Here is a 288,358-nt window from a genome sequence, read left to right as displayed (position 1 = left end):
ATCCCGTTGAGGTGACCTGGGCCTATCTGACCCTCGACGGGATAGTACGTCATAGCGATCGGCCGTGCTCACGGGGGATCGCGGCCGGGTGTCAGCTGACTATCGCAGCTGACATCTGGCACTATGTGCCAGGAGCGGTCATGGACCACCCCTGGCACATTAACCCCCGGCACACTGCGATCAAAGATGATCGCAGTGTTCCGGCGGCATAGGGAAGCATCGCGCAGGGAGGGGGCTCCCTGCGTGCTTCCCTGAGACCACCGGAGCAACGCGATAAGATCACGTTGCTCCGAGGGTCTCCTACCTCCTCCTCCCTGCAGGCCCCGGATCCAAAATGGCCACAAGGCTACTTCCGGGTCCTGCAGGGAGGTGGCTTGCAAGCGCCTGCTCAGAGCAGGCGTCTGTAAGCCTCCAGCAGTGCACGTCAGATCGCTGATCTGACACAGTGCACAGCAAAGTGTCAGATCAGCGATCTGACTCTAAATCATCATGCCCCCCATGGGGCAATATTGTACAGAAAAAAAAAAATTCACACATGTAAAAAAAATTAAAAAGAAATTCCTAAATAAAGAAAAAAAATATTGTTCCCATAAATACATTTCTTTATCTAAAAAAACCCCAAAAAACAATAAAAGTACACATATTTGGCATCGCCGCGTCCGTAACGACACGATCTATAAAACTGTCCCACTAGTTAAGCCCTTCAGTGATCACCATTAAAAAAAAAAACAAAAAAAGAGGCAAAAAAAACAACGCTTTATAATCATACCGTCGAACAAAAAGTAGAATAACACGCGATCAAAAATACGGATATAAATAACCATGGTACTGCTGAAAACGTCATCTTGTCCTGCAAAAAACGAGCTGCCATACAGTGTCATCAATGAAAAAATAAAAAAGTTATAGTCCTCAGAATAAAGCGATGCAAAAATAATTATTTTTTATATAAAATAGTTTTTATCATATAATAGCGCCAAAACATAAAAAATGATATAAATGAGGTATCACTGCAATCATACTGACCCGAAGAATAAAACTGCTTTATCAATTTTACCAAACGTGTAACTGTATAAACGCCCCCCCAAAAAAGAAATTCATGAACAGCTCGTTTTTGGTCATTCTGCCTCACAAAAATCGGAATAAAAGCGATCAAAAAATGTCACGTGCCCGAAAATGGTACCAATAAAAATGTCAATCCAAAACCAATACCAATACCAATACCATTGTTCGAAACGCGTAGCTTGCTACTCTTCACTATGTAATTTATTGGATTGGACTGGACTTTGCCTTTTATCCTGAATAAATTTGTAAGTTTTAGGAAGCTGGATTTTTTTCTCTTTTTTTGGATTGCTTGCTCACGTGATGACTACACGTTATCCGTGCTTCCCCACAACACATGCCGACAGGTGAGCTGGTATATATTTTTTTTATTTTTTCTGCTAATAAAAATGTCAACTCGTCCCGCAAAAAACAAGACCTCACTTGACTCTGTGGATCAAAAGATGGAAAAATTATAGCTCTCAAAATGTGGTAACGCAAAAAAAATGCTATAAAAGTAAATCAAACCCCCCTTGATCACCCCCCTTAGTTAGGGAAAAATAAAAAAATTTAAAAAATGTATTTATTTCCATTTTCCCGTTAGGGTTAGGGCTAGGGCTACAGTTAAAGGGCCACTGTTACCCCCCTCCAGCCGTTATAAACTAAAAGAGCCACCTTGTGCAGCAGTAATGCTGCATTCTAACAAGGTGGCTTTTAGTTTTTTGTTCATGTATTCCCAAAATAAAGCACTTTGAAACTTATCCAAAATACCTCTCTTTGTCCATGGAGGCGGGTCCTCACTCCCCAGCTTGAACCGGTACTCTGCCGTCACTCACATCTTCAGGGGCTTTCGGCGCCGCCCCCTCCGTGCTTTTTTCGCTTCAAAACCGGCGCCTGCGCTGTGTACAACTGTGTGGGGCAGGTGCAGTAAGCTCTGGCCGTCTGACGTCCCAGCCAGGCTTGCAGACTGCGCCTGTGCAGGCAGTGCGGCCACCCACCTTGGGAATCCCAGCCCCGCAGTGTGTTATGCATTATGCACAGTGCGGGGCTGGGATTCATAGGCAGGGCGGCCGCACAGGCGCAGTTTGCAAGCCTGGTTGGGACGTCAGACGGCCAGAGCTTACTGCGCCTGCCCCACACAGTTGTACACAGCGCAGGCGCCGGTTTTGAAGCGAGAAATGCCGGAGGGGGCAGTGCCGAAAGCTCCTGAAGATGTGAGTGACGGCAGAGTACCGGTTCAAGCTGGGGAGTGAGGACTCGCCTCCATGGACAAAGAGAGGTATTTTGGATAAGTTTCAAAGCGCTTTATTTTGGGAATACATGAACAAAAAACTAAAAGAGCCACCTTGTTAAAATGCAGCATTACTGCTGCACAAGGTTGGCTCTTTTAGTGTATAACGGCTGGAGGGGGTGACAGTGGCCCTTTAAGGTTGGGCTAAAGTTAGGGTTAGGGTTTGGATTACATTTACGGTTGGGAATAGGGTTGGGATTAGGGTTAGGGGTGTGTCAGGGTTAGGGGTGTGGTTAGGGTTACCATTGGGATTAGGGTTAGGGGTGTGTTTGGATTAGGGTTTCAGTTATAATTGGGGGTTTCCACTGTTTAGGCACATCAGGGGCTCTCCAAACGTGACATGGCGTCCAATCTCAATTCCAGCCAATTCTGCGTTGAAAAAGTAAAACAGTGCTCCTTCCCTTCCGAGCTCTCCCGTGCACCTAAACAGGGGTTTACCCCAACATATTGGGTATCAGCGTACTCAGGACACATTGGACAACAACTTTTTGGGTCCAATTTCAACTGTTACCCTTGGAAAAATACAAAACTGGGGGCTAAAAAATAATCTTTGTGGGAAAAAAAAGATATTTTATTTTTACGGCTCTGCGTTATAAACTGTAGTGAAACACTTGGGGGTTCAAAGTTCTCACAACACATCTACATAAGTTCCTTGGGGGTCTAGTTTCCAATATGGGGTCACTTGTGGGGGTTTCTACTGTTTAGGTACATTAGGGGCTCTGCAAATGCAATGTGACGCCTGCAGACCATTCCATCTAAGTCTGCATTCCAAATGGCACTCCTTCCTTTCCGAGCCCTCCCATGCGCCCAAACGGTGGTCCCCCCCACATATAGGGTATCAGCATACTCAGGACAAATTGGACAACAACATTTGGGTCCAATTTCTCCTGTTACTCTTGGGAAAATACAAAACCGGGGGCTAAAAAGTAATTTTTGTGGGAAACAAAAAGAATTTTTATTTTCACAGCTCTGCGTTATAAACTGTAGTGAAACACTTGGGTGTTCAAAGCTCTCACAACACATCTAGATGAGTTCCTTAGGGGGTCTACTTTCCAAAATGGTGTCACTTGTGGGGGTTTCTATGTTTAGGCACATCAGTGGCTCTCTAAACGCAACATGGTGTCCCATCTCAATTCCAGCAAATTTTGCATTGAAAAGTCAAATGGCGCTCCTTCCCTTCCGAGCTCTGCCATGCGCCCAAACAGTGGTTTACCCCCACATATGGGGTATCAGCGTACTCAGGACAAATTGTACAACAACTTTTGGGGTCCAATTTCTTCTCTTACCCTTGGGAAAAAAATTGGGGGTGAAAAGATCATTTTTGTGAAAAAATATGATTTTTTATTTTTACGGCTCTGCATTATAAACTTCTGTAAAGCAATTGGTGGGTCAAAGTGCTCACCACACATCTAGATAAGTTCCTTAGGGGGTCTACTTTCCAAAATGGTGTCACTTGTGGGGTGTTTCAATGTTTAGGCACATCAGTGGCTCTCCAAACGCAACATGGCGTCCCATCTCAATTCCTGTCAATTTTGCATTGAAAAGTCAAACGGCGCTCCTTCTCTTACGAGCTCTCCCATGCGCCCAAACAGTGGTTTACCACCACATATGGGGTATCAGCGTAATCAGGACAAATTGTACAACAACTTTTGGGGTCCAATTTCTTCTCCTACCCTTGGGAAAATTAAAAATTGGGGGCGAAAAATCATTTTTGTGAAAAAATATGATTTTTTATTTTTACGGCTCTGCATTATAAACTTCTGTAAAGCACTTGGTGGGTCAAAGTGCTCACCACACATCTAGATAAGTTCCTTAGGGGGTCAACTTTCCAAAATGGTGTCACTTGTGGGGGTTTCAATATTTAGGCACATCAGGGGCTTTCCAAACGCAACATGGCGTCCCATCTCAATTCCAGTCAGTTAAATATTAAACATTTTTCTAAATACCTTTTATTTAGCAAGATGGTATGCTTTCATTAGGGCAATCTGTTAGGCTTTTAAAGATGGCAACTTTCATCTAGCAGTGTGCCGCTGTCCTAGGAAAAGCAGTGTGAAGAGCTAGACATACACAGTCCCTGCACTGCACTAAACAGTCAGGCTGACTGAGATGGATGTCTATTCTCTGTCAGCTAGGGAAAGGTGTTTATCTTCTCCTTTAAGGGATAAGATTTCTCCTTGTGGAGAGTGACAAGCCATGTCCGGCATGCCAGTATGAGGAGACTTAAATGCCTTGCATGCTCCTCTGGGGAATTTAATATGCAAATTGTCTCTTCAGAGAGAAAGAGGACTTCAACTCTATAGCGCCAACTGATGGAAGTAGCGATCCTACAAGTCACTATCGACCCTTTTACGAGCCTTGCAATATGACTTAGGATAAAAGCCAAACCAGAATCCTAATTTACAAACATGGTGGTTCGGAGTATTGCCTTTCATCAGTGCAACCTATAAGGTCTGATACATTGCACTGACGAGAGGCAAATTTGGCTTCTGGTTTGGCTTTTATCCTCTGGCTCTACTCCGTGTCCTGTCTGGTTGACTGAACAGATGAATGAAAGTTTGCTATGCCTGATAGGACTGCTCTGACCTGACATACGTCTCGAGCAGTTGTTTTTTTTTGCAGCGGGTCCTACTGCATGTCCTCTGAAATCTAGGCTGGATACACACTGATTTATGAAGTTGCTGTCTTTAAAATAAAATAGAACCTTTTTGCTAAATAAAGGTATTTAGAAAAAAACATAATATTTACATTTGTAGTATTTATTTTATTTATTTTAGGACAATTTTCAGAGAACCCGTTTTAAAGTCAGACTGACAGCTATTTCATCAGAGTTCCCCTTACTTTCTGTCTGGCCAGTCATACAGTGGGTCCAGACATCTCGATTAGCAGCTTATACCCCAGCAGAAGTAATGTGGACTAGACATGTTAAAATCCAATATGCCCAATCCTTCTTTTGCGTGCCTGGACTTTGCTTTTGACTGACATTTGTCAATCTCTCATACACATCTGTTTGTCAGCAGATCCTCCCAATAGTGACAGGATTTGCCACCAATAATCTGATATGTAGGAACACCCTAAATAAGCGTATAGTGGGAGATACAACACTTGAATAATCTTTTATTTTTTATTTTTTTCTAAATATACAAACCACTAGTTTAACTTCTTTGTAATTCATGCCCCCAAAAGATGTTTAACCCCTTAGTGACAGAGCCAATTTGGTACTTAATGACCAGGCCAATTTTTGCAATTCTGACCACTGTCACTTTATGAGGTTATAACTCTGGAACGCTTCAACGGATCCCGCTGATTCTGAGATTGTTTTTTCGTGACATATTGTACTTCATGTTAGTGGTAACATTTCTTCGATATTACTTGCGATTATTTATGAAAAAAACGGAAATATGGCGAAAATTTTTAAAATTTTGCAATTTTCAAACTTTGTATTTTTATGCCCTTAAATCAGAGAGATATGTCATGAAAAATAGTTAATAAATAACATTTCCCACATGTCTACTTTACATCAGCACAATTTTGGAAACAAAATTTTTTTTTGTTAGGGAGTTATAAGGGTTAAAAGTTGACCAGCAAGTTCTCATTTTTACAACACCATTTTTTTTTAGGGACCACATCACATTTGAAGTCATTTTGAGGGGTCTATATGATAGAAAATAATGAAGTGTGACACCATTCTAAAAACTACACCCCTCAAGGTTCTCAAAACCACATTCAAGAAGTTTATTAACCCTTTACGTGCTTCACAGGAACTGAAACAATGTGGAAGGAAAAAATGAACATTTAACTTTTTTTTGCAAACATCTTAATTCAGAACCATTTTTTTTATTTTCACAAGTGTAAAAACAGAAATGTAACCATAAATTTTGTTATGCAATTTCTCCTGAATACGCCAATACCCCATATGTGGGGGTAAACCACTGTTAGGGCGCACCGCAGAACTTAGAAGTGAAGGAGCGCCGTTTGACTTTTTCAATGCAGAATTGGCTGGAATTGAGATCGGACACCATGTCACATTTAGAGAGCCCCTGATGTACCTAAACAGTGGAAACTCCCCACAAGTGACACCATTTTGGAAACTAGACCCCTTAAGGAACTTATCTAGATGTGTGGTGAGCACTTTGAACCCCCAAGTGCTTCACAGAAGTTTATAACGTAGAGCCGTGAAAATAAAAAATCGCTTTTGTTTACACAAAAATGATCTTTTCGCCCACAAATTCTTATTTTCACAAGGGTAACAGGAGAAATTAGACCACAAAAGTTGTTGAGCAATTTCTCCTGAGTACGCTGATACCCAATATGTGGGGGTAAACAACTGTTAGGGCGCACCGCAGAGCTTGGAAGAGAAGGAGTGCCGTTTTACTTTTTCAATGTAGAATTGGCTGGAATTGAGATTGGACGCCATGTCGCGTTTGGAGAGCCCCTGATGTGCCTAAACAGTGGAAACCCCCCACAAGTGACACCATTTTGGAAACTAGACCCCTTAAGGAACTTATCTAGATGTGTGGCGAGCACTTTGAACCCCCATGTGCTTCACAGAAGTTTACAACGTAGAGCCATGAAAAAAAAAAATTGCATTTTTTCTACAAAAATGATCTTTTTGCCCACAAATTTTTATTTTCACAAGGGTAACAGGAGAAATTAGACCACTAAAGTTGTTGTGCAATTTCTCCTGAGTACGTCTATACCCAATATGTGGGGGTAAACCACTGTTTGGGCGCACCGCAGAGCTTGGAAGAGAAAGAGTGCCGTTTTACTTTTTCAATGTAGAATTGGCTGGAATTGAGATCGGACGCCATGTCGCGTTTGGAGAGCCCCTGATGTGCCTAAACAGTAGAAATCCCCCACAAGTGACCCCATTTTGGAAACTAGACCCCCCATGGAACTTATCTAGATGTGTGGTGAGAACCTTGAATGCCCAAGTGCTTCACAGAAGTTTATAATGCAGAGCCGTGAAAATAAAAAATATTTTTTTTTTCCACAAAAAAAGATTTTTTAGCCACCAAATTTTTATTTTCACAAGGGCAACAAGAGAAATTGGACCCCAAAAGTTGTTGTCCAATTTGTCCTGAGTATGCTGGTACCCCATATGTGGGGGTAAACCACTGTTTGGGCGCACGGCAGAGCTCGGAAGGAAGGAGCGCCGTTTTGGAATGCAGACTTTGATAGAATGGTCTGCGGGTATTATGTTGCGTTTGCAGAGCCCCTGATGTACCTAACCAGTAGAAACCCTCCACAAGTGACCCCATTTTGGAAACTAGACCCCCCAAGGAACTTATCTAGATGTGTGGTGAGAACTTTGAATGCCAAAGTGCTTCACAGAAGTTTAGAATGCAGAGTCGTGAAAATAAAAAATATTATTTTTTTCCACAAAAAAGATATTGTAGCCCCCAAGTTTTTATTTTCACAAGGGTAACAGGAGAAATTGGACTGCAATAGTTGTTGTCCAATTTATCCCGAGTACGCTGATGCACCATATGTGGGGGTAAACCACTGTTTGGGCGCACGGCAGAGCTCGGAAGGGAAGGAGCGCCTTTTTGGAATGCAGACTTTGATAGAATGGTCTGTGGGCATTATGTTGCGATTGCAGAGCCCCTGATGTACCTAAACTGTAGTAACCCCCCACAAGTGACCCCATTTTGGAAACTAGACCCCCCAAGGAACTTATCTAGATGTGTGGTGAGAACTTTGAATGCCCAAGTGCTTCACAGAAGTTTAGAATGCAGAGTCGTGAAAATAAAAAATATTATTTTTTTCACAAAAAAGATTTTGTAGCCCCCAAGTTTTTATTTTCACAAGGGTAACAAGAGAAATTGGACCCCAGAAGTTGTTGTCCAATTTATCCCGAGTACGCTGATGCCCCATATGTGGGGGTAACCCACTGTTTGGGCGCACGGCAGAGCTCAGAAGGGAGGGAGCACCATTTGACTTTTTGAGCGCAAAATTGGCTGTCGTATTTGGAGACCCCCTGATGTACCTAAACAGTGGAAACCCCCCAATTCTAGCTCCAACCCTAACCCCAACACACCCCTAACCCTAATCCCAACCTCATCCATAATCCTAATCACTAACCCTAACCATAATCACAACCCTTACCCCAAAACAACCCTAATGTCAACCCTAACCATAACCCTAATCAAAACCCTAAATCCAACACACCCCTAATCCTAATCTCAACCCTAACCTCAAACCTAACCCTAATCCCAATACACCCCTAATCACAACCCTAACCTTAACCCTAATCCCAAACCTAACCCTAATCCCAAGCGTAACCCTAATGCCAACCCTAACCCTAATACGAACCCTAATCCAAACCCTAACCCTAATCCCAGCTCTAACCCTAACTTTAGCCCCAACCCTAGCCCTAACTTTAGCCCCAACCCTAACCCTAGCCCTAGGGCTACTTTCACACTTGCGTCGTTTGGCATTCCATCGCAATCCGTCGTTTTGGACAAGAAACGGATCCTGCAAATGTGCCCGCAGGATGCGTTTTTTGCCCATAGACTTGTATTGCCGACGGATCGTGACGGATGGCCACACGTCGCGTCCGTCGTGCACTGGATCAGTTGTGTTTTGGCGGAGCGTCGGCACAAAAAAAGTTCAATGAAACGTTTTTTTGTACGTCGCATCCGCCATTTCTGACCGCGCATGCGTGGCCGTAACTCCGCCCCCTCCTCCCCAGGACATAGATTGGGCAGCGGATGTGTTGAAAAACTACAGCTGCTGCCCACGTTGTGCACAATTTTCACAACGTGCGTCGGTATGTCGGGCCGACGCATTGCGACGGCCCCGTACCGACGTAAGTGTGAAAGAAGCCTAACCCTAAGTTGAGCCCCAACCCTAACCCTAAATTTAGCCCCAACCCTAACCCTAAATTTAGCCCCAACCCTAACCCTAAATTTAGCCCCAACCCTAGCCCTAACCCTAGCCCTACCCCTAACCTAATCCTACCCCTAACCCTACCCCTAACCTAACCCTACCCCTACCCCTAACCCTACCCCTAACCTAACCCTACCCCTAACCCTACCCCTAACCCTACCCCTACCCCTACCCCTAACCCTACCCCTAACCTAACCCTACCCCTAACCTAACCCTACCCCTAACCTAACCCTACCCCTAACCCTACCCCTAACCCTACCCCTAACCCTAACCTAACCCTACCCCTAACCTAACCCTACCCCTACCCCTAACCCTACCCCTAACCTAACCCTACCCCTAACCCTACCCCTAACCCTACCCCTAACCCTACCCCTACCCCTAACCCTACCCCTAACCTAACCCTACCCCTAACCTAACCCTACCCCTAACCTAACCCTACCCCTAACCCTACCCCTAACCCTACCCCTAACCCTAACCTAACCCTACCCCTAACCTAACCCTACCCCTAACCCTACCCCTAACCCTAACCCTAATTTTAGCCTTAACTGCTGTTCTCCTGCCGGCCGGCAGATGGAGACAGATGGCGGGCGCACTGGGCATGCGTCCGCCATGTTCTGCTGCCGGCGGCCAGGAGGAGCAGCAAGAGGATCCAGGGACCTAGGTGAGTATGCTAGGGTCCCCGAATCCCCCTATTTCTCTGTCCTCTGATGTGCGATCACATCAGAGGACAGAGAATTACACTTTACTTTTTTTTTTTTTTTTTTGCGGTCGCCGGTAAACAGTTAATTACCGGCGATCGCAAAACAGGGGTCGGTAATACCGACCCCGATCGTGCTCTTTGGGGTCTCAGCTACCCCCGGCAGCCGAGACCCCAAAGATTCTCCCGGTGCCGGCCGGCGGGCGCACTGCGCATGCGCCCGCCATTTTGAAGATGGCGGCGCCCACCGGGAGACACGAGGAGCATCGGGGGAGCTAGGTGAGTATTGGGGGGCCACCTGGGAGCCCTTTTCTCTGTCCTCCGATGTGCGATCACATCGGAGGACAGAGAAATTAAAAAGAGATCGTTTTTTTTTTTTTTTTTTTTTTTGCGATCGCCGGTAAACGGTTAATTACCGGCGATCGCAAATGCGGGGTGGGTTAAAAACCCCCCGAATCATGTTCTCTGGGGTCTCGGCTACCCTCGGCAGCCGAGACCCCGGAGAAAATCGGCCTCTGGGGGGCGCTATGGACTTTTTCCACAGCGCCGTTAATTAATGGCGCTGTGGTTTAAGTACCCTTAGCGGCCGCCGTTAAAAGGCGTATCGGCGGTCGCTAAGGGGTTAAACTTTAAAGCCTGTGAGGATTCAGTTAAATGAAAAGTATGGACACAATACTGGGTCCTGCCCTGTTAGCATTAATTGATGCTAATAATATCTGATGACTACTGCGTTATGTCAGCAAGCCAATGATGAATCATAGTGCTTCAAGCATATTCCAGCCATGTTCCTCCTGCTGCCAGAATATCTTGCCAATAAAAATAAAAACAGACATAAACTGAATTGTGGCATTTCTCAGACTGAATTATTCATCGTTGCCCACATTTGACATGAAGATGAGGTGTTTACAGTAAAGCATTCAAGACAGAAGCACAGATTTCTTGTAATCACTTATGGCTGTCCAGCTAAGCTTATGTATTGATTGTCTGTCTTCAGACATGAACAAGTACAGTTTCATGTTTGTTTTCCACCATTATTGTAATGACAGTTTTACCGCAGTCTTTTTTCACTAATTAGAATACTTTAATAAGTTATTGATCACATTATAGAGGGTCTGCATATCTGTGCTCAAAGGCCTGCTGGAAACCTTGTGTGTAATATCCTTGTGCCATATGACGAACCATATGCATCTCGGAAGAGAGAAGGATAGTTTATTTGGCAGTAGGAAATCAATAACTTGAAAGTCCTCTGAGCGTTCCTTAATTTACAAAACAAGTCTTGTTTAAATATTTCTTATCTTGAAATATCTCTTTAACGCCATGCTAAATCAAAGCTGGTTTTACAGTATGAAAAGGTTTTATATCTGTACATAGAGGGTGCATCATTATTTATATATATGTTTGATGTAAAACTAAAGGAAAACTATTTAAAAAAATGTAGGTGTCTCCATCAGGGCTTACTTTTGAAACCATGATGGACAGTATTTGGGCACAACCACTGACAAGACCATTAAGTTTAATGAAACAGAAAGAGTCACTTTGTGCTCTATCTGACCTTCATTTCGGCAGTGTCTGCTTTTTTTGAAAAATATTTAGAATTGAGAGTCCTCAGTGGTTGATACCTTTTAATGGCTAACTGAAAAGATTTCGAGACTACACAGGTCTCTTCATCAGGCAAAGACTAAAACAAATTCTGAAGAATCACATATTTATGCACAACATAGCACAGAGAAAACAAAAAAAAAGGGGGGAACCATGGATAAGACAGGTGACATGAAGCAGAATTACCATGAGTGATAAACAATTATGTCCATAAATATTGGGCCAGCTCTTAGATAAGGAATGTTTTATTGTCCTCTGATTAGTGTCTCTGTTGTGATGACCCCTCATAGTCTGAGGGGCAAGTTCCTTAGTTGATGTAAAAAGACATAAATCCGTGCGACACATTCATTCCTGCACTAAGGCTGTCAAAGGTCGTCATCAGTTTATATTCCCAGACTCTTCTGTCTCTCTGAGATTTGAAGCTACCTTTTAACACAAGTAATTTCATGTCCATTAGGTTATGATTTGGGAGACAAAAATGTATTGCCACAGGTAGATCCATTCTTTTTTCTCTTATTGCCTTTTTTGAGGCAGGCATCAAAGTGTAGTCAACTGAGCTTTTGTGCCTATCTCAAAAAGACAGACCCTGCCGAAAAAGAAGTCAGACAGAGAAAAAAGTGACTCAGTCCGTTTCATTAAATTCCAATCAACTTTTCTGTCCGAATCCCGTTTTTAAGAGCTCGAGACAGAAGCCTCAACGGACCCATCAACATGCGCAAAAAATGCAATGTGAACATAGCCTACGCAGTTTGTGAACTTTCTAAATGGTGTCTCTTGTTCACTTCACATTAGATTTCTAATATTGAATTATGCTACACTGGGTCCACCAGCAATGTCTACTTTTTATTAGCTAATATATTTAGAAGCAATGTGTTTATATATTTATTTTTTAATACACAAAACTCTAGGCAACCATTTCAAATAAACAGATCTGTATACTAACTTCATAAAGTTTATCTTGCTATCATATTTTAAGACATTTAATGTAATTATGTATCATTATTTTATGAAAGACGATTAATAGATGGGATACCATAAGCTCTAGTATTAGGTTATAATACTGAGGAAAAAAATTGGATAATTTCTTGTAATTAAGAATAATGGAAGAGAAATTATTTTGATCTTAGTGTGCAAGAACTTTACACTTGGACAACATAACTAACTAACGTATATCTTCTAACAGACACCAATCCATTTACATATGGGGCAAGAGATCTTATCCTAGATAATAAAAGCACCGTAATTAGAATATTCCTAATGTAATTCTTAACTCCTTACAACAGAGATAATTATGGGGTTATAAAGGTGACTCTTATTTTGTGTCACTGAGAGTTATGTTTTGTGGATTTTCAATGAGACCATGGCTATTAGTTTTATAATACAAGTATTCTTAAATGATATTAGATATAGCACTTACCACATGAAAAATGACGCATTCTGAATCCATTTACACTATTGATTAATCTTAAACACAAATATATACACCAGGAATAGTGTACCAGAATGTGCAGCCATGGCAGAGTCTAAAGGGTGGAAGAGGGAAATCACATACAGTTAGGGCCAGAAATATTTGGACAGTGACACAAGTTTTGTTATTTTAGCTGTTTACAAAAACATGTTCAGAAATACAATTATATATATAATATGGGCTGAAAGTGCACACTCCCAGCTGCAATATGATAGTTTCCACATCCAAATCGGAGAAAGGGTTTAGGAATCATAGCTCTGTAATGCATAGCGTCCTCTTTTTCAAGGGACCAAAAGTAATTGGACAATGGACTCTAAGGGCTGCAATTAACTCTGAAGGCGTCTCCCTCGTTAACCTGTAATCAATGAAGTAGTTAAAAGGTCAGGGGTGGATTCCAGGTGTGTGGTTTTGCATTTGGAAGCTGTTGCTGTGAGCAGACAACATGCGGTCAAAGGAACTCTCAATTGAGGTGAAGCAGAACATCCTGAGGCTGAAAAAAAATAAAAAATCCATCAGAGAGATAGCAGACATGCTTGGAGTAGCAAAATCAACAGTTGGGTACATTCTGAGAAAAAAGGAATTGACTGGTGAGCCTGGGAACTCAAAAAGGCCTGGGCGTCCACGGATGACAACAGTGGTGGATGATCGCCGCATACTTAATTTGGTGAAGAAGAACCCGTTCACAACATCAACTGAAGTCCAGAACACTCTCAGTGAAGTAGGTGTATCTGTCTCTAAGTCAACAGTAAAGAGAAGACTCCATGACAGTAAATACAAAGGGTTTACATCTAGATGCAAACCATTCATCAATACCAAAAATAGACAGGCCAGAGTTAAATTTGCAGAAAAACACCTCAAGAAGCCTGCTCAGTTCTGGAAAAGTATTCTATGGACAGATGAGACAAAGATCAACCTGTACCAGAATGATGGGAAGAAAAAAGTTTGGAGAAGAAAGGGAACGGCACATGATCCAAGGCACACCACATCCTCTGTAAAACATGGTGGAGGCAACGTGATGGCATGGGCATGCATGGCTTTCAATGGCACTGGGTCACTTGTGTTTATTGATGACATAAGAGCAGACAAGAGTAGCCGGATGAATTCTGAAGTGTACCGGGATATACTTTCAGCCCAGATTCAGCCAAATGCTGCAAAGTTGATTGGACGGCGCTTCATAGTACAGATGGACAATGACCCCAAGCATACAGCCAAAGCTACCCAGGAGTTCATGAGTGCCAAAAAGTGGAACATTCTGCAATGGCCAAGTCAATCTCCAGATCTAAACCCAATTGAGCATGCATTTCACTTGCTGAAATCCAGACTTAAGACGGAAAGACCCACAAACAAGCAAGACCTGAAGGCTGCGGCTGTAAAGGCCTGGCAAAGCATTAAGAAGGAGGAAACCCAGCGTTTGGTGATGTCCATGGGTTCCAGACTTAAGGCAGTGATTGCCTCCAAAGGATTTGCAACAAAATATTGAAAATAAAAATATTTTGTTTGGGTTATGTTTATTTGTCCAATTACTTTTGACCTCCTAAAATGTGGAGTGTTTGTAAAGAAATGTGTACAATTCCTACATTTTCTATCAGATATTTTTGTTCAACCCTTCAAATTAAACGTTACAATCTGCACTTGAATTCTGTTGTAGAGGTTTCATTTCAAATCCAATGTGGTGGCATGCAGAGCCCAACTCGCGAAAATTGTGTCACTGTCTAAATATTTCTGGCCCTAACTGTAGGTCATGTCAAAGTGTAGAGAAAGCGAATGGTACATACAGCGCAGTCTGGAAGATGGAACATGCCAGCAACAAGAGTCTGTCAGCATTAATATCTACAAAAGAAATTCCTCAGGGGCTGTATTATGATCTGCAGAAGATGGAAACAGCTCAGGAATTAAAACATGACAGCTAGTGAAGGCAGCAGCATTCAGAATTAACAGAACAAATAATAAGCATGTATTCCAAGGGGAACACGCCCACAAAAAACTTTACCCAAGGATATGAAAAATGTGTACTAAAAGTTTAAATAACAATGTTATATCTGCCAGGGACCAATTTTGCCTGAAACGAGACCTAAAGACAAATCATCTTTTGAAATTGCAGACCTTCCTTAACAGAAGACCTGGACCTCTATTGTACGGTGCTCAGACGATACTAACACATAACGGTAGAACCCCTAGTTAATTAACCTTCAGAGATATCAGTCTGTCCACTTAGGAAGCAGATGTGATTTTGAAGCAATTCCACCTGCTTTGGTGAAAATGAAAGTGACAATAGGCACAAGGAAGAGGCAACAACAATGCAACTTTAAAAAGTGAATAATTTTACAGGAGGTGCACATAATTACTTTCATCTTATACTTTCTGACAGATTCTTTTTTGGTTTTGAACTTTGCTAGTGTTCTTGTCACTACTACAGATGGGCAGACCCCTGGATGCTCGGGCCCAGAGGGTTCAGCCAAACAGTTGAAAAAAGATCAGGTTTGGGTATCAGAACAGTACCCGGACCCTATTTACTTGAATGGGGACCCGAACATCCAGTGTTTTCATTCTGTCATGTGCATGACAGCGTGGCAAACACTGCTTCTGGTCGGTGTTAAAATCATTACCGCCAATCAGACAGCCACTTTTCCCATGCTGTCAAATGACAGTGTGAGCCCACAGCTGTGATGGGAGGTAAAAATTTTACCTCGGGTTACTGGCATCGGCTGATGGAACTACTGCTCCAATCAGCCTATGCCTGCTGCCACTAATAACAGCAAGAGCAGACGACAGGTAATATGGAAGAATTCATCAGCCTGGCGCCTGCACTCTAAATAAATCATTTAAAAAAAATGGTGTTTGTTCCCCTGTATTTTTGATAATCAGACAGGCAAAACTGACAGCTGGGGACTGCAACCCAATAGCTGTCAGCGTTAGCAAGGTTGGTTATCAAGAATAGAAGGGTCCCCACGCTGTTTTTATAAATGATTTAAATAAATAATTAAAAATGACTTGGGGTCTCCCCCCATTTTTGACAAGCAGCCTTGCTAAAGCAGACAGCTGGGGGCTGGCATTCTCAGGATGGTAAGGGGTCATTGATATTGCCCCCAGCCTAAAAATAAGAGCCCACAGCTGGCCAGAAATTCTGGTCCTTTACTCGGCTCATCCCACTTACCCTGGTATGGTGGCAAGTGCGGTTAATATTTGTGGGGTTGATGTCACCTTTGTTTTGTCCGGTGATATCAAGCCCACGGCTCAGTAATGGGGAGGCGTCTATAAGACACCTATCTATTACTAATTCTTTATTTATAACACAGCCAGAATAAAGTCCTATAGTTGAATAATAACACAGACTCCTTTAATGATTCTAAATTAAACCATCCTCACGTCATCGCCCATTCAATTGAAGCCATCGTCTCCTGTAATAAAATAAAAAGCACCAGAATTTATTTCAAAAATATTCCTGGCACCACTCCTCTGAGACCATTTTATTAACGACATAGATTCCATGCCGGTCCAACATAATCCATCAATTCTAATGTAGACCAAACTGGAAACCAGCAAAAAATAAAAGCACTAGAGAAACAAGACTATGAAATGAATGAAAGAAATCTCTTATATTGCAGTACTAAAATTAGAAAGGTTTGGATAAAGCAAAAATGAGGATGCACAGCCAATATATTAGTGGGTGCTTTATCAGCAAGCAAGAGTTAAAGTACAACTATGAAGAAAATGGGGTATTGCAAAACGATAAGCACACCTATCATAAATAAGACAATCTTTCTGGAGACTAAAATTCATGCATATATTAAAATCAATTAAAAACGAAGCAACCGTGACACCAACATCCATGATAATGTAAATAATAAGACAATCACAGTGTGAAAAAATACAGGGTGGGCCATTTATATGGATACACCTAAATAAAATGCGAATGGTTGGTGATATCAACTTCCTGTTTGTGGCACATTAGTATATGGGAGGAGGAAAACTTTTCAAGATGGGTGATGACCATGGCGGACATTTTGAAGTCGGCCATTTTGGATCCAACTTTATTTTTTCCAATGGGAAGTGGGTCATGTGACACATCAAACTTATTGAGAATTTCACAAGAAAACAATGGTGTGCTTGGTTTTAATGTAACTATTCTTTCATGAGTTATTTACAAGTTTATGACCACTTATAAAATGTGTTCAAAGTGCTGCCATTGTGTTGGATTGTCAAAGCATCCCTCTTCTCCCACTCTTGACACACTGATAGCCATACCACAGAAGAAATGCTAGCACAGGCTTCCAGTATCCATTGTTTCAGATGCTGCACATCTCGTATCTTCACAGCATAGACAATTGCCTTCAGGTGACCCCAAAGATAAAGGTCTAAGGGGGTCAGATCAGGAGACCTTGATGACCATTCAACTGGCCCATGATGACCATCATGATGATGTGTTGCCCTCTCTATGCACTGAAGATGGCATGTTCCCTGAGTTTTTCCAGCAAGATGGTGCACCACCACATTATGGGTGTCGGGTCTGAGCATTCCTACTTGAACAGTTTTCTGGAAAGTGGATTGGTCATCATGGGCACCACCCATCTTGAAAAGTTTTCCCCCTCACATATACTAATGTGCCACAAACAGGAAGTTGATATCACCAACCATTCCCATTTTATTTAGGTGTATCCATATAAATGGCCCACCCTGTAGATCCAATAATATGCCCAAATCACTGGATTGACAATAAATTATCCATATGGGTGTATCCCCAAATTCACTTGGTCCTCAAAGGAGGCAAACAATAAACTATTAAAGTTCAAGTGCAATGTGCATAGAAAATTATAAGGTAAAGTAATCAATATTCAATGAGAAAAATGTATATATCCAATCTAAAATGATATATGGATATGAATAATACCTCCAAGCACCTAGCTCCTATGCCATGCTGTACTGAATCAGGTCCATGATATGTAATCCAGAGATAAAAAGTAAAGATGTCAATGCTCATACGCGTATCGTTGTCATAAAATAGCTTTATCAGGGGAATTGCCGAGGGTGCATGAATGTCTAACAATATATAGTATATGAAAAAAGGGTAATTGCTTACTGGTGGTAGAATACGATGAGCCACATCAGGACTCCGTTTCATGTATCAAGCGCCGAGTAAGGGAGATTCGCACATGCACTAAAACAAGCGATATTGGTTCAAAATAAGGATCTATGCTTGCGCATGAAGCCGGTGCAGAGAACCACATCATGGAGGTCATAAGTCATTATCAGTAGCCAATTGCATTTAGAGCTATGCTCTAGCGCGAGTAGCCAATCACATTTAAAATTATGCGGAAATGCGAGAGCAAATAAGAATATGACAGTAACTCTTTACACTCCAATCCGTATTGGCCCCTCACTCCTTTCCTCTCCTATGTATAGCACTCACACTCTGTTCACATTGCTTAACAGCGCAGATCCATTCATTCCCACCATCCAACACACGAGACACTCTCACAAATCACTTAACCATCTGCTCACTCTTTTTGTCCTCCTTCTCCTAGTCGCAGGAGACATCTCTCCCAACCCCGGCCCCCCATGTTATAACAAGTCAAACCTCCCAACCGCTACACTCAGAAACCCCTCTAATCTTATTAATATTCCCTGCATGCCTTCTGTCTCTTTCAATTGTGCCCTTTGGAATTCTCGCTCAGTGTGTAATAAACTCCCCTTCATCCATGACTTCTTCCTTTCTAATTCTCTTAACCTTCTAGCGCTTACTGAAACCTGGATCCAGCAGTCAGACACCACCGCTGCTGCTGCTCTCTCATATGGTGGACTACACTTTTCTCATACTCCAAGATAGGACAACAGAACAGGTGGAGGCGTTGGTCTGCTCCTTTCACCCAAATGTACTTTTCAGGTTATCCCCCAAGTACCCTCACTTGTCTTCCCTTCTTTTGATGTCCATGCTGTCAAACTCTACATTCCCTTCTCCATGCGAGTGGCGGTGGTGTATCATCCTCCGGGCCCCTCCCATCAGGCCCTGGATCACTTTGCCTCCTGGCTTCCACACTTTCTCTCCAGTGACATTCCCACCCTCATCATGGGTGATTTCAACATCCCTATCTGCTACTCACTTTTTATCTCTAACCTCCTCCTTTGGCCTCTCGCAGCATACTAACTCTCCAACTCATGAAGATGGAAACTCCCTCGACTTGGTCTTCTCCCGGCTTTGCTCAGTTGATGATTTCACAAACTCCTCTCTCCCACTCTCTGACCACAACCTTCTTTCATTCTCTATCAAGAACTACCATCCTGCTCAGGTCACCTCCACTTTCCACACTTGTAGAAACATACAGGCCATTTTCCCCCAGAAACTTATGAAGAACTTGCAGTCCTCAATGGCCCCTATCCCTTCCCTCTCATGTCCTGATTCTGTACTGAAACATTACAATGAAACCCTGCAAAGTGCCTTGGATGAAATTGCACCCCATATAGATAGAACAACTCTGCACAGGCGGCAACAACCGTGGCACATGCTGCAAACACGTTTCCTGCAGCAGTGTGGAGAAACGCCTGTGGAGAAAATCTAATCTACCCAAAGATTTCATCCATTATAAGTTTATGCTTAAAACATACAACACTGCCCTTCACCTCTCCAAACAAACCTATTTCAACACCCTCATCACCTCACTGTCCAATAACCCTAAACGTCTCTTTGACAATTTTCATTCCCTACTCAACCCAAGAGTGCAGGCCCCAACCACGGATCTCCATGCTGACGATCTGGCAAATTACTTCAAAGAAAAAATTGACCATATCGGCCAGGAAATCATCTCCCAATCCCCTCATACCATGCACTGTCCTCCCTCCCCTACTGCATCCAGCTTGCTCTCTGACTTTGAACCAGTCATAGAAGAAGAAGTAATAAGGCTCCTTGCATCAGTGACCCCATTCCGTCATATCTCCTCCAGTCCCTTTCCCCTGTTGTCACCTCTCACCTAACAAAACTATTCAACCTCTCTCTTCTGGTATCTTTCCCTCCTCATTTAAGCATGCCCTCATACATCTATTACTTTAAAAACCATCCCTCGACCAAAACTGTGCTGCTAACTATAGACCTGTCTCTAATCTTCCCTTTATCTCTAAACTCCTCGAACACCTGGTCCACTCCCATCTTATCCGCTATCTCCCAGAAAACTCCCTTCTCGACCCTATTCAATCTGGTTTCCGCTCTTTACACGCTACTGAAACTGCCCTTACCAGTCTCTAATGATCTACTAACAGCTAAATCTAATGGTCACTGCTCCCTGCTAATTCTCTTGGATCTCTCTGCAACATTTGACACTGTGGATCATCAGCTCATCCTCACTATGCTCTGCTCCATTGGCCTTAAGGACTCCGTTCTCTTCTGGTTCTCCTCCTATCTCTCTGATCGCTCTTTCACTGTATCTTTTGCTGGTTCCTCCTCTCATCTTCCTTTTACTGTTGGGGTTCCTTAAGGATCAGTCCTAGACCCCCTCCTCTTCTAATTGTATACCGGCCCCATTGGACAAACAATCAGTAGATTTGGGTTCCAGTACCATCTCTATGCTGATGACACCCAATTATACACTTCTGCTCCTGATATCTCTCCTGCCTTTTTAGAAAACACCAGTGATTGTCTTACTGCTGTCTCTAACATCATGTCCTCCCTCTATCTGAAACTGAACATGTAAAAAACTGAACAGGTGATAGTAACAGACTGATAATATGAACCCACCCCCCCGAAAAAAAAAATATACCAAAGTGCTATATCCAGAAATAGCATAATTGTAATACGCGTAAGTAGTATAGAAAACAACCGCGCTAACTGGTCAATCATAGATATATAACCAACAATCACAAAGAAATGGTATGATAAATGTCTAATAAAGATATATAAAGAATAATCCATGGGATGATAAGTATGTTGCATCAGTTTCAAGAAGAACACTTGAATGAATATACATAAAAGATTAATATTTAAAGGTAACTATCTGGTATGAGGTACCAAATAAAGTAATACAGTGAATCTGTTACAATTAATTTGAAAATAAGTAATTAACTTCCCCAATAATCATGGTAAATCTGCCCCGTAGGAGGTGTCAAGTAGTAGAACCTCAGCTTATAAGGAATATTGTGAAGAACAGCCAGAATCACAACCTCTTTTTAGGTTGGTGGGAGACCACCATAGTCTGTCCCTCGCTGACTTTTCAGGAGAACATTACTGGATGACAGAGATGTATCTAGGTTTTCCGGTTAAATTCGCTTGGCACCCCCCTTAAGCACAAATGCGATTTGCACACTTACAGTCATGTGCCAAAGAGCTGCTATCCCTAATTCTCTCAATGTTCACTGAAAAACTGAGAGAAGCAGGAAGAGAAGCTCATTGTCCTGTGATACTAAGTATGAAAATCACATATGAGTGACGTGGCCATGTGATGACTGCAGAAACCTGCAAGCAGAGCTGAATTCTGACAGTGAGTATATTACATGCTGTTAGGATTGGCTACAGGGCTTCATTTTTATTATTAAAGGGGTTATCCAAATCAGAGATGAAAGTCTGCAGTCACTCTATGTGACTGCAGGTTTTTGAATTCTCACAGAGCATGCACTACACACTTTTAGGATTCTCCCTCGCTGCTGACAAGAGTGGACTGTCAAGTCAGCATAAGTATACTTCTGGCCACATAGCGACTAGACGTGTCTGGCCTTGCGCAGTTCATCTTCATTGAGTGAGGCCACGCAAATCAATTCGGTGCGTGACTACATGTATTCAATTCACCGCCACCAGAGAATCCTGACAGCGTGCATTGCACACTGTGAGAATTCATGAGTCTGCAGTATGCTCATAATATAAATAACAATATGAGAATTAGTATCAAAAACATTTACATCCGGGGTGTGGCGATGTAGTGAAGCAAGAAGGACGTGCTAGGCTGGAGCTCCGATCATCCTGATCAATAACCTGCCATTATCTTACCCAGGAGGCTCTATCCGGGTATCGCTGGGTTCCCCTGGGCACCTGCAGGCGTCCGGCGGCTCTGGTCGGATATAATCCCGGGATACCCAGGTGGAGGGCAGCGTCTGCATGAGGCGGCGGCCATTTTCTTGCCGCGCACCTGAGGAGTGGAGGACACGGAGCGTGGGCATTCGGCTCAGGATGAGCAGGCTGAACATTTGGATGTATGAGAGGAGGATTGCGCGGTGTGAGCCCTGAGAGACGGGCCCCGCACTCCCCTCATTAATCACATAAAGCGCCGGCCAGCTCCCAGCGTTTGCACTAGTACATGTGCCTCTCCCCTCTGCTCCCACTGCCCGGGCCAGGGCTGGACTAGCTGCTGATCCAGCTTATTACTCGCCACGCTGGAATCACAGTGATCTTTTATTATGCTGCCTAAGAAGAGGAATCTGCATTGGATATAGATAAATAAGGAGTGGTGTAAGCCATATCACATGCTGAACTCCTTTGGCTCTTAGCCTTCCTTCCCGAGCCCTCCCCTCCCCTGAGGCCATAATTGTAACTGTTGCAACAACTTAGGGTACTTTCACACTAGCGTTTTTTTTTTATACGTCGCAATGCGTCGTTTAGGGGATAAAACGCATCCTGCAAAGTTGTTTGCAGGATGCGTTTTTGCCCCATAGCGTAACATTACCGACGCATTGCGACGTATTGACACACGTCGCAACCGTCGTGCGACGGTTGCACCGTGTTGTGGCGGACTGCCGGGAGCAAAAAACGTTAAATGTAACGTTTTTTGCTACAGACGGATCGCTTTTTCTGACCGCGCATGCGCGGCCGGAACTCCGCCCCCACCTCCCCGCACCTCACAATTGGGTAGCGGATGCACCGGAGAATGCATCCGCTGCACCCGTTGTGTGGTGATAACAACGCTGGCGTCGGAATCTCAGCCCGACGCAATGCGACGGGCCGAATTCCGACGCTAGTGTGAAAGTAGCCTTATTGACCTTGCAGGGCACTGTTTTGCAAAGAGCTTGCAAGCTTTATGGTGGCTTTGAGTGCAGTTGTTTATACTACTATAGGCTAGCACGACAGGCTTATACTGTCTATATTCTACTGAAGTGTCACCTATTGCATTCTCAAGACTTTAACCCCTTCATGACCTTGGGATTTTCGTTTTTTCTGTGTTTGTTTTTCACTCCCCTCCTTCTCAGAGCAATAACTTTTTTATTTTTCCGTCAATATGGCCATGTGAGGGCTTATTTTTTGCGAAACAAGTTGTACTTTTGAACGACATCATTGGTTTTAGCATGTCGTGTACTAGAAAATGGGGAAAAAATTCCAAGTGCGGTGAAATTGCAAAAAATGTGCAATCCCACACTTGTTTTTTGTTTGGCTTTTTTGCTAGGTTCACTAAATGCTAAAACTGACCTGCCATTATGATTTCCCAGGTCATTACGAGTTCATAGACATCTAACATGACTAGGTTATTTTTTATCTAAGCGGTGAAAAAAAATTCCAAACTTTGCTAAAAAAAAAAAATTGCACCATTTTCCGATACCCGTAGTGTCTCCATTTTTCATGATCTGGGGTCGGTGGAGAGCTTATTTTTTGCGTACCGAGCTGGCATTTTTAATGATACCATTTCGGTGCAGATACGTTCTTTTGATCGCTCGTTATTGCATTTTAATGCAATGTTGCAGCGACCAAAAAAACGTAATTCTGGCGTTTCGAATTTTTTCAGGTTAATCCTTTTTTTATTGATAGATCGGGCAATTTTGAACGCGATGATACCAAATATGTGTAGGTTTGATTTTTTTTATTGATTTATTTTGAGTGGAGCGAAAGGGGTGTGATTTAAACTTTTATATTTTCTTCACATTTTTTTTTACTTTTTTTTTTTACTTTTGCCATGCTTCAATAGCCTCCATGGGAGGCTAGAATCTGGCACAACTCGATCGCCTCTGCTACCTAGCAGCGATCATCAGATCGCTGCTATGCAGCAGAAATGCAGGTGTGCTATGAGCGCCGACCACAGGGTGGCGCTCACAGCAGGCCGGGATCAGTAACCATAGAGGTCTCAAGGACCTCTTTGGTTATTATACAGAAGCATCGCTGACCCCATGATCATGTGACGGGGGTCAGCGATGCGCTCATTCCTGGCCGCCTGGCCAGAAGCGCCAGTTAAATGCCGCTGTCAGCCTTTGACAGCGGCATTTAACTAGGTAATAGCGGCGGGTGAATCACGATTTCACCCGCCGCTATTGCGGGCACATGTCAGCTGTTCAAAACAGCTGACATGTCACGGCTTTGATGCGGGCTCACCGCCGGAGCCCTGCATCAAAGCGGGGAATCTGACTTCGGACGTACTATCCCATCCGAGGTCAGAAAGGGGTTAACTATGAACCATTCAAGAAATTCAAGTGCATCTGAGAAGCTGAAAAAATATGTGCGATCTGACCCCTCTGATAGCCTGGGACCGCATAAAGACAGCTCATCTGGGGTCAAATCTACAGGCCAACAGAAAACCCACACTTCTGATAGTGAGGAGGGAGAGGAACAAGAGGATTTAACATTAAAACAGGCATTTGAACAGCTGATGCAAGCTATATCCTTAACTACGACATTCCTGTCTGGGAAAATAGAGGAGGTACACTCAGAGGTGGGACGCCTCCGACAAGATATGCAAACCATGAGTGGCCAGATTACGGAAGTTGAATCATGGATATCTCGCCTGGAAGACAATTCCATACCTATGGAGACTAAACTGACCAAAGTATCTGGCTCTATAAATGCTTGGAAGAAGAAGGCAGATGATCTAGAAAACAGACTACGTCGAAACAATGTCCGTATTATTGGGCTGCCTGAACGCTCACAAGGTCAACAACCTGAGCATTTTTTGGAGAATTGGCTCAAAGATACTCTAGGGGATGAATTGTCCTCAACTTTTTCTGTGGAGAGGGCCCACAGGGTTTCTACAAGGCCTCTTCCTCCGGGCGCCCCACCAAGACCATTTTTGGCGCGTATTCTCAACTGCAGGGACAGGGATGCTATACTTCAAAAGGCACGGCAAAAGAGCCCCATCAAATTTAACAATGCCACTATTTCAATTTTTCCTGATTTTTCAATGGAACTTCAAAAGCAATGGGCTCAGTTCATGGAGATAAAGAAGCAACTCAGAGAAAAGAACATACTCTATTCAATTATCTACTCGGCCCGACTTTGAGTTGTTTATGAGGGCTCCACTTCTTTTTTTGCATCCCCAGTGGAGGCCGAAGAATGGATGTGCTCTCATGTGGGGGTGGGTGGGGGGGGGGGGGGAGGGGAGGGGAAGAAATCCTGGATTGTTTGCCGTCTCTATATTTGGGTACATTGGAAATGGAACTTCCTCATCGTGGGTTTTTTTATTCCCCTCTTTTTTCTCTTCCCTTTATTTTTTGGTAAATGGAGCTCTTTCCGTTAACGTCCAAGATAATACCTATACTGGACTCTGTGTTCAGAGATCGTACCCTCTTCATTGGACTGCAATAGGAGCATGGAACTTTGCTCCCTTTTGAAGCACTTTTTGCTTTTTCTTGTTCAAAGTTTGTTAATTATTGTTGTTTTTTTTCTTATAGAAATTGCTGCTATGATTTTCTCCATTATTTGTAAGAAATGTGATCAGTGTGAGGATGCATACTATGTTGCTGAAGGGGCATGGCATCTGATATTACATGTATGACTTGGAATGTGAGAGGCCTTGGAACACCTAGAAAGAGGGTTAAAGTATTTTCTCACATACGTCGCTATTACCCCCATGTTATAGCTCTGGTTGAGACATATCTGACCAGGGACTCAGCTCGTTATGTGCAAAAGCCCTGGGTGCAGTGGTCTGTACATGCATTCCATACCAGTTACTCTAGAGGGGTTTCTTTGTTAATTCACAAAGATGTTAGGTGGGAGGTTAGAGAGGTTCTGAGAGATCCAGAGGGACGCTTCATATTTGTACATGCAACGGTGAACTTGAAAGACTATGTTATAATGTGTATATATAATCCCCCCCCCCCCCCGGGCTAATATGTCAGTCATTAAAAAGGCGGTGACCTTTGCTTTAAATTATCCAGACGCACATGTTATGTGCATGGGAGATTTCAATTTGGTTATGGACGATTGCTTGGATAGGCTCAGATTGGACAATGTGGCCTCGGAGGTGACTTCTTCTCCATCTCGGTTTTCACTACTTATGGAAGGAACTGTTTGGTCAGATTTATGGAGAACGCACCATCCAGATGTTAGAGAATTTACCTGTCATTCATCCGTTAGACGCACTCTGTCCCGGTTAGATTACATATTTGGATCCAGTAATTTGGTGATATGAGTGGGGGAGGTGAAAGATGGGAGTAGAGGTATTTCGGATCATAGCCCGGTAATTCTTAAACTTAGATTTAGTCATACGAGTAGCAATGTGGTCTGGAAATTAAACCCATTTTGGCTGAAACTGATAGGGCCCAATGACAGAACTACAGACCAGCTAGAGTGTTTCGTCTCGTCCCATCCAGACCCACACAATATTAATATTTTTTGGGATGCTCCTAAAGCATACCTGAGGGGTTGTCTATCCTCTACAATCTCATATATTAAATTTAAGACCTCACAGGAAGATGACGATTTGGAGAGGCGTCTGAGAGACTCAGAAGCAGCCTACATAGCTAATCAAACAAGTGCAAACAGAGCTGAATGGTTACTTTCTTATAGACTACATGGCCAGCATACCGACACTAAATCTAAGCGCAAGCTGTTTTTTACTCAACAGGCGTAATTTGAACTAGAAAACCAGTCTAGTAAACTCCTGGCATTTATGGTGCGCCAACACAACGCATCTAACACTATACTTAAAATCCGGGAACCAGATGTTCAATAGTTACTTTGACAGACGACATACTTCAGTGTTTTCATAACTATTATAAAGAATTATACAGCTCCAGGGGGGACTTTAATACTTTGGACTGTCGAAATTATTTATAAGACATAGAATTCCCTATTCTGAGTCCTACACAACAAGCTTTCTTACATGCAGATTTTACTCTTGAAGAGATAAATGTGGCCATAGCAGACTTGGCTTCTGAAAAAGCACCCGGTCCAGATGGATTTCCCATAGAATTGTATAAGAAATACCGAGACAATTTAGCGCCAATCCTTTTGAAAGTATTTCAGGGGATTTGGAAGGAGGGTTCCTTACCAGTCTCCTATTATGATGCAACTATTATAGTTTTAAAAAAAGATGGAAATGACCCTCTGGAGTGTGGATCATATCGTCCCATCTCCTTAGTAAATGTGGACTACAAAATTTTTACTAAAATTCTGGCCACTAGGTTAAATTTGGTAACATTGGACATAATACACCCAGACCAGACTGGATTTATGCTGAGTAAGAGTACGTCTATTAATATCAGGAGAGTTCAGTCAATAGCCCAATATAGTTCGTTGGTACTAGAGAATAAGTGGGCCATGGCCTCACTGGACACTGCCAAGGCTTTTGACTCTCTTGAATGGCCTTTCCTATTTGCATGCCTACAGAAATATTGATTTGGTCCTAAATTTCAAAAATTGATTCACGCAATATACTTGAAACCAAAAGCCCAGTTAATTATTAATAATTCTGTATCTGAAACACTCTCCTTGGAAAGGGGAACACGTCAGGGTTGCCCTCTTTCTCCGGCCCTCTTTGCCCTTGCGATTGAAGCACTAGCGATACATATGAGTTCCTCTCCAGCTATTCAGGGCATTAGAATAGCAGGCCAAACAGACATTATTGGTCTATATGCAGATGATATGGTAGTACGCTGCCACATGTGATCACTACTATAGATGGCTTTAGTGCGCACTCCGGGTTATACATCAATTGGGATAAATCTGCTTTAATGCCTCTCTCCCATGTTCCAACAGATCATCTTGAAATGTTATCCCCATTACCAGTTTTGCAAAAAAACCGTATCAAATAAATACCCTGTTTTTTCCATCTTTTGATTAGCACTTGCTTATTACTGTGATTTTTTTTACAAGAGTATTTTTGACCTCACTGTGCTCTTTTGTGTCTTCAAGTTTCTTGGTGGTGTGTGTGAACATGTTCTTACAGACAATGTGCAAGTAGCCAATGTGTTTCTGGTTCTATAATTGTTCTCTTGTTTCTACAAGACTGGGGAGTCCAACACTCCTTTGTGGGTTATATGCACTTAAGCTTTTCCATCCAGCATGTCCACATGGATATTCCCTCACTAAACCCTGCTTATACAGGTACTATACAGATGATCAGGTTTTTAAATACATCAGATAGGGATTATATACATTAGTTAGGACTGCTCTATATGGGTATACCTTGACGATTGGTGGAGCAGCTTAGTATACATTTTTTTGCAAAAAAACTTATCAACTAAATAACCTGTTTTTTTCCATCTTTTGACTAGCACTTGCTTATTACTGTGATTTTTTTTACAACAGAGTATTTTTGACCTCACTGTGCACTTTTGTGTCTTCCTACATAGATCCAAACAAATGGGTGGAGCGGCGTTACCAGACTTTTTTCTGTACTATTTGGCTGGCCAACTTAGAGCTTTGGGTAAATGGATGCCTGGGGGTTGTTTATCAAATTTAGAGAGCCTTTTGGCTCATGCTGCAAGGATTGATTGCGCATTGGGTTTTTTAGAAATAAATAAACCTAATTCCCCTAAATTACTACCGCTACTCTAATTGGCGCAATTGATTTGGAAACAGGTAAAAAAAAGTAATCCACTTTGATGGAATTGTAGCTGAAATGCCATTATGGAATAATGAATATTTCCCAGGGTTATTCAATCATCTATCTGCTCAGTTCAGGATATCATTTGGAGTTTCTTCAATTAATGATCTATATGAACAGGGCGTTCTGATGTCTTTTGAACAAATGCAAATTAAATATAATGTCCCTAAATCCCAATTTTTTCGCTATTTGCAGCATAGGACAGCGATCCAATCACATATGCACAGTATAAATGTGACGCAACAAATATCATCCTTCCGATTGATAGGGATCCTTAAATCGCAGGGACCCGTGGTCTTATCTCTGCACTATATACATATAAGTTATCCACGGGCGCTGACTCTGCTTTACTTCCAATTAAAGAAAAGTGGAAACTTCTGGTTCCTGATCTTCAAGATGAGGACTGGGAAACAATTCTTGAGTCCCCAACCAAAGTATCCCCTTCAGCCAACAATAAAATGATCGAAATGTATCTGATACACCAATCATACTTAACCCCATTATGATTGTTCAAAATAGGGTGGTCTCAATCTTCAGAATGCCTTAGATGCCATACAATGGATGCATATTTCGTACACATGATATGGGGTTGTCCAATTCTCCTATCTTTCTGGAAAGATGTGACTTCGTTGTTGTCCTCCCTTGCACACATTCCTGTTCCTCTGAATCCATTAGTGTGTTTATTTGGAGTTTTGGAGGAAGAGATATGGGGACATCATATTCAATTTTTTTTTAGAAAGACACTTTTCTTGGCAAGGAAAATGATAGCCCTGTGCTGGATGGAAACACACATCCATCTCTCAGAGCCTGGGTGAAGTTGGTAAACTCAGTCATACCTTATGAATGAACTTTATACCAGAATCGGGGCTGTTTATCGAAATTTCATAAAATTTGGGATGTATGGAACTCGTCGTACCTCACTATGTCATCACATGGGTAATGGCCTAGCTCCAATTTGATAGAGTTTATGATGGATTTTGCATCTGCTCGCACTACGTTCTAATACTGAATTATTAGTGGATGGAGATTGTTATGGCAATAGGATTGTTTTAAGTTTTAAGTCTTAGGTAACTACTTTAGACATACTGTAATATCTTGTGCTACTTTTATTGTTTTCTTTATAGATATTAGGTTGACTGTGTATGTTTTGATCTGAATATATGCCAACCATGTATGTCTTAATTTTGTTGTTGCTTAATAAACTAATTAAAAAAACAAACATTTACATCCAGGTACTTTAGAGATGATATTGTCTCGGATTGCAGCCATTCTCTTTCTTTTCTTCATCTTTTCCAGACTCTATGATGATTTGTTTTATCCACAGCTCGTCTCTGTAGACTTCCATCTTCTCCAGCCATCTGCAGCACATCCTCACACGATACCCTTAAAAATAGCAGTGTCATTATAATGCTCCTGAATAAAAATATATTCTGAGCCATTGAATAAATAATTGCTCGTCACTATATTTCCTGCAAAAAATATGACCCACACACTATGCCTCTTTTGGTACATGCCCTCCCTTCTGCCCTCTCCTTTTCACACTGGGCCCCCTCTTCACACTGTCCTATCACACTGTGTCCCAGCTATAGGGCCCAGTTTCTATACTGTGCCCCCTCATCACCCTCTCCCTCGTTGGCTTACTGTCCCCTCCTGGCTGTGACCTTACCCTGTCACCTCATGCTACCCCCCATACTACTCAGCCTCTATTTTGTGCTCACTCACAATTTTCTCCTTCCATACTATCTCCCCACAATAGTCCCCTCAGTAGTCTCCTCATGCATTTCTCCCTCCTTCCTCTTAATGTTTCCTCTCACATCTCCAGTTAACCATACTGTCTCCTCATATATTTGTCTCCTCACTCTCAAAACTGCCTCCTCACACATCCCTCCAAATTTCCCATACTGTGTCCGCACCCATCGCATCACCTTTGCTCTCCATATGGTGTCAGCATACATTCTTCCCCTAGCTAACCATACTGTTTCCGCATAAATTTTTCCCATCACTACTAATACTATGTCCACCCCTGTCCCCCCACTCATCATTCTATGTCTGCACTCATCCCCCACTCATCATACTGTGTCTATACCCATCCCTCACTCGCTCACTCCCTCTACTGTGTCCGCATACATTCCCCTCTTTTACTCCCCATACTGGGTACACACTCATCCTCCCCATTCTGTGTCTGCACCAATCCCTCCACTCACCATACTGTATCTGCACCCATCCCCCACTCACTATACTGTGTCTGCACCCATCGCTCACTAGCAGTCCATACTGTGTCTGCATATATTCCCCTCCTTAGCTCCCCATACTGCATATGAACTCATTGTACTGTGTCTACACCCCCCATTCATCATACTGTGTCTGCACCAATCCTGCCACTCACCGTACTGTGCCTGCATACATCCCTCACTCATTCCCCATTTTGCATACATTGCCGTCTTTGCTGCTCATACTGCGCATGCACCCATCCTTCCAGGCCCGGATTGCTAATCTGCCAAGCTGGGCAGATGCTCTGCAATACAAAGTGGGCCCCCACCGCTGGCCCTTTATATCAGGGGTGGGAAACCTCCGACCTGTGGGCCACATGCGGTCCGCAGGCAGGTACCCGGAGTCCGCAATGCTCTGGTGGCAGCCCTGTCCTTCCAGCAACCGGCCGTTTCACCCCCAAGTGCACACAGCATTCATTACAGAATGCTTAGTGCACATGAATGATGATGTCATCAGGGTGGGTGAGGTTAGCACCAGGGTGGGCATTGTTAGCGTCCAATGCTCTCTCATCCTCCTCTGCCAGAAGAAGAGCTGCTGCCAGAGAGTCCAGAGCGATCTCTGTGCCAGCAGCTCTGCACGTAATCTGTGCCTCTCCCCTATGTTCCCCCAGCTATGTGCCCAATATAATCTCTGTGCCCCCATGTGATCTCTGTGCCCCAAATTCTATGCCTCCCTGTGATTTCTTTGGCTTCTAGCTATGTGCCCCCATGTGATCTTTGTGCCCCCTGTGATTTCTGTGGCCCTAGCTATGTGCCCCCCTGTGATCTCAGTGCCCCTATGTGATCTCTGTGGCCCCAGCTTTGTGCCCCCCGTGATCTCTTTTCCCCATGGCTATATGTCCCCCTGTGATCTCTGTACCCCCCAGCTATGTGCTCCCTGTGATTTCTGTGCCCCCAGCTATGTGTGCCCTGTGATTTTTGCACCCTCCAGCTATATGCCCCTGTGATCTCTGTGCCCCCCAGCTATATGCCCCCCTGTGATCTCTGAGCCTCCCAGCTATATGCACCGATTTGATCTCTGTGGCTCCCAGCTTTCTGCCCCGTGATCCCTTTGGCCCGCTGCTATGCATGCCCCTGTGATATCTGTGCCCCATGTGGTCTCTGTGCCCCCTGTGATCTCTGTCCCCTCCAGCCATGTGCCCCCCCAGCTATGTGCCCGCCGTGATCTCTGTGCCCTCCAGCTATGTGCCCTCCCATGATTTCTGTGCCCCCTGTGATCTTAATGCCCCCCCCCCCCGGTGATCTCTGTGCCCCTTGTGATCTTTGTGCTCCCCCTGTGATCTCGGTGTCCCTCCCCCGTGATCTTCGTGCCACCCCTGGTGATCTCTGTGTCCAAAGGTGATCTATGAGCCCCACCCGGTGATCTATGTTTCTCCCCGGGGGATGCCTGTCCCCCCCAGTGATGGAAATCCCCCTCTTTTTGTTTCCTGCTCTACTCACTGTCCAAGCCAGGGATCCGCACCTGTGCATGCCCGGCGATGGACGCACCTCAGCTGTTCTTCTTCCCCCCATCTCAGGGACCTGGGTGAGTCCCAATATGGAAGCTTTGCTTTATGTATATACAGCACTTGCACTATCACCTGTATACAGTACTGTATATAGACTGCTGTATATACAATATATAGGTGATACTTCGACTCTGCTGTATATACATTATATAGGTGATACTGCAACTCTGCTCTATATACATTATATAGGTGATACTGCAACTCTGCTGTATATACATTATGATAACATACCAGAACTGATATAGTATGACCATATTTAGAGGAAAACTCCACTAGAACTATAGAAAACATGAAAAAAACAGAGCTTTTAAGTTCCAAAACATATCCAAAAATGCTACAAAAAAATAAATAAACTAGTGTAAGGCAAGAAAGGGGTGTATAAAAATATATAACTTTATTATAGTACAAATATTAAAGCCAAACACACAAGTACAAAACATAAAAACAAAGAAAACAAACAAAACTGGACAGGTCTACAGAATGATGATACAAACTGGCAGGGGCCGGCAATCCAATAGAACAAAGGCGCTCACAAATATATGATAAGTCTACATACCAAAAAATGCACAATAAATATAAAGGCAGAATGTCATATCACATGGCATGTATGGAGGACAGAGCAACCTAATGGAAATCCACTAAGATAAATGGGGATAGAGTACGCCACATATCACAGGCAAAAACAGACCAGGATGTGAGTGGGAAGTAACATGTAATAACCCGGCCACATTATAATAAAGCTGACAGTGCAACGTCAAAAGTACATAGGGATGAAATGATAGGCATATCTTACCCATGGACGCCGTGACCCACCGCACAGATACCCCAGCGCGCGTTTCGCTGCTGCTTTTTCAAGGGGCAGTGTGATAATGTGCCAAACCAGAGCCTTATATAGTCCCATGTGCAATCCCAAACCAAGCACCTGTGTGGAGCCGGAAAAAAAAAAAAGAGAGAAAAGAAAAGAAAAAGCCCCCCCCCCCCGGCCGCGTCTGACGAGCGCATGTGGGCGGAGCCTACACCGCCCAATCATACAGACCAGCGTCATGAAGCGGGGAGTGCTGGGAAAGTTCCCATAGAAACTGTAAACACACCGCACATGCAGACGCCGCCGTGGATGAGAGGGGGAGGAAGCGCCAGCTACCCGCGCCGGATCACAGGTACCCATGGAGACAGGGGACTCACCACATAATGAAGAAGCAGCCGTAGGTGAAAGGGGGAGAACGCACAAACGCGCATACATTGCCCGATCCGGATCACAGGTACAAGGTAACATCATAACAATATAAGCCGTGGGGCGCGGCAAAGGAAGGTAAACAAAAAACAGACAGAGGTAAATGGGGACCGGAGGCTATAAAAACACAGACACTGTGCAATGTAGCCGATACATGAATATAAACACATGAAAAGGAAACTCCAAAATGCCAAATATATATAGTAAGTAATAAATCTATATAAAAAATACATGGCACAGGGAAAAAATCAATACAGCATAATAATACAATAACAATGATCCAAAGTTCAGGATGCAATGTCGACTCCGATGATATATCACCGATGAAAGATATCCAAGCCATCGGGTCCATCAGTCACCTATAGGGCAGCACATGGTATAAAGGCTTATGGTATCCAGTATTAGAAACACTATAAGAAGAAATAGAAACACAAAAACACACTAAATTAAAATCAAATTAAAACACGAACTCCAAGGGTTAATGAACAACACCGTCGCAAAGGGAACTCCCGAAAAGACGCACCAACTCTAAAAATGGCGAGAAACTAATGTTCTCATTTAGCCCAGAGGGGGCTATGGTGTCCAAAGTAATGATCCACCGGCACTTAAGCTGTGCCAGCCTGCGCTTAAGGTCACCACCCCTGACTCCACAATGTATGCGGTCAATACCTCGAATACTAAGAAGGTCGGGGTCGCAAGCATGGCACAGCCTGAAATGACGGGGAATCGTCTTAAGGGACGCTATGTCAATAACAGAAGGGGCAGCCTTGATATCCCTCACATGCTCCCTAGTTCTTATTCGTAACTCTCTGGACGTAAGACCTATATATACAGTGGGGCAAAAAAGTATTTAGTCAGTCAGCAATAGTGCAAGTTCCACCACTTAAAAAGATGAGAGGCGTCTGTAATTTACATCATAGGTAGACCTCAACTATGGGAGACAAACTGAGAAAAAAAAATCCAGAAAATCACATTGTCTGTTTTTTTAACATTTTATTTGCATATTATGGTGGAAAATAAGTATTTGGTCAGAAACAAACAATCAAGATTTCTGGCTCTCACAGACCTGTAACTTCTTCTTTAAGAGTCTCCTCTTTCCTCCACTCATTACCTGTAGTAATGGCACCTGTTTAAACTTGTTATCAGTATAAAAAGACACCTGTGCACACCCTCAAACAGTCTGACTCCAAACTCCACTATGGTGAAGACCAAAGAGCTGTCAAAGGACACCAGAAACAAAATTGTAGCCCTGCACCAGGCTGGGAAGACTGAATCTGCAATAGCCAACCAGCTTGGAGTGAAGAAATCAACAGTGGGAGCAATAATTAGAAAATGGAAGACATGCAAGACCACTGATAATCTCCCTCGATCTGGGGCTCCACGCAAAATCCCACCCCGTGGGGTCAGAATGATCACAAGAACGGTGAGCAAAAATCCCAGAACCACGCGGGGGGACCTAGTGAATGAACTGCAGAGAGCTGGGACCAATGTAACAAGGCCTACCATAAGTAACACACTACGCCACCATGGACTCAGATCCTGCAGTGCAGTGCCAGACGTGTCCCACTGCTTAAGCCAGTACATGTCCGGGCCCATCTGAAGTTTGCTAGAGAGCATTTGGATGATCCAGAGGAGTTTTGGGAGAATGTCCTATGGTCTGATGAAACCAAACTGGAACTGTTTGGTAGAAACACAACTTGTCGTGTTTGGAGGAAAAAGAATACTGAGTTGCATCCATCAAACACCATACCTACTGTAAAGCATGGTGGTGGAAACATCATGCTTTGGGGCTGTTTCTCTGCAAAGGGGCCAGGACGACTGATCCGGGTACATGAAAGAATGAATGGGGCCATGTATCGTGAGATTTTGAGTGCAAACCTCCTTCCATCAGCAAGGGCACTGAAGATGAAACGTGGCTGGGTCTTTCAACATGACAATGATCCAAAGCACACCGCCAGGGCAACGAAGGAGTGGCTTCGTAAGAAGCATTTCAAGGTCCTGGAGTGGCCTAGCCAGTCTCCAGGTCTCAACCCTATAGAAAACCTTTGGAGGGAGTTGAAAGTCCGTGTTGCCAAGCGAAAAGCCAAAAACATCACTGCTCTAGAGGAGATCTGCATGGAGGAATGGGCCAACACACCAACAACAGTGTGGCAACCTTGTGAAGACTTACAGAAAACGTTTGACCTCTGTCATTGCTAACAAAGGATATATTACAAAGTATTGAGATGAAATTTTGTTTCTGACCAAATACTTATTTTCCACCATAATATGCAAATAAAATGTTAAAAAAACAGACAATGTGATTTTCTGGATTTTTTCTTCTCAGTTTGTCTCCCATAGTTGAGGTCTACCTATGATGTAAATTACAGACGCCTCTCATCTTTTTAAGTGGTGGAACTTGCACTATTGCTGACTGACTAAATACTTTTTTGCCCCACTGTATATTAGGCCACATGGGCACGTGGTGTAATATACAACAAACTTACTGCTGCAGGAGATGTATTCTCTGATTTTAAAGTTCTTGCTCCCATCCGAGGAGCAAAAATCAAATACCCTGTCAATATTACGACAGGCCAAGCATGACCCACATGGAAAACAACCATGTCTTGGCCGCCCAGTGGAGAAAGGAAGGGACGGAGTGGACACATAGTGACTCCTGACCAGGAGATCACTTAGGTTGTTACTCCTCCTTGCTGTCATGAGCGGTCTCTTGGGGAGCAACCCACCAATAACTGGTTCGGTCTTTAAGATGGACCAATGTTTACTAAGAATGTTACGGATGGTGTTCCATCTATTATTGTATGTTGAAATAAACCGAATTTGGTTAGAGTCACCCCTATCCCTCCTCGAGCCCGACAGGAGCTGGCCACGAGCGGATGTTTTAGCTCTCCAATAGCCTTTTTTAATGCAGCATTTGCTGTAGCCACGTTCCAAGAAGCAATCCCGAAGGTCCTGGGCCTGCGCCTCAAAGCATATACATTATATAGGGGATACTGTGACTTATAAATACAATATACGGGTGATACTGCTGTATATATGTTACATTGGTGATGCTGCGACTATACATGCCAGTCACAGTATCACCTATATAATGTATATACAACAGAGTCACCTATATGATGTATGCAACATATTATACTATATAGTATAATGTTGTCTTAATATAGTGCAATGTAGAGTTGTGTGTATATATATGTATATATATATATATATATATATATATATATATATATAAAATGTACAGATGTTTATATAGTATGTTGCTGTGTATATAGTGTGGAGTGCACTGGCCCATCCCTACACTATATACTATATACACAGCTGCACTCTATATTCCTTACCACAGTATATATTGTGGAGCTGTGTATGCGGTGTGTACTTCTCCTGTCCTGTATACATTGTGTAATTCTCAGTATCTGCTCTTATTATGTGTGTGTGTGTATATATATATATATATATATATATATATATATATATATATATATATATATATATATATATATATATATATACAGTTAGGGCCAGAAATATTTGGACAGTGACACAAGTTTTGTTATTTTAGCTGTTTACAAAAACATGTTCAGAAATACAATTATATATATAATATGGGCTGAAAGTGCACACTCCCAGCTGCAATATGATAGTTTCCACATCCAAATCGGAGAAAGGGTTTAGGAATCATAGCTCTGTAATGCATAGCGTCCTCTTTTTCAAGGGACCAAAAGTAATTGGACAATGGACTCTAAGGGCTGCAATTAACTCTGAAGGCATCTCCCTCGTTAACCTGTAATCAATGAAGTAGTTAAAAGGTCAGGGGTGGATTCCAGGTGTGTGGTTTTGCATTTGGAAGCTGTTGCTGTGAGCAGACAACATGCGGTCAAAGGAACTCTCAATTGAGGTGAAGCAGAACATCCTGAGGCTGAAAAAAAAGAAAAAAACATCAGAGAGATAGCAGACATGCTTGGAGTAGCAAAATCAACAGTTGGGTACATTCTGAGAAAAAAGGAATTGACTGGTGAGCTTGGGAACTCAAAAAGGCCTGGGCGTCCACGGATGACAATAGTGGTGGATGATCGCCGCATACTTAATTTGGTGAAGAAGAACCCGTTCACAACATCAACTGGAGTCCAGAACACTCTCAGTGAAGTAGGTGTATCTGTCTCTAAGTCAACAGTAAAGAGAAGACTCCATGACAGTAAATACAAAGGGTTCACATCTAGATGCAAACCATTCATCAATACCAAAAATAGACAGGCCAGAGTTAAATTTGCAGAAAAACACCTCAAGAAGCCAGCTCAGTTCTGGAAAAGTATTCTATGGACAGATGAGACAAAGATCAACCTGTACCAGAATGATGGGAAGAAAAAAGTTTGGAGAAGAAAGGGAACGGCACATGATCCAAGGCACACCACATCCTCTGTAAAACATGGTGGAGGCAACGTGATGGCATGGGCATGCATGGCTTTCAATGGCACTGGGTCACTTGTGTTTATTGATGACATAAGAGCAGACAAGAGTAGCCGGATGAATTCTGAAGTGTACCGGGATATACTTTCAGCCCAGATTTAGCCAAATGCTGCAAAGTTGATTGGACGGCGCTTCATAGTACAGATGGACAATGACCCCAAGCATACAGCCAAAGCTACCCAGGAGTTCATGAGTGCCAAAAAGTGGAACATTCTGCAATGGCCAAGTCAATCTCCAGATCTAAACCCAATTGAGCATGCATTTCACTAGCTCAAATCCAGACTTAAGACGGAAAGACCCACAAACAAGCAAGACCTGAAGGCTGCGGCTGTAAAGGCCTGGCAAAGCATTAAGAAGGAGGAAACCCAGCGTTTGGTGATGTCCATGGGTTCCAGACTTAAGGCAGTGATTGCCTCCAATGGATTTGCAACAAAATATTGAAAATACAAATATTTTGTTTGGGTTATGTTTATTTGTCCAATTACTTTTGACCTCCTAAAATGTGGAGTGTTTGTAAAGAAATGTGTACAATTCCTACATTTTCTATCAGATATTTTTGTTCAACCCTTCAAATTAAACGTTACAATCTGCACTTGAATTCTGTTGTAGAGGTTTCATTTCAAATCCAATGTGGTGGCATGCAGAGCCCAACTCGCGAAAATTGTGTCACTGTCCAAATATTTCTGGCCCTAACTGTATATATATATATACACAGTATATATATGCAGCGCCCCAGAGTCCTGGTCGTTGCAGTAATGTCACTCTGCCGCTAAGGGGAGTGATGTTATGTCTGATTGCACTAAAGGAGTTCACCTGACCAGGTATCACAAGCACACATTACACTTCACACTCCGGCCACTAGGGGGAGCAAAAGGCACTATGTATTAGGCCACTCCTCACACTGGTAAAACTAGGGGTCGGATAGGAAGTTAGGACAGAACGCAGCCTGGGAGAGTCCAGGGAGGACCTGTCAGGGGTGGGTTCCTGACAGGGGCCTGGCAGAACGAATAGAAAGCAACGGAACCGCGCCTGCACTACCTTGCGGTGGTATCCTAAGAAAGGACACGAGGAGAAGGATATTGTGGACAGTGAGAAACGAGATCAAAGCACCAAGGAGAGCCAGTAGGAGTCGTGCCCCGAGAACGGCAACATCCTACTGAGGCGCGTAGCCGGTGACCAGAACACCGAGGAAGTAACTGACTCTATGCCTTACTTCAAATACCATAGGACAGTTGATTATAGGTTGGCTGTCTACCATACATCACCTAAGCAGACATAGGGGGCAAGCGAGGAGAGGGGCGTCTCTAGGGTCCCAGAATAGCTCCGAGCCTTCCCGTCAAATGGGTGCGTCCTATCCAGATAAACTTGGGGCACGGAGAGAGAGAAAGAGAAAGAACAAGAACAGAAGTTGTGAGGATTATCCCGAATGCTCAGCAGGGAAGAACTACAACACACAGGCGCCAGTGGTAGGCACTGATTTCCACCTGAAAAGGGAACTCTGGATGTGCCTTCGGACCGGCCGGTCTCAGACAGCCCTGTTAGCAGTGCTCTGGATTGCGGATCCCGAAGTCTTCAGTAAAAGGTAAAGAGACTGCAACCCTGTGTCCTCGTTATTGACTGCGCCTCACACCATCGCCACCTACACTACTGGGAAGCCCTGGGGATATACTTCACCTGTGGGAAGGTAAACCATCTAGCTGCCATCACATCACCCCAGTGGACCCCGAGCAGCGTCGTTCGACCTAACCGAATACCACAGGTGGCGTCACAAAACTTTAGCCGACTTTCATCACCCCTTTTATTGGATGCCCCTTAGCAGGGTCACAGACCGGGTCCAGCCACCGTGACAAACTAAGAACTGAGGCAGAGAGGACCGGTACCGAGTAACCCACGGCCCTGCGTCTGGGGGCGCTCCAACTTGGCGTCACGAACAGGATCGTACTTAAGCCTGAAGAATCAGGTCATGTGTGCCTTGGAACTGTGATTGAATTGTGATTGAACTGTGACTTATTGCAAAGACTGTGTATTGCTATTTGCCGCCATGATTCCCGCCCAAACTGCCGCCATTACAGCGCCACGAGGAGCACAGGAGAAGAAGAAGGGCGTGGAGTTGTGGGCGTGAACGAACTGAGAAGCGCGAAGAACAATGGCCGCCCAGTCTAAATATTTCTGTACCTTGAGGACGTGTCCGTCAGCAGCCGAGATCCGCCTCATGATCCTCAATGGCGGGCGGAGACAAAGAAAACGAAACCGCCCACGAAGAGGAGAGAGGGAAAAGGACGAGGGAGAAGTGAGCCAAGTGGGAGATGCCATGGCCAGCCGACCGGGATTGGAGCATGGGGTCGGAGCAGAGGACTCCCCCAGCTACCCAGAGAGATACCGCGGCCGAGCGTCACCTGTTGGTCCCGACTTCCTGCAGGCCGGAGTGGACGAGCTCAGCGATTAACTCCGGCGGACGCAGCTGAGCACTGAGGCCGGGTGGAAGGAGACCGTCATCGTTGGCCTCGCCCAACATCTGTCGGCAGCCTCGTCTGGTCCGGAGCAAGAAAGAAGTTCCAGCGCTCCGAAGCCAGAAAGCAAGGCCCTGCCGGGAAGCGAGCTACTGCAAACAGATGACAACGCCACAGCGCGGGGCCCCGCGGTCGGCGTTCCGGAGCCCGTCGCCGGCAAAGTCGGCCGACCCCCAGGACACCGTGGTGGCAGGTAAGAACGCTGACCCTGCCCCAGTGACGGAAGACCTACTGGTAGGCCCCGCAGTGGCGCCACCTGCTGCCATGACTAAGACTAACTCTGAACTGACAAATCCTAATACTACTACCACAGTGGGCATTATTGCCACTACTCAACCTACTACCAAAATTAACATTCGAACCCAGATTATACCTGAAAAACCGATTAGTGACATTGATACCGCATTGGATGAAAAGTCGAACACAGATCTTTCCGGGCCAGGGAGTGTTCGCTACCAACTGATGCCTTTCAACCTACCATCGCGAGAATAAACCTCGAAACCCCGACAAATGTAAATAGTTAACTGTTTGTTTCCTGCTCCTTTTGCTGCTAAACCCGTCTTTGGTTATTTCTTAAGGGGATCCCTTTGTTGACCCGGGATCCCTATTGTTCTACATTTTCCTTGTACAGGTTTATCATTGTTTTCAAAGACTACCGAATCATGGACGGTGAATGATTCACAAACTGTGTTGTAAATAGTTTGCACCTTCTCAAAAGGTGCTCTCTACTGGTTTTACAAGGAAAGAAGACTTTGCGAAGAGACGATTCCAGATGACGACGTGGAAGTTTCTTGAGTCTTGTAGTTCCTTAGTGACTTGTTGATTGTTTGCACTACCTCAGAGAAGACTGATTTCCCCTCTTAAAGGGAATGTTATTTGTTGCCTTTCGATAATGATGTCTTAAGTATTAAGATAGTGATAATGTTTGTATAGTAGATGCCATGTAGCTAGAAGAGCTAGAAAGTGAACCTGTAAGGGTTAGTGAGTCTGAGAACCATAGACAGATGGTTGCTGTGGACCTAGAAGAAGAGAGGCAGTAGGCCCGGACGAATAGCCAGGCGGTCCTGCATCTGTGTGAAGTTAGAAGAGATAAAGAAGATGTTAGATTTGTACTGTAATGTTTTATAGTAAGCCTTTAGTGGGTTCAGCCTATACGCCCTTAAAGGAGAAGTTAAATTATTCTTCAAAGATTTGCGCTTAGTAGAATACCCGGCTGGGTAATAGAAATTATTTATAGTCACTAGATTAGAATGTTGTTTAAAATATTTAAACATGTTTCTGCTTGTAACGTTCAAGTGACCTCACCTCCCATAAAGGGAAGTATTGTAATGTTCACATTGTTCCAAGCATTTCAAAAATGTTGTATGTCCTTTTCTAATAACTATTGTTGTTCTTCTTTTCCCAGTCTGGGAGTACTGGATTTAACCGGGGGGGAGTGCAGCGCCCCAGAGTCATGGTCGTTGCAGTAATGTCGCTCTGCCGCTAAGGGGAGTGATGTTATGTCTGATTGCACTAAAGGAGTTCACCTGACCAGGTATCACAAGCACACATTACACTTCACACTCCGGCCACTAGCGGAGCAAAAGGCACTATGTATTAGGCCACTCCTCACACTGGTAAAACTAGGGGTCGGATAGGAAGTTAGGACAGAACGCAGCCTGGGAGAGTCCAGGGAGGACCTGTCAGGGGTGGGTTCCTGACAGGGGCCTAGCAGAACGAATAGAAAGCAACGGAACCGCGCCTGCACTACCTTGCGGTGGTATCCTAAGAAAGGACACGAGGAGAAGGATATTGTGGACAGTGAGAAACAAGATCAAAGCACAAAGGAGAGCCAGTAGGAGTCGTGCGCCGAGAATGGCAACATCCTACTGAGGCGCGTAACCGGTGACCGGAACACCGAGGAAGTAACTGACTCTATGCCTTACTTCAAATACCGCAGGACAGTTGATTATAGGTTGGCTGTCTACCATACATCACCTAAGTAGACATAGGGGGCAAGCGTGGAGAGGGGCGTCTCTAGGGTCCCAGAATAGCTCCGAGCCTTCCCGTCAAATGGGTGCGTCCTATCCAGATAAACTTGGGGGACAGAGAGAGAGAGAAAGAGAAAGAATAATAATATTTAAATTCTCAGAAGAGCATTGCATGGCCTTTAAATCTCCTTACGCCAGTTTGGCACATGTTAGGGCATGTTAGGTTAGGCTATGGGTTGAACTAGATGGACTTATAGTCTTCCTTCAACCTTAATAACTATGTAACTATGTAACTTCCTTCAACTAGAAAGATTCTCTTTTAGAGCACAAAGACTAGCAATACTACTGTTTGGGGGTATAAAGGAGATGCTTACTATTGTGCATAAAAGGACATGTGCTTAAATATTGGGAGGGGCCAAGCTTACGATGCATGACAGTAGAAATCTACGCTTTCATATAACATGGCTCGTGTGCAAATCATATGGCGGAATTGAAATAAGTAACTTTTTAAGCATTTTACACGTTTATTTCAAAATCGCCAAGTAAGATATGAAAAATTCAAACATTTTTAATTTTTAACAGGGATATTAACCCTCTTAGTGACCACCAATAAGACTTAAAACTGACCTTCAATATAAGAGTCTAGCATCCCCCTACAGGTGACAATCCAGCAGCTGTCAGCTGTACATTATAGCTGACCACTTGCTGCATTAGCCACGATCAGTGTTGGCACCTACCATGGCAGTTTAACCCCTTAAATACTGCTGTCAATAGTGCCTACAGCATCCAGATGGTTAACTGAATGTTGCTGTCAATAGTGACTACAGCATCTAGAAGGTTAACTGAGTGTGAGGTTCCCTCTTTAACTGCATTGGTACCCTGAGATCTTAATTGTGTGGTCCTGATGTTTGCAATGGCAATTCACTGCCAAATAATGGCTTTGAGGGGTGCTGTTTTTAAAATGGTATAATCTTTCTTAGCTTTGTAAGATACCATTGTTGATTTGTTGCTGAAACCAAAGACACTATCATAAAGTGCTCGCTGTGGATTATGCTTTAACACCGGAGGAATATCTCGTCGATATGGCTTCATAATACCAACAACTGTAATATTGTTTACAAGAAAAAAAATTGCCTAATTCAACATTAGTGAAGTAATTGTCCATTGTTATGTTTATACCAGCATTGGAAATAGGTATAGTAAGTTTTTTTTACAAAAAACATTGGTCTTTCTGCACTGTTGCACCAACTTCTTTTCCACAGTAGATAAACTGTGTCATTGTTGTTGACTTAGATGCCCTTATTGGGGGTGATTCCATCAGCCATCGCAGTAGGAGTATTCCCAAATGTTGTTACGAATACATACAGATATGGAGCCATACCGGTACTGAGTCACAATATGCGCTGCTGAGTGAAAATAACACAAATTGGATCTGTCTGTGATTTCAGGTTTTCACTTACATTTTTTGAGGTGATTTGGAATCTAGCCCTCAATTAGTTCATCACTTTGAATTTCATTGACCGTTCATAAATCATTTTGTTTTCAACAAATTACACAATTTATAACAGTAAAGATTTTCAACTTAAATCTTTCCTTTTTGGACACATAAAAGAATATGAACACATAAAAGAATAGAGGCGCAGAAGCCTGTCTGGTTTACATATGCTCTCTAGGATAATATTTGACCTTGAAACTGATTAAAGACAATTCTAATCAAAGCTTCTTAAAATTCCAGTGTAATACAGAACAGACTCTCCATACAATATTCTAAAGTTCTAATCTTCTTCTGTCCTTGACACAATTTGTAATTCTCCAGTAATTAGCTGAGAAGTTCCTGACAACACTATTGTATTATAGACAGTCGCGTTCTCCACATGTAAGAACTTTAGAGCCAAAATGATGAGCAGATTGTGTATTTATATAAGAAATACATCTACAGTACATTCCATGTAGTTGATTCATCCATTTTAAAGCTATCAGATCAAATTAACAACAGACATCCATAGAAAGGAGTGTATTTGATTAGTCTTATCCCAATGTACATTGCAGACTTAACTCAATTTTTTTTCCTGAAAGAATGACCAATAGTTTTACCAAGTTTAGAGTGGAAAAACATTGATACAACATGTTTTTTTTTTATACAACTCTTTGTTAAATAATTTTGAATATTTTTACAGAAAAGAAAATGAATACAGTTTATTTGAACAGCAAGTATTACACAGTAACATCTTAACCGCTACAAACATGAAGACTACATTTTTCTAAGCCAGCCAGACTACTTTAGCTTCCCCTCGTAGAATTTACTAACTTAATAAAAGGACTCTCCCATCACAATATTCTTACACCCTCACAACACTCAGGTTTCCCTGTAACTCCTCCAGTAGATCCCATTCTGTATTCACAAATGGACGAACTACTTGCTTTATTGCCGTAGACATATAATGAACTAGAATAAAATTCCTCCATTTTTCAAAAAATGTTTTGTTTGATTACACTGGTCAACAGCATTTTTGGTGCCAAAGATATTTCATCGAATTTAGGGTATTTTTGGGGTGCTGATTCTGAATATGTCATCAGTTTTGCCAGATTGGCTCAAGTTTTTAAGATTTTTGGTATCTTATTTATAGCACTTGTTGGTAAATGCGACGCACCATCTCATTAATTTCTTTGGATTAGTACTTGAACTGAGCAGTTCTCAATATAGTTTTGTGTTAATTAGTGTTCTAAAAGTTTGTTCATAGCTTGATTTTTGCACTAACTTTATGTTGTTGTCTGTTTTCCAGTGAAAAGCATGAACTCATCAAGAAGAAGTTGTCTTAACGATCCAGACTCATTCTGTTACATTTGTGGTGAATACACACTGCCAAAACATAGAAGAAACATAACAGACTTCGTGAAAAAAGTGTATTTTGCCTATTTTGGGGTTATGCTTGGGGACCAAGACAAGTTTTGGGCACCACACATAGTGTGCAAAGCATGTATCGAATTATTACGAAAATGGAGCAAAGGACAAAGAAAAAGCTTCAAATTTGGTGTTCCAATGGTGTGGAGAGAGCAAAAAAATCATCATGATGACTGTTATTTCTGTGCAGTGCAAGTGCAAGGATTCAATAAGCATAAGAAACGAAAATGGGAGTAACCTAACATGGAATCTGCAAGAAGGCCTGTCCCTCATTGTGAAGATGTGCCTGTACCTGTGGTTACCATGTTACCTGACCTTCCCCCATCTGATGATGATGAAGTGTGTATTCACCACAAATGTAACAGAATGAGTCTGGATCGTTAAGACAACTTCTTCTTCATGAGTTCATGCTTTTCACTGGAAAACAGACAACAACATAAAGTTAGTGCAAAAATCAAGCTATGAACAAACTTTTAGAACACTAATTAACACAAAACTATATTGAGAACTGCTCAGTTCAAGTACTAATCCAAAGAAATTAATGAGATGATGCGTCGCATTTACCAACAAGTGCTATAAATAAGATACCAAAAATCTCAAAAACTTGAGCCAATCTGGCAAAACTGATGACATATTCAGAATCAGCACCCCAAAAATACCCCAAATTCATTCAAATATTTTGGACACCAGAAAAAAATTTTTTTTTGTTGACCTGTGTTATCTTTATTCTATTTCTATTTTTTGCAACACAGGTAATGATTTAACCCCTTTACCACCATGGGTTTTCTATTTTTGAGTTTTTGTTTTTGCTCCATTTCTTCCCGGAGCCATAATTTTTTTTATTTTTTTCGTCAATAACATAACATAATAACATAGTAACATAGTTAGTAAGGCCGAAAAAAGACATTTGTCCATCCAGTTCAGCCTATATTCCATCATAATTAATCCCCAGATCTACGTCCTTCTCCAAAACCTAATAATTGTATGATACAATATTGTTCTGCTCCAGAAAGACATCCAGGCCTCTCTTGAACCCCTCGACTGAGTTCGCCATCACCACCTCAGGCAAGCAATTCCAGATTCTCACCGTCCTAACAGTAAAGAATCCTCTTCTATGTTGGTGGAAAAACCTTCTATCCTCCAGACGCAAAGAATGCCCCCTTGTGCCCGTCACCTTCCTTGGTATAAACAGATCCTCAGCGAGATATTTGTATTGTCCCCTTATATACTTATACATGGTTATTAGATCGCCCCCCCAGTTGTCTTTTTTCTAGACTAAATAATCCTAATTTCACTAATCTATCTGGGTATTGTAGTTCTCCCATCCCCTTTATTAATTTTGTTACCCTCCTTTGTACTCTCTCTAGTTCCATTATATCCTTCCTGAGCACCGGTGCCCAAAACTGGACACAGTACTCCATGTGCGGTCTAACTAGGGATTTGTACAGAGGCAGAATAATGCTCTCATCATGTGTATCCAGACCTCTCTTAATGCACCCCATGATCCTGTTTGCCGTGGCAGCTGCTGCCTGGCACTGGCTTCTCCAGGTAAGTTTATCATTAACTAGGATCCCCAAGTCCTTCTCCCTGTCAGATTTACCCAGTGGTTTCCCATTCAGTGTGTAATGGTGATATGGATTCCTTCTTCCCATGTGTATAACCTTACATTTATCATTGTTAAACCTCATCTGCCACCTTTCAGCCCAAGTTTCCAACTTATCCAGATCCATCTGTAGCAGAATACTATCTTCTCTTGTATTAACTGCTTTACATAGTTTTGTATCATCTGCAAATATCGATATTTTACTGTGTAAACCTTCTACCAGATCATTAATGAATATGTTGAAGAGAACAGGTCCCAATACCGACCCCTGCGGTACCCCACTGGTCACAGCGACCCAGTTAGAGACTATACCATTTATAATCACCCTATGCTTTCTATCACTAAGCCAGTTACTAACCCATTTACACACATTTTCCCCCAGACCAAGCATTCTCATTTTGTGTACCAACCTCTTGTGCGGCACGGTATCAAACGCTTTGGAAAAATCGAGAGGTACCACGTCCAATGACTCACCGTGGTCCAGCCTATAGCTTACCTCTTCATAAAAACTGATTAGATTGGTTTGACAGGAGCGATTTCTCATAAACCCATGCTGATATGGAGTTAAACAGTTATTCTCATTGAGATAATCCAGAATAACATCCTTCAGAAACCCTTCAAATATTTTACCAACAATAGAGGTTAGACTTACTGGCCTATAATTTCCAGGTTCACTTTTAGAGCCCTTTTTGAATATTGGCACCACATTTGCTATGCGCCAGTCCTGCGGAACAGACCCCGTCGCTATAGAGTCCCTAAAAATAAGAAATAATGGTTTATCTATTACATTACTTAGTTCTCTTAGTACTCGTGGGTATATGCCATCCGGACCCGGAGATTTATCTATTTTAATCTTATTTAGCCGGTTTCGCACCTCTTCTTGGGTTAGATTGGTGACCCTTAATATAGGGTTTTCATTGTTTCTTGGGATTTCACCTAGCATTTCATTTTCCACCGTGAATACCGTGGAGAAGAAGGTGTTTAATATGTTAGCTTTTTCCTCGTCATCTACAACCATACTTTCCTCACAATTTTTTAAGGGGCCTACATTTTTAGTTGTTATTCTTTTACTATTGATATAGTTGAAGAACAGTTTGGGATTAGTTTTACTCTCCTTAGCAATGTGCTTCTCTGTTTCCTTTTTGGCAGCTTTAATTAGTTTTTTAGATAAAGTATTTTTCTCCCTATAGTTTTTAGAGCTTCAATGGTGCCATCCTGCTTTAGTAGTTCAAATGCTTTCTTTTTACTGTTAATTGCCTGTCTTACTTCTTTGTTTAGCCACATTGGGTTTTCCTATTTCTAGTCCTTTTATTCCCACAAGGAATAAACCACTTACAGTGCCTATTTAGGATGTTCTTAAACATTTTCCATTTATTATCTGTATTCTTATTTCTGAGGATATTGTCCCAGTCTACCAGATTAAGGGCATCTCTAAGCTGGTCAAACTTTGCCTTCCTAAAGTTCAGTGTTTTTGTGACTCCCTGACAAGTCCCCCTAGTGAAAAACAGGTGAAACTGTACAATATTGTGGTCGCTATTTCCTAGATGCCCGACCACCTGCAGATTTGTTATTCTGTCAGGTCTATTAGATAGTATTAGGTCTAAAAGTGCTGCTCCTCTGGTTGAATTCTGCACCAATTGTGAAAGATAATTTTTCTTGGTTATTAGCAGAAACCTGTTGCCTTTATGGGTTTCACAGGTTTCTGTTTCACAGTTAATATCCGGGTAGTTAAAGTCCCCTATAACCAGGACCTCATTATGGGTTGCAGCTTCATCTATCTGCTTTAGAAGTAGACTTTCCATGATTTCTGTTATATTTGGGGGTTTGTAACAGACCCTAATGAGAATTTTGTTACCATTTTTCCCTCCATGAATTTCGGCCCATATGGACTCGACATCCTCATTCCCTTCGCTAATATCCTCCCTTAAAGTGGACTTTAGACAAGACTTTACATAGAGACAAATCCCTCCTCCTCTCCGATTTTTACGATCCTTTCTAATCAGACTGTAACCCTGTAAGTTAACTGCCCAGTCATAGCTTTCATCTAACCATGTCTCGGTTATTCCCACTATGTCAAAGTTACCTGTAGATATTTCTGCTTCTAGTTCTTCCATCTTGTTTGTCAGGCTTCTGGCATTTGCGAGCATGCAGTTTAGAGGATTTTGTTTTGTTCCAATCTCCTCGCTGTGGATTGTTTTAGAAATGTTCTTACCTTCCTTCTGAGTATGTTTTCCTGGGTCTTCTTTGTTCGAGTCTAATGTTTTTCTTCCCGTCCCCTCTTCTTCTAGTTTAACGCTTCTGGCGAATGTGTGTTTCCCAGGTTTGTTGAGGTGTAGTCCGTCTCTGGCGAGGAGTCCATCGTACAAGTAATTCACACCGTGGTCCAGGAATCCGAATCCTTGTTGTCTGCACCATCGTCTTAGCCAGTTGTTTGCATCAAGGATCCTGTTCCATCTCCTGGTGCCATGCCCGTCTACTGGAAGGATAGAAGAAAAAACTACCTGTGCATCCAGTTCCTTTACTTTCTTCCCCAACTCTTCAAAGTCCTTGCAGATTGTCGGTAGGTCCTTCCTTGCCGTGTCATTGGTGCCAACATGTATCAGAAGAAATGGGTGGACGTCCTTGGAGCTGAAGAGCTTTGGTATCCTATCGGTCACATCCTTGATCATCGCACCTGGAAGGCAGCATACTTCTATTGCGGTTATGTCCGGTCTGCAGATGGCTGCTTCTGTGCCTCTCAGTAGTGAGTCTCCCACCACCACCACTCTTCGTTGCCCTTTTCTTTTTTGCTTGCTGGTATTGCTTCATCCTTAGGTGTGCCATCTTCATCCTCTACAAAGATTTGATATCGGTTCTTCAGTTGTGTGGTTAGTGATTTCTCCATGGTCTTCTTGCTTCTTTTGGTCACATAATTCCACTCATCTGCTTTTGGAGGTTCTCTGACACTTTTTTCACCTTCTGTGACCAGTAGAGATGCTTCTGTTCTGTCTAGGAAGTCTTCATTCTCTTTGATCAGTTTCAAAGTTGCTATTCTTTCTTCCAGACCCCGCACCTCTTCTTCTAAAAGGGCCACTAGTCTACACTTCTGACAGGTGAAATTGGATTCTTCTTCTGGTCGATCTGTGAACATGTAGCACATGCTGCAGCTCACCATTTAGTTTGTCACATCTGCCATGTTGCTCCTAGATCCTGCTGACTTGCTGTGTGTTTTCCTTCTTGTGTAATCTACTCAGCCAAGCTTTCTTGCAATAATGTCCTACAGGCAAAAATTACAGCGCGCGGTTTGGTGATGCTTTCCAAGCAGCTGGTCCTGGCTGTACCCAACAATCTTCTTGCTGAGGGAGACTCTTCGCTTTTCCCAGAAGGCACCTGGAATATGCAAATTATCCTCCTCAAGCTTGAATCCCTGGTTTATGGCCGTGTCAGGGCTTATTTTTGGTGGGACGAGTTGTACTTTTGAAAGACACCATTGGTTTTACCATATAGTGTACTGGAAAGCAAAAAAAAGTAAAGTGTGGTTACATTGCAAAAAAGTACAATTCCACAATTGTTTTTTTCCCGCCATGTTCACTTAATGCTATAACACACCTGTCCTTATGATTCTCCAGGTCATTACAAGTTTGTAGATACCAAATATGTATAGGTCCTTTTTTTAAGTGAGTTAATGATGCTCTTCCAGCACGATCATGTTAAATGACGCTGTCAGAGATTGACAGTGGCATTTAGCATGTTAACAGCCGCGGGTGGATAGTGATTCCACCTGCGGCTTTTAGGGTCACAAAAAGTTGCGAGCTCATCGCGGGGACCACATCAAACAGGGGGAGGCGACCCATGTCATAGCTATTCATCATAGGTTGTAAAGGGGTTAAGTTGGATTATTATTTTGCCTTCTTATGGCGTTAACATTGACAAACAGTCTCTCAATATACATCGTTTCGAGATCATGAGAATACTATGAAAAAGAGTCGGTATATAACATTTCACATTACCCTTATTATCCACCTGTTTTCACTGTAATGATATATCCACAGCCTAGGGTCTAACTGAATTTTTTTTTCCAGATATTTGTTAACCCCTTTCTGCCATTAGACGTACTATTGCGTCCATGTGGGGTGGGCTTTACTTCCCAAGGACGCAATAGTACGTCATATGCGATCGGCAGCGCTCACGGGGGGAGCGCCGCCGATCGCGGCCGGGTGTCAGCTGTTTATCGCAGCTGACATCCGGCACTATGTGCCAGGAGCGGTCACGGACCGCCCCCGGCACATTAACCCCCGGCACACCGCGATCAAAGATGATCGCGATGTGCCGGCGGTACAGGGAAGCACCGCGCAGGGAGGGGGCTCCCTGCGGGCTTCCCTGAGCCCCCCGCAGCAACGCGATGTGATCGCGTTGCTGCGAGGGTCTCACCTCCCTCCCTGCTCCCTCCAGCCCCGGATCCAAGATGGCCGCGGATCCGGGTCCTGCAGGGAGGGAGGTGGCTTCACAGAGCCTGCTCAGAGCAGGCACTGTGAAGCCTGCAGCGCTGCATATCAGATCAGTGATCTGACAGAGTGCTGTGCAAACTGTCAGATCACTGATCTGTGATGTCCCCCCCTGGGACAAAGTAAAAAAGTAAAAAAAAAAAAATTTCAAATGTGTACAAAAAAATAAAAAAAAATATTCCAAAATAATGAAAAAAAAAATAAAAATATTATTCCCATAAATACATTTCTTTATCTAAATAAAAAAAAAAAACAATAAAAGTACACATATTTAGTATCGCCGCGTCCGTAACGGCCCGACCTATAAAACTGGCCCACTAGTTAACCCCTTCAGTAAACACCGTAAGAAAAAAAAAAAAAAACGAGGCAAAAAACAACGCTTTATTATCATACCGCCGAACAAAAAGTGGAATAACACGCGATCAAAAAGACAGATATAACTAACCATGGTACCACTGAAAACGTCATCTTGTCCCGCAAAAAACGAGCCGCCATACAGCATCATCAGCAAAAAAATAAAAAAGTTATAGTCCTGAGAATAAAGCGATGCAAAAATAATTATTTTTTCTATAAAATAGTTTTTATCGTATAAAAGCGCCAAAACATAAAAAAATGATATAAATGAGGTGTCGCTGTAATCGTACTGACCCGAAGAGTAAAACTGCTTCATCAATTTTACCAAACGCGGAACGGTATAAACGCCTCCCCCAAAAGAAATTCATGAATAGCTGGTTTTTGGTCATTCTGCCTCACAAAAATCGGAATAAAAAGCGATCAAAAAATGTCACGTGCCCGAAAATGTTACCAATAAAAACATCAACTCGTCCCGCCAAAAACAAGACCTCACATGACTCTGTGGACCAAAATATAGAAAAATTATAGCTCTCAAAATGTGGTAACGCAAAAAATATTTTTTGCAATAAAAAGCGTCTTTCAGTGTGTGACGGCTGCCAATCATAAAAATCCGCTAAAAAACCCGCTATAAAAGTAAATCAAACCCCCCTTCATCACCCCCTTAGTTAGGGAAAAATTAAAAAAATGTATTTATTTCCATTTTCCCATTAGGGCTAGGGTTAGAGTTAGGGCTAGCGTTAGGGCTAGGGTTAGGGCTAGGGTTAGGGCTAGGGTTAGGGTTAGGGCTAGGGTTAGGGCTAGGGTTAGGGCTAGGGTTAGGGTTAGGGTTAGGGCTAGGGCTAGGGTTAGGGTTAGGGTTAGGGTTAGGGCTAGGGTTAGGGCTAGGGTTAGGGCTAGGGCTAGGGCTAGGGTTAGGGTTAGGGCTAGGGTTAGGGCTAGGGTTAGGATTAGGGTTAGGGCTAGGGTTAGGGCTAGGGCTACAGTTTGGGTTGGGGTTAAAGTTACAGTTAGGGTTTAGATTACATTTACGGTTGGGAATAGGTTGGGATTAGGGTTAGGGGTGTGTCAGGGTTAGAGGTGTGGTTAGGGTTACTGTTGGGATTAGGGTTAGGGATGTGTTTGGATTAGGGTTTCAGTTATAATTGGGGGGTTTCCACTGTTTAGGCACATCAGGGGCTCTCCAAACGCGACATGGCGTCCGATCTCAATTCCAGCCAATTCTGCGTTGAAAAAGTAAAACAGTGCTTCTTCCCTTCCGAGCTCTCCCGTGTGCCCAAACAGGGGTTTACCCCAACATATGGGGTATCAGCGTACTCAGGACAAATAGGACAACAACTTTTGGGGTCCAATTTCTCCTGCTACCCTTGGGAAAATACAAAACTCGGGGCTAAAACATATTTTTTGTGGGAAAAAAAAAGATTTTTTATTTTCACGGCTCTGCGTTATAAACTGTAGTGAAACACTTGGGGGTTCAAAGTTCTCACAACACATCTAGATTAGTTCCCTGGGGGGTCTAGTTTCCAATATGGGGTCACTTGTGGGGGGTTTCTACTGTTTAGGTACATTAGGGGTTCTGCAAACGCAATGTGACGTCTGCAGATCATTCCATCTAAGTCTGCATTCCAAATGGCGCTCCTTCCCTTCCGAGCTCTGCCATGCGCTCAAACGTTGGTTTCCCCCAACATACGGGGTATCAGCGTACTCAGGACAAATTGGACAACAACTTTTGGGGTCGAATTTCTCCTCTTACCATCGGGAAAATACAAAACTGGGGGCTAAAAAATAATTTTGGGGGTAAAGATTGTTTTTTTTAATTTTCACGGCTCTGCGTTACAAACTGTAGTGAAACACTTGGGGGTTCAAAGCTATCACAACACATCTAGATGAGTTCCTTAGGGGGTCTAGTTTCCAAAATGGAGCCCTCCCATGCGCCCAAACAGTGGTTCCCCCCCACATATGGGGTATCAGCGCACTCAGGACAAATTGGACAACAAATTGTGGGGTCGAATTTCTCCTGTTACCCTCGGGAAAATACAAAACTGGGGGCTAAAAAATAATTTTTGTGGGAAAAAATTTTTGTTTTATTTTTACGGCTCTCCATTATAAACTTCTGTGAAGCCCTTGGTGGGTCAAAGCGCTCAGCACACATCTAGATAAGTTCCTAAGGGGGTCTACTTTCCAAAATGGTGTCACTTGTGGGGGGTTTCTACTGTTTAGGTACATTAGGGGCTCTGCAAACGCAATGTGACACCTGCAGACCGTTCCATCTAAGTCTGCATTCAAATGGCACTCCTTCCCTTCTGAGCCCTCCCATGTGCCCAAACAGTGGTTCCCCCCACATATGGTGTATCATCGCACTCAGGACAAATTGGGCAACAAATTTTGGGGTCCAATTTCTCCTGTTACCCTCAGGAAAATACAAAACTGGGGGCTAAAAAAATAATTTTTGTGGGAAAAAAATTTTGTTTTATTTTTACGGCTCTGCATTATAAACTTCTGTGAAGCACTTGGTGGGTCAAAGTGCTCACCACACCTCTAGATAAGTTCCTTAGGGGGTCTACTTTCCAAAATGGTGTCATTTGTGGGGGGTTTCAATGTTTAGGCACATCAGTGGCTCTTCAAACGCAACATGGTGTCCCATCTCAATTCCTGTCAATTTTGCTTTGAAAAGTCAAACGGCGCTCCTTCCCTTCCGAGCTCTCCCATCCACCCAAACAGTGGTTTACCCCCACATATGGGGTATCAGCGTACTCAGGACAAATTGTACAACAACTTTTGGGGTCCAATTTCTTCTCTTACCCTTGGGAAAATAAAAAATTGGGGGCAAAAAGATAATTTTTGTGAAAAAATATGATTTTTTATTTTTACGGTTCTACATTATAAACTTCTGTGAAGCACTTGGTGGTTCAAAGTGCTCACCACACCTCTAGATAAGTTCCTTAGGGGGTCTACTTTCCAAAATGGTGTCACTTGTGGGGGGTTTCAATGTTTAGGCACATCAGTGGCTCTTCAAACGCAACATGACGTCCCATCTCAATTCCTGTCAATTTTGCATTGAAAAGTCAAACGGCGCTCCTTCCCTTCCGAGCTCTCCCATCCGCCCAAACAGTGGTTTACCCCCACATATGGGCTATCAGCGTACTCAGGACAAATTGTACAACAACTTTTGGGGTCCAATTTCTTCTCTTACCCTTGGGAAAATAAAAAATTGGGGGCGAAAAGATAATTTTTGTGAAAAAATATGATTTTTTATTTTTACGGTTCTACATTATAAACTTCTGTGAAGCACTTGTTGGGTCAAAGTGCTCACCACACCTCTAGATAAGTTCCTTAGGGGTCTACTTTCCAAAATGGTGTCACTTGTGGGGGGTTTCAATGTTTAGCCACATCAGGGGCTCTCCAAACGAAACATGGCGTCCCATCTCAATTCCAGTCAATTTTGCATTGAAAAGTCAAATGGCACTCCTTCGCTTCCGAGCTCTGCCATGCACCCAAACAGTGGTTTACCCCCACATGTGGGGTATTGGCATACTCAGGACAAATTGTACAACAATGTTTGGGGTCCATTTTCTCCTGTTACCCTTGGTAAAATAAAACAAATTGGAGCTGAATTAAATTTTTTTGTGAAAAAAAGTTAAATGTTCATTTTTATTTAAACATTCAAAAAATTCCTGTGAAGCACCAGAAGGGTTAATAAACTTCTTGAATATGGTTTTGAGCACCTTGAGGGGTGTAGTTTTTAGAATGGTGTCACACTTGGGTATTTTCTATCATTTAGACCCCTCAAAATGACTTCAAATGAGATGTGGTCCCTAAAATAAAATGGTGTTGTAGAAATGAGAAATTGCTGGTCAACTTTTAACCCTTATAACTCCCTAACAAAAAAAAATTTGGTTCCAAAATTGTGCTGATGTAAAGTAGACATGTGGGAAATGTTACTTATTAAGTATTTTGTGTGACATATCTCTGTGATTTAATTGCATAAAAATTCAAAGTTGGAAAATTCCGAAATTTTCATAATTTTCGCCAAATTTCCGTTTTTTTCACAAATAAACGCAGGTACTATCAAATAATTTTTACCATTGTCATGAAGTACAATATGTCACGAGAAAACAATGTCAGAATCACCAGGATCCATTGAAGCGTTCCAGAGTTATAACCTCATAAAGGGACAGTGGTCAGAATTGTAAAAATTGGCCCGGTCATTAACGTGCAAACCACCCTTGGGGGTAAAGGGGTTAAAAATGTTTGAATCCTTGCCCAAAACTCTTGTATCTTACTGCATTGCCACAACCATAGACATATCTGTTTTGCACGCTTTACATTTGGGTCAGTGTGCAACTGTACCTGAGGGTCGATTATTGTATGTTATGTCAAAACCATAACTAGCTGTAAGTATTAGGCAATATTGTATATCTCTCCATTTCTCATTAATCACATGTTTCCTCTTAACTTTCCAACCTTCCAAAATGTTACCCTCTGTCTCTAGTTCCCTTATTTGTTTAGTCTGTGCTCCAAACACTAAACCTGGAGAAACTGGTGTCAGTGCTTCTCTCCTTTTTTCATAAAGAGTTATGATGTTCACCATTTGTTTGTCCATCTACATAATATTATCTAGTTCATTTTCTACCACCTCTTGCAACTGCACTATGATATATTTCTGTACTTGAGCATGCTGTATGATTTGGAAGTGAGACAGCCTATATTTATTTATAGTCTCTGCACAGGCTAACCATCTCGCCACGGAATCATGCAGAAAAAATTCCTTTTTTTTCGCCATTCTATAATAACCAGTTTTGTTTACATTGTTTAATGCCTGGGTGAGTCCATAGATAGAGTATTTAGAAGTTCGCCAAGACAACCCATATTTTTTTTTGCACCACTTTCCATGTCATTGCCGTATCTCTACAAATCATAGAGGATTTAGTTATGGATGAAATTTGCACAAGGCATGTGTGAAGAATTGCGCTCAAGCTCCAAAGTTTACAAAATTATTTTTTTACCGCAAACTCTGAATACTAACTAGATTTTCTTATCCAATCAATTACATTTCTCATCAGACAAGCTAATTTATATAATCTAATGTTAGGCATATTTATGCTATCCCTTTCTGGTTGTAACAACATTTTCTTGCTGCTGAACCGTGGTGTCTTATTTCTGCATAAAAAACAGGTAAGTTCCTTTTTCAGCATATTTATGTTTTAGCAGTAGTGGTATAGTTTGTAATCTGTAAAGTAGCCTCGGGAAACTCATCATTTTTATTCGATGATTTCTACCCAACAACGATAGTGGCAACCCAGACCAATTCTTCAGTTACCTCTGTATTTTCGCAATCAAAGGATTATAATTAAGACCTACCATATTTTTCGGACTATAAGACGCTCTTTTTAAAATAATGTCATCTGCAAATAATGCTAAGTGTATAGTTTTTTCCTCTATACTTATTCCTTCAAAGCTATTTAGGTATCTTGATAACGGCTCAATTGCCAGATTAAAGAGGAGCAGAGAAAGTAGGCAACCCTGCTTAGTGCCTTTCCTCAAGGGGAATGACTCCGATAGATAGCCTGGTGTATATAATCTCGCCTGTGGGTTAGAGTATAAAGTTTGGATAAAATTCTGAACGTTCCCTGTCAGACCAGTAGTCTCTAGGACCAATTCCAGCCAGGACCAACTAACGTCGTTGAAAGCTTTTTTCAAGTCAAGCGTAACAATGACCTGTATCTCTCCCCTCTTTATCTCCTTATTCTTGATAATATCAAAGTCTAACATGACTTTACAAATATGTTTCATTTGTCTATCCCAGTTGTCTTTAGAGGTAGTCAACTGATACCAAATGGAATGACGTGACTCTCAGAAGCCAATTCCTTCAGGGCCTCACTGAAAGGTTAAAGGACGCATTAGCAGTGTATGAAACTCCAGTGTCTTTGAAGGCTGCCATGTCCTTGGCTATTCGGGTGGGAAAGCTGGGTAAGAGCTCTCTTTCCGGGACAAGATCCCGGTGTTGGAGGAAAGGTCCGAGGTGAACCTATTCTTGCGGAGTTTGAGAAACCCATGCGTTTGGGTGGTGCATTTACGTTGCATGTTTCTTCCGACAATTGCAAGAAAAAGGGTGTATGGTTTTTTTTTGTGAAAGGAAGGGACATTTTATTGGGGCATGTTCTGCAATCCCAAAGCAAAAAGAGACTTGATTAACCCTTGGGAACCTTGAGCTAATCAAGGGGTGTGTTCGTCTTCAACCTGCAATCTCGTTTTGTCGTGACAGCAGAGATGATGCTAGAGAGCAGGTCTGAAAACAATTCTGTGTTTGTAGACAGTGGAACTGGAGTCAGTATTGTGGATGATTAGTTTGCTAGAACTCATGGTTTTGTCTGCTCTAACTTGGCTAACCTATTCCTACTTGTGCCATCGACTTGGCACCACTTGCTCAGAGAACACTGGCACAAATTGTTCATGACATAAGACTGAAGGTGGGGAATTTTCATTATGAAGTAAGCTCTTGTTATGTCCTGAAGGGTCTCCACACTCCAATAATTCTGGTTTTGCCCTAGTTGGTGAAGCATAATCCAACTGTGGACTGGCAATCCAGAGAGATTGTAAAGTGGGAAGATTACTGTCATGGTAACTGTGAAAACATTTCCCCTTCTGCTGTATCTACAGGGTCCTTACCGGCACTTTTGTCTGACTTGGAGGATCCTGCCCCAATTTTGCAGAAGGGGATAGCTATCTCAGCCGTGTACAGTGACCTGGATGGTAAGGTGTTGGAGGTCCAAGGGGAAGCCCCTGGCTCCTGCCCTTCGAGGAGGTAATTTGTGGCATCTAAATTGCGCCGCAAGGTAACTAGGTTGCTGGCCACCTCCTTTCTTGTCATTTTTGGTGGCCAGGATTGCATTGGGATGTGGTTAACAAGTGGCTTCCTGCAGTTTTTGCGCACATTCTAAGGTACCTCATACCCGTCCATCTAGTCCTGTTTCACCACTACCTGTTCCTGACAGGAAAACTGGCATAAACGTTTGGCTGACAAAAGATGCATGCCAGGTCTGGACCTGAATGTGATTGTCTACCAGGAATTTCAGGTTGAGGGTTCCTTCCTGGAATTGGGACCTAGATTTATTTGTCCCTATAAGATAACCGCCGTCATTGGTCCAGTACCGTTTCGTCTTGAGCTACCTCAGGCTTTTAAAATCTACAATGTTTTTCACAGGTCTTTGCACATATCAAGAGATATGTGGAGCCCCTTGAGCCCTCACCCCTACTGCCTCCCTCAATAATGGTTGATGGTAACCTCAAGTTTAAATTTTCGAGGATTGTAGATTCTCGCCTGCGACGTTGTTCCTTACAATACTTGGTGCATTGGAGGGGTTATAGTCCAGAGGAAAGGATGTGGTTTCTGCATCAGAGGTAAACGCCCCCTGGCTGGTTCATTCGTTCCACACCTCTTATCCTGAGAAACCTGGTCTTGAGTGTAGAAGCGGGGTACTGTCACGGATATGTCAGAGACTGCAGACTGTTGCATTGCAACTGTCTACAGAAGGTCTCAGCAATTTGGTTGGCAGACTTCTGCCTTGTCCTTCTGATGCTAGGACCCAGTGTCCACCTTCCCCTGCTCTCATGGCCACACCAGGATCTGGGTGTTTATAACTTCCAACTTGCTGTTAAGAGTTGCGAGTGATATTTTAATTTGCATTTCCCTGTTGAGACTTTGAGCTGTAGCAGTTAGCTATCATCCTCTTTGGAGTTTGGAGGACGTTGGTGTTTCTATCTGAGTCTACTCAAGCTAAATGTTCCTCTTTATTTATTTGTCTATCCCAATTGTCTTTAGAGGTAGTTGGGATTGACCATTGAACATCCCGTCCTTCCCGGTGCAGGGCTCATTGCTAAGGCAGGCAGGGATTAGGTATCCTGCTCTGCAATATTTGTGGAATGTATATAGGGACAATAGGGCAGAAAGTGTGACATTAGATCTGTCTAGCGGTCTCCATTCCACCCTTCCCTAGTGTTTGGTCCCCTTATCCCTTCTGAGAGGGAAATCTCCCCTCTACTCCTGAAATGTGCCCCCCACCCTTGCATTCCCCCAGGCCATAAAAAGCAATGCAATGTGTTCCTTTAATAAGCTCCAGTAAGAAGCTCTTTGAAGCTCGATCCCCACCAATTAGCACCAGGGTGTGACCTCTCTTCAGCTACAGGCAAATTGGATTCTTTTGTCTGACTCAAGCACATGGAGACAGCATGGCACTATAGGTCACAGCAAGGCTCTGAGGTATTGAATCTGGAAAATGACCTATAATAACAGAATGCAATATCTCTGAGACTAGCCAAGCACATAATCAGAATGAACATTCCTTCTCCTCACATTCCCATGCTCGGCAGCCACCTGTAGCACTTGGCGCTATTGAGTTATAAAGCATAGCTAGCAGGAATTATATACGGTAGGCATATTTAGTCTCTATGCGCAGATCAAATCCAGCGGAACCCAGTGGCGGTGCTGCCAACCCATTCAGAGCTTCGGGCAGAAAGTTATGGGTCATCCAGGGTTCTGGACAGAAAATCTTATTCTCAGATATGGGAGGAGAGAGGCTGCACAAGCTCAGGGGTGGGACCAAAGTGTGGGAGGGAGCAGCCTAGGAGATATAAGGCAGCGCCTCATTTTGGACTTAGTTTTTCTACTGGCAGAAAGATATGTTAGCTGATGCAGCCAGAAAAGCCTGTAACTAAGATTTGGACCTGTGATCCATCAGCACGTCCCTGTGGACACATGCTACATAACACGGTAATTGCAACCTATCTATACCATACCTCTGTAGTACACTCCTGACTGTATACCTTGTGAGATTACGCTACCTGAGTGTGTTGGGGGACACTCGCCTGGCACAAGATTCAAGCACTCAGGCACGGTACCTCACATGAATCTGGTTTATTAAACTTCATAAACCACATGACGTACAGTCCATTGCAATACATTCCATGATACAACAAGCACCTACAGTTTATGAAGGTACCTGACGGGAGCTCCTGCTCCACCTGCTGACTACTTGTCAGTCCTCTGGGAAAGCTGCCTTACGGGGTTCACCAACTTGCCTGGCCGCACACATCAGTCAGTCCAGAGCCACCGAAGGACTGTAGCTTCCCCAAACAGTAGCTGTCACTGGCTCTGCAGATCCCGGTCCTCACCTCGTGCTATTCAGGGATCCGGTCCTACTCCCAGGACCTCCCAACACCCAGGTTACACAGGATCACACAGGTGGCCAGTCCGGGTACTATTCAGGACGTCCATCCCCAGCTGGGACCGTCCAATACCCAGGCCACCAGTAGCAAAGTCCCACCATGTGCTATTCAGGAAATCCCAGGATTATCCAACACAGGCTTCCAGGGCCTTGCACTTGCACCATTCAGATCCAAACACAGGAACCATGTGACCCACACCCTGGTCACATTACATACCTGTAACCACTCCCCTGGGTGGGAGTGTGGGTGTGTGTGTGTGGCTAGTCTGACCCTCCCATCTCTCATGACTAGCCCTGCCAATCTCCCATTAGAACTTACACATTTACATGTGGGACTACAGGTCCCAGACCATAACATAACTTTAGACTGACAGCGCAGAGTGTCCTCTGCGACACACATACCGGCCATCTACAATTCTGCCGGACTTTGTCTCATCACAACTATGCCTCCAAGTGCATCTTGAAGTGCACACGCAGCGCCCCCTGGCTGTAACATTGGTCATTGCACCACATACCTCCCCCTTTGTTCAACCCTATTGGGGTGGACACATGACATAAACCTGGGGTTCCGATACCGGGAACCCACGACACCTTTGATAGACCTCCTCCAGCCCCAACGGTCAGTTTGTCGGCCCTGGGCTTCGACCCTTGAGTCACCATCCGTTTGTGTCAGCGGACCATTTTTGGTCAACCCACTTACAGTCGAGCTGACTGTCGGGTCTGAGTCTGACCCTCCGCTACTATGTCTGCTACCAGGTCTCCCACCTCGGTCAATCAGCCCTGAGTTAACAGAGGTGTCACTTCTTTGGACTCTTCTACTCTTTAGGGTGCCTTTTCGTATTTCCATACTTTGGGTTGGAAGTGGTCGCCATCTTATATTCTGCAGCTGTTTATTAATCTTCAGACGTTCCAGTCTTAGCTGCTCTATCTCCTTTAAATACGTCACCCGGTATTCAAGAAGCATTCGAATGTTCCTAAGACTATCTACTGAGCCAATTACAACAAATGGAACCATCTCATCTTCACCAGTTACCTGGACTTCACCATCATCCGGAATCCTCAGTCTTACCACACCGGATCTATTCACCAGGTCCTGCATCACTTTTCCAAATCTTCCAATGAATTTCCCCACCAAACTTCTGGGTACTCGAATGACGTCTTCCACAAAGCCCAGCCGACTTTGCGCTTTCCTGGCGTGCTCCAAACGTTGGGCTGCTTCATTGTTCCTCAACAGGATCATTTGTTTCGTGCGAAGACATTGTAGGTGCATATCCTTCAGGATAGCTACCCGCTTAACTGTGACTTCCTTAGTGGACAGTATCACCAACTGTTTCGTCTCTGGGGCCCAGTTCACACTACATGCTTCCACTGTTTTCCTAAAGGCCTCATGCACACCCTCATTGGTACACGCATCTTGCACATCTTCAGGTACATCTATCCCACACTTGAAGAGCGGGGTCTCACTCTCTTCATGGACAGATGGCTCCCCTTTTGCTATGGACCTTTCCATTAAGACATCTGCCACGACCGGGTGACTGTCTTGTTCTGTTTTTAGTGCCAATTATTTCTCCCCTTTACAGTCTTCCAGAACCCTGGCTAGGATGGGCACTGGCAACTTCACCTCGTTACCACTCTTGTACTGCCGCTGTGAGTCTGTGACCAGCATCTCCTTCTCTTGCAGAAGACCATTTAATGCTTCTCTGAGCACATCCACATCTTCCCTTAAGGCTTTATTCACACTTTGCCACGTTGACAGGTGATGTTTGAGCTCAGAGACTTCCTTCTTCAGTTCATCTACTCTGTGCTCAGCGGCTTGTCTCAGATGCCTTAACTCGGCCTGTAAATCTGTTACCTTTTGCTTCTCATGAAACAATCCTTTAGCAAGTTCCTGGAACCCCTGTGCTTCCTTCGCTACAAACCAGGCCTTGACTGCTGCGAGCTCGGACTCCAGGTAACGCACCTGATCCAGCTGTGCAGAGTTGGCGACTTCTATCTCAGGGATATTATCTTTGTTGGCACCTGTCCCTGTCTCCTCTTTAACACTTTTCTCGGAGGGTGCAATTTGTTCAGCCGCTTTCCCTCTTTTACGTCTCTGGCGATGGGAGGAAGCTTTGCCATTTATACCAGAGTCAGTCTTACTGCCCTCTTTTCTGCTTTCGTCACCGTCTGAATGGGAGTCACCACCACCCAATCGGTCATCCGGGAACCAGCCGTCTCCATCTAAACAGGTCACATTTTCTGGAATGGGTGCCACTGCTATCATGGCTTCAGCCTGTGGAGCCCTGTCGTTTCTCTGTGTCAGTACCTCTGATAGCACAGCGTCATACTCTGCTCTAGCATTTGTTACTGGCCATGACATGTCACAGTCACCCCCAGAGCCAGTCTCACCCCCCACAACATGGTGAACCTTCCCGCTGCTCCCTAACCGGGTGTCAGCTTCAGGGGCTTTATTAACCACGTCACTTACAGTCTTCTTGGGGTACACATCAGGTGACATGTCCGTAAGTTGGGCAGACGCTCCCTCCCCACTGGTCAACCCGACATTTGTTTTAAGGTACACAACCCCACCAACTGAGAGCCCTCCATTCACCTGTTGTAAAGACACTCCCTTCTCCCACAAGTTTGTGAAGAACTTAGAGTCCCGGCCAATTATCACTGGGCAGGGTAAGGTTGAGACTACGGCCACATCATGGATTGCACGGTCTTTGGCCATCTCTAGGACCACCCTGACTACTGGAAAATGCTTATTGTGCCCATGGATGCAGGTGACCTTAATTTTTCTACCGGGTATTCCGAGTCCCTCAGGTGCAACCCTCAGTAGAGTCACCGGGCCCCCAGAATCGACCAGTCCATACATTTCCATCTCTTGCATCCGCAGGACACACCCCCGTAAACTTTCACCAGGTGGATAGTTCACACAACATACCGGACACACATAACTCACAGGCCCCGGGCACCAATTTGTCTGCGGAACCTCTTTGGGATGCTCCTGCCCCTTTTGGGAAACCACCATTTCTCGAGATAGCACCTCTTTTTTAGCTACTACCCTTCTTTGGGTTACCGCCCCCATTTGGGACTCCACCCCCTTTGGGGCAATCATCCCCATTTGGGTCACCGCCCACTTTTATGGACACTACCCCTTTTAGGGACACCCCGTGGACTTCCCGACGGCACTCAGGCCCCAGTTCGCACAGTACATCCCTATGTCTCTGGGCTTGTACTGGCCCTTTAGAGTCTGCAAAGAAAAAAAAAAAAAGAAAAAAAATTTTTTTTTCTTCTCAATTCTCCAGCTCCTGCTGGTAATCACAAGCCGCTGCTGCTGAACCTCTTGCTGCAACTGCAGCCGCACTCCACAATGCTCTGTACGGCTCCACCGCAGACTTCGTGGACCCGCCAATCCACAGCAAGCCACTTGTCACCTTCGTAACCCCGCCAAGTTACAGCAAGACGCTTGTCACCTTCGTAACCCCGCCGAGTTACAGCAAACTTCGTAACATCACCGAGCCACAGCAAGCTGACTTGAGAAAAAAAACTTCACAGTCTCTCACTGACCCCAGTCAGCACAGACTCCTGTCTGTTACACCCGATTCTCAGACCGTTTACTCCTCTGGGTCAGATCAGCCAGCGCTGCAACATGTGCTTCTTGGACCGTTGCCCCTCGCATTCTCCACCATATGTGAGATTACGCTACCTGAGTGTGTTGGGGGACACTCGCTTGGCACAAGATTCAAGCACTCAGGCACGGTACCTCACATGAATCTGGTTTATTAAACTTCATAAACCACATGACGTACAGTCCATTGCAGTACATTCCATGATACAACAAGCACCTACAGTTTATGAAGGTACCTGACGGGAGCTCCTGCTCCACCTGCTGACTCCTTGTCAGTCCTCTGGGAAAGCTGCATTACGGGGTTCACCAACTTGCCTGGCCGGCACACATCAGTCAGTCCAGAGCCACCGAAGGACTGTAGCTTCCCCAAACAGTAGCTGTCACTGGCTCTGCAGATCCCGGTCCTCACCTCGTGCTATTCAGGGATCCGGTCCTACTCCCAGGACCTCCCAACACCCAGGTTACACAGGATCACACAGGTGGCCAGTCCGGGTACTATTCAGGACGTTCATCCCAGCTGGGACCGTCCAATACCCAGGCCACCAGTAGCAAAGTCCCACCATGTGCTATTCAGGAAATCCCAGGATTATCCAATACAGGCTTCCAGGGCCTTGCACTTGCACCATTCAGATCCAAACACAGGAACCATGTGACCCACACCCTGGTCACATTACATACCTGTAACCACTCCCCTGGGTGGGAGTGTGGGTGTGTGTGTGGCTAGTCTGACCCTCCCATCTCTCATGACTAGCCCTGCCAATCTCCCACTAGAACTTACACATTTTCCTGGGAACTTACAGGTCCCAGACCATAACATAACTTTAGACTGACAGCGCAGAGTGTCCTCTGCGACACACATACCGGCCATCTACAATTCTGCCGGACTTTGTCTCATCACAACTATGCCTCCAAGTGCATCTTGAAGTGCACACGCAGCGCCCCCTGGCTGTAACATTGGTCACTGCACCACAACCTGTATATTGTTCTTATATATATATATCTGTATATTTCTAGTGCGCCTTTTCGGCGATCAACTATAAAATTAATCTTGGGCTGCTCTTTTATCTAGATTCATAAATCCCCAGTTGGTCAATTATACGCTATTCTGGGTTGGTTTCTGACCCGACATTAGCCTGTCGTTGGATGGGGCTTATGTATAATGAGAAACTGGTGGCAGAAAACTGTACTGTGTTAGTGAGGAACTCTGGCAGTGATGGCCGGGAGGTTTATATATATATCCCCAGCCTGGACTGGTGATGTATACCCCCCCCTCGCTGGGAGCGCCTCAATAACTTGTACCTATAATGGGAGCCTTTCTGGTGACTATTTGCCTCGGTGCAGTTCCCTGACTGACCTTGGGCAAGTGGTCACGCCAGAGAGCCGATCCCTGCTGGGTCCTTCTCTCCCCTCCCCCAAGGTGAGCGAAGTCGAACCCCTTCCCCTGTGCAATCCGTCACACCTTCGTGTTGCACTTAGCCTTTTCTTCACGTTGCATGACACTAAGTTCTTGTCTCCCCTTGACATTAGTTTTATATATGCCATATTGAGATGTTGTGATATTTGTGAGCCATTCAGTATTTTATTGAACACTTCTGCTAGGATTGGTGAAATTTGTTCATTTGGTACTTTATAGAATTCTCCACTGTAGCAATCGGGCACTGGAGCTTTTTGAGTGTTTAATTCCCCTGCAGCTTTTTTTTTCCTGAACCGTTATTTACACATATAAAGCCCCTATATCCTTTTCAGTCAGACAAGGTAGTTTAACCTGTTGCCAACTTGCCACCATTCCCCCTTATCACTCGAAACTACCCTTGTTTTGTTATATAGATCCTTATAGTATTCTCTTAATATACAATTAATTTTTGGGGGAGTGTTGTTTTGTTGGCATTTACCACTACCATGTTAGCAATGAGCTTAGGAGTTCGCCGTCCTTTAGCTAGGCTAGACAGCAATTTTCTTGCTTTGTTACCAAATCTCTGCAGATTTACCTCTAGCTGAGACCTGATAAGGTTTTCTCTTTTGTCTGCCGAAATTTCAAATTCCCTTTTCGCTGTTAACCAAATGTTTTTATTTTGTTGGGATTGATGAGCTGTGAATTCAATATAAGCCCATGTCAGCTGAATACTCATTTTATTATACTGTCCTCTCACTTCTTTTGGAGGTTCGCTACGTGCCCCAATAATTTACCTCTCAAAACTAGAAGTGAGCGAATTTGCTCGGGTTCCTTCTTATTCGGCAAGCTGCAGAGGGAACTTGGATCGCATGTGTCGCGGCTGTGTCACAGTTACAACACATGTATAGAGAGCCCAACAAACAGGTCAAACAGATCATTTCTAAACCATGAGTGATGGGGGTGGGAATAATGTGAACATTTTTACTAATTTGATGGAATTCCCTCCATACGTCACACAATGATGTCATGTCTAGTAGTTCGGCTAATACTTTTTTTTCTGGTTCAAAAAATTATTTCCCTTTTCTATTCTACACTTTTTATTCTCCCCAGTGTGGGTACTGCAATAAAATCTCATCCTACTACTTTACCAGGAGGGTTACCCAGGCGTATGTTACTCTTTAGGTTATCAAAAAATATATATTTTTTTTTTTTAAAACATTGGGAGCATAAATGTTATAAAAACTTATGTTAACACTTGGACTAGATATATTTAGGTGAATGAACCAACCTTGCTGGTCTATTTCCTGTGATGCAATTTTAAGTGTGAAATATTTGTGTATTAAAGCCTCCGCTTTTCTACCCAGTCACGGCGTCCTGTACACTGAACCCACCCACATCCTATTCATGTGGAAAAAATCCTGTTCCAGTAAATGTTTCTCTTGTAACAATGCTATATATGTTTTAAGGAGTTTTAGGTGGCTCAGAACCATCACCTGTTTATGAGGAGACCTCATTCCACATTATGATCTTAACCCCTTTACCCCCCAATGTGGTTTTTAATGACCAGGCCAATTTTTACAATTTTGACCAGTGTCACTTTATGAGGAAATAACTCTGGAATGCTTCAACGAATCCCACTGATTCTGAGAATGTTTTTTCATGACATATTGTACTTCATGATATCATGATAGTGGTAACATTCATTCGAAATAGCTTGCGTTAATTTGTTAAGAAAATGTTGCCATTTGAATTCTTATGCCCTTAAATCAGAGAGATGTTTCACACAAAATAGTTAATAAATAAAATTTCCCACATGTCTACTTTACATCAGCACAATTTATGAAACAACATTTTTTGTTAGGAAGTCATGAAGGTTAAAAGTTGACCAGCGATTTCTCCTTTTTCCAACATTTTTTTAGGGACCACCTCACATTTGTAGTGTCTTTGAGGGGTCTATATGATGTGATGGAAAATTCTCAAAATTTATACAGTTCTAAAAACTGCACCTCTCACATTCAAGAAGTTTATTAACCCTTCAGATGCTTCACAGGAATTTTTGGAATATGGAAAAAAATGAACATTTAACTTTTTTTCACAAAAAATGTACTTTAGACTTGAATTTTTTTTATATTTTCACAAGGGTAACAGAAAAAAATGGTACCCAAAATTTGTGCAATTTCTCCTGAGCATGCCGATACCCCATATCGAATGCAAAATTTGCTGGAACGATTAGCGGATGCCGAGTCGCGTTTGAAGAGCCCCTGATGTGTCTAAACTGTGAAAATCCCCCCCAAGTGACACCATTTTAGAAACTAGACCCACAGGGAACTGATTTAGATGTGTGGTGAGCACATTCAACCCTCAGGTGCTTCACAGAAGTTTATAACGTTGAGCCGTGAAAATAAAAAAAATCACATTTTTCCCACAAAAATATATTATAGCCTCAAACTTTGCATTTTCATAAGAGTAACAGGAGAAATTGCACCATACAATTTGTAGTGTAATTTCTCCTGAGTACGCTGGTGCCCCCAAATAAGGGAGAAAAGCAGGGCTCGGAAGGGTAGGAGCGTCAATTAACTTTTTTGAATGTAACATTTGCTGGAATCATTAGCGGATGTGCCTAAACAAGTGACCCCATTTTGGAGACTAGACTCCTCAAGAAATTTATATGTGTGGTGAGCACCTTGAACCCCAAGGTGCTTTGCAGTTTTTAATGTTGAGCTGTGAAAATAATAAAATCACATTTTCCCCACAAAAATGTTATTTTAGCCCCAAATTTTGCATTTTTGTGCAGGAGAAATTTGACCATACAATTTGTTGTGCAATTTCTCCTCAGCACCTCGAAACCTCATATGTGGAAGAAAACTACTGTTTGGGCGGACGGCAGGGCTTGGAAGGGAAGGAGCATCATTTGACTTTTTGAATGTAAAATTTGCTGGAATCATTAGCGGACACAATGTCCCTTTTGGAGAGCCCTTGATGTGACTAAACAGTGGAAATCCCCGACAAGTGACACCATTTTGGAAATTAGACCCCTCAAGGAATGTATTTAGATGCATGGTGAGCACCTTGAACCCCCAGGTGCTTCACAGGATAAGAGGAGAAATTTTACCATACAAATCATTGTGCAGTTTCTCCTGAGTACGTTGCTATGAGTTCCAACCACCTGGCAGTGCTCATAGGAATCCAGCTATGAATCCGGGATTAGTGGCGCACTTCTGGTTAGCACAAGTTAACAGCCATGGGTGGATCGCGATTCCACTCGCAGCTGTTGCGGGCACATGTCAGCTGTATATATCAGCTATCATGTCAGAAAGGGGTTAAAGGGGTTAAAAGATCTTCTTAACAATAAACATTTAACCTTTCTACAAAACAACAAGAGAAAAATAATCATATAGCCGAACATAACCATACCATGTATCATATGTCCTAATATTTTGACTTTAATTTTTTCTTCTGCTATTGTCCCTATCCCCTCCAGCATCTCATTATTTAAGACTTCTAATACTTTAATTATATTTCTTAACTGCAGTTAGCTATTATTTCCATGCAGCTTCATTTTGAAAAACCCGTTTAACATTAATAAGTTTGGTTGGTAGGTGAAGAGAGAGTACACGAGTCATAGGTTACAAGGGAGAAGAGGTAATAAAAAGTAGAAAACAGAATTAAAGAAATGTGAAAGGTATAATCATATACAGCCTTTTCCTTTTCCATGCTTTTGCTGCCTTGGAGTGTTGTTTGTTTGCGGGGTCCAGGTGGTGGTTCACACTGACTGTCTTTAGACAGTCCTTGCTAGTCTTGTCTTGTTGAAGATGGCAGGCGCAGTACTGCTTAAGGTGCGCGCCTCTGACTGGGGAGCACATATAGCAAGCAACAATAAAATATGGACATTGTCCAGTTCCCCCCTCGCACCACTCCTCTTGCCAATGGTCCCTAAAGGGGAAGGGTCCTATGGCCACACCTACAGGGGTTAAATCCAGGTGTCCGTGCCAGTAACTTCCTCTTTTCCCCGGCAGACACCTGGAAGCTTTTGTCTTGGTCCCTGCCGTGATGTCTGATCCCCTGGTTGAGGCCCTGCGGCAGAGAGCGGCACAGGAAGGTGAGCACTGGCTTCAAGCCCTTATTACTGGCCTCAGTGCTCACCTCCCTGGGCCCTCTCTCGACCCCCTGCCTACACTTCCCTCATCCAGCCTAGGCCCAGATAATGCGGGATTGAACTCCCTCTCTCTGCACATGTGCCCCGGGCCCTCTCGTGGCCCCCATGCCACGCACTAGCTCACCTTTGCTGCCGACCAGTGCGCTGGCTGTGCGGTGTGCAGCGCAGCATCCCAGAGGTCTGGAGGCTGGCGCCGGTGAGGTCTCTGTGCGCCGTCCCCTCTCTCCAATGGTGCTGACCGGAGGTCCCTCTGCTGCGGGTGTTCAAGCGTCGGGCACCCGGAGGAGGCGTGGGAGGGCTGTGTGGCGCATCCGCCTGCGGAACAGTGGTGTCTCACCCCTTGCTGTGTCTGTGGACGCTGGCGGGCAGCATGCAGCGTTGCCACCATTCCCCTGAGACAGCTCCAGCGGCGCCGGGGGGCAGGCAATGCAAGAGGATACCCCGCACCCCGGAGAAGCTCCAGGTCGTGGATGATGCAGCATCGCCGCCTTACCGGCCGCACAGCTTCTGGCGGAGGCTCCCTGCTTCTCAGGTTCCATAATGCTCCCCGACTTAGCTACGCCCACGCACGTCTGGGCCCCGCCCACTCACTTCCGGTCCCCGCCGAGTCAGGATACTAGGAACAGCGCTGGCCTGTCCTCCATTGCCTTCCCTGTGGGCACATCTATGCCTCCCGCGGGGGGGCATGTGGAGGCGGGCGGGAGCACATGTAATACACCAAAAGAGTATGCTGATCAGTCAAGCTGGACTAAGAAGCGCGTGTATCTTTGGCCCAGTACAGGCCTGGCCACCAGGCTACCCCCGGCAGGCGCAGCCCCTACGCCTGCATCGGGGTACTGGTTATGGAGACAATAGGGCAGCTGTAGAGAGCGCTGTTTGGTCCAACCCATCAGAGCGCTCAACAGCGGCACAATACAGATCACTGTGACATATCAGTAATGGCACCAAACACGGACACATTTGCACCTCCCCCCACAGGCCAAATACCTACATTAACACTTACACCTCCTCCCACAGCCCAAGTACCTAATAAAGACATCCCCTTAACCCCTGCCCTGCCATATCCCAGCAATGGGACTGAGTACAGTTACCTCATAACCCCCCTACTAGGCAGCAGGACTGTGCACACTATGGCGACCGATATAATCCTACCTGTTACGCCGCATAGTAACAGCGGACGCAGGCATAGATGCCACACGTCCTCCCAATCTTCCTCTAGCAACTCCCATCACCATTTGCGCTACCCCTCTAAACGTCCCTCCTGTTACCGATGCAGACACAGCTCACATAGGAGCTGCCGCAGATCGCAGGTCTCAGGATGGCTTTCATCTGCCACATCTGAAGGGTCCGAGACGTCGCAGAGTCCAGAGAGGCAATATCGGGCATGAGACAAAGGCAAAAAGTCACGCGCACCCTCCAAGACTATCAGCCGGGGAGAATCATCCCCCACGGCTTCCAGCCACGCCAGCTGCCATGCAGTCGCACGAGACAGAGCCGTCATTTCGCCATCACATGGTTGTAATCAGGCTCGAGCGCACAACAGTCCATCATGCGCTCCGACGTTGGCTAACAACCAGGAATACGTATTGCAAGCTTCCCTGATGTCCAGCCAGGCCATCGCGGTAGCGGGAGCCAGAGTTTCCCCTTCCGGCTGTCTGCACTGTGACTGTTGAGGCAGAGGGTGCACAGACGTGATGTCATCGCACCCTCTGACCTGAAATGTGAGAGTCAGAAGACATGGAAGACGCCGCAGCGCAGGACATGGTAAGGTAAGTGCCAGGACCCTGACCAAGCAGTGGGGGGACCACTCGCGGGTGCTGGCTCCGGGCTCCCATAGCGTGCCACTGTCCCTGATGTCAAATGGGCCCCCCCCCGCCTGCTCAGGACCCCGCCACTTGCCCGGGTGTCGCAGGGTGTTGACGCCGGCCCTGTAAAAAAGCATAGGTGTTTTCCACATTTTTTTTATAGTGTTCACTGTGTGGGTTAACTAGTTTGATAGACAGATTTATAGTTCGGATTGTTCCAGACACAGCGATATCAAATATATGTACTTTTTTTGTTTATTCCATACCTATATTTATATTTCCGGATAAACCAAAGCAGTTTCAAAATGATCAAATGGTTCCTTAGTTGTCTACAACTTTAATTGCTCTATTATTAATATTTACATCAAATTTTAAGCCATAATACCATTCTAAAATTATCCTGTATAAGAAAGAAAGTCGTATGAGAGCGTGTCTTTCATAGCTGGGAAAACCGGGCCAGGTCAAGCATAATTATTTCATGTAGTGTAATTGCTTCCTGTTCATCCATCACTTGTTTGGAAATATTCCAATTTGTATTTTAATAATTGGTAACTTTTCTTGAAATAATCATATTTCCTACATTCTCAAATTAGATGTGAAATGTACAAAGACCAGACATACTGTGTTTGTGTGCATCTTCCAGAAGACTGACATGACACAGGATGTGGTCAGTATCTAAATGACAAATCCTAGTTCTTTACCTCGGGCAATGTAAAACATGTCTACATTGCAGTGCCTCGCTTGTAGCAAGATTAATTATAATGATGTGTTATAAAAATTATACGTATAGTTATTTTTATAATTATTTTGATGGAACACAAAATCATGTTTTGAAGGTTGGGTAGTGGAAAAAAGCAAGGAATTTTAATGATTTGAAATTGAAGAAATTCGGAAGCAGCTAATTCTAATCCTGGCCTTGGATGCAATAATGCAACAATCATCCAACCAATTTTGCAGCTATTAATAATAATTATGAGACTAAAATGATCAGTTAAAGAAGAAAACAAAACAAATGCTCTACATCAGAGATCTCAAACTGCATTCCTCGAGGGCTGCAAACAGGTCGTGATGTTTTCAGGATTTCCTTGTACTGCACAGGTGATAATTTAATCACCATAATGATAATACATGCATAATGATTACAGCACCTTGTGCAATGCTAAGGAAATCTTGAAAACACGTATGGTTTGCAGCCCTCGAGGTATGCAGTTTGAGACCCCTGCTCTACATCCTCCTTATAGGCAACAAGCACAGGTCCCTATGTATAAGAATTATCTTATCACTCTACATTGATAAAGCCTCAACCACTTTGGTTTTCAGTGATTTTTATTCAACAACATATCTAGACTATGGTAAAATAAAATATCTATTTTATGTATTTTATTTTAGCCCTACAGATAGGTCATCAATAGTTTGGTCTTGGACAATCCCTTTAAATGGCTTGTTATTATATCTTACGTGGTGAGTAGGTTCCTCAAAGCCTCTGGTCCAGAAGATCAAATCTTAAACGGATTGTCCACTACTCGGACAACCAACCCCATTACAGTGGTGTCAGCACCGCTTCCCTTCCAGTGATCGCATAACAGTGTGACATCATGTGACACCCTAAGGCCACTTCCTGTGCATGATTTGTCTGCAGGAAAGGAGAATGAAGTGGCCGTTGATTGGAGAGTACGAGTTGTAATTTTAAAAGGGGGAACATACAGATTGAGAATAGGTTGCGCAAGTAGTGGACAACTCCATTAAAGGTAACCTGTCATGCGATTTATGCAGCATGAATGATAGCCTGACAGTACAATAGTAGCCTGGTATATTTTTATCTGAATGCTCTGGCATTTCAGTGAAAATATACTTTGAAGAGCTGGCCAGGACCATAACTGGAGAATACTGTAGATGCTGTAGCAAATGCATGATAGATCTCTCCCTTACGTTGTAAATGGGAGAAGCCTATTAATTACATGATGGGAAGATCCAGCCATGATCGAATTTTTGCTGCCTGAAGTTTGGGCAGCATGCATTGCCTGACAGGTTTTCTTTAAACATCATGAACAGGTGGCACTAGTGCAGCAAGATGGGTAAGCCAGTACACAACAGTGGTGAAGACCAAATCAAACAGAGCTGGCATAGTGGGTTTATTGAAATGGAGATGAAATGTTTCAGAGATAGAACAAAAATGCAACAGGAAAGTGGTAGAGTCCAGATGGAATAGAGCTGGAACAGCGATCGGAGCTATTGTAGTGGAGACCAGATATAGTAAAGATTGAACTGCATTGAAACATCAGAAAAAATGCAGGAAAAAGCCCCACAGAGTAATATAAGGTATGGTTACTTTCAGTAATTTTGCCTGGATCCATATCCGTTGAACATCAGTAATCCATGAGAAGAATAAAAAAAAGATACGCTTGGCAAAGTCATAAAAGGTATAATCTTTTTTCCATGTAGGATCCATGACAGTTAAAAAACCGTGCCCATTCTCTGACGTGTTTCTGACTGAAGCCCTTAGTCATAGAATATGGCAAACTAACGTCGGAAGCAATTGTAATGTTCACTTTCGATTCGTTAATTTGACTCTATAAAAATAATGTTTAATCTGGCTTTTATTGAAAAGAAATTCAGAACAATCAAGTAACAAAGGATTTAGCAACATAAGGATTACTGAGTACAAAAAGAAATCTCAATTACGACTGTTTACCAAGACCTGTAGCCAACAACTCCCGAAATAACAGAACTTTCAGGTCAAAAGTAAGTTTCAATCAAGTCCAACAAAATCTGAAAAGAAAAATAAATCCATGGCGGATGTAGGGACTCTATAAAAATAATACATTTTTCTTTCCCTTATGCAGCTTCAACATTGTTCACATTCTACCGAACTACTGTGGTCCTTCTAATTTCACGTTTTTTTCTTGCCAATGCACTAAATCATGATGTTTGTGTATAAATATACCTTTTATAATTTTTTATCCCCATGCTGGGTTGATTCCAATCAGTCCTTCACTGTTCAATATACTGTATGTTTAAATTCTCTTGTTTTCAATGGCATGAGCAGTGGATGTTGGGCGGACTTTCATGCCTGAAAAACCCGGACTTTGATATGTGCATTATGGTAATGCAGCTGGATTGTTTCCTGCTTTCCAGCCATATTTGAGTCCTTCCTGCATCACAATTTATTTAGTCATATTATGTGTTTTCATACCAGTATGGATTTATTATTTTTCCAGTATATGTTACAGGCATGTCTGTAACATATTTATTATATGAAATGCATGATATCATACTTTATTAGTTTGTGACTGTTGTAAGTGATCAAATCCTCTAACTTACGTTTATGGTGATATTCTCACAAGCAGGCAACAATAGATGTATCGATCCATTTAAATTCCAGCTGAAGAAACCTTACTTGTTTTTTTGCACATTAAGGATTACTGTTGAGACTTATGGGATCAGTGGGCATCCTTGTCTGCTATCTGAAATCGCGTGGACCAGTGATCATCCCACTAAACACCTGCTCTTCATTTACCATGGCTTAATAGTACTCAGACAACACAGGGTGAGGGTAAAACTGTGGAGCAATGCTTTATTGACCACAAAACAGGCAGATAACCGTAGAACAGTCCCAGCAAAATACCCAAGATAGTGCACAATACAGAGTCTCACCGTGCCGCTGACTCACCGGGATAAGAGCAACTATTTCTCCAGGACTTCCAGGGCCGACTACCCCACCTGTGGCACCCACACAGAGAGGAGTTAATGGTGAGCTTAGGAAGATGACAGTCCATTCAGGGCCAACTACCACACCTGTGGCACGAACAGAGAGAAGGTAATGAAAAGCTTAGAAAGGTGACAGTCCATCCAGGTACAGGCTAGTTGACCGGAGGGTCACAACCTGGCTACTCCGAACATCTCCATGGATTCCCAGGCGCCGGGTGCTATCTACAATTGTCATGATCCTTGCCTGGTCTCCCTGTGAGGCATTTCTGTTGTATTTACATGGACTGATCTCAAGCCACTAAACGAGTGTGATCGACGATGCTGAAGTCGTTCGCTTGTTTCGCGGCCTCTTTACACCAACTGGGAAAGAATGAAGGGAACAGAACAATCACAATTAGATCAATCTGTCCCCATACAGTATCATGTTATCAGCAGCACAGCTACAGTTTACACCGGCGATGTGCTGCTGAGAACAAGGATTTCTGTTCCCACATAAACAATCCAATCACTCGATGAATATGCAGCATTTTGCTTGTTTAGTATAATACACCCCATAGTCCTCCATATATTATAATGTGCACCTCAGTCCTCCATATAGTATAATACACTCCTCAGTCCTCCATATAGTATAATACTCTCCTCAGTCCTCCATATAGTATAATACACTCCTCAGTCCTCCATATCTATATATATAGTTGTCTAAGGGTTTTTCCGTCTGTCTGTCTGTCTTTCTGTCTGTCTGTCTGTCCTGGAAATCCCGCCTCTCTGATTGGTCGAGGCCGCCAGGCCTCGACCAATCAGCAACGAGCACAGTATCGACGTAGATGTCATAATGGTTGCCATGGCGACAATGATGTCATAAAGGTTGCCTCGACCAATCAGCGACGGGCACACTCTGCCGCGAATTCTGGAATCATCATTGTCCATATACTACGGGGACATGCATATTCTAGAATACCCGATGCGTTAGAATCGGGCCACAATCTAGTAGTATAATACTCTCCTTAGTCCTCAAGATAGTATAATAAACTTCTCAGTCCTCCCATATAGTATAATACACTCCTCAGTCCTCCATATAGTATAATGCACTCCTCATAGTGCTCCATATAGTATAATGCACCGCCATAGTCATCCATGTAGTACAATTCACTTCCCATAGTATAATGCACCCCATAGTTCTTCATATAGTATAATGTATTCCCCATAGTCCTCGATACAGTATAATGCAGCCCACATATAGTATAATGATGCCACCCCAGAGTATAATGCAGCCACCCCACAGAATATATTGTAGCCCCGAGAATAATGTAACCCCCAGAGAATATAATGCAACCCCCTCATATAGTATAATGCAGCCCCTGCATATATAACATATGGTAGCCCCCTCGTAGAGCATAATGCATCCCCCATAGAATATAATGTAGCCCCTCCATAGAATACAATGCAGCCCTCCTCATATAGTATAATGCAGCTCCCAATAGATTATAATGTAGCCCCCTCATATAGTATGATGCAATCACCCCTCATTGAATATAATACATGTAATACATTGAATACATTTAATATAGAATATAATACAGCCTACCTCCCCATGGAATATAATGTAGCCCCATAAAAGAGTATGATGCAATCCTCCCTCATAAAATGTAATACAGCCCCCCATAGAATGTAATACAGCCCCCCCATAGAATGTAATACAGCCATCCATAGAATATAATACAGCACCCCCATGGAATGTAATAAAGCCCCCCATAGAATATAATACAGCCCTCCATACAATGCAATGCAGCCCCCCATAAAATGTAATACAGCCCCCCATAGAATGTAATACAGCCATCCATAGAATGAAATACAGTCCCCCCATAGAATGTAATACAGCCCCCATAGAATATAATACAACCCCCATAGAATATAATACAGCCCCCCATAGAATGTAATACAGCCCCCACAGAATGTAGTACAGCCCCCCCATAGAATGTAAGACAGCTCCCTATAGAATGTAATACAGCCCCCCCCACAGAATGTAATACAGCCCCCCCATAGAATGTAATACAGCCCCCCATAGAATGTAATACAGCCCCCCATAGAATGTAATACAACCCCCCATAGAATATAATACAGCCCCCCATAGAATGTAATACAGCCCCCCATAGAATATAATACAGCACCCCCATAGAATCACAAAAAGAGGAAAAATCCTCCAATAGTCAAGAAAACAAACCAAAAACAGGCAGAGATGCTTTCCTGTCTAAATGGGCCTCAATACAATTGCACTGACAGGGTGCAGCAGACCCAAGTAAAATGGCAACTGCACAGGTACAATACCAAATGAAACAGCCAGCCTTCAATCAGGGATTGGCCATGTGGCACACCAATGCACTAAAATATATACTCTGTATGTGGCGTGTTCGCACAAGGAATGCAGAGCATCTGGTTCTCAGCCTATTAATGACGCCCTATGGCGGGCTGCCCAGTGCTAACTGTAATGCATCCTGTGTGAACAGAGGCCACAGTGTACAGTACCATTTGGGCACAACTGCACCCCGAAAAAAATACAACGTGAAAAAAAAAGAATAGAATTACATAGAATGTAATACAGCCCCCCATAGAATGTAATAAAATCCCCCGTAATATATATAAAAGCCCCCATACAATGTAATACAGCCCCCCATAAAATGTAATACGCCCCCATAGAATGTAATACAGCCATCCATAGAATGAAATACAGCCCCCTCATAGAACGTAATACAGCCACCATAGAATATCATACAACCCCCCATAGAATGTAATACAGCCCCCCATAGAATATAATACAACCCCCATAGAATGTAATACAGCCCCCCCATAGAATGTAATACAGCCCCCCATAGAATGTAATACAGCCCCCCATAGAATATAATACACTCCCCATAGAATGTAATACAGCCCCCCATAGAATGTAATACAGCCCCCCAAAGAATGTAATACAACCCCCCATAGAACATAATACAGCCCCCCATAGAATGTAATACAGCCCCCCATAGAATGTAATACAGCCCCCATAAAATATAATACAGCCCCCCATAGAATGTAATACAGCCCCCCATAGAATGTAATACAGCCCCCCATAGAATGTAATACAGCCCCTCATAGAATGTAATACAGCCCCCCATAGAATATAATACACCCCCCATAGAATATAATACAGCCCCCCATAGAATGTAATACAGCCCCCATAGAATGTAATACAGCCCCCCATAGAATGTAATACAGCCCCCCATAGAATGTAATACAGCCCCCCATAGAATGTAATACACCCCCCATAGAATATAATACAGCCCCCCATAGAATGTAATATAGCTCCCAAAGAATATAATACAGCCCCCCATAGAATGTAATACAGCCTACACATAGAATGTAATACAGCCCCCCCATAGAATGTAATGTAGCACCACCACCCCAATAGCCCCACAATCCAGTTATCACTCACTGATATATTTAAAAAAAACATACAATCCTCACCTCTCCTCGTGCCCCGCGCTGCTCCTGGCTCCGTTCTCAGCGGCTGCAGTCTGCCCGGCATACAGCAGGTACGCGATGATATGACGTCATCGCGCACCCGCAGTGTCAGAGGCAGAACGGGGAATGATGGGAGAGGGAACGTCAGCAGACGCTCTCTCCTCCATCATTGAATGCGGTGGCGCTGGCCGGGGGGTGAGTCGGCGCTGGCGGGGGGAGTCGGCCCAGTGGCAGAGCATGCAGGGATTGAGCGGCCCACTACTGGCACCGGCCCTTCTGGCATTGAGAATAGGCATGGTTTTTTTTAACTGTCTTAGATATCCTAATTTTTAATTAAATGGAATAAAGATTATACCTTTTATGACTTTGCCAAGCGAATCTTTTTTTTTCTTCCCATTGAACTGCATAGTTGTTGTAGTGGAGACCAGATGTAGAAGATTTGTAACAGTGGGATAATTGTAGCGAAGACCAAATGTAGCTGAGCTGGAATATCAGTGAAGACCAGATGTAACAAAGCTAGAACAGTGAAGTTGTTGAATTATAGACTAAATGTAGTAAAGTTTCTTTAGAACTATGGGGCATAGGCTTACCCCTAAAAATCAACCCCATAGCATAAAAAGCAGAACTAGACTTTCCAACACCCTGAGTAATAATTCAGCATGGCGCCCTCCCCCTCTTAAACTTAAAGAAGCGCTCCCATTAAAATTTTTATCCTCTTAAAGGGAATCTGTCACCCCATTTTAGACCTATAAGCTAAGGCCACCGCCACAGAGGCTTATCTACTGCATTCTATAATGCTGTAGATAAGCCTCCGATGTAACCTGAAAGATAAGAAAAAACAAGTTAGATTATACTCAGCCAGGGGCGTTCCCGGTGCAGTCCGGTACGATGAGCGTCGTGGTCCGGGTCCAGCGCCTCCTATCTTCATACGATGACGTCCTCTTCTTGTCTTCCTGTCGTGGCTCCGGCGCAGGCGTACTTTGTCTGCCCTGTTAAGGGCAGAGCAAAGTACTGAAGTGCGCAGGCGCTGGGAATGGTCAGAGCTCTGCCCTCAACAGGGCAGACAAAGTACATCTGCACAGGAGCTGCGGCAAGAAGCAAAGAAAAGGACATCATCGTATGAAAAGCCCCTGATGGCGGTGGCCTTAGCTAATAGGCCATTTTGGGGTGACAGATTCCCTTTAATACAAAATTAAAAAACCCACATCAGATGCTTGTGAATTTGGTATAGGGCACTATTTCTGACTCTACTCTCACTCTGTTTTACTACTCTCTTTTACTACTCTCTTTTGTGTCTTCTCACTCTGTTTGCAGTGTTTCTAGCTCAAAAATTTTTCTGCCTTTGCCCAACACACAAAGATGTATCAGTGTTGTCAATCAGAAAAGCTAGAAAATGCAAAGCCCCATAGCAAATTATTTAAATCATGAACGTTTAGGCATAGCCCCCAACCATCCCAGGTCCAGTAGTACAGTCCCAATTTAAGGGAACCCCCCCCCCCCCCCCCGTCCTGTGAGGTCAGGTCTATGTTTCGATTTTCATTCACCCTGTGTTTGTGATGTATTGTCTCCTGCTGTGCAGCCACAGGCTGCCCTGTCAAGTATAAAATAATGTTCTGTACTTGGATATGCATTGTAATCTTCTTCATTACAGGCACATTGTACTGGTACATAGAGCTTCATCTCTCTATACCAGTGAATTTCTATGCACCTGTACTGTACAGGTAAAATTAAAGTCTGAGATTTTTTTGTTTCTTATAAAATTACTAAAAAATAATTCAAAACAATAGCAATAATACATTTGCACCCCACATGTAGCCTGCATCCCATATGTGCCCTGCCCCTCATGTACCCCCACATGCAGCCTGCACTCCCATATGTACCCTGCACCTCCATATGTACCCACACATGTAGCCTGCACCCCATATGTGCCCTGCCCCTCATGTACCCCCACATGTAGCCTGCAATCCAATATGTACCCTGCACCGCCATATGTACCCACACATGTAGCCTGCACCCCATATGTACCCTTCACCCCCATATTTACCCTGCACCCCCATATGTATCCTCACATGTAGCCTGCACCCCCACATATAGCTTGCACCCCCACATATAGTAAGTGGCAAATACGGCCCTGCATAAAGCTTCCAGTGCAGTTTTTGTACCGATGTTAATGCCAGTGGAAAAGCTAGTTTTTAAGTCAGCAGAGCATTGGTAACTTTGAAGTGAAGTGAGCCTTTACATTTGGCCACCCCACTCTGTAACTTTAAGTAGGGCTGGATTTAGATAACATATGCATGTAGAGGAGCTGCGGAGACACCATCACGTGTTTCTCAACGCAGGCAGTGAATAGCCAGGCCTTTCCCTGGGAAGGAACAACCAAGGGAAGGGCAGCATCCAATAAAGGAAAACATCCAATAAAGGAAAACCACCTATGCCAAGCATGGTATCCATCCACAGACAGCTGTTTCGGGGTTTTTGCCCCTCATCAGTGTGGAGTAGGAAACTGGCTATCAGGAGCAGTGCCTAGTAGAAAGTCTATAAAGGCACGGATGATTGACCTCATGGAGATCAAAACATCCAACACCGCGGAGACACCATCACGTGTTTCTCAACGCAGTGATCCAGAACACTGCCCCCAAATATGCAAATGCATGTAGAGGAGGATACCATGCTTGGCATAGGTGGTTTTCCTTTATTGGATGTTTTCCTTTATTGGATGCTGCCCTTCCCTTGGTTGTTCCTTCCCGGGGAAAGGCCTGGCTATTCACTGCCTGCGTTGAGAAACACGTGATGGTGTCTCCGCAGCTCCTCTACATGCATTTGCATATTTGGGGGCAGTGTTCTGGATCACTGCATTGAGAAACACGTGATTGTGCCTCCGCGGTGTTGGATGTTTTGGTCTCCACGAGGTCAATCATCCGTGCCTTTTTAGATAACGTATGATCCTGAGCCCCAAAAGCTAACAAATTGCACCATCACACAGATGCATTTACCCTTTACACTAATTCTGTCTCCATACAAAATTATATTATCTGCAAAATATGTTCCATGTATAATGTTTAAATGTTAGCTTACACTGGGCAATGTACTGCTGATAATTATATTTTTTGTCATGGCAAAAATCTTTCAATAACTCAATAAAGGAGCACTTTGTGTGATTGCTGATATGTTTATTCTCACGAATGATCGACTGCAGTGCCAATATTTTGTAAAAGAAGATGCTACACACACAGGGCCACCTGCATATAGGGGCAGCCATTCCATTGACCGAACCCTCATCTTTCCTCCATCTCATACAACTCCCCTTCCAGATCTCTTCATCACAATAAAGCATGTTTTCTCCTTGCTAGTTTGTGAATTGTAATTTATATTTGAATTATGTATGTAAACCCTTTTAACATGTACAGCACTATTGAATCAAGGTGCTTTAAAATAAATAATAATAATAATGCAGGAGGCTCTGCATAAGTCCAAGGCCCCCACTGCTAGGTCTGTGGAATGGCTGCTGACTGATAAAGCGAGCTGATAAAGAATCGTCATGATACTAGGTCAAAACCAGGAGGTCATGGTCTGATTGCAACTGATAATCAGCACTAAGAAAAATTTCAAACCGCTCTCGCGCTTCATAGGTTAAGTGTGTTCATTGACTGTGAACTCCCAGGACCTGTCTGATGGCACCCCGAGCAGGAGAACTTTCTCATGTTCGCAGTGCCCTCAGATAGGGAATAGGAGTTCACAGGCAGAGACACAGAGCACACACTGCTCAGTGTATTTGCTGGGTGACAGGCTGCATGGTTGCATCATGCAACCATGCAGCCTGCAATTTAGATGTAGCAGAGCTAGCCCCGTCATGGGACAAATGGATTATCATCTCTGCGAAAAGGTGAGGAATATTATTGTTTTTTTAAACTCTTTTGCAGAAGACAATGGCGTCGAGTGAATTGGTGAGATCTTAAGCATGGTTTAATTAAGTTTTATTAAAGGAGTCTGTGTCATTCTTTTAATTAAAGGACTTTATTCTGGGTGTCTGTGTTTTTATACAATATGACTATGGGGTTAGTAATGAGGGTGTCTAATTGATGCCACTCCATTACTAACCTCGTGGCTTGATGTCACTGACAGTACAAAGGTGACATCAATCCCCCACAACTATCACCCCACTTGCCACTGCTACAGGGCAAGTGGGAAGAGCGAGGGTAAGTGGCAGAATTGGCACATCTTAAAGATGTATCTTTCCTGGGGTGGCTGAGAGCTAAAAAGCCTGGGGGGGCCAGTATCCATGGCACATTCCAAACTCTATTAATATCAGCCCACAGCTGTCTGCATAGCCTGGTCTTCCAACAATCTTGAAGGAGTTCCCAGAGATGCTTAGCACTTGTTGGCCCTTTTGCCTTCACTCTGCGGTCCAGCTCACCCCAAACCATCTTGATTGGGTTCAGGTCTGGTGACTGTGGAGGCCAGGTCATCTGGCATAGCACACCATCACTCTCCTTCTTGGTCAAATAGCCCTTAAACAGCCTGGAGGTGTGTTTGGGGTCATTGTCCTGTTAAAAATAAATGATGGTCCAACTAAACGCAAACCGATTGGAATAGCATGCCGCTGCAAGATGCTGTGGCAGCCATGCTGATTCAGTATGCCTTCAATTTTGAATAAATCCCCAACAGTGTCACCAGCAAAGCACCCCCACACCATCACACCTCCTCCTCCATGGTTCACGATGGGAACCAGGCATGTAGAGCCCATCCATTCACCTTTTCTGCGTCACACAAAGACACGATGGTTGGTACCAAAGATCTCAAATTTGGACTCATCAGACCAAAGCACAGATTTCCACTAGTCTAATGTCCATTCCTTGTGTTCTTTAGTCCAAACAAGTGTCTTCTGCTTGTTGCCTGTCCTTAGCAGTGGTTTCCTAGCTGCTACTTTACCATGAAGGCCTGCTACACAAAGTCTCCTCTTTACAATTGTTGAAGAGATGTGTCTGTGGCATTGACCTGGTCTCTAATCTGAGCTGCTGTTAATCTGCGATTTCTGAGGCTGGTGACTTGGATAAACTTATCCTCAGAAGCAGAGGTGACTCTTGGTCTTCCTTTCCGGGGGCGGTCCTCATGTGAGCCAGTTTCTTTGTAGCGCTTGATGGTTTTTGCCACTGCACTTGGGGACTCTTTCAAAGTTTTCCCAATTTTTCAGACTGACAGACCTTCATTTCTTAAAGTAATGATGGCCACTCGTTTTTCTTTACTTAGCTGCTTTTTTCTTGCCATAATACAAATTCTAACAGTCTATTCAGTAGGACTATCAGCTGTGTATCCACCAGACTTCTGCACAACACAACTGATGGTCCCAACCCCATTTATAAGGCAAGAAATCCCACTTATTAAACCTGACAGGGCACACCTGTGAAGTTAAAACCATTCCCGGTGACTACCTCTTGAAGCTCAACAAGAGAATGCCAAGAGTGTGCAAAGCAGTCATCAAAGCAAAAGGTGGCTACTTTGAAGAACCTAGAATATAAGATATATTTTCAGTTGTTTCACACTTTTTTGTTAAGTATATAATTCCACATGTGTTAATTCATAGTTTTGATGCTTTCAGTGGGAATTTACAATTTTCATAGTCATGAAAATACAGAACAATCTTTAAATGAGAAGATGTGTCCAAACTTTTGGTCTGTACTGTATGAATTAGGGATGCAGTTTGTTAATGGAGCCAACAGTAGAAATAACTAGGGCAGACATAACGGCCAATCAACTTATTAGTGTTCTCTATGATAGAAAAATACAACATTTATTTAATTGTTTATCTTTTCTGCAGAAAAACGTCCTTTTTATCCTTTTTTTTGGATAGGACATCTTCAAGAAGCAAAAACAATGTCACTTCATGAGAATTCCCTTGCAATGACTATTCTATCTATTCTCCTTTAAATAACATAAAATGACTGGTCATTCAACACATCTTATTCTTCACAGCTCAATAATTCTTCACAGTTTAGAAATATGGACAGTTATATTACACCCTGAGACATTTTAGTATGTCTAGATGCACTGCTTAGTCTAAAAACAATTTGCATAACAAATCTAGTCTGCCATTTAGTGATATATTGGGGCATTATTATTATGGTGAGCTTAATTAAGAAATAGCACAGTTGCTGTTTGTTATTCATATTGACTTCCAAAAAAAAGAGTAAAATGCACCCCAAAATGTTGCCAATGAAAAGTTTAACTTGCCCCACATCAATTAAGTCATATTACAGTTTAGTTTAAGACAACATAAAAAAGTTATAGAATACTGTAATACGAAAGTAGCTTTACCACTATTTCTTTTCTCAACAAAGAAATACTAACCCAAGCAAAACTAACTCTATATTAAAGGGTCGCTCCACTGGGAGTCTTTAGCAGTGTGTCTTCCTTGGCAAAAGGATAACATATTTTTTTCTACTTCTGCAACACAATCGGGTAGTAGACAGTGGAAAAGAGTTTAATCATGGTAATTATGAAAGTTTGGGGTAAAGAGTAATGCTAAGGGCCTCATTCAGATGTTAAAACATATTCTGGACTCAGCAGGTGATATATGTCAATACAAAATAACCATATAAGTGAAATAATCACAAGATAATTAACTGACATATATCTGCCGTGAATATAGCATGGCAGACCATTTGGGTGGAATTTGTGCCCAAAAAGAAGAACCAAACTTGTGATCATAGAAAAGGTCAGAACCAAGATACAAAAAAAATCAACCATAATCCAGACCAAAAAAGAAATATAAAAATTGAAAAGATGTCATGAAACCGCACAAAGACAAATTAAGTCCTTGTTTTGTTTACTCTATTTATTATCGTTGAATTTTCTGGTGGATATTGCCAGTATTAACCTATATTCATATGATATGAATGTAGATGAGCGAACATCGTCGGCTCCTTCCTTATTCGGCAAGCTATAGAGCTTACCAAAGAAGCTGCAGAGGGAACCCGGCTTCCTGGAGCGCTCCCGATAATCAGCTGTTTGGCGCTGCAGCTGCATGTGTCACGGCTGTGTGACAGTCACAACACATGCATAGAGAGCCCAATAAACAGGCTCTCCATGCATGTGTTGTGACTGTGAAACACCTGAAAGCAGGTTGCGGGATGCAGTAACACAGCAAGCAGAGCAAGGGTTAAAATTAACTTTACTATTACAGGGATATACTCCAGGCAGCGAGAAGGAAAGGTATGGACAATTGATATTAACACTCTCGTAACACTGATGGAGAGAGTAAAAGCAAAGGGTATAAACAATGTTCAACAGTAATAAACTTATCGGTCCGATGGCTTCAGAATGAGGAGCCTTAGGTGTGCACGGTGTTGCTGGCATGGTCAGCATATGATGGAAACGATGAAGCATCAGTGGTACGGTCCTGGCCTGTGTCAGAGTGTCCTCAATGTCTGTTCCGGGGTACGGAGTAGCAGGGAGAGAAGAAGTACTGTGCACTGCCGGGGCTGGACAAAGCCCGGCAGAAGTCAGCGGGTAAGGCTAAAGTTCTCGGTAAGTTACCCGGTTTCATTCAGGCTGCATGCGCGCATTACACGGTGGCCTGAGATGAGTGGTTACTTGTGCAGCAGGGGCCAACGGACGGAAAACGGTTCTCCAGTCACAGTCTTTGTAGGGAGCAGGTGGGACAATGTAACGTGGTCCGGCGTGGTCACGGTGTTCGGAGGACGGTGCACCTAAATTCCCCTGCTGCACGCTGCATCTTCTCACCAAGTCTCTCTCCCATTTCGTGCGCTCTGCCCTTTTTATCCTCACTCCACCCCCTGCCTTCAAGTGTCAAAGTCGGTCCGGGTCTCTAAGCCTTCCCCCAGACAACAAAGGTGACATCCCCGACAGTTCCGGCCCCGGCATGAAAAAGGTACCCCCAATCTGAGCCCTCTTCTTACACAGCCGCGACACATGCAGCTGCGGCACCGAACAGCTGATTATCGGGAAGCCGGGTTCCCTCTGCAGCTTCTTCAGTAAGCGCCATAGCTTGCTGAATAAGGAGGGAGCCAACGATTTGTCTTTGTGCAGTTTTATTACATATTTTCAATTGTTGTATTCCGTTTTGGTCCAGATTATCATTGATTGTGTGTATCTTTTATCGAGAATGATATATATATATATATATATTTTTTTTTTTTTTAATATGTTGGCTTTTACCAGTGTGTGTGCACCCGTTTCTGTATAGTGCCACCACATAACCATTGCTTGTGAAATAAGTTTTTTAATTTGTCACCTTGGTTCTGACCTTTTCTATGACCACAAGTTCGGTTTTACTTTTTGGGTACCTCATTCAGATGTGAATTATTTTTTCTTGCATTGTAAAACACACCAATTTTCATCAGTATTTTAGATAAAATTTTCATACTAATATTATTGCTGGGTTAAAACCGTCTTTTTGCTTCAATTCCTCCTGTTATTTTTAGGTACAAATGATCCAAACTAATTGGACAACCGATGCAGAAAATGATCCATCTCTGTATTCAGGTATCCTTTTTTAAATCTATGGCCGGAGTCACACTAGACCGTAATACGGACTAGTGCTATGCAATAAAAAATCGCATAGCATTCGGACCAATGTTAATCTATGGAGCAACTCCCATCATCCATTGTTTTCTCAGCTGTATTATACGTGCGAGGGAAATCGCAGCATGCTGCGATTATCTGCGTATCTCGGCCAAGAATCACCAATGAAAGTCTATGGGTGCGAGAAAAAAACGGATTACACACGGACTATACATGTGACATGCGAGGAATACGGAAGACTTCAGCAGGTGACAGGAAATTGACTAATCCCTTATCAGGAAGCTATGGCATGCAAATTTCCCTGGCACACTCTAGAGAAAAGCAGGAAGCACGCCTCCACGGAGTGCAGCAGCATGGCCAGACACATCAATGTCGAGATGCTGATACTTCTAGTCCAGGAGAGGCCAGAACTTTGGGACCATACGTGACACACATTATGCGGACCATGCACGTAAGGACGCAACATGGAGGACAATCTGTCGCCACATGTTCACTGATTTTGATGAGCGACCTCATGAGGTGCAGCAAGAAATTAGTAAGTACCATCCTTTTCAAAAATTTGTAAACTTTGCCATGATGTAACAAATTATCATAACCGCATCATATGTGATGTGTTTAGTAATATATGGCATATTTCAGACTATCCACATGCTAAAAGTATAGCAGACCATATTACACTGAAGCATACATGTTTGAAGCCACACGTGTGATTGATAGTTACCGTATTTTTCGGACTATAAGAAGCACCGAACCATAAGACGCACCCCAAATTTGGGGTGAAAATTGTAGAAAAAAAGATTTTTTATAAGATGGGGGTCCGTCTTATTGTCCGAATTTAAGATCTCTTACCTGAGGGCAGGCAATGGCAGAGCAGGGTCACAGGAGGCATGGTGGTGGCAGAGGTGAGGTGATGCTGAGGTGCGGTGGGCGGAACGGCGTGCACCCGAGCAGGGTCCCATCCTGTTTAGGTGGGAGACACCGTGGCCTGGTGTCCATGGGGAGGTTGCGGCAGTGCTGTGGCGGCAGCAGATGTGCGGTCACATCCTCAGGTGGTGGCAGCCAGGGTCCCTTCCACATTTGAGGTGACGCCACGGCAGTATTGAAGGAGAGCAGCAGAGCTGGGTGAGTCATGGTTTTCCCGGTGGCGGCGGGCTTACCGGCATTGTGGCGGTGACAGAGGTGAAGGGATGATGTGGCGCGATGACCGGTATGGCGTGAGAAGGGTTCCGTCCACATTTGAGGTGAATCCGCGGCCCGGTATTGAAGGAGAGCAGCAGAGCTGGGTGAGTTACGGTTTTCCCGGTGGCGGCGGCCATCTTTCTGAGGCCGCGCGTGCGCAGATTGAGTTTTCTGCTTCCTGGGGCTTTAGGAAAATGGCCGCGGGAGGCCGCGCGTGCGCAGATAGAGATCGCGGCAGCCATTTTCCTGAAGCCGAGATCTCAATCTGTTAACTCGGCTTCAGGAAAATGGCCACCGCGATCTCCATCTGCGCACGCGCGGCCTCCCGCGGCCATTTTCCTGAAGCCCCAGGAAGCAGAAAACTCAATCTGCGCACGCGCGGCCTCAGGAAAATGGGCGCCGCCACCGGGAAAACCGTAACTCACCCAGCTCTGCTGCTCTCCTTCAATACCGAGCCACGGATTCACCTCAAATGTGGATGGGACCCTGCTCACGCCATTCCGGTCACCGCGCCACATCATCCCCGCACCTCTGTCGCCGCTACAATGCCGGTAAGCCTAGGTTCCAACTATAAGACGCACCCCCCATTTTCCTCACAATTTTTTTGGGGAAAAAGTGTGTCTTATAGTCGGAAAAATACGGTAATACATTTCTTGTGTTTCTTTGCAGTGACTGATGTCATTAGACGCTGAGAGAGTTGCTGTGACCAGTACCGACGTGAACGGCAGCTTTTGGGGCAGAGTGGCCCCTAAGAAAAGAAAATATATATATTTTGACTGCCTCAATTTTCTGACACCGGTAATGGACCTCAGACCGTAAGTGCATGCATGACCCCACATCTTTTACACATGCTCTAACGGGCATATTTTAACTTTTAAAACACTTCAAATTTATGTTTGTCAACAGAACGAAGTCAAACCTTAATGAAAAGGAGACTACTTCAGACTCCGAGGTCAACATTGACCCCGTTGGTAAAGGTGATGAAGTGGCTGGCCCACCTTCACAACCAACAGGCAGCAACCAACCACCACCAACAGCATCTTCTGCCACACAGGTGGCTAATCCAGAGGTGGAGGAAGAGGCCCACAGCAGCAGTCCAACCTTGGCTCTGGATACCTCACCACAGCCTTTTGCAAGACCGTGGGTGGTGCAGAAGGGTGCTTTCCACAACTGCCACCAGGAGGCAAGTGGACACATTGGTGTTGGACTATTTGTACAGGGCTGCCCATGAAAATGGGGAGGAAGAGTACTTCCGCAGTCTGGCATGCTACTTGCGTCCCCTTCCACGTGCAGTCAGGCTGTGGACCAGAGGTGCAATACAAATACTGATCGATGCGGCCACACCCCCAAACAACTCTACTCCTGTTTTTCTTTATCTGGAAAGGTGGCAAATGTCATCAACCAACCTTCTTCCGCTGCAAGAGATTCCAGAAGAGCAGACAGAAACAGTAGCTGCACCACCCCACCACGTATTACACTGCAGCCACAGGCTGCCCAAACCCAACCCCAACCTGGGCATATGTATGAGTATACAGCACCTGCCCAATGTGGCCACTTGAGCAGATCCACTGTTGGAGGCTGGTCCCAACATGTGTCTGCTCGATATGGCCATATTGGGGGGTATGATCAAATTGATCAATCCACTACCCAGAAGTTAATGCAGCTATACCCTCCACATCACTGTTATGCTCAGCCACAGGATCCTTGGGCCAGAATCCAGCCTACCCATTTGCCATCCCACAAGTTGACAGTCAGGTTGGGCAACCATCTAGGCCAAGTTCATCACATGCTGGCCTCCCGCAATCACGACCCCCAACCTACCAGAACCTGCAAAGTTGTTTGGTTTTTGCTGTCATGTAAGGTTGATCTTTATTTTTATGTTTGTATTATTTGCGTTCTCATTTAATACTTTATTATTGGCCCAGGTTAATAGGCCTAAAATGCCATATGATGTTAATATGGTTTATTGTTTTTAAAAATATATTTTTTCAGTAAAAAAAGCATTTGCAACAATATGAGTGTCATGTGATGTTAGGATGACATACATGATGTGCTTATTTGCCAAGTCTACACATTCATTTAGGCAAACAAAACACACACTTCAAACAGGAACACTACTATAGTTATTTACTAACAAAAGCAAAAAACACTACATAGAAACATCATTGTCTTGCCAGGGAGTAGATCCCTCTGGTGAAACAAAAAAAATTGTTAACACATCATGCACTTTAAGTCCAGGGGGCTGACGACATGGATGAAGGACATGTGTAGTAGACAAGACAGTATTTGCCTACTCAACTTCATCAGCAGCATTTGATGGACAGTCATGGTATCTGGTGAAGTTGTGAAGTACCACACACACTTTAATCACCTTATTCACATTGGCTTCACTAAGTTGAATGGCGGACTGCAGTACCCGCCATTTGGCACAGAGAATGCCGAAGGCACACTCCATCAGACGTCGGGCACGGGAAAGACGGAAACTAAAAATTTGGCGCCAGTGGTCCAGGCCTCTCCGTGGATAGGGCCTCATGAGGTTGCGTGTTAATTGAAAGGCCTCATCTGCAACCATCATGTAAGGCACCGCTTCTATATAAGCTCCTGGTAGGTGACATGGGGGTGGGAGATCCAACTCATTATTGCGCAGCCGCCGACCCATAATGGAAGAATTGAAGACTCTGGAGTCTCCAGTTCTCCCATTCGCCACAATATCTACAATTATAAAGGCTCATACTCATTTGAGAGAAACTCGGATGAGTCTCGCACGTCAATACCCGACACTGCACCCGGCACTCAGGAGTGGAGCGTGCGGTTGCATGTATTGTTATGCGGCTGCACGCTCCGATCTGAGTGCCGGCTGCAGTGCCGGGTATTGACGTGCGAGACTCATCCGAGTTTCTCGCATGTGAGTATGAGCCCTAAACCTGTAGGCACTGTCAACCAGGGCCAACAGCACTACAGAAAAATACTGTTTATAATTATAATATTGGGACCCTAAGTTGGGCGGCTTACGCACATGGATGTGCTTCCCATCCAGGGCTCCAATACACTGTACCAAAACGTTCCTTGAAAATTATGTTACCAAACAGATAACACCGAGGGGTCTTTGGATCAGGGTTATACCCTCATTTCCCATAGATGATGCTAATTTTATTAAAGCTTGGGAAGAAATATGTAACAATGCATCCAAACAATTTATGGAATTGGGTCTAACAACACCACCATTATTGAGATTGACAAAAAAATAGATGAACTCTACAATCAAGCTAAATGGAATTATTAGCTGAGAGTTTATCAACTATGACTACACAGGTTGACAAACAGATCGATATTTTGGTCAAGAATATACAGGAAGCTCATACCACGAAATACAATCGTGATATCAAAGATTTTCAATCTAAGTCGGTTTACCGGTGGTGCCATATTGTACAACAGACTAAGATGATATCCCGTACACCATCCAATTCATCATTCTCCTCTTTGAGTGAGATTTCAAATAAGAGTTCTTATACTATATCTACAAGATTTGGCGCTAAACCTAAACACAACCGTGAACAGAGACATTTTCCGTATAAACACAGCCTGGATATCTCACCGGAGAAAAAGAAACGTGATCTCAAGGTAATTAAACTGAGTACACATATTCTGTCAGATACTGATATACAAGTTCTGTCTAAAGGCCTATCTTTTTCTCCACAATCTAACTTTGATGTTTTCACTGCTGTCAAAGACTTACATATTTTTGCTCGTACATTGTTTTTCAAGAAACATTTTCATGATCAGAGTTTGCATACTGTATTTCCAACAGAAACAGAACAGGAAGCTCTGAAAATTCTAGAGGAGCTGGCCATTGAACACAACACCCCTGAAAGTGGTAAGATTCCTCCCTCGATATGTCCTAAATAAAAAAAAAATCCTACATTTACTGCTTGTTCAAATATTGACGTGTTTGTCAAACTTGTTACCAAGGATCTTAAAAATATTCTCTCATTGTGAGCGAATGGCTTTGAAGAAAACTCAGAATTTGGATGACGTTGTCATTAAACCATCTGATAAAGGTAGCAACATAGTACTCTGGCCCATGCAGATGTATGAACAGGAAGCCTTACGCCAATTGAATGACACTATGTGTTATAAGAAATTGACGTATAATCCTTCTAATTCTTTTAATACAGCACTTCTCAAATTACTTACCCAGGCAAAATATAATGGTATTATTTCTAAAGATCTTTTTTCTGCATTACAGATTTCAGAACCTACAATTTCAATTCTGTATTTATTACCCAAAATACATAAGAACGACTTGAAACCATCGGGTAGACCCATTGTGTCAGGATCTGATTATTATTTAACAAATGTCATAGTAACATAGTAACATAGTAACATAGTTAGTAAGGCCGAAAAAAGACATTTGTCCATCCAGTTCAGCCTATATTCCATCATAATAAATACCCAGATCTACGTCCTTCTACAGAACCTAATAATTGTATGATACAATATTGTTCTGCTCCAGGAAGACATCCAGGCCTCTCTTGAACCCCTCGACTGAGTTTGCCATCACCACCTCCTCAGGCAAGCAATTCCAGATTCTCACTGCCCTAACAGTAAAGAATCCTCTTCTATGTTGGTGGAAAAACCTTCTCTCCTCCAGACGCAAAGAATGCCCCCTTGTGCCCGTCACCTTCCTTGGTATAAACAGATCCTCAGCGAGATATTTGTATTGTCCCCTTATATACTTATACATGGTTATTAGATCGCCCCTCAGTCGTCTTTTTTCTAGACTAAATAATCCTAATTTCGCTAATCTATCTGGGTATTGTAGTTCTCCCATCCCCTTTATTAATTTTGTTGCCCTCCTTTGTACTCTCTCTAGAGTACAAATGAGAATTTAAGAGAATTTAAGAGAATTTAAATGTCAACAAATTTATTGATGCCAAATTGCAATCTTTAGTTGAATGTCTTCCCTCATACACCAAAGACACTATAGAATTCCTTAAGAAAATTGATGGTTTCCATATTGGGGATGATACACTACTTGTTACTTGTGATGTAGAATTACTGTATACTAACATACGACACAATGATGGTCTAAAGGCTACCAAATATTTTCTGGAATCCTCTGTTAATTTGTCATCTATGTCATCTTTTATTATTCAGTTACTTGAGTTTACATTATCTCACAACTTTTTTTATTTTTAAGGGGTCCTTCTACCTGTAGCTCCAGGGGACAGTGATGGGAGCGGCTTTCACACCGTCATACGCTAAACTGTTCCTGTGGCTGTGGGAGAGGGACCTCTTTCTGTCAGATCGGCTGTCGTCGGTGGACCACATCCTTTTTTGGACGCGGTACATCGACGATGTCTTTTTGATCTGGCAGGGTACTCCTGAATCTTTATCATCCTTTATTTTCACACTTAATAACAATTCTTACAATATCCATTTAACATATCATTTTGATTTGATATCTATTGATTTTCTGGATGTCAAGATTATACGAGATGAGTCTAATACTTTGCAAACAGACATTTTCCGTAAATCCACTTCCGTCAATTCCCTTTTGCATGCTTCATCAGCACATCCTTCTTCTGTAATCAGATCGGTTCCTACTGGTCAATTTTTACGCCTTAGAAGAATTTGTTCTTCTGACAAGGACTTTGAGATACAGGCCCGTGATTTGATATCAAAGTTTGTGATTGCGGATATAGTCACCGCATGATTAAACGAGCCTATCATAGAGAAAAACATTCCCAACGTAACCAATTGCTCTACTCTACTAGCACGCCTGTGGCTGGTAATCAAGTTCGTTTTATCACACAATTTAGTGCTCAAGCAGACAATATGAGACAACGTATGGCTAAATTTTGGCCTATTCTTCTTGCAGATCCTGTTTTGGCTAAATATATATCTGAAAAACCTCAGATTACCTTTCGACGAGCCACTAATTTACGTAACCTTCTGGTTAAAAGTCATTATTTAGGAAAACCTCAATGAACTTTTCTTAATGACCTCCCAGCACCGGCCACTGGTTGTTTTCCTTGTGGAGGATGTGTTGCGTGTCCTAATGTAGAACGTTCTACTAATTTTACAAATTCAAATGGTTCACGTACATATGAGATTAAGCATCATATCACCTGCACCACGAAAGCTGTGGTGTATATGGCCACCTGCCCATGCCAAAAGATGTATGTGGGTTTAACCACTAGGCAGTTTAAAGTGAGGGTACGGGCAGGCGCGGACTGGCCCAGGTGGCAGGAATGCATATGCCCCCCGGGCCGGTGCTTAAGCAGCTGCACAGGGCCGCTGGAGGACTAGCAGTAGCAGTGATTGCAATACATAGCGCCACCTGTAGTGCACGGCGGTGGCGTCATCCCGCCAGCAGCCGACATGTAGGCTGCAGGGGTATGTGATGAGCAGGCTCCTGTGCGGCGCTGCCACTCTGAGGGAGAGAGCCAGCAGCAATCAAGATGAAAGGTCAGCGACTCAGCATACCTCCTGTGTGTGCACGGAGCTCCGGCTTCTCCTGCTCTTATCTGCTATCCCGGCAGAGAAGGAGAGACGGAGGAGGTGCCCGGACAGTGCAGAGCTGTGAGCAGGAGAAACTGAAGAGCTGCACATGGACATCAGCCGCCCCTGCACCACAGAGGAGAGTGTCTGTGTGTGTATGAGCCTGGTATCTGATGTGTTGTGTATGTGTTGGCTGCATGTGTGATGGCTGCGTGTGTGTGATGGCTGCGTGTGTGTGATGGCTGCGTGTGTGTGATGGCTCCGTGACCAGGGGCGGATTATAAGAGGGTCAATATTGGCGGTAGCCCAGGGCCAAATGGTGTGGGGGGGGCCCTGGGCTACCGCACAGATTGCCCGCCGCCATCAGGGCATTACTGCCCGTGCCCTGACTGGCGTATCATTTATGGGCCCGTTTGGCAGAGAGAGGGGGCCTGCATCGGGCCCCGTCTCATCTGCTCACCGGGCCTCTACCGGTGCTGCGGCGGTTTCCTATTGACGTGCGGTCGTGTGCCCGCACGTCAATAGTTAACAACAACAGCCGCCAGCCAATTGGAGGCTGGCAGCTGAAGTCGGCCGCAGGCGCACGCGCAGCGCACACATCGCCGGCGTCTGACATCATTGCCAGTCGCCGGCGAATGTGCGCTGCTGGAGGGAGCTCGCTGCCTGGAGCGCTGGTAAGGTGAGGAGAACTCAGTTTGTTGTTTTTTTTGTTTTTTGCTATCCTAACGATTGCTGGACACACTGGAGCAGATGATTGCTGGAGACACTGGGGCAGATTGCTGGAGACACTGGGGCAATGCTGGACACACTTGGGCAATGCTGGACATACTGGAGCAGATTGCTGGACACACTGGGGGTAATATGCTGGACACACTGTCTGGGGGCAATGCTGGACATGCTGGGGCAGATTGCTAGACATACTGGGGCAGATTGCTGGACACACTGGGGGCAATGCTGGACACTCTGGGGCAGATTGCTGGACACTGGGGCAGATTGCTGGACACTGGGGCAATATGCTGGACACTGGGGCAATATGCTGGACACTGGGGCAATATGCTGGACATACTGGGGCAGATTGCTGGACACACTGGGGGTAATATGCTGGACACACTGGGGCAGATTGCTGGACACACTGTCTTGGGGCAATGCTGGACACTCGGGCAGATTGCTGGACACACTGGGGGCAATATGCTGGATATACTGGGGCAGATTGCTGGACACTGGGGCAAAATGCTGGACATACTGGGGCAGATTGCTGGACACTGGAGCAAAATGCTGGACATACTGGGGCAGATTGCTGGACATACTGGGGCAGATTGCTGGACACACTGGGGGCAGATTGCTGGACACTCTGGGGCAGATTGCTGGACACACTGGGGGCAGATTGCTGGACACTCTGGGGCAGATTGCTGGACACACTGGGGGCAATATGCTGGACATACTGGGGCAGATTGCTGGACACACTGGGGGTAATATGCTGGACACACTGGGGCAGATTGCTGGACATACTGGGGCAGATTGCTGGACACAGTGGGGGCAATGCTGGACACACTGGGGCAATATGCTGGACACACTGGGGGTAATATGCCGGACACACTGGGGCAGATTGCTGGACACACTGGGGTTGATTGCTGGACACACTGGGGGCAATGCTGGACACACTGGGGCAGATTGCTGGACACTGGGGCAATATGCTGGACATACTGGGGGTAATATGCTGGACACACTGGGGGTAATATGCTGGACACACTGGGGTAATATGCTGGACACACTGGGGCAGATTGCTGGACACACTGGGGGCAGGACTGGAGGCATGGGCAGAATGTAGATACGGGGCATGATTGGAGACACGGGGCAGAATGAAAGACATGGGGCAGGATTGGATTATGGGGCAGGATGGAGACAGATGGGGCAGGATGGGGAGATCATATGGATCATATGGCGTAGAATGGATACTCATGAGGGCAGGATGCGAGAACATATGGCTGGAGCCAGGAATGAGATATACGGGGCCAGGATGGGGAATATTATTACCATAGGGGCTAATTAAGGGATATTGTTACTGCAGTGATGTATTTATTTTATTTTTTGAGTATACTGTTATAAATGGAGGGGGGGCGGTCCTGTTACTGTGCAGAGTGACACTATGTCGCCTTTTTTTCTTCATGTGGTGTTATGTAGAAGTTGTGAAAAATTAAGTAATGTGTTCTGCAAGTGGAGCTAGAGATAACTGTGTTATTTCCTGCAGAAACGAGTCTTGGCTGGAAGAAATGATGGCGGTCTGTGCTGGATGAAAGATGAAGGAGTTCACCTAGAGACGTCACTGGTGAGTCAGTGTTACCTATACACTGACACTATACACTGTATACTATATACAGAGGTCCTGTGTACAATGTCACCAGTGATCACTGTATTACCTATACATTATATACAGAGCTCCTGTGTATAATGTCACCAGTGATCACTGTATTACCTATACACAGACACTGCATACTAAGTACAGATCTCCTGTGAATACTGACACTTATGGTGATAGTATTGTGTTTTTTTGTTGTTGTTTTTTATGACTGATCAGTATTGTACTATTCAGTCACTATGTGGTGGTAATATGTGGTCTGGAAATGGTGTTGTGGTATTTGTCCCTTGTATGTGCTATTTGGTCACCAAGTGGTGGTAATATGTGGCGTTGACATGGTGCGGTGGTATTTGTTCCTTGTATGTGATATTGGTCAAAATATTCCTAAATTGTATTGCATATTTTAACAAATATTTAATAGGTTACAGTAGAGTAGGGCCCGGCCATTTTTCTGGAATAATCTGGTTCAGGTATATCATGACCCCCCCCACATGACCCCGTCACATGACCCCCAACACATGACCGGGGGGCCCACAGTGTCTGAACAGCCCGGGGCCCTGGCTACCCTTAATCCACCCCTGGCTGCGTGTGTGTGATGGCTGCCTGTGTGTGTGATGGCTGCCTGTGTGTGTGATGCATTTGTGTCAGAGTTGCATGTGTGTGTGTGATGGCTGCGTGTGTGATGCATTTGTGTCAGAGCTGCATGTGTGATGCTGCGTGTGTGTGTGTGTGTGTGATGCTGCGTGTGTGTGTGAGGTGCATGTGTGTGTGTGCTGCGTGTGAGCTGCATGTGTGTGAGCTGCGTGTGTGTGAGCTGTGTGCGTGTGTGTGAGCTGCATGCGTGTGTGTGAGCTGCGTGCGTGTATGTCATCATATAGTGGGGCTGTGCATGTGTGTGTGTCATTATACAGTGGGGCTGTACGTGTGTGTCATTTTACAGTGGCTCCGTGCGTGTGTCATACAGTATGGCTGTGCGTATGTGTCATTGTACAGTGGGGCTGTGCGTGTGTGTAATTATGCAGTGGGGCTGTGCGTGTGTCTGTCATTATACAGTGGGGCTGTGTGTGTGTGTGTCATTGGTGCATTCACTCTGTCATTCTATGTGATTGCAGACTTGTCCATCTCACATTGCTCGCAGAGCTGTGGTTATTTGGCGGGTGTCTGGCTGCAAGTTTGTGATTTGCATACATGCGGTCACATGCCGACAAGACTTGGATGGCGAATGCAACTGTATTGAACAAGGCCCAAAACAGTCTAGTCGAAATGTGGCTGGGAATATATATATTGCATGATTGTGGTCACAAGACCACCTGTTTCCGGCACCAGAGAATCTTCACAGCGCACAGTGCGCACGATATGAGGATTCACACATAGTGACTGTAGACATGTAGCATAAGATCCGACAACCCCTTTAAGGATGAGCCGCTCCTCATGGGCCACTGCTGTGTGCTTGCCCCCCAGGCCAAAATTTGCCAGTCAGCCCCTGTGTGCGGGAACATGTCTTGGGCATTATTACAGCCAAAAATGAAGATGATATTAATACACTCAAAATGATCCCAAAACATTTTAAATTATATCATAACTGTGATCCTACACAGTTTATGGTTAAAGGTATTGACCAAGTAATTACTAATATCAGGGGTGGTAACATCAGTCGAAAATTGGCTCAGCTTGAAAGTAAATGGATATAGACTTTGGATTCCATTTATCCTTTGGGTCTGAATGAAAACATTAGTTATGCTCCTTTTTTGTGACTATCCTTTTTTTCAGTTTTACATCTTTTATTTTTTACTTTGTTATATGTATCCATTTTATCATACGTATTCATTGATTTTTGTATACTATCATAATTTATTCATTTTTTAATAAACATTATATATATTTATATTTATTTTTGTGGTCATATGTATCATGATATACACTTAATTTTTAACTTTATATTTATTTTTCAGTTTTCCTTGATGTGGTTGTATATATTCATTCTCGTAATCCTTGGGCAGATGTACCTTATGCAGGCATTAAGATATTGGGACCTAATATGCAGTTATCTCAACATTTCAAGTCATGACAAAAAGAAAGCTGCAATAACTGACTAGTTTTTTTATCATGTCTGTTCAATTGTTACATATTGTTTTCTGTGACTTTATACCATTGTTATTCACATATTTCATGTATATTTTTATGTAGCACTTATTTTTTCACATCTAGGTTATCTATGCATTATTCATGTGTACACCACTTATTATCCTCTTGGGGATGGCGGTACGTGCGGGGTGCACGGTGTCCGGTGATCTGTTTTGTGGAACGCGTCTTTATGGGGTCCAGCTTCTTGGGTCATGTGTTCCCTCACGTGTTCCCGTTGCCTTGGTTCCATGACGCGTTCTCCTTGCCTTGTGCTTCATATGTCCTATCACGCCCTCCTCAAAAGGATTTTATATGTGTCCTTGTTGTTTGTGGTATACCAGATTGCGGTGTTTTTACAATACCGATGTTGATGTGTTTCATTGTTGATACTTACCTGTTTCCTTTAGGCGCAATGGATTCTGGGTTATGTAGTCTTATAAGCGGTTCGCTCATTTCCGGTTTCAGATAGTGAGCAGATCCTGCAGACACTTGCGCGTTATTTGCAAGTCTGATAATTTATTGGTCTTCTCACTTCCGCTCTTCTTGGTACCACGCTGTAATATTGCACCTGCGCGCCCTTTTGGATTCTGGGAAACGTAGTTCCCCAGCATTTTTGTACTTACATTTACATTACGCTTTCATTGGTAGACTCGGACACACACCACACGTTCTAATACACGCCCACCCATTTTTTATTGGTTGCTTTAATCACTTCCTCTTTGTTATTGGTTTATGGATGCATTTAAACCACAGCGTTTTTGTCACTACCCCCTGACGGAAGGTTACGAGCCGAAACGCGCATCAGGTTGGCACGCTTCCCACTTGCGTGAGGGACTATATTACAATTGTAAATATATTACTGATCGTTCTTATACTACTCACATATCTTGGAAGTATTTCCATCTAATTAGTCCCCCTACCTATCCTTACCATATTGCCTTTGCACTTTGCACATTTTTCACTTTTTTTACCCTCTTTTTTATTTTGCACTTTATGCTATAATAGCAATTTTTTCAATACTTGCACGAGCACCATGGAAATAATGGTGCTATATAAATAAATAATAATAATAAATAATGATTTAATAAGTATATATTGCAACTTGCACATTGTCAATTTTTTATTGATTTTTTGGTTTTATTCACTTGGTTGCATACTGGTTTAGGACTATGGTATTCACCCTATGTGGATATGCGTCCATGTGATTCTTATCTACTTTTTGATACTATTTTTAATACCTGGTTATTATGCTTGTGTACTTATGTCCCAGTGTTAATTGCTCTGATTCTTTTAAACTTATGTAATTAATAAAATATATATATACTTTGGACATTTTGGTAGTTTTTTTTCTTCTTTGTTAGTATGGAAACTGGCACGTGTCCTGAAATCGACAGGCTATATGCAACCAGTCTGCCATTTTTGGCTCAGGCATGACCTCTTGATGTAGTCGGGACCAGATTTCAGAGCACGTAGACCGGACAATGCCTGAGCTGGTTGATTTTTCGAGTAAAAATTCAAAATGCAGTGACGTAAAAGAAAGCCCAGTGGAAAGGAAGCTAAAAGTAAACAGAATCAGAAAAAAAATTAGAATCCATCCCACCAAATAACAGTTTCATCTATGCTAAAAGTTAGAGTCTATAACTAATAAGCCATGCCTTTAATAAATTAAACTGCATGCAATGGCTTTGCTCTTTAATATACAAGCATATATTGTGAAAGAACAAATGTGGTTTAGTCAACATAAGGATATTATAAAAAAAGGGATAAGCCCATGAAAGAAGCAAGGGTGTATTAAACATAGAGGATGAATACATACCGTAACGTAAGGATAAGTCGCTCCTCTGCAGAAATACACTTGCGCATCCTGGTGTTCTTAACCCCTTTCTGCCAGCTGACGGAATATTACGTCAGCTGGCAGTATCCCCCGCTTTGAGGTGGGCTCCGGCGGTGAGCTCACCTCAAAGCAGCGACATGTCAGCTGTTTGCAACAGACATATTTGGTGTCTATGAACTCGTAATGACCTGGAGAATCATAATGACAGGTCAGTTTTAGCATTTAGTGAACTTAGCAAAAAAGTCAAACAAAAAACAAGTGTGAGATTGCACTTTTTTTGCAATTTCACTGCACTTGGAATTTTTTCCCCGTTTTCTGTTACATAAGCCCTCACATGGCCATATTGACGGAAAAATAAAAAGTTATGGCTCTGGAAAGAAAGGGAGCGAAAAACAAGGGAAAAGCCATTGGGACATTTTGGTGCCTAAAGACATCTGGAAATAGATGAAGATCTCTTATTTGGTGAAGTGTGATTTTAGAAATATTTTAAGAGAGTTTGTATATTTATCTAGCTTGATAGCACTTACCTTATGGTTTCTCATGCATGTAATGTTAATGCAGTAAATTACCACTTTAATCTAATGTGCCTATACTTTTAGGCACCACCTAAAGCTCCACCCTCTCATGGCATGCCAATGGTGGCCATATTGTGGATCAAAATAGCAATTGGCTATATTGGACATGGACGGGGGTTTCAGCCTCTTGCGTGCAGCAGCATCTTTTTGTCCCAACCGTTATAGTATACCAAAAAAATAAATACATTGTGATTGTGGTTAAATTACTGTGCTCTTGAGCCAACACGCCCAACTAACTAAGGGTATGTGCACACGTAGAACGGTCCTCTGCGGTTTTTCCTGCGGATTTATCACGTTTTCTATTGCGGATTCCGCTGCGTTTTTACATCTGCAGTTTTCTATTGGAGCAGATTTAAAAACGCTGCGGATTCGGCACAAAGAATTGACATGCTGCGGAAAATAAACGCTGCGTTTCACATTTTTTTTCCGCAGCATGGGCACAGCGTTTTTGGTTTCCTATAGGTTTACATTGTACTGTAAACTCATGGGAAACTGCTGCAGATCCGCAGCTGCGGAAACGCTGCAGATCAGCAGAAAAAATCCGCAACGTGTGCACATACTCTTAGGCTATGTGCACACTTTCAGTTTTTTTTGCGTTTTTTTCGCGGCAAAAACGCTATAAAAACTCATTAAAAACGCATACATTATGCATCCTATCATTTAGAATGCATTCTGCATGTTTTGTGCACATGATGCGTTTTTTTCCGCGAAAAAAACGCATCGCGGTAAAAAAACAGCATGTTCATTAATTTTGCGGATTTTTTGCGTTTTTCACGCTATTTTATGCATTTGGTGAAAAAAACGCATTAAAAACACGTCAAAAACGCATGAAAAAACGCATGGGGATTTCTGGCAGAAATGTCCGTTTTTTGTCAGGAAAATTTCTGCAAGAGATCCTGACGTGTGCACATACCCTTATACTGCTTAGTTTGGTTAAGAAAATGCAAAAAAAATAGAGAACTCACAATAATTACATCAATTTTAATTAATTTGTAAAAGAACTGAAAATGTTCAAAATATTAAGTTCAGTGAAAAGGAATTTTCTGAAGATGTTTTATCCTCCTGACTTGGATTAGTAATGAGATTAGTGAACCATATCCGTGACCCATTTCTCCTATTTGCACAGTTTTAACACTTTCGAGTAAACATATTTAGGGTTCAAATCATTATTGCATTTGGGTCTTTTATATCTAGTTTGTATCAGTTTTTCGCCTGCTTTTCTTTTGCACCTCATTCTTTTTATTTGTGCTTTTATTAAGTCTATTTTATACAGGTGCTTCTCACAAAATTAGAATAGCCTCAAAAAGTTAATTTATTTCAGTTCCTCAATACTAAAAGTGAAACTTATATAATATATAGAGTCATTACAGAGTGATCTATTTCAAGTGTTTATTTCTGTTAATGTTGATGATTATGGCTTACAGCCAATGAAATTCCAAAAGTCATTATCTCAGTAAATTCGAATACTTTATAACACCATCTTGAAAAATGATTTTAACCCTTTCATGACCCAGCCTATTTTGACCTTAATGACCTGGCCATTTTTTGCAATTCTGACCAGTGTCCCTTTATGAGGTAATAACTCAGGAACGTTTCAACGGATCCTAGCGGTTCTGAGATTGTTTTTTCATGACATATTGGGCTTCATGTTAGTGGTAAATTTAGGTCGATAATTTTTGCGTTTATTTGTGAAAAAAATGGAAATTTGGCGAAAATTTTGAAAATGTCGCAATTTTCAAATTTTGAATTTTTATTCTGTTAGAGAGAGTTATGTGACAGAAAATAGTTAATAAATAACATTACCCACATGTCTACTTTACATCAGCACAATTTTGGAAACAAAATTTTTTTTGCTAGGAAGTTATAAGGGTTAAAATTTGACCAGCGATTTCTCATTTTTACAATGAAATTTACAAAACCATTTTTTTAGGCACCACCTCACATTTGAAGTCAGTTTGAGGGGTCTATATGGCCGAAAATACCCAAAAGTTACACCATTCTAAAAACTACACCCCTCAAGGTGCTCAAACCCACATTCAAAAAGTTTATTAACCCTTCAGGTGCTTCACAGCAGCAGAAGCCACATGGAAGGAAAAAATGAACATTTAACTTTTTAGTCACAAAAATGATCTTTTAGCAACAATTTTTTTTATTTTCCCAAGGGTAAAACCAGAAACTGGACCCCAAAAGTTATTGTACAATTTGTCCTGAGTACGCCGATACCCCATTTGTGGGGGGGAACCACTGTTTGGGCGCACGACAGGGCTCAGAAGATAAGGAGCGCCATTTGACTTTTTCAATGAAAAATTGGCTCCAATCTTTAGCGGACACCATGTCGTGTTTGGAGAGCCCCTGTGTGCCTAAACATTGGAACTCCCCCACAAGTGACCCCATTTTGGAAACTAGACCCCCCCAAGGAGCTTATCTAGATGCATAGGGAGCATTTTGAACCCCCAGGTGCTTCACAAATTGATCCGTAAAAATGAAAAAGTACTTTTTTCACAAAAAATTTCTTTTAGCCTCAATTTTTTCAATTTCACATGGGCAACAGGATAAAATGGATCCCAAAATGTGTTGGACAATTTCTCCTGAGTACACCGATACCTCATATGTGGTCACAAACCACTGTTTGTGCACACGGCAAGGCTCGGAAGGGAAGGAGCGCCATTTGACTTTTGACTGAAAAATTAGCTCCAATCGTTAGTGGACACCATGTCGCGTTTGGAGAGCCCCTGTGTGCCTAAACATTGGAGCTCCCCCACATGTGACCCCATTTTGGAAACTAGACCCCCCAAGGAACTTATCTAGATGTGTGGTGACCACTTTAAACCCCCAAGTGCTTCACAGAAAATTATAACGCATTGCCGTGAAAATAAAAAATCATTTTTCTTTCCTCAAAAATTATGTTTTAGCAAGCAATTTTTTTATTTTCACAAGGGTAACAGGAGAAATTGGACCCCAATACTTGTTGCCCAGTTTGTCCTGAGCACGCTGGTACCCCATATGTGGGGGTAAACCACTGTTTGGGCACACGTTGGGGCTCAGAAGGGAAGTAGTGACGTTTTGAAATGCAGACTTTTATGGAATGGTCTGCGGGCATCACGTTGCGTTTGCAGAGCCCCTGATGTGCCTAAACAGTAGAAACCCCCCACAATTGACCACATTTTGGAAACTAGACCCCACAAGGAACTTATCTAGGTATGTGGTGAGCACCTTGAACCCCCAAGTGCTTCACAGAAAATTACAACGCAGAGCCGTGAAAATAAAAAATCATTTTTCTTTCTTCAAAAAATATGTTTTAGTAAGCAATTTTTTATTTTCACAAGGATTAACAGGAGAAGTGGACCCTAAAATTTGTTGCCCAGTTTGTCCTGAGTACGCTGATACCCCATATGTGGGGGTAAACCACTGGGCACACGTCGGGGCTCGGAAGGGAAGTAGTGACGTTTTGAAATGCAGACTTTGATGGAATGGTCTGCGGGTGTCACGTTGCATTTGCAGAGCCCCTGATGTACCTAAACAGTAGAAAGCCCCCACAAGTGACCCCATTTTGGAAACTATACCCCCCAAGGAACTTATCTAGATGTGTGGTGAGCACTTTGAACCCCCAAGTGCTTCACAGAAGTTTATAACGCAGAGCCATTAAAATAAAAAATCATTTTTCTTTCCTCAAAAATTAGCAAGCAATCTTTTATTTTTGCAAGGGTAACATGAAAAATTGGACCCCAATAGTTGTTGCCGAGTTTGTTGTGAGTATGATGGTACCCCATATGTGGGGGTAAACCACTGTTTGGGTGCACATCAGGGCTTGGAAGGGAGGAAGCACCATTTGACTTTTTGAACGCAAGATTGGCTGGAATCAATGGTGGCACCATGTTGCGTTTGGAGACCCCTGATGTGCCTAAACAGTGGAAACCCCTCAATTCTAACTCCAACACTAACCCCAACACACCCCTAACCTTCATCCCAACTGTAGCCATAACCCTAATCACAACCCTAACCCCAACACACCCCTAACCACAACCCTAACCCCAACACACCCGTAACCCTAATCCCAACCCTAACCCTAATCCTAACCCTAATCCCAATCCTAACCCTAATCCCAAACCTAACCACAACTTTAACCCCAACACACCCCTAACCTTAACCATAACCCTAACCACAAGCCTAATCTTAACCCTATTTCCAACCCTAGCTTCTTCCTGTACTAAGCGGTCACGTGGGACTGCTCATTACAGGAATGAATATGCGGCTCCACCCCTATGGGAGTGGAGTCCATATTCATTACTTTAATTAGCGGTCCCACGTGACCGCTGAACAGAGGAAGAGCTGCGGCACCCAGAGACCATGGGACAGGCAGGGACAGGCAGGGACAGCGACAGGAGCGTCGGGACTAGGTGAGTATATGACAGTCCTCTCTCCCCCTCACCCGTCGACCCCACCGCCGATCATGACTTGAGTATAAGCCGAGAGGGGACTTTCAGCCCAAAAATTTGGGCTGAAAATCTCAGCTTATACTCGAGTATATACGGTACTTACCTTCTGATGGCCCTCGGAGTCCACCCGCCTCTCAGCGGTGCACGCGGCGGCTTCCGATCCCAGGGATGCATTGCACTAATCACCTGAGATGACATTGCAGTCACGCGACTGTGGCGTCACAAAGGTCCTTCGCTCAAAGCATCCCTGGGAATGGAATGTACCTGGAGCGCCGCTGAGGAGTTCGGGGGCCGTCGGAAGGTGAGAATAACCATATTTTTTATTTTTTAATTATTTTTAACATTCTATCTTTTACTATTGATGCTGCATAGGCACCATCAATAGTAAAAAGTTGGTCACGCTTGTCAAGCACTATACTTGACAAGTGTGACCAACCTGTCAATCACTTTTCCAAGCGACGCTTCAAATCGCTTGGAAAAGCGCAAGCATTCTGCAAGCTAAAAACGCTTGCAAAATGCTTGTGTTTTGGGGGAAAATGCATGCGAATTCCGCATGCGTTTTACCCACGGCAGGGTGTTGCGGAAATGCTGCAGACGTGGGCACATAGCCTAAAAGAGATATAAGCGTCAGCTCATCCTTAGTAACAATATTTAGAATTTTTTACATTCAGACTCAATATCTCACCATCCACTAATGCTTCGAACATGAGAATACCATAATTTTATAGACAATCATCTTGGCTATCCCGTGCATAAATTTGACTTACAACTATTTAGCATATAGTTTGGTGTGCGGATTCTTGTCATGTGACTGCATTGTTACTCTTTTGCTCCTAAAAATCTAAATGTAATTTTCATAATTTTGTTAGTATTTTGCAAATCCACTTTTGGCTTTCAACACTTTCCTCCTGGGTTTGCTCTCGATCATGGCTCAACTAGTGATGAGCGAGTGTACTCGTTTCCTGAGCACGCTCAGGTGGTCTCCGAGTATTTGTTAGTGTTCGGAGATTAAGTTTTCATTGCCGCAGCTGAATGACTTACAGCTACTAGACAGCTTGATTACATGTGAGGATTCCCTAGTAACCAGGCAACCCCCACATGTACTCAGGCTGGGAAGTAGCTGTAAATCATTCAGATGAGGCGATGAAAACTTAATCTCCGAACACTAACAAATACTGCAATCAAAAACGTCACTTGCCCGAAAATGTTACCAATAAAAACGTCAACTCGTCCCGCAAAAACCAAGACCTCACATGACTCTGTGGACTCAAATATGGAAAAATTATAGCTCTCAAAATGTGGTAATGCAAAAAATATTTTTTGCAATAAAAAGCGTCTTTCAGTGTGTGACGGCTGCCAATCATAAAAATCCGCTAAAAAACCCGCTATAAAAGTAAATCAAACCCCCCTTCATCACCCCCTTAGTTAGGGAAAAATTAAAAAAATTAAAAAATGTATTTATTTCCATTTTCCCATTAGGGTTAGGGTTAGGGCTAGGGTTAGGGTTAGGGCTAGGGTTAGGGCTAGGGTTAGGGCTAGGGTTAGGGTTAGGGCTAGGGTTAGGGTTAGGGTTTGGATTACATTTACGGTTGGGAATAGGGTTGGGATTAGGGTTAGGGGTGTGTCTGGGTTAGAGGTGTGGTTAGGGTTACCGTTGGGATTAGGGTTAGGAGTGTGTTTGGATTAGGGTTTCAGTTATAATTGGGGGGGTTCCACTGTTTAGGCACATCAGGGGCTCTCTAAATGGGACATGGCGTCCGATCTCAATGCCAGTCAATTCTGCGTTGAAAAAGTAAACCAGTGCTCCTTCCCTTCCGAGCTCTCCCATGTGCCCAAACAGGGGTTTACCCCAACATATGGGGTATCAGCGTACTCAGGACAAATTGGACAACAACTTTTGGGGTCCAATTTCTCCTGTTACCCTTGGGAAAATACAAAACTGTGGGCTAAAAAATTATTTTTGGGGGAAAATTTTTTATTTTTATTTTCACGGCTCTGCGTTATAAACTGTAGTGAAACACTTGGGGGCTCAAAGTTCTCACAACACATCTAGATAAGTTCCTTGGGGGTCTAGTTTCCAATATGGGGTCACTTGTGGGGGGTTTCTACTGTTTAGGTACATTAGGGGCTCTGCAAACGCAATGTGATGCCTGGAGACCAATCCATCTAAGTCTGCATTCCAAATGATGCTCCTTCCCTTCCGAGCTCTGCCATGTGCTCAAACGGTGGTTCCCCCCCACATATCGGGTATCAGCGTACTCAGGACAAATTGGACAACAATATTTAGGGTCTAATTTCTCCTGTTACCCTTGGAAAAATACAAATCTGGGGCTAAAAAATAATTTTTGTGGAAAAAAAATATTTTTTATTTGCACGGCTCTGAGTTATAAACTGTAGTGAAACACTTGGGGGTTCAAAGCTCTCACAACTCATCTAGATGAGTTCCATAGGGGGTCTACTTTCCAAAATGGTGTCACTTGTGGGGGGTTTATACTGTTTAGGTACATTAGGGGCTCTGCAAAGGCAATGTGACGCCTGTAGACCATTCCATCTAAGTCTGCATTCCAAATGGCGCTCCTTCCCTTCTGAGCCCTCCCATGCGCCCATACATGGTTCCCCCCACATATGGGGTATCAGCGTACTCAGGACAAATTGGACAACAACTTTTGGGGTCCAAATTCTCCTGTTACCCTCGGGAAAATATAAAACTGGGGGCTAAAAAATAATTTTTGTGGGAAAAAATGTTTGTTTTATTTTTACGGCTCTGCATTATAAACTTCTGTGAAGCCCTTGGTGGGTCAAAGTACTCACCGCACATCTAGATAAGTTCCATAGGGGGTCTACTTTCCAAAATAGTGTCACTTGTGGGGAGTTTCAATGTTTAGGCACATCAGTGGCTCTCCAAACGTAGCATGGCATCCCATCTCAATTCCAGTCAATTTTGCATTGAAAAGTCAAATGGTGCTCCTTCGCTTCCGAGCTCTGTCATGCGCCTAAACAGTGGTTTACCCCCACATATGGAGTATCGGCGTACTCAGGACAAATTGTACAACAACTTTTGGGGTTCATTTTCTCCTTTTACCCTTGGTAAAAATAAAACAAATTGGGGCTGAAGTAAATTTTTTGTGAAAAAAAGTTAAATGTTCATTTTTATTTAAACATTCCAAAAATTCCTGTGAAACACCTGAAGGGTTAATAAACTTCTTGAATGTGGTTTTGAGCACCTTGAGGAGTGCAGTTTTTAGAATGGTGTCACACTTGGGTATTTTCTATTATATAGACCCCTCAAAATGACTTCAAATGAGATGTGGTCACTAAAAAAAATGGTGTTGTAAAAATGAGAAATTGCTGGTCAAGTTTTAACCCTTATAACTCCCTAACAAAAAAAAAATTTGGTTCCAAAATTGTGCTGATGTAAAGTAGACATGTGGAAAATGTTACTTATTAAGTATTTTGTGTGACACATCTCTGTGATTTAATTGCATAAAAATTCAAGGTTGGAAAATTGCTAAATTTTCAAAATTTTCGCCAAATTTCCATTTTTTTCACAAATAAACACAGGTAAAATCAAAGAAATTTTACCACTACCATGAAGTACAATATGTCATGAGAAAACAATGTCAGAATCACTGGGATCTGTTGAAGCATTCCAGAGTTATAACCTCATAGAGGGACAGTGGTCAGAATTGTAAAAATTGGCCTGGTCATTAACGTGCAAACCACCCTTGGGGGTAAAGGGGTTAAAAATGATGCGGATGTAAAATATACATGTAGTAAATGTTATTTATTACATATTTTGTGTGGTATAACTATCTTGTTAAAGGGCATAAAAATTCAAAGTTTGAAAATAGCTACATTTTCACATTTCTTGTGAAATTTGCAACAAGAATTTTTTTAAATGTGGAGATTCCAAGTTGGGTCTCCATCTGGTGGGTTACCTGTGTAATTAGGGCTCCCAGACAAGCAGACCTGCACTTACTTCCAGTCAACTACCTGTATTATTTTCCTTACATTTTTCGACGAATAGTACTGTATGAAACTGATGTTTGTGTCACCTGAGTGTGGCTGGAAAAGAAAAAAAATTGGAGGTGTATGAGGTATAAGGGCTCCCTCCCATTTAAGAAGGCTTACATTGCTCCCTTAACCACCAGGTCCTAATTGAAACTTCAATTCAAAGCGGCAAATGTTAGCCCAGACCCCTATACCTCATGCATGGCCCATGTCTAACTACTGCTGTGCCATTTGCAAATTTATACTGTGGGTCAATTGATGCCACTTTTCATGGTGTCTGCCCCTAATTTTAGCTGTTTGAGAAGCTTTTTGTCACGCCTTAAGGGTTTTGCTTATACGTTTGGTATGGCCTCCCTTTGAATCTAATGGCGTTCGAGTACGTTCGTCAAACTGTTCGGTGATCATGTTCGACGAACATCTAAACGTTCGACGAATTGAATCGAATCAAACCTTGAAAGGTTTGCTCATCTCTAGTTATCATCTGAGTTAGATAATCACTTGCAACAAAGTCAAGGCACCCCGCTTGTGCTTCCTTTAAAGAGACAATGGGTCTTGGATGCGCTGTGTACTATCCACCTAGCCTATGTATTTCTGCCCATGAACTAACGGTCTTCCTAAAGAAGAACCTTTGAGAACCTGATTCAATAATTGTGATCTGCCAATACTGGTCCAAGAGAGTCTGGTGGACTGCTCTGAAGATTATGAGCAAAGGGATATTGAAAGCTTCTAAGATTTCCTCACTTAGTAGACAGCTGATGTTGTATGCACTCGTACTGACTTCAAATAACTGCATGGAGACTGATGGCATTCTTCTAACCAGTTTGTATGATTAGACTCTTATATAATCAGAGACGTTGCTGTACTGGATGCATCTAAGGATTAGGTGTCCTCTCTATCTCCTACTGCCCAAGATATTCTGGACTTCTTGAAGGATGAGCTTTATATGGGCCTTTAAAACTTGATATCATAGGGGAATCACTCACACGGAAATTTAGGGCAGTATAGAGAATGTTATTTATGGGTGTGGACCCAATTCCCAGATTGGATCTTTATCCTCTCCAAGATTAGCAAAATTCCCTTTGAGACACTAAAACCTGCTGACATAAAACATCTATCTCTCAAGGTCTGTTTCCAGATAGCCATCGGCTAAAGTGGGTTACTGTAATACAGATCTCAGCTTTTGCTGACACCTATCTGACTTCCTACAGTATGTTCTATGGTGAACAAGACCAGTACTTAGTCCTGTGGTGCTTGTTTTCTTCAATATAAATTAGCAGATTGACTTACCAGTATTTTACTCACATCCTTCTTCTGATAACAAGAAGAGATTTCACAGCAGTGCCTTAAAGATCAATATAAATCTATGGAACGCTTGCTCTGTCTGGAACAAACTTTCCTACATCCATGATATTTTCATTACTAACAAACTTTCCCGTCTCACCATCACTGAAACCTAGCTCACCCCCTCTGACAGCCTCTCCTGCTGCACTTTTGTATGGTGGATTCCACCTTTCCCACACACCCCACCCCAGCAGCAAGCATGGTGGAGGAGTTGGTTTTCTCCTGTCAGATAACTGCTCCTTCACCCACATCCCAATGCCACCCTTTGTTACCATCCCTTCCTTTGAGGTGCACTCTGTGCACATCTACTCCCCCTCCATGCTCCAACTGACTGTCATTTACCGCCCCCAGGGCCAGCCACCACCTTCTTCAACTATTACACCACCTGGCTACTTAATTTCCTTTCTGATGACATTCCCACTATCATTTTGGGTGATTTCAACATCCCCATTGACACTTCCCTCTCAGCTGTCATTAAACTTCTATCTCTCACTTCCTCCTTCAGCCTCAATCAATGGTATTCTGCAGCCACTCACAAAGATGGCCACACACTGGACCTCATCTTCACCCACCTCTGCTCCCTATCTAACCTCTCTAACTCACCTCTCCCTCTTTCTGACCACAACTTGCTTACATTCTCTTCCCTCTCCACTCCTTGTCCACAATCCCCACTCCACAAACCTGCACACCCTCACAGAAATCTTAAACACCTCGATCTACACTGACTGTCTGAATCCCTTCTCCATCTTAGAGACATAAGTTCCTCACACAATGTGGATGCCACTGCGGCTTTATATAACACCACAATAGCTGCAGCTCTTGAATCAGTCGCCCCTCTCACATATATCAAAGCTCGCAAAATCAACAGATAGCCCTGGCACACCAGCCTGACCAAAAACTGAGACAGGCTACCAGGGTTACTGAGTGGAGATGGAAAACATCCCGCTCCAGCGAGGACTTCATCTCATTCAAACAGTCCCTCACTACTTTCAAGGCCACACTCGCTGTAGCAAAACAAACATACTTCTCATCTCTCATATCCTCCATATCTCATAACCCTAAACAGTTATTCAACACTTTCAATTCTCTCCTCTGTGCCCCAGCACCCCCTCTCTCTCCACTCAACTCGGCCGAAGACTTTGCCTTTTTTTCAAGCAGAAGATTGATAACATCAAAGACAGTTTTGGTCGACAACCCCCAGAGCCCTTCCTCCTAACTGCTCAGCCCTCCTCCTCCAAAACCAACTTCTCCACCATTACAGAAGATCTACTCTCAAGAACACATCACACTGCACTTGACCCGATCCCCACCCACTTCATCCCAAACCTCACCAGTCTTCATCCCAATACTCACCCATCTATTCAACCTATCACTAACAGCTGGTGTTTTCCCCTCAAGCTTTTAACATGCCTCAATTACATCTATCCTCAAAAAGCCCTCTCTAGACCCATCCTCTGTATCTAGCTATCACCCCATATCACTCCTACCTTATCCCTCAAACCTAATGGAACAACATGTCCATCTTGAACTGTCCTCCCACCTCTGTCCTGCTCCCTCTTCAACCACTTACAATCTGGCTGCTGGCCGCATCACTCCACTGAAACTGCCCTAACTAAAGTCACCAATGACCTATTAACTGCCAAAGCCAAGCGACACTACTCTGTCCTCCTCCTCCTGGACCTGTCCTCTGCCTTTGACACAGTGGACCATTCCCTATTATTACAGACCCTCTCTTCTCTTGGAATCACTGACTTGGCCCTATCTTGCATCTCGTCATGCCTAACAGACCGGACATTCAGCGTCTCCCACTCACACACCACCTCCTCACCTCACCCCCTATCTGCCGGAGTCCTACAAGGTTCAGTCCTAGGGCCCCTGCTCTTCTCCATTTACACCTTCGGCCTGGGACAGCTCATTGAATCTCACAACTTTCAGTGTTGCCTCTATGCTGATGACACACAGATCTACATCTCTGGACCAGATATCACCTCCCTACTAATCAGAGTCCCACAATGTCTGTCTTCTATTTCATCCTTCTTCTCTGCTAGATTTCTAAAACTTAATATGGACAAAACAGAATTCAACATCATTCCCCCATCTCCCTTGACCCTCCCCCCCCAACGGACCTATCCATTAAAGTAAAAAGCTGTTCACTCTCCCCAGTCCCACAAGCTTGCCGCCTTGGGGTAATCTTTGACACTGATCTCTCCTTCAAACCACATATCCTGCTGACTTCAACTCAAAAATATTTGAAGAATATCAAGAATCTGAAAAAACCCTAGCACATGCCCTAATCATCTCCCGCCATGACTATTGCAACCTCCTGGTCTGTGGCCTCCCCTCTAACACCACTCCAATCTATTCTAAACTCTGCTGCCCGACTAATTCACCTGTCCCCCTGCTATTCCCCGGCCTCTCCCCTCTGTCAATCCCTGCACTGGCTCCCTATTACCCAAAGACTCCAGTTCAAAACCCTAACCATGGCATACAAAGCCATCCACAACCTGTATCCTCCATACATCTGTGACCTTGTCTCCTGGTACTTACCTGCACACAACCTCCTATGCTCACAAGATCTCCTTCTCTACTCCCCTCTTATCTCCTCTTCCTACAATCACATACAAACAAAAAAAACATAGGAGAGAAGAAGCGCACATAGGGTCTTATCTGACAATTTCAGAATCTGTTATTCAGAAAACTGCTCACCTGGTGCCCCTTTGATAGGGCATATAAACGTCAGCTGCCGCAGATCCACGGGTCAAGGATTGACCGTATCAGGATCAATATAAAGGATTTTTGTGGATATTGTCTGCGCTGCTGAACAAATGGAAATCCGGATGTATTGATGAAAAGGAATGGTGGTTTTATTCAACGCATTTCGAAGCCTGTATATGACTTCTTCCTCAGGAAATACCACACACATCATAGGCTTCCAAACGCATTGAAAAAAACACCATTCCTTTTCATCAATACGTCCAGATTTCCATTTGTACAGTAGGGTGGACAATATCCACAAAAATCTTTTATATGGTTCACAGTCACATACAAGAATTCTCCCGCGCATCACCTCTACTCTCTACTTCAACATATCAGACTCTCGCCTACTGTGGAAACCTTCAAAAAGAACTGGAAGGCTTACCTCTTCCGACAAGCCTACAACCTACAGTAACCACCGATCGATCAAACCACTGCACGACCAGCTCTGCCCTCGCCTATTGTATCCTCACCCATCCCTTGTAGATTGTGAGCCTTCGCGGGCAGGGTTCTCTCTCCTTCTGTATCAGTTGTGACTTGCATTGTTTAAGATTACTGTACTTGTTTTTATTATGTATACCCCATGCTCACATGCAAAGCACCATGGAATAAATGGCGCTATAATAATAAATAATAATAATAAATGACCCATTGTAAATGGTTACTTACTGAATCCCATTTGTGGTACAGCTGCTGAAGGACAACAAGGAAAGTGTAACTTCTTACTGAACTTCTCTTTCCTTTAGTCCAAAGCAGCAGCACCATTATTCCTAACGATAACTGCATTTGGTCAGGAAGTCACTTTCTATATAACTTTTAATGGCAGAGAAACATTTCAAGCAAGGAGGCTTTTGGTCCACAGTTCTTCTAATAGACGTGGCATCATCAGCAGACCTTATGTCATGTTTTTCTGCTTAGTACACAGGATGTTCAGTAGTATGGCTATATAGGCTGACAATTCATGTGACTAATTGTTATCACCTGTTATCACCTGCTTCTGAACGATCACCAGTTCTGTCCAGCGGTATGGTTATTCTAATGGACCAAGTAGTGGTTTACCTCTCCAGTGCAGACATAGAAGCTGGCCAGATCCAGTGATCCAGCCAGCTTCAGCGCAGTGCTTGCAAGTTCTATACCAAAGAGCTTGTTTACTGTAACCTGTGCACTTTGTCTAGAAGACTAGCCACAGCTGATACACTGCGGAGATGGCTGGTATCCTAAGCAACCACCAGTAAACAATAATGGTTTTAAGAATTGAGAGAATTTTGAATAAGTATATTGCTAATGTGCTTCTTTTTGCAAGAACTTTGCAAAGTTACCAATTTATGAAGCTGACTTTTCATTTCATCTGATATTTTGCACTGGAAAATTATTAAATGATTACACTGTCACATGGTAGCTGTAAAACAAATTGCAATCCTGTAGTTTAACTTTGTAATGAAGGACAGTGCAGTTTAGCTGTGCTCTGGAACATGCCTAAAGTAGAGCTTCTACTGTGATAGATAATATCACAGAGCCTAATTCATTGCAGTGTAAAGTTCATACCAGTAAGGCTACGTTCACATTTGCGTTCTGCTGGGCTGCGTCGGGCGCAGCCGCGGCGACGCATGCACCATGCGCCCCTATATTTAACATGGGGGGCGCATGGACATGCGTTGTGCTGCGTTTTGCAACGCATGCGGGGTTTTTTGCCACAAGCATGGGGCGCAGAAAACGCAGCAAGATGCATTTTTTTTGCGTCCAAATTTCGGCAAAAAAGGACGCATGCATCGCAAAACGCTGTGTTTTAGCGTGCGTTTTGTTGCATTTTTGTTTGCGTTGTGCAACATCACACAAAGCAAATGTGAACGTAGCCTTAGCGTCAGTGTGCGGGTGTGCTGCAAGATGGGGTTGTGTGTCAATGAGGAGAAATATACTGCAGGAGTGAACTGAAAGGAACAATGAACTGCAAGATGGGGTCCTTTAAAGATGAAGGTATACTGCAGGATGGGCCTGTATACAGGGGCTGAAAGAAGAGATATACTGCAGGAGGAGCTGAAAAGAATTATGTGCTGCTGCATGGGGCTCAGTATAGATGGACTGAGAGGATATACTGCAGGATGGGGCTCTGTATAGAAGGTTTGTGATTAGATGAGTTGTGTTTCCTGCCTGTTGCTGAGAGACCAGTGATGTGAACTGCAAATGCCACTCTATTGATGCATATTGTGGCACCCCTAGGGGTATTTGCCACAAAAATAGTTACTGACAGTAAGTACAAATACTAAAATAGCAAGACTGCACTACCACCTCCGGCCAGAAGGGGGAGCTCCAGAGACTCCCCTTGATCCATTCTGGTCTGAGAGAAGAAATGGCAGTTGGGCCAAGGAGCTGATAGTGAGAGGTCATACAGTTGAATCTCTAACAGCCCTGTGACTGTTACCAGGCCTAAATCACCGGCCTGAGGAGAAGAGGGATAGAGAAAAAGGACATTGTGAGAACCGGGTAGCATTAATCACTACCCAGAACAGGCGCAAAGACGGATACCGGATCCGTGGCTGTATTCATTATATATAATACAGCAACCGGAAAAACGTGAGGTGATATCAGCTTCACTAGGGCCGGACGCAGCAACAGACACAGAGTTCAGCGGTACTCCCAGAGGGGGGTAAACCGATAAAAGAACTCGGGTTGCCCGTCGAACCAGGACCCGGAGGGGACAGATTGGGCCGGCAGCCAGTTCACATACAGCAGCAGGGCCACACAGAAATTGCGCACAATAAGAGGCGAAGACCCCGGCAGGGTCAAAGTAACTCAGAGTTCCCATACAGACTCCGGTGACAGGACTGGTTGTAAATCCTTTTATGTTAAAGTAAACTGGTTAAACGTTTCAGTGCCTCAGTCTTTCATTTGGACAATAGCCATCTATCCAGGATCGGGATCGTCACCGCTGGGAGAACCTGCTGCTGATCAAGCAAGTGCCTGTCCCCTCATGATACCCCTTACACTGTGCATTGCCTGAGGCCACAGCACCGGGTCAAGCCACCCGTGACATCCCCCTCAAGAGACAGACTCCATTGGTCCGGTGCTGGGTATCCCGGTCTCCTGGGCGTCACAATTGGCGTCACGAACAGGATCTAGCCAGCCCGTATACCGGGTATTGTGTGCCGTGATTGGAGCCCAAAACTGTGAAAACTGGGATGAAAAATCTTGAAAATTGACTTTATTAAAGAAAAATCCATTCCCCATTGAAAACTATTGAAAGTGACTTTTCCCCATTGGTTATAATGGAGTAAAGATGGCCGCCATCCCCTGAGGTAATCACTTCATAACCGTTAGGCACGAGACTGTTAATTGAGCTACGCCATCACCTGAGCCCCAGTCTAACTGAAAAACTTCAGAATCCGCCATTACAGAGCGCGGTGGGTGGGAGCAGCAGGGGGCGTGTCATTGTGGGCGGCACCAAGCTGAGCGCTCTGACATCAGAGCAAGGGGAAAATCGATCCTGCTGCGCAGCGGAACGAATCTACACTATCCCGACGGAAGCGGAGGACCGGAAGGGTCCGGATTAACTAAGGGGGCACAGTATGTCGCAGCACGGAGACGCCGCAGCACCCGGCAACGCTAATGCAGCTGAAAGACAGAGTGTCAATAGAGAGTCCGGCAGCGCAGCGGTGCAAGGAGTGGCGCCCATCATGTCGGTGCTGATGCCATATACCCCGGGTGGCCTATGGCTTCCAATGTATGAAGGTGAGCCTAATACCCTTGACGATTTCAGAGAAAAGATGCTGGCCCATTTTGACATGTTCCCTGTGGGTGAAGTTCAGCGTGTTAGTCTCCTGATGATGCAGTTAAGTGGCCATGCTAAGCGAGAAGTCACAGCATGGGCAGCTGATCTAAAAGGCACTGTTGAACGCATATTTGCTGGATTAAAAGCTACATTTGAAACCACGGCCAGCAGCAAAGCTAAAATACGATTCTTTAATTGCAAACAAAAAGCTAATGAGGGCGTGAGAGACTTTGCCTTAAACCTGCAGGAAGCCCTTAAATCACTTACACTGGCTGAACCCATTTTTAACACCGGAGCGGATAAACTGCTAAGAGATCAATTTATTGAGGGACTCTACACCCCTTCTCACCGGGGGCATGTGAGCATGCTTGTTTTTAAGAACCCTGAATTGACATTTGCCCAATTAAAGGAGAGCGCTATACGTCTCCAGCTGGCAGAGGCACCTCGGGATCAGGATCCTGCGCAACCCATGGCAGAGGCACCTCAACAACAGGGAGTGCCAGTGACATCAGCTACAGTGGGGCAAAAAAGTATTTAGTCAGTCAGCAATAGTGCAAGTTCCACCACTTAAAAAGATGAGAGGCGTCTGTAATTTACATCATAGGTAGACCTCAACTATGGGAGACAAACTGAGAAAAAAAAATCCAGAAAATCACATTGTCTGTTTTTTTATCATTTATTTTGCATATTATGGTGGAAAATAAGTATTTGGTCAGAAACAAACAATCAAGATTTCTGGCTCTCACAGACCTGTAACTTCTTCTTTAAGAGTCTCCTCTTTCCTCCACTCATTACCTGTAGCAATGGCACCTGTTTAAACTTGTTATCAGTATAAAAAGACACCTGTGCACACCCTCCAACAGTCTGACTCCAAACTCCACTATGGTGAAGACCAAAGAGCTGTCAAAGGACACCAGAAACAAAATTGTAGCCCTGCACCAGGCTGGGAAGACTGAATCTGCAATAGCCAACCAGCTTGGAGTGAAGAAATCAACAGTGGGAGCAATAATTAGAAAATGGAAGACATACAAGACCACTGATAATCTCCCTCAATCTGGGGCTCCACGCAAAATCCCACCCTGTGGGGTCAGAATGATCACAAGAACAGTGAGCAAAAATTCCAGAACCACGCGGGGGGACCTAGTGAATGAACTGCAGAGAGCTGGGACCAATGTAACAAGGCCTACCATAAGTAACACACTACGCCACTATGGACTCAGATCCTGCAGTGCCAGACGTGTCCCACTGCTTAAGCCAGTACATGTCCGGGCCCGTCTGAAGTTTGCTAGAGAGCATTTGGATGATCCAGAGGAGTTTTGGGAGAATGTCCTATGGTCTGATGAAACCAAACTGGAACTGTTTGGTAGAAACACAACTTGTCGTGTTTGGAGGAAAAAGAATACTGAGTTGCATCCATCAAACACCATACCTACTGTAAAGCATGGTGGTGGAAACATCATGCTTTGGGGCTGTTTCTCTGCAAAGGGGCCAGGATGACTGATCCGGGTACATGAAAGAATGAATGGGGCCATGTATCGTGAGATTTTGAGTGCAAACCTCCTTCCATCAGCAAGGGCATTGAAGATGAAACGTGCCTGGGTCTTTCAACATGACAATGATCCAAAGCACACCGCCAGGGCAACGAAGGAGTGGCTTCGTAAGAAGCATTTCAAGGTCCTGGAGTGGCCTAGCCAGTCTCCAGATCTCAACCCTATAGAAAACCTTTGGAGGGAGTTGAAAGTCCGTGTTGCCAAGCGAAAAGCCAAAAACATCACTGCTCTAGAGGAGATCTGCATGGAGGAATGGGCCAACATACCAACAACAGTGTGTGGCAACCTTGTGAAGACTTACAGAAAACGTTTGACCTCTGTCATTGCCAACAAAGGATATATTACAAAGTATTGAGATGAAATTTTGTTTCTGACCAAATACTTATTTTCCACCATAATATGCAAATAAATTGTTAAAAAAACAGACAATGTGATTTTCTGGATTTTTTTTTCTCAGTTTGTCTCCCATAGTTGAGGTCTACCTATGATGTAAATTACAGACGCCTCTCATCTTTTTAAGTGGTGGAACTTGCACTATTGCTGACTGACTAAATACTTTTTTTCCCCACTGTATGTCTGGGGCCATTGCTAAGCCCCTGGGGCCCAGTACTAATGAGGCTCTTCAACAAAAGCTTGACTCTTTAACTGATGTTGTTGCTTCAATGGCTAAAACCATGCAGGAGATGAGAGGACACAAGATGGAGTTGGCAAACTGTAGAGAGGATGTTCCATGGATGAGACCCCGGAGATACCCGACATGGAGAGGACGACCCCGCGACCGCTACCAACCGGATGGACAGCCCATTTGCTGCCGTTGCCAGCAGCCAGGCCACTTTGCACGAGATTGTGATTTAAACGGGAATCCCCTGGGAATGCGGGCCGCTTCGCAGGAATGAACTTTCAAGGCCCAACACCCTGGCACGACAGGTACATCGGAGGACGACCCATTATCCCGATCGTGCTGGACGGAATTCCCCTCAACGCTTTGCTGGACACAGGTTCCCAGATTTCATCTATACCGTATATCCTTTATAAGAGGTACTGGGCTGATGCAGATATTGATAAAGGGCCCTCTGATGTTGAACTAGATATATGGGCCAGTAATGGTAAGTTGGTACCGAAACTAGGATTCAGGGAGATGACCATAAAGATTGGTAAAGTAGAACTGAAGAAACAGGGTATAATTGTTGTTGATGTTGACCGGCGGAACTGTGAACCAACTGTATTGATAGGAATGAATGTGATAGAGAACTGCTTTTCCGAAGTCATTTCTGTCTTACAGCAAATTGCTGAAACTGCCCAATCCTGCCAGCAGAGAGTTCTCCGGAGGGAAATAAAAGTATTGATGTTAAGGCAACAGGTAGAAGTTGCAGGTGGAGAAATCGGCAGTGTGAGGGTAAGTGATCCAACGTCTATTGTAATCCCACCAAAAACAGAAATGCTGGTATGGTGTAGAGCAGCCATTGGTACTAAGGGACGAGATTATCAAGCCTTAATAGAACCAGTGTACACCGACAGCAGGCCCACTATACTCACAGCACGAGGGATAGTCGAGGTACACCGGGGACGAGTGCCGGTACGACTTTTGAACTGTAGAGAGGAAGAGGTCACTTTGCCAAGGTATGCTACAATGGCAAAGCTATATACTGTTGACAACAATGCCATCACAACCATTGAGCCCTTAGAACCAACCTGTCAGGTGGAAGGCAATGGCTCAGATGGAGAAATAGAGGATTGGTGCCAACAGCTACACGTGGGCATAAATTCAACACCTACCCATCAAAAACAAGGGGTGTATAGGCTAGTGACGGAATATGAACAAGTCTTCAGTAAACACCCATTGGACTTCGGACGGATAGAAGGGGTAGAACACACAATCCCCACAGGTGACCATCCCCCAATAAAAGATATAGACCCATACCGCCCGCTCACTATCAATGTGCAAAAGATATGCTGAGGGAAATGAAACAGGCCGGGGTAATAAGAGACAGCTGTAGCCCCTGGGCGGCCCCTCTAGTGATTGTCAAAAAAAAGGACGGAACCATGAGAATGTGCGTAGACTACCGGAAGATTAATAACATCACCCATAAAGACGCCTACCCCTTGCCTAGGATAGAAGAGTCCTTAACTGCTTTGAAATCTGCTAATTATTTTTCCACCTTAGACTTAACAAGCGGGTATTGGCAAGTCCCTGTGGCTGAGAGAGATAAGGAAAATCTGCATTCACCACACCAATGGGTCTATGTGAATTTAATCGCATGCCGTTCGGACTCTGCAACGCATCCGGTACCTTCCAGCGGCTGATGGAATGCTGCCTCGGACACAAGAACTTCGAGACCGTCCTCCTGTACCTAGATGATGTGATCGTCTACTCAAAGACTTACGAACAACACTTAATAGACCTGGCAGAAGTGTTCGAAGCCTTATCCAGGTATGGCATGAAAGTCAAGCCATCCAAATGTCACCTTCTCAAGCCAAAGGTACAGTACCTGGGACACATCGTGAGTTCGGAGGGAGTAGCACCAGATCCCGAGAAAATAAGCGCCATAAGGGATTGGCCAAGACCTACCAGCGCAAAAGAAGTGAGACAATTCCTGGGATTGGTGGGTTACTATCGCAGATTTATAAAAGGATTTACCAAGTTGGCAGCACCCTTGCAAGACACCTTGGTAGGGCAGACGAAGAAACCTTCAAACCGAAACCCTCCTTTTCAGTGGAACGACGAAAGGGAAGACTCCTTTGAACAACTAAAGAAGGCACTAACCGGAGAAGAGGTTCTGGCATACCCAGATTACCATAAACCTTTCATCCTCTACACCGATGCCAGTAATGTGGGACTAGGAGCGGTGCTGTCACAAAAGCAAGAAGGTCGGGAGAAAGTCATCGCCTTTGCAAGTAGAAAGCTCCGGCCTACTGAAAGAAATTCAGAAAATTACAGCTCCTTCAAATTGGAACTACTGGCAGTAGTTTGGGCTGTGACGGAGCGTTTCAAACACTATCTGGCCGCTGCAGAATTTATTGTCTATACTGACAACAATCCGTTGACCCACCTGGACACAGCTAAATTAGGTGCGTTAGAACAGCGATGGATAGCCCGGTTATCTAATTACAACTTCATAATCAAGTATCGAGCAGGTCGCAAGAATGGAAATGCCGATGCCCTATCCCGGATGCCACACTTGAGAGATGTAGAAGAGGAAACGGGGGAGCTTGAAGAAATTGAACTACCAGCCTTCCATCGTCCCAAGGCAAAACATCATCAGTCAAGTACCTATCAGAAACAACAAGAGGTGAATTTTAATCCGTTAGCACACCATAGATGGGCTGACACCCAAGACAGCAATCCGGCTGTGAAGTTGGTGAAAGGACTGTTGACTGAGCAAAGTGCATATCCCGATGAGGATGCCCCAGAAGAGACGCATCAACTCTGGAAAGAGAGAGGCAAAATGTTCCTGTATCAAGGGAAGCTCTGTAGAAGATACACCAATCCGAAAACACATGAATTGGTTTGGCAGATTATTGTGCCTAAACAAGATGTGAAGATGGTCCTCGAAGCTTACCATAATGGTGCTGGTCACTTCGGTTGGAAAAAGTTAGAAGTACTTCTAAGAGAAAGATTTTATTGGGTCGGGATGAGAAAATCAATCGAACAGTGGTGCAGAAATTGTGGCCCGTGCAACCTCAGAAGAAACGATCAAAAGAACCAAAGAGCACCACTGCAGCCCATAATCACCAAACAACCACTTGAACTTGTAGCCATGGACCACGTGAAGTTGACACCAAGCCGGTCCGGCTATGTCTATGCCTTGACCATCGTGGACCATTATTCACGTTTCTTGGTAGTAGTACCCGTAAAAGATCTGACAGCAAAAACAGCAGCCAAAGCGTTCCAAACGTACTTTTGTAGACCCCATGGATATCCGGAACAGGTTCTCACCGACCAAGGTACAGCCTTTGAATCAGAGATCTTCAGAGAATTCTGTAATATGTATGGTTGCAAAAAGATCCTGACGACGGCCTATCATCCACAAACAAACGGCTTATGCGAGAAGATGAACCATATTGTAATAGACCTACTAAAGACTTTACCTGAGACAGAAAGGAATCAATGGCCAGAGAAATTGCCTGACTTGGTGGATCTGTATAATCATGTCCCGGTGAGCTCCACCAACTGCACCCCAGCTTACCTTATGCGTGCAAGACCCGGCCAATTACCAATCGATCTAGAAATGGGAATTCTGAAACCAGACGCAGAAGTTCAAGACTCCAATTGGGATATCATACGGCAAAAGCAGTATCGCCAAGTGCAAGAGAGTGTGGAAAGAAGCCTTCAGCAAACTAGAGAAAGACAAGAGCGAACTTTCAACCAGAATGCTCTAGCGACCCCATTAAGACCGGGTGACCAAGTGCTCAAGAGAAATCGTCGAACCAATAAACTGGACAATCAGTGGGAAGCCGTACCCTACACAGTTTTACCAACAAGAGTGGATAATCCTAAAATGTGTCTCATTAGCAAAAACGGAGGTTAACATCTGTACTAGTGTCAAGAGACAATCTTAAATTATGTCCGGAAGCATTGAAAGAGCCAGACGTTGTCCAGCCAGAACCAGAAGTTATTCAACCCATACAGGTTCAACCAGTAAAGGAAAAAGAAGAGGAAGTGTATCACACCTGTATAGGAGACTTTCCCAAAACTCTACTAACATACCATGGTGCAGTAGTGGTTCCCATGGTGGCCTTTTACCCAACTCCGAACCCAATACCAGAAGTCCCAAGACAGGAAGAGGCTGACCCCGTACTACAGGAGGTTCCAGGCCAGGAAGAACAGATTCCTGGTCAGAGTAATCCCATTCACGGTGGACTTGCCAACTCCATAGTCGTGGAATTATCTTTAGCAGAGCGGGCAGATACTACATCCGCAGTAGACAGTAGTACACCACATGAAGAGACACCGCTATTACGTAGATCACAGCGTAGTACCCAGGGTCAATTACCGGCCAGGTATGCAGATTACCAACTATAAAGCTCATAATGTGAATTGTATATATGTTATGCCGTATATAGTTAAACAGAAAATGTAGTATAGTCATTGTTATCAGTCTGCAACGTTTAAGCCCAGTGCCTACAGAGACTTGTCTGTATGAACTTATTGCATATTCTTGAACTTTTTATCAGCCCGGAGGCACTAAATCAAAGCTCCGGAAAGACTGCTTTTTGAACTTTGCTTTTCGCTCTTTTTGAACTTTCTTTAGACTTTATATTGATAACTCCGTTGGAAAAATGGAACTAAATTCCTGGACACTAAGTACAGTGCCTTTCCTAATACCTTCAAGGATAGAACTGTATTAATGGACGCTATTTGAAGTGACTTTTTACAGAACTCTATTTTTGTTTCCTTGAGTGGTTTTTGTAACTTTTCATTTTTAAGACTCTGTACATATTAATTGTTATTTCAAAATGTTATTGTCCCACAGTCCCGGAGTACTGTTCTTAACTAAGGGGGAATGTGGCACCCCTAGGGGTATTTGCCACAAAAATAGTTACTGACAGTAAGTACAAATACTAAAATAGCAAGACTGCACTACCACCTCCGGCCAGAAGGGGGAGCTCCAGAGACTCCCCTTGATCCATTCTGGTCTGAGAGAAGAAATGGCAGTTGGGCCAAGGAGCTGATAGTGAGAGGTCATACAGTTGAATCTCTAACAGCCCTGTGACTGTTACCAGGCCTAAATCACCGGCCTGAGGAGAAGAGGGATAGAGAAAAAGGACATTGTGAGAACCGGGTAGCATTAATCACTACCCAGAACAGGCGCAAAGACGGATACCGGATCCGTGGCTGTATTCATTATATATAATACAGCAACCGGAAAAACGTGAGGTGATATCAGCTTCACTAGGGCCGGACGCAGCAACAGACACAGAGTTCAGCGGTACTCCCAGAGGGGGTAAACCGATAAAAGAACTCGGGTTGCCCGTCGAACCAGGACCCGGAGGGGACAGATTGGGCCGGCAGCCAGTTCACATACAGCAGCAGGGCCACACAGAAATTGCGCACAATAAGAGGCGAAGACCCCGGCAGGGTCAAAGTAACTCAGAGTTCCCATACAGACTCCGGTGACAGGACTGGTTGTAAATCCTTTTATGTTAAAGTAAACTGGTTAAACGTTTCAGTGCCTCAGTCTTTCATTTGGACAATAGCCATCTATCCAGGATCGGGATCGTCACCGCTGGGAGAACCTGCTGCTGATCAAGTAAGTGCCTGTCCCCTCATGATACCCCTTACACTGTGCATTGCCTGAGGCCACAGCACCGGGTCAAGCCACCCGTGACATCCCCCTCAAGAGACAGACTCCATTGGTCCGGTGCTGGGTATCCCGGTCTCCTGGGCGTCACAATATGCAAGAGGATTGTCTTATGCCATATGCATCAATAGAACATTTGCAATATCACAGCACTGATCAGTCAGCAATTGGCAACAAATACAGCTCTACACTACTAATGAGGAGTATGGCAGGGGAGTTAAACTCTGCTAGAAACAACTGAGGATGCAAAATCACACAGGTAGCTATACTGACATAGATGGCAGATAAAGCCGACCAGGAAGGGTTCTGCATAGTAGCAGAGGGTGCACAGAAGCATGAAACCAATTCTGCACTTAGATTTGAATGATGATCTCTCGGAGAGAGGCTAGCCAGGTGCACACAAGAGAAGAGTCTGCAACACTGTGGAGAAGCAAGTGCTGCTGGGAAATGTAGATTTAGCAGGTAAGAATAGGACCTCCCAATCTGCTATGTGTGCACAGACAGATAGAAATGGAAAAAGAAGTAAAGTTGCGAGAAAGAATAATTGTCTTGGACTTAGTCTGAATATTAACAATAAGTTTGCTTTACTGGGCTTTTTGCAATAAAAATAATGTGATTCTGGGCATAACCTCTTAAAAAAATAAGATACCGTAATTTATTATTTCCCCTCTAAATATTATTCCAACTGTTGCAAATGTCACTAAAATAATGAAACAACTTTTTGATAGGTGCAAGGCAGTAACTGTACTAGGGAAATAAAATTTAGTAATATATTTTCTACAATATTATAAAATATGTTTATTGGTACAAAATACACAAATTACCATTTTTTTGAACATGTAATGATTTTAAATGAATATGAAGCATTAGAAACATGTTCTGCAGGTTAATTATATAAAATTAAAAAGTAACTGTTTAAGCATGATAAACTGGAGCTGCCCAGCAACTCACACAAAGGTTGATGCTTATTATAAAATCAGGACATTCTTTAGAATCTAGAAGCTACATTATATTAATGTACTTTATATAAAATGGCAGGGGGCATAGGACGGGTGATCAAATCTCTCATTTGGCTGTTTCTATATCTCTTTATATTGAACAAAAGACTCAGGGACTCCACAGCAGTGATTGGTAGGAGTCCCAAGCAAAGGGATCCACAACGACCTAACACATCATCTATCATGTGGACAGTTAAAATAGGTTTTTACCAAGAAAGCCCATTCAAGTACTGACATCAGTGAACAATTACTGACATCGAGTATCCGTATTCTACTTTATTCTCATGAGGCATTTCAGAAGCTTGTACTATTATTGTTCTCTGAGGCTGGTTTCACATTAGCATTTGGCTGGGCTGCGGATGGCTGCGTACTTCCTCCCTTCAGCTCCGCCTACTCCGCATGCATCCTGCATACCTATCTTTAACATTGGGTACACAGGGACATGCGTTGTATGCGGATGCGTCCTGAAATGCAAAATTTTGCGTTTCCGTGCGGTCACCGGACACGTCAAAACGCCGCATGTGGATGCATCCCCATGTCCCTGCTTACCCAATGTTAAAGATAGGTATGCAGGATGCATGCGGAGTAGGTGGAGCTTAACGGAGGAAGGGAGGAAGTACGCAGCCATCCACAGCCCAGCCGAATGCTAATGTAAAACCAGCCTAAGCTGTTAGAACACTATTCATATATAATCCCCTACGTGTCCAGTAATAAGGATTATTAGAATGCAGCCAAATGCCTGGAAATAATCTAATGTAAATTATGCCCAAAAAGGTTACAGAATGTTCCAGGCACAAATTCTATTTACAAGATAAATCTGGCCTAAAGCTCAAGTCCTACAAATATTTTGTAGCCTCCATATAGGGTTCATACTTTCAGATACATTGAGTGGGAATTCTTTTGCTTCAACGAATTTACATGCGTATTTTGTCCTGTAATTGTTGACAGTTGTGCGTTCAGTTTTCGATTCATCATTTCCATATTCTTGCTATTCTTTTTTGCCTGCCGTAAAGACTTCTTGACTTTTTTCATGCGATCTTTTAACTGTTTGTTGCGGGCCTCAAGTGATGCTACTTTCTGCTGAAGTTTCTTCACCCTGTCCTCTTCTTCAAACAATGCACTCTGAATAGATGAGCACATAAGCTATGGACAAAAAAAGATGGACAAATGTTATACAACTGGTCAATGCATTGAAGGCATCATGCCCATTAGGCCACTTTCACACGTTCAGTATTTGGTCAGTATTTTACATCAGTATTCGTAAGACAAAAGCAAGAGTGGAACAATCAGAGGAAAAGTATAATAGAAACACGTCACAACTTCTGTATTTATCACCCACTCCTGGCTTTGGCTTACAAATACTGAGGTAAAACACTAACCAAATACTGAACGTGAGAATGTGGCTTTATGGAAACACTCAGTGTTTCGCTATATAGCTCTACAATACAAGAGTGTAGCAACAACATACAGGTGCATCTCACAAAATTAGAATATCATCAAAATGTTATTTTATTTCAGTTCTTCAATACAAAAAGTGAAACTCATATTAGTGTCATTACAAGTAGAGTGATGTATTTCAAGTGTTTATTTCTGTTAATGTTGATGATTATTGAGTTTTCATTGGCTGTACGCAAAAGTCATTATCTCAGTAAATTAGAATACTTTATAACATTGGCTTGAAAAAATTATTTTAACATCCGAAATGTTGGCCTACTGAAATGTATGTTCAGTAAATGCACTCAATACTTGGTCGGGGCTCCTTTTGCATCAATTACTGCCTCAAGGCGACATGGCACGGAGGTGATCAGTCTGCAGCACTGCTGGCTGAGGTGTTTTGGAAGCCCAGGTTGCTTTGATAGGTTACTTCACACTAGACCTTGGAAATTAAGGTCCCAGAGTCCGATGGAAGAGTGGAGAGTCAGACAATCCAAGCTGCTTGAGGTCTAGTGTGAAGTTTCCACAATCAGTGATGGATTGGGGCGCTATATCAAATGCTGGTATAGGCACACTGTGTTTTATCAAAACCAAAGTCAGCGCAGCCGTCTACCAGGAAATTTTAGAGCACTTCATGCTTCCCTTGGCCGACAAACTTTTTGGAGATGGAAATTTCATTCTCCAGCAGGACCTGGCACCTGTTCACACTGCCAAAAGTACCAATGCCTGGTTTAAAAACAACAGTATCACTGTGCTTGATTGGCCAGCAAACTCGCCTGACCTCAACCCCATAGAGAATCTATTGGGTATCGTCAAGAGGAGGATGAGGTACACCAGACCCAACAATGCAGACGAGCTGAAGGCTGCTACAGACTGATCGCCTCCATGCCACGGCGCAATGATGCAATAATTGATGCAAAAGGAGCCCATCCAAGTATTGAGTGCATTTACTGAACATACATTTCAGTAGGCCAACATTTTGGATGTGAAAATCATTTTTTCAAGCTGGTGTTATAAAGTGATAATGACTTTGGGGTTTTCATTGGCTGTAAGCTATATTCATCAACATTAACAGAAATAAACACTTGAAATACATCACTCTGTTTGCAATGACTATCTAATAGATGAGTTCCACTTTTTGTATTGAAGAATTGAAATAAATTAACTTTTTGATGATATTTTAATTTTGTGAGATACACCTGTATATCCACTTTTTTAACAAATTCTTTAGTGGGAAATATTTGTATGAATTTATAAAGACAGAAAATATAACTATAAATTATGTATGAATTACTAAAATATGAACGTCCAGTAGGGCCCCATATACTCCCATTAATGCCATATAACTCAAAGCTGTAGAGAACTGTAATACGTGCATTAGCTCTAAGCATCAAAACAAAATGATCAAAAGATCTACAAGCCAACAGAGAAAATGTAAAATGCTAATTTGTGCTTGTGCAAGAGAAGCTAAATATTCCACAGTTGCACTAAATACCTGAACAATTATCGAAAATGATGTTTGCTATTTCAGGAAGAATTCGCTGTCTGCCATTTATGGTGGCTTTTTCTAGCAGCAGCACGCAACAATGAAAACTTAATGGTTACTCAGGAGGGGGTATAATGACTTAAAGATTTTAAAACCAAGATATTTTAAATTACACACAAATTTCTTACGGAAGACTAAATTAAGCCTCTTTATTAAGGGTTCAATGAACTCCCCATCTAAGGAATGACGGTAAAATGTATGTCTTTTCCACTGATTTTTTACCAAATATGGGTCTCTGTTCATCCTGTTGGCAGAGAATAGCAGCCACAAAAATTAGAAGGCAAAAATGTAAAAAAAAAAAAGTCTAACACTATTAAATGTTATCAATAAGCATATTCTGCAATGAGAAAATATAATTATACCCTTTGAATAGATTATTTTTATTCTTTTGGATATTAGCATACAGTTATATGAAAAAGTTTGGACACCCCTATTAATCTTAAGCTTAATGTTTTATAAAAATTGTTTTTCTTTGCAACAGCTATTTCAGCTTCATATATCTAATAACTGTTGGACACAGTAATGTTTCTGCCTTGAAATAAGGTTTATTGTACTAACAAAAAATGTGCAATCTGCATTCAAACAAAATTTGACAGGTGCATAAGTATGGGCACCCTTATCATTTTCTTGTTTTAAATACTCCTACCTACTTTTTACTGACTTACTAAAGCACTTTTTTTGGTTTTCTAACCTCATTGAGCTTTGAACTTCATAGCCAGGTGCATGCAATCATGTAAAGCTACTTAACCCCTTTACCCCCAAGGGTGGTTTGCACGTTATGGACCGGGCCAATTTTTACAATTCTGACCACTGTCCCTTTATGAGGTTATAACTCTGGAACGCTTCAACGGATCACAGTGATTCTGACACTGTTTTCTCGTGACACATTGTACTTCATGATAATGGTAAAATTTCTTTGGTATTACCTGCGTTTATTTGTGAAAAAAACTTAAATTTGGCAAAAATTTTGAAAATTTCGCAATTTTCCAACTTTGAATTTTTATGCAATTAAATCACAGAGATATGTCACACAAAATACTTAATAAGAGAGAGTTTGCGATCCAAACCAAAGAGTATATATATAGTATGATACTAAATCAAGGTTGCTCAAAAGAACCACATCTTACAGTTTTGTAAAGTTACAAACTGATTTTATTAGACATAAATATTATACAACCATGAAAGATGTAAAACGTACATATAATACCATCAAAAAATGAAAAAAAGAAAAAAAGGAAAAAAAGGAAGGGGGGAGCAAGCAGGCAACAATGTCAAACCAAGGAAAACAATGGGCAAACCAGAAAGCACATGTGAGCAAACAGAGACACAGGGGGAACACCCCCAATCCAATTTTTTTCTTTTTTTCATTTTTTGATGGTATTATATGTACGTTTTACATCTTTCATGGTTGTATAATATTTATCTAATATATAATTGCCTAGAATACTACTTCCTGCAATTTGTGCCAACTTCCGTGGCTTTGTCCGGAGCTAATGTCCGGAGCTAATGTCCGGAGCTAATGTCCAGAGCTAATGTCTGGAGATTAATTGCCTAGAATACTACTTCCTGCAATTTGTGCCAACTTCCGTGGCTTTGTCCGGAGCTAATGTCCGGAGCTAATGTCCGGAGCTAATGTCCGGAGCTAATGTCCGGAGATAAGTGACGTCAACAGTGTCCAGTGTCTGATTGGTTGCCGCCTGCTGCGAGCGACCAATCAGAAACGTGCCGTACTGTGACACACTCCGCCCGCCATTTTGGTGTGATTTTTGAATTTTTACCTCACAGCAAGTTTCTACTGCGTGGAGGCGGGCCCAGTGACGTTGCTCTTCAAGCTCCTGCCGAATTTCGTCAAAAAAATGATAATACCATTTACCAAAACGATATATATTTAGTTGTGAAGTGGTTCAGTGACATTTTCACACCAATTTTGAACTTTTGTTTGGTGTTTTCTCCATATACTGCCTATTATTCACGGACTGTTATACTGAGAGACTGCCGTTTATTAACCTCTTCTTTGCCACATTGGGTATATTGCTCTATTATTTGCCACATAAGGACATTGTCCATTATTGCCCAGCAATTTCTCTGCAATATAAACTGCCTATTTATTAATATCTGCATTCAAACACGCAAAGTTGTCGTCTGATGTCTTTCATCCCTCCCCTCATAAGCATGTTCATGGATCCTGTGTAACTGTACCTTAAATAACAAGAATTGTCAAGAGCTGGTGAGTGCAGCCATTTTTTGTTCTTTCTTACTATTATTTATTAATTGTATTATTCTTACATTTGAATAAATAAAGTATATATGGATTCTAGACTCCCGATTCTTTAGAATCGGGCTGCCATCTAGTGTCTAATAAAATCAGTTTGTAACTTTACAAAACTGTAAGATGTGGTTCTTTTGATCAACCTTGATTTAGTATCATACTATATATATACTCTTTGGTTTGGATCGCAAACTCTCTCTTTTTTCTCTTTATGATTATAGTCTGTATTTTGGAGAGGATCCCTGGCCCTCCGTGATAGGGGTTTCTGGGAATATGTTGTATATGTCCTGGTGGTTCCGATATGTTTTCAAAATACTTAATAAGTAACATTTCCCACATGTCTACTTTACATGAGCACAATTTTGGAACCAAATTTTTTTTTTGTTAGGGAGTTATAAGGGTTAAAAGTTGACCAGCAATTTCTCATTTTTCCAACACCATTTTATTTTAAGGACCACATCTCATTTGAAGTCATTTTGAGGGGTCTATATGATAGAAAATACCCAAGTATGACACCATTCTAAAAACTGCACCCCTCAAGGTGCTCAAAACCACATTCAAGAAGTTTATTAACCCTTCAGGTGTTTCACAGGAATTTCTGGAATGTTAAAATAAAAATTAACATTTAACTTTTTTTCACAAAAAATTTACTTCAGCTCCAATTTGTTTTATTTTACCAAGGGTAACAGGAGAAAATGGACCCCAAACATTGTTGTACAATTTGTCCTGAGTACGCCGATACCCCATATGTGGAGGTAAACCACTGTTTGGGCGCATGACAGAGCTCAGAAGCGAAGGAGTGCCATTTGACTTTTCAATGCAAAATTGACTGGAATTGAGATGGGACGCCATGTTGCGTTTGGAGAGCCACTGATGTGCCTAAACATTGAAACCCCCCACAAGTGACACCATTTTTGAAACTAGACCCCCCTAAGGAACTTATCTAGAGGTGTGGTGAGCACTTTGACCCACCAAGTGTTTCACAGAAGTTTATAATGCAGAACCGTAAAAATAAAAAATATTTATTTTTCACAAAAATTATCTTTTCGCCCTCAATTTTTTATTTTACCAATGGTAAGAGAAGAAATTGGACCAAAAAGGTTGTTGTACAATTTGTCCTGAGTACGCTAATATCCCATATGTGGGAGTAAACCACTGTTTGGGCGCATGGGAGAGCTCGGAAGGGAAGGAGCGCCATTTGACTTTTCAATGCAAAATTGACAGGAATTGAGATGGGATGCCATGTTGCATTTGGAGAGCCACTGATGTGCCTAAACATTGAAACCCCCACAAGTGACACCATTTTGGAAAGTAGACCCCCTAAGGAACTTATCTAGATGTGTGGTGAGCATTTTGACCCACCAAATTATTTTTTATCCCCCAGTTTTGTATTTTTCCGAGTGTAACAGGAGAAATTGGACCCCAAAAGTTGTTGTCCAATTTGTCCTGAGTGCGCTGATACCCCATATGTGGGGGGGAACCACCGTTTGGGTGCATGGGAGGGCTCGGAAGGGAAGGAGCGCCATTTGGAATGCAGACTTAGATGGAATGGTCTGCAGGTGTCACATTGCGTTTGCAGAGCCCCTAATGTACCTAAACAGTAGAAACCCCCCACAATTGACCCCATATTGGAAACTAGACCCCCCAAGGAACTTATCTAGATGTGTTGTGAGAACTTTGAGCCCCCAAGTGTTTCACTACAGTTTATAACGCAGAGCCGTGAAAATAAAAAATCTTTTTTTTTTCCACAAAAATTATATTTTAGCCCCCAGTTTTGTATTTTCCCGAGGGTAACAGGAGAAATTGGACCCCAAAAGTTGTTGTCCAATTTGTCCTGAGTATGCTGATACCCCATATGTTGGGGTAAACTCCTGTTTGGGCACACGGGAGAGCTCGGAAGGGAAGGAGCACTGTTTTACTTTTTCAACGCAGAATTGGCTGGAATTGAGATCGGACACCATGTCGCGTTTGGAGAGCCCCTGATGTGCCTAAACAGTGGAAACCCCCAATTGTAACTGAAACCCTAATCTAAACACACCCCTAACCCTAATCCCAATGGTAACCCTAACCACACCTCTAACCCAGATGCACCCCTAACCCTAATCCCAACCCTATTCCCAACCGTAAATGTAATCTAAACCCTAACCCTAACTTTAGCCCCAACCCTAACTGTAGCCATAGCCCTAACCCAAGCCCTAGCCCTAACCCTAGCCCTAACCCTAGCCCTAACCCTAGCCCTAACCCGAGCCCTAACCCTAGCCCTAACCCTAATGGGAAAATGGAAATAAATACATTTTTTTAATTTTTCCCTAACTAAGCGGGTGATGAAGGGGGGGTTTGATTTACTTTTATAGCGGGTTTTTTAGCAGATTTTTATGATTGGCAGCCGTCACACACTGAAAGACGCCTTTTATTGCAAAAAATATTTTTGCGTTACCAAGTTTTGAGAGCTATAATTTTTCCATATTTGAGTCCACAGAGTCATGTGAGGTCTTGTTTTTTGCGGGACGAATTGACATTTTCATTGGTAACATTTTCGGGCACATGACATTTTTTGATCGCTTTTTATTCCGATTTTTGTGAGGCAGAATGACCAAAAACCAGCTATTCATGAATTTCTTTTGGGGGAGGTGTTTATACCGTTCCGCTTTTGGTAAAACTGATAAAGCAGTTTTATTCTTCGGGTCAGTACGATTACAGCGATACCTCATTTATATCTTTTTTTTATGTTTTGGCGCTTTTATACAATAAAAACTATTTTATAGAAAACATAATTATTTTTGCATCGCTTTATTCTGAGGACTATAACTTTTTTACTTTTTTGCTGATGATGCTGTATGGCAGCTCGTTTTTTGCGGGACAAGATGATGCTTTCAGCGGTACCATGGTTATTTATATATGTTTTTTTGATTGCGTGTTATTCCACTTTTTGTTCGGCGGTATGATAATAAAGCGTTGTTTTTTGCCTCGTTTTTTTCTTTTCTTACGGTGTTTACTGAAGGGGTTAACTAGTGGGACAGTTTTATAGGTTGGGTCGTTACGGACGCGGCGATACTAAATATGTGTACTTTTATTGTGTTTTTTTTATTTAGATAAAGAAATGTTTTTATGGGAATAATGTTTTTTTTTTTCTTTATTTAGGAATTTTTTTATTTTTATTTTTTTACACATGTGGAAATTTTTTTTTAACTTTTTTACTTTGGCACTTGGTAAGCCACCTCCCTCCCTGCAGGACCCAGATGCCGCGGCCATCTTGGATCCGGGCCTGCTACAGGGAGAGAGGTAAGGAGACCCTCGCAGCAACGCGATCAAATCGCGTTGCTGCGGGGGTCTTAGGGAAGCCCGCAGGAAGCCCCCTCCATGCACGATGCTTCCCTATACCGCCGGCACACCGCGATCATGTTTGATCGCGGTGTGCTGGGGGTTAATGTGCCGGGGGCAGTCCGTGACCGCTCCTGGCACATAGCGCCGGATGTCAGCTGCGATCACATGGACGGAATAGTACGTCCGATGGCAGAAAGGGGTTAAAGTGGCCACTTGCAAGTTGTTCTCCTCTTTGACTCTCCACTGAAGAGTGGCATCATGGGCTCCTCAAAACAACTGTCTAATAATCTGAAAACAAAGATTATTCAACATAGTTGTTCAGGGGAAGGATACAAAAAGCTGTCTCAGAGATTTAACCTATCAATTTCCACTGTGAGGAACATAGTAAGGAAATGGAAGAACACAGGTACAGCTCTTGTTAAGGCCAGAAGTGGCAGGCCAAGAAAAACATCAGAAAGGCAGAGAAGAAGAATGGTGAGATCAGTCAAGGACAATCCTCAGACCACCTCCAGAGAGCTGCAGCATCAAATTGCTGCAGATGGTGTCACTGTGCATCGGTCAACTATACAACGCACTATGCACAAGGAGAAACTGTATGGGAGAGTGATGCAAAAGAAGCCGTTTCTGCAAGCACGTCACAAACAGAGTTGGCTGAGGTATGCAAAAGCACATTTGGAGAATCCAATTTCTTTTTGGAAGAAGGTCCTGTGGACTGATGAAACCAAGATTGAGTTGTTTGGTCATACAAAAATGCATGGCGGCCAAAAAACACAGCATTCCAAGAAAAACACTTGCTACCCACAGTAAAATTTGTGGAGGTTCCATCATGCTTTGGGGCTGTGTGGCCAATCCCAGCATCGGGAATCTTGTTAAAGTTGAAGGATGCATGGATTCCTCTCAGTATCAGCAGATTCTTGACCATAATGTTCATGAATCAGTGACAAAGTTGAAGTTACGCAGGGGATGGATCTTCAGCAAGACAATGATCCAAAACACCGCTCCAAATCTACTCAGGCATTCATGCAGAGGAACAATTACACTGTTCTGGAATGGCCATCCCAGTCCCCAGACCTGAATATCATTGAACATCTGAGGGATCATTTGAAGAGGGCTGTCCATGCTCGGCGACCATCAAACTTAACTGAACTGGAATTGTTTTGTAAAGAGGAATGGTCAAAAATACCTTCATCCAGGATCCAGGAACTCATTAAAAGCTACAGGAAGCGACTAGAGGCTGTTATTTTTGCAAAAGGAGGATCTACTAAATATTAATGTCACTTTTCTGGTGGGGTGCCCATACTTATGCACCTGTCAAATGTTGTTTGAATGCAGATTCCACATTTTCTGTTAGTACAATAAACCTCATTTCAAGGCAGAAAACATTACTGTGTCCAACAGTTATTAGATATATGAAACTGAAATAGCAGTTGCAAAAAAAACAATTTTTATAAAACATTAAGCTTAAGATTAATAGGGGTGCCCAAACTTTTTCATATAACTGTATGTGTACTGTTATTGATATAGTGATGGAATCCATTAAAATTACCCAGATATTTATAAGAAATCTCAAGAGCAGCTTTTATCACAATGTAGTTTTAGTATGGTTGAGTACAAATCATTTCACAGGGTTATAAGGCACATATTTAAGGATATTTGTGGGTATTTTAAACAAGGTACTGAATTAAACTAAGATTTTACTGAAAAGTATGTTTCATTGCCAAAATGGCTTCTGAATATTCATACGGGTGTTCTTCCTGTTTTAGGATAAATGCAAGATGACTTTACCCTTCCAAGAAATTGTATAAAGCATACAAACTTTATTTTTATTTTTTAAAAAGGGAAATCTTTTAGACTCATTTCCATCATTTTAATGAAAACTTCATAGAATATAATAAGTAAATGTGGACCAACAACATGGGGCTCAGTAATTACTCTATTGAATTACAGCACTGGTGTTCTGAGATTGAAATCATGGGGAATATCTGCATGGAGTTTGTATGTTCTGAACACATGTGCATGTATTGAAAGTCCTGTAAGACCTTTTTAAGCTAAAAGACCTTTTACAAAATTTTAAAACCAAAGAAATGAGCCGAAGCATAAGTTGGTATACACCTAATATGTAAGAGCATATTCAACCATGGACATTTCACAGACAAAACCCAACAAAAAAAAAACAACTAAATGAGCATATAACCCTTACCTTGTGTCAGCTAACCTCAATATGAATAGGGGCAGAGCAGGACATGGTCTGACTGTTCAACCACCTGTCCATGTCGCAGTGGGATGGCTTTTAAGCTTTTTCATCTATATAGCTTCCCATGGACAGGTGGCTGAACAGTCGGGTCCCCTGTCCTGCTCTACCTGATACAGGAATATCAAATGGGCTTGAATTGGGAAACCTTGGATGTAACTATATTGTCTATAGGCTAGGGAGAACAAGATCTCTGTTTCCTTTCTGTGGGGTAGCTTTGGCTATCATCACACTGGACATAGTGGATTCTGAGTGTCACTACTGTGGTGGTGAGGAGGCACTGAATGTGGCTCGTGGCCGTCTCTCAGAGTTGAATGTGGCTCTCAAAGTAAAAAGGGTTGGGGACTGCCGCTATAGGATCGTTACTCATTTTGTTTTTTTCTTTGTCTTTATCTTTTATAAAATTGGTTCCAGGATATGTTTGAGAAGGGGACAAGATCTGATATGAGCAATGGCATTTTTTGTAGAACATTGAAGATTATGTGCTTGCTACATAAGCAACAGGAAGCAAATGTATTATAAAAAATGCTATCACTAACAAACATTCCCAGACTACCCTTAGTTTATGAATGGGAAAAAAATTATTGGTTTCAGTAGATAGAAAGTGTGATGAACCCACACCTCGCCACCTCCCATGACATTACTATTATGTCAGATGGATCACGTAATGCGATCTCCCAACTTTTACCAACGTGACATTTTTCACCACCTGGGGACATGAAAGGACAGACTGGTACAATTTTACACAGACACCCCTTGTCCACATGGACTCAGGGAGGTATGGGGAGTGTAAGAATGTGGCCCACGCAGTCACTAATGTGGCACCACACTCACTCACAACCCTGACAGGCTGAGAGGCCCCTTTCCCTTACACCAGTGAAACAGAGAGCTGCCAGCCCAGTAGGGCTGCCACCAGTTCCTTAATAGATATAAGCCTAGTCCGTTAACGGGATTATTTCAGGACAGAAACTAGCCCAGGCAGAATGGAAAGTTAAACTGAGAAATGGATGTGTGGATTTGTGGATCAAGATAAAACAGCAGCCCAAGGTTAAATTATATATTTAATTGCCTTAAGGGCACACTAGACAATACACTATATGCATAATAGGTGTACATAAACATTGGTCAGATATGCAAATTCCATAATGGTAGGACAAAAGAAATAAACAGATGGATCATGTTCAATCATGTGTGTGCTGGATCTAGGGGGAATGGGCTACTAGCTGGCTCCTAGGTCCCTTAAAGCACGTTACTTGATGTGACCCCCATTTCAAAGCGAACCGCAAGCATAACAGAGAGAGAGAGAGACCACATGGCTTTACACTAGCCTTTATCCCCTTTGGGGCACTCCCCTCTGGCCCTCTGGGCTAAACCCAAATTCCCTCACCTTGCCTCTAGCAGCTAAAAACTCCAACACCTAAGATGAGTCATAACTCTTTAAGGAATGGTCTTAGGGAGGCAGTTTTGGCACCATGGGATCCAGCCAGGCCCCTGCTACACATTGAGACTAAACACATCTTTGCTATCTACACTGTGTGCAGAATTATTAGGCAAGTTGTATTTTGATTGTCAAGGTGAAAATATATATCTTTATACACTTTTGTACTTTTATATTTTTATGCTGTGAAACAATAAGTTTTTTCCCTTTGCTTGCTAATGCAAATGTAACTGTATGTAACATGGCTGCCAGTATTCACCTTTGCCCTAGTTTTTGTTCCTGCTAAGAAGCTACTTTCGTTTCTGAAGCTAAAGTATCACTTCTGTTGAAATGGAAACTTGAGTGACGTGGAGACAGGAGGATTCACCAGATGACGACGGAACCAACCAGAGAGACTGAATACTAGATATATTGCTTAAACCCCGCCTAACCCCGCCCTCTGCACACCTTCCCCCAATAGATCATATAATGTTGTGTATCAGGAAATAAAGTCAGTTGCTGTGACGTTGCTACATCTTGTAGACACACGAGCATGCAATGAGATTGAACCAGCATTTTGTCTGACTCATTCTTATCCGGTACCAATGCTCACATAATTTGATTTGGAATGACTGGTGAAGGAAGGGTATTGTCGTGACGACTTTATACATGTTGTCCTACTCCAAGCTGTTCAGACTTGAGAGCCAACTACCAATTAAGTAAATCAGGTGATGTGCATCTCTGTAATGAGGAGGGGTGTTGTCTAATTACATCAAAACCCTAAGGTGTGCTTAATTATTAAGCAACTTCCTTTTCTTTGGCAAAATTGGTCAGAAGAGAGATTTGAAGGGCTCTAAAAAGTCAAAAATTGTGAGATGTCTTGCAGAGGGATGCAGAAGTCTTGAAATTGCCAAACTTTTGAAGCGTGATCACCGAACAATCAAGCGTTTCATGGCAAATAGCCAACAGGGTCGCAAGAAGCATGTTGGGCAAAAAAAAGCGCAAAATAACTGACCATGAATTGAGGAAAATCAAGCGTGAAGCTGCGAAGATGCCATTTGCCACCAGTTTTGCCATATTTCAGAGCTGCAACACTACTGGAGTAACAAAAAGCACAAGGTGTGCGATACTCAGGGACATGGCCAAGGTAAGGAAGGCTGAAAAACGGCCACCTTTGAACAAGAAATATAACATAAAACGTCAAGACTGGGCCAAGAAAAATCTTAAGACTGACTTTTGAAGGTTTTATAGACTGATGAAATGAGAGTGACTCTGGATGGGCCAGATAGATGGGCCAGAGTCTGGATCAGTAAAGGGCAGAGAGCTCCACTCCGACTCAGACGCCAGCAAGGTGGAGGTGGGGTACTGGTACGGGCTAGTATCATCAAAGATGAACTTGTGGGACCTTTTAGGGAAGAAGTCGGTATCGTTCAAGAAAAATATGATTTTCATGCAGGACAATGCTCCATCACATGCCTCCAACTACTCCACAGCGTGGCTGGCCAGTAAAGGTCTCAAAGGAGAAAAAATAATGACATGACCATCCTTGTTCACCTGATCTGAACCCCATAGAGAACCTGTGGTCACTCATAAAATGTGAGATCTACAGGGAGGGAAAACAGTACACTTCTTGGAACAGTGTCTGGGATGCTGTGGTGGCTGCTGCACGCAATGTTGATCGTAAACAGATAAAGCAACTGACAGAATCTATGGATGGAAGGCTGTTGAGTGTCATCATAAAGAAAGGTGGCTATATTGGTCACTAATTTTTTTGGGTTTTGTTTTTGCATGTCAGAAATGTTTATTTCTAAATTTTGTACAGTGATATTGGTTTACCTTGTGAAAATAAACAAGAGATATGGGAATATATTTGTTTTTTATTAAGTTGCCTAATAACTCTGCACAGTAATAGTTACCTGCACAAACAGATATCCTCCTAAGATAGCCACATCTAAAAAAAAAACACTCCAACTTCCAAAAATATTAAGCTTTGATTTTTGAGTCTTTTGGGTTGATTGAGAACATAGTTGTTGATCAATAATAAAAATAATCCTCTAAAATACAACTTGCCTAATAATTCTGCACACAGTGTAGTTCCTACTGGCCATTCTACGTACCTTTCCTTGCTGGGATTTTAGAATGGATAGAGACCTTAAGAGGTGTTCAGTCCGTTCCAGAGATCTCGAAAATGTACACGATGTTACGACGTATAGAATGTCCATATCTCCTTATTGAATTATGCTTTGAGAATGTTCTTTGACAGCTTCAGCAAGACACTATATTGCAAGCAAGCTTTTATCCTGCTCTGAGCTGGCTGGCTTAAGGGGTGAGATCTGTCACTGCCTTTGGAGGCTTGACCTCCCTACTCCGCTGAGCTAGGTGCCAGCTTTCTCCTTGAGGCTTTGATAATTTTGGACTTCCTGCTGAGTCTCTGCTAGACAAAGGAAAGAGGGTTTTATAATCCCAGGCAAAATATGATACAAATGATGGACATTAAATTATATCTCCAATATTATTCACAGGAAGTATTAAAAATAACCTGCCATCTGATGCTGCCAAGACTATGAGTAGCATGAATCAGAGTTGGGATTGTGTTATTGAATTCATAATTGTATTACTCTGAAAATGGGTAGAAAGTATTAAAAGGGATGATGTCATGTGATTCATTATGCTTGAACCATGGTGTTACGTTATGGATGTAGCACTGCTGGAATCCAGTGTCTGGAGGTGAATGAGAAAGGAACAGCAAGCAGTAGTATATAGTAAGTCCTTGGAGATAACAAAGGAGTTGTAGGAAACAATCCAGAGATAAGTGAGAACAGTCTGGCCAGAACTCTTAATGGTTGGTAGGGTACCAAATACTTATTTCTCATTGCAAGATGCAAATAAATTTATATAATTTATACAATGTGATTTTCTGGATTTTATTTTTGATATTCTATTTCTCAATGTTAAAATGAACCTACCCTTAAAATTATAGACTGTTCATATCTTTGTCAGTGGGCAAACTTATTTTATGTCAGTGGGCAAATGTATTCGGCTCCCTGGAACTTTTCAACCTGTTCCCACATATCATGCTTCAAACATAAAGATACCAAATGTAAATTTTTGGTGAAGAATCAACAACAAGTGGAACACAATTGTGAAGTTGAACGAAATTGATTGGTTATTTTAAAATTTTTGTGGAAATTCAAAAACTGAAAAGTGGGGCATGCAATATTATTCGGCCCCTTTTAACTTAATACTTTATTGCGCCACCTTTTGCTGCGATTACAGCTGCAAGTCGCTTGGGGTATGTCTCTATCAGTTTTGTACATCGAGAAACTGAAATTCTTGCCCATTCTACATTGGCAAACAGCTCGAGCTCAGTGAAGTTTGATGGAGATCGTTTGTGAACAGCAGATTTCAGCTCTTTCCACAGATTCTCGATTGGATTGTGGTCTGGACTTTGACTTGGCCATTCTAACACCTGGATACGTTTATTTGTGAACCATTCCATTGTAGATTTTGCTTTATGTTTGGGATCATTGTCTTGTTGGAAGACAAATCTCCGTCCCAGTTTCAGGTCTTTTGCAGACTCAAACAGGTTTTCTTCAAGAATGGTCCTGTATTTGGCTCCATCTTCCCATCAATTTTAACCATCTTACCTGTCCCTGCTGAAGAAAAGCAGTCCCAAACCATGATGCTGTCACGACCATGTTTGACAGTGGGGATGGTGTGTTCAGGGTGATGAGCTGTGTTGCCTTTACGCCAAGCATATCGTTTGGCATTGTTGCCAAAAAGGTCAATATTGGTTTCAGCTGACCAGAGCACCTTCTTCCACATTTTGGTGTGTCTCCCAGGTGGCTTGTTGCAAACTTTAAAAGACACTTTTTATTGATATCTTTGAGAAATGGCTTTCTTCTTGACACTCTTCCATAAAGGCCAGATTTGTGCAGTGTACGACTGATTGTTGTCCTATGGACAGACTGTCCCACCTCAGCTGTAGATCTCTACAGTTCATCCAGAGTGATCATGGGCCATTGGCTGCATCTCTGATCAGTCTTTTCCTTGTTTGAGATGAAAGTTTAGAGGGACAGCCGGGTCTTGGTAGATTTGCAGTGGCATGATACTCCTTCCATTTCAATATGATCATTTGCACAGTGCTCCTTGAGATGTTTAAAGTTTTGGAAATCATTTTGTATCCAAATCCGGCTTTAAACTTCTCCACAACAGTATCACGGACCTGCCTGTTGTGTTCCTTGGCCTTCATGATGCTCTCTGTGCTTCAAACAGAACCCTGAGACTATCACAGAGCAGGTGCATTTATACGGAGACTTGATTACACACAGATGGATTATATTTATCATATTAGTAGTGTTGAGCATTCCGATACTGCAAATATCGGGTATCGGCCGATATTTGCTGTATCGGAATTCCGATACCGTGTTCCGATATTTTTGCGATATCGGAATCGGAAGTGTTCCCAGTCATCTTCGGCGTCTGCGGTGCGTATGGTTCCCAGGGTCTGGAGGAGAGGAGACTCTCCTTCAGGCCCTGGGATCCATATTCATGTAAAAAATAAAGAATAAAAATAAAAAATATGGATATACTCACCCCCTCTGGCGAACCCTGGCTGTCACCGCTGCAAGCGTCTGCCTCCGTTCCTAAGAATGCAGTGAGTGAAGGACCTTCGATGACGTCACGGTCTCGTGAGCAGTCAGGTGACCAGTCACCTGACCGCAATCAATGTCATCGAAGGTCCTTCACTCTCTGCATTCTTAAGAACGGAGGCAGACGCTCGCAGCGGTGACTGCCAGGGTTCGCCAAAGGGGTGAGTATATTGATATTTTTTTTTTTTTATTCTTTATTTTTTACATGAATATGGATCCCAGGGCCTGAAAGAGAGTTTCCTCTCCTTCAGACCCTGGGAACCATCCAGGATCACTTCCGATATTTGTGTCCCATTGACTTGCATTGGTATCGGTATCGGCGATATCCGATATTTTTTGGATATCGGCCGATACCATCCGATACCTTTGAATATCGGAAGGTATCGCTCAACACTAATCATTAGGCATTTCGGACAACATTGGATCATTCAGAGATCCACAATGAACTTCTGGAGTGAGTTTGCTGCACTGAAAGTAAAGGGGCTGAATAATATTGTACGCCACACTTTTCAGTTTTTGAATTTCCCCAAAAAATTTAAATAACCAATAAATTTCGTTCAACTTCACAATTGTGTTCCACTTGTTGCTGATTCTTCACCAAAAATTTGGTATCTTTATGTTTGAAGCATGATATGTGGGAAAAGGTTGAAAAGTTCCAGGGAGCCGAATACTTTCGCAAGGCACTGTATGCACGTTATATGCATCTGACACTGGCAAAAGGAAGGAGAAGCAATGGGGGAGGTATAAGATTGTCTCAAAGAGCACAGAATAGCCTAGAGAGAAAACATGCCTTTAGATAAACTATTAGGGAGGAGGAAAATGTCAAAATATTTGCTGCACTTCATCGAATACACTAGAATATACAGCGACCAAGGAGGAATTACAATTGTTTTTAATTTGTAACCAAATTCTGTAACCTAATTGTAACCATGAACCTACTGCCATGTTGGACTTCAAAGTTTAATGAAAGATTAAAATAGCATAGCCTCCACGTGGTGAAAGTGATTCTAAACACCATGCTTGTCTTAGCCATGTCCTGCTTGAATTCATCAGATGTTTGCAGCATCCAGTCACCTCACCACAACTGAGCAATGAGAATGGAGCATTTCTACAAGAAATCAGTGCAGAATTTCTGACATGTTGTACAAGCATAGACACCAATAAGAATGTGCGCTCTACCAGTCCCCACATTCCTATCTGCCCACAAAATGCCACTGAGATGCACTTTAACCCTAAGATAGGCTGCATAACACAAAAAACATCTATGGATTCAGGGTACTGTAAAAGGAATATAAATATATGTAGATGTGTACAAAAGACTAAATGGTTCATTACATTCAATGAAACTTACTACATTGTGCTGGGACTTTGTTCTGAAGACTATGATGGTGTTAGAAAAAATATAGTATTAGTGACAAAATCATATCAATCAAGTACATGAAATATTTGCCTATAAATATTGGTACTTAAATGTACTTAACCAACTAATGTGGGTTAAAACCTAAAAAAACAGGGTGGCAGCGACACCCAGAACAGTGAAATATGCAGACAGACAGCTGAGAGGAGTGTGCCTCATTGACAAGCAGGCATTTTTACAGGCCAGCTGCATGTCTCTTCTAGCCTGGCTGCTCCTTGCTGTCATGTATCCATCAATTTCACAGAGATTGTTCAAACTGAAGAACAAAATGTTTCTCGATGAAGATAATGTACTAACAAACTGGGATATAATTTTTAAAGGACCCCCTACCTTCGTTCCAACTGCAACATGGGTAGGTTTAAACTGTAAAGCGCTGCGGAATATGTTGGCGCTATATAAATAAAGATTATTATTATATTATTAGGTTTAAATGAACTGCCAGCATATATAAAAATGTGCTAAGCAAGGACTGTCCTAAAATAAAAATAACTTAAACCCACTAGCAAATTTCCCACCATTCAAGCACCACCATCACAGGGGTTCCCATGGGCATTTCATTAGTCTCGAATGATTATGTGGAGGACAGAATTAGCATGTGCTTTTAGCATTTTTTATTTTTTATTTTAGGATATTCTCAGCTCTTTGTATATTTTTGCTGTATCCCAGACATGCCTTTTAAGAGATTGGACTACATTCACAGGATTTCTCCAACTTTTCTCAGTGACAATGTATTATACTTTTTTTACCACTGTAACTTTTATGCACATCTTCGTAATATCTCAAGATATTGATTTAGCTTTAGCAATCACTTCCGATGGACTACTGGTAGCTTTACTAACAAACTTAAAAGGAATTTGCCACCAGGTTTTTGCCACCTAATCTGTAACCAGTCATGGCCCTCATAGTTTTATTAACAGCTCCTCAGAGTGTCCATCCTGCTGCTGAGATCTCACACTGATCAGTAGAATCTGCAGCTGTCAGGCTGGGTGGGCAGAGACTGAATACACTTGCCCAGTAAGTGATACATAGCCAGAGTCAGGGTCTCTGAACCTATATCATACTGCTCTAAGATGTTGTGGTAAAAACCTGGTAAGAGATTCCCTTTAAACCAAATCTGCTATCAGATTTCAGAATACAAATTGCATACATAATTTTATCGATCTCTTAGATTATTATAGTAAATACGATGATAATTTTCAAGCTATAGAATGAAATAGCTCACAAGTCCAAGTGTATTGAGTCTCTGCTCATTCAGCCTGACAGACAGCTGCAGCTTGTACTGAGCAGTGTGAGTTCTCAGTAGCTGGAGGGAAAACGAGGAGCTGTCAATAAAGCTAGGTGGGCAGAAATTGAGTTATCTTCATAAGAGTAATAGTCCAATAATGTGGTATCAACATAATGTATAAAATCATGACGAATCATGTAGAAATAGTGAGATGTTCTAGCAGGATTCAGAACAAAATCTAGAACGGAAGTGAATTGTTAGTGTCACACAGGATTAACTGTCGATCTCCTGTGATACTCACACCTAATAGTCTCATCAGGGTATAGATAATGCTGCAGTAAGCTAAAAATATATAGTGAGCAACAGTTCTATTGGTGAGGTCAGCGGAGAATGGCCAGGAAGGAGACAACTTAATGACCTGCATTAAAATATTGGTATGTAGAAGACCATCCCTAAAACAACCAGGCAGTGCCTCGAGCAGCAGTAAACCATTGCAGAGCCTGCCTGGTCTTATACATATAGATTTCCACTGCACAACTGCAGAGAATTCAAGTTGCTCAAAGGGCAAAGGGTGTAGGATGGTCTTGGTGCAAGAAAAGTGATCAAGCTATGGAATCTGGTTAAAAACTATAAATCTTCCAGACTGCTCACAATTCATAAAAAAATACCCCTGAGCAAATAGGACAGTTCAGAAGAGTCACACAATATAAGTCTCAAACATTTTTCGAAGAATATTTTACCATGCATTCAATAAACAATGTACACTAGTATTTATATGGATGACGGACTAAAAAAGACGATTTCATAGAAATACAGAGGTAAATGGCCATGACTCAGTCGCATGCTAGACTATTGGAAAATGACTGTATTTACAAAACTACTCGAAAAATCTCCCTAACAACAATCGTCAGGGAATAGTTTGAAGATCTCCATGTACAGAAAGGTCCAGAAATATTTGGCCAGTGACTGAGTCTTCGCGATTTGGGCTCTGCATGCCGCTATTTGGGGTTTAAAACAAAACAACTGAGATGCAATTGAAGTGTAGACTTTCAGGTTTAATTAAAGGGGTTAAACAAAAATGTATTGTGAAAAGTTTAGGAATTGCAATCATTTTTCTACAAAGCCTCCTCATTTCAGTGGTTCAAAAGTAACTGGACAAATTCACTTTACTATAAATAAAATGTTCATTTTTAATACTTTGTAGCGAATCCTTTGCAGGCAATGACTGACTGAAGTCTGGAAGCCATAGATGTCGCCAAACTCTGGGTTTCCTCCTTTGTGATGCTTTTCCATTCCTTTCCTCTAGATTACTTCAGTTGTTGCTTGTTTGTGAGTCTTTCTGCCAATGTTTTGTCTTAAGCATGTGAAATAAATGCTCGATGGGGGTGAGATTGGATGATTGCCATTGCAGAATATTCCACTTCTTTGCCTCAAAGAAAACTCCTGGCTTGCTTTTGCGGTATGTTTTGGGTCATTGTCCATCCTTACTGTGAAGCATTGTCCAATCAACCTTGCTGCATGTAGCTGAATTTATTTATAAAGTATAGCTCTGTACACTTCAGAATTTATCCGGCTGCTTTTGTCCTTAGTTGTCAATAAACACTAGCAACACATTGGAAGCCATGCTTGTCCATGCTATCACACTGCCTCCACCATGTTTTACAGATGATTTGGTATGTATACGATCATGAGCTGTTCCAAGCCTTCTCCATACATTCTTTTTCCCATTATTCTGGTACAGGTTGATCTTCGTTTTATCTGTCCAAAGAATGCTTTTACAGAACTTGGCTTGCTTCTTTAGATTTTTTTTTGGCAAAGTCTGATCTAGCCTTTCTATTTTTAAAACCGATTCATAGTTTGCAACTTGTGATGAACCTTCTGTATTTGAGAGAATGTTATTCAATTGGATGGATGTTGTGAAGGGGTTTTTCTTCACCATGGAAAGGATTATGTGATCATATAACAGTATTCACCGAGTAAAAAAGACTATATAATGTGATGTAAATATCAAAAAGTAAGGTATACTCACTTTTGTAGTGGAGATAGTTGGAAAATATTCATAGAGCCATAAGAGGATAAAATATCCGATGGTAGAAGCTAGTGAGATGATATGGTAATTAGTACCTGGTATCAGTATAATTATAGTGACATGCAGACTGGTTCTGAATAGTAGATACCGTAATTATTTACTCCAATAAACAGATGAAAAAGTACCGAAACTAGACCAAAAAAGGATAGGTGCTGGTATGTGTGAGTATTTTGTAAGACGACTGGGGTTTTAGAGGCACTTGCCTATGGGTCCAAAGGTTAAAAAAATACTGGAAATAAAAATGATGATAACAGTGTATTGAAATGATGGCTAGGAGTACCAATTGTATAATGGCACTTATTGGGTTAAACCACTGTTTGTGAGTGGGACCTAGGAGGTCCTGCAAGTCATCTAGAGATGGCCTTTAACTGTAGTCTGCCCAGTACTGCTTGTAAAAGTGGTGATACAGCGTTTTGCTGATAGGAAGAGCAACCTGAAGCAGTTAATAAATGTAAATTGTTACCGTCAGGGGACTTGCATTGGCGCCTGTAATAGTCGTGTGCCTGTGGTATACTTACTGGAGTGTAAATGTTGGTGGCAAAGCGCCTGTCTGGTGAGAGCAGATGCCTGACGTTGCTGACAGGTGCTGATCTCTGCTGTAGATAGATTCCCAGCGGTGAAAGCAGGAAGTGGGCCCCGGCCGGAAGCAGACGCTGAGGACGCGGTGGAATAGGGAGGCGGGACTACTGTGACGTCACTGGGAAGAAGGGACGGGTGTGTGAATGGACAGTTTTCCTACGCGTTTCATGGGGTAACTCACCTCTTCATCAGTGTTATGTCCATCGCAACTAGTGCCTCCCTTATATGTGGGTCTATCTGCAGAGTATAGCACCTGAATTAAATTCTAAAGAAAAAAAAACCTTTTTGTTGGGCAAATCACAGGTCATCTACCCTAGAGTGTCTAATGAGATGTTATTGTGGCACCCCTGCTTGGAAAATGCATAATGGGCTGGCTGAGTAAGAAATTATATAAGTATAACGAAAATTATTTTGCATATATAAAATGGTATATATTATTAAAGATGACATGAGTGTAGATTCAATGATTGTCTGCTTGATTGAGCCAAAATGTCTTACCCCAGTCATGTGTGTGAAGAAGAAAAAAAAAATCCAGGCCCCTAAAATGGATCATATGAGTATGATTGATAATAAAATTAAAAAATAACCTTTATTAAGATAGATAAAAATAAAAACTATAAAAAACTGGAAGTGTAGTGCAAATAGGGTTAGATTACATGAATCGTGAGGGTGCATGTAATAGTACCCTCACGATATTGAGGATGACCCCAATAGTTTCATAGAGTGCATAAAGGGAAATAAAAACATTATTTAAAATATCAGATAAATAGATGTATGAATAATTGCACCATTAGTAAAAGAATTCCTGATACATGGAATAAAGATTAAAATATGAAGTGGATTATCAATTAAAATGTATTCTGTGACCATGCTCCACTGTTGTCTTCCATGGATGTCCAGGCCTTTTTGAGTTCCCTAGCTCACAAGTGCGCTATGTTTTGCAGAATGTATCAAACTGTTGATTTTGCCCCTCCTAACATTTCTGCTATCTCTGTGATAAAGTTCTTCTTCTATTTCATCCTAATGATGGTCTATTTCTCTTCCATTGAGAGATCCTTTGACCACATGTTGTGGGTTCACAGCAACAGTTTCCAAATGCCATCCCTGCAATCAGCTTGACTTTTTACCTGCTTAATTGATGATAGATTAATGAGGGAATAGCCCATGCTTCCCATTAACCCCTTTCTGACATTAGAGGTACTATCCCGTCGAGGTGGTATGGGGCCGTATGACCACCGACGGGATAGTACGTCTAACGCGATCAGCCGCGATCATGGGGGGAGCGTGGACGAACGCGGCTGGGTGTCAGCTGACTATCACAGCTGACATCCGGCACCATGGCCGTTCCTGGCACATTAACCCCCGCAACACTGCGATCATACATGATCGCAGCGTTCCGGCGGCATAGGGAAGCATCACGCATGCGTGCTTCCCTGAGACCCTCGGAGCAACGCGATCACATCGCATCTCCTCCATCCTCCTCCCTGCAGGCCCTGGATCCAAGATGGCCACGGGGCTCCTTCTGGGTCTTGCAGGGAGGCGCCAGCAAGCCTCCTGCAGTGTCTGTCAGACCGCTGATCTGATGCAGTGCATTGCAAAGTGTCAGATCAACGATCTGACACTGTACTGTGATGTTCCACACTGGCACAAAGTAAAAAAGTAAACAAAAAAAATATTTACATGTGTAAAAAAAAAAATCCTAAATAAATAAATATATATATTGTTCCAATAAATAAATTTCTTTATGTAAATAATAAAAAAAATAAAAGTACATATATCTAGAATTGCCGCATACGTAACGACCCGACCTATAAAACGGTCCCACTACTTAACCCCTTCAGTGAACACCATAAAAAAGGCAAAAAACATCGCTTTATTATACCGCCGAACAAAAAGTGGAATAACACGCGATCAAAAAGACAGATATAAATAAACATTGTACTGCCGAAAACGTCATCTTGTCCTGCAAAAAACGAGCCACCATACAGCGTCATCAGCATAAAATGAAAGATATAGCCCTCAGAATAAAGCGATACAAAAATAATTATTTTTTCTATAAAATAGATTTTATTGTATAAAAGCGCCCAAACATAAAAAAATGATATAAATGAGGTATCGCTGTAATTGTACTGACCCGAAGAATAAAACTATCAATTTTATCAAACGCGGAACAGTATAAATGCCAAAAAATAACAAAAAATCGGAATAAAAAGCGATCAAAAAATGTTATGTGCCCGAAAATGATACCAATAAAAACGTCAACTCGTCCCACAAAAAATAAGACCTCACATGACTCTGTGGACCAAAATATGGAAAAATTATAGCTCTCAAAATGTAGTAACGCAAAAAATATTTTTTGCAATAAAAAGCATCTTTTAGTGAGTGACAGCTGCCAATCATAAAAACCTCAAAAAGGGAGAAGAAAGACGCTGCTACAAAAATTGCACACCACCCGGTATATGAACATGCAAAAAACACTTTATTGGCATAGACAATAAAAACAATTAAAAACATAGAACCACTGTAAACCACCTGGACATAAATACATGTGTATATACATAGCAATAATTATACAGCCTATCAATATGTCCATAGGGAATATACACCCTATATGGACATGTATGCTGGTAAACACCTACCTAATGGCTCATGAGGACTCTGAATACAAGCCTATTATAAAAGGGATATATATCCCGCAGAACCCACAGGCAAGTGTGCCAAATAATGACCACCCACCTGCCCATATGAAGGAAAAAAAAAAAAAAAAAGAGCCTAAGCAGTGAGGGCAAGATATCCCCAACCCAAACCTGTACCAACCTATGTCCGATAAGCTGAGGTGTCCAGGGGGAGAGACAGTGGACCCTAACCCCACGCGTATCGCCTCCTTAATGAGGCTTCCCCTGACGAAGCCTCATTAAGGAGGCGATACGCGTGGGGTTAGAGTCCACTGTCTCTCCCCCTGGACACCTCAGCTTATCGGACATAGGTTGGTACAGGTTTGGGTTGGGGATATCTTGCCCTCACTGCTTAGGCTCTTTTTTTTTTTTCCCTTCATATGGGCAGGTGGGTGGTCATTATTTGGCACACTTGCCTGTGGGTTCTGCGAGATATATATCCCTTTTATAATAGGCTTGTATTCAGAGTCCTCATGAGCCATTAGGTAGGTGTTTACCAGCATACATGTCCATATAGGGTGTATATTCCCTATGGACATATTGATAGGCTGTATAATTATTGCTATGTATATACACATGTATTTATGTCTAGGTGGTTTACAGTGGTTCTATGTTTTTAATTGTTTTTATTGTCTATGCCAATAAAGTGTTTTTTGCATGTTCATATGCCGGGTGGTGTGCAATTTTTGTAGCAGCGTCTTTCTTCTCCCTTTTTGTCATTTACTATGCTGCTACTTGCACCCCCCTTTTATGTGTATAGTTTATAGCTGTGCGCCAGTTCTTTTGGTATGTTTAGAATCATAAAAACCTGACATAAAAACCCGCTATAAAAACCCGCTATGAATAGTAAAACAAACCCCCCATTATCACCACCTTAGGGAAAAATAATAAAGTAAAAAAAGTATTCATTTCCATTTTCCCATTAGGGTTAGGGTTGGGGCTAGAGGTGAGGTTACGGTTTGGATTACATTAACGGTTGGGTTAGGGGTGTGTCAGGGTTAGGGGTATGGTTAGGGTTGAGATTAGGGTTAGGAGTGTGTTCGGGTTAGGGGTGTAGTTAGGGTTGTGATTAGGCTTAGGGGTGTGTTGGGGTTAGGGATGGAGTTAGAATTGGGAGGTTGCCACTGTTTAGGCATACCAGGGGCTCTGCAAACGCAGAAAAAATGCATACCATGAGATACGGCCTTCCCAAAACCCTGTCTGATGACAAATGCACACTTAGCAGGATGCAGCAGGCCTCCACTGATAAAGGCTAGGAGCGGCACAGGTGTAAACTACTTGATAAAAACAACCACCCCAACCAAACATTGCAGGGGTTGGCTGCCTAGCAGAAAAAATGCAAATACAAAATACAAAATTTGGGGCTAAAAAATAATTTTTGTGGAAAAAAAAGATTTTTTTAATTTTTGGCTCTACATTATCAAATTCTGTGAAGCACTTGGGGGTTCAAAGTGCTCACCACACATCTAGATTAGTTCCATTGGTGGACTAGTTTCCAAAATGGGGTCATTTCTGGGGGATCTCCAATGTTTAGGCACACAGGGGCTCTCCAAACGTGACATGGTGTCCGCTAATGATTGGAGCTAATTTTCCATTTAAAAAGCCAAATGGCATGTCATCCCTTCCGAGCCCTGCCGTGCGCCCAAACAGTGGTTCCTTAAAGGGTCTACTTTCCAAAATGGGGTCACTTTTGGGGGGTTTCCACTGTTTGGGCACATCAGAGGCTCTCCAAACAAGACATGGTGTCCCATGTCAATTCCAGCCAATTTTGCATTGAAAAGTCAAATGGCGCTCCTTTCCTTCTGAGCTCTGCCATGTGCCCAAACAGTAGTTTACCCCCACATATGGGGTATCAGCGTACTCAGGACAAGTTGCACAACAAAATTTGGGGTCCAATTTCTCCTGTTACCCTTGGGAAAATAAAAAATTGGGGGTGAAAAATCATTTTTGTGAAAAAAATAAGATTTTTTTTATTTTTACGGCTCTACATTATAAACTTCTGTGAAGCACTTGGGGTTCGAAGTGCTCACCACACATCAGATAAGTTCCTTAGGGGGTCCACTTTCCAAAAAGGTGTCACTTTTGGGGGATTTCCACTGTTTAGGCATATCAGGGGCTCTCCAAACACGATATGGCGTCCTATCTCAATTCCAGCTAATTTTGCATTGAAAAGTCAAATGGTGCTCATTCCCTTCTGAGCTCTGACATGAGCCCAAACAGTGGTTAACCCCCACATATGGGGTGTTGGCGTACTCAGGACAAATTGTACAACAACTTTTAGGCTACAATTTCTCCTGTTACCCTTGGTAAAATAAAACAAATTGGATCAGAAGTAAATTTTTTGTTAAAAAAAGTTAAATGTTCATTTTTTTTAAACATTCCAAAAATTCCTGTGAAACACCTGAAGGGTTAATAAACTTCTTCAATGTGGTTTTGAGCACATTGAGGGGTGCAGTTTTTAAAATGGTGTCACATGTCACGTGTGTATTTTCTATCATATAGACCCCTAAAAGTTACTTCAAATGTGATGTGTAAAAATGAGAAATTGCTGGTCAACTTTTAACCCTTATAACTCCCTAACAAAAAAAAATTTTGGTTCCAAAATTGTGCTGATGTAAAGTAGACATATGGGAAATGTTACTTATTAAGTTTTTTTGTGTGACATATCTCTGTGATTTAAGGGCATGAAAATTCAAAGTTGGAAAATTGCAAAATTTTCGCCAAATTTCCATTTTTTTCACAAATAAACTCAAGTAATGTCAAGGAAATTTTACCACTAACATGAAGTACAATATGTCTTGAGAAAACAATGTCACAAGCACCAGGATCCGTTGAAGCGTTCCAGAGTTATAACCTCATAAAGTGACAGTGGTCAGAAATGTAAAAATTGGCCCGGTCATTAACATGCAACCCACCTTTGGGGGTAAAAGGGTTAAATAGCTTTTGAGAAAACTGTCCAATTACTTTTGGTGCCTTTAAAAAGAGGCAGCTACATATTAAATAGTTGTAATTCCTAAGTCACTATTCCACTTAGGATGTGAATATGCTTAAATCAAAGCTAAGAGTCTGCATATTGATTATATAATTGTATTTTGAATATGTTTTGGTAAACAGCTGTCTTTAACCTATTTGCGACCTTGGGTTTTTCCATTTTTTAATTTCCGTTTTTTGCTCTCCCTGTTCCTGGAGCCATAACTTTTTCATTTATTTTTATTTTTTATTCTGTCAAGATGGCCATGTAAGGGCTTTTTTGTTGCGGGACGAGTTGTGGTTTTTGCAAACTAATGTACTGGAAAACGGGAGTTTTTTGTTTTGCTTTTTACCATGTTCACTAAATGCTAAAACTGACCTACCATTATGATTCTCCAGGTCATTACGAGTTTGTAGCTACCAAACATATCTAGGTTCTTTTCTATTTAGGTGGGGAAAAAAAATCAAAGTTTCTAAAAAAAGTCGCCATTTTCCGAGACCCGTAGTGTCTCAATTTTTGGTAATCTGAGGTTGAGTGAGGGCTTATTTTTTGAGTGCCGAGCTGAAGTTTTTACTGCTACCATTTTGGTACAGATACGATATTTTGATCTCAGGTTATTGCATTTTAACATAATGTTTCGGCGACCAAAAAAATGCAATTCTGGCATTTTTACTTTTTTTCTCATTATGTCGTTTACAGATTGGATAAATTCTTTTTATATAATGATAGATCAGGACATTTATGAGCTCTTTATAAGACTGGCCTCACCACTGATTGGCAACTTCCTGTGTACCCTGTGAATGGGCAGATAGCTGCCAATCAGTGGTATAGGCGGGGTTATACAGAGCTCAGGATTTAGATATCTGCAGCAGGTAAAACAGTGATTTTAACAAAACTACAGAAAACAGCCCAGTAAGTGACACATGGCTGGAAACAGGGTCTCTGCTCCTACATCATGTTACTCTTAGATGGGATAGTAAAAATCTCATGACGGATTCCCTTTGCCAGTCGCAAATGCATTTTGTAACATCTATTAAATTCCTCCTTGTCTCAGTTATTCATTTCTAAACTTTCCAGATGAGGGGACCTCTGTGCTTCGAAAGCATGCAAATATAATATTTTTGGTTAGCCAACAAATATATCACACTGTGAATACTTTTGTCTTCTTTCACATAAAGGTATTTACATAGATTTGTGGGCTAACACCATACCAGAACATAAAACACAGAGCAAAAAGAAAAAAAAAACAGCTCCTAAAAGTACAGTGACAAAAAAAAGTTTTGCTTTTTTTTAAGTGTAATTACTGGTTTTTGTGATGCCATTTTCCTGTTGATGAATTGAAAGACCATGAAGTTGTCATCATGTAAGACCTTAATTTTAACCAAAATGCTTTAGAATATAGGTATGGTCATTTAATGAAAGAAAACCGACTGCCAAATGTTTTGCTTTTATGTATTTACTGATCACAACATAGAGAGTAATTCATAGCTTTCAATGCCATAATTAAGTAATTTTTAGCGTAAACTCTTGCTTTAATTACTGCACCACACCAACGGGGCATTGAAGCAACTAGGGTATTCCAGGCATCCTGGGGGATGTTTCTCCATTCCATTTGCAAATCTGCAAACAATTCATATTTATTGCTGTGGGTACGGGCCCCAACTCATCGCCCTAACTCATCCCAAAGGTTCTATATGGGGTTTAAATCAGGTGATTGGCCTGGCCATTGCAACAGGCGAACATTTTTCTTTGCTAATTTTTTACACAATTGGACATGCTGAGGATCATTGTCTTGCTGGAATTTCCACCCCCTGCCTACTTTGGTTTTAACATATGGCAGCATTACATTCTCCAGTATATCCTTGTACATGGTAGCATTCATATCTCCATCAATAACTATGCAGAAGGCCAATGGCAAATGCAGAAAAGCAGCCCCAGACCATGACATTGCCACCACCATGTTTCACTGTAGGTGTTTGGTACCTTACATAATTATGTTTTCCGATTGGGGGGTATATATAGTGCTTGCCATCACTACCAAACAGATTGAGCTTGGATTCATCCAACCACAACACTTTAGACCAATCTGATTTTTTCCATTGGCTGTGTTCTTTGGCAAAATCAAGTCGGACCTTCTGGCTCTTTGCAGAGATGAAAGGCTTCTTGGCTGAAACTCGTGTATTCAACCCTACTGCTCTTAGCCATCACCCCACAGTTTGGTGACTCACTTTGATCCCATATTCTTTGTTCATTTCATGCAAAATCTCTACAGCAATTTTATGGACATCGGATTCTGACTTTTGCTTAGTAATGTGATCAAATTTGGAGGAAGTTTTCCGAGATAGTCCACTTCTAGGTTTGTCAGCATTTCCATAACCTTCTTTTTCTTTCTTTATTATACGTGACACTTGACTCTGTGAAAAGTTGAATTCCATAGTTACCCCTTTTTTGCTTTTGCCTTACTTCACTCTCAGAATAATAAGCTTCTGACATCTGGTGATAAATTTGTCTTTGCCATGTTTTAACCGAAAAACACATACACAGAAAAAAATAAAAAATTAGACAAAATTCAACTACACATGACAAAATATGCAAAACATTTAGTCCAGCAAATGTTGAAAACTAACACATAAAGGGATAAAGCAATGTCAAACACAATTTTCATCCTTATAGTTGACAACTATTTGCTTCCTGTTTACTAAAATCATCAGGAAAATGGCATCACAACAACCAGATGGAAGTAATTGCACTTTTTAAAAAAGTGCAAAACTTTTGGTTGCCACAATATATTTATGTACTGTTTCTTTACTATACACTGTTTAGTCAGATCCAAAATTAGACACTTAGGCCGGCTTCACACTTGCGAGTTTTACGGACGTAAGAGCGCAGAAACTACGTCCGTAAAACTCGCAAAAAATACGGCACAATTATTCTCTATGCCCCTGCTCCTATCTGCCGTATTTTACTGATCAGTATTATACGGCTTTCTACGGCCGTACAAAATCGCAGCATGCTGCGTTTGTCACCGTACGGCGCAAGAAATACGCCAATGAAAGTCTATGGAAGCGTGAAAAATACGGATTTCACACGGACAAGCAGTGTGACTTGCGAGAAATACGCAGCGCTGTTAGAGAGAAAAGCCGGTAATTCAGTGCGGTGTACAGTAAAATCACACTGACAGCTTACAGTCCAATAGGTAGAATAAATGTGTACACATAGAATAGGTATATATATATATATATATGTCAGTGAGACACATATATGTATATATATTACTATTTATTCCAGCGCTATACAGCTTGAAAGCCGGTAATTCAATTACCGGCTTTTTCTTTCTCCTTCCTAAAACCCGACATGATTTGAGACATGGTTTACATACAGTAAACGATGTCTTCTCTCCATTTTTTTTGCAGATTCCACACTACTAATGTCAGTAGTGTGTATCTGCAAAATTTGGCCGTTCTAGCTCTTAAAATAAAGGGTTAAATGGCGGAAAAAATTGGCGTGGACTCCCGCGCAATTTTCTCCGCCAGAGTAGTAAAGCCAGTGACTGAGGGCAGATATTAATAGCCTGGAGAGGGTCCATGGTTATTGGCCCCCCCCCTGGCTAAAAATATCTGCCCCCAGCCACCCCAGAAAAGGCACATCTGGAAGATGCGTCTATTCTGGCACTTGGCCACTCTCTTCCCATTCCCGTGTAGCGGTGGGATATGGGGTAATGAAGGGTTAATGCCACCTTGCTATTGTAAGGTGACATTAAGCCTAATTAATAATGGAGAGGCGTCAATTATGACACCTATCCATTATTAATCCAATTGAATGAAAGGGTTAAATAAAACACAAACACATTATTTAAAATTATTTTAATTAAATAAAAACAATGGTTGTTGGAGTATTTTATTCTACGCCCAATCCAATCACTGAAGACCCTCGTTCTGTGAAAGAAAAAACATAATAAACCAACAATATACTTACCCTCCGCAGATCTGTAACGTCCAACGATGTAAATCCTTCTGAAGGGGTTAAAACATTTTGCAGCAAGGAGCTTTGCTAATGCAGGCTGCTCCTCGCTGCAAAACCCCGGGGAATGAGTCTAAATATAGATCAATGAGCTATATTTAGCTTCATTTGCGGTGAGGCGCCCTCTGCTGGATGTTCATAGATCGTGGGAAATTTCCTAGAAAGCTCCCAGACCACCAAGGACAACATCTGCAAGGAGTTTGTATGTTCTCTCTGTGTTTGCATGGGTTTCTGCCAGGTACTCCGATATCATCTCACATGCTAACACTTAGACAATTTAGAATGTGAAGACCAATGGAGATAGCGATGATAATGTATATACAGCGCTGTGGAATATGATAGTGATATAAGCAAAGAATAATAAACAGATCAGGAGACCAGCAGCCAGGCCAAGCATTGCAACCCTAACACAGAGCGAAAAACACAATTCTGTGAATACACCCTTACTGAAGCATAGGGACTGCATCTATCTAGAAATTAGAATGTAATTAATTCTGTAAGAGTGGGGTAAGATAACTGGTATACAAAATATCACCCATTAGCGGCAAGAAAGGGAAAACATTACTATTAAAAGAACCTCACTTTATTATTGGAGATGATCAGACCATTGCTAGAAATTCCTGAAATTTGCAGTTTTATGTAAATTAGAACTTTGAGACTCAATTTGAAGTATTCAAAAAAAGAAAGTTGTCTGGCACCATTTCCCACACTGCTGAAGCATCAGAGTGTAGACTAATGTCTTTCTGCATGGCCACACAAGTCTCCCTGTAATGCCTTGCAGCTTTGACATCTAACCAAATATCATACTGCTTGCAGTTGTGGTCAGTACTTTGGTAATCACTGATTAGCGGTTCCCAGCACAGTTTGTACGGCGGAGTTATTTTCCATCTCCGGAGTCACTAGGTAAGTCTATCTCTCCTGTAGAGTGCAAGGTTTTATGGTCAGCAGGGTCCTCTCTTTTCTATAGATAGTAATCTCTTATGGTCAGCAGCTTCCTCTCTCTCTCCGTCTCCTATAGAGTGTAAGTTCTAATGGTCAGCTGGGATCTCTCTTTCTCCTGTACAGTGTAAGTTCTTATGATCAGCGGGTTCCTATCTCCCTTAGTCTCATTCTTCTATAGGGTGTAAACTCTTATGGTAGGCAGGTTTCTCTTTAGTTCTCTCCTACGGAGTGTAAGCTCTAATGGTCGACGAGGTTCTTGCTCTTTCTCCTTTCCCTTACGTGTATTTCCCGAGCAATTACAAGCTTTCCAGTATTGAGATTTGTGCAAATTTATTCAGTGTGAATTGAATCTTAGGGGAACATTTGGAAAGTCTGTGAAGTCAAATTTCAAAAGACCCGCTAATCTCTAGTTATAATAGACATTTGCACAAGTTTTCCTAATGACAAAGTTTCTAAAAGAGCTTTAGCATCTACATATTATACAAGAATATTCATAATAAGGTTTGCTAAAATATTACTTTTTGTCAAATACTGAATAGCTGGCATAGCTCGGGTAGTTTTGGTTAACATTCTTGGGCCGCAATCTCACATGCTGTTTTTAATGCATATTTTCAGAGGAAATTTAGATAAAAAACAGCATATGTGAATACAGCCTTAAAATCAGCTAAAGCCAACTATGACTATAGATCATTGCTTGAGCCACTGACTTTCAAGTAATTATCCCTTCTTGTGAAGAGCGAGGATGCATCAGTTCTTAATGTGAGTAATTATTTAAACATTCTAGACAGTGGGGCTTGCCATCTGTAGAGCATCTTTTTTTAGCCTTTGTTTTAATCTCTTTGGAAAGATTCCAGCGTGTGACAGAATACTATGATCATTAAAGCTTTAGTAGATTTGTGCTGTCAGCAATCCATTTCCTCCTATATGCTTTCAAAGGAAAATGCAGATGCTACTAATCAACACAATTAATTAGCAATGGCTATATTGTATTTATTATTATTCCATAAATCTGCGCTTGTCGGCTGGCTTATCTTGGACATGGACCATAACAATTTCCAAATGCTACAATGCATTATTGTATTATACATATTTCAAATGTCAAAGAAAAGTCTTTCTAATTGTACTACAGAAAGGTTTTATATTAAGTAAAAAAAGTAAAAAAAGGCTTTTCATCTTGCTTTGCTCAAATGGCAATTTAGACACAAACCTGTGTCCAATAGACCACGTGACTATACCTATAATATTGTCCTATATCATCCAACAAATCACTGAAATTACAACATACATATAATAAAGTACATACGAACACTGTGTAGTTATCGTTCCTGATGTTCCCTTTCACCACTTCACATATTATGCAAGATCCCAGTGGCACATCTCTATTTTCCTTTGGGTTATCAGCCCACTAGTTGGGGCTACTGTAGGCCTACGACAGTCAACAACTGTACTCTCAACCTCTCTAAGTCCTTCCCTGTTTTTGATTCTTTTGATATTCTTGATTTTTATTTCGACACTCAAATTTGTGACTTTACATCTCTACCACTGCATGTTTGTAATGCTTGGTTATTTTTAATTTATTTGTTAAAGTAAACTCAATAAAACAGATATTTTATATGGAAAATCTCAGTATTGTATTGATTCATCTTTCAGTATTACTTTACAACCATCATATGTGACATACATGTCAATACAATTTTTTTAGTGACCAGAAGAGAGAATCGTCTGACCGTTTTAATACAGATCAAAAATTAATTTCCGGTAAGCCTGAATACAAAAATTAATATGCTAGTAATTTACTATTACTATTACATTCTTTTGTTATAGCAAAATAATTTTTTTTTTTGCCTAAAGCTATTCTAAAACGATGTACTGTAATTAAGTGGTTGTCTAGAACTGTGATATTGGTAACCTATTGTTGCAAATTTTAGATCGGTGGAGGTTCCTACAAGCCTGGGCCCCCTCTTGAACAGCTTTTATCAGTTTCACCAGTGGCCAGATATAAACAGTGTACAAAGTGGAACAATACAACTAGAAAAGTGAAAGTGAGCTCCAATTAAATTGAATATGATCTGAGATGCAGTACTCAGAAACAACCAATAAATGGTATAATGAGTCATGCTTTTATGTTCCAGTCACTGTTAATCTATCTATCTATCTATCTATCTATCTATCTATCTATCTATCTATCTATCTATTTAGAAAATTGGTGATTGGTGATTTACCTAAGTAAATACAGCTCTGGCAAAAATTAAGAGACCACTGCAAAATGTTCAGTTTGTCTGATTTTTCTCTTTATAGGTATATTTTTGAGTAAAATGTAAATTGTTCATTTATTCTTTGCAAATTACCTCTTCTGAGAAAAAGAGGACTTAAACTCTATAGCGCCACCTGTTGGAAGCAGTGATCTTACAAGTCACAATCAACCCTTTAACCCTGCTGTTCTGTTGGTCAAAAATGACCGACTTTGAACTTCAATATTCTTTAAAATATTCAAGATGCGGCTCTGAAACCCGTGGCCGACCGACCCATCCTCATTTAAGTCAATCAACCACAAGTTTCAGAACCGCATCTTGAACACCCCAAAAAATACCAAAGTTCAAAATAGGTCTCCCCAGACCGAACAGAACAGCAGGGTTAACGAGTTGTGCAATATGACGTAGAATAAAAGCCAAATCAGTATCTCAATTCGCAGACACGGTGTTTCGGGTTGTTGGCCCTCGTCAGTGTGAAGCATGAGAACTAATTTGGCTATGTGAGAGGCTTTGGACTGGGGTCTAAGGGGTAACGTTTCTCCTTATGGAGAGTGACATACCATCTCTGGCTTGTCATGGTAGGGAGTCACCGTGCAATACTCCTTTGAGCATTTGCCTTTTATCCTAAGTCATATTGCACAACTCGTTAAAGGGTGGATTATGACTTGTAGGATCGATATTTCCAACAGGTGGCGCTATAGAGTTTAAGTCCTCTTTTTCTCAGAAGAGGCAATTTGCATATTTAATTACCCAGAGCAGCATTGCACGGCGAATAAGCCTCCTTACCTTGACAAGCCAGCTGGTATGTCACTCTCCATAAGGCCGGTTTCACACGTCAGTGGCTCCGGTACGTGAGGTGACAGTTTCCTCATGTACCGGAGCCACTGACACACGTAGACACATTGAAATCAATGCATCTGTGCAGATGTCATTGATTTTTTGCGGACCATGTCTCCGTGTGCCAAACACGGAGACATGTCATTGTTCGTGGGAGCACATGGATTACACGGCCCCATTAAAGTCAATGGGTCCGTGTAAAACACGTACTGTACACGGACGTTGTCCGTGTGCAGTCCATGTGCTGTGCAGGAGACAGCGCTACAGTAAGCGCTGTCCCCCCCACTGGTACTGAAGCCGCCATTGATATCTTCTCTGCAGCAGCGTTTGCTGTAGAGAAGATATGAATATTCTTTTTTTTTTTGTTTCTTGTGTTTAAAATAAAGCTCCATGTCCCCACCCCCCTCCCACCCCCTGTGCGGCGTGTGCGCCCCCCAGCTGTTCTTAAAATACTCACCCAGCTCCCTCGCTGGCTGGCGCTGCTTCTTGTCCTGGCTGCACCTTCTACTGTATGAGCGGTCACGTGGGGCCGCCGATTAGTCATGAATATGCGGCTCCACCTCCTATAGGGGTGGAGCCGCATATTAATTACTGTAAATGAGCAGCCCCACGTGACCGCTCATACAGTAGAAGGTGCGGCCAGGACAGGAAGCAGCGCCAGCCAGCGAGGGAGCCGGGTGAGTATTTTAAGAACAGCAGGCGGGCGCACAGGGGGTGGGAGGGGGGTGGGGACATGGAGCTTTATTTTAAACATGAAAAACAAAAAAAAAAAAAGAATATTCATATCTTCTCTACAGCAAACGCTGCTGCAAAGAAGATATGAATGGCGGCTTCAGCACCAGATGCAGGGGACAGCGCTAAACTGCAATGTGTTTGGTTTATTGGGGTTAATTGATATTCCAGACAGCGTGGATGGGTACACGTGTGGTCAAAGCTGTGGACCCCCCCCCCTCCCAGATGCTGCGGATATGAGTGGCCTCACCGCTACAAGATAAGAAGTCCAGAGGTGAGATCGTTCCATTTTTTTCACACTGTGCATGTCTCTAGAAGAGTGACAGAGACAGGACATATGCGTTCTTATTGCATTCCCACGACATTGATGGGAATACATTATAGGCAGTGCGAATATATTATCTATACACGCTGTAGGAGTGGTTCTTTTTTTCCCTGTACAGACTGACACTGAGGCGTCTATATGTACGGTCTCAGGGATTTGGTGATTTGTTAATTCCCCCTATATATGGGAATTTGTTTTGTGAGTCCTTCATGTCTGCTTTTATGTGTTTTTTTATACCATTTTTAGTATTACTTATTAAAAGTTAATTTTTATATATTAGTCACACCCTGCTTTGATATACATTTTTGGACTGGTGATACACCGTTGCTTTGTACCCAGTTACGTAGTATATTGCCCAGTCATGTAGTATATTGCACAGCGACGTAGTATACAGCACGGAGCCACGTAGTATATTGCCCAGTGACGTAGTATACAGCACAGAGCCACGTAGTATATTGCCCAGTGACGTAGTATACAGCACGGAGCCACGTAGTATATTGCCCAGTGACGTAGTATACAGCACGGAGCCACGTAGTATATTGCGCAGCCATGTAGTATACAGCACGGAGCCACGTAGTATATTGCACAGTGACGTAGTATATTGCCCAGCCACGTAGTATATTGCCCAGCCACTTAGTTTATTGCCCAGCCACGTAGTATACAGCACGGAGCCACGTAGTATATTGCCCAGCCACGTAGTATATTGCCCAGCCACGTAGTATATTGCCCAGTCACGTAGTATATAGCCCAGTCACGTAGTATATTGCCCAGCCACGTAGTATATTGCCCAGTCACGTAGTATATTGCCCAGCCACATAGTATATTGCCCAGCCACGTAGTATACAGCACGGAGCCACGTAGTATATTGCCCAGCCACGTATTATATTGCCCAGCCACGTAGTATATTGCCCAGCCACGTAGTATACAGCACGGAGCCACGTAGTATATTGCCCAGCCACATAGTATATTACCCCGCCACGTAGTATATTGCCCAGTCACGTAGTATATTGCCCAGTCACGTAGTATATTGCCCAGCCACATAGTATATTGCCCAGCCACATAGTATATTGCCCAGCCACATAGTATATTGCCCAGTCACATAGTATATTGCCAAGTCACGTAGTATATTGCCCAGTCACGTAGTATATTGCCCAGCCACGTAGTACATTGCACAGTGACGTAGTATATTGCCCAGCCATGTAGTATATTGCCCAGCCACGTAGTATACAGCACAGAGCCACATAGTATATTACCGAGCCACGTATGTCACAGGTTAAAAAATAAACATACTCACCTAACGATCCGAGGGCCCCTTGTAGTTGAACATACTCACCATTCTGGTCGCTGCTCCTCAGCGCCCCGTCTCTCCGCCTCCTGGGATCCAACGGCGCTGTGCCAATGGGCGCGCGGCTGCTGCCATCTTCCGTTCCCAGGATGCTTTGCAAAATTACCCTGATGACTTAGCGGTCTCGCGAGACCGCTAGGTCTTGTGGGTAATTTTGCAAAGCATCGCTGGGAAAGGAAGATGGCGGCAGGCGCGAGCGGACAACGGAGGGTGAGTATAGCAGGTTTTTGTTTTTTTTTACTATTTTTAACATTACTTTTTTTTACTATTGATGCCGCATAGGCAGCATCAATAGTAAAAGGTTGGGGACACACAGGGTTAATAGCGGCGGTAACGGAGTGCGTTACCCGCGACATAACGCGGTCCGTTACCGCCGGCATTAACCCTGTGTTAGCGGTGACTGGAGGGGAGTATGCGGGCGACAGGCACTGACTGCGGGGAGTAAGGAGCGGCCACTTTCTTCCGGACTGTGCCTGTCGCTGATTGGTCGTGGCAGCCATGACAGGCAGCTGGCGAGACCAATCAGCAAATGAATAACAGACAGACGGACAGACGGAAGTGACCTTTAGACAATTATATAGTAGATGTTTAGAACAAAATAAAATATGGATAAAGTTTCTTGTGTTTTATAATTTGGGGTCCATTACCTCTCCTTCATCAATAACTTCCCTGCAGCTGCTCCATCCCTCATCTATTATCACAGCAGAGACTCCATGCTCCCCCTATATTATAATACCCCCCCCCCATCCCATTATTTGCTCCTTGCTGTCCTGTATAGATGTCAGGACTGGAATGACAGTTCTGCATGACTAAGAGCACAGAGCGGCACAACTGCCAGACAGGGGGGAGGAGGAGAGACCTGAATTATCGCCGGCAGATGCAGCCACCCGAAGCCTCTTCTCACTGGTCGCAGTCTCCTCACTTCTCCTGCTCTCTGCCTCAGCCCACCCGACGACAACACACGCCACACGTGACTCCTCCAGAATGAGGAAGTGCTCACAGTGTGTAACGTGACGTCGGGACCATGATGCACCCGGGCCCCGTAAATTAAAGGTACACTACCCATTTCTCTCTTCCGGATACATTAACAACGCTGTAGATGTAACTTTAAATCACCACAGTGTTGTTATGTATCTGGTCTGCGGCAGCTTTAAACAAAATATCCCAGGGGCCCGATGAGCATTAGCAAAGAGAGGGGGGCCTGCCCAGACCGGGCTGCCAGCGTGTGCGGGCCCCCCTTTTTGCTTCAGCTCATCGGGCCCCATACTGTAGTAATGGCTGTAATGCCCTGATGGCGGCCCTGCATACAGGCGTGACCACAATTAGCAAGCTCATAACATGAAGTGATACTAGCGCATGGCCGTGCGGTCATGCAAACCTTTTATAGCTGCAGCAGCTTCAGGACCTTCTTAGAGGACCAAAGGAAGCTGCTACAACACCAGAGAAACTTCAGGACCTTCCTAGAGGACTAATAGGAGCTGCAGCAGTACCTGAGCATGTGACCCCTGACCTCCAATGAGGGGTCTTACCCTGGGCATGCTCAGAAGGGAAAAAGCAGAGACGTCTGCTTGCTGCTGACCAGTACTGGCTATAATGGCTGAGCCTGGGAAAGCAGCAGAAACCATCCGCACAGTATCAGGCTGAGCCAGATGCTGGGACCGACGTCTCTGCTGAACAGGCTCTACTGTGGCTGGAGAGGAATGGGAGACCGCAGAGGAAATGGCTCGAGATTCCCCCTGTGCAGAGGCTGGAACGCGACCCCTAACACAGTGCTTGCAGACCTCAAATAATGCAAAGAAAACAAGTTCATAATCATTTAGAAACAACAATAGTAATGTTTTAACTCAGGAAGAGTTCAGAAATCAATATTTTGTGGAATAACCATGATTTTTAATCACAGCTTTCATGTGTCTTGGCATGCTTTCCACCAGTCTTTCCCACTGCTTCTGGCGCAAAAATTTAGGCAGTTCTTCTTTGTTTGATGGCTTGTGACTATCCATCATCACCTTGATTACATTTCAAAGGTTTTCAATGGGGTTCAGGTCTTGAGATTGGACTGCCTATGACAGGGCTTTGATGTGGTGGTCTCTTAATTTTTGCCAGAGCTGTATATTTCTAAAGGTGTTATTGACATGAAATTCTCACTAGATGTCTGTAACAATCCATCCAATCCAACCAGGCAAAGAAATTTACTGAAAAATTTACACTTACTGAAAAATAATATCAGCTGGTTAAACTGATGCTAAAAAAAGATGTCTCATTACCAGGGTGCCACACAAGAAAAATCTCATGATGGGTAGAACCAGTGAGCTGTCTCAAGACCTTCACAACCTTATTGTTCCAAAACATACTGATGGCATAGTTTACAGAATAATTTCTAAACTATTGAAGGTTCCAGTGAACAGTGTTGGGGCCATAATCGAGAAGTGGAAAGAACATCATTGTCTTGCCTCGGGATTCAATCTGGTGTTCCTGTGCCCTTCTATCGGCATCTTGGTTTGCTAAGCCACAGTGGGCTCTGCCATTGTCCAGATGCTAATTACTATTTGCCTTTGTTCATTCTTTTTTTGGACAGTAGGTGTCTTTCATTTGTTATCAAGCCTGTCCTATCAGTCTGTAGGTGCTACTATTTAAATTTACCCCCTGCTGGTCTTCTCTGCTGGTGATAGTCTTTAATGGATGCTGCTTGGATTTCTAGTTCTCCTTCTGAGCACCTAGGCTATTCATATATCTGTACTGCTGGGGTGTCTTTCTTATGCTGCACTCTCTCTCTATTCCTTAAGAAGTATGTGATACACTTAATGGCCTTTAGGGAGCCAGGTCTGAATAGTCTTCTCTAGTTTTTATTTTCAGGGATAATCCACGTCACACTGAAGCCGCTCTGGCCAGCGTTGCTGGATATTATAGTCTGTACAGGAACTGGGTGTTTTTTTTTAGATTTTTCATAATTAGATCCTTTATCCCCATGTTTACTACCATATGTGCATACCACCATTTCACCATAAACAGGTCACAAACAGGTTCTCACCGCAAGATTTCACACAGAGGAGTGAAAAGAATTATCAGAACAGTTATCCAAGAGCCGAGAAAAATGTGGAGAGATACAGAAAGAATCAGTAGGTATTGTTTCAAAGAAAACTATAAGTAATGCACTTAACTTCCATTACTTGTATGCACGCTCACCACGTAAGACTCCACTGCTGAACTAAAAGCATGTTCAAATGAGTTTAAAGTTTGCTCAACTTCATTTAGACAAGCCTATGAAATACTGGGAGAATATAGTATGTGTCACGGTTCCACCCCTCAATGTCTCTGGGATGCAGTTGTTGACAGCTCAGCCATCCAATCTGGTACAATCTGTATGCTTGATCTTTCGTTGCCTGACCATGGACCTCGTTCTGACCATCAGTCTATTTAACCCCTTCTGCTGTGATCAGTTATCGTACTTGTATTCTCATTTCGTAACGTGACCTGACTACACTTTTGTCTCTTCCTCCTGTTTATGACGTACTCTCCTGACTTCTGGCTTTAGACTCCTTGACCATTCTGACTCACAGTTTGGCCGTGAGACAGATATCCAGATGAGGCCAAATTTGAAATTTTTCAATACCAAAATACACACCATGTTTGGAGGTCAAAGGGCTCTGCATATCACAAAATAAACACCATACCCACAGTGATGTTTGGTGGTGGGGACATCATGGTGTGCGCCTTTTTTCAGCATACAGCACTGTCAAACTTCATGTAATTGAATGACTGACGAATAGACAAATGTACTGAGACATTCTGGATAAATATATATATACACAGTACAGACCAAAGTTTGGACACACCTTCTTATTTAAAGATTTTTCTGTATTTTCATGACTATGAAAATTGTACATACACACTGAAGGTATCAAAACTATGAATTAACACATGTGGAATTATATACTTAACAAAAAAGTGTGAAACAACTGAAAATATGTCTTATATTCTAGGTTCTTCAAAGTAGCCACCTTTTGCTTTGATCACTGCAAGAGGTAGTCACCGGGAATAGTCTTCCAACAATCTTGAAGGAGTTCCCAGAGATGCTTAGCCCTTGTTGGCCCTTTTGCCTTCACTCTGCGGTCCAGCTCACCCCAAACCATCTCGATTGGGTTCAGGTCTGGTGATTGTGGAGGCCAGGTCATCTGGCGTAGCACCCTATCACTCTCCTTCTTGGTCAAATAGCCCTTACACAGCCTGGAGGTGTGTTTGGGGTCATTGTCCTGTTGAAAAATAAATGATGGTCCAACTAAACGCAAACCGGATGGAATAGCATGCCGCTGCAAGATGCTGTGGTAGCCATGCTGGTTAAGTATGCCTTCAATTTTGAATAAATCCCCAACAGTGTCACCAGCAAAGCACCCCCACACCATCACATCTCCTTCTCCATGCTTCACGGTGGGAACCAGGCATGTAGAGTCCATCCGTTCACCTTTTCTGCGTCAGACAAGGTGGTTGGAACCAAAGATCTCGAATTTGGACTCATCAGACCAAAGCACAGATTTCCACTGGTCTAATGTCTATTCCTTGTGTTCTTTAGCCCAAACAAGTCTCTTCTGCTTGTTGACTCTCCTTAGCAGTGGTTTCCTAGCAGCTATTTTACCATGAAGGCCTGCTTCACAAAGTCTCCTCTTAACAGTTGTTGTAGAGATGTGTCTGCTGCTAGAACTCTGTGTGGCATTGACCTGATCTCTAATCTGTGCTGCTGTTAACCTGCGATTTCTGAGGTTGGTGACTCAGATAAACTTATCCTCAGAAACAGAGGTGACTCTTGGTCTTCCTTCTCTGGGGCGGTCCTCATGTGAGCCAGTTTCTTTGTAGCGCTTCATGGCTTTTGCCACTGCACTTGGGGACACTTTCAAAGTTTTCCCAATTTTTCGGACTGACTGACCTTCATTTCTAAAAGTAATGATGGCCACTCGTTTTTCTTTACTTAGAATTTGTATTATGGCAAGGAAAAAGCAGCTAACAGTCTATTCAGTAGGACTATCAGCTGTGTATCCACCAGACTTCTGCACAACACAACTGATGGTCCAAACCCCATTTATAACGCAAGAAATCCCACTTATAAACCTGACAGGGCAAACCTGTGAAGTGAAAACCATTCCCGGTGACTGCCTCTTGAAGCTCATCAAGAGAATGCCAAGAGTGTGCAAAGAAGTCATCAAAGCAAAAGGTAGCTATTTTGAAGAACCTAGAATATAAGACATATTTTCAGTTTTTTCATTCTTTTTTTAAGTGTATAATTCCATAGTTTTGTTGCCTTCAGTGTGAATGTACAGTTTTCATAATCATGAAAATGCAGAAAAATCTTTAAATGAGGTGTGTCCAAACTTTTGGTCTGTACTGTACATATATATAAATCTACTGCCTTAGCTGATAACTGCTAATCAAATGGGTGCTGGGTATTTGACCTCCGCTTTTCTGATATTGATAATCTTACAGTGTCACATGGACATTAAATAAAAGTTGTCCAAACTTGGGATCAGCCAACCATACAATCTGTATTGGGTCATTCTGAATCTCTGGAGGAGAGAAGGTTCTGACTTGTTGAATTTCAAGTGCTAATCCTTGTGTTCGGTGGGAAGATAAGCCTCTGCTAGACTACTCTGGAAGTTCCTGTCTCATAGTAAACAAAGGAAGGCTAGGCTGAGCCAAGCGTTCCTGCATATAGAATAGTCAAAAGACCACCATTTGACTGATTGTGAGCTAATGTGTACTGGGGCCTTAAGGATAGGTCACCCTAGAAATGGACAACCAGTTTAACTTTAGAAAGTATATAAATTGACGTATGCTCAGTTTTCCTCTACAATTCCATTAGAGTTTCATGTAGTGGCAGACCTCACTCTCAGATGTTGCTTCAAATAAACCTTTTTCAAATGCAGTCAAACTTAAGAAAAAATATATGAGGCACTAGATAGACGGTATCCAGCCCTTTAAAGGGAATCTGCAAGTAACAAACTTACCACCGATCAGAGCCGCCGATGTTTTTCACGCTGTCACACAGATGAAAGTGTGGGAAACACCAGATGCTCGGGCTGCCGATCCCAAACAGTAACACGGACTTCCTTGAGAAATTCATGTTTGGGATCCGGGCACAGACACTAGATGTTTGGTATGGACCCGAACTTTACTGTTCGGATTCGCCCATCACTATTTATAGACAATGTACATACAGAGCCTGGTGTGAACGGTGTTGGCTTTCTGAGCTCTGCACCACAACTGTTGCTTTAAGTAAACTAAGAGCTACATTGTTGAAATCAGGGTGTCTTTTCCTACATTATACAGCTCTCAGATGAGGTGACAAAAGTCTGGTGACAAATTGCGTTTAACACTAAGTTGTGGATAGTTGTAAATGATGACTGTGGAGGGGAAAACATTACCATAAAAAATTCTATCATAGAATTGTATGTCTTTGCGTTAATTCAGAAACTGTAAAGATATACAACTTGTATTTGCTTGTAAACTGTATTACATTCACAATCCTTAGGCTATGCTCACACTTTGTATTTTTGCTGAGTTTTTTTTATGACAAGTTCAAGCCTTATTTAAGCTGCTTACAAAAGGCAGGCTTTGCTTAGTCTTTACTGCATTTTTTTGCTTAGTTTTTGCTGTGTTTTTTACTGCACTTTTGTCAGGGTTCATTGGGCATGCTGATAAAGTCTAGTGCATAAAAAAAATCTGATTCAACTTCATCAGCTTTTGGCACCAAAAATGCAGTAAAACCCGATACCTGCGTTTTTTGCTTAGTTTTTGCAGCATTTTTGCAATACCCATTGCTTTCAATGGGTGTAAAACACTGAAAATACACTGAAATAAGTGACATGATGCATTTTGCAGAAACCAAGTTCTTATGACAACACAGTCAGGAAAAAAACAAGGTGTGTGCATGAGATTTCTGAAAGCTCATTGATTTTGCTGGTACTGTGAAACACAGCTGAAAATTTGCATTAAAAAATGAAATGTGTGAATATGGCCTTCGCCTGACCACAGGTCTAAAAAATGTTGGAAGTAAAAAAAGGCAACCGCAAGACAAATAAAGACAAGTGACTTAACCCCGCCTCAAATGATGAATCTGGCCCATGGTGTCATTATACTTACATACTCGGTATTTTTTATCAACATGTTAGCTGAATACATCAGCCAGTATGAAAATTCAAACAAAAAGAAAGGTCATGACATCTGATTAGAAATGGAAAGCTACTAAAGGTATATGAACACAGACAACCCTACTTATCTGTGCTATGGAAGTGTCGGGTCTGTCATCATTAAACAGCTTGTCTCAAAACCAGACCTGAGAGGTCACAAATACCATTAGTACAGGCAGCAGCCAAACAAGTAGAGCCAACAATAATCTCCCTTCACTCCTAACTAACTAGATAGTCATGCTTAGTCATATCCCGATTGTGCCATCACTTTTGGACAGCTTTGAACTTACAGCCAAACATCAATTTGTAATAGTGTAGGATTTCTGGAAACTATATAAATAAGTTTCTATGAAGCAGAAAAAAACTTCCTCACTATTGTAAGAACTGTTGAACCCCTCCAAAAATCAATATAACACCAATAGAGAACAACCAAAGGATCAGTCAACCAATATATACAAATATAACAAATTTTATTAAGACAATATACAAATAAATCACAAAACAACAAATAAAAAGAAAAGGAACAGGACTATGAGGGTATGTTTGGAACCAGTCACCAAAGACCAATTACAGCAGCAATTCCATGCCATATAACATCAAAAAATTACAGCATAGGTATGTTATAATGTAACCATGGAATGACCCAATACGATGGACATAAAGGTATCAATATATGAGAATGGCTGTGAAATACATAGGGCCAACAATACAGCAATTTGTAGCATAATCAAAATAACAACCTATAGCACTATATCACTAGTAAGCTATGATGCTTCTCTAAGAATGAACAAAGTGAGAGTACCATACATCAAATAATTTAGGAAGCAGGCTAATATATTGCCACAATCATAGCCTACATGTGAATTACATAATAGTTACCTGTGTCAATGGTAAGAGGGTCAATTGCTGCTGTACCCACACCTCGATGCACGTTTCACCGCCGCTTGCAGTTTCATCAGGAGGTGGGTTAGCATACTATGTGTGTCCTTAAATAGTAGTATCAATTGACTGCACCCGTGTTCCGGCGCATTGGAGGGGACGGCGCCCAGAGACCGCGTCACCCGGTCACATGATCCGGTCATGTGGCCGGAAATGTAACCAGGGCGACGCGTCCCGCATGAGAGCACCTCCACACCGAGACACCACAGCGCACGCGCAGCCATGCGCTCCACAGGTGCTTTGTAATGGTAATCTACCTTTAATATACGCCGAGCAATCTCATTTTCTATTTGATTTACCTCTATTGTTATGTAGTTATAGAAAAGAATATAGAGCTCAGTCATGAACAATACAATAACTAATGCTCAACCATGATATTATAAAAAATGACTCAATATGTGTATTAACGGGTCATGTATAATGAAACGGAATATACGGTACATATATCCTGAAACAAAGTGCCTAGTGCTTCATGTGAAAAAATTTATCATCTCTAAATTCATAAATAGATAATTATATGACACTATAACATCATTAATATTACAATATCAATAAATATACATACAAAAACATATACAATAATATATGATAAATAATACATCTTAAACATATATTAACAAAAATAAAAACTATATAGAAAATAGTGAAAATCATCAATCATTACTTAAATATCATAAGGATTAAGGTATATGTGATATACTCAATAATGGTGCTAAATATTAATTTAATACTACCAAATAACAGCTGAAAGAAGAATAATAATACTAAGTGCTGACATAATAAAAAGACAGGAAAATACATGATATTCAGAATAACTAGATTTTAACATATGATCCGATGAGTGAAGAGGTCCATATTCTAAAAATTCTGATCCTTATAAAGTAGTGACCTTCAAGGATCCAAAAAGGTAGTCCCAACGATATATCATATACTCAAACGCTCAGCTTGTAGTTAACTACTATAAGGAAACAAACAGATAAATAAATGCCAAATAATTAACATAAATTATTTATTTAAAAATACCCATTATTGCAGATTAAAATTCGCGCTACTCAGGAAAGGATTTGAAACTCAAGAATTCGTTTAAACTTTGGGGGCAACAGAATCCAGAACTACCATCCACTTAGTTTCTCTCTTCAACAATTCCTTCTTAGGCCGGCGTCACACTAGCGAGTTTTACGGACGTATGAGCGTAGAAAATACGTCCAGAAAATACGCATTGCACACGGCCCAATGATTCTCTATGGGGCAGCTCCTATCTGCCGTATATTATGCACACGTAATATACGGTATGTTACGGGCGTAGAAATTCGCAGCATGCTGCGTTTGTCAGCGTATTGCGCAAAAAATACGCCAATGAAAGTCTATGGGGGTGAAAAAATTACAGATTACACACGGACCATGCGTGTGACTTGCGAGAAATACGCAGCGGTATTCTATAGAAAAGCCGGCAATTCAGTGCGGTGTACAGTAAAATCACACTGACAGGTTAGAATAGAATAGGTAGAATAAATGTGTACACATAGAATATATATATATATATATTTAATTCAGCGCTAGATAGCAGAAAAGCCGGTAATTCAATTGCCGGCTTTTCCTATCTCCTTCACAAACCCGACAGGATATGAGACATGGTTTACATACAGTAAACCATCTCATATCCCTTCTTTTATTACATATTCCTCTTTAGTAATGTAAGAAGTGTCTTTGTGTCAAATTTGGGGTCTCTATTAAATTAAAGGGTTAAATCCCAGAAAAAATTGGCTTGGGCTCCCACGCAATTTTCTCCGCCAGAGTGGGAAAGCCAGTGACTGAGGGCAGATATTAATAGCCTAGAGAGGGACCATGGTTATTGCCCCCCCCCCCCCCGGCTAAAAACATTTGCCCCCAGCCACCCCAGAAAAGGCACATCTGGAAGATGCGCCTATTCTGGCACTTAGCCTCTCTCTTCCCACTCCCGTGTAGCAGTGGGATATGGGGTAATGAAGGGTTAATGTCACATGGTGTTTTAATATTTTATTATACTCTTAATCCACCTGAAGACCCTTGTCACCTGAAACAAAGTTAAAAAAACAAACAATATTCCATACCTTCCGTCATTACAGTCTTGTCCCACGCTGTAAATCCATCTGAAGGGGTTAAATAATTTTACACCCAGGAGCTCTGCTAATTCAGCTGTGCTCCTGACTGTAAAACTTGGTGAATGAATGGAATGCAGGGGAATGTACTGTATTTACCTCGAGTCGCGGTGATGCGCCCTCTGCTGGATGAACTCATTAACTCGAGCGTGGGAAAATATTCTGAAAAGTTAACCCTTCAGGTGCTGCACAGGAATTAATACAAAGTCAAATGAAAACCAAATTGAAAATTTTACTCTAAATGTTGTGTTGCCCCAATTTTTTCACTTTCACAAGAAATAGCACAACAAAATGGACCTCTAAATTTGTTATATGGTTTCTTCTGTGTCCGGATACCCATACCTCACATGTGGTCAGAAAGCTTTGCTCAGACAAATGGCAGTGCTCGGAAGGGAAGGAGCACCATTTAAATTTTGGAATACAATTTTGGCTGAAATAGATTGTGCACATTATGTCGGATTTGCAGAGCCCCAAGGGTGCCTAAACATGAAGTGACCTCATTTTGGAGACAGCACCACTCAAGGATTTTAACTAGAGTTATAGTGAGCATTTTGAACTCACAAGAGACAACACACAGAATTTTTTAACATTAGGTCGTCTTATTGAAAATTTAATTTTTTTTCACAAAACTGTTGCTTTAGCCCCAAATTTCTCACTTTTACAAGAAGTAACACCAGAAATTGGATCCTACAGTTTGACTACACCACTTAAGGATTTTATCTAGAGTTATAGTGAGCATTTTAATCTCACAGGAACTACACAGAATATAACATTAGGTCATCATATTGGAAATGTTCATTTTTTCTATGAAAATGTTGCTTTAGCCCTACATTTTTCATGTTTGCAAGCGGTAACTTACAAAAGTATACTGCAAAGTTTGCCATCCACTTGAGAATGGCGATACCCCACATGTAGTCAAAAAGTTCTGTTTGGACACACGGAAGGGCTCGGAAAGGAAGAAGTGACATTTGGTACTTGGAATGTAAATTTGTCTGGAATGGATTGTGGACACCATGTCTCATTTACAGAGCCCCTGAGGTAACAAAACATCAGAAACCCCCACAAGGGCCCCCATTTTGGAAATTAGACCAATCAAGGAATTCACCTAGGGGTGGGTTGAACTTGTTAGGGTATGTTTCCATGTTCAGTATTAGGCAGCGCTTTGGACGCAGCACATGTCCGCTGCGTCCAAAGCGCTGCCGGCTTTTGAACACAGGTGATTTCGCATGTGTTCATTGAACCGCGCGGAATCACCGCGTCCTATACACTGGACTGTGATATTTATCTTGTGGAGACAGAGGGTCTCCGCAAGATAAATTGACATGCTGCAGTCTGGAAAGATACGCCACATGTCCGTATACGCAGGGAAGCGTCCCTGCACGCATAGTGGAGATGGGATTTCTTCAAATCCCATCCACTATACTGTAACATCTGGCCGCTGCGGGTTTGACGCTGCAGATGACCGCAGAGTCAAACCCGCCGCGTTCACTGAACATGAAAACATGGAAACATACCCTGAAACATTTAGGTGCTTCATAAAACTTTTTATAATGTGGATGTGAAAACAAAAATTTGTTTTTTTTTCAGCCAAAATGTTGTTTTAGCCCCCATATTTGTAATTTTCATAATGAATAATAGGAAAAACTGCCCCCATAATTTGTTAGACAATTTCTTCCGACCATGCTGACACCCCCCATGTGGTCAAAAACTGCTGCTTGAGCACATGGCAGAGCTCGGAAGGGAAAAAGCGCTATTTGATTTTTGGAATGTAAATTTATCTGGAACAGATTGTGAATTCCATGTTACATTTGCAGAGGCCCTGACAGTAAAAAAAAAACAAAAAAACACACAAATGACCCCATTTTGGAAACATTTGGAATTCCTCAAGGAATTCATCTACGATTGTTCTGAGCATCATCAACCTACAGATGATTCACAAAACTTTACAAAATTTTGATGTGAAAACAAATTTTTTTTCCACTAAAATACTTTAATTTAGCATCAAATTTCTACAAGAGATAATTGTCAAAACTTGACCCCACAGTTTATTATGCAATTTTACTGACTTTGGCAGTACCCCATATGTAGTTGTACATTACTGTATCAGCATGTGGCAGGCATCAGATGGGAAGGAGCGCTACTTGGGTTTTAGAATGCAGATTCCGTTTGAATAGATTGTGGGCTCTGCTATCCGAGCCCCTGAGATGCCAAAATAGCAACAATCCTCACATGTGATACTATATTGAAAACTTCACTGGTTAAAGAATTTATATAGGGGTGTAGTAAGTATTTTGAACCCACAGGTGACTCACAGAATTTTATAACATTGGGAGGTGGATATATAACATTTTAGTGGTAAAAATGTAAATTTTTAAATGTATCACTTACACAAGGATGAATAGCTGAAACCGGACCTCACAATTTATTGCGCAAGTTTTGCCAAATGTGGTAATGCCCTACAGTATATGCCATCAGAAACTACTGTTTGGCCACATGTCAAGGCTGAGAAGGAGTAGTACTTGGCTTTTATAGCGCTAGAATCAGTAGCTTAGCTACAGGGGTGTTAGTGGGGGCAGCCACCCTATGCCCGCGATCTGAGGGGTCCACCCGAAGCTACACTACTGTACCTGTATCGGCTCTGTGGCAGAGCAGGGAGACTACTTCCTTGCACTGCTACTCAGCTGCTCTGGGGCTCTTGAGCAGAAGGGGGGAGCTGCTGCTAGAACCGGGCCCCTGCCCATCATTCCAAGTTCAACTGTATCGGCTGGATGCCATTACAGATGAAAGCGATGATGAGACAGGAAGCAACAAACTCCCTCTCCCATTATTTTCTCTGCATCTGACGTCAATGATGCAAATACTTACAAGGGGTGCGATGATGTCACTACATGGTGTCCAATGTGCTGAGATGAGCACTCGATTGGAGCATCGGGGTAACGCGGAGGAGAGGTGAGCATTGTAATTATTTTTATGGTCCATTATACTGTATGGAGGCCTAATGAGAGTGCATGATACAATATAGAGGCTTATGGGGAATGCCTTATACTATATAGAGGCCACATATACTATATATGTGGAGTGTATTATACTATATGAAGACCTATGGGGAGTGCATTATAGTATATGGAGGCCTATGGGAAGTGCATTATACTGTGTGGAGGCCTATGGGGAGTGCATTATACAATTTGGAGGCCTATTGAGAGTTCATTATACTATATGGAAGCCCAGTATTGTGCACTGTGAAGTCCCCAGCGCTGTCCTGCTCCCAACTCACTGCTTCTGGGTTCTGCCTCAGCCACCATTTCGCCCCGGTACTGGGGGCATCTGCCCAAGCTATAAGCTGCCACATTCTAGGGCTACCTGTTTTCTTCCCTTCTTTCCTACTGCTGTGCTGGCTTCTGCTTTTCTGGTCTTGCTGTGGATGGCTGGGCTCTCTTCTCTTAGTCAAACAACGCTGTGTGGTAGCTGCTTATGTCCTGGGCACTTAAGCTCGTGTGGACTGTCTGGGTGCTCGGGCCCTTCTGACTTAATCAGGAAACATTCCCTCTCTAACTTCAGCTGACCCCTCCTACATTAACTAGTAATACAATGCTCAAAAAAATAAAGGGAACACTAAAATCCCACATCCTAGATATCACTGAAAGAAATATTCCAGTTGTAAATCTTTATTCATTACATAATGGAATGTGTTGAAAACAATAAAACATAAAAATGATCAACGTAAATCACAACAAATATCCCACGGAGGTCTGGAGTTGGAATGATGCTCAAAATCAAAGTGGAAAATGAAGTTACAGGCTGATCCAACTTCAGTGGAAATGCATCAAAACATGGAAATGATCTTCAGTTGTGTGTGTGGCCTCCACATGCCTGTATGATCTCCCTACAATACCTGGGCATGCTCCTGATGAGGCAGCGGATTGTCTCCTGAGGGATCTCCTCCCAGACCTGGACTAAAGCATCCACCAACTCCTGGACAGTCTGTGGTGCAATGTGAGGTTGGTGGATGATGCGAGACATGATGTCCCAGATGTGTTCAATCGGATTCAGGTCTGGGTAACGGGCGGGCCAGTCCATAGCTTCAATGCCTTCATCTTGCAGGAACTGCTGACACCCTCCAGCCACATGAGGTCTGGCATTGCCCTGCATTAGGAGGAACCCAGGGCCAAACGCACCAGCATATGGTCTCACAAGGAGTTTGAGGATTTAATCTCAGTACCTAATAGCAGTCAGGCCACCTCTGGTGAGCACATGGCGGGCTGTGCTGCCTTTCAAAGAAATGCCACCCCACACCATAACTGACCCACTGACAAACCAGTCATGCTGAAGGATGTTGCAGGCAGCAAATACCAAGCGTCCTGAATGGTGTTGGGCACAACGCCCATCTGTGGACGTCGGGCACTCAGACCATCCTCATGGAGCCTGTTTCCAACCAATTGTGCAGACATATGCACATTTGTGGCCTGCTGGAGGTCATTTTACAAAGCTCTGGCAGTGCTCCTCCTGTTCCTCCTTGCACAAAGGCTGAGGTAGCAGTCCTGCTGCTGGCTTGTTGCCCTCCTACGGCCCCCTCCATGTCTCCTGGTGTACTGGCCTCTCTCCTGGTAGCGCCTCCTGCCTCTGGACACTATGCTGACAGACACAGCAAACCTTCTTGCCACAGCCCGCATTGATGTGCCATCCTGGATGAGCTGCACTACCTGAGCAACTTGTGTGGGTTGTAGAGTCCATCTCATGCTACCATGAGTGTGAAAGCACAACCAACATTCAAAAATGACCAAAACATCAGCCAGAAAGCATTGGTACTGAGATGTGGTCTGTGGTCCCCACCTGCAGAACCACTCCTTTATTGAGTGTGTCTTAATAATTGCCAATAATTTCCATCTGTTGTCTGTTCCATTTGCACAACAGCATGTCTAATTGATTGTCAGTGTTGCTTCCTAAGTGGACAGTTTGATTTCACAGAAGTTTGATTTACTTGGAGTAATATTCTGTTTAAGTGTTCCCTTAGTTTTTTTGAGCAGTGTATGTACACTGATCCACAACCATTCTAACCTAGGTGTACCAAAATGCCCCATCTAGTGGCCAAACTCCAGTACTACCTTGTCCCTATATAACAGGCACACCAAATAGCAATACATACTGTACATTTAGCAGAACAAGACATGGTAATACACCTGTTCATGTAGCAGTACCATTATATAAGGGGTGATAATACACTAAACCATGTAGCAATACCATCATGTGTTAACCTATTATCACATTTATGGATCTTCTAACAGTGAACCTGCAGAACCACGACAACGAACCTCCCAAGGGTGAGCTGGCCTGGTCGACCACCCCCAATACAGGGAGCGTTAGGGGTAGGCCCAAGAGAGAATATTGCCGCAGAAGCTGATACCTGGGAACAGGAAGTAGAAGAGGAAAGATGCGGAAGTGGCGAAAGCGGAGACACAGGACAGAGTGACAATGACAGAAACCCAGAGTGGACTGGATATGGTGGACGTCCAGGACAGATAGGGTATGGCGGAGACACAGAATGGGCAGGATATGGCGGACAGACTGGATATGGCAGAAACACAGGACGGGCAGGATATGGCGGAAAGACTGATATGGCGGAAACACAGGACCAGCAGGATATGGCGGAGACACTGGTCAAACAGGATATGGCGGAGACACTGGACAAGCAGGATATGGCGGATGACCAGGACTGACAGGGTAAGGCGTAGACACAGGACGGACAGAGTATCGCCCTGGAGAGAACAAAGCACAGAGTGACCTGGGTCAAGTGAGACAAATGACAATCAGGCAAGGAGCAGAGGAAGGAGATACCTTAAATAGACCGAGTGCTGCAGAACTTCCGGGTCGAGATCCTCCAGAGTCATAGAGAGCATTGGAAGGAAGTGCACGTGCGCAAAAGGAGTTGGAGAGAGGAGTGCGCACGTGCACCCGATGGGAGCCAGGAACCGGCGGCGAGACTGGAGGAGTAGAGACCGGAGGGCGCGCGCACACCGCAGGAGCGCGCCGGGTCGGGTAAGTATGTCTGCGAACAGAAAGGTGAGTGGCAGGCGCAGCAGCAGGAGCAGCGGCAGACGCGGTGGCGCGAAGAGGCGCCGTGACACCTATACACATACACTGAAAACATACGGCAACAGGACGAGAAGGTAAGACAAAGGCAATAACATGTTTTATCATACTCTCTACATTCCCCCTTCCCCTTAATGTGGCCATCCCTGACCAAGCACTGCATAAACCTTTGTTATTTACATGTAATACTCCATGCAGGGAGGTAACGGTTAAGCGAGGAAGAACATATATAGTATCAAGTCAATAACAAAAGAGTCCTTGCTCTTTAAATTAACTACCTGGCTCACAGTCCTCCAGGTTATGTCAATTTGACTATATTTTTTTTTTAAAGGGAAAAGTTTCCCTCCCTTCCTTTGCAAAAAGTACATCTTTAGAAAGTGTGCGTGGGTTGCCTGGTCCAGGAACACAGTCTGTTGCTACAGCCACATGTTGTCCATTAGTCCAGGGACCCAATTTTCATTAAGGGTAAAGTTCCGCTATCCAGCAGAAAGGGCGCAACAGGCGCAACAAAACAAAATAAAACAAACTGACTCATGATGGGGGCCCACATACAGCAACATCCACACTTTGGGCTGCCCCTTCCATATTTTACCATCATTTGGGTGCTGCAAGGCTCCTTTGCCCTCCAAGACGCAAAACAGTCCCGCTTACTTCAAGTCACAGGTGCAACATGCACAAATTTTCTCCATAGAGTGCAACGGGTACTAACAACAAGTTTTAGGCTAGGTTCCCATTGCGTTAATGGGAACGCGCTAACGGACAGCGTTGCACGGCGAAATTAACGCCGTGCAACGCGTCTGTTAGCGCGTCCATTCACGGCAATGGGAACGCGCAGCACTAGCGCGTGCCATGTTCGGCACACGCTGCTTGCAGCGTCCGAGGCGCGCCCGCGGTCCGTTCCCCGCTCTCGCAGATCGGGGATCTGCGCGAGCGGGGACGTTACCGCGACCCCGTGATGCGGCCCATTAAAAACATTGCGTTAGCGCAATCCGCTAGCGCTAGCGCTAAACGGATTGCACTAACGCAATGTGACCCTAGCCTTAAAGAGAGAACAAAAATCCGAAGTACATATTGTGAGAAGCGAGGTCTGGCCAGATTACTGCCAACCATCCCCGGACTCAGAAAATCAGCTCCAAAAATAACATAGTTTTTTTGAGGAGAAAAATACGGAGCATCGATGAACATAAATATCAAAAAATATTTTTATTCCATAAATAGTTCATAGTCGGACGTAAAGTTCAATAACAATTAGCATTACATAGTAACATATACAAGATGCATGCCGAAAAAAATGCTGAAAAAACCCCCATCCCCAAACCCACACATGATGCTCCCACAATGGGAAGCAGAAAGAAGCCCCCCCCCCAATGATCACACGTAATAAAGTGCTGTATGCAAGAAAGGCCGCAATGGGCCTGGCCCAAAAGAGACACCAGTCTACCAAACAAATATCCATAAATAGGACTCCATAACATCACCACTGGGTACGGTGGTTGGTATAGGTGCAGGTAACGCGCGTCGGGGTCTACCTCCTGGCTGTCTCACCACCTTGGCCCCGTTATTGGTAAGCCCTGCCCCCTATTTATGGACACAGCAGTAAGCCAGCACAGTATATCCCCCACACACAGCAGTAAGCCTGCACAGTACACCCACCACAGCAGTAAGCCTGCACAGTATATTCCCCCACACACAGCAGTAGGCCAGCACAGTATATTCCCCCACATACTATGATGTCTCCCAGAGTATATTCCCCCGCATACAGTAGGATACTCAAACAGCCCCCCACACAGTATGATGTCACCGTGGAGTCCACAGAACCTGATGATCCTACAATAGGATGGTATCCACAGCTCCCCAAAACATTGTACTTAAGCTCAAGACAGCAGGCGTGATGTAGTGATGTCACTGCACCTTCTGCGCTAACATGCACAGGCAGAATTGTGGTACAGGTCTATCATTGTGTTCAACGGTATCTGCATCCAAAGGGGAAAAGGGGAAACGGTTCCCCTAGTTCATGGTCCCAATAGTGGCCATGTGGTCTGCTCAATAATTCACATCCTAATTACAGGTCACAACATTTATCTCTCCCTGACAGTAGTATCCGAAGTATTAGTTAAGCACCACATTGCCATGCACCACAAGGCAACCTAAAGAAGGGGAGGTGCCGGGTGTGGATTACAACTTTATTTCCGTGGAAGCATTTATGGAATTAGAGAAAAGTGGAGCCTTATTGGAGAGCGGTACTTTTGAGGGTGAGTTTGGAAAGCTACGATCATTTTAATAAAGAAGCTAAATAATATATAATGGTCCTCTTTCATGAATGTTAGTGCAAATATGTATCAACCAAGGAGACACCATCTCTTTCCATTACAAACTTATGCAGTCAGCTGATTATACCATTTGCTTTGCGCTATTTTCCAGAAAACGGTCTACTCTGATAGCACCTGGAAACCAGAGAGGTGACCTTCCAAAGACCATTCTAGCTCTGAGAAACCACTGATGTAGATCACCTAGACCTCTATTCCATTAAACCTCATGTAATGCGTTTTGTTTAGCTTTTCTCTACAGGATCAGCGCAGTGAGAAGGGCTTCCTTACATAATATAACTCCTTTACATAGAAGCATTTTGATGTATCATAAGAATATTTGAAATCTTTTGTAAACTACCTTTTCTTTGAATGGTCTTTAGGCTATGTGCACATGTTGCGGATTTTGCTGCGGATCCGCAGCGGATCTGCAGCTGCGGGTCCGCAGCAGCTTTCCATGCATTTACAGTACAATGTAAACCTATGGGAAACACAATCCGCAGTGCCCATGCTGCAGAAAAAAAACGCGCAGAAACGGTGCGGGTTACATTCCGCAGCATGTCAATTCTTTGTGCGGATTCCGCAACGGTTTACACCTGCTCCATAATAGGAATCCGCAGGTAAAATCTGCACAAAATCCGCATAAAATCCACGGTAAATCCGCAGTAAATCCGCAGGTAAAACGCAGTGTCTTACCTGTGGATTTCTCAAATCCACTGCGGAAAAATAACCAGAGCTCAAAACTACGTGTGCACATACCCTTAAAGCCTGTAGACTGTGAGCCCTCGCGGGCAGGGAACTCTCTCCCTCTGTACCTGTTAGTGCCTTGTTTTTTTACTCATGTTTATTGTATTTGTCTATATTTGCCCCCTTTTCACATATAAAGTGACATGGAATAAATGGCGCTATAAAAATGTATAATAATAATAATGCATAGAAATATGAGCCATAAACCTAATTTATGTAAGTGACAACATCAGAGAGAAAATACTCCCTAATAAACTTGAAATTATTAGTTTTACAAGTAACAATGCCTTATTTTTTGGAGAATTAACAGGTGGTTAGTTCTAGGTGACAGCTATAAAATTGTAAATAATTGTGGCTTCTAATCCACAACTGCAGTGTTACGAGGCAGCAATAACCACAGTGGGTTAGTTTAAAAGTAGTGTTTGCTCTATAATCCAACACACTTCTTGCTATTCAGAGACATCTAAATAGTTTACCTTTTAAGAAACGAAAATGAATGGTGTGGGAAATACCCCAGTTGTCAAGTCCCTGTGTGTTTAGTCTCCCTCCGCAGCCATCAGTAGACATATAATTACCATGGCATTAATGATGGCAACTGTACAGGATCCTGGAGGCAGTAAAAGCACAGCTGTGAATAGCTAGGAATGCTGTCAAGCAGACCGTGCAATAGGGAACCACAATGTGTTCATTGCAGGTTAAAAGAGTACAAGGAAGGAATTATACAGTAAACATAAGTCATAAAAGTACTACATTTCCAGTACTATTGTGTAAATGGTGTTGAGCAAGAATCAACATTCATCCATTATACCCTACAAGACACTTTATTGATTTATGACATCCAGCAAATAACCTAGCTAGCACAAAGCATAAAAATGTAATTCTCTTAATTCTCTTGTTGTATTGTCTCAGAAAAGTCTGCACTTAGTAAGGGAATAAATTACAGCTTAGTAGAGTTGAGCGAATTTTTCAAAATTTGGTTCCGATTATGATCGGTGTCGAATATTTTTTTTGGCAATATTTGCCGAACATCAGTCTAGTCAATGGGAGTGGAAATAAATGAATATGTTTGGAACCGATCATCAAACATAAACTCTGCACGAGTAGGGTACCAATATGGCACAAATATGGCAAATTCAGATTCGGCGACTGATTCCGAACATATTTGCTCAGCTCTACAGCTTAGAAGGGTTCACAGTCACGGTCACAGCATCCTTACTGCATCCTACTATAATGCTGTAGAATCTTTCAGTTACATAAATGAACCTGTATAAATGTATTTTTAAACTCGAAATACTTTTTTTTGCTTTATTTGAAAATTCCCTATTGTAATCCCGAAATAGTTCCTTCCTATATCTGTTTTCTTACTTTACTTTCGATGTTTTTCCGTTTGAGTCCCAGATTTATTGGGGATTCTCAAATGGGACGTCAGATGGATGGCCCTGCAGTCCCTCCCTCACAGATTAGATCACCCCCTCTGAAACAGCATGTCATCAGGGGGCGGCAGTGATAAAAGTCGTGGGAATGACTGCAACGCGCCCCCCTCCATGACAATCTGTTTCAGGGTAATGATAGAAGCTTGTATGTCGATCTATGCTGTGATTTCCATAATTAGATGATTTTTCCTTTTGAACATGGCAGACCCAGACGCCTCCAGTTTCCATAGCAACCTCTTCCTCTGTGAAAAATCTCATATGCCGTGGTTGGTTTTGTCTGTGGCAGCTGAAGGGTTAAACTACTGGGATTTGAGCGAACTGTAGCCCTAGCAGCTGCAGAAGGAGCACAACATTTCAATGCCTGGGGCGAATATGTACGTCTTGATGCAGAGACTTGCTTGCTACCAAGATGTACCTTGACAGGAAGGAGTTAGACCCCTTCTTCAGTAGTAAAATAAGGGTATATCCTCCAAGCCCCATTTATGTTCCTCAGCCTGGGATTCCGTGCACATATTGTACATTGGTGCTTGAAAGTTTACAAACCCTTCACAATTCTTCATATTTCTGCATAAGTTTGACCTAAAGTTACTCTGAAATGTAGATAAAGAGGACCAAACAAAACAAAGGAGTGAAAAATATTAGACTTATTGTTTTAAATTAGGAAAATAATCCAAGATCACATGTCTGTGAACACCAAAAGTATGTCATGCTTTAGGATTATCAGATAATTTGAAGGTTAATTCACAGTCTGGTGTTTTCAGTCAATGGGATGACAATCAGGTGTGAGTGGGCAAGCTAATCTTCACACCATACATGTCTTGCAACTGACTCAGCTAGGTTGGGCTTGGCTCTCTTTCCCTATGAGTGTCGCCATTTGTTGTGCTCCATGTTGGGTATTACAAGTTACCCACCATATTTCAGGGAAGTTATCTCCCTAGACCTCTTAATGGGACTATGTCAGCACAGAATGACTGTTCAAACCAAGTACAGGCACTCTGTGATTCATGGCGGGACCAATCATTTATGGACAAGCGCTTCTCACTAAATTAGAATATCATCAAAAAATTTAATTTATTTCAGTTCTTCAATGGAAAAAGTGAAACTTGTTTATTATATAGAGTCATTACAAACAAAGTGATCTATTTCAAGTGTTTATTTTTGTTAATGTTGATGATTATGGCTTACAGCCAATGAAAATCCAAACATCATTATCCCAGTAATGCTTGGTTTTCACCCATCTCCACCCTTCTCTGGCCCTATGGAGCCAGTGCTGTCAATTAAAGAAGAAGGGGGGGTGGATATTGAGGAAAAGCAAGCAGGTGAGAAGGTGTATTTAAATGATTGGCCCCACTTTGAAGCAATGAGCAATGGAGTCCCTTTAAGGCCCAGTTAAAGACACACATCTTGATATTGAGACTTTAGAGTTCAGCTCTTGCTTGGAACACTAGTCTATCTGTTCACTTCTTGCAAAATTCCTGTATTGCTTCAGTCCTGCTGGTTAAACCTCTGGTAGCCACCTTCTGGGTAACCCATTGGTTGCAGAAAGCATAACGAATTGTTATTGCACTCTGATTATATTGTGCATTCATCTTTGCTTCAGAAAAGTAATTTCCCTCTTCATCCATCCTCCTGATTCTGTGGTTTCCAGTGTGTCCAATTACTCACTATCCATCCATGCGACCTCCAGTCTGCTGTGTCTAAGCCCTGGCTTCTTGTGTCCACCCTTATTTCTGGCTTTGTGGATCCAGCTCACCAGGTAAGCTTAAACAGACTGTCAGCACAGGATAACTATTCAAATGTCCCACCACACGGTGCTTGATGGCGGAGCCTATCCAATACACCTTCCTACCTGCTTATTTTCCATCGATCTCCACACTTTCCTGTCTCTATGAAGCCGGAGCTGTCAATCAAAGAAGGGGCGGAGACTGAGGAAAATCAAGCCTGCGGGAAAGTTTATTTAAATGACTGGCCCCGCTGTGAAGCCCTAAGCAGCAGGACATTGTCAGCGCAGGATGACTTTTCAAGCTGAGTCCCTTTAACAACATGAGCCAGGCTCAGAAAAAGCGTGACTCTCATGTAAAATGGCTGTTAGCCATAATAGTCTCCACATTCTCTATTTTTTTGAAAATACAATAAAGTGATATTTTAAGAGTGGTGAGTGCCCCGTTTTTATACTGTATTTACATCTGTCTATGAGTCTCAACAGAACGTGGGTCATGCAGGAAGTCAATGACCCAAAGCATGCAAGAGAACATGGATCATGCAGGAAGACAATGACCCAAAGCATGCAAGATAACATGGGTCATGCAGCAAGGCAATGACCCAAAGCATACAAGAGAACGTGGGTCATGCAGCAAGACAATGACCCAAAGCATGCAAGGGATCATGGGTCATGCAGGAAGACAATGACCGAAAGCACACAAGAGAACTTGGGTCATGCAGGAAAACAATGACCAAAAGTATACAAGAGAACGTGGGTCATGCAGGAAGACAATGACCCAAAGCATACAAGAGAACGTGGGTCATGCAGGAAGACAATGACCCAAAGCATACAAGATAACATGGGTCATGCAGGAAGACAATGACCCAAAGCATACAAGAGAACGTGGGACATGCAGGAAGACAATGACCCAAAGCATGCAAGGGAACATGGGTCATGCAGGAAGACAATGACCCAAAGTATACAAGAGAGCATGGGTCATGCAGGAAGACAATGACCCAAAGCATACAAGAGAACATGGGTCATGCAGGAAGACAATGACCCAAAGCATGCAAGAGAACATGGGTCATGCAGGAAGACAATGACCCAAAGCATGCAAGAGAACATGGGTCATGCAGGAAGACAAAGACCCAAAGCATACAAGAGAATGGTTAATGAAGAATAAAGTTAAAGGCCCAGATTCACCATTGCGCCTATTTGTATCTAGTTGTGTGTGCTTTATGCCTTTTTCTCACTCAATTCCTTATTCTATTTGTCCCATTTTTGAAGTGTATTATATTTGCTTTCCACTTTGTGGGTGGAAATTAGCGATTCCAGATGTTTTCTCCTGATTCAATTGCAACTTTTTAAAAGTCCCAACATTAGGTGCCATTTCAGTGTTGCATGTGAATATACCCTTACAAAGAAGTCATTTCAATTGCTCAGAGGTTTCTCCTCCGCCTTGGTGGCAGGTGGAGGGGCTGGCATCTCTCTTTGCTCAATACATAAATAATTTTATTTATCTCAATTTAACATTTAACTCTTTCTTCTTTTTTCTTGAAGGCTGGTTTTCCTTGGGATTTGAGCTCCCAACCTGTAGCACTGGAAAGAGCAGCAATAGCAATGAACCATAGGCTGCACTGTCCAGTATAGGAGAATTTTCTATACTTGAATGTGCAATGTATTCTACTTCTACAGGCACACTGTACTGGTGCATAGAAATACATCTCAGTATACCAGTGCATTTCTAAATAACTGTACCAAGCAAAGTAAATGTGATTGCATGAAACTCTTACCCACTATGCTTTTAAAGATGCTGTTTAAATGTGGTGTTTTAGTGTTTTTTTTTCTTTATACTCTTCTCTGGAAAAGCCTGAAAAAGATGCGTGTTAAAAAAGCATGGAAAAAAACGTAGTCGCTTTTTTAAGTGAAAATTGATATTGGGTATAACTGAAAGAAAACATGCAGATAAAAAAGCTGCAGAAAAAAAAATACAGCATTTATTGTATATGTGTGACCTTGTTTGGCTTTTGGCACAAAAACACTTAAAAAGTCTACAGCTCATCTTTGAAAGAGTAAAACCATGCATTCTGAAAGTAACATAAAAATAAAAAAGTTGTAGCTGTTACAACTATTAATCAACAAAACAAACAAAGAAACAAAAAAATTTATAGGTACCAACTGTCTCCCGCAAAACAGAATTCCGACTCAATCACTGACAGGGCCACTGTACGTAGGCAAGAACGCAGTGTGAAAGGCGTCCTAAGAAGGGGAACTCTCACCAAAAATTATACAGGCACTCTGGCAAGGAGTTTCATAACAAGCACACAAGCCTCATTAGGTATAAAAGATCTGCTTAATAATGTGAGCATTTTGTATTGTGAATCCTGGGGACATATCCAATTTATTAATCTCAATAAAGACTTAACTTTTATTATTTTATAAAGTGGCAAGTATTAGGGAATGAGAGAACTTGTCACCATCTTGACACGTCTATTTTACCATGTAAAAGAACAAATACAAAATCTTAATTTTCTTTATAACTCGACTCTGTGTGACTTCTGTTTTATTCATCTAAGAAACTGATAAATAGATTAACATTAGGATGTTATAATTTTCCATTTCAAAGAGGTGTATCCATACACACTCTAACACTATTTGCACAGATTGAACAAAACAGGAGTTTTCATGGACACACCCCAAAGGGGTAACACCTAGTTGTCAATTCCTAAAAGTAATAAGACAGGAAATTGATTTATAAGAAAAGATGATCAAGGATTGTTACATTATGGGAAATATATTTTTTCTTAAAGCAACCATGTCATGAGAGGTGACAGGTTTTCTTTAAATCCATAGCTTGTGTATCCTGCAAAATAACATTTCTGCAACCCAAAAGCACTGATACTGTGCAGAAATCAAATACAGCATGTTGGCTAAGATAAGCATTGTTGCTTTGAAGCACTGGGGCCCTGGGTTCAAATCTCACCAAAGACAAGTTTTCCCAAATATTTGCGTGGGTTTCCTTCAGGTACTCCGGTTTCCTCCCACACTCCAAAGACATACTGATAAGGTATTTAGATTGTAAGTTCCAAAGGGGACAGTGATGATAATGTCTCCATTGGAGCTAACTATTTGGATTGTATTGGTGCTACATAAGCAAGCACAATAAATACACTGCATTGCTCCACTGCAACAGATTCACAGCTATCCTGTAATTGCACATGCCTTCTTCCATGTCCTCGTTACTCTAATGGAAGATACTTTGGCAGATTAAACAATAATAATAATTTTTTATTTATATAGCGCCAACATATTCCGCAGCGCTTTACAAATTAAACAATATATTATTTTCTATAATAGATCACATGTCCACAAATGTCCTCAACAGATGTGCACTTTCCTAGACTAAGAATAAGAAACTAATTTGTCTGGCAATCAAGCGTCATCAGAAATGGTTCCCACAGAAGTCAACTAGAAGGTCAAGCTTTTCAAACACTGCTATCCAACTAGATGACTCCCTAAGGTCATGTTTACACAGAGGGTTTTTTTTTATATGGATTTTGAAGTGGATCAGTTTCAAAATTCATATGTGAGAAACGGCTTCAAGTATTATTTGACTCTTCTTATTGGTTTCAATGGGAATACCACATTGCCGTTCAAACGGTAACATTTTTTGTAAGGTTTTTTTCCCATGTGACTTTGAAAAGTCTTACTATGGAAAAAAAGTCACTTCTTTGATGTGGATTCCTTATGAAATCTACTTGATGCTGAAAACCTCACTCCTAACATGCAAACCTTTTCTTGAAAACCATGTCTCATTTGCCTCAAAAATCTTGGTGTGAACATACCCTAAACATTAGACACACTACTTACCCTATACTATCTATTATACAAGATATTTAAAATCCACTACTTAGCCTTCCTTCATATGACCGTGAATCATGTATGTGTAACCATTAAAGACTATAGGACTGTTCACATGTCTGTTTTTTTATGGCACAAGCGGATCCCCCAAAATTAATGACATGTCCGTTTTTGATCCGAGTCATAAGTCAAAACTAGCCCTGGCTTTGTGAAAATCCATGTGTTATCCGTGATTAATGTTGTAGTGCATAGAAGCTTTGTAGTTTATTATTTCATCAGTTAAAATCACAGATAAAATACTGATGGTAAAAACTGACCAAACATTAATGAAAATCAAAAACAAAACACTGATGAATAATGGTCCATGTTTTTCGTACAATAAAAATAATGGCTGTCTGAAGGAGGCGTAATACAGTGCCGTCTTATTTAAAGACACGATCAGAGCATGCTGTGGATTTTTAAATCTGCCGCATCCTCATCCTTGTGAGGATCCTCACTCCAGATTTCAAAGCTATAGGAGGAAATATGCGGACAAATGTGCAACAAAATTAGCATGTAGTACGTAAAACGGTAAGGAACACAAACAGCAACAAAATGGGAGGACTGGTAGATTAGTAAAGGGAGGAATATTTACTTTTATTATATTATTATATTAATGATTGAATAACCCCTTTCCGACAATATTCCGACAATAGTACGCCAATGTGGGCTCCAGCACTGAGCCCACATCTTTCCCGGCACATGTCAGCTGTTTTGAACAGCTGACATGTGCCTCTAAGAGCTGCGGGTGGAATCGTGATCCACCCAAGCCTATTAACCTGTTAAATGCCAAGGTCAATCTCTGACAGTGGCATTTACGTCGCGCTTCTAGAAAGTGCGCCAGTAATCCTGCCCATTGGTGACCCCGTCAAGTGATCGTGGGTCACGGATGGGTTGGCATCACAACAAGAGGTCTCTATTGGTTGTCATAGCCAGATTGCTATGAGCACCACCTGGTGGTCGGCGCTCATAGCAAGTGAGCATTTCTGCTACATACAGGCGATCTGATCATCGCCTGTATGTAGCAGAGCCCATCGAACAAGTGCAGCCCAAGTAGAAACATGCAGAAAGTAAAAATAAAATGTTTTTAAAAATATTTAAAAATAAAAAAATATATAAAAGTTCAAATCACCCCCCTTTTGCCCCATTCAAAATAAAACAATAAAAAAAATCAAACATACATATATTTGGTATCTTCGCATACAGAGCTGACAGATTTAGAATATAAAAAAATAATTACCGCATATACTCGAGTATAAGCTGACCTGAGTATAAGCCGACCCCCCTAATTTTGCCACCAAATACTGGGAAAACTTATTCACTCGAGTATAAGCCTAGGGTAGGAAATGCAGCAGCTACCGGTGAATTTCAAAAATAAAAATAGATGCTCCATACCGTTCATTATTGCCCCATAGATGCTCCATATAAAGCTGTGCCACATATAATGCTCTGCACCGTTCATTATGGCCCCATAGATGCTCCATATAAAGCTGTACCCCACATATAATGCTCTGCACCATTCATTATGGCCCCATAGATGCTCCATATAAAGCTGTGCCATATAGAATGCTCTGCACTGTTCATGGTCCCATAGATGCTCCATATAAAGCTGTGCCATATAGAATGCTCTGCACCGTTCATTATGGCCCCATAGATGCTCCATATAAAGCTGTGCCCCATATAGAATGCTCTGCACCATTGATTATGGCCCCATAGATGCTCCTTATAAAGCTGTGCCCCATATAGAATGCTCTGCACCGTTGATTATGGCCCCATAAATGCTCCTTATAATGCTGTGCCCCATATAGAATGCTCTGCACCGTTCATTATGGCCCCATAGATGCTCCTTATCAAGCTGTGCCATATAGAATGCTGCTGCTGCAATAAAAAAAAAATCATATACTCACCTCTCTTGCTCAGGACGCAGTCGCTTTCAATATTTACCTGCTCCTCGTGCGGCTCCGTCTCCAGCACTGACGCTCAGCAGAGGGCGCGCACTGACTACGTCACCGCCCCCTCTAACCTGAGTATCACTGCCAGAGGACGCTAGAGACGGAGCAGCACCGGAGTGAGGAGCAGGTAAATATCGCGCAGCGCTCCCCTCCCCGTATACTTACCTGCTCCTCACTGCTGCATCTTCTTGCTGTACACAGCTGTCACAGTTACCGCTCATTTTCAGTCATGAATATGTGGCCCCACCTCAATGGGAGGTGGAGCCGCATATTCATTTCTGCAATGAGCGGTACCATGTGACCGCTCAATACAGGAAGAAGATGCAGCACTGGAAGAAGCAGGGACTGCAGGGACCGCGCCGGAGCAGGTAAGTATAACTAGACAGCCCCCGCTCCCCCTCCCCTGCCGACCCCCTGGGTATGACTCGAGTATAAGCCGAGAGGGGGACTTTCAGCCCAAAAAAATGGGCTGAAAATCTCGGCTTATACTCGAGTATATACGGTAACTTGATTGCTAAACAGCGTAAGGAGAAAAAAAGTCAAACGGCAGAATTACATTTTTTGGGTCGCCGCAACATTGCATTATAATGCAATAACGGATGATCAAAAGATCATATCTGCACCAAAATTATATCATTAAAAACATCAGCTCGGCACGTAAAAAATAAGCTCTTACACAACCCAAGATCACGAAAAATGGGAACACTATGGGTATCGGAAATGGTGCAATTTTTTTTTTCTTAACAAACTTTGGAATTTTTTTCACCACTTAACCCATTATCTACTAATGTCCTTTTTTTGGGATGCCTAATCTTTTGCTTCTAGCAACTAAGATTTTATAATTTTTATAATTAGGTCCAATTTTTTGTGTTGTGTTGTGAAATGAATGTTTTCAAAATAGGAAATCATGTCATTGTCATTTTTAATTGAATATTGGGACGCCCTTTTCTGAAAAATCCGTAAAATGAAAATTTCTAATTTGGCAAGTAATGGGTTAAATAAAAAAAAACCCACACATGTTTGGTGTCTATGAAATTGTAATACAATATAAAGTGACTAGCACACTCCAGGGTGTTGTGATGCAAAAAAGTGGGGATTTATTACATACAGTAAATCACAAACGTTTCGGTCGATACTGGACCTTCATCAGTGTGCTAGGTATAATTGTATACTTGTATGGCCCCAAAAACAATAGACTACTCGGATTTGCATCAATCAGACATGCTGGAAAAAAAGCAACAAGCCGGGAAGAAACAGAACCAGGCTGGTCAACTGACGGTGAGTCAGAATAATGGGTGGCGCTGAGGCTCAAAAGAGCTGTCAGTACGCCAGGACACTAGGGATAAATGCGGTATCCACCGCTAATAGAGTGTCACACACTCTATTAGCGGTGGATACCGCATTTATCCCTAGTGTCCTGGCGTACTGACAGCTCTTTTGAGCCTCAGCGCCACCCATTATTCTGACTCACCGTCAGTTGACCAGCCTGGTTCTGTTTCTTCCCGGCTTGTTGCTTTTTTTCCAGCATGTCTGATTGATGCAAATCCGAGTAGTCTATTGTTTTTGGGGCCATACAAGTATACAATTATACCTAGCACACTGATGAAGGTCCAGTATCGACCGAAACGTTTGTGATTTACTGTATGTAATAAATCCCCACTTTTTTGCATCACAACACCCTGGAGTGTGCTAGTCACTTTATATTGTATACGTTCAGGTTTGGGCACCTATGACTGTGCACCTCCCCTATTTAGGCTGTGCTTAGCATCTTCTATATGAAATTGTAATGACCTGAAGAATCATAACATGGTAACCCCCCCTCAAAAAAAAAAAAAACTGCGGGATTGCACTTTTTTCAAAGCACTTGGAATTTGTTTTCCGTTTTCCAGTACACGATATGTTAAAACTAATGGTGTCGTTCAAAAGGACAACTTTTCCCACAAAAACAAGCCCTCACATGCCATTTTGACCAAAAAATAAAAATATTATGGCTCTGGGAAGAAGGAGAGCAAAAAATGAAAATCAAAAATCAAAAATACAGTGGGGAAAAATAGTATTTAGGCCGGTTTCACACGTCAGTGGCTCCGGTACGTGAGGTGACAGTTTCCTCACGTACCGGAGCCACTGACACATGTACACACATTAAAATCAATGCATCTGTGCAGATGTCATTGATTTTTTGCGGACCGTGTCTCCGTGTGCCAAACACGGAGACATGTCAGTGTTCGTGGGAGCGCACGGATTACACGGACCCATTAAAGTCAATGGGTCCGTGTAAAACACGTACCGCACACGGACGTTGTCCGTGTGCAGTCCGTGTGCCGTGCAGGAGACAGCGCTACATTAAGCTCTGTCCCCCCACTGGTGCTGAATCCGCCATTCATATCTTCCCTGCAGCAGCGTTCGCTGTAGAGAAAATATGAATAATAGTGTGTAAAATCCAGATCCAGGTCCCCAAAACCCCCTCACCACCTCTGTGCGTCCTCCCCCCGCTGTGATTAAAATACTCACCCAGCTCCCGGCTCCCTCGCTGCTTCCTGTCCTGGCTGCACCTTGTACTGTATGAGCGGTCACGTGGGGCCGCTCATTTACAGTAATGAATATGCGGCTCCACCGCCCATGGTGACCGCTCATACAGTACAAGGTGCAGCCAGGACAGGACGCTGCGAGGGAGCCGGGAGCTGGGTGAGTATTTTAATCACAGGGGGGGGGGCGCACAGGGGGTGGGAGGGGGCTGGGGACCTGGATCTGGATTTTACACACTATTATTTATATCTTCTCTACAGCGAACGCTGCTGCAGGGAAGATATGTATGGGGCTTCAGCACGACGCAGGGGACAGCGCTAAACTTTAGCGCTGTCTCCGGCACAGTGCGTGTGGTACCCAGAGGGCACACGGGCGGCACACTTGTGCCGCACGTGTGCCACACTGATGTGCCACAGAAATGCACCGGCACACGGACACAGATAATTCCGGTACCGATTTTTCCGGTACCGGAATTATCTGGACGTGTGAGACTGCCCTTAGTCAGCCACCAATTGTGCAAGTTCTCCCACTGAAAAAGATGAGAGAGGCCTGTAATTGACATCATAGGTAGACCACAACTATGAGAGTCAAAATTGAGAAAACAAATCCAGAAAATCACCTTGTCTGATTTGGCAAGGTTTATTTTGCATATTATGGTGGAAAATAAGTATTTGGTCACCTAACAACATGCAAGATTTCTGTCTCTCACAGACCTGTAAATTCTTTTTTAAGAGGCTCATTACCTGTAGTAATGGCACCTGTTTGAACTTGTTATCAGTATTAGACACCTGTCCACAACCTAAAATAGTCACACTCCAATCTCCACTATGGTGAAGACCAAAGACCTGTTGAAGAACACAGAAAAAAAATTGTAGCCCTGCACTAGGCTGGGAAGACCGAATCTTCAATAGGCAAGCAGTTTGGTGTGATGAAATCAACTGTGGGAGCAATAATAAGAAAATGGAAGACATACAAGACCACTGATAATCTCAATTGATCTGGAGCTCCATGCAAGATCTCAACCTGTGGGGTCAAAATGATCACAAGAACGGTGAGCAAAAATCCCAGAACCACACAGGGGGACCTAGTGAATAACCTGCATAGAGCTGGGACCACCGTAACAAAGGCTACAATCAGTAACACACTGATGTTTCCCCCTGCTTAAGCCAGTACATGTCCAGGCCCATCTGAAGTTTGTAAGAGAGCATCTGGATTATCCAGAAGAGTATTGGGAAAATGTCATATGGCCTTGTGAAACCAAAGTAGAACTGTTTGGTAGAAACAAAACTCATCGTGTTTGGAGGAGACAGAATGCTGAGTTGCATCCAAAGAACACCATACCTACTGTGAAGCATGAGAGTGGCAACATCATGCATTGGGGCTGTTTCTCTGCGAAGGGACCAGGACAACTGATCCGTGTACATGAAAGAATGAATGGGGCCATGTATTGTGAGATTTTGAGTGCAAACCTCCTTCCATCAGCAAGGACATTGAAGATGAAACCTGGATGGGTCTTTCAGCATGATAATGATCCCAAGCACACTGAAGGATTTGCATCGTAAGAAGCATAGGAAGGTCCTGGAGTGGCCTAGCCAGTCTTCAGATCTCAACCCCATAGAAATCCTTTGGAATTGAAAGTCCGTGTTGCCCAGCGACAGGCCCAAAACATCACTGCTCTATAGGAGATCTGAAAGGAGGAATGGGCCAACATTGTGAAGACTTACAGAAAACCTTTGACCTCTGTCATTGCCAACAAAGAATATATAACAAAATAATAAGATGAACTTTTGTTAATGACCAAATACAGTACTTATTTTCCACCATAATTTGAAAAATAAATCTTGCCAAATCAGACAAGGTGATTCTCCGGATTTGTTTTCTCAGTTTTGACTTTCATAGTTGTGGTCTACCTATGATGTCAATTACAGGCCTTTCTTATCTTTTTAAGTGGGAGAACTTGCAAAAATGGTGACTGACTAAATACTTTTTTTCCCTACTGTAAGTCTGGTCAATAATGGGTTAAAGCGAACCTGTCAGCAGGATTGTGCTGAGTAACCTATGGAGAGGGTCAGGTTGGTGCTATTATACTGAGTAAAATGATACCTTGGTTGATTAAATTCATCTTGTGGTTGCTGTTTAATCTTTTTTTTGTAGTTTTCAGGTAATGAGATTCTCGTCCTCTAGGGTGGGCCTGTGGGGAGGTCTTTATTTGGTGCTCTGCTTACATACACATCCTTATGGGCTTATGACTGGTCATTGATCCGTCAATGACCTACCCCCTATTTTACATACTGCATAGAATATTGTGTGAGAAAAAAAAAATTAACATTCATCAGGCAGGCTCCGACGCCTGCATTGTGGCATGATATGATGGCTAATATACATGTATTACCGTAATTTCATTTTCTCATATAATTTTTTTGAGAAAAAAAAATTAAAGACCCCTAATCCTTAAGGGGTTGAAAAAATAAAAGTCGGCATTTTCCGAAACCAGTAGCGTCTCCATTTTTCGTGATCTGGGGCTGGGTGAGGGCTTATTTTTTGCGCGCCAAGCTGACGTTTTTATTGATACCATTTTGGTGTAGATACGATCTTTTGATCGCCCGATATTGCATTAAAATGCAATGTTGCAATGAAAAAATAAACATGAAAAAAAAAGTTTACTGATCAGATTAATTACTTTTATATATTGCTAGATCAGCGATTCTGAACGCGATACCAAATATGTGTATTTGTGACACAGGCGCCGATTGGCGGGATTAATGATGCACTTTCGGCGCAAATATGTTAAATGCCGCTGTCAGAGATTGACAGCAGCATTTAACATGATATCAGCCATGGGTGGATCGCGATTCCACCCGTGGCTGTTAGGGGCACATGTCAGCTGTTCATATCAGCTGACATGCCAGAAAAGTTGTGGGCTCATCGCCAGAGCCCACAGCAAATAGGGGGAGCCCACTTTAGACGTACCTATACAGGGTTAATAGTTGAAGAATATTAACATCTTTTGTTACTGTGCTATTATCTATTAAAATTTTGATGTTACATGACACACCATTACAATATGAATCAAGTGCTGGTGTATGGAGTGGGCTCAGGAACTGAGCCTGCTCTACACAAGATAGATACCAGTTGTGTTATTCAGCTAATTCTAACACCAGTGACTGGAGCTAGGACTGATGACTGCTGTAACACGCTAAATGGATTCTCTCAGGGCAGAATAAATGTTCAAACCAAGTAGGGTAAGTGCACACGTTTAGTAATTGGCAGCGCTTTGGACTCAGCTCACGTCTGCTGTGTCCAAAGCGCTGCCAGCTACTGAACCCAGGTGAATCCGCATGTGTTCACTGAACCATGCAGATTCACCTAGTCCAATACATTGTATGGGTGAAATTTATCTTGTGGGGGCTTGCATCTCCGCAAGATAAACTGACATGCTGCAGTCTGGAAAGACACGCTGCATGTCCGTCTCTGTAGGTAAGCCATGTACGTCTGTGCACACATAGTGGGCATGGGATATCTTGAAATCCCATCCATTATGTTGTAACATCTGGAAGCTGCAGGTTGCTGTGTGCACCTACCCGTACAGGTACTCAGTGCTTCACGGCGTGGCCATTCATTTATATACACCTTCCCACTTGCTGGGTTTCCATCTATCTTCACCCTTCTCTGGCTCTGTGATGCCAGAGCTGTCGAACAATAGAGGGGGTGGAGATTGAAAGCAGGTGAGAAGGTGTATAGAAATATTTTTTTTCCCCATCGTGAAGCACTGAATGACGGGACTTAGTTTGAACAGTCATTCTATGCTGACAGAGTCCCTTTTAACAGTTCAGTGAATTATTGACAGTAGCATTTAAGCAGTGCAACCTTGCCCAGGTGTCAGCGCTCCTGTAACCAATTGGCCTCCTAATGATGCGATTAGGGGCTGTCTATAAGTTACAGAAAGCCCCCTTGACTGCCTCATTGGTACTCCTGTCTCCGCCTGCAGCTTTGTTTCATACTGTCAAAAACTGCAGGTTCAATTCTCCTATGAGGACTTAAAAATTGAAAACTAAACAAGAAAATAAAAGGTTTTACAGATATTTAAAAAAATAAATTATATATACCTACTCTACCTGCCCATAAATTGCAGGCTTAGCCCGAGAGTGACATGTTTTGTCCATAGATGTAGGCTGATGGCCCAAAAGTGGCATGTACAGTAGAGCAGGACCCATCAGAGGGAGGTCGCCTTGCCATGGTTGATGGGCACACATGAATTGGCCAATTTGTGCGCTTAGAATCTTCATTTTTATCTATCACTTTAAGTTTTGTTAAAAAAAAGTTATAAAAAAAAATTTTTTTGACAAGTATAATCTATTTTGAATGTTTTTCTGTGTTTTCACATGGCCTAGATTCATGCACATGTGCTGCTGTGTTCTTTTTTGTCTATACAATACAGTTTTGCAGCGTGCACATGTTCACATTAGAAGTGCTGATTGTTTTTTTTTGTCTTCTCTCTCTCTCTCTCTCTATGTATAAAAACATTAACATCTCCTACCCTCCACCTCACCCCCCAAATTTTTCCCAGGTGAAATATAAAGAAATACTTTTTGTTTGATAACCACTTATTTAGGTTTTTAATCACTTATGTATATACACCGTTAATTTCACAGCACTTTACAGACATTATATGTTTCGATGGGAATCAGTTGCTCGTGTCAGCAGTGTATCCCCCTCTGCATTGAAGTAAACATGCATGTTCATTCTGAGCATGCATGTGTATGGCGGAGCGAGTTTTTATGTAACAGCAGTATTCTGTGCTTCATTGCTGACTTCAGTAACAAAGCTCATCGTGTATGAATTTGACAATTTAGTGACTATGAAAACAACTGCAAACATGCTCCTCCTTATCTCTCTCTGTCAATGTGGGATAATTACCTACCATTGTGTCACTATTGTGCTGTCTCTAGGGGCCTGAATTAGGGCACAGTTGGGAGGCCTTCCTGCAATGAGGCAGGAATGCCAGTATCCCAATTTACATGTACCCAATGTAATCTCCCCGTCTTTGGATTTGTATTACGGTAATTTACTAAGAGGGCACTTCCTGGGAGCATGCTGTTTCATTTGAAAGCTCTGGAAAACATAGAGCTTTATTTGCACAACTAGATGGTGGCCCGATTCTAACGCATCGGGTATTATAGAATATGCATGTCCACATAGTATATAGCACAGCCACGTAGTATATTGCCCAGCCACGTAGTATATTGCCCAGCCACGTAGTATATTGCACAGCCCACGTAGTATATTGCACAGCGACGTAGTATATAGCACAGCCACGTAGTATATTGCCCAGCCACCTAGTATAATGCCCAGTTACGTAGTATATTGCCCAGTCACATAGTATATTGCCCAGCCACGTAGTATATTGCCCAGCCATGTAGTATATTGCCCAGCCACGTAGTATGTAGTATATTGCCCAGCCACGTAGTATATTGCCCAGTCATGTAGTATATTGCCCAGCCACGTAATATATTGCCCAGCCACGTAGTATATTGCCCAGCCACGTAGTATGTAGTATATTGCCCAGTAACGTAGTATATTGCCCAGTGCCGTACTATATTGCTCAGCCACATAGTATATTGCCCAGTGACGTAGTATATTGCCCAATCACGTAGTATATTGCCCAGCCACGCATTATATTGCCCAGCTACGTAGTATGTAGTATATTGCCCAGTAACATAGTATATTGCCCAGTGATGTAGTATATTGCCCAGTGACGTTGTATATTGCCCAGCCATGTAGTATATTGCCCAGCCACGTAGTATATTGCTAAGCCACGTAGTATATTGCCCAGCCACGTAGTATATTGCCGAGTCACGTAGTATATTGCCCAGTCACATCGTATATTGCCCAGCCACGTTGCCCAGCCACATAGTATATTGCCCAGCCACGTTGCCCAGCCGCGTAGTACATTGCCCAGCCACGTAGTATATTCCACAGTCCACGTAGTATATAGCACAGCCCATGTAGTATATTGCACAGCCCATGTAGTATATTGCCCAGCCCACGTAGTATATAGCAATGTGGATTTACTAACCAAGGAGAGGGGGCACCACAATTTTAAAGAGGGATCCAACCCAGTCTAAATATATAATGTCGATATACAAAAAAGAGAGAAAAGCAATAGAGCATAGAATGGGATCACCTCAGACAAGGATCAAGTGAAAAATATATAGTTTTTATTCCATACACATATAGACACAAGGAAACCACAGAACACAAACATTAAAAACATTTAAAATCGGTCATCCAAGTGACCTACAAATATATCACTTAGGCCTATAATAGGGCCAAAAACCCCCGAATACCAACTCCCCAGTATACACAATGTTACATATAGAAAAACCACAACTGCATTTGTAGTCTAAACATATATAAATGTGATGTCTATGTGAACAGTACTATGCGCCTTGAGAAAATGTGAAATAATACCTAAGAAATTACATAACGACATAGCAGCACTAATAAATCTGAGAGACCATAGAGTCCTATGTAAAACCACCTGAAATAGTGGGTAACCATGCCAGCAAGCGAGAGCCGATAAGGTGAAAAAGTACAAGCATATATAGCAAATGAGGTAGTAGATAAATGGTATAATGGGGCACTTGCCCTAAAAACCCCCTTTACCCCAGGCTAAATACAATATCTGTAGACTGATGGGATACAATATGTCAGAGGTACAGGGTAATTCACTATAAAATGCTTGCTGACACCAGATAACACCTGCTAATACGATACCATGGCCATCAGGCCTCAATTGTCATGTAGAAATCAGAAATATCGTGGTAACACCCAAGGCTGCAGAGCGCACACAGAGCCATCTGGGGAGTGGGAGACAGGAGGTATGCTGACCTGACGCGTGTCGCCACACACACAGTGGCTTCGTCAGGGGTGTCTCCTGGTGGTAGCTTGTGTCCTTTTATATAAAGCAATCACATACAAAGAAGCGGCAGCTGAGCTGCTTACCGAAGACGGCGTGGAAAAAGCCGGCGCTGAATTGTCCTTCCTGGCGTGCGATGAATACTGACAGCGCACGCGCATGAGGGCGTCCCCCCTGCGCTGCGTCCTGGCCAGGTTACTATGGGCGTCTAGCAACACACCGCCCACTTAGTGACATCATAGTTATAGCCGGGTTGTTATAGAAACACCGACGCTTATCTCGCCTACATTACCGCTCGCACACGAATGCGCTGCGTCCTGGCTAAGTTGCCTTTAGCATGTAGCGAAACGCCACTTGAACTCGACCTTGTCGGGGCCGACTTCAGATGGAAATGCAGACACTATGCCAGTCGGCATTGCCGTATAAATACAGAAATATACAAATACCTGCGCTCACAGGCACACCATATTTTAAACCCACAAGTCCGCTGAGTATTTCACATGAATATGTGTCCTCACTACCATACAAGGACTGCAGGCTGATACTCTATCCGCTACACCATATACCAGTGTTAAGCGGAGTGTTAATGAGTGCATGAGCGCATGAGGGTTTTCCCACTGCGCTGCGTCCTGGCCAGGTTGTCATACGTAGACCACTCGCCATATTGGTGGCTAGGATAGACTTATTGTGAACACACCATGTCCACGTAACCACCCGCGCACACATACTGAGTGTTTTAAACACATGAGCACTTCATGTGAATAAATATTCTCACAGCACACTTGCAAGCGCAGATGGATCATCTATCCGCTATACAGAATTGAGCGGAATAACAGTGGGCACACAAATATCTAGACAGCCATGCAGCGACGTGCCCCATGGCGTATTTACCCATATATTTTATTAAACACAGGTATTAATTAACCACATGAGTTTAATACCATACCAATTCTTTATTATGTTCAACGCTAGACAAATAGACAATGTGTAACCCAATAAAGAGCGTAGATGACTCCCAATACCAAGCTGGAATGTAGGGAGCTCCAACCAAAATGTAACAAGTCACCTCCAATAGTGTGAGAACATTCTCGGACGTATCACGTCCCAAGTCTTGAGCACCCGCAATTCTCCTCTATATAAAGGTCTAGCACACAGAGGGGATCAAACTTCAGTATATTGCTGAGTTCCACAATGGTCAGTACACAAAATGGGGCCACCATACCAAGAAAATTGAAAGGTCAAAAATAAACATTTCTTATTCTTGGATGGGTATTCACCATTCAATAGACGCATAGTGGAAAGCAATTAATCGCACAAAAGTTCCAGAATATCCAGAGAGACGAACCAACATTTTTATATATAAACATAAATACCCTTTATTGATCATACTGAAAATGCCAATCAGTGGGGCCTATAATCTTTCAAAACGGGGATTTCTCATTTCCATAGAGCCAATCAGACTCATTAACCAGATTACCCCTGATCATGTAGGATACAGTCCAAAATACCAGCCAGTTATTAATGAGCTGTAAACATAAAAGTCATCTGCAGACTCAAAAGGTCTGCGTATACTTGTTATTGCCAAAACTAGTTGAGAACCAATACTGGCAATTCCTACCATATGGACACTGAGACCAACTAGTCCTTATATGGTAGTGAGGACACATATTCATGTGAAATACTCAGCGGACTTGTGGGTTTAAAATATGGTGTGCCTGTGAGCGCAGGTATTTGTATATTTCTGTATTTATACGGCAATGCCGACTGGCATAGTGTCTGCATTTCCATCTGAAGTCGGCCCCGACAAGGTCGAGTTCAAGTGGGGTTTCGCTACACGCTCATGGCAACTTAGCCAGGACGCAGCGCATTCGTGTGCGAGCGGTAATGTAGGCGAGATAAGCGTCGGTGTTTCTATAACAACCCGGCTCTAACTATGATGTCACTAAGTGGGCGGTTGCTAGACGCCCATAATAACCTGGCCAGGACGCAGCGCAGGGGGGACGCCCTCATGCGCGTGCGCTGTCAGTATTCATCGCACGCCAGGAAGGACAATTCAGCGCCGGCTTTTTCCACGCCGTCTTCGGTAAGCAGCTCAGCTGCCGCTTCTTTGTATGTGATTGCTTTATATAAAAGGACACAAGCTACCACCAGGAGACACCCCTGACGAAGCCACTGTGTGTGGGGCGACACGCGTCAGGTCAGCATACCTCCTGTCTCCCACTCCCCAGATGGCTCTGTGTGCGCTCTGCAGCCTTGGGTGTTACCACGATATTTCTGATTTCTACATGACAATTGAGGCCTGATGGCCATGGTATCGTATTAGCAGGTGTTATCTGGTGTCAGCAAGCATTTTATAGTGAATTACCCTGTACCTCTGACATATTGTATCCCATCAGTCTACAGATATTGTATTTAGCCTGGGGTAAAGGGGGTTTTTAGGGCAAGTGCCCCATTATACCATTTATCTACTACCTCATTTGCTATATATGCTTGTACTTTTTCACCTTATCGGCTCTCGCTTGCTGGCATGGTTACCCACTATTTCAGGTGGTTTTACATAGGACTCTATGGTCTCTCAGATTTATTAGTGCTGCTATGTCGTTATGTAATTTCTTAGGTATTATTTCACATTTTCTCAAGGCGCATAGTACTGTTCACATAGACATCACACTTATATATGTTTAGACTACAAATGCAGTTGTGGTTTTTCTATATGTAACATTGTATATACTGGGGAGTTGGTATTCAGGGTTTTTTGGCCCTATTATAGGCCTAAGTGATATATTTGTAGGTCACTTGGATGACCGCTTTTTAAATGTTTTTAATGTTTGTGTTCTGTGGTTTCCTTGTGTCTATATGTGTATGGAATAAAAACTATATATTTTTCACTTGATCCTTGTCTGAGGTGATCCCCTTCTATGGTCTATTGCTTTTCTCTCTTTTTTGTATATAGCAATGTGGGCATCATATCCCTGTTAAAAAAAAGAATTAAAATAAAAAATAGTTATATACTCACCTTCCGGAGCCCCCGGATCCAAGCGAAGCAGTTACCGACGCTCCTCGCGCTTTCCAGTCTCAAGAGTGCATTGCGGTCTCGCGAGATGATGACGTAGCGGTCTCGCGTCATCATCTCGCAAGATCTCAGCATGGACCGGTTACCGGAGCGTCGCGAGCGGGAAAAGCCTGTTGTGGATCTGAGGGGCCGACGAAAGGTGAGTATATAACGATTTTGTATTTTTTTAATTATTTTTAACATTAGATCTTTTTACTATTGATGCCGCATAGGCAGCATCAATAGTAAAACGTTGGTCACACAGGGTTAATAGCAGCATTAACCGAGTGCGTTACACCGCAGCATAGCGCGGTCGGTTAACGCTGCCATTAACCCTGTGTGAGCGCTAACTGGAGGGGAGTATGGAGGGGGCACTGACTGCGGGGAGGAAGGAGCGGCCATGTTGACGCTGAACTGTGCCCGTCGCTGATTGGTCGTGGCAATGGTCGTGGGCGTTTTGCCGCGACCAATCAGCGACTTGGATTTCCATGACAGACAGAGGCCGTGACCAATGAATATCTGTGACAGAAAGAAGGACAGACTGAAGTGACCATTACACAATTATATAGTAGATGAATTTAAAAAGAGTTGCTATTAACTCAGTTGTAAGACAGTATATTACAAGAAGCTACACCATCTACAAAATGTTTGGTTGGAATGAGATATTACACATGCTGTTCTATGGAGTACATTTGGGAACATACAATATAATTGTAATTTTATAATTCTATCATTTTCAAGCAACATAATAACAATTTAATATGCTGTTTTTACTACTACAACCACACTCTAGCACAAATCTATATATTTGTATTCCATTTCTCAATTTGGGAGATACAAAAGTAGTGTTTATAATGTATGGGCAACAGCATAGCTTTTACGGAAACAATATTTCAAAGCTTCATTTATAAACCTCAAATCTGTCCTAATAAAACATAAAACAAGCCGGCCACTTTCTTTCTCCCACCTGCTCTCCCTTTCTCTGCTTCTCCTCACTGCTGGAGACATATCTCCCAACCCAGGACCCCCACAGCTCATACCTCCCATTACTACCCCCTCCTACCACTCCCTTTCTAATATGAACTACTGCAATCTTTCCAACATAAAACCCGTGCCCCTGACGCCCACCCCTCTGCTCCCTCTCTCTGGAGCACACTGGAATGCCCATTCAATCTGCAATAAGCTTCATGTGATTCACGACCTTTTTCTCTCTCGCAATCTTGCCTTCTTCAGCCTCACAGAAACATGGCTAACACCCTCTGACACCGCCTCCCTTGCTGTGCTGTGTTACGGAGGCCTCCACTTCACCCACACCCCTCACCCCAGCAACATACATGGTGGGGGAGTGGGTCTTCTCCTTTCTTCAAACTGCACCTTTAACACAATCCCACCTCTTTCCTCCCTTATACTCCCCTCTTTTGAAGTCCACTCTGTCCGAATCTACTCTCCCTCCAAACTCCAAGTGGCCGTCATATACCGACCTCCAGGCCCGGCCACTGCCTTTATTGACCAATTCTCCACTTGGCTTTTTCACTTTCTCTCTGCTGACATTCCCACCATCATCATGGTTGACTTCAACATCCCCATTGATACCCTTCAGTCAACAGCCTCCAAACTTATGTCCCTTACTTCATCCTTTGGACTTACTCAATGGTCCTCTGCAGCCACCCACACATACGGACATACACTAGACCTTGTCTTCACCCGTCTCTGCTCTCTATCTAACTTCACCACCTCCCCTCTCCCTCTATCCTACCACCATCTGCTCACCTTCTCATCCCTGTCCTCCTCACCGGTCACCCATGTCCAGCAACATGCGCACCTACGCAGAAACCTTGCACACCTAGACACCCACACACTCTCTGACTCTATCCTACCACTGGCATCCATATCCTCACTCCATGACACAGACAGTGCCGCTGATTTCTACAATGCCACTCTCACATCAGCTATTGACACGGTTGCCCCTCTCGTCCATGGCAGAGTGTGACGTATCAATAGACAACCTTGGCACAATAACACCACTAAAAAGCTCCGGCAAGTGTCCAGGGTTGCAGAGCGGCGTTGTAAGAAAACACACTCGCAAGATGACTTCACTGCATTCAAACAGGCAACACTCACTTTTAAATCTGCTCTCATCTCTGCTAAACAGGCCTACTTCACAACCCTCATATCTTCCCTATCCTACAACCCCAAACAGTTATTCAAAACCTTTAACTCCCTCCTCTGCCCCCTTACTGCCCCCTCCAACCTCCCTCATCTCTGCTGAGGACTTTGCCACACACTTTAAAAATAAGATCGACCAGACAAGGAAAGTCTTCATTGTTCAACCACCACAACCCCTTTGTATACCAGACCATTGCCCAAACCCCATAACCTCCCTATCCAACATCACTGAAGGGGGGCTTAATTGTCTCCTCTCCAAATCGCACCTCACCACCTGTGCGCTTGACCCCATCCCATCCCACCTCCTCCCCAACCTCACCACCACACTTATCCCATCCCTAACCCACCTCTTCAACCTATCACTAACTTCTGGCACCTTCCCTTCTGCTTTCAAACATGCCACAATCACGCCTATCCTTAAAAAGCCAACCCTCGATCCAACTGCTATGTCCAGCTACCGCCCAATATCGCTGCTCCCATTCGCTTCCAAACTCCTAGAGCAGCACGTCCACTCTGAACTTTCCTCCCACCTCTCATCTAACTTGCTCTTCTCTTTGACAATCTACAATCTGGTTTCCGCCCCATCACTCAACTGAGACAGCCCTGACCAAAATCACGAACGACCTACTTACCGCCAAAGCTAATGGACAATACTCTGTACTCCTTCTTCTAGACCTGTCCTGCTTTCGACACAGTTGACCACTGCCTCTACTACAGATCCTCTCCTCCTTTGGCATCAAAAACCTCATCCTATCCTGGATCTCCTCGTACCTTTCCAACCACACATTCAGCGTCTCCCACTCCCACACTACCTCCTCATCCCACCCTGTCTGTTGGAGAACCCAAGGCTCTGTTCTAGGACCCCTACTCTTCTCAATCTATACACTTGGCCTGGGACAACTCATAAAGTCCCATGGACTCCAGTACCACCTCTATGCCTATGACACTCAGATCTACCTCTCTGGCCCAGACGTCACCGCTCTGCTGTCCAGAATCCCAGAGTGTCTATCAGCCATATCCTCCTTCTCTTCTCACTTCCTCAAACTCAATGTGGACAAATCTGAACTCATCATCTTTCCTCCATCCCACAGATCTTCCTTACCTGACCTATCTATCGCAATCAACTACATCATGCTTTCCCCCGTACCGGAAGTCCGCAGCCTCGTAGTGACCTTTGACTCTGCCCTGTCCTTCAAACCGCACATCCAAGTTCTGTCCACCTCCTGTCGCCTCCAGCTCAAAAATATCTCCAATATCCGTCCTTTCCTCAACCGTCAATCTACTAAAATGCTTGTGCATGCCCTCATCATCTCCCACCTTGACTACTGCAACATCCTTTTCTGTGGCCTCCCTGCTAACACCCTTGCACCTCTCCAGTCCATCCTTAACTCTGCTGCCTGACCAATTAATTTCTCTCCTCGCTACTCCTCCACTTCCCCCTCTGCAAATCTCTTCACTGGCTCCCATTCCCTCAGCGTATCCAGTTCAAATTACTAATACTGACCTACAAAGCCATCCATAACCTGTCTCCTCCATATATCTCTGAACTAATCTCCCGATATCTTCCCTCACGTAATCTCTGGTCCTCCCAAGACCTCCTTCTCTCCTCCACACTTATTCGCTCCTCATCCAACCGCCTCCAAGACTTCTCCAGAATATCCCCCATCCTCTGGAATTCTCTGCCCCAACACGTCCGACTATCAACCACATTCGGATCCTTCAGACGGAACCTGAAAACCCATCTCTTCAGGAAAGCCTACAGCCTGCACTGATCCCGCTGCCTCCTCATCACTACCGGAGATACTGCCTCACCAACACCGGAGCTCCTGCAAGCCTCAACCTATTGTCTCCTTCCCCATAATCCTGTAGAATGTAAGCCCGCAAGGGCAGGGTCCTCGCCCCTCTGTATCAGTCTGTCATTGTTAGTTTGTTTACTCTAAGTGATATCTGTAACTTGTATGTAACCCCTTCTCATGTACAGCACCATGGAATCAATGTTGCTATATAAATAAATAATAATAATTTCATTTTATTGCAATGTAACGGTGACCAAAAAACGTCATTGTGACGTTTTTAATTTTTTTCTCATTACGCCTTTAGCGATCATGTTCATTCTTTTTTTATATTGAAAGATCGGGTGATCCTGAACGTTGCGATACCAAATATGTGTATATTTGATTTTCTTTTCATTGTTATATTTTGAATGGAGCCAAAGGAGGGGTGATATTTTTTAAAACATTTTTTTACTTTATGCATGCTTCAATTGTCTTCATGGGAGACTAGAAGCTGCAGTACTTCGATTGCCTCAGCTACACTCAGGTGATGATCAGAACCCCAGTGTGTAGTAGAAATGCTCACCTGCTATGAGCGCCAACCACTGGACGGCGCTCATAGCAATCCGGCAATGACAACCATAGAGGTCTGCTTCAGACCCCTGGCTGTCATACCGACCCATCAGTGAGCCATCCTCATGTGACGAGGTCACCGATGGATGTGATTTACGACGTGCTTCCGGTAAACACGAGTTAAGTGCTACTGTCAGAAATTGACAGCGGCATTGAACTAGTTAACAGCTGCTGGTGGATCTGGATTCCACCAGCGGCTGTTGCGGGCATGTCAGCTGTATAGATCAGCTGTCATGTAACTGGAAGGTGCAGGCTCCGGTGCCGGAGCCTGCACCAAACAGCAGGAGTCCAACTTCGGCATACTATTACGCCCGATATCGGAAAGGGGTTAAAGGGAATCTGTCAGTAAAATCCACCTCTCCTAAGCCGTCTATATAGGCATGAAGGTCATAGGAAGCTGAATAAAATGATACCTTGATGTCTGTGATCTGATGTTTTATTGCAGATAATTCCACATTTTTCTTATACATAAATGACCTCTTCCAGGCTATGGGAAGGATGTTGCCTAGAAGATAACTCTGGCTCCAGAAATCATTTTTAAATAAAAGGAGGAATTACCAGATTGAGACATGTAACTAACACAGAACAGGAGAACTGAAATTTGTCTTCTTGCAAACACATTTTATCAGCTCTCTGAGCTCTGCTCTAGCACAACAATATTGCAGCCCTGTCTGTCAGTGAGCTCGAAGCTCAGTGTCACTGACACAGTGTATGAAGGGAGATATAAGTCACTACATATATTGGCATCAGTGATGCAAAACCAGGATATTTTTCCTCCAGCACACTACAGGCTGCGAGGATTAATTTAAAGTTTAACATGGGCTGGTTTTATGGAGTGGGAAGGAAGGTGCTCACCATATCTCCTCCTGCAGAGCCGACACCGGCATGTGGATTAACAGGACCTGCGATGATGTCATGGTTATATGATCATCACATGGTTTTGTTAAATACCTGGACATGAGAGTCAGTCTCGAAGAGGTATTTCACCAATCTATAACTTGTATGCCCATAATAATAGTTTAGATAGGTCAAATGTGGTGACAGATTCCCTGTAATTCTGGACAACCCCTGTGGTGATTCCATCTGTCAAACTCCTGTCCATATGCCATAGCAACAATGTAGAGAGACATTGCCTGGAAACAATGGGGTAGAGAGCAGCAGCAGAGCGACTTTCACTCTGGCGGACTCGGTGACCATGTATGACATTGTCATATGAACATATGAATGGTTGTTATAGAATACTACATTTCACCTGCATCAGACTGATGTTTGGCTGCCTGAGGCTCTCTCAGCAAAAAAAGCTATTTGCCGGGGTTTAGATGGTGAGCCCCTTGGCAATCCATGGAAGCTTATTTACATGAAGGGGTTACCCAATGTAACTAATACAAATATAATCTTATCCTTAGCATTTCAGGTTTAATTACTATATTTACATACGTCAATGTTTAAAATGTTTTCTTCTTCTGTTATTCATCCATATTATGCTCTGAAATTGCAAGCAAAACCTTATTTCTAATCAGTAAATTACTTTTATTGAAGTGTTTAGATCCTTGCACACCGCATATATTACGATTCTATAGGAAAAGACAAAGCAAGAAATGTGTGGTCACAAGGAAGGAGGGACAGGGAAATGAAAAATAAGCTAAATTATTAATATAAACACACAGTAACCAGCACTCCCACAGGCCAACCCCAAACAAATGCATTCTACTGCATAATATTTCACATTTAATGACAGATCAGACTAGAGGGCAAAGAAAAAAAATATTCAGCAAATGATTCAGGAAGTTGCCTGACAATCGAGGTTAGCAAGGTTCAAGAATGGGCTTCATCTGATAGAATTAATTACAAGAAAAGCAACAAAACTAAAGAGTTGCTAACTTTAGCTAATATTTGGTGAAATAATGTTACTTTTCCTAAAACATATACCGTATTTTTTGGACTATAAGATGCACTTTTTCCTCAAAAAACTTGTGAGGAAAATGGGGAGTGCGTCTTATAGTTCGAACACAGGCTTACCGGTTGGTGACGGCAGTGGTGTGGTGGCGGCAGAGTTGCAGCGAGTCTGAGGCGCGGTGGGCGGTACGGCGTGCACCTGATCAGGGTTCCTTCCTCAGGTAAGGTGACTCCTCGGCCCGGTATCTACGGTGAGCAGAGCTGGGTGAATCATGGGTTTCTCAGTGGTGGTGGCCATCTTCCTGAGGCCGTGCGTGCGCAAATTAAGTTCTCTGCTTCCCAGGGCTTCAGGAAAATGGCCACGGGAGGCCACGCGTGCGCAGATTGAGACCCCGCTGCCATTTTCCTGAAGCCGAGTTTGCAGACTGAGATCTTGGCTTCACTCGGCTTCAGGAAAATGGCTGCCATGATCTCCATCTGCGCACGCGCTGCCTCTCGTGGCCATTTTCCTGAGGCCCCGGGAAGCAGAGTACTCAATCTGCGCACGCGCGGCCTCAGGAAGATTGCTGCCACCGAGAAACCCGTGATTAACCCGGCTCTGCTGCTCGCCTTGGACACCGGGCCAGGGCATCACCTCACCTGAGGAAGTGACCCTGCTCAGGTGCACGCCGTACCGCCCACCGCGCCTCAGCATCACCGCACCTCTGCCACCACCACACCACTGCCGCAACCCCCCGTGGACACCAGGCCGTGGTGTCGCCCACCTTAGCAGGAAGGGATCCTGCTAAGGTGCACTCCCCACAGCCCACACTGAACATCATCACCGTCAATACCGGACCAGACTTATCCTGAGGAAGAGACAATGCTACCTGTGACCCTGCTGTACCACCGCCAGCCCTCAGGTAATATACCTTAAATTCAGACAATAAGACTGACCCCCATCTTATGAAAAGCTCTTTTTCTGCTATTTTCAACGCAAAATTTGGGGTGCGTCTTATGGTCCGGTGCGTCTTATAGTCCGAAAAATACGGGTAACTATAGACAGTAACAGAGGTTGACCATTTAGATCCAGACATGGAAGAACATGTATTTGTCAATGGGAAGTTTTTTAAGCTAAGTTCTCACCTGAGTGTTTGATAACACAAATCTGATGCGATTTTTAAACCTGCAAGATGTACATTTGTAGCAGAAAATGCACCAAAAAACTCATGGCATTCACATTTACGTCACTTGACATATGGTTTTAATACTATTTAGGACCGTCCCGAATAGGGTCACCTTGACATGGTGAGATGTCTTTTATGTTTTTTTATAATCAAAATTAAGTTAACTAAGAACCCTATTTTATTTTAATGCACCATTGCTTTTTATTTATTTATTTATTTATTTTTTTTATTGCAGGGTATTTGCTCATTTTGTTTTTATCTTAGATTTTGTCAGAAAAGCAATATAAGCACATGAAACCCGCACATGAGTTTTCAATAAAGTTTTATCACAGCTAAGTAACAAAATATTCAAAACAAAGTGGTTTTATTTCTAACATAACATGCTAAAAAAACAAAAGCACAATGAAAACCATGCACAGAACACACTAAAAAACGTAATGAAAAAAAAGTAAATTACGGTACTTATTTTAACTAGTTGGTGCGGAACTGCTGCAGAAAGTCTACAGCACCAAAAGCGCACCAAATACTCATTGTAGGAACTTATCCTTAGAGTTCTAGTTCAACATCACATTACTTGATAGTGATTGTCTGTGTCTCGGGAACTCTATTTAAGTTCCAGACCATAAATTTCCTCAGGGAAACTAGCTACATTCCTTTGTACATCACATACCAAGCAGTTAATTATTGGTTATTATGCTACTGACACACAGAATTTTCTGCTCAGAAATGTCTGTATTTTGCTTTTTCCTAAGTTTGATTTGGATAAAGTGGTTGTCCGGTCCAAATCAATAAGTCTACGGTTACTCTGTGTGACTGCAGACTTATGAATCCCCCCAGTGCACGCACTGTGTGCTGCGGGGATTCACCGGGACCGGAGGGTATGTATGAGTTATACATTCTCTGGTTACAGCCGCCTCTCACTATGCGTTGAGTGGTAACCGGAGCGGAGGTGGCCGTACCCCTATGTCTAACAACTCAAGGCTGCTGGGAGGAATGAACTTCATTTTCTCCTTGCAGCATCCGCATGGATTCAGAATGCTATTAACCTGAAGATTAACTATATTTTTTATATTACAGGTTCCCTTTAAGTTAAACCTATAGCTATCAGTGAGCACTGTGTTTAGAGCTTTTGTTCGAAAATAATGTCGGTAATGCTTGCAAATAGTCATATTACATCTTGGTTGTACAGATAAGTAACATGCATTAATATTCTGTAGATATGAGTGAATCAATTCAATGAATTATAAAAAATGTGCAAGGCCTGCCAATTTCATACAATCGGTGATTTAATTCACACGAATTGCCAAAAAATGTCCACCATAATTTTACACACTGCAGAAGATTGCATCAGTTGAAAGCTTACATGACATCAAGCTTCCCTATAAAGCCTTGCACAGCCAGCCAGTTGGCACAATTTGAGTCTGTATACAAACTGAGGCAGGGAATGAAGCAGACATTTTTAGGGTGATTCAGGATAGAGAGAAGACATCAGAGCTCACAGCTTAAAGGGAACCTGTCACCCCCGTTTTTTGAGATTGAGATATAAATACTGTTAAATAGGGCCTGTGCTGTGCGTTACTATGGTGTATGTAGTGTACCCTGATTCCCCATGTATGCCGAGAAATACATTACCAAAGTCGGCGTTTTCGCCTGTCAATCAGGCTGGTCTGGTCAGGTGGGCGTGTTCACAGCGTTCTTTTCTTCCCCAGGTTTCCGTTGGTGGCGTAGTGGTGTGCGCATGTCCAAGGTCCGGATTCCCTGTGCCCACGTGAAGACACAGCGCGCGATCTGCGCTGTCATTCCTTTCATCGGTGCGGGCGGCCATCTTCCTGGGGCCGCGCGTGCGCAGATGTAGTGCTCTGCTGCACGGGGCTTCAGGAAAATGGCCGCGGGATGCCGCGCGTGCGCAGAAGAGATCGCGGCGGCCATTTTCCCAAAGCCGAGTTTGCATCTCGGCTTTGGGAAAATGGCCGCCGCGATCTCTTCTGCGCACGCGCGGCATCCCGCGGCCATTTTCCTGAAGCCCCGTGCAGCAGAGCACTACATCTGCGCACGCGCGGCCCCAGGAAGATGGCCGCCCGCACCGATGAAAGGAATGACAGCGCAGATCGCGCGCTGTGTCTTCACGTGGGCACAGGGAATCCGGACCTTGGACATGCGCACACCACTACGCCACCAACGGAAACCTGGGGAAGAAAAGAACGCTGTGAACACGCCCACCTGACCAGACCAGCCTGATTGACAGGCGAAAACGCCGACTTTGGTAATGTATTTCTCGGCATACATGGGGAATCAGGGTACACTACATACACTATAGTAACGCACAGCGCAGGCCCTATTTAACAGTATTTATATCTCAATCTCAAAAAACGGGGGTGACAGGTTCCCTTTAAGAATAGAGACAGGAAAAGAAAGCCCTAAAACACTGGACACACAGTGGCATATAAAAGTTTGGGCACCCCTGGTCAAAATTACTGTTTTGTTAAGCAAGTTGAAGATGAAATGATCTTTAAAAGGCCTAAAGCTAAAGATGACACATTATCTTTGTATTTAGGCAAAAAATATACTGTATATTGTCATTTTCTACATTTTAACCCCTTAACCTCAGGAGGTATTTTCGTTTTTACGGTTTCATTTTTTGCTCCCCTTCTTCCCAGAGCCATAACTTTTTTATTTCTAGGCCAATATGGTCATGTGAGAGCTTTTTTGCGGGACAAGTTGTACTTTTACATAGTTACATAGTTACATAGTTATTAATGTTGAAGGAAGACTATAAGTCCATCTAGTTCAACCCATAGCCTAACCTAACATGCCCTAACATGTTGATCCAGAGGAAGGCAAAAAAAACCCATGTGGCAAAGAGTAAGCACCACATTGGGGAAAAAAATTCCTTCCCGACTCCACATACGGCAATCAGACTAGTTCCCTGGATCAACGCCCTATCAAGGAATCTAGTGTATATACCCTGTAACATTATACTTTTCCAGAAAGGTATCCAGTCCCCTCTTAAATTTAAGTAATGAATCACTCATTACAACATCATACGGCAGAGAGTTCCATAGTCTCACTGCTCTTACAGTAAAGAATCCACGTCTGTTATTATGCTTAAACCTTTTTTCCTCCAAACGCAGAGGATGCCCCCTAGTCCCCGTTTCAGGTCTATGATTAAAAAGATCATCAGAAAGGTCCTTGTACTGTCCCCTCATATATTTATACATTAACATAAGATCACCCCTTAGTCTTCGTTTTTCCAAACTAAATAGCCCCAAGTGTAATAACCTATCTTGGTATTGCAGACCCCCCAGTCCTCTAATAACCTTGGTCGCTCTTCTCTGCACCCGCTCTAGTTCAGCTATGTCTTTCTTATACACCGGAGACCAGAACTGTGCACAGTATTCTAAGTGTGGTCGAACTAGTGACTTGTATAGAGGTAAAATTATGTTCTCCTCATGAGCATCTATGCCTCTTTTAATGCATCCCATTATTTTATTTGTCTTTGTAGCAGCTGCCTGACACTGGCCACTGAATATGAGTTTGTCATCCACCCATACACCCAGGTCTTTTTCATTGACGGTTTTGCCCAGAGTTTTAGAATTAAGCACATAATTATACATCTTATTTCTTCTACCCAAATGCATGACCTTACATTTATCCCCATGAAAGCTCATTTGCCATTTATCAGCCCAAGCTTCTAGTTTACATAAATCATCATGTAATATAAAATTGTCCTCCTCTGTATTGATTACCCTGCAGAGTTTAGTGTCATCTGCAAATATTGAAATTCTACTCTGAATGCCCCCTACAAGGTCATTAATAAATATGTTAAAAAGAAGAGGGCCCAATACTGACCCCTGTGGTACCCCACTGCTAACCGCTACCAGTCCGAGTGTGCTCCATTAATAAACACCCTTTGTTTCCTATCCCTGAGCCAGCTCTCAATCCACTTGCACATATTTTCCCCTATCCCCATTATTCTCATTTTATGTATCAACCTTTTGTGTGGCACCATATCAAAAGCTTTTGAAAAGTCCATATACACTACATCCACTGGGTTCCCTTGGTCCAATCCGGAACTTACCTCTTCATAGAAACTGATCAAATTAGTCTGACATGAACGGTCCCTAGTAAACCCATGCTGATACTGGGTCATGAGGTTATTCCTCTTCAGATACTCCAGTATAGCATCCATTAGAATGCCCTCCAGGATTTTACCCACAGTAGAGGTTAAGCTTACTGTCCTATAATTTCCGAGTTCAGTTTTGGTCCCCTTTTTGAATATTGGCACCACATTTGCTATACGCCAGTCCTGTGGTACAGACCCTGTTACTATGGAGTCTTTAAAGATTAAAATTAATGGTCTATCGATGACTGTACTTAATTCCTGCAGTACTCGAGGGTGTATCCCATCCGGGCCTGGAGATTTGTCAATTTTAGTGATTTTTAGACGCCGCCGCACTTCCTGCTGGGTTAAGCAGGTGACATTTAATGGGGAATTTTTATCACTAGTCATTTTTCTGCTATGGGATTTTCTTGTGTAAATACTGATGAAAAAAAGTCATTTAGCATATTGGCTTTTTCCTCATCCTCATCCACCATTTCACCCAGACTATTTTTAAGGGGGACAACACTCTCATTATTTAGTTTCTTACTATTTATGTTGTTAAAGAATATTTTAGGATTATTTTTACTCTTTCTGGCAATGAGTCTCTCTGTCTCAATCTTTGCTGCCTTGATTTGCTTTTTACAGAATTTATTTAATTTTTTGTATTTATTTAATGCCTCCTCACTACCTACTTCCTTTAATTCTCTAAATGCTTTCTTTTTGTCACTTATTGCGCCCCTTACAGCTCGATTTAGCCATATTGGTTTCCTCCTATTTCTAGTATGTTTATTCCCATACGGTATATACTGTGTACAGGTCCTATCCAGGATGCGAATAAATGTCTCCCATTTTCTTTGTGTATTTTTGTGTCTCAGGATGTCGTCCCAGTTAATTGCACCAAGATCCTCTCTCATCCGTTGGAAATTTGCCCTCCTGAAGTTTAGTGTCCTTGTAACCCCTCTATTACACATCTTTTTAAAGGATACATGAAAACTTATTATTTTGTGATCGCTATTACCCAAGTGACCCCCAACCCTTATATTTGATATGTGGTCTGGCCTATTGGTTAATATTAGGTCTAGCAGTGCCCCCCTTCTTGTTGGGTCCTGAACCAGTTGTGAAAGGTAATTGTCTCTCATAGTTGTCAAAAACCGATTACCTTTGCTGGAACTGCAGGTTTATGTTCCCCAATCTATTTCAGGGTAGTTGAAGTCCCCCATAATAATGACTTCTCCTTGAGTCGCAGCTTCATCTATTTGCTTTACGAGGATATTCTCCATTGCTTCCATTATTTTTGGAGATTTATAACAAACCCCTATCAGTAATTTATTATTTTTCCCCCTCCCCTTATCTCCACCCAAAGGGATTCTACATTTTCATTAAATTCACCTATATTATCACGCAGGATGGGTTTTAAGAACGATTTTACATATAGACACACCCCATCCCCTCGCTTACCTGTATGGTCATTTCTGAACAGGCTATAGCCCTGCAAGTTAACAGCCCAGTCATGGCTCTCATCCAGCCATGTTTCAGATATCCCCACCATGTCATAATTATGCTCCAACAACATTAGTTCTAATTAGTTCATTTTGTTGGTGAGGCTTCTGGCATTAGTATACATACATTTTATGTATCTCTCTGCACCTCTATTCTTTCTTAAATTATTAACTGTTCTAACCCCACCCCCCCATGCCACCGTCACCCCCAACTTCCTTATTTGTGCCCAGGTCTCAATCTGCACTATCTTCCCCTCCTATAAAATGAATACCCTCCCCCCAATTCCTAGTTTAAACACTCCTCCAACCTTCTAGCCATTTTCTCCCCCAACACAGCTGCACCCTCCCCATTGAGGTGCAGCCCGTCCCTAGCGTAGAGCCTGTAGCCAACTGAGAAGTCGGCCCAGTTCTGCAGGAACCCAAACCCCTCCTTCCTACACCAATTCTTGAGCCACTTATTAACCTCCCTAATCTCCTGTTGCTTCTCTGGCGTGGCACGTGGTACAGGCAGTATTTCGGAAAATACCACGTTGGAGGTCCTTGCTTTCAGCTTGCGGCCTAATTCCCTGAAATCATCTTTAAGGACCTTCCACCTACCTCTAACTTTGTCATTTGTGCCAATGTGCACCATGACCGCTGAGTCCTCACCAGCCCCTCCCAGTAATCTGTCCACCCGATCAGCGATGTGTCGGACTCGAGCGCCAGGAAGGCAGCACACCGTTCGACGATCCCTGTCTTTGTGACAGATTGCCCTATCTGTTCCCCTAATAATTGAGTCGCCCAGTACCAGCACCTGTCTGGCCTGCCCTGCTCTCCTATTTCCCTCCTTACTGGAGCAGTCACTCCTCCGGCTTTCAGAGGGCATGCCTGGCTGCAACAGTGCTACCCCTGTACTGGCAGGACCATTGGTTTTAACACACTGGGTACTGGAAAATGGGAAAACAATTCCAAGTGCGGTGAAATTGCAAAAAAAAGTGCAATTCCACAATTGTTTTTAGTTTTGCTTTTTTACTAAGTTCACTAAATGCTAAAACTGACCTGCCATTATGATTCTCCAGATCAATATGAGTTCATAGACACAAACATGTCTAGAGTTTTCTTTAAATGGTGACAAAAAATCTAAAAGTTTGTTTAAAAAAAATTATAATTGCGCCATTTTCTAATACCCATAGCGTCTCGATTTTTCGTGATCTCGGGTTGGGTGAGGGCTTTTAAAAATAACATTTTGGTGCAGATATGAACGCCTATTATTGCATTTTAATGCAATGTTTCAGAAACCAAAAAAAAAAAGAATGCTGGCGTTTTTTTTTCTCGTTACGCCATTTACCGATTGGGTTAATTCTTTTTTTATATTGAGAGATCGGGCGATTCTGAATGCGCTGATACCAAATATGTGTATGTATTGAATTTTAAAAACATTTTCTTTTTACTTTTGGCATGCTTCAATAGTCTCCATGGGAGACTAGAAACTGCCATAACCCGTTCACCTCTGCTACATACAGGCGATGAGCAGATCGTCTGTATGTAGCAGAATTGCTGACTTGATATGAGCACCGAACACCGGGCGGCGCCCATAGCAATCTGGCAGTGACAACCATAGAAGTCTTCTGGAGACCTCTGGTTGTCATGCCAACCCATCGGTGACCTGCGGTCATGTGACACGGGTGCCAATGGGCAGGATTTCCGCCACGCTTGTTAAACACCGCTGTCCGAGTTTAACACGATTCCACCAGCGGCTGCTAGAGGCACATGTCAGCTGTTCACAACAGCTGACATGTGCCAGAAGAGATGTGGGCTCGGGGCTGGAGCCAACATCAAAGGGAGGGTGTCCTACATCAGTGTACTATTACGCCCGATGTCAGAGAGGGGTTAAAAATTACAAAAGGAAAATGGGCTGATGCAAAAGTTTGGTCACACTTGGAGATTTGTGTGCTCAGATACCTTTACGAAGATTTCACACCTTAATTAGCCTGTTAACATTATGGCTTGTTCGGTATTATCATACTTAATTAGCCTGCTACCGTTATTGCTTGTTCAGTATTATCATTAGGAAAGGCCAGGTGATACAAATTTCCCAGCTTCATAAAAACCCAGCCTCTAACCTTGTGCCAAAAAAAACACCAGCAATGGGTTCTTCTAAGCAGCTGCCAAAAACTCTGAAAATGAAAATGGTGGAGGCCTACAAAGCAGGAGAAGGCTATAAGAAGACAGCAAAGCATTTTCAAGTTGCCCCTTCCTCAGTGTGAAGTGTAATTAAGAAATGGGAGTTAACAGGAACAGTGGAGGTCAAGATAAGGTCTGGAAGACCCAGCAAAATTTCAGTGAGAGCTGCTCGTAGGAATGCTAGAGAAGAAAATCAGAACTTCAGCTTGACAGGAAAAGACTTTCAGAAAGATTTAGGAGACTCTGGAGTTGAGGCATATTGTTCTACTGTTCAGAGGCACCTGCATACATTTTGCCTTCATGGAAGAATCATCAGAAGATATTTTTCTGTGTCTTCGTCATATAATTCGGCAACAGACGTATGCAAAAGAACGTCTAAACAAGCCTGATGTATTTTGTAAACAAGTCCTATGGACCGATGAGGTTAAAATGGAACTCTTTGGCCACAATGATCAAAGGTAAGTGTGGAGAAAAAAGGGCACAGAATATCAGGAAAAGAACATCTTGCCAACCATTAAGCAAGGGATTGGAACAATTATGCTTTGGGGTCATGTTGCAGCCACTGGCATAGGAAACATTTCACAGGCAAAAGGAAGAATGGATTCAATGCAATGAAATTTCAACAAATTCTTGATGCAAACTTAACACCATCTGCAAAAAGGTTGAAGTTGGAAAAAAAAGATGGCTTCTACAAACGGCTAATGATCCTAAACACACATCAAAATCTACAATAGACTATCTCAAAAGGAGCAAGCTGATGGTCCTACAATGGCCCTCACAGTCCCCTGATCTGAACATCATTGAACATTTGTGGCTGGACCTCAAAATAGCAGTGCATGCAATATGACCCAGAAATCTCACAGAACTGGAAACAAGGAAGAATGGATGAAAATTTGGTGAAGATGTAAACTAGGATTGGGTGCATTATATGACCAAGCGACAAAACTTTTGTCTTGCCAAAATCTGACCATTCTGTGTCCATTAACTGATCAATATTTCTGCATTGATGCCAATTTATTTTCTTAACCTAAACCACATTTCGGAGGGTTTCATCTTTCAAAAGAATAATTTGTACAACCAATGGATGAATTTAACTTCAGGTTATAAGCTTTTATTTAAATAACATGGATAAGCGACATAACTTCTGCCAGGGAGTGTATATGTATATATATATATACAGTGGGGCAAAAAAGTATTTAGTCAGTCAGCAATAGTGCAAGTTCCACCACTTAAAAAGATGAGAGGCGTCTGTAATTTACATCATAGGTAGACCTCAACTATGGGAGACAAACTGAGAAAAAAAATCCAGAAAATCACATTGTCTGTTTTTTTTAACATTTTATTTGCATATTATGGTGGAAAATAAGTATTTGGTCAGAAACAAACAATCAAGATTTCAGGCTCTCACAGACCTGTAACTTCTTCTTTAAGAGTCTCCTGTTTCCTCCACTCATTACCTGTAGTAATGGCACCTGTTTAAACTTGTTATCAGTATAAAAAGACACCTGTGCACATCCTCAAATAGTCTGACTCCAAACTCCACTATGGTGAAGACCAAAGAGCTGTCAAAGGACACCAGAAACAAAATTGTAGCCCTGCACCAGGCTGGGAAGACTGAATCTGCAATAGCCAACCAGCTTGGAGTGAAAAATTCAACAGTGGGAACAATAATTAGAAAATGGAAGACATACAAGACCACTGATAATCTCCCTCTATCTGGGGCTCCACGCAAAATCCCACCCCGTGGGGTCAGAATGATCACAAGAATGGTGAGCAAAAATCCCAGAACCACGCGGGGGGACCTAGTGAATGAACTGCAGAGAGCTGGGACCAATGTAACAAGGCCTACCATAAGTAACACACTACGCCACCATGGACTCAGATCCTGCAGTGCCAGACGTGTCCCACTGCTTAAGCTAGTACATGTCCGGGCCCGTCTGAAGTTTGCTAGAGAGCATTTGGATGATCCAGAGGAGTTTTGGGAGAATGTCCTATGGTCTGATGAAACCAAACTGGAACTGTTTGGTAGAAACTCAACTTGTTGTGTTTGGAGGAAAAAGAATACTGAGTTGCATCCATCAAACACCATACCTACTGTAAAGCATGGTGGTGGAAACATCATGCTTTGGGGCTGTTTCTCTGCAAAGGGGCCAGGACGACTGATCCGGGTACATGAAAGAATGAATGGGGCCATGTATCGTGAGATTTTGAGTGCAAACCTCCTTCCATCAGCAAGGGCATTGAAGATGAAACGTGGCTGGGTCTTTCAACATGACAATGATCCAAAGCACACCACCAGGGCAACGAAGGAGTGGCTTCGTAAGAAGCATTTCAAGGTCCTGGAGTGGCCTAGCCAGTCTCCAGATCTCAACCCTATAGAAAACCTTTGGAGGGAGTTGAAAGTCCGTGTTGCCAAAACATCACTGCTCTAGAGGAGATCTGCATGGAGGAATGGGCCAACATACCAACAACAGTGTGTGGCAACCTTGTGAAGACTTACAGAAAACGTTTGACCTCTGTCATTGCCAACAAAGGATATATTACAAAGTATTGAGATGAAATTTTGTTCCTGACCAAATACTTATTTTCCACCATAATATGCAAATAAAATGTTAAAAAAACAGACAATGTGATTTTCTGGATTTTTTTTTTCTCAGTTTGTCTACCATAGTTGAGGTCTACCTATGATGTAAATTACAGACGCCTCTCATCTTTTTAAGTGGTGGAACTTGCACTATTGCTGACTGACTAAATACTTTTTTGCCCCACTGTATATATATATATATATATATATATATATATTTTTTTTTTTTTAATTATTATTTTTTTTTCCCTAAATTACAAAGGAAATGTGTCATCTGTAACTTTAGGCCTTTTAGAGATCATTTACCGTAACTTGCTTTAACTTGCTTAACTGTTTAAAATAACAGTGATTTTGACCAGAGGTGCCCAAACTCTTACATACCACTGTGGACTTCAGACAGTTATATGTTGAATAGCTGCAGCACAGAAGATGATGATTGTAGTATTTATTAATAATACAGAGATTCAATTGATAGAGGGACAGAAAGAGGTAGGGGAGGTGCCAGCAGTAGAAGTGACAAACTCAGTATGCGTGATCAGGGATATTGTGTAGTTGGGTTTTGTCCTGCTGCATTGTTTCCAACATTCAGCCAAAAGATCTTCCTCAGTCAACTTGGATCCAGGTCATGTATGCTGCTGATGGAGAAGACTCAAAAGTGTCTGAAATATCTGGTCGTGTTCCTGGAGATGGCAATTCCAGCATGTAGGCATTTGGGGTGTGGGAGTTCTTTCCATTGTTGACAACTGAAGAATCTTTTGCAAACAGCAAACCTGGCAATTTTTATATGACCTGTTAAAGAGCCATTGCTTCCTTTTTCTAAACAGCAAAACTTTTGCTGCTGCCAAAAAGGGATAATTTTTGGGAGGCTTGGTAAACAGCTATCACTTCATTAAGAAGCATCAAATTTCTTGCTACTTGCCAAGCAATGATAATTTTGGACCACCTCTTGTCAAAGAGACACAGCTTCTTATATGTGCACCACTTGAGTATAAACACCAGGAAGGTAGACATCTACCCCCAAAAAATTATAATTTTGGACCATTTTCACATTTTAAAAAGTAGAAAACTCTGTGTGCAATGTATTGCTAAAAAGACCTTTTAGTAACAATTATTTTCATCGGTTTATCCATGACCAGATATGTTGAGGTCACTAAAACATTATTATGGCTGTGTTTGTGTTACGGATCTCATAAGGGTTACAATACACTCCTAGGAAACGTCAAAGTGTTGCAGATGCCTTTAAAGAGAAATTGGAGGTTTTGTAGTATTGTGATTCACAGAGAATTGATTCGCAGCTAATTTATGTTTCGGGAAAAAATTTGCCAAAGATACCAAATTCACATTTGTAGAGATTAGCTCATCCCTAAAAGTTTGTTCATTTTGTATCTCCATGTATTTCTATTTTTTGGAGTCATGTTTTTCATGTAAATCTTTCAGAAAATTGCTGAATGGTTTGGGTGACTGTGTTTTATATCATATGGTTATGTTTCTAGAGAAGAAAAATGAAAGCACAATGCGACAACAGTTAGAGTCTCTCCTGTTTCTCAGGTCCCCATGAACTAGTTTTACCAAAACAAGAGAAAAGACCAGAATAGTTCATATAATCACAAGAATATTCGAAAAGACAATAAAAAAAATCAATTAGTAAGGTGCAAGGCTGTGTAAGTAGATTCTGAAGGAATAATCACAGATCATGAAACATGAGGCTATAACTAATGGAACTATAATTTCAAATAAACCTTACCCTACTGTCTTCTTGGCTTTCCAGTTCATATATTACTTGTTGTCCTTGAGAACAGTTGGAGTACTGGAAGAGGCTAGAGAAGAGTCTCCAGTTGTCTTGAGTATCTGCAAATATTGCATCCTGAAAATTTACTCCATGAGGGAGCAAATTGTAATTTTCATCCATTCTATAAGACAAAAAATAGATGTTTTTATTTATGAGTTTTAATAATCCTACAAATAAATTACAAAATTATAATCAAACACACAAAAGTGAAGTGAAAGCAGACATATTTTTCAGTATGGCTAATCTCTAGGAAAGCTTTTGAGGTAAGGAACTAGAGAAATACTTATCTCATAAACTTAATACTTTAATATGTCAAAGCGATTCCTACACACCACGTTAAGGTTGTCAAAAAAGGCAAAAAATTGTTTTGAATCTAATGTTGTAAAGAACAATTTTTCATTAAACTCCCACGACCCTGACTGTAACAACCACTGACAGAAAATATGCAAAAAATGCAATTAACTATAAGCATTCATAGCAATGCATGGACATGTCATAAATAGAACACAATTGTGTGGTGAACATTTTATGCTTACATGTTACGCCATCTTGTGCAAGTAATGCTGCTGGAGTGCCCAAATGTGGCTGTGTACAAAAATAAATAGAAAAAAAGGAAAAGGCAGCTCACCCGTTTTCTCAATCACAGACTATGCAAGGTCCAATGCACGGCATACTTGGAGTACAAGAAGGAAAATACAGACATGAGAAAATCCAGCATCCAGATCTTTGTTATAATAAAAAAAACCTTCTTCATTGTATCATAGTAATAAAAAAAACCTTGATATACATGACATCAAATAATTAAAAACTGCAAATGCGTTTCAGAACATTCTTAGTCACTGAAATGATTAAGTTGTTCTGAAACGCGTTTACAGTTTTTATCTTTTTTGTCTCATGTACCATACAGACCAAAAGTTTGGACACACCTTCTCATTTAAAGATATTTCTGTATTTTCATGACTATGAAAATTGTACATTCACAGTGAAGGCATCAAAACTATGAATAAACACATGTGGAATTACATACTTAATAAAAAAGTGTGAAACAACTGAAATTATGTCTTATATTATAGGTTCTTCAAAGGCGCCACCTTTTGCTTTGATGACTGCTTTGCACACTCTTGGCATTCTTTTGATGAGCTTCAAGAGGTAGTCACCGGGAATGGTTTTCACTTCACAGGTGTGCCCTGTGAGGTTTAAGTGGGATTTCTTGCCTTATAAATGGGGTTGGGACCATCAGTTGTGTTGTGCAGAAGTCTGGTGGACTACTGAATAGACTGTTAGAATTTGTATTATGGCAAGAAAAAAGCAGGTAAGTAGAGAAAAATGAGTGGCCATCATTACTTTAAGAAATGAAGTTCAGTCAGTCCCCAAAATTGGGAAAACTTTGAAAGTGTCCCCCAAGTGCAGTGGCAAAAACCATCAAGCGCTACAAAGAAACTGGCTCACATGAGGACCGCCCCAGGAAAGGAAGACCAAGAGTCACCTCTGCTTCTGAGGATAAGTTTATCCGAGTCACCAGCCTCAGAAATCGCAGGTTAACAGCAGCTCAGATTAGAGACCAGGTCAATGCCACACAGAGTTCTAGCAGCAGATACATCTCTACAACAACTGTTATTAAGAGGAGACTTTGTTCAGCAGGCCTTCATGGTAAAATAGCTGCTAGGAAACCACTGCTAAGGACAGGCAACAAGCAGAAGAGACTTGTTTGGGCTAAAGAACACAAAGAATGGACATTAGACCAGTGTAAATCTGTGCTTTGGTCTGATGAGTCCAAATCTTAGATCTTTGGTTCCAACTACCGTGTCTTTATGCGACGCAGAAAAGGTGAATGGATGGACTCTATATGCCTGGTTCCCACCGTGAAGAATGGAGGAGGAGGTGTGATGGTGTGGGGGTGCTTTGCTGGTGACACTGTTGGGGATTTATTCAAAATTGAAGGCATACTGAACCAGCATGGCTACCACAGCATCTTGAAGTGGCATGCTATTCCATCCGGTTTGCGTTTAGTTAGACCATCATTTTTTTTTTCAACAGGACAATGACCCCAAACACACCTCAAGGCTGTGTAAGGGCTATTTGACCAAGAAGGAGAGTGATGGGGTGCTACGCCAGATGACCTAGCCTCCAGTCACCAGACCTGAACCCAATCGAGATGGTTTAGGGTGAGATGGACCACAGAGTGAAGACAAAAGGGCCAACAAGTGCTAAGCATGTCTAGGAACTCCTTCAAGATTGTTGGAAGAAAATTCCAGGTGACTACCTCTTGAAGCTCATCAAAAGAATGGCAAGAGTGTGCTAAGCAGTCATCAAAGCAAAAGGTGGCTATTTTGAAGAACCTAGAATATAAGACATATTTTCAGTTGTTTCACACTTTTTTGTTAAGTATATAATTCCACGTGTGTTAATTCATAGTTTTGATGCCTTCAGTGTGAATGTACAATTTTCTTAGTCATGAAAATACAGAAAAATCTTTAAATGAGAAGGTGTGTCCAAACTTTTGGTCTGTACTGTACATTGAGGGTTTTTCTTTTTACTATGCTGCAAAAAAAAGAAGGATTTTTTTACTACGACGAGGATCTGGATGCTGAATTATCTCATGGTTACAAAGACAAATAATCCAAAAAGCACCATGAATATAGATCTAGAACTCATCAATTACTTCCATTGACTCAACTATTTCTGGGTATGGAGGCAACTGTAGAGGTCTGATGATGCTTTTCTATAACATTTCACTTTTTTGCCCTATATTTCTTATGTTTCTATAGTGAACAGTTTTCAATTATCTTTGATGATATCACATACATAATGCAAAGTGTTTCTGTCATTGGTATAACTTGAAGCTTATAGACCCAATGCAAAATCTCCAATAGGGACCTCAGAAATAATTATTGGTCATCTCATATGGACTAAAGGGTCCTTTTGGGCCACCATATGATCTAGGGCCGATGTACAAACGAAATCCTGCAACCACTATAGTTAACCCACTGGTTCCTGCCATGTCAATAAACAAAAGCTGATACAATTAGACACAAATTGAAAGTAGATTACAACCTACCACATTTTAGGGGCCTGAGATGGATGAACACAAGACAGTATAGCGCATGCACACAGCTATATTTATTTATTTTACTCACCTATATACCGCCATTAATTCCACAGCACTTTACAGACATTATCATCGCTGTCCCCATTGGAGCTCACAATCTAGATTCCCTATCAGTATGTCTTTGGAGTGTGGGATGAAACCGGAGTACCCAGAGGAAACCCACACAAACACAGGAAGAACATACAAACTGGTGGGATTTGAACCCAGGACGCCAGCTCAGCAAGTCTGTAGTGTTAACCACTGAGCCACCGTGCTACCCTTATACTGTATATGCTGTGCAAGAGGAATACAGTACTGTGCTAGGGAGGAACATCATAGCTGATTTTTAATCAGAATACAGTTATGAAATCAGCTGGCACTGTAGCTTGCTGGCATTAAAATTCGGTGGAGGAGGGAGAAAGAAGAGGGTAGAAGCAGACATATTCTACAGTAAGTACTCTTGAAATGACAGTTACATTTCTCATAAGAACTTTATGAGCAACAACTATCATCTCCTATCTTAATAGTGGAAAAATCTGTTTTCACTGAAGACATATTTTACCTGTGGACTAAGAATTTTGAGAGTGAATGATCAGTCCAAGAGGAGAGAGAAGAATTTTTTTCTAATAAGGTTCTTATTTTCATGTGTACTATTTATTTATGGAATACTAGCTGTACTACCCGGCTTCGCCTAGTTTAATAACTGCTGTTAGCAAAATAGAATGTGTTAACAAAAATTTATTCTGCACACAAAAACCACAAAACAAATAGATAGAAATGTAATTATTAAAAGGCAAAAACTAAGCTAATAGAAGCATTTCACAACATATATTTCAACACCAGAGATATTCCACACAGATTTAACTAAATTGGCCAAGTAATGTGAAGTAATCTTCTACTACTTATTCGAGAGCGTTTTTATAAACTACATTCTTAGTTTTTCCTTCAGGTGCAAAGACGAACAGATTTTTCCTGTTCCAACTCTTGAACAGGCCACATAAAGTTGACCATGAGAAAAGCATGGAGATTGTAAATCGATTCCAACTACTTTCAAGGACTGTCCCTGAGCCTTGTTGATGGACAGCAGCAAATGCCAGTCGAACAGGAAACTGGAGGCGTTTAAAATCCAAAAGGCAAATCAGATGGAATGAGAGGAATTGTTGGAATGAAAACATCTTCTCCTGTCGCACATCCTGTCAAAATGGTTGCCTCAATTACATGTAGCAACAGGTTCTTAATCAAGAGTCTTGTTCCATTACAAAGCTTTGGTGGATCCAAATTTCTCAATAGCAGAATAGGTGCTCCAGGTTTTAGAAAGAGGTTGTGAGGAGACAGTCCTTGTGGTTCCAAGAAATTGAGGAATTCATTGGCCCTTGAGGAAGCAGTTCTTGTTCTCTTGTCCGCAAGCCTCGCTTCCCTCTCCTCAGAAAGTTCATTGGCCCTTGAGGAAGCAGCTCTTGTTTTCATGTCTGCAAGCCTCGCTTCCCTCTCCTTATAAAGTTCATTGGCTCTTGAAGAAGAAGCTCTTGTTTTCATGTCTGCAAGCCTCGCTTCCCTCTCCTCAGAAAGTTCATTGGCCCTTGAGGAAGCAGCTCTTGTTCTCTTGTCTGCAAGCCTCACTTCCCTCTGCTCAGAAAGTTCATTGGCTCTTGAGGAAGTAGCTGCAGTTCTCATGTGTGTCAGCCTTGTTTCTCGGTCTTAACATTTTTCATTGGCCCGTAATGCAGCTTTTCTTTTCGCATCAGCTGACATTCGTGCCATGGAATTCCTTTTCTTATGAGGCATTATTGTGGTAAAAATAGTCTGTAACTGGCAGTTTCTATATCTTCTCACATAGAGGTAATGTGACTGACATCAGCCTTTCCACCAACACACCCTAACTGACAAGCTATTACCTCACACAAGTTTTGTTATACTGAGAATGTCCTTTGTTGCCTGTAATAACCAATCAGAGCTCAGATTATTAACTGTAAAAAAATAGAAGCTGAGCTGTGATTGGTTGCTATTGGAAGCCTGATAAATCCCCAGCCAACAGGAAGCCCTCCCCCCTGGCAGTATATGTGCTGAGGGTGGCAAATGTGTTCAAGCATGTGGTAGTGTGTGGCGCATTTTGTGTGTGTTCATATCCCCATGTGTGGTGAGTATCCCATGTCGGGACCCCACCTTAGCGACTGTACGATATATACTCTTTGGCGCCATCGCTCTCACTCTTTAAGTCCTCCTTGTTCACATCTGGCAGCTGTCAATTTGCCTCCAACACTTTTCCTTTCACTTTTTCCCCATTATGTAGATAGGGGCAAAATTGTTTGGTGAATTGGAACGCACGGGGTTAAAATTTCACCTCACAACATAGCCTATAACGCTCTCGGGGTCCAGACGTGTGACTGTGCAAAATTTTGTGGCTGTAGATGCGACGGCGTAGATGCCAATCCCGGACATACACACATACATACATACACACATAGACACACACATTCAGCTCTACATGTTAGATAAATTAAAACAATGGATACTCTAAGGTATCTCCTTTCACAGTGACATTTTTAAAACAGATTTGCATGACTGAAATACAGCAGTTCAAAACGTAGAACAGAACACACACATACAGTTTTGATGCAGAGTGTAACTCCCTCCTTTGTATTTCCTGTAAGTTTGGAATCCACTTCTGGCTTTAGATCTAGAATACTCCATCAAAAACAAGTATAAAGGTATGTGCACCTGCAGCACTGCTGTTAGGGGCAGGCAAACTAGCCATTTGCATAGGGCCCCCACTCCACCAGGGGCCCTCAGCCAGTGGCATGACGGTAATAGCAGTACACCACCTGGCAACTATGGGGCTTGTGAGTCAGGGGGGCCCTATGCCAGCACTGGCTCCAGACCCCACCCCCACCCAGCATCACAAATTCAACTGTATTGCCATCATAGAGTTACAGAGAAACAATTGAAATCAATGATGAAGCAGAGAGCATCAGATGACTCTCCCTCTCCTATAATTTCCCCTCAGCTTCTGATGCTGGCGGGCATGATGCTGTCGCTTCTTTGCGCGTCTTGCTGTTATTTTTAAATCAGTGAGTACATGGTGGCCATAATACTGGATGAATATGGGATGTGCATTATACTCTATGAGACTGCATTATACTATATGAGGCCGCTTTATACTATATGGGGATGCATTATATTCTATGGAGGATGCATTATACTCTATGGAGGCTGACTTATACTATATGGACCTGCATTACACTAAATGAGGCTGCATTACATCATATTGGGCTGCATTACACTATATGGAGCTGCATTATACTATACAAGGCTGCATTATACTGCATGAGGCTGCATTATTCTGTATGAGGCTGCATTATATGCTATGGAGGCTATATTATACTATATGGATGCTGCATTATACTCTGTCAAGGAGTATGAGGAGTGCATTATACTATGTATATTATATGGAGTCCACATCATACTCTATCAAGGACTATTGGGAGTGCATTAAGCTGTATGGGGCTGCATTATACTGTATGGAGGACTATGGGGAATGCATTATACTATAGAGAGTGCATTGTACTATATGGAGGACTATGGGGGTGCATTATACTATATGGAGGGCTATGGGGAGTGCATTATACTATATGGAGGACTACGGGGAGTGCATTATATTATATGGAGGACTATGGAGTGTGCGTTATACAATATGGAGGACTACTGAGAGTGTATTATACTATATGGAGGTCTTATGGGGATTGTATTACACTATATGGAGGACTATGAGGAACATTATACTATGTGGAGGAATATGGGGCATAGTATACTACATGGAGACCTATTGGGTTTGTATTATGCTATGTGAAGAACTATGGGGTGCATTATAGTGTGTGGAGGACTATGGGGTGCATTATACTAAACAAGCAAAATGCTGATTATTCATCGAGTGATTGGATTGTTTATGCTGAAACAGAAATCATTGTCCTCAGTAGGGCCTGTTCACACATTGCATTTTTGCAGCCTTTTTTATGTGCATTTCGGCCAGTTTAAAAACGCAGTGTTTTATGGTACCAGCAAAGCCAATGACATTTCTGAAATTTATTTTTTGCTTGCAGATTTGAACCTTCAAAGCTTTTCTACAACTTTGCCTCATGTGAATTCTCTCTGCATATTTTCCAGGTTTTTCATCCAACCAAACAAAAGGGAATAAAAGCATGTAAAATGGTATCAATAAATATAAGCAAAAATGCGTCAAAAAACAAGACAATGACACACATATTTTAGGCAATGTTTCCCCTGCAATACTCTGGTTTTTGCAGCTTAACAATACAAGGAGCAAAAAACCCAATGATATGCCCAACAGAAAGTAGTACTATAACGATAAAAAAAAGTACATGCAGTGCAGACATCCCATGAAACCGGTATAATAGGCAGTAGTTTTACAGCCAACAAAAAAACTGCTAGTAGCTGATAGTTTTCCATAAGCCCAAATCTCACTACTTTTAGCCTTCACAGTATAATCTGACAATTATACCTATCAGCTACAAGCAGAGGAGACATTGAACTTTCTGAAACCAGAACAGTGACCAGTAACAGCCAACAAAATATGTACTGTACTGGTTCTATACATCACATTAAAACTCATTTATTCCACTGCTGATTTATTCCACTGCTAATAAAATCCTTTGGATTGACATAAGACTTTTTTTTTCACATATCAGCTGACATTCAGCAAATGTAACTTTTGCAACAATTTGTATTGTGCTTTTCTCACAATGGACTCAAAGTAATTATGTGTATATGAAGAATACTGAGATACTATAACTGGAAAATGATATGATCTGCTAATCTGACTCATTAACCATTATTAACACCTTTAAGTGCAGTAAATGTTGTTATGATGTTAATATTTTCCCCATCAGAATATTTCTTTGTCATTCTGTAACATGTTCCAGTAATGAACTATAGGGATGACCCTGACATTGGTTTGCCACTAGTGATGAGCGAATATACTCGTTACTCGAGATTTCCCGAGCACGCTCGGGTGACCTCTGAGTATTTTTTAGTGCTCGGAGATTTAGTTTTTATTGCCGCAGCTGTTAGCCAGTATAAGTACATGTGGGGGTTGCCTTGTTGCTAGGGAATCCCCACATGTACTTATGCTGGATATCAGATGTAAATCATTCAGCTGCGGCAATAAAAACTAAATCTCCGAGCACTAAAAAATACTCGGAGGACACCCAAGAGTGCTCGGGAAATCTCGAGTAACGAGTATATTCGCTCATCACTATTTGCCACCACAACTCTTGTAGACAATCACAGTTACTATATGATCCCTCCATGTCAGTGCACTCACCTGAGGAAGAAGAAGAAGGAGTGCCCTTCCACTACAGTATATGAGTGACAGTCAAAGTATCCCAGACCAGTGATGTTCAGCCTGGATCCTGCAGGAACCTCCAGCATGCTGCCCCAAGCCTGGTCACACAGAAGCTCTATCTCTGCTGAGTAGAAGAAGGTGCTGTCTCCTGCCTCATACTGCCAGGGCAAGTAGTTGTATATGGTGCTGAATATGCTGCTGTGGGTCTCCTCGTGGACTGCCAGCACCTTGGCATAGAGGATGATTTGTGCCAGCTCTGCTCTGCACCCCTCACTCAGGTGTCTCCAGTCAGAGGACAGCTGACAGCCCAGAGCACTGCTCCACACAGCCAGGGCAGTGACCACCAAGCGAAGCATCATGAGTGATCCAAGTAGACTGCAGTCTGAGAGTGGCTGCAAGTTTACAGACAGCTGTCATCTCCCATTGTGCTGGGCTCTGCTCATCCCTCCTGAGAGTATAGCACTGTGTGCAGACCCCTAAAGCAGTGCCAGCCTCCTGCTCAGACACATGCAGTAAAAGGACTGGCTCCCACGCCCCCTGCCTTGTAATGCAGGCAGGACACACTCCAGGAGGAGGAACTCAGCTTCAGGATTTCCAATATTTCCCGGAGTCCTGACCATTATTTGTCATGTTCCTAAAAATATGCTCAGGACTTTGAAACATCTCTGCCAGTTAACTATTTTTTGTTCTATCTATATGGCAGAAAAAGCACTAGCAAAGTGATGACAATAAAGGTCCTATTAATTTGTATGGGAAACATCCTGCTGTAAAAAAAATTTCAGGCATTCAAAGAGTTTAAAAGAATGAATGCATATTGTTCTGGAGTTTTCCACTAGCAATACATTACAATCTAAGTACATGAAGAGCATAGGATAGAAAGGCTAATGAGACACCCAGAAGATGCTCAGGTGTCCTTTTGAGCGTTTTGTCAGCGCTTTTCTTCATTGTTTAAGGCCGGCGTCACACTCAGCGTAAGACAATACGGTCCGTAATTTAGAGCCGTAATACGCAGAAAAGTCCCCAAAATAGTGGTCCGTATCTCCTCCGTAGGCAGGGTGTGTCAGCGTATTTTGTGCATGGCATTCTCCGTATGTAATCCGTATGGCATCCGTACTGCGAGATTTTCTCGCAGGCTTGCAAAACCGACATACGGATATACAATGGATCCATGTGCTCAAAAAAATGTAACTATATATATATATATATATATATGTCAGTAAGACACATACAGTGCCTACAAGTAGTATTCAACCCCCTGCAGATTTAGCAGGTTTAATAAGATGCAAATAAGTTAGAGCCTTCAAACTTCAAACAAGAGCAGGATTTATTAACAGATGCATAAATCTTACAAACCAAAAAGTTTTGTTGCTCAGTTAAATTTTTATAAATTTTTAACATAAAAGTGTGGGTCAATTATTATTCAACCCCTAGGTCTAATATTTTGTGGAATAACCTTTGTTTGCAATTACAGCTAATAATCGTCTTTTATAAGACCTGATCAGGCCGGCACAGGTCTCTGGAGCTTTGAAAGTAAAGGTACCTTACGGGCTCGTCTGGAACGGAGACCATTGCGGTGGAGTACGTTACTTATGGTATTGACTGAAACCAATGTCCCCACTGCCATGAGATCTTCCCGGAGCTCCTTCCTTGTTGTCCTTGGATTAGTTTTGACTCTTCGGACAAGCCTGGCCTCGGCACGGGAGGAAACTTTCAAAGGCTGTCCAGGCCGTGGAAGGCTAACAGTAGTTCCATAAGCCTTCCACTTCCGGATGATGCTCCCAACAGTGGAGACAGGTAGGCCCAACTCCTTGGAAAGGGTTTTGTACCCCTTGCCAGCCTTGTGACCCTCCACAATCTTGTCTCTGATGGCCTTGGAATGCTCCTTTGTCTTTCCCATGTTGACCATGTATGAGTGCTGTTCACAAGTTTGGGGAGGGTCTTAAATAGTCAGAAAAGGCTGGAAAAAGAGATAATTACTCCAAACATGTGAAGCTCATTGTTCTTTGTGCCTGAACTACTTCTTAATACTTTAGGGGAACCAAGCAGAATTCTGGTGGGTTGAGGGGTTGAATAATAAATGACCCTCTGAAAAGACTTTTCACAATTTTTAAAAAAAATAAACAAAGAAATAACATTCTTTTTTGCTGCAGTGCATTTCACACTTCCAGGCTGATCTACAGTCCAAATGTCACAATGCCAAGTTAATTCCAAATGTGTAAACCTGCTAAATCTGCAGGGGGTTGAATACTACTTGTAGGCACTGTATATGTATATATATTAATATTTCATACAGCGCTAGATAGCTTTAAAGCCGGTAATTCAATTGCCAGCTTTTGCTATCTCCTTCCTAAACCCGACATGATATGAGACATGGTTTACATACAGTAAACCATCTCGTATCCCCGTTTTTTTTTGCATATTCCACACTACTAATGCAAGTAGTGTGTATGTGCAAAATTTGGGCGCTCTAGCTATAAAATTAAAGGGTTAAATGGCGGAAAAAATAGGCGTGGGCTCCCATGCAATTTTCTCCACGAGGTAGTAAAGCCAGTGACTGAGGGCAGATATTAATAGCCTGGAGAGGGTCCATGGTTATTGCCCCCCCCCCCGGCTAAAAACATCTGCCCCCAGCCACCCCAGAAAAAGCACATCTGAAAGATGCGCCTATTCTGGCACTTGGCCACTCTCTTCCCATTCCCGTGTAGTGGTGGGATATGGGGTAATGAAGGGTTAATGTCACCTTACTAGTGTAAGGTGACATTAAGCCAGATTAATAATGGAGAGGCGTCAATTATGACACCTATCCATTATTAATCCAATTGTATTAAATGGTTAAAAAACACACACACACACACATTATTACAAAGTCTTTTAATGAAATAAAGACACAGGTTGTTGTAATATTTTATTAGACTCTTAATCCACCTGAAGACCCTCGCTCTGTAACAAAGGAAAAATAAAAAAACAACAATATCTCATACCTTCCGATGATCTGTCATGTCCCACGATGTAAATCCATCTGAAGGGGTTAAATTATTTTACAGGCAGGAGCTCTGCTATAATGCAGCTGTGCTCCTGCCTGCAAAACCCCAGCGAATGAATGGAAAGTAGGTCAATGGTCAATAACCTGTAGTTACCTTCATTCGCGGTGATGCGCCCTCTGCTGGTTGTCCTCATATGACCTCGAGGCTGAGAGAATATTCTGAAAAGTTCCCAACCTGATTTATCACCTATAAGGCCACATTAACAAATGATTTATTTGCCAATGCATCGTAATTATTTAATAGCATCTGTCAACAGTTAGTGAGTAGAGTTGAGCGAGTTTTTTAAAAATTTGGCTCAGATTACGATCGACAGCGAATATTGAATTTGCGATATTCGCCGAACACAGCCGAACGTCATTGGAGTCAAGGGGAGTTGAAATGACCGAATATGTTCGGACCCAATCTTCAAACATAAATTCGGCACGAATAGGGTACCAATATGGCACAAATATGGCAAATTTAGATCATTTCCGAACAAATTCGCTCATCTCTACGAGTGAGCACCAACACTGACCCTCTAAAACAGGGGTGGGGAACTTCAGGTCCCCAAGCTGTTTATAGCCCTCAATGACCTTTTATCCAGCCTAGGGGCTGATTCCAGGGGACAGCAGTGCTTGAGCTGGCAGCTGTATTTTGATGGCCACCAGCCCTTTAATTTCTTCTTGCTATGAGCACACAGTGTTCACTAATGAATGATGAGGCGTGTGCAATGAATGATTATGTCCTAACACCAGTGCCATCATCAGAAAGCACTTTGAGGGTGGTGATAGCTTACGATTTGTGTGGACCCAGAAGGATGGTATAAATATCCAAATAGCCCCTGGCAGAAATAAGGTTCCCCACCCCTGCTCTAAAACCTATGACCTCACTTTAGTCTGTAATGTCATGTGGGGCAGTAGCCGTGGGCGAGGTAACATCCGTAGAATGCAAGTCCGCAAGGACAGGGTCCTCTCCCCTCTGTACCAGTCCGTCACTGTAAACCTGTTTACTGTAAATGATATCTATAACCATGTATGTAACCCCTTTCTCATGTACAGCACCATGGAATTAATGGTGCTATATAAATAAATAATAATAATATTATGCCTAGTGATGAGCTGGATTCTGGCCACCAGGGTACCCACGTGATCAGCTGGTATTACCAGTTGGAAAAACTAGGCTACACTTTAATCAGTTGACACATACAGCACATACAAGTGAATTGGCTGTCCATTTAATTAACTTATGCATTGGTCCTTCCACAAGGAATAACCCCCTGGGCTGAAACATAGAATAGAGCTCCGTCGAGAGAACCCCTATACAGGGATAGACCTCACGCTGCCAAGGAAGCTCATATGCATCAGCTCCAGAGACCAGAGGGTCAGACCCAAGCAGGACAGTGGTATTGGGAGAGAAGGAGCAAGAGGTCCAGGGAACCAGAGAATGAGAACTAGAAGGGCCCAAGGATACCGGCAGTGTCCGAAGATAGATGGTAGGTATTCAGGACAATGGCACTAGGAAAAAAAAACACTAGATATTAGTTCAGGCAAGACAAGGCAAGACAGAAAAAGCAAGCGCTGATCTGGGACCTGAGAACGGCAACTAAGAACAAAACACAAAGTTTCCCAGGCACCTCCCAAAGGAAGTGAGGACCTTAAGTATGCACAGATCATCACAGCACAGGCAGCCCTAATAGAGAACAGATGCACTGCTGCTTTAAGTATATGCAGGAATCGGGCGTGTCTCCTAAGAGCATTTCCAGGAGACCTGCCAGGAGACCTGCCGACCGTCTGGAGCCATGGACAGGGTGAGTGAGAGACTGGTCCGTGGCTAAGGGCATGACACTTTGGTTTAACCTCATCCTCCACTTCCCGATGCTTTCCTCTTATGTCTGTGTGAATATATTTGTATGTTTGGTATTTTTTGTTATCCTTCTTTGTATTACCTTGTTAGTCTGGCTGGTGTACACTACGGTACACTACTACTCCCCTCTTCCTTGGGTGGGGGAAGGGTACAGACTGAGGGCAGATTCAGGAGCTAAGGCAAAGTACGTGGCCCCTGCGTCTCAACCATCAGAAGTAATCTGGAAAACAGGGTGAGCTAAAGAGCCCCTAGAATTAGGGACAAGGAAGGAGCACCTAGTCCTGGGACACTTGACAACAGAGTTGTGACACACTACTGACCAATCGTTGTTCACCAATCAGACAAGAGCTTATTAAAATAAAGCAAGCATATTAGCCCCTTACGGATGGAGTGACTTTTTGTTTTCATTGTTTCCAAGTTCCATCACTATTTTATTTTTACCTCGAAATAACAGTGTGATTGCTGGTCTTTTTGTGGGTCGAGATGTGTTTTTGAATTACATCATCCATTTTATCATTTGATGTACTGGAAAGTGGGAAAAAATATTCTAAGTGTGGTGAAATAGCAAAAAACAAAAGCACAATTCATTTTATGGTACTCCAGGTCAGTATGATTACAAAGATACCAAATTTGTCATGACTCAAGGGGCTACTTCTCTGTCCTTAATGCTAGGGGGCACCCTAGCTTCCACCAGTTACGTCTGAAAGTGAAGATGCCAGGGACACGTACCTTGCCTTGTCTCCTGAATCCATCCTCCGTCTGTACCCTTCCCCCACCGAGGAAAGAGGGGAGTAGAAGTGCACAGCAGTACACCAACCAGACAAACAAGGTAACACAACTAGGGGAAACAGAAAATACCAGGCATACAAATATACACTCACATATAACAGAGGAATGCACCAGGGAGTGGAGGATGGGGTAAAACCAAAGTAGGAGAAGAAAGAGAATTGTCACTCTCACTAAAACAAGCAACAGTCACAGATAAATCCATGAAACGTTTACTTAAATAAGCATCAACAACTATCCTATCAGCCATGCAGCATAAGCTAGCTCCAAGATTACAAAGGGGATAGGGGTGGCTAGCAGTGCTCAGCTGAGAGCTCTGGCTCCCAACAGAGCAAATCAAATTAACCCCTGCACTGCCAAAAGAAATTTACACCATTTAAAAAGAAGGTGAACTGTTTCTATTCGGCACAGGAGTAGGATTAATCAGACGCTGCGATCTTCTGGCTTCTCTCTGGCGTGGCAACCCTATGACAACATGCATATTTTGTGTTTTCTTTGAGTGGTATAAAAATATAAATTTGCAAAAACAAAATTTCTTTGTGAAGCCATTTTCCAAAAGCCGTAATGTTTTAAATTTTCAGGATATGGAGCTGTGTTATGATGGGGTTTTTTTGCGCACAGAGCTGATGTTTTTATTGATATCATTTTTGGGTAGATACAATGTTTTGATAAACTCTTATTAAATTTTTTTAGTCCTGTTTTGATTTTTTTACTTGTTACGCTGTTAACAGGTAGGATTAATTTTACATTTTAATAGATCAGACTTTAACAAATACAGAAATATCATACACTGTTACAAATTATTATGCAAATTGGATTTAAGTGTCATAAAGATTTAATTGTTTTGTTTTTCAAATAAACTTGTGGATGGTATTGTGTCTCAGGGCTCAATGGACCACTGAAATCAATCTTAAACACATGTCATAATTATTTTTCCAGGTGATTCTAATTAAAGGAAAACTACTTAAAAATGATGTTCCACATTATTTAGCAGGCCACAGGTTTCAAGCAATATGGGAAATAAAAAGAATCTCTCTGCTGCTGAAAAGCATTAAATAGTGCAATGCCTTGGACAAGGTATGAAAAAATTAGATATTTCACGAATACTTAAGAGTGATCATAATACTGTGAAGAGATTTGTGACTGAAACAGACCACAGACAGAGTTCATGCAGAGAAAGGCATAATGAGGAAGGTTTCTGCCAGACAAATTCATTGGATTAAGAGAGCAGCTGCCAAAATACCATTACAAAGCAGCAGTTATTTGAAGCTGCTGGTGCCTCTTGAGTCCCTCGAACCTCAAGGTGTAGGATCCTTCAAAGGCTTGCTGTGGTACATAGACCTACTTTTCAGCCACCCCTAAACAGTGTTCACAAGCAGAAACGGTTGCAGTGGGCCCAGACATACATGAAGACTAAATTTCAAACAGTCTTGTTTACTGATGAGTGTCAAGCAACCCTGGATGGTCCAGATGGCTGGAGTAGTGGATGGACGGCCACCATGTCCCAACAAGGCTGCGACGTCAACAAGGAGGTGGAGGAGTCATGTTTTGGGCTGGAATCATGGGGAAACAGCTGGTAGGGCAATTTAAGGTTCCTGAAGGTGTGAAAATGACCTCTGCAAAGTAAATAGAGTTTCTGACTGACAACTTTCTTTCACAGTCTAAAAAGCAGAAACGTGCCTTCAGGAGCAAAATCATCTTCATGCATGACAATGCACCATCTCATGCTGAAAAGAATACCTTTGAGTCATTGGCTGCTATGGGCATAAAAGGAGATAAACTCATGGTGTGGCCACCATCTTCTCCTGACCTCAACCTTATAGAGAACCTTTGGAGTATCATCAAGCAAAAGATCTATGAGGGTGGGAGGCAGTTCACATCAAAACAGCAGATCTGGGAGGCTATTCTGACTTCAGAAATACAAGCAGAAACTCTCGAAAAACTCACAAGTTCAATTGATGCAAGAATTGTGAAGGTAATATCAAAGAAGGGTTCCTATGTTAACATGTAACTTGGCCTGTTAGGATGTTTTGGAGTTACCCTAAATAGCTTTTTTGTTCAGTGAATGTGACCTCCTAATGCTGCAAATTCCACAAATGAGCATTTTCATTTCTTTAAAACATATCAAATGTTTAGAAATTCTACTGTGCTTAATAATTTGGAGCAGTGCATTTTGAGTTTTTATTCATTTTGGAGATTATGCTGTTATTATTGGGAGGTTTCTTCAATAAAATTCGATGTATATATTTATTATACTGACTGTCATTTGCACCGACCATTTAGGAAAATCTGAGAAAAATGTAATTTGCATAATAATTTGGAACATGTTGTATATGGTTCATACCTTTTACATCACCAGCTTACCCACATCTTCTTTGACATCACCTGTCCACACTGCCAAAAGTACCAATACCTGGTTGATAAACAACAGTATCACTGTGCTTGATTGGCCAGCAAACTCGCCTGACCTTAACTCCACAGAGAATCTATGGGTTATTGTCAAGAGAACGATGAAAGACACCAGACCCAACAATGCAGACGAGCTGAAGGCCGCTATCAAAGCAATCTGGGCTTCCATAACACCTCAGTAGTGCCACAGGCTGATCGCCTCTATGCCACATCGCATTGATGCAGTAATTGATGCAAAAGGAGCCTCGACCAAGTACTGAGTGCATTTACAGAACATACATTTCAGTAGGCCAACATTTTCATTGGCTGTAAGCCATAATCATGAACTATAGTGCCACCTATTGAAAGGTAGCAATCCTACAACTCAATGTTGACCCTTTAACGAGCCTTGTCACATGACTTAGGATAATAGCTAAACCAGAATCTCAATTTGCAGACACTGTGTTTTGGGGTACTGCCCCTCGTCAGTGCAAAGTGGAGATCTGGTTTGGCAGTGTGAGAGGTGTCCGACTGATATCCAAGAAGTATCGTTTCTCCTTGCGGAGATTGACATGCTAAGCATGCCTAGATGAGGAGACGTAAAGCCGCAATGCTCCTCTGGGAACTATGCTAATTATGCAAATTGTCTCTTCGGAGAGGGAGAAAACTAGAACTCTACTGCCACCTATTAGAAGGTAGCAATCCTACAAGTCAATGTCGACCCTTTAACGAGCCTTGTCACATGACTTAGGTTAATAGCCAAACCAGGATCTCAATTTGCAATAACAGAAATAAACACTTGAAATACATCACACTGTTTGTAATGACTAATTTATGAGTTTCACTTTTTGTATTGAAGTACTGAAATAAATTAACTTTTTGATGACATTCTAATTTTGTGAGAAGCACCTGTAGGTGCAAAATACTGATGAGACAACCACACACAATCTACAAATTTATGGAGAGAGTGATTGCTTAGTATTAAATTGCACAAAAGTGGCTTGTATAGGGCGCTGGTCACACACAGGTAATGCACAGTGTCTGACTTACAGCCTATTAGTAATGCCCATACTATTAGTTTAGGCGGGCTGCCCAGCACACTAATTGCATATCATGATAACAGACACCCTATTTTAATAGGTCAAAAATGTTGGGCTTGGCTGCATCCTAAAAGATGACATGCAAAAAAATTCATAATATATGAGGCATCGGTTGATATTTTGGTCAGAATACACAAGCTTGCAACCCACATCAAGGGACCTCACACTTGCGAGTCCTGACATTAAAATTAAAAGTAAAGCCACAAAAAGAATAAAAAAAATCCTACAAAGATTCAAAAATTATCACAGCAAAAAAGAGTAGCAGTATTTATCTGCCCAGGTCTCAGAACGAATGCAGCAAATCCATATAGTAAAGATGGCGGCAACACAGGTGAAAAATACTGATGAGGCAACCACTCACAACCTACCAATTCATGGAGGGGATGATTGCTTACTTTTAGATTGTACATATATTATGAATTTTTTTGCACATCATTTTTCAGGGTGCAGCCAAGCACAGCATTTTTGGCCTTGTAAACTAGGGTGTCTGTGCATGTGCATGTTTCTTTGTTATGGACATTAAAAGGGTGTAAACTAGGGTGTCTGTGCATGTGTATGTTTCTTTGTTATGGACATTAAAACCTGTCTTCAGTTTTTACACTAAAGGTATGTATAAAATCAGCATGACAGCTCCATTCTGCCCATACATTTAGTATAAGCCCTTAGTGACCAGGCCAAATTTTTGAGATCTGACCAATGTTCCTTTATGAGGTAATTACTCTGGAATGCTTCAACAAATTCCTATGATTTTGAGATTGTTTTTTCATGGTACATTGTAATTTATGATAATGGTAAATTTAGGTTGATAAAACTCTAAAAGAAATTGGCAATTTTCAAAATTTTATTGATTATCCCTTTAATCCAGATAGTGTGATGCGCACAGAGGCGTATTGAGGCCATGGGAGTGATTGCAATTCAAAATAAAAGTGAGGATTGGTCTTGAGAATGCTATGTGTCCAGGGCAGATTTAAGAATACCTGCTGGGCTTTCATTTTTTAAACAAACTACAGGATGGTAGTGGGGCAGTCCATTTCCTTCCCCCAGGCCTGGGTTTTCCATGTGGCCGGAGGCCAAGATTTCAGTTTTTACCCTGTAGTAAAAGGGTTTGGGTGTGTCAGGGTTAGAGTCAGTGTCAGTTTGGTGTTTGCGGGAGTGCAGAGCGGAGGGCTCTGCAGAGCTCCACCTGTGTGAGGCTACACAGGCAAGCAGAGCCAAACAGCCAAGGGAGCTGAAAGGCCTGGCACCCACAGTGTACACAGCAGTACAGTCACCCACGGCAACTGGTCTTGGAGGTGGACTGGCGTGTTTATTGGCTGCAATCTGGTGGATAACCTACTGATATCTCAATTAATTTTACTTTTATTGGTACCGATTTTTATTTTTGAAATTTACCGGTAGCTGCTGCATTTTCAACCCTAGGATTATACTCGAGGCATTAAGTTTTCCCAGTTTTTTGTGGCAAAATTAGGGTGTCGGCTTATACTCGGGTCAGCTTATACTCGAGTATATACGGTAAGTAAAAAGATGTATGGGCAGTCATTAAGGTGGACATTCCTGCTAACAAGTTCCCTTTAAATCTAATCTTTTTTGATTGCTTACTTATTAATGTTTCTTAGAACAGACAAACAGAATTAGACAGTTTAGCAAAGTCCCATTATTCAGCCTCGCATCAGATGATTTCACAGATACTGTTTTTTGCAAAGAATGCCAAGTTGGTATGGCAATTTGGCTTCCAGGACAATAGGTGTAAATGTACTTAGCCTTCTCACAGACTCGGTGGTCTTCTTTAAACAAATCAATAATCCTGAGAAAAAAACTTGGAATTGGGCCTGTATCTCATTTTTTTTCTAATTTACATAATAGCTCTGAGAAGCCTACAACCAAAAAAGAATTTACTTCACTTTGCTTAGAGTAATAACATTTTAGTTTGCAACGTTAACCCCTTAACCCCTGGAGCTTTTTTCGGTTTTGTGTTTTCATTTTTCTCTCCCCTCCTTACCAGAGTCATAACTTTTCTGTCAATATGGCAATGTGAGGGCTTATTTTTTGCAGGACGAATTGTACTTTTGAACTACACCATTGGTTTTACCATGTCATGTACTAAAAAACGGGAAAGAAATTCCAAGTGCGGTGAAATTGCAAAAAAAGTGCAATCCCACACTTGTTTTTTGTTTGGCTTTTTTGCTAGGCTCACTAAATGCTAAAACTGACCTGCCATTATGATTCTCCAGGTCATTACAAGTTCATAGACGCCAAACAATTTAATGCAATGTCGCAGTGACAAAAAAAACAATTCTGGCGTTTTTACTTTTTTTTTTACTTTTTTTTATCGCTACTCTGTTTAGCAATCAGGTTAATCCTTTATTTTATTGATAGTTTGGGCGATTCTGAATGTAGCAAAACTATTTATAGGTTTTTTTTTGTTTGTTTTTTTTGAATGGAATTAAAGGGGGGTGAATTGAAATTTTATTTATTTTATTTTTTTTCATATTTTTAAAAACATTTTTTTTTTGCTTTTGGCATGCTTCAATAGCCTCCATGGGAGGCTAGAAGCTGCCACAACTTGATCGGCTCTGCTACATAGAAGTGCAGCGCCCCAGAGTCCTGGTCGTTGCAGTAATGTCGCTCTGCCACTAAGGGGAGTGATGTTATGTCTGATTGCACTAAAGGAGTTCACCTGACCAGGTATCACAGTCACACATTACACTTCACACTCCGGCCACCAGGGGGAGCAAAAGGCTCTATTTATTAGGCCACTCCACACACTCTGGTAAAACTGGGGGTTGTACAGGAAGTCAGGGAGAACGCAACCTGGGAGAGCTCCAGGGAGGACCTGTCAGGGGTGGCTTCCTGGCAGGTACCTAGCAGAAAGGACAGACAGTTACGGAGCCACGCCTGCACTACCTTGCGGCAGCATCCTAAGGAAGGACCCGAAGCAAAGGATATTGTGGAGAAGTGAGAAACGAAATTGCAGGACAAGGAGATAACCAGTAGGAGTCGTGCCCTGAGATCGGCAACATCCTACTGAGGCGCATAGCCGGTGGCCGGAACGCCGAGGAAGTAACAGACCTCAAGCATTACTTCAAACAGCGGCAGGACAGTTGATTTTAGGTTGGCTGTCTACCTTACATCACCTAAGCAGACATAGGGGGCAAAGTTGGAGAGGGGCGTCTCTAGGGTCCCAGAATAGCTCCGAGCCTACCCGTCATACGGGTGCGTCCTAGCCAGATAAACTTGGGGGATGGAGAAGAGAAAGAACGAATACGAAAGTTGTGAGGACTATCCCGAATGCTCAGCAGGGAAGGACTACAACACACAGGCTCTAGTTGGTAGGCACTGATTTCCACCTGCAAAGGGAACTCTGGATGTGCCTTCGGACCGGCCGGACTCAGCCAGCCCTGTTAGCAGTGCTCTGGATTGCGGATCCCGAAGTCTTCAGTAAAAAGAGACTGCAACCCTGTGTCCTCGTTATTAACTGCGCTTCACATCATCGTCAGCTACACTACTGGGAAGCCCTGGGGCTATATACTTCACCTGTGGGAAGGTATATCATCTAGCTGCCATTCCATCACCCCCTGCGGACACCTAAGCAGCGTCGGAACTGTGATTTATTGCAAAGACTGTGTATTGCTATTTGCCGCCAAGATTCCCGCCAAAACCGCCACCAATATAGCGCCATGAGGAGCGCAGGAGAAGAAGAAGGGCGTGGAGTTGTGGGCGTGAACAGACTGAGAAGCGCGAAAAGTAATGGCCGCCTAGTCTAAATATTTCTGTACTTTGAGGACGTGCCCGTCAGCAGCCGAGATCCGCCTCCTGATCCTCAATGGGGGGCGGAGATTAAAGAAACGAAACCACCCACGGAGGAGAGAGCTGGAAAAGGACAAAGAAGACAGCAGCCACGTGGAGGACGCCATAACAAGTTACCCGGAGCCGCAGTGTGGAGTCGAAGCCGGAGACTCCCCCAGCTACCCGGAGGAGCCCCGTGGCAGAGCCTTCACTGCTGATACCGATTCCCTGCAGCTTGGGATGGAGGAGCTGATCGATCAACTCCTGCAGCTGCAGGTGGAGACCAAGTCTTCGTCTCAAGGAGCACCTGCGGAAAGTCCATTAGCGCTGGTGCCGCCCCTTGTGCCGCGACCGAAACCCCTGCCGACCCTGTCTCGGTGCCCGCCGTCGGCAGAGCCAGCCGACCCCCAGGACATCGTGGTGGCAGGAGAGTACACTGCCCCGGTCGTGGAGGACCTGTTGGTGGGCCCGGTCGCAGTGCCACCACCCCACGGCACTCACCGCCTCTAGCGTCTTGACCCCTGGGACCAAGCCACGGGTATGGAGCTGTTCCTCAAGGCCCCGATTGCACCCACTACCCTGTCGGGTGAAGTATACGCCGAGCGGACTGTATGCTGCTGGGTAAACCCCGGGTCAGACTTCATGGGGTTCCCCGGGGCCGAAGGGCAGGAGGGAGAGAAAGTGGAGGTCCTCAGCTGGGAAAGATACCAGGCCCAACTTCCCCAGAAGTGGGAGGAGAAGGAGGCCGAATACCAGGCCCAGTGTCAGGCCTACGACCGGAGAGACCTGGCGGTCAAGGCCATGGGCCGCAGCACAGACCCGGCCCCACGGAAGCAGGGCCAAGTCGTAGCCTTCCGGCTCCGCGGAGGTTGGGGCTTTATTAAGGAGCCCGGGCTGTACGCGGACGTGTTCGTCAACCGCCGGGACATAGAGTCGCATCTCCTGGAGAGACACCCCGACCAAGCTCTTTACCCGGGATACATCGCCACGTATACCAGACACTTTGGGGAGAAGGGCTGGTTTGCCTTGGATGTGCATAAGAAGAGAGATCCGGTAGCACACCAGGCCAAGGCACCAGCTCAACCGTCTCCCATTGCGACAGTGCCCCCATGTGGCCAGACCTCTGCGGTCACAACAACCACCGTGATCACCCCGACAGGTACAATTGTCAGTACCACCACCTGCACTGTCACCACTACTACCACCGTAGTTGCCAAGGAGTTGACTGCCGTGATGACCGGTGCTCCAGCTGCTCCTAAACAAAGAACTGTGGGTACACAGACCCCTGTGTGGAGTGAGGGAGCCTCTTACGTAGCACCTGGTAGCCGCCAGTGTCCAGCTGGGCTACCTCCACTGGTGCTACCCCCTGAGTTACAGCACTAAACCTCAGAGAACCGAAAGATGTATATAGTTAACTGTTTCCTGCTTTTGCTACCTTAAACCCATCTAGGGTTATTTCTTAAAGGGATCCCTTTGTTGACCCGGGATCCCTATTGTTTTATGTTTTTGCACAAGTTCATCAGTGTTTCAAAAGACTACCGAATCATGGACGGTGAATGATTCATGAACTGGTTTTGTAAATAGTTTGCACCTTCTTAAAGGTGCTCCCTACTGGTTTTACAAGAAAAGAAGACTTTGCGAAGAAACTGTTCCTGATGATGACGTGAAAGTTTTTCTTGTCTTAAAGTTTATTAGTGACTTGTTGACTGATTGCACTACCTCAGAAAAGACTGATTTTTCCTCTTAAAGGGAATGTTTACTTGTTGCACTTTGATAATGTTGCCTTAAGTAGTAAGATAGCAATAATGTTTACATGTAGCTAGAGGGCTAGTAAGTGAACCCGTAGGGGTTAGTGAGTCCTCCTGAAAACCATAGAGAGATGGTTGCCGCTGACCTAGAAGAAGGGATGCAGTAGGCACAGACAAGTAGCTAGGTGGTCCTGCATATGTGAAGTCGAAGAAGTAAAGAGAATGTTAGCTTTGTACCATAGTGTTTTGTAGTAAGCCTTTAGTGGGTTCAGCCTATACGCCCTTAAAGGAAAAGTTAAATTATTGTTCAAAGATTTGCACTTAGTAGAATACCCGGCTGGGTAATAGAAATTATTTGTAGTCAGTAAGTTAGGATGTTATTTAAAATGTTTCAATATGTTGCTGTTTGTAACGTTCAAGTGACCTCACCTCCCGTAAAGGGAAGCATTGTTATATTTACTTATTCATAGCATTTCAAAATTTTGTATGTCTTTTTTCCAACATGTATTGTTGTTCTTCTTTTCCCAGTCCGGGAGTACTGGATTTAGCCAGGGGGGAGTGCAGCGCCCCAGAGTCCTGGTCGTTGCAGTAATGTCGCTCTGCCACTAAGGGGAGTGATGTTATGTCTGATTGCACTAAAGGAGTTCACCTGACCAGGTATCACAGTCACACATTACACTTCACACTCCGGCCACCAGGGGGAGAAAAAAGGCTCTATGTATCTCACGCCTGCCTTATTAGAAAACACCAGTGATTGTCTTACCACTGTCTCTAACATCATGTCCTCCCTCTATCTGAAATTAAACCTGTCAAAAACTGAACTCCTCGTGTTCTCTCCCTCTACTAACCTACCTTTGCCTGACATTGCCATCTCCGTGTGCGGTTCCACCATTACTCCAAAGCAACATGCCCGCTGCCTTGGGGTCATCCTTGATTCTGACCTTTCATTCACCCCCCACATCCGATCACTGGCTCGCTCTTCTTACCTGCATCTCAAAAACATTTCTAGAATTCGCCCTTTTCTTACTTTCGACTCTGCAAAAACTCTTACTGTTTCACTTATTCATTCTCGTCTGGACTATTGTAACTCTCTACTAATAGGCCTCCCTCTTACCAAACTTTCCCCGCTCCAATCTGTCCTGAATGCTGCTGCCAGGATCATATTCCTCACCAACCGTTACACCGATGCCTCTACCTTGTGCCAGTCATTACACTGGCTACCCATCCACTCCAGAATCCAGTACAAAACTACTACCCTCATCCACAAAGCACTCCATGGCTCAGCACCACCCTACATCTCCTCTCTGGTCTCAGTCTACCACCCTACCCGTGCCCTCCGCTCCGCTAATGACCTCAGGTTAGCATCCTCAATAATCAGAACCTCCCACTCCCGTCTCCAAGACTTTACACGTGCTGCGCCGATTCTTTGGAATGCACTACCTAGGTTAATACGATTAATCCCCAATCCCCACAGTTTTCAGCGTACCCTAAAAACTCATTTGTTCAGACTGGCCTACCGCCTCAATGCATTAGCCTAACGATCCCTGTGTGGCCTATTTAAAAAAAAAAAAAATCAGGTTCCTCGCATTATGTTCTCATTCACTTTATGCAGTTAATAGCCCTCTGTGTCTGTATTGCTACATACTTAGGCAGTTAACTGGTTCATGCAGCTTTACATCAACACCCGAGCCTTACACTATGGCTGGTCCGAATAACTATAACAATTGTTACCATCCACCTCTCGTGTCTCCCCTTTTTCCTCATAGTTTGTAAGCTTGCGAGCAGGGCCCTCATTCCTCCTAGTATCTGTTTTGAACTGTATTTCTGTTATGCTGTAATGTCTATTGTCTGTACAAGTCCCCTCTATAATTTGTAAAGCGCGGCGGAATATGTTGGCGCTATATAAATAAAAATTATTATTATTATTATTATAGGCCACTCCTCAAACTCTGGTAAAACTGAGGTTTGGGCAGGAAGTCAGGGAGAACGCAGCCTGGGAGAGCTCCAGGGAGGACCTGTCAGGGGTGGGTTCCTGGCAGGTACCTAGCAGAAAGGACAGACAGTTACGGAGCCGCGCCTGCACTACCTTGCTGCAGCATCCTAAGGAAGGACCCGAAGCAAAGGATATTGTGGAGAAGTGAGAAATGAAATCGCAGCACAAGGAGATAACCAGTAGGAGTCGTGCCCCGAGATCGGCAACATCCTACTGAGGCGCGTAGCCGGTGGCCGGAACGCCGAGGAAGTAACAGACTTCAAGTATTACTTCAAACAGCGGCAGTACAGTTGATTTTAGGTTGGCTTTCTACCTTACATCACCTAAGCAGACATAGGGGGCAAAGTTGGAGAGGGGCGTCTCTAGGGTCCCAGAATAGCTCCGAGCCTACCCGTCATACGGGTGCATCCTAGCCAGATAAACTTGGGGGACGGAGAAGAGAAAGAACGAATACGAAAGTTGTGAGGACTATCCCGAATGCTCAGCAGGGAAGGACTACAACACACAGGCGCAAGTTGGTAGGCACTGATTTCCACCTGCAAAGGGAACTCTGGATGTGCTTTCGGACCGGCCAGACTCAGCCAGCCCTGTTAGCAGTGCTCTGGATTGCAGATCCCGAAGTCTTCATTAAAAAGGTAAAGAGACTGCAACCCTGTGTCCTCGTTATTAACTGCGCCTCACATCATCACCACGTACACTACTGGGAAGCCCTGGGGATATACTTCACCTGTGGGAAGGTATATCATCTAGCTGCCATTCCATCACCCCCAGCGGACCCCTAAGCAGCGTCGGTCACCCTGACCGAACACCACAGGTGGCGTCACGAACCCTTGACAAACTTTCATCACCTTTTATTGGACGCCCCTTAGCAGGGTCACGGACCGGGTCCAGCCACCGTGACAACCCCAGCACCGAGACAGAGAGGACCGATACAGAGAACTCCGCGGCCCTGCGTCTGGGGGGCGCTCCAACTGCAATGCTTTATGTAGCTGAATTGCAGACTTGCTATGAGCGCTGTCCACAGGGTGGCGCTCACATCAATCCAGCATCAACAACCATAGAGGTCTCAAGGAGACCTCTGTTTGTCATGCCGATGCACCGATGACCCCCAATCATGTGACAGGGGTTACCGATGCACGCATTTCCGGCTGGATGGCCGGAAGCGCTTGTTAAATGTCGTAGTCAGAGTTTAACAGCAGAATTTAACTAGTAAATAGGCGTGGGTGGATCTCGATTCCACCTGTGCCTGTGTTCAAAACAGCTGACATGTCCTGGCTTTGAGGTGGGCTTACCGCCGGAGTCCACATCAAAGCAGGGGATACTGCCATCGGCGTAATAGTACGTCCGATGGCAGTAAGGGGTTAATTTACTATGAACACCCATATATAAAGGATTTCTGATGTAACAGAATGTTAAGACTTGCATTAATGGAAAACTATCACGTTGAACATGTCAGATCTCTGGGCAGCAAAGAAAAGATCAGAAGCAGCTGAGCAGATTAATATATGGTGTTGTAAGAATATATTCACTATAATATGAACTTTTTATTTAAATCTGGCTCATTCTGACCTTAAAGGAAACTTGTCACATTGTTTATGCTGTCTGATTTGTGAACAGCATGGTACAGAGAAGGAGAAGCTGTGTAGGAGGACCCGAGGAGCGAGGGGGGTCAGGACTATATGGACTGTTACTGAATTTGCCACCGGGCCAGTGTGTTTGTTTTCATCAGTTTCCTGAGTTCGGACACCTGGACCAGGAAAGGACTGGCCCATGGGCCTAAACTGTTCTTGTTATGTACGGGTCCCAGGAGCAAGGGGACCGAGGTCAGTCATTCCCATGTCAAAGGAACTTGAACTCTTTGTTCCCAGGCTCCCACCGAGTGGAGCAGAGGTCACAGTTGACCTAACAAAGTCATCAGATAGAGACTGTTTTATATTTGAAATAGTTTTTTAAATGTTTTCAAACAGTTTTAAATTGACAGGATCCGCCATGGTCGGGGACAACCATATTTAACCCCTTTCTGACATTAGACATACTATCCCGTCGAGGTGGGGTGGGCCCGTATGACCACCGACGGGATAGTACGTCATAGCGATGGCTATCGCAGCTGACATCCGGCACTATGTCCAAGGAGCAGTCACGGACCGCCCCCGGCACATTAAACGCTGCCACACTGCGATCAAACATGATCGCAGTGTTCCGGCGGTATAGGGAGGCATCATTCCCTGCGTGCTTCCCTGAGACCCCTGGAGCAACGCGATGTGATCGCGTTGCTGCGAGGGTCTCTTACCTCCTCCTCCCTGAAGCAGGCCCAGATCCAAAATGACCGCGGGGCTGCATCCGGGTCCTGCAGGGAGGTGGCTTACCAGCACCTGCTCAGAGCAAGCGCTGGTAAGCCTGCAGGAGTGCACGTCAGATCGCTGATCTGACACAGTGCACAACAAAGTGTCAGATCAGCGATCTTACATTATAACATGATGCCCCCTTGTGGGGCAATGTTATAGTGTAAAAAAAAAAAATATTCACATGTGTAAAAAATGTTTTTAAAAAATTCCTTAAAAAAATATATATATTGTTCCTATAAATACATTTCTTTATCTAAATAATAAAAAAAAACAATAAAAGTACACATATTTAGAATCGCCGTGTCCGTAACGACCCGACCTCTAAAACTGTCCCACTAGTTAACCCCTTCAGTGAACACCGTAAGGAAAAAAAAAAAAACGAGGCAAAAAACAACGCTTTAATATCATGCCGCCAAGCAAAAAGTGGAAAAACACACGATCAAAAAGATGGATATAAATAACCATGGTACCGCTGAAAACGTCATCTTGTCCTGCAAAAAAACGAGTCACAATACAGCATCATCAAAGAAAAAAGTTATAGTCCTCAGAATAAAGCGATGCAAAAATAATAATTTTTTCTATAAAATAGTTTTTATCGTATAAAAGCGCCAAAACATTAAAAAATGATATAAATGAGGTATCGCTGTAATCGTACTGACCCGAAGAATAAAACTGCTTTATCCATTTTACCAAACGCGGAAAGGTATAAACACCTCCCCCAAAAGAAATTCATGAATAGCTGGTTTTTGGTCATTCTGCCTCACAAAGATCGGAATAAAAAGCGATCAAAAAATGTCACGTGCCTGAAAATGTTACCAAAAACGTCAACTCGTCCCGCAAAAAACAAGACCTCACATGACTCTGTGTTCCCAAATATAGAAAAATTATAGTTCTCAAAATGTGGTAATGCAAAAAATATTTTTTGCAATAAAAAGCATCTTTCAGTGTGTGACGGCTGCCAATCATAAAAATCCGCTAAAAACCCGCTATAAAAGTAAATCAAACCCCCCTTAATCACCCCCTTAGTTAGGGAAAAATTAAAAAATTTAAAAAAGTATTTATTTCCATTTTCCCATTAGGGTTAGGGCTAGGGTTAGGGCCAGGGTTAGCGTTAGGGCTAGAGTTAGTGTCAGGGCTAGGGTTAGGGCTACAGTTAGGGTTGGGGCTAAAGTAAGGGTTAGGGTTTAGATTACATTTACGGTTGGGAATAGGGTTGGGATTAGGGTTAGGGGTGTGTCAGGGTTAGGGGTGTGGTTAGGGTTACCGTTGGGATTAGGGTTAGGGGTGTGTTTGGATTAGGGTTTCAGTTATAATTGGGGGGTTTCCACTGTTTAGGCACATCAGGGGCTCTCCAAACGCGACATGGCGTCCAATCTCAATTCCAGCCAATTCTGCGTTGAAAAAGTAAAACAGTGCTCCTTCCCTCCCGAGCTCTCCCGTGCGCCCAATGTTATGATCTGGTGGTTTAGGAACAACATGAGACAAGCTCTGAAGGAGGTGGTATCTGTACTGGCCGCAAACCCTGAACCTAGCAGCGCAACTAAAAATAGCCGTGGGGGATACCTGACGCTCCCTAGACCCCTCAGCACAGCCTAAGATCTAACTTCCCCTAAAGATGGAAACAGGAAACCTATCTTGCCTCAGAGAAAATCCCCAAAGGAAAGATAGCCCCCCACAAATATTGACGGTGAGAGGAGGGGAAAATAACATACGCAGAAATGAAATCAGATTTTAGCATAGGAGGCCAGTCTAGCTTGATAGATAGGACAGGAAAGGATACTGTGCGGTCAGTATAAAAACTACAAAACAATCCACACAGAGTTTACAAAAATCTCCACACCTGACTAAAGGTGTGGAGGGTAAATCTGCTTCCCAGAGCTTCCAGCTAAAAGAAATAATCCATACTGACAAGCTGGACAAATATAGAATGTACAGAACAATAAGTCCACAACATGTGGACTGAAATGAGCAAAGCCAGAACTTATCTTTGCAGAACTGGTCAGGAAACCAGGAGAATCCAAGCAGAGATGTGAATCCAGCCAGGAAACATTGACAAGTGGCAAGTGGCACAAGTGGCACAGGCTGAAGAAAGAGCCAGACATAAATAGCAGAGCAGAAAAGACAATCAGTGGAAGCAGCTGCTGACAGCTAAATCCAAGGAGCAGCCATACCACTTGAAACCACAAGAGGGAGCCCAAGAGCAGAACTCACAAAAGTGCCACTTACAACCACCGGAGGGAGCCCAAGAGCGGAATTCACAACAGAGCTGGTAATGCTGAAGGTTCATATGGGACCTGAACTGGAAAAGTCACTGTGTGAACTGAGCTGTTGATGTGATGGATGCCTTGCTGTTTAGTAAATTTCAACTGTTGGAACAAAGACTGAGACTCTGTGGTGCTTCATGGGACTAGAATTTCAGCAGACACAGTGAGGACCTATCTGTTCATGTGCAAGGTGCCGGGGTGCTCGCTGACTGTGGCTTAATGGACACGCCCACGATACCACCCCGTGCCACCTTGTTACACCGAGATAGTTGTTAATGACTAGTAGGACTATATTAGGATACAAACTGTACTAAGAGCAGAGATTCTAATGAATAAAATACAAATTGTATTGAATCTTTTCCCATAAAAATGTATAAATCAGTCTGGTCAGTTTCTCCAGCTCTATAACACTCTGTTTGCAGAATAGATACCATGTTGAAAATGACAGGTTCACTTTAAGAGTCCAGCGGTGCTTTGATAGATAGATAGATAGATAGATAGATAGATAGATAGATAGATAGATAGATAGTTTACATTCCCTGGCAGAATTTTTGCTCTCTTGGCCTTTTTTCAGAGCATATGAGTGATAACACCAAAACTTTTTCTCCACTCATGGTTAGTGGTTGAGTGAAGCCATGTATTGTCAAACTTCTAAGTTTTCTCTTTTTAAATCATAATGACAACCAAAAACATCCAAATGAACTTGATCAAAAGTTTACATACCCTGGTGATTTTGGCCTGATAACATGCACAGAAGTTGACACAAATGGGTTTGAATGGCTGCTAAAGTTAACATCCTCACCTGTGACCTGTTTGCTTGTAATCAGTGCGTGTGCATAAAAGCGGAGTGAGTTTCTGGGATCCAAACAGACTCTTGCATCTTTCATCCAGCCACTGACATTTCTGGATTGTGACTCATGGAGAAAGCAAAAGAATTGTCAACAGATCTATGCAGTAGCATAGCTACCGGGGGGGCAGAGGGGGCGGTGGCTGTTATGATCTGGTGGCCTTGGAGCAGCATGAGAAGTACTCTGGAGAAGGTGGCCCCTGTACTGACCGCAAAACCTGAACCTAGCAGCGCAACTAGAAATAGCCGTGGGGGGTACCTAACACTCCCTAGACCCCTCGACACAGCCTAAGAAACTAACTACCCCTAAAGACAGAAATAGGAAACCTATCTTGCCTCAGAGAAAATCCCCAAAGGACAGACAGCCCCCCACATATATTGACTGTGAGAGAGGGAAAAAACATACGCAGACATGAAATCAGGATTTAGCATAGGAGGCCATACTAGCTAAATAGAAAGAATAGAACAGAGCAATATGCGGTCAGTATTAAAACACTAGAAAATATCCACCACAGAAAATACAAAACACCACATATGACTAAAGACATGGAGGGTATATCTGCATCTCCAGAGACACAGCAAGGCTGCAAAAAATACTTCACAGACAAAGCTGGACAAGAAAAAACATGAAAATGCACAGAACTATAAGGTCCACAGCAGGTGGACAGCAAAAGCAAAGCCAGGACTTATCTTTGAAGAAAAGCACAGCGAACAGGACAGACCAGAAGGGATGTGAATCCTCCAAAAACAATGGACAACTGGCAGAGACTAAAGGGCCCCTGAGGATGCGGTTGGAGGCCCTGAGTGTTGTGAATTCCGCTCTTGGGCTCCCTCCGGTGGTTGTAAGTGGCACTTTTGTGAGTTCTGCTCTTGGGCTCCCTCTTGTGGTTTCAAGTGGTATGGCTGCTCCTTGGAGTTAGCTGTCATCAGCTGCCTCCACTTATCGTCTCTTCTGCTCGGCTATTTAGGCCTGGCTGTTCCTTCAGCCATTGCCACTTGTAAATGGTTTCTGGTTGGATTCACATCTCTTTGGATTTCCCTGTTTTCCTGACCAGTTCAGCAAAGCTAAGTTCTTGCTTGCTTTGTTCTGTTCACAGTTTGTGGACTTATCCGTTCAGTGCTCTCTATGTTTGTCCAGCTTATCAGTATGAATTAATTCTGTCTTGCTGGAAGCTCTGGGAAGCAGATTTACCCTCCACACCTTTAGTCAGGTGTGGAGATTTTTTGTAAACTCTGCGTGGATTTTTGTAGTGTTTTATACTGACCGCACAGTATCCCATCCTGTCCTATCTATCAAGCTAGACTGACCTCCTGTGCTCATCCTGGTTTCATTCTGTGTATGTCTTTTCCCTCTCCACTCACAGTCATTATTTGTGGGGGGCTTATCTATCCTTTGGGGATTTTCTCTGAGGCAAGATAGTTTTCCTGCTTCTATCTTTAGGGGTAGTTAGCTTTTAGGCTGTGACGAGATGCCTAGGGAGAGATAGGAGCATTCCACGGCTGCTTCTAGTGTTGTGTTGAGCTTAGGGACTGCAGTCAGTACAGTTACCACTTCCTTCAGAGCTCGTTCCATGTTGCTCCTAAACCACCGCATCATAACAGTACAAGTGGCCGAAAATGAATTAAATGCAGCTCAAAAGAAGGAAAAGAAAGTTCTGAACCATTTTTTTTCTGTGCTCTAGTTTGTCTCTTTTTTTCCTCTTGATATCTGGGTGGTTCAGGATATATGCTCTGGCATGGATGTTCAGGGTTTGTTTTCTCGTGTGGATCAACTTGCTGCAAGAGTACAGAATATCCAAGAATATGTTGTCCAGACTCCGGCTTTAGAGCCTAGAATTCCTACTCCTGATTTGTTTTTTGGGGACAGATCCAAGTTTTTGAACTTTAACCCCTTCATGACCCAGCCTACTTTGACCTTAAAGACCTTGCCGTTTTTTGCAATTCTGACCAGTGTCCCTTTATGAGGTAATAACTCAGGAATACTTCAACGGATCCTCGCGGTTCTGAGATTGTTTTTTCGTGACATATTGGGCTTCATGTTAGTGGTAAATTTAGGTCAATAAATTCTGCGTTTATTTGTGATAAAAACGGAAATTTGGCGAAAATTTTGCAATTTTCACATTTTGAATTTTTATTCTGTTAAACCAAAGAGGTATGTGACACAAAATAGTTAATAAATAACATTTCCCACATGTTTACTTTACATCAGCAAATTTAGGAAACAAAATTTTTTTTTGCTAGCAAGTTATAAGGGCTAAAATTTGACCAGCGATTTCTCATTTTTACAACGAAATTTACAAAACCATTTTTTTTAGGGACCACCTCACATTTGAAGTCAGTTTGAGGGGTCTATATGGCTGAAAATACCCAAAAGTGACACCATTCTAAAAACTGCACCCCTCAAGGTACTCAAAACCACATTCAAGAAGTTTATTAACCCTTCAGGTGCTTCACAGCAGCAGAAGCAACATGGATGGAAAAAATGAACATTTAACTTTTTAGTCACAAAAATTATCTTTTAGCAACAATTTATTTATTTTCCCAATGGTAAAAGGAGAAACTGAACCAGGAAAGTTGTTGTACAATTTGTCCAGAGTACGCTGATACCTCATATGTGGGGGTAAACCACTGTTTGGGCACACGGCAGGGCTTGGAAGGGAAGGAGCGCCATTTGACTTTTTGAATCAAAAATTGGCTCCACTCTTTAGCGGACACCATGTCACGTTTGGAGAGCCCCCGTGTGCCTAAAAATTGGAGCTCCCCCACAAGTGATCCCATTTTGGAAACTAGACGCTCCAAGGAACTTATCTAGATGCATAGTGAGCACTTTGAACCCCCAGGTGCTTCACAAATTGATCCGTAAAAATGAAAAAGTACTTTTTTTTCACAAAAAAATTCTTTTAGCCTCAATTTTTTCATTTTCACATGGGCAACAGGATAAAATGGATCCTAAAATTTGTTGGGCAATTTCTCCTGAGTACACCAATACCTCACATGTGGGGGTAAACCACTGTTTGGGCACATGGTAAGGCTCGGAAGGGAAGGAGCGCCATTTGACTTTTTGAATGAAAAATTATCTCCATCGTTAGCGGACACCATGTCGCGTTTGGACAGCTCCTGTGTGCCTAAACATTGGCGCTCCCCCACAAGTGACCCCATTTTGGAAACTAGACCCCCCAAGGAACTTATTTAGATGCCTAGTGAGCACTTTAATCCCTCAGGTGCTTCATAAATTGATCTGTAAAAATGAAAAAGTACTTTTTTTCCACAAAAAAATTCTTTTCGCCTCAATTTTTTCATTTTCACATGGGCAATAGGATAAAATGGATCATAAAATTTGTTGGGCAATTTCTCCCGAGTACGCCGATACCTCATATGTGGGGGTAAACCACTGTTTGGGCACTCGGCAGGGCTCGGAAGGGAAGGCGTGCCATTTGACTTTTTGAATGGAAAATTAGCTCCAATTGTTAGCGGACACCATGTCGCGTTTGGAGAGCCCCTGTGTGCCTAAACATTGGAGCTCCCCCACAAATGACCCCATTTTGGAAACTAGACCCCCCCAAGGAACTTATCTAGATGCATATTGAGCAGTTTAAACCCCCAGGTGCTTCACAGAAGTTTATAACGCAGAGCCATGAAAATAAAAAATAATTTTTCTTTCCTCAAAAATGATTTTTTTAGCCTGGAATTTCCTATTTTGCCAAGGGTAATAGGAGAAATTGGACCCCAAATGTTGTTGTCCAGTTTCTCCTGAGTACGCTGATACCCCATATGTGGGGGTAAACCACTGTTTGGGCGCACGGCAGGGCTCGGAAGGGATGACATGCCATTTGGCTTTTTAAATGGAAAATTAGCTCCAATCATTAGCGGACACCATGTCACGTTTGGAGAGCCCCTGTGTGCCTAAACATTGGAGATCCCCCAGAAAAGACCCCATTTTGGAAACTAGTCCACCAATGGAACTAATCTAGATGTGTGGTGAGTACCTTGAACCCCCAAGTGCTTCACAGAAGTTTATAACGCAGAGCCATGAAAAAAAAAAAAAAAATTATTTTCTCAAAAATGATCTTTTAGCCTGCAATTTTTTATTTTCCCAAGGGTAACAGGAGAAATTTGACCCCAAAAGTTGTTGTCCAGTTTCTCCTGAGTACGCTGATACCCCATATGTGGGGGTAAACCACTGTTTGGGCACATGCCGGGGCTCGGAAGTGAAGTAGTGACGTTTTGAAATGCAGACTTTGATGGAATGCTCTGTGGGCGTCACGTTGCGTTTGCAGAGCCCCTGATGTAGCTTAACAGTAGAAACCCCCCACAAGTGACCCCATTTTGGAAACTAGACCCCGAAAGGAACTTATCTAGATGTGTGGTGAGCACTTTGAACCCCCAAGTGCTTCACAGAAGTTTATAATGCAGAGCCGTGAAAATAATAAATACGTTTTCTTTCCTCAAAAATAATTATTTAGCCCAGAATTTTTAATTTTCCCAAGGGTAGCAGGAGAAATTGGACCCCAAAAGTTGTTGTCCAGTTTCTCCTGAGTACGCTGATACCCCATGTGTGGAGGTAAACCACTGTTTGGGCACACGTCGGGGCTCAGAAGGGAAGTAATGACTTTTGAAATGCAGACTTTGATGGAATGGTCTGCGGGCGTCACGTTGCGTTTGCAGAGCCCCTGGTGTGCCTAAACAGTAGAAACCCCCCACAAGTGACCCCATTTTAGAAACTAGACCCCCCAAGGAACTTATCTAGATATGTGGTGAGCACTTTGAACCCCCAAGTGCTTCACAGACGTTTACAACGCAGAGCCGTGAAAATAAAAAATCATTTTTCTTTCCTCAAAAATGATGTTTTAGCAAGCATTTTTTTATTTTCACAAGGGTAACAGGAGAAATTGGACCCCAGTAAATGTTGCGCAGTTTATCCTGAGTATGCTGGTACCCCATATGTGGGGGTAAACCACTGTTTGGGCACACGTCAGGGCTCGGAATTGAGGGAGCACCATTTGACTTTTTGAATACGAGATTGGCTGGAATCAATGGTGGCGCCATGTTGCGTTTGGAGACCCCTGATGTGCCTAAACAGTGGTAACCCCTCAATTCTACCTCCAACACTAACCCCAACACACCCCTAACTCTAATCCCAACTGTAGCCATAACCCTAATCACAACCCTAACCACAACCCTAATTCCAACCCTAACCCTAAGGCTATGTGCCCACGTTGCGGATTCGTGTGAGATTTTTCAGCATCATTTTTGAAAAATCCGCGGGTAAAAGGCACTGCGTTTTACCTGCGGATTTTCCGCGGATTTCCAGTGTTTTTTGTGCGGATTTCACCTGCGGATTCCTATTGAGGAACAGGTGTAAAACGCTGCGGAATCCGCACAAAGAATTGACATGCTGCGGAAAATACAACGCAGCGTTTCCGCGTGGTATTTTCCGCACCATGGGCACAGCGGATTTTGTTTTTCATATGTTTACATGGTACTGTAAACCTGATGGTACACTGCTGCGAATCCGCAGCCAAATCCGCACCGTGTGCACATACCCTAATTCTAAAGGTATGTGCACACGCTGCGGAAAACGCTGCGGATCCGCAGCAGTTTCCCATGAGTTTACAGTTCAATGTAAACCTATGGGAAACAAAAATCGCTGTACACATGCTGCGGAAAAACTGCACGGAAACGCAGCAGTCACTTCTTTGTGCGGATTCCGCAGCAGTTTTACAACTGCTCAAATAGAAAATCGCAGTTGTAAAACCGCAGTGAAATGCGCAGAAAAAACGCGGTAAATCCGCCATAAATCCGCAGCGGTTTAGCACTGCGGATTTATCAAATCCGCAGCAGAAAAATCCGCAGAGGACCAGAATACGTGTGCACATACCGAAACCCTAACCCTAGCCCTAACCCTAGCCCTAACCCTAACCCTAACCCTAGCCCTAACCCTACCCCTAACCGTAGCCCTAACCCTAACCCTAGCACTAACCCTAACCCTAGCCCTAACCCTAACCCTAACCCTACCCCTAACCCTATTCTAACATTAGTGGAAAAAAAAAATTCTTTATTTTTTTATTGTCCCTACCTATGGGGGTGACAAAGGGGGGGGGGTCATTTATTATTTTTTTATTTTGATCACTGAGATATCTATCTCAGTGATCAAAATGCACTTTGGAACGAATCTGCCGGCCGGCAGATTCGGCGGGCGCACTGCGCATGCGCCCGCCATTTTGGAAGATGGCGGCGCCCAGGGAGAAGACGGACGGACCCCGGCAGGATCGGTAAGTATGATGGGATGGGGGGAGCACGGGGGGGGGGGATCGGAGCATGGGGGGGTGGATCGGAGCGTGGGAGGGGTGGAACGGAGCACGGGGGGTGGAACGGAGCACGGGGGGGTGTAACGGAGCACGGGGGGGTGTAACGGAGCACGGAGGGGGGTGGATCGGAGTGCAGGGGGGTGATTGGAGCACAGGGAGGGTGATTGGAGCACGGGGGGAGCAGACAAGAGCACGGGGGGAGCGGAGCACAGGACGGAGGGGAGCCGGAGCAGTGTACCGGACAGATCGGAGGGCTGGGGGGGCAATCGGTGGGGTGGGGTGGGGGCACATTAGTGTTTCCAGCCATGGCCGATGATATTGCAGCATCGGCCATGGCTGGATTGTAATATTTCACCAGTTATAATAGGTGAAATATTACAAATCGCTCTGATTGGCAGTTTCACTTTCAACAGCCAATCAGAGCGATCGTAGCCACGGGGGGGTGAAGCCACCCCCCCTGGGCTAAACTACCACTCCCCTTGTCCCTGCAGATCAGGTGAAATGGGAGTTAATTCTTTCACCCGATCTGCAGGGACGCGATCTTTCCATGACGCCACATAGGCGTCATGGGTCGGATTGGCACCGACTTTCATGATGCCTACGTGGCGTCAAAGGTCGGGAAGGGGTTAAAAATAACTGCAAATTGTTTTTTGCTTTGAAACCCCGTTCTTCTGGTGATCCCATTCAGCAAGTAAAAATCATCATATCCTTGCTGCGTGGTGACCCTCAAGACTGGGTTTTTTCTCTTGAAACAGGGGATCCGGCATTATTGAATGTAGACGCATTTTTTCAAGCGCTCGGATTATTGTATGATGAACCTAATTCTGTGGATCATGCAGAAAAAACCCTGTTGGCCTTGTGTCAAGGTCAGGATGCGGCAGAATTATACTGCCAGAAATTTAGAAAATGGTCTGTGCTCACTAAATGGAATGAGGAGGCTCTGGCTGCTATTTTCAGAAAAGGTCTTTCTGAAGCCCTTAAAGATGTTATGGTGGGCTTTCCTACGCCTGCCGGTTTGAGCGAATCTATGTCTCTAGCCATTCAGATTGATCAGCGTCTGCGCGAGCGCAAAGCTGTGCACCATATGGCAGTGTCCTCTGAGCAAAGTCCTGAACCTATGCAATGTGATAGGATTTTGACTAGAACAGAATGGAAGGAATTCAGACGTCAGAATAGGCTGTGTTTTTACTGTGGTGATTCGGCTCATGTTATCTCTGATTGCCCTAAGCGTACTAAGAGAGTCGCTAGGTCTGTTACCATTAGTACTATACAGCCTAAATTTCTCTTATCTGTGACCCTGATTTGCTCATTGTCATCCTTTTCTGTCATGGCATTTGTGGATTTAGGCGCTGCCCTGAACTTAATGGACTTAGAATTCGCCAGGCGCTGTGGTTTTTCCTTGCAGCCTTTGCAGAGCCCTATTCCTTTGAGAGGTATTGATGCTACACCCTTGGCCAAGGATAAACCTCAGTACTGGACGCAGATGACTATGTACATGGCTCCAGCACATCAGGAAGATTGCCGTTTTCTGGTGTTGCATAACCTGCATGATGTTGTTGTACTGGGTTTTCCATGGTTACCGGAACATAATCCGGTGCTGGATTGGAAAACTATGTCTGTGACTAAGTGGGGTTGTCAAGGGGTACATAGTGACGTTCCTTTGATGTCAATTTCCTCTTCCCCCTCTTCTGAGGTCCCTGAGTTTTTGTCGGATTTCCAGGATGTATTTGATGAGCCCAAGTCCAGTTCCCTTCCACCGCACAGGGACTGTGATTGTGCTATTAACTTGATTCCTGGTTGCAAGTTCCCTAAGGGCCGACTTTTCAATCTGTCTGTACCAGAGCATGCCGCCATGCGGAGTTATGTTAAGGAGTCTTTGGAGAAGGGGCATATTCGGCCCTCTTCGTCACCATTGGGAGCGGGTTTCTTTTTTGTTGCTAAGAAGGATGGCTCCTTGAGACCCTGTATTGATTATCGTCTTCTTAATAAGATCACGGTCAAATTCCAATACCCCTTGCCTTTGCTTACTGATTTGTTTGCTCAGATTAAGGGGGCTAGTTGGTTTACTAAGATTGACCTCCGAGGGGCATATAATCTTGTTCGTATTAAACAGGGTGACGAATGGAAAACTGCATTTAATACGCCCGAAGGCCATTTTAAATACCTTGTGATGCCATTTGGGCTCTCTAATGCTCCATCTGTGTTCCAGTCTTTCATGCATGATATTTTCTGCAATTATCTTGATAAATTCATGGTCGTATATTTGGATGATATTTTGATTTTTTCCGATGATTGGGAGTCTCACGTGAAGCAGGTCAGGATGGTGTTCCAGATCCTTCGTGATAATGCTCTGTTTGTGAAGGGGTCTAAGTGCCTATTCGGAGTTCAGAAGGTCTCTTTTTTGGGTTTTATTTTTTCTCCTTCGTCTATAGAAATGGATCCTGTTAAGGTCCAAGCTATTCATGACTGGATTCAACCAACATCTGTGAAGGGCCTTCAAAAAATTTTGGGCTTTGCTAATTTCTATCGCCGTTTCATTGCCAACTTTTCCAGTGTGGTTAAGCCCCTTACTGATTTGAAGAAGAAAGGCGCGGATGTGACGAATTGGTCCTCTGCAGCTGTTGAGGCCTTTCAGGAGCTTAAACGCCGATTTACTTCTGCCCCTGTGTTGCGTCAGCCGGATGTTTCTCTTCCTTTTCAGGTTGAGGTCGACGCTTCTGAGATTGGGGCAGGGGCCGTTTTGTCTCAGAGGGAGTCTCATGGTTCTTTGATGAAACAGTGTGCTTTTTTTTCCAGAAAGTTTTCGCCTGCGGAACGCAATTATGAAGTCGGCAATCGGGAGTTGTTGGCTATGAAATGGGCGTTTGAGGAGTGGCGACATTGGCTTGAGGAAGCTATGCACCGTGTTGTGGTCCTGACCGATCATAAGAATCTGATTTACCTCGAGTCGGCCAAGCGGCTTAATCCTAGACAGGCTCGATGGTCCCTGTTTTTCTCCCGTTTTGATTTTGTGGTCTCGTATCTTCCGGGATCTAAGAATGTTAAGGCTGATGCCCTCTCTAGGAGTTTTTCGCCTGATTCTCCTGGAGTCCTTGAGCCGGTTGGCATTCTTAAGGAAGGGGTGATTCTTTCTGCCATCTCTCCTGATTTGCGGCGGGTGCTTCAGGAATTTCAGGCTGATAGGCCTGACCGCTGTCCAGTGGGGAAGCTGTTTGTTCCAGATAGATGGACAAGTAAGGTGATTTCTGAGGTTCATTGTTCAGTGTTGGCTGGTCATCCTGGGATTTTTGGTACCAGAGATTTGGTTGCTAGGTCCTTTTGGTGGCCGTCCTTGTCGTGTGATGTCCGTGCTTTTGTGCAATCATGTGGGACTTGCGCCTGAGCCAAGCCTTGCTGTTCCCGCGCTAGTGGGTTGCTTTTGCCTTTGCCAGTCCCTGAGAGGCCCTGGACGCATATTTCCATGGATTTTATTTCGGATCTTCCTGTTTCCCAGAAGATGTCTGTTATCTGGGTTGTTTGTGACCGGTTCTCTAAAATGGTCCATCTGGTACCTTTGCCTAAGTTGCCTTCCTCCTCAGATCTGGTTCCATTGTTTTTTCAGCATGTGGTTCGTTTGCATGGCATTCCGGAGAATATTGTGTCTGACAGAGGTTCTCAGTTTGTCTCTAGATTTTGGCGGGCCTTTTGTGCTAGGATGGGCATTGATTTGTCTTTTTCTTCGGCGTTTCATCCTCAGACTAAAGGCCAAACTGAGCGAACTAATCAGACTGTAACAACTCTGCTGGCATCACAGCATGGCCTCACATCTCTCACACAATATTACCCACTGCTCCAGGCCATGATGTGCTTTCTCTTTAATGCCAGCTCCATGTTCTGTGTCTCTGCTCTCTGTACATGCTTCATGGCTATGTGTATAGGGGGCCAGCGCCTGAACTCTCTGGTTCTTATAGGAATCAGGTGCATCTGTCCAATCAGTTCCTGACCAATTACCAAGAGGCCTCCTGTATATAGTGCAGCTCCACCCTGTGCTCGGGGCCTGTGCAATGTGTTAGCTCAGTTAGTGTTTTGCTGCTGAGTTTGCCTGGCCTTGCTCTGAGTTACTCCCTCTGAGCTTTTCTCTGTGCTATTGCCTTGATCTTGTAGTCCGCTCTCCAGGAGGCAGAATATCCTGGTCCCTGTGTCTTTGTCCCTGTGTCTTGTTCCATTGCCTTGTCTGTACTTTGTCTTTTCTCGGTCTCCTTGTCTGTGGCTTTCTTCCCTGCTTTCTTTCCTTGTGTTTTCTGTCTGCTTTCACTCCGCACTTATGCGGCTCTGCACTCAGACCTTGCTTCGCACTCTCTGGCTTTGCTCTGTGGCTCCGCTCTTTGCGGTACTATCTGGCTCCGCCTCCTGTGTTTCTGCACTTGGCTCCGTCTCTGCTCTTGGCTCCGCCTCCAGCATCTCCGCTCTTGGCATTACCTCCAGCGTCTCCGCTCTTGGCTCCGCCTCCAGCGTCTCCGCTCTTGGCTCTGCCTCCAGCATCTCCGCTCTTGGCTCCGCCTCCAGCATCTCCGCCCTTGGCTCCGCCTCTTGCGGCTCCGCCCTTGGCTCTGCCTTCTCCTTCTCTTCTCTTAGTTCCACCTTCTACTTGTTACTTGCACCTCCGGTGTGAACAGGTCCCTACCTGTTCCTTCATTCTCCTTTCCTTCTGGCTTGTTTCCGTACCTGCATCTTCTGTGTGTACAGGTCCCTACCTGTTCCTTCATCACACTCACAATATGACTGCGCTCGGGTGTCTTCAGAGTGCAGCCTGATTCATACACCACATCAACCAGTCCTGTGTATCCTGTGTTCCTGCCAGTCCTGCCGTTCCTGCCCTGCCTTCCAGTCCTGTGTTCTCTGCAGTGCCTCCCAACCCTGTGTTCCTGCCAGTCCTGCCGTTCCTGCCCTGCCTTCCAGTCCTGTGTTCCTGCTGTCCTAGCCAGTCCTGTTTCCTGCCGTGTCTCTGCCAGCCCTGAGTTCTCTGCCGTGTCTCTGCCAGCCCTGTCTCAGCCGTGCCAGCCTACTCGTCTGTGTTCCAGCTGTGCTCTTCTGCCAGTCCTGCCTAATGCCCGCACCAATCCAGGTGTTCCTGTCTCCCAAGTGGGATCAGCAGTCACAGCCAGACACCACCCTGGAGTAGCACCTGGCAGCTGCCTGCTGCACAAGCCTGTCCTCACCATCAGAGGCTCCAGTGAAAACCCAGGCAGCTGTCATAGTCACGCCCCTTCCAGGGTAGTCTGGTTTGTGGCACAGTGGGGCCACAAAACCCCCGAGCTCACGCCCACCAGTCAGGGCGTGAGCCTGACAGTTTGCACAGGCCATGGCCTCCGCTGTATCCCATGTCCTACCGCTCTCAGAGCATGATGAACTTTCTCTCTACCGGTATGAGCAAGCTGAAGAATTTGTTCCGCCCTGTGTCGTTCCAATTGAGGAGACCTCGGGCCCAATCATAATTTCAAACGCTCTCTACGATCAACTCCGGGCCTATGAGGAGGAGCACGACCCAGCTGACCCACCTAGGTTCTATGGGAATCCAGAGGAATGCCAAAGCTTCCTGGAACAGTGCTTGCGCTACATCCTGCAGAATGCAGCTTGTTTTCCCTCTGACCGGATTAAGGTGGCCTACATCATGTCCTACCTAGCAGGAGATGCATTAATATGGATTTGTCCCCTCTGGGAAGCAGGGGATCCTATCGTCATGAGTCTTGGGGCCTTCCTGGTGGCCTTCCGTAAAGTCTTTGACAAGCCTCGTCCTGCTGCTCCTGTGATGTCTTCCCCATCTAGATCCGAGAGGCGCTCCAGACGGGCGAAACCTGTGAGGAAACCTCCACGTCAAGCCATGACCGTCTGTGATCCTCCAGTTCCTCTACCCGTTAAAACAGCTACTCTAATAGAACCCAAAAAGACTGTCAAGAGTGGACTGGCAAAGCATCAGTCTAAGACCAGTCGTAAGAAGGGCTTACTATGTCGCTGCTGTTGTGAGGAACACCTGGAAGACCTCTGTCCAGGGAATCTAAAGCTCCAAAACCTCGGGCCAGTAGGAGAGACTGCCCTTGGTGAGAATAACTCCCTTCCGCTAAAGTCTGAGTCTGTTCCAGTGCCTTGTGGGAGCTTCGGTCCTGCAGATGTGTTAAAGCTGCTAACCAGACGGAGTCTAAGTGTGATTCCTGTTCCACTGCTCCAGAATCCTGTGAAGGTGTTTGGTGATTGCCGAGTCCTACTTATGAACAGTCCAGTGTTGAAGGGACAACTACAGCTCCAAATCGGAGCATTGTATGCGGAGAGATTTGTTTTCCACTTGTTGACCAGTCCGCCCGTCGGTCGTTCTGAACCGGATACTCTGCTGCCCGTTCCGGTCCAAAGACCCAGCGTGGTTCTGCTTTTGGAACTATCAAGTCTCCAGAAGTTTCTTGTTCCTAAACTGCTAGGTCAACCTACAGTGTTGATATCTTCTCCACCCAGTCAGCTGGCTATTGAGTCACGGTGTGCTGACCTCACTGAAGTAAAGGAGACAGTGGCGTCCTCTCCGCACACCTCCAGTGTCAATACCTGTGACCAGTTCCCAGGAACATCCCTGTCACTTAAAAAATTTTCTATGAACTTTGGGAAGAAGATGCTTCCTGTAATGATGCCTTCGGATTCCATGTGGCAGGTGGATGAAGAAATTGAAGCTGAAGCTCTTGCATCTCTCTTCTTCACCAATCCGGAGGAAGAAATGGTCCAGTCTTGTCAGAGCAACTGGCTGATGGGTCTTGCTAAATGTATGTCTTCTGCTTCCAAGTGGCTACTTGCTGATAATACTAAGACAGAGACTTACTCATCCTCTAATCTTGAAGAGGAGGTCCTGTTTTTTCAGGGTACCAGGTTGAAGATGTTTCCTATATGTATGCCACCAGTTTCCATCTGGCTATCGGGCGAAGATCCCAAGACTGAAGTGTTCTCATCTCTGCTTCCCACCGGTCTAAAGGAGGAGGTCCAATTTTCTTGTGATGATGGACTTAAGTTGGATCCAGTGAAGGTGTCTTCAGTGTCCAAAGAATCAGACTATGTTGTGGTCAAATCACAAGCTTCCAAGTCCCTGCTTTCTGTTGACCTGATGAAAGAAGTCCTGTCCCTTGTGCCTTCTGAGTGGGAGGCTGATCTTACTGGACTCAAAGAGACTGAGCATCCTGAGATCTTTAATGTCTCAAATACCTCATTCTACGAGATGAATGTTGTGATGGCTATGACTATGTGTCCTCCTATCCTTCTTCTACAGGTTGTTCTGGCGGGCTTGAAGAGGAGGGGCCGTAAAGGGGGGGGGGGTACTGTAACAACTCTGCTGGCATCACAGCATGGCCTCACATCTCTCACACAATATTACCCACTGCTCCAGGCCATGATGTGCTTTCTCTTTAATGCCAGCTCCATGTTCTGTGTCTCTGCTCTCTGTACATGCTTCATGGCTATGTGTATAGGGGGCCGGCGCCTGAACTCTCTGGTTCTTATAGGAATCAGGTGCATCTGTCCAATCAGTTCCTGACCAATTACCAAGAGGCCTCCTGTATATAGTGCAGCTCCACCCTGTGCTCGGGGCCTGTGCAATGTGTTAGCTCAGTTAGTGTTTTGCTGCTGAGTTTGCCTGGCCTTGCTCTGAGTTACTCCCTCTGAGCTTTTCTCTGTGCTATTGCCTTGATCTTGTAGTCCGCCCTCCAGGAGGCAGATTATCCTGGTCCCTGTGTCTTTGCCACTGTGTCTTGTTCCATTGCCTTGTCTGTACTTTGTCTTTTCTCTGTCTCCTTGTCTGTGGCTTTCTTCCCTGCTTTCTTTCCTTGTGTTTTCTGTCTGCTTTCACTCCGCACTCTTGCGGCTCTGCACTCAGACCTTGCTTCGCACTCTCTGGCTTTGCTCTGTGGCTCCGCTCTTTGCGGTACTATCTGGCTCCGCCTCCTGTGTTTCTGCACTTGGCTCCGTCTCTGCTCTTGGCTCCGCCTCCAGCGTCTCCGCTCTTGGCATTACCTCCAGCGTCTCCGCTCTTGGCTCCGCCTCCAGCGTCTCCGCTCTTGGCTCCGCCTCCAGCATCTCCGCCCTTGGCTCCGCCTCTTGCGGCTCCGCCCTTGGCTCTGCCTTCTCCTTCTCTTAGTTCCACCTTCTACTTGTTACTTGCACCTCCGGTGTGAACAGGTCCCTACCTGTTCCTTCATTCTCCTTTCCTTCTGGCTTGTTTCCGTACCTGCATCTTCTGTGTGTACAGGTCCCTACCTGTTCCTTCATCACACTCACAATATGACTGCACTCGGGTGTCTTCAGAGTGCAGCCTGATTCATACACCACATCAACGAGTCCTGTGTATCTTGTGTTCCTGCCAGTCCTGCCGTTCCTGCCCTGCCTTCCAGTCCTGTGTTCTCTGCAGTGCCTCCCAATCCTGTGTTCCTGCCAGTCCTGCCGTTCCTGCCCTGCCTTCCAGTCCTGTGTTCCTGCTGTCCTAGCCAGTCCTGTTTCCTGCCGTGTCTCTGCCAGCCCTGAGTTCTCTGCCGTGTCTCTGCCAGCCCTGTCTCAGCCGTGCCAGCCTACTCGTCTGTGTTCCAGCCGTGCTCTTCTGCCAGTCCTGCCTAATGCCCGCACCAATCCAGGTGTTCCTGTCTCCCAAGTGGGATCAGCAGTCACAGCCAGACACCACCCTGGAGTAGCACCTGGCAGCTGCCTGCTGCACAAGCCTGTCCTCACCATCAGAGGCTCCAGTGAAAACCCAGGCAGCTGTCATAGTCACGCCCCTTCCAGGGTAGTCTGGTTTGTGGCACAGTGGGGCCACAAAACCCCCGAGCTCACGCCCACCAGTCAGGGCGTGAGCCTGACACAGACCTTGGAGACCTATTTGAGATGCTTTGTGTCTGCTGATCAGGATGATTGGGTGTCTTTCTTGCCATTGGCCGAGTTTGCCCTTAATAATTGGGCTAGTTCGGCTACTTTGGTTTCTCCTTTCTTTTGTAATTTTGGTTTTCATCCTCGCTTTTCTTCTGGGCAGGTTGAGCCTTCTGATTGTCCTGGTGTTGATTCTGTGGTGGACAGGCTGCAGCAGATTTGGACTCATGTGGTGGACAATTTGACGTTGTCTCAGGAAAGGGCTCAACGTTTTGCTAACCGCCGTCGGTGTGTTGGTCCCCGGCTTCGTGTGGGGGATTTGGTTTGGTTGTCTTCTCGTCATGTTCCTATGAAGGTTTCGTCCCCTAAGTTTAAGCCTCCGTTTATTGGTCCTTATAAAATTTCTGAAATTATTAATCCGGTGTCGTTTCGTTTGGCTCTTCCAGCCTCTTTTGCCATCCATAATGTTTTCCATAGATCTTTGTTACGGAGATATGTGGTGCCCGTTGTTCCCTCGGTTGACCCTCCTGCCCCGATGTTGGTTGAGGGAGAGTTGGAATATGAGGTTGAGAAGATTTTGGATTCTCGTTTTTCGAGGCGGAGGCTTCAGTATCTTGTCAAGTGGAAGGGTTATGGCCAGGAGGATAATTCTTGGGTTGTTGCCTCCGATGTCCATGCCACCGATTTGGTTCGTGCTTTTCATTTGGCTCATCCTGATCGGCCTGGGGGCTCTGGTGAGGGTTCGGTGACCACTCCTCAAGGGGGGGGGTACTGTTGTGAATTCCGCTCTTGGGCTCCCTCCGGTGGTTGTAAGTGGCATTTTTGTGAGTTCTGCTCTTGGGCTCCCTCTTGTGGTTTCAAGTGGTATGGCTGCTCCTTGGAGTTAGCTGTCATCAGCTGCCTCCACTTATCGTCTCTTCTGCTCGGCTATTTAGGCCTGGCTGTTCCTTCAGCCAGTGCCACTTGTAAATGGTTTCTGGTTGGATTCACATCTCTTTGGATTTCCCTGTTTTCCTGACCAGTTCAGCAAAGCTAAGTTCTTGCTTGCTCTGTTCTGTTCACAGTTTGTGGACTTATCCGTTCAGTGCTTTCTATGTTTGTCCAGCTTATCAGTATGAATTAATTCTGTCTTGCTGGAAGCTCTGGGAAGCAGATTTACCCTCCACACCTTTAGTCAGGTGTGGAGATTTTTTGTAAACTCTGCGTGGATTTTTGTAGTGTGTTATACTGACCGCACTGTATTCCATCCTATCCTATCTATCAAGCTAGACTGGCCTCCTGTGCTCATCCTGGTTTCATTCTGTGTATGTCTTTTCCCTCTCCACTCAGTCATTATTTGTGGGGGGCTTATCTATCCTTTGGGAATTTTCTCTGAGGCAAGATAGTTTTCCTGCTTCTATCTTTAGGGGTAGTTAGCTCTTAGGCTGTGACGAGATGCCTAGGGAGAGATAGGAGCATTCCACGGCTGCTTCTAGTGTTGTGTTGAGCTTAGGGACTGCGGTCAGTACAGTTACCACTTCCTTCAGAGCTCGTTCCATGTTGCTCCTAAACCACCGCATCATAACACCTGAGCATACAGTGGGCCACACGCCTGTCATCGCAGGGTCAGCTGTATCTGCTACATGCCAATACAGCTGACCGCATTGATGAGAAAAGGAGCGAATGCTCCCTCTCCCATCATCCCCCTGTCAGTGTCTGATGTCACCGACGCCGACACTGACAGGGGGTCGCAATGACATCAGTACTCAGCTGTTGTGAATTCTGTTGTCAAACTCCCTCCTGTGGTCGTGAATGGTACTTCGGCGAGTTCTGTCTATGGCCTCCCTCTGGTGGCTGTGAGTGAAGCTGCTGCTTCTGAGGTTCCTTACACAGGTGACGTGGTTTATCCTTTGGTTGACTGCTCTATTTAACTCCTCTCAGATCGTTACTCCATGCCAGCTGTCAATGTTTTTGCATTGGTTCAGTTCGCTCCTGGATCTCTCTGGTGACCTGCCTTCTCCTGCAGAAGCTAAGTTCCTGATTGTCATTATTTGTTCATTGTTTTCTTGTCCAGCTGGTTTTCATGATTTTGTCTTGCTAGCTGGAAGCTCTGGGATGCAGAGTGGCCCCTCCGCACCGTGAGTCGGTGCGGAGGTCTTTTTTGCACACTCTGCGTGGTCTTTTGTAGGTTTTTGTGCTGATCGCAAAGTTACCTTTCCTATCCTCTGTCTATTTAGTAAGTCTGGCCTCCCTTTGCTGAAACCTGTTTCATTTCTGCGTTTGTGACTTTCATCTTTACTCACAGTCAATATATGTGGGGGGTTTCCTTTACCTTTGGGGAATTTCTCTGAGGCAAGGTAGGCTTTATTTTCTATCTCTAGGGCTAGATAGTTCTTAGGCTGTGACGAGGCGCCTAGGTCTGGTCAGGAGCACTCCACGGCTATTTCTAGTGTGTGTGATAGGATTAGGGCTTGCGGTCAGCAGAGCTCCCACATCCCAGAGCTCGTTCTGTATGAGGTTTAACTATCAGGTCATTCCGGGTGCTCCTAACCACCAGGTCATAACAGTACAGCTGGCCCAAAGTATTAATGCATCTCAATAGAGGGATAAAAGAACTTCTGAGACCATTTTTTTTTCTTTGCAGTGTGATTTGTCTTTTTTTTCCCCTAGACCTTTGGGTGGTTCAGGACACAGGTGTAGATATGGACATTCAAGGTCTGTCCTCTTGTATGGATCATCTCTCTGCAAGGGTACAAAACATTCAAGATTTTGTGGTTCAGAATCCTATGTTAGAGCCTAAAATTCCTATTCCTGACTTATTTTCTGGGGATAGATCTAGGTTCTTGAATTTCAAAAATAATTGTAAACTGTTTCTAGCTTTGAAACCCCGCTCCTCTGGTGACCCCGTTCAACAGGTAAAAATCATTATTTCTTTGTTGCGTGGTGACCCTCAAGACTGGGCATTTTCCCTTGCGCCAGGATATCCGGCATTGCGTGATGTTGATGCGTTTTTCCTGGCGCTTGGATTGCTTTATGATGAACCAAATTCAGTGGATCAGGCAGAGAAAATCTTGCTGGCTTTGTGTCAGGGTCAGGATGAAGCAGAGGTGTACTGTCAGAAGTTTAGAAAGTGGTCTGTGCTTACTCAGTGGAATGAATGTGCCCTGGCGGCAATTTTCAGAAAGGGTCTTTCTGAAGCCCTTAAGGATGCCATGGTGGGATTTCCCACGCCTGCTGGTCTGAATGAGTCTATGTCTTTGGCCATTCAGATCGATCGGCGCATGCGTGAGCGCAAAGCTGTGCACCATCTGGCGGTATTCTCTGAGCATAGGCCTGAGCCTATGCAGTGTGATAGGACTTTAACCAGAGCTGAACGGCAAGAACACAGACGTCGGAATGGGCTGTGCTTTTACTGTGGTGAATCCACTCATGTTATCTCCGATTGTCCTAAGCGCACTAAGCGGTTCGCTAGGTCTGCCATCATTGGTACGGTACAGTCTAAATTTCTTTTGTCCGTTACTCTGATTTGCTCTCTGTCGTCCTATTCTGTAATGGCATTTGTGGATTCAGGCGCTGCCCTGAATTTGATGGACTTGGAGTTTGCCAGGCGCTGTGGTTTTTTCTTGGAGCCCTTGCAGTATCCTATTCCATTGAGAGGAATTGATGCTACGCCTTTGGCCAAGAATAAGCCTCAGTACTGGACTCAATTGACCATGTGCATGGCTCCTGCACATCAGGAGGATATTCGCTTTTTGGTGTTGCATAATCTGCATGATGTGGTCGTTTTGGGGTTGCCATGGCTACAGGTCCATAATCCAGTGTTAGATTGGAAATCTATGTCTGTGTGCAGCTGGGGTTGTCAGGGGGTACATGGTGATGTTCCATTGCTCTCAATTTCACCTTCCACTCCTTCTGAAGTCCCTGAGTTTTTATCAGATTACCGGGATGTATTTGAAGAGCCCAAATCTGGTGCCCTACCTCCTCATAGGGATTGCGACTGTGCTATTGATTTGATTCCTGGTAGTAAGTTTCCTAAGGGCCGTCTATTTAATTTATCTGTGCCAGAGCACGCCGCTATGCGGAGTTATATAAAGGAATCCTTGGAGAAGGGTCATATTCGTCCGTCGTCGTCACCATTGGGAGCAGGGTTCTTTTTTGTGGCCAAGAAGGATGGTTCTTTGAGACCTTGTATTGATTACCGCCTTCTTAATAAGATCACAGTCAAATTTCAGTATCCTTTGCCGCTGCTGTCTGATTTATTTGCTCGGATTAAGGGGGCTAGTTGGTTCACCAAGATAGATCTTCGTGGTGCGTATAATCTTGTGCGAATTAAACAGGGTGATGAATGGAAGACGGCATTTAATACGCCCGAGGGCCATTTTGAGTACCTGGTTATGCCATTCGGGCTTTCTAATGCTCCATCTGTGTTTCAGTCCTTTATGCATGACATCTTCCGAGAGTACCTGGATAGATTCATGATGGTATATTTGGATGACATTTTGGTCTTTTCGGATGATTGGGAATCTCATGTGAAGCAGGTCAGAATGGTGTTCCAGGTCCTTCGTGCGAATTCCTTGTTTGTGAAGGGGTCAAAGTGTCTCTTTGGAGTTCAGAAGGTTTCATTTTTGGGTTACATTTTTTCCCCTTCTACTATCGAGATGGACCCTGTTAAAGTTCAGGCCATTTACGATTGGACTCAGCCGACATCTGTGAAGAGCTTGCAGAAGTTCCTGGGCTTTGCTAATTTTTATCGTCGATTCATTGCTAACTTTTCCAGTGTTGCTAAGTCGTTGACTGATTTGACCAAGAAAGGTGCTGATGTGGTCAATTGGTCCTCTGCGGCCGTAGAGGCTTTTCAGGAGTTGAAGCGTCGTTTTGCTTCTGCCCCTGTGTTGTGCCAGCCAGATGTTTCGCTCCCTTTTCAGGTGGAGGTTGATGCTTCTGAAATTGGAGCAGGGGCTGTTTTGTCGCAAAGAAGTTCTGATGGCTCGGTGATGAAACCCTGTGCCTTCTTTTCTAGAAAATTCTCGCCTGCTGAGCGCAATTATGATGTGGGCAATCGGGAGTTGTTGGCCATGAAGTGGGCATTCGAGGAGTGGCGACATTGGCTTGAAGGAGCTAAACATCGCGTGGTGGTCTTGACGGATCACAAGAATTTAACTTATCTCAAGTCTGCCAAACGGTTGAATCCTAGACAGGCTCGATGGTCGCTCTTTTTCTTCCGTTTTGATTTTGTGGTTTCATACCTTCCGGGATCTAAGAATGTGAAGGCTGACGCCCTGTCAAGGAGTTTTGTGCCTGACTCTCTGGGTGTTCCGGAGCCGGCAGGTATTCTTAAAGAAGGGGTAATTTTGTCTGCCATTTCCCCTGATTTGCGGCGTGTGCTGCAAAAGTTTCAGGCTGATAGACCTGACCGTTGTCCTACGGAGAAACTGTTTGTCCCTGATAGATGGACTAGTAGAGTTATCTCGGAGATTCATTGTTCAGTATTGGCTGGTCATCCTGGAATCTTTGTCTCGGGATGTGCGTTCTTTTGTGCAGTCCTGTGGGATTTGTGCTCGGGCTAAGCCCTGCTGTTCTCGTGCCAGTGGGTTGCTTTTGCCCTTGCCGATCCTGAAGAGGCCCTGGACGCATATTTCCATGGATTTTATTTCTGATCTCCCTGTTTCTCAAAAGATGTCGGTCATTTGGGTGGTTTGTGATCGCTTCTCTAAGATGGTCCATTTGGTACTCTTATCTAAACTGCCTTCCTCCTCTGATTTGGTGCCATTGTTTTTCCAGCATGTGGTTCGTTTGCATGGCATTCCAGAGAACATCGTCTCGGACAGAGGTTCCCAGTTTGTTTCGAGGTTTTGGCGGTCCTTTTGTGCTAAGATGGGCATTGATTTGTCTTTTTCTTCGGCTTTCCATCCTCAGACTAATGGCCAAACCGAACGAACTAATCAGACTTTGGAGACCTATCTGAGATGCTTTGTTTCTGCTGATCAGGATGATTGGGTGTCTTTCTTGCCTTTGGCTGAGTTCGCCTTTAATAATCGGGCCAGCTCGGCTACTTTAGTTTCTCCTTTTTTCTGTAATTCTGGTTTCCATCCTCGCTTCTCTTCAGGGCAGGTTGAGCCTTCGGACTGTCCTGGTGTGGATGCGGTGGTGGACAGGTTGCAGCAGATTTGGACTCATGTGGTGGACAATTTGACATTGTCCCAGGAGAAGGCTCAACGTTTCGCTAACCGCCGGCGTTGTGTTGGTCCCCGACTTCGTGTTGGGGATTTGGTTTGGTTGTCATCTCGTCACGGTCCTATGAAGGTTTCCTCTCCTACGTTTAAGCCTCGTTTCATTGGACCATATAAGATTTCTGAAGTTCTTAATCCTGTGTCATTTCGTTTGGATCTTCCAGCTTCTTTTGCCATCCAAAATGTGTTCCATAGGTCGTTGTTGCGGAGATAAATGGCGCCTATGGTTCCCTCCGTTGATCCTCCTGCCCCGGTGTTGGTCGAGGGGGAGTTGGAGTATGTGGTGGAGAAGATTTTGGATTCTCGTGTTTCGAGATGGAAACTCCAGTACCTGGTCAAGTGGAAGGATTATGGTCAGGAAGATAATTCCTGGGTTTTTGCCTCTGATGTTCATGCTGCCGATCTTGTTCGTGCCTTTCATTTGGCTCATCCTGATCGGCCTGGGGGCTCTGGTGAGGGTTCGGTGACCCCTCCTCAAGGGGGGGTACTGTTGTGAATTCTGTTGTCGAACTCCCTCCTGTGGTCGTGAATGGTACTTCGGCGAGTTCTGTCTATGGGCTCCCTCTGGTGGCTGTGAGTGAAGCTGCTGCTTCTGAGGTTCCTTACACAGGTGACGTGGTTTATCCTTTGGTTGACTGCTCTATTTAACTCCTCTCAGATCGTTACTCCATGCCAGCTGTCAATGTTTTTGCATTGGTTCAGTTCGCTCCTGGATCTCTCTGGTGACCTGCCTTCTCCTGCAGAAGCTAAGTTCCTGATTGTCATTATTTGTTCATTGTTTTCTTGTCCAGCTGGTTTTCATGATTTTGTCTTGCTAGCTGGAAGCTCTGGGATGCAGAGTGGCCCCTCCGCACCGTGAGTCAGTGCGGAGGTCTTTTTTGCACACTCTGCGTGGTCTTTTGTAGGTTTTTGTGCTGATCGCAAAGTTACCTTTCCTATCCTCTGTCTATTTAGTAAGTCTGGCCTCCCTTTGCTGAAACCTGTTTCATTTCTGCGTTTGTGACTTTCATCTTTACTCACAGTCAATATATGTGGGGGGCTTCCTTTACCTTTAGGGAATTTCTCTGAGGCAAGGTAGGCTTTATTTTCTATCTCTAGGGCTAGATAGTTCTTAGGCTGTGACGAGGCGCCTAGGTCTGGTCAGGAGCGCTCCACGGCTATTTCTAGTGTGTGTGATAGGATTAGGGCTTGCGGTCAGCAGAGCTCCCACATCCCAGAGCTCGTCCTGTATGAGGTTTAACTATCAGGTCATTCCGGGTGCTCCTAACCACCAGGTCATAACACTCAGCGCCCACTGTCTGGAGATGAGCGGGCGCTCAGAGGATCGTGGGAACAAGGCGGAAGAAAGGTGAGTATTGCATTTTTTTAAATTGAATGCATTATACTGCACTGGCTGCCTAATGGGGGTGCGATATACTATACAGACTGCCTAATGGCGGTGCAATATACTACACCGACTGCCTAATGGGGTGCATTATACTATACTGACTGCCTAATGGGGGTGCATTATACTGTATTGGCTGCCTAATGGGGTTGTATTGTACTATACAGACTGTTTAATGGGGGTGCGTTATACTATACAGACTGCCTAATGGGGGTGCATTATACTATACAGACTGCCTAATGGGGGTGCATTATATTCTACTGGCTGCCTAATGGGGTGTATTATACTATACAGACTGCCTAACGGGTGCATTATACTATACAGGCTGCCTAATGGGGGTGCATTATACTGTACTGGCTGCCTAATGGGGTTGCATTGTACTATACAGACTGCCTAATGGGGTGCATTATACTATACAGACTGCCTAATTGGGGTGCATTATACTGTACTGGCTGCCTAATGGGGTTGCATTGTACTATGCAGACTGTCTAATGGGGGTGCATTATACTGTACAGGCTGCCTAATGGGGGTGCATTATACTATACAGACTGCCTAATGGGGGTGCATCATACTATACAGACTGCCTAATGGGGGTGCATTATATTCTACTGGCTGCCTAATGGGGTGTATTATACTATATAGACTGCCTAATGGGGGTACATTATACTATACAGGCTGCCTAATGGGGGTGCATTATACTGTACTGGCTGCCTAATGGGGGTGCAATATACTATTCAGACTGCCTAATGGGGTGCATTATACTATACAGACTGTCTAATGGTGGTGCATTATACTGTACTGGCTGCCTAATGGGGTTGCATTGTACTATACAGACTGTCTCATGGGTGTGCATTATACTATACAGGCTGCCTAATGGGGGTGCATTATACTATACAGACTGCCTAATCGGGGTGCATTATATTCTACTGGCTGCCTAATGGGGTGTATTATACTATACAGACTGCCTAATGGGGTGCATTATACTATACAGGCTGCCTAATGGGGGTGCATTATACTGTACTGGCTGTCTTATGGGGGTGCATTATACTATACAGACTGCCTAATGGGGATGCATTATACTGTCTTGCTGCCTATGGGGGTGCATTATACTATGCAGACTGCCTAATGGGGGTACATTATACTGTACTGGCTGCCTATGGGGGTGCATTATACTGTACTGGCTGCCTATGGGGGTACATTATACTATGCAGGTTGCCTATGGTAGTGCATTATATTGTACTGGCTGCCTACGGAGGCAGGGCCGGCGTCAGCACCCGGCGCACTTGGGCAAGTACCGGGGCCCTGGCGAGACCGGGGGCCCATAACGGTAAGACACTGATGCGCATCATGCGCTCCTGGGGCCCCCGAAGCTGGACCACATCCCTCCCTTTGCTTGTGTGCTTGACTGTCACTACATAGTCAACTCCCAGCCTGGACTTGGAGGCGGAGCTGGAGCTGACATCCCTGGCAGCAGGAGGCACGGCATACAGAGCTCTGGGAGTTGGGACTGACACTGCGCAGCTGCAATAATACTCACCATTGGGATCCAAAGATCCACTTCCGGGCCGGCTGTCGTCACTTCCGGGTGAGAGTGAGGACGAGTTTGTCATCCTACATCCTCGCTCACACACAGATGGTCGCGACACGGCGGGTCCGGGTCCGCCGTCCAGATCCAGCGCGGCAGCGAGCAGCAGTCAGTGCAGGTGACGAGTGCACCCTGTGTCCAGAACGGTCGGGGGCGATGGCGATGGCGTGACTCGTGACGACTGTGACGTGACAGTGCAAGTGAAGCAGTGAGTCTTCCTTCCTGCCTGGTCTGACCCAATGTTTACTTTAAAAAGTTTCCCATTAAAAAATTGTCATATTCAATGTATGCAGTTTTTTTCTTTGCAGCAAGTTCAGCTAACAATAAAATGCCTACTGGTAACTGAGGAAGAGGGAGAAGGTCATAAAAATTTGCATATAAGGGGATGACTTATATAAAGCCCCTCTGCTGTATGGAATTGTAGAATTTACAATAGCTATCACTCATTTAAGAAGTGAAATCTGGCATTGTACTATACCTATATTTCTCTGCTGTATCTGTGCATCATGAATCGTGGAATGTGTTAAAGCCCACTGAGACTCTTTCGCCCAGGGCCCTCAAAAACATGGAGCTGGCCCTGTATGGGGGTGCACTATACTGTACTGGCTGCCTAATGGGGTGCATTATACTGTACTGGCTGCCTAATGGGGGTGCATTATACTGCACTGGCTGCCTAATTGTGGTGCATTATACTATACTGGCTGCCTATGGGGGTGCATTATACAGTACTGTACTGGCTGCCTATGGGGGTGCATTATACTGTACAGGCCTATGGTGAGTGCATTATACTATACAGGCCTAGGGGGAGTGCATTATATCATACAGGTCTACGGGGAGTGCATTATACTATACAGGCCTATGAGTAGTGCATTATACTATGCAGGCCTGTGGGGAGAGCATTATACTATACAGGCCTATGGGGAGTTGATAATACTATGCAGACCTATGGTGGAGTGCATTATACTATACAGGCCTATAGGGAGTGCATTATACTATACAGGCCTGTGGGGAGTGCATTATACTATACAGGCCTTTGGGGAGTGCATTATACTATACAGGCCTATGGGGAATGTATTATACTATATTGAGGGCTATGGGGAATGCATTATACTATATTGAGGACTATCTGGCACATTATACTATACTAGATGGTTGCCCGATTCTAACGCATCGGGTATTCTAGAATATGCATGTCCCCGTAGTATATGGACAATGATGATTACAGAATTTTCGGCAGACTGTGCCCGTCGCTGATTGGTCGAGGCGACCTTTATGACATCATCGTCGCCATGGCAACCATTATGACATCTACGTCGATACTGTACCCGTCGCTGATTGGTCGAGGCGAATTCGCGGCAGACTGTGCCCATCGCTGATTGGTCGAGGCAACCTTTATGACATCATCGTCGCCATGCTGTGCCCGTCGCTGATTGGTCGAGGCCTGGTGGCCTCGACCAGTCAGAGACGCGAGATTTCCAGGACAGACGGACAGACAGACAGACAGACGGAAAAACCCTTAGACAATTATATATATAGATGGAGGCTATCTAAGGAGCCATCATACAGTGTGGGGATTACAGTGAAGGGGCCATCACACAGTGATGGGGCCATCAAGCAGTTTGGGGGCTATTAAGGGGTCAGTATACTGTGTGGGGGTACATTACAGTGGGGAGGCATCATGTTATGTATAAGAGAGCATCATGCTGTGTTTAGGGGAGCTGTACAGGGGGGAGACTCAGGACAAAATGTGGGCACTGTTTTCTAAGGCACTCAGCATTACTATATTCTAGAGGGTTACTTTAGAATTTAGAGGGCTGTTGTGAATTCTGTGGCTGAGTTCACTTCTGTGGTCACAAGTGGTATTGCAGTCTCTGGGCTTCCTCCCTCAGGTGTTTTGGTGAGCTCGTTGGCTGCCTTGCTATTTAGCTCCACCTGAGTCTGTCTTCCTTGCTCCTTGTCAATGTTCCAGTGTTGGATCTGAGCTACTGCATCTTTCCTTGGGCCTGCTGCTCTGCTAGATAAGTGCTTCTAGTTTGTTTTCTGTTTTTTCTGTCCAGCTTGTTATTATCTTTTGCTGGAAGCTCTGAGAAGCAAAGGGGTGCACCGCCGTGCTGTTAGTTCGGCACGGTGGGTCTTTTTTGCCCCTTTGCGTGGTTTTCGTTTTAGGGTTTTTTGTAGACTGCATAGTTCTCTTTGCTATCCTCGCTCTGTCTAGAATATCGGGCCTCACTTTGCTGAATCTATTTCATTCCTACGTTTGTCTTTTCATCTTGCTAACAGTCATTATATGTGGGGGCTGCCTATTCCTTTGGGGTATTTCTCTGAGGTAAGTCAGGCTTGTATTTCTATCTTCAGGCTAGTCAGCTCCTCAGGCAGTGCCGAGTTGCATAGGTAGTTGATAGGCGCAATCCACTGCTGCTTCCAGTTGTGTGAGGACAGTTCAGGTACTGCAGTCTACAGAGATTCCACGTCTCAGAGCTCGTCCTATTGTTTTGGGTTTTTGCCAGATCTCTGTATGTGCGCTGATTACTGCACGCTGTGTTGCCTGATTGCCAGCCATAACAGTACAAGGAGCCAATTCAATGATTTCCAATAGAGGGAAAAAAGAAATCCTGACATCATTTTTTTTTCTTAGCTCTGTCTTCAGTCTTTTTTTTCCCCTAGACATTAGAGTGCTTCAGGACACAGCTGTGGACATGGATATTCAGGCTCTGTGCTCCTCAATGGATAATCTCGTTGTAAATGTACAAAAGATTCAAGATACTATTGATCAGAAATCGATGCTAGAACCAAGAATTCCGATTCCTGATTTGTTTTTTGGTGACAGAACTAAGTTCCTGAGCTTCAGAAATAATTGTAAGCTATTTTTGGCCTTGAAACCTCATTCTTCTGGTAATCCTATTCAACAGGTTTTGATTATTATTTCTTTTTTGCGCGGCGACCCACAGGACTGGGCGTTTTCTCTTGCACCAGGAGATTCTGCATTGAGTAATGTTGATGCATTTTTCCAGGCGCTGGGATTGCTTTACGATGAGCCTAATTCAGTGGATCAAGCTGAGAAAAATCTGCTGGCTTTATGCCAGGGTCAGGATGATGTAGAAGTATATTGTCAGAAATTTAGAAAATGGTCAGTACTCACTCTGTGGAATGAATCTGCACTAGCGGCTTTGTTCAGAAAGGGTCTCTCTGAAGCTCTTAAGGATGTAATGGTGGGATTTCCTATGCCTGCTGGTTTGAATGAGTCTATGTCCTTGGCCATTCAGATCGGTCGTCGCTTGCGCGAGCGTAAATCTGTGCACCATCTGGCGGTATTGTCTGAGAGTAAGCCTGAGCCTATGCAGTGCAACAGGACTATGACTAAAGTAGAACGGCACGAACACAGACGTCTGAACAGACTGTGTTTCTATTGTGGTGATTCTACTCATGCTATTTCTAATTGTCCTAAACGCACTAGGCGGTTCGATAGCTCTGCCGTTATTGGTACTGTACAGTCCAAATTCCTTTTGTCCATTACCTTAATGTGCTCTTTGTCATCATATTCTGTCATGGAGTTTGTGGATTCAGGCGCTGCCCTGAATCTGATGGATTTGGATTATGCTAAACGTTGTGGATTTTTCTTGGAGCCTTTGCGGTGTCCTATTCCGTTGAGAGGAATTGATGCTACACCTCTGGCCAAGAATAAGCCTCAGTACTGGGCCCAGCTGACCATGTGCATGGCTCCTGCACATCAGGAAGTTATTCGCTTTTTGGTACTGCATAATTTGCATGATGTGGTCGTGTTGGGGTTGCCATGGCTACAAACCCATAATCCAGTATTGGATTGGAACTCTATGTCGGTAACCAGCTGGGGTTGTCAGGGAGTACATGGTGATGTTCCATTTTTGTCTATTTCGTCATCCATTCCTTCTGACATCCCAGAGTTCTTGTCGGACTTTCAGGATGTATTTGAAGAGTCCAAGTCTGATGCCCTTCCTCCGCATAGGAATTGTGATTGTGCTATCGATTTGATTCCTGGTAGTAAATTCCCTAAGGGTCGTTTATTTAATTTGTCCGTACCTGAACACACCGCTATGCGCAGTTATGTGAAGGAGTCCCTGGAGAAGGGACATATTCGCCCATCGTCGTCACCATTGGGAGCAGGGTTCTTTTTTGTAGCCAAGAAGGATGGTTCGCTAAGACCGTGTATTGATTACCGCCTTCTTAATAAGATCACTGTTAAGTTTCAGTATCCCTTGCCATTGATTTCTGACTTGTTTGCTCGGATTAAGGGGGCTAGTTGGTTTACTAAGATTGATCTTCGTGGTGCGTATAATCTGGTGAGAATCAGGCAGGGAGATGAATGGAAAACGGCATTTAATACGCCCGAGGGTCATTTTGAGTATCTGGTGATGCCGTTCGGACTTGCCAATGCTCCATCTGTTTTTCAGTCTTTTATGCATGACATTTTCCGTGAGTATCTGGATAAATTCTTGATTGTTTACTTGGATGACATTTTGATCTTCTCAGATGATTGGGAGTCTCATGTAAAGCAAGTCAGAATGGTTTTCCAGGTACTGCGTGCTAATTCCTTGTTCGTGAAGGGATCAAAGTGTCTCTTCGGTGTGCAGAAAGTTTCATTTTTGGGGTTCATCTTTTCCCCTTCTACTATCGAGATGGATCCGGTTAAGGTTCAGGCCATCCAGGATTGGACTCAGCCGACATCTCTAAAAAGTTTGCAGAAATTCCTGGGCTTTGCTAATTTTTATCGTCGCTTCATCTGTAATTTTTCTAGCATTGCCAGACCATTGACCGATTTGACCAAGAAGGGTGCTGATTTGCTTAATTGGTCTTCTGCTGCCGTGGAAGCTTTTCAGGAGTTGAAGCGTCGTTTTTGCTGTGCCCCTGTGTTGTGTCAACCTGATGTTTCTCTTCCGTTCCAGGTCGAGGTTGATGCTTCTGAGATTGGTGCAGGGGCGGTTTTGTCACAGAGAGGTTCTGGTTGCTCAGTGTTCAAACCATGTGCTTTCTTTTCCAGGAAATTTTCTGCTGCTGAGCGTAATTATGATGTGGGCAACCGAGAGTTGCTGGCCATGAAGTGGGCATTCGAGGAGTGGCGTCATTGGCTTGAGGGTGCTAAGCATCGCGTGGTGGTTTTGACTGATCATAAGAACCTTACTTATCTTGAGTCTGCCAAGCGCTTGAATCCTAGACAGGCCCGTTGGTCGTTATTTTTTGCTCGTTTTGATTTTGTGATTTCATACCTTCCGGGCTCTAAAAATGTGAAGGCGGATGCTCTGTCTAGGAGTTTTGTGCCCGACTCTCCGGGGTTATCTGAGCCGGCGAGTATCCTCAAGGAAGGAGTCATTGTGTCTGCCATCTCCCCTGATTTGCGGAGAGTGTTGCAGAAATTTCAGGCTAATAAACCTGATCGTTGTCCGGCCGAGAAACTGTTCGTCCCTGATAGGTGGACTAGTAAAGTTATCTCTGAACTTCATTGTTCGGTGCTGGCCGGTCATCCAGGAATCTTTGGTACCAGGGAGTTGGTTGCTAGATCCTTCTGGTGGCCATCTCTGTCGCGGGATGTGCGTGCTTTTGTGCAGTCCTGTGGAATTTGTGCTAGGGCTAAGCCCTGCTGTTCACGTGCCAGTGGGTTGCTTTTGCCCTTGCCGGTCCCGAAGAGGCCTTGGACACATATTTCGATGGATTTCATTTCTGACCTTCCCGTTTCTCAAAAGATGTCTGTCATTTGGGTGGTCTGTGATCGCTTTTCTAAAATGGTCCATCTGGTGCCCTTGGTTAAATTGCCTTCCTCCTCTGATTTGGTGCCTTTGTTCTTCCAGCATGTGGTTCGTTTACATGGCATTCCTGAGAATATTGTATCTGACAGAGGTTCCCAGTTTGTCTCGAGGTTCTGGCGAGCCTTTTGTGGTAGGATGGGCATTGACCTATCCTTTTCCTCGGCTTTCCATCCTCAGACTAATGGCCAGACCGAACGAACCAATCAGACCTTGGAAACATATCTGAGATGTTTTGTTTCCGCTGACCAGGATGATTGGGTGTCATTTTTGCCGTTGGCTGAGTTCGCCCTTAATAATCGGGCCAGCTCGGCTACCTTGGTCTCTCCATTTTTCTGCAATTCTGGGTTCCATCCTCGTTTCTCTTCAGGACAGGTTGAGTCTTCGGACTGTCCTGGTGTGGATTATGTGGTGGACAGGTTGCAGCAGATCTGGACTCAGGTAGTGGACAATTTGACCTTGTCCCAGGAGAAGGCTCAGCTTTTCGCTAATCGCAGACGCCGTGTGGGACCCCGACTTCGTGTTGGGGATCTGGTTTGGTTATCTTCTCGTCATATACCTATGAAGGTTTCCTCTCCTAAATTTAAACCTCGTTTTATTGGTCCGTATAGGATTTCTGAGATTCTCAATCCGGTGTCTTTTCGTCTGACCCTCCCAGACTCCTTTTCCATACATAATGTATTCCATAGGTCGTTGTTGAGGAGATACGTGGCACCTATGGTTCCATCTGTGGAGCCTCCTGCCCCTGTTTTGGTGGAGGGGGAATTGGAGTATATTGTGGAGAAGATTTTGGATTCTCGTGTCTCTAGACGGAAACTCCAGTATCTGGTCAAATGGAAGGGTTATGCTCAGGAAGATAATTCCTGGGTTTTTGCCTCTGATGTCCATGCCCCAGATCTTGTTCGTGCCTTTCATGTGGCTCATCCTGGTCGGCCTGGGGGTTCTGGTGAGGGTTCGGTGACCCCTCCTCAAGGGGGGGGTACTGTTGTGAATTCTGTGGCTGAGTTCACTTCTGTGGTCACAAGTGGTATTGC

At 43.3% G+C, this 288,358-nt stretch overlaps 1 protein-coding gene across 2 annotated transcripts; it reads right to left on the bottom strand.

Moving 5' to 3' along the window:
• Positions 1–127,437: 127,437 nt before the first annotated feature.
• On the bottom strand, positions 127,438–235,552 carry CCDC3 (coiled-coil domain containing 3). Of its 2 annotated transcripts, XM_069765210.1 has the most exons (4): positions 235,039–235,552; positions 226,568–226,733; positions 187,207–187,381; positions 128,671–128,807 (listed from the first exon to the last, which is right to left on the bottom strand). In XM_069765210.1, exons 1-3 carry the CDS (start codon positions 235,416–235,418, stop codon positions 187,235–187,237), a joined length of 693 nt encoding a protein of 230 aa, XP_069621311.1. In that variant the 5' UTR covers positions 235,419–235,552; the 3' UTR covers positions 128,671–128,807; positions 187,207–187,234. The 2 variants fall into 2 exon arrangements, with proteins under 2 accessions (XP_069621310.1, XP_069621311.1); XM_069765209.1 differs by lacking the exon at positions 187,207–187,381 and having other exon boundaries at positions 127,438–128,807.
• Positions 235,553–288,358: the final 52,806 nt, after the last annotated feature.

Source organism: Ranitomeya imitator, chromosome 4, assembly GCF_032444005.1.
Source record: "Ranitomeya imitator isolate aRanImi1 chromosome 4, aRanImi1.pri, whole genome shotgun sequence".
Lineage (NCBI taxonomy): Eukaryota > Metazoa > Chordata > Amphibia > Anura > Dendrobatidae > Ranitomeya > Ranitomeya imitator.
Note: the sequence above shows the minus strand (reverse complement) of the source record. Positions and strands in the feature narration are given on the sequence as shown.

Bases quoted from the DNA above. Each gene is read 5' to 3' on its own strand.
- CCDC3 (XM_069765209.1), bottom strand. From the start codon at position 235,418: ATGATGCTTCGCTTGGTGGTCACTGCCCTGGCTGTGTGGAGCAGTGCT. The intron at 226,734-235,038 runs GTGAGTGCACTG...TTTGTCTTATAG, and splicing joins TCCTTCTTCTTCTTCCTCAG to AATGGATGAAAATTACAATT. The intron at 128,808-226,567 runs GTAAGGTTTATT...TTTTGTCCATAG, and splicing joins AAAGCCAAGAAGACAGTAGG to CTTATGTGCTCATCTATTCA.